Raw genomic sequence first — 268,712 nt, 5'->3', positions numbered from 1 at the left:
CCAGAAATAAACCCATGCACCTATGGGTACCTTATTTTTGACAGAGGAGGCAAGACTATACAATGGGGCAAAGACAGCCTCTTTAATAAGCACTGCTGGGAAAACTAGACAGCTACATGTAAAAGAATGAAATTAGAACACTTCCTAATACCACACACAAAGAAAAACTCAAAATGGATTGAAGACCTAAATGTGAGACCAGAAACTATAAAACTCTTAGAGGAAAACATAGGCAGAACACTTGATGACATAAAGCAAGATCCTCTATGACCCATCTCCTGGAGTAGTGGAAATAAAAACAAAAGTTAACAAGTGGGACCTGATTAAACTTAAAAGCTTTTGCACAGCAAAGAAAACTAAAAGCAAGGTGAAAAGACAACCTTCAGAATGGGAGAAAATAATAGCAAATGAAACAACTGACAAAGGATTAATTTCCAAAATATACAAGCAGCTCATACAACTCAATACCAGAAAAACAAACAACCCAATCAAAAAGTGGGAAAAATACCTAAACAGGCATTTCTCCAAAGAAGACATACAGGTGACTAACATGAAAAGATGGTTAACATTGCTCATTATTAGAGAAATGCAAATCAAAACTACAATGAGATACCACCTCACACTGCTCAGAATGGCCATCATCAAAAAGTCTACAAACAATAAATGCTGGAAAGGGTGTAGAGAAAAGGGAACCATTTTGCACTGTTGGTGGGAATGTAAATTGATGCAGCCACTGTGGACGATGGTATGGAGATTTCTTAAAAAACTAGGAATAAAACTACCATATGACCCAGCAATCCCACTCCTAGGCATATATCCTGAGGAAACCAAAATTGAAAAGACACATGTATCTCATTGTTTATTGCAGCACTATTTACAATAGCTAGAACATGAAAGTAACCTAAATGTCTATTGACAGATGAATGGATAAAGAAATTGTGGTACATATACACAATGAAATATTACTCAGCCATAAAAAGAACATATTTCAGTCAGTTCTAATGAAGTGGATGAACCTAGAACCTATTATACAGAGTGAAGTAAGTCAGAATGAGAAAGATAAATATCACATACTAATGGATATATACAATCTGGAAAGATGGTACCAAATAATTTATTTGCAGGGCAGCAGTGGACAAAAAGACATAGAGAACAGACTTATGGACATGGGGAGAGGGGAGGAGAGGGTGAGATGTATGAAGAGAAACATGGAAACTTACATTACCATATGTAAAATAGATAGGCAACTGGAATTTGCCATATGTCTCAGGAAACTCAAACAGGGGCTCTGTATCAACTTAGAGGGGTGGTATGGGAGGGAAATGGGAAGCAGGTTCAAGGAGGGGGGGATATATATATATATATATATAAAACCTATGGCTGATTCATGTTGAGGTTTGACAGAAAACAAAATTTTGTAAACCAATTATCCTTCAATTTAAAAATTAATTTAAAAAAAGAGATTAGTAGTAGGTGATATGTTTCCCCTTGAGGTAAAATTTAGATATTGTGAAATGCACAGGCCTTAAGTATAAAATTTCATACACTGTAATTTATGAAAGGTAATGCCCATTAAAAATACCTCAATCTAGATATGAAATGCTTCCAGTACTCTGGGAACTTCCCTCATTCCCCTTGCAGTTACTCCCTGCCTTCTCTGTCCAAAGGTCATCACTATTCTGATTCTATCATTGAAATATTTCTTTTTTTCCTTAAAATGTCCAAATTCTCTCACTAGATTGTACATTTTCTTAAAGGAGGATCTGCCTGATTCTTTTTCTCCCTTAGGGTGTGTATGTGTGTGTGTGATAAAATATATACAACGTAAAACTTGCCATTTTAACAGTTTTGAAGTGTGCAATTCAGTGTAATTAGTTATATTCACAGTGTTGTGCAACCATCACAATTTACTTCCAAAAATTTTTTATCACCCCAAACAGAAATTCTGTAACCATTAAGCAATCATATATCCCTTGACCCAGACACTAGTAACCTCTTGTCTACTCCCTATCTTTATGCATTTGCGTATTCTAAGAGGAGAAGGGGATGACAGAGGACGAGATGGCTGGATGGCATCACCAACTCGATGGACATGAGTTTGGATAAACTCCGGGAATTGGTGATGGGCAGGGAAGCCTGGCGTGCTGTGATTCATGGGGTCGCAAAGAGTCGGACACGACTGAGCGACTGAACTGAACTGAACTGATTCTAAGATATTTCATGTAAGTAGAATCATAATATTTGTCTTTTTGTGTTTGGCTAATTTCACTTAGCATCACGTCTTCAAGGTTCATCCATTCATAGCTTGTGTCAGAATTTCTTTCCTTTTTAAGGCTGAATAATATTCCATTGCATAAACACACCACATTTTGTTTATTCATTCATATGTTGATGGACACTTAGTTTTTTTCCACATTTTGGCTGTTATGAACATTTTGGTGTACGAGTGTCTGAGTCCTTGTTTTTAAATCTTTCTATGACTGGGAGAGGAATCAGCTTGGTCATATGGTAATCCTGTTTAACTCTTGGAGAAATTGCCAAACTGTTTCCCACAGCAGCTGCACCATTTTACATTCCCACCAGCAATGCACAAAGGTTCCAACTTCTCCACATTCTTACCAACACTTGTTATTATCTTTTTGATAACAGCCATCCTAGTACATTGGAAGTGGTATTTCACTGTGGCTTTTATTTGCATTTCCCTAGTTTTGGGCTCCAAAATCACTGCGGATGCTGATTGCAGCCATGAAATTAAAAGATGCTTACTCCTTGGAAGGAAAGTTATGACCAACCTAGATAGCATATTAAAAAGCAGAGACATTACTTTGCCAACAAAGGTCCGTCTAGTCAAGGCTATGGTTTTTCCAGTGGTCATGTATGGATGTGAGAGCTGGACTATGAAGAAAGCTGATCGCTGAAGAATTGATGCTTTTGAACTGTGGTGTTGGAGAAGACTCTTGACAGTCCCTTGGACTGCAAGGAGATCCAACCAGTCCATTCTAAAGGAGATCAGTCCTGGGTGTTCATTGGAAGGACTGATGTTGAAGGTGAAACTCCAATACTTCAGCCAATACTTTGATGGGAAGAGCTGACTCATTTGAAAAGACCCTGATGCTGGGAAAGATTGAGGGCAGGAGGAGAAGGGGACGACAAAGGATGAGATGGCTGGATGGCATCACTGATTCAACGGACATGAGTTTGGGTAAACTCCGGGTGTTGGTGATGGACAGGGAGGCCTGGCGTGCTGCAGTTCATGCGGGCACAAAGAGTCGGACATGACTGAGTGACTGAACTGAAACTGAATGACTAATGGTGTTGAACACTTTTCATGTACTTGTTTCTTATTTGGTGAAAAAAAGAGAAAGACAGTAAATTGTCTAGGAGGGGACACAGGGCCAGTATAACTACTTTAGGGAGGTAGGTGGCAATAGTAATTTTGCTTTGTCCTAAAAAAGGGAATTTATTACTAATGTAATTTGAAATTGACTCCTCTTTCATCTGTAGCTTCAGTTATCATCTATAAACTGATGATTCAAACATCCCTACCCCTAAGCCATATGCTGAAGTCAAGTTTAATGTTCCTATTTTCATATTTTTACTATGAAGCTCTATTCATTCAACATACATTTGTTGGGTGCCCACTGTGTGCTATGGACTGTTCTAAGTGCTGGGGATCCAATAGTGACTATACCAAACAGATCTTTAGCTTAAAGAATTTATATACTCGTTTACAATTGGTGTGGTACAGGCACCTAACTTAGTATGTTCAAAAACTGAACTCGTGGAGTGACATCAGTGAAAAAGATGGAGCTAGTACCTCCAGTAGCCTGTACCTCCCCAGAATTACCAAAAAAAAAAACCCAGCAAAAACTGTCAGAATGAACATGACAGAGTTCCGGGAGATATTCTGGACAGGTGTTTCATGTTCAGTGATGCTGAGCAGAACTTCAGTTCCATCTAAATAAATATATGAATTTAAAGTTAGGTTCTCCAGACAGAGGACAAATATTGTGTGATATTGCTTCTATGTGGAATCTAAGAAAATGGTACAAATGAACTTATTTACAAAACAGTAATAGAGTCACAGATGTAGAAAACAAGCCTATGATTACCAGGGGGAATGGGGGAGGGATAAATTGGGAGATTGGGATTGACATATACACATAACTATATAAAAAATAGATAACTAATAAGGACCAGGGAACAATACAGCACAGGGAACAATACTCTGTAATGGCCTATATGGAAAAATAATCTAAAAAAAGTGGATATATATATTTGTATTAGATTCACTTTGCTGTACACCTGAAATGAATGCAACATTATAAATCAACTATACTCCAATATTTTTTTTTAGATTGCACTTACTACCTTTCCTTAATATATACTCCTTTTACTGCATCTTCATCTCAGGTGACAGGATCACCATCCACCCAATCTCCCAAGTAAGAAACCTCTGAGTCAGCCTTGACTCCACCCTCTTCCCTTATCCCACACATTCCATCCATCATCAAAATTATCTCTGGTACTCTTCCCCTCCTCTCCATGCCTACTGCCTTTGATTGTTTCAGATTCTCATTCTCTCTCATCAGGACCAATGCAGCTATCTCCTAACCCTTTTCACTGTCTCCAGTTTCTCCTCCCGTCAATCCATCATGCATGTCACCTACTCAATTAGCTTTCTAAAAGAGCAATCACAAGATTCTGCTGCCCTCCTTAAGACTTCTGCTGGACTTCCCTGGTGGTCTAGTGGTTAGGACTCCACCCTTCCAATGCAGGGGGCATGGGTTTGATCCCTGGTTGGGGAACTAAGATCCTACATGCCTATACGGCTCAGCCAAAAAATAAACAACATTTAAGAAAACTAAATAAAATAAATAAAAATAAAAATGACCTCTATTGGCTCCAGGAGAAAGTTCCAGCTCCTGGGACATCCTTCACAACTTCGTCTCAACCACACAGCATCATCTTTCCATTTTTCACTCCAGCCACATAAATACCTTGCAATTCTAGCTATTCCACACCACCATACTTTTGGCTAGCATTATACTCCTCATGGAACTCACTTACTTCTACCTTATACATACTTTGTCTTCAAGACTAACCTCAAAGGTCACAGCCACTGTGATGTTTTTCCTCCACTCTCATAACTGAGCCTCCACCCACATCATGCTTCTGCAATACTCCTTATATTACAGTACAGAGCACCCTGCATTTTACCTTTTTGTAAAGAAAATCTATCTCCTTTGGAATGTGAATTCCTGAAAAGCAGAGAATGTGTCACACTCTCATCATCTCTATAACCTCAACACTCAGCACAGTACCTGGCACATGGGAGTCTCAAAATGTTGGTGAGTTCCCTCTTCTGTTCCCCTCAGCAACTGTTCTAAATCTCTGCTACTCTCCTCAAATCCTTTTCCCAACTTCTCAGTTCAGTCTATCTGAAATGTCAGCAGATGACCTCACCAGAAAGAGGCCATCACTTTGTTGCTCTTCAGTTGCTAAGTCGTGTCTGACTCTTTGTGACCCCATAGACTGCAGCATGCCATGCTTTCCTGTCTTTCACTATCTCCTGGAGCTTGCTCAAACTCATGTCCATTGAGTCGGTGATGTCATCCAACCATCTCATCCTCTGTCATCCCCTTCTCCTCCTGCCTGCAGTCTTTCCTAGCCTCAGGGTGTTTTCTAATGAGTCAGCTCTTTGCATCACGTGGCCAAAATATCGGAGCTTCAGCTTCAACATCAGTCCTTCCAATGAATATTCAGGACTGATTTCCTTAAGGATTAACTGGTTTGATCTCCTTGCAGTCCAAGGGACTCTCAAGAGTCTTCTCCAACATCACAGTTCAAAGGCATCAATTCTTCAATGGTCCAACTTTATGAACTTCTTTATGGTCCAACTCTCACATCCATACATGACTACTGAAAAAACTATAGCTTTGACTATACGACCTTTGTCGGGAAAGTAATGTCTCTGCTTTTTAATATGCTATCTAGGTTATGATAGGTTTTCTTCCAAGGAACAAGTGTCTTTTAATTTCATGGCTGCACTCACCATCTGCAGTGATTTTGGAGCCCAAGAAAATAAAGGTTGTCACTGCTTCCATTGATTCCCCATGTATTTGCCATGAAGTGATGGGACTGGATGCTTTGATCATTTTTTGAATGTTGAGTTTTAAGTTGGCTTTTTCACTCTCTTCTTTCACTTTCATCAAGAGGCCCTTTAGTTCCTCTTTGTTTTCTGCCATAAGGGTGGTGTCATCTGCATATCCGAGGTTATTGATATTTCTCCCAGCAATTGTGATTCCAACTGTGCTTCATCCAGCTCAGCATTTCACAGGATATACTCTGCATATAAGTTAACTAAGAAAGGTGACAATATACAGCCTTGATGTACTCCTTCCCCAATTTTAAACCAGTTGGCTGTTTCATGTCTGGTTCTAACTGTTGTTTAGAGGCAGGTTTCTCAGGAGGCAGGTAAGGTGGTTGGGTATTCCCATTTCTTTAAGAATTTTCCACAGTTTGGTGTGATCCACAGTCGAAGGCTTTAGCGTAGTCAATGAAGCAGTAGATGTTTTTCTGGAATTCTCTTGCTTTTTCTATGATCCAACTGGTGTTGGGACTTTGATCTCTGGTTCCTCCACCTTTTCTAAATCCAGCTTGAACATCTGGAAGTTCTCGGTTCACATACTGTTGAAGACTAGCTTGGAGAATTTTGAGCATTACTTTGCTAGTATGTGAGATGAGTGCAATTGTGCCATAGTTTGAACATTCTTTGGCATTGTCTTTCTTTCAGATTGGAGTGAAAACTGACCTTTTCTAGTCCTGGGGCCACTGCTGAGTTTTCCAAATTTGCAGGCATATTGAGTGAAGCACTATTACAGCATCATCTTTTAGGATTTGAAATAACTCAACTGGAATTCCATCACCTCCACTAGCTTTGTTCCTATGGCCCATTTAACTTCACACTCCAGGATGTCTGGCTCTAGGTGAGGGATCACACCATCATGGTTATCTGGGTCATTACAATCTTTTTTTGTATAATTCTGTGTATTCGTGCCACCTCTTCTTAATATCTTCTGCTTTTGTTAGGTCCATACTGTTCCTGTCCTTTATTGTGCCCATCTTTGCATGAAATATTCCCTTGGTATTCTTAATTTTCTTGAGGAGATCCATACATGACTACTGGAAAAACTATACCTTTGATTATATAGACCTTTGTTGGCAAAGTGATGTCTCTGTTTTTTAAAATGCTGTCTAGGTTTGTCATAGCTTTTCTTTCAAGGAGCATGTTTTAATTTCATGGCTGCAGTCACCGTCTGCAGTGATTTTGGAGCCCAAGAAAATAAAGTCTGTCACTGTTTCCACTTTTTCCCCTTCTATTTGGCATGAAGTGTTGGGACTGGATGCCATGATCTTAGTTTTTTGAATGTTGAGTTTTAAGCCAGTTTTTTTACTCTCCTCTTTCATCCTCATCAAGAGGCTCTTTAGTTGCTCTTCACTTTATGCCATTAGAGTGGCCATCACTTATGAAATCTTTTATCATCTACCCTTGCCACATACCCTGCATACCAATCTATGCTTTCCTCCTAGCTTCAGCTCACAGAGGAAGATGTGTTCCTTGTCCACCCAAGACCAGTGCCGTCACTGTGCTCCAGATCTCATCTCTTTAGGGCTTCCTCAATCATCCTTCCATCCTTTTCCACCCATATTCATTCAACAAATGTTTATAGAGCAACACTGTATCTGGATGCTGGGATTATAAGGGCAAATGAGTTAGATAATGCTCTAGACCTCATAAAGCTTCCACTGTAGTGAGAAAGATAGACCAAAAAAATTGAAATGGATGTAAAGGAAATGAATAGGAAGATAAGGGAATAAGAGACAGGTCACTTTATTTTTGTTTTGTTTTTTGGTATTTTTCCCAGGAAACATGATTTGTTGTTGTTGTTTAGTTGCTAAGTTGTGTCCATCTCTTTTGCAACCCCATGGACTGTAGCCCACCAAGCTTCTCTGTCTATGGGATTTCCCAGGCAAGAATACTGGAGTGGGTTGCCATTTCCTTCCCCAAGGGATCTTTTCGACCTAGGGATTGAACCCGTGTCTCCTGCATTGACAGCTGGATTCTTTACCACTGAGTCACCAGGTCACTTTAAATAAGGAAGTCAAGGACTTTCCTGGTGGCCCAGTGGCTAGGAGGACAGAGGAAAAAAACCCTTTTTTTGTGGAGGTGACATTTGAGCTGATGCCTTAAGGATGTGGATGTGAATAAATTTTCTATGTGAAGTTCTGGGGGATGAGGAGTCCAGGTAGAAGGAACAGTGGTATGAGGATCCAGAGAGAAAGAGAAAAGCCAAAGTTGTCTCAATGGCCTATAAGGCCCTCCAAGCTCCAGGCCCCCCATTATCTCTCTGACCTCATTTCCTACTGCACTTCCCCTCCCTCAGTCCACCAACCTCCTTGCTACTTTTCAATTATGTCATGTGTATGCTCACCCTAGAGTCTTTGTTCTGGTTGTTCTCACTGCCTGCAAAGTTTTCCTTAGATATCTGCTTGACTAATTTGCTCACTTCCTTCAAGTCTTTGCTCAAAAGTCACCTTTTCTACAAGGCCTACCCAACTACCCTACTTAAAATTAGTATTCACATCCCCTCTGCCACGGACACTCCTGATCCCCTTATCCTACTTTACTTTTTCTTTCTTTTTCTTTTGGCTGCACTAGGTCTTCATCGCAGCACACAGACTCTGTAGTTGTGGCACACAGGCTTAGTTATTTCATGGCATGTGGGCTCTTAGTTCCCCCACCAGGGATCAAACACACATCCCCTGCGTTGGAAGGTAGATTCTTAACCTCTGGACCACCAGGAAAGTTCCACTTTTTATTTTTCTATAGTGCCTATCACCTTGTAACATACTTCATAATTTACTTATTCATTAAGTCTACTGTTTATTGACTACCCCCTCACTAGAACATAAACTTCACGAGGGTAGGAATCTTTTGGTCACTAGTGTATTCTAAGGACTCAGAAGAGTGCCTGGCACAACATGGGTGCTTCACGCAAATTTATTAACTAAATGAATTCTTCAAAACTCATCTCAGATATCAGGTTCTTCACAAAGTATTTCCCAGCCGTGAATAGGAATGCCCCCTTCTTTGGGCTACCTTTGTATCTTGTACCATTGTTGGATTTTCCAGATAATGTTGTCATTTGTCTGTCTAGATTATGAGGGCAAAGTTTGGGACCCATCTGATGTATTTCTACATTCTTGTAGAATTATTATTCTTGCCATCTCAGGGCCTGACAATACTATACATGTGTTATTTTGATAAATTAGTAAAGCCACACCAAGATCAAAAGTCTGGAAATATTCTGTTGGTGACCGTGTGGGAAACAGGCCTGCCCACAGTGTTGATAAGAGTGTAAACTGACTGACTTACGCTCCCTGCAGGACAAAGTGAAAATATCTATCAAGTTAAACATTTACTTTCAGAAATTCTGCTTTTAAGAATGTTTATCTATCAGGGCTTCTCCTCTGGTGGTCTAGTGGTTAAGAATCCACCCGCCAATGCAGGGGAGATGGGTTCGATCCCTGGTCTGGAAAGATCCCACACACCAAAGGGTGACTGAGCCCCTGCACCACAACTACTGAAAACTGCACAGCGAGAAGCCTACACAACACAACGAAGAGCAGCCTCTGCTCGACTGCAGTCAGAGAAAGCTCGTGCACAGCAGCGAAGACCCAGTGCAGCCCTAAATAAATGAAAAATTTAAAAAGAATGCATCTATCATATTTACTCACTCAAGTATTCCAAGATACAGAGATATTCACTGAGACATAGTTTTTGATTATCTATATCTATCTATATATATATAGATAAAACTTAACTGTCCCACCAGTAGGGCCTTATACAAATTATAGCATATCCATAATAGAATACTCTGTGGCTGCTATGTAGGAAGAGACATATATCTATATGTACAAACACAGAACAAGCTCTGAGATGTATCAGATAGAAAGAATATAATGCAGGTAAATACTCCATACATGGAGTATGAAAATATGTGTATTTCACAAAAAGGAAAACACTAGATGCACATGCTTATATGTTCACAGAGTATTTTGGAAAGATAAACAAGAAACTCTGAACAGCGGCTGACTCTAGAGAGGAGGACTGGAGTATCAGAAGTCAAGGTGAGGGGAACACTTATTTTACACTGTATACTCCGTTAGTTTGAATTTTTTATCATGTATATTACATTTCCAAAAATAATTTTAAAAATTTTAATGATAAAGTAAGTCGCGTCGGACACGACTGAGCGACTGAACTGAACTGAAGACTCAAAGTTGCATATTAGGAAAGGATGGAGAAGGATTCGGCCCTCCACTGTGCCTTAGGTGATTGACAGAAAACTGTCACATCTTTTTTAGGAGTTTCTGTTTTCAGTTTCTCTCTCGAATAGAAAGGGAAAAGGAGTGGGACTGGAGACTTGGATTAGGAACTTGATCTTGCCACTGAGCCACTCCTAGAAAAATGGTGGCCATGGCCCACTGGACAGCGTCCAAAGCATCTTGATTAGGGGTTCAGTTCAGTCGCTCAGTCGTGTCTGAACTGAACTGAACCCCTAATCAAGATGCTTTGGGTTAAGATCCATATATTATGTGAGAGGCCGTGAGAGTTTCCCTGGGGAGGCTATATTCAGAATGGGGATACTAAGTAGTCAGTTTCTTCTACACCAAGGCCCAACCTGATATTATGAGCACAGGAAGACTGTCTTGACCTCAAGAATCAGCACCGGCCAGGGAAGACTGGGCTGCCAAGGGGTTGGGGCTGGCTACCTTCCTAGGGGAACTGTCCTGTCATGCAGTGAAACTGAGACAGAAACCTTGGCCCATGAAGCAGAGGAGAAGGAAGAGGCAGGGGTTTGGTGGGCTTAGGGTTCCCCAGAGCTCACCTCAGGCAGTGAAAGGTGGGAAAGGTCCCTGGGCTTTTGGAGAACAGAGTGAATGGCATATGATGTGGGAAATGGCAGACATACAGAAAGGGAAATGAGTTAGCCAGGTAAAAAAAAACATTACTCAGCTGTTCTGTTCCTTTCCATCTTCACAAGCCAAAGCAGATATCATAGAATTGAGTCCCTTGTTCCTATAAGTCCAGGGATGGAAGAGTCCTTAAAGATATTTTAGCCAACGTCCTCAGTGATGCTGGAATCCTTCTATGCTCTAGGCTCCATTCATACACTCACAGAACTAGCAATGCCTCAGACACCACAGGACCTGGTATACAAGGCTCTTCTCCTGCTTTCTCCTCCGGAGAAGCAGACCTAGAAGGATCTTTCCCCACAGCCTTTCTCTGCCTGGCCCAAGTTCCAGCTCCCAGTAAGAAGCCCACACCTGACAGAGCTCCACTTTCTTCCTCTCCAAAGCCAGCTTAAAGTCAGGAGGAGGCACAATGCTGAGAAGCCCAGAAAGTTCCCTAGATTCCTCTGTGATCAGGTCAACTTCATTAAAATGAACTATGTTCCCCGAGGATTTGATCGCAGAGGTGATGTTGATTGCTGTATCACAGTTCCTATGGATACAGGCTCACAGTGAAAAGGGAACAGGTATACATCAGCATCTTCCTGTAAAACTGGGATCTGACCTCCTTTATAGTCAATCATGAAGCAGGCCACCGAGCAAATGGCACAGCATGAACAGAATCAAGAGAGTCCTGAATGACTTCAGTGGAAAAGAACACTAAATGAAATGATGCATGTGAAAGGATGTGTTCTATTCTTGGTTCAGCTTGCATCCTGCATAACTTCACCATTCATCTTTCATACCCAGAAGGGAGATCATCCAACTGAAAGTGTTGCAAACTGGCAGCCCCCAGGCCAAATAAAACCTATAAACCGATCTGGTATGAGTTCAGAATGTTTAAAACATGTTTTGAGTCAACTTTTAAAAAATCCATATCTTTTCAGTGGAAAAAAAATCCAATTTTCAGTGTCAATGCCCTCCTGTCAAAAGGTCTCAAGAACAAACCTATAATTGAACAAAGTTGGGTTTATTGACTCATTGCAGAAGGAGACCACACAATATGTGAAACTGTGAGACATCTCAGTAAGAGATGCTGTAAATGACTTATTGTAGGACTTGAACTTGTGTTAAGTTTCTGGGGAGCATTCAAGGAAATGGGCTGACTCTGATTTAGATGCTATGAAGGAGTGGGGAATAGTTCTACAATTGGTTATCTTAACACTTTTAATCTAAATGATAGGAAGACTAAAGCTATCACTGACAAAGAAGGAAAAGTAATTTATATTAGGCAGGATGTGGGTATTGGGTCATTTCTGTTGTTTGGATAATGTTCTTGCTTTTTGTTCATTTACTATTTATTTGGCTGTGCTGTGTCTTAGTTGCGGATCTTTTAAGTTGCAGCACGTAAACTCTTAGTTGTGGCATGTGGGATCTAGTTCCCTGACCAGGGATTGAACCCAGGCCCCCTGCACTGGAATCTCAGAGTCTTAGTGACTGTACCACCAGTGAAGTCCCTATTCTTATTTTTGACTGTGTTCAGATATAATGACATGGTGGTCTTGTTTTTGTTTTGATCCATCACAGTTGACAGAGTGGCCCTGAATCTACGATACTGGTGTTCTGTAAAATCGTTTACATTTTATCAAGAGAAAACAACATCTAGCTGTGAGTTCATACTGGCTCCTATCAACACCAAGCCTGAGATGATAGTGCCAGCCAGCTCCAGGCTGTCAGAGGATGCTTTCTCTTTCTGTCTCCCTTTTGGCCAAAGGCGGATGGAGTCATGCTTTAGGATGTTAGCTTACCACCCAGCTTTTTACCATTGCAAAGATTTTGTTCATCAGGAGACTGTCCAGAGAAGATCTATAGTTAGACTACGGTTAGTCTTTCCTTCCCCTTTTGTTGCTGAATGAGTTCTCAAAACCTCTGATACAACGATGGTTACACAGCAGCATTTAAAACTAACCAGGACTTCCCATGTGGTACAGTGAATAAGAATTGGCCTGCCAATGCAGGAGACATGGGTTCGATCCCTAGTCCAGGAAGATTCCACATGTTGAGTAACTAAGCCTGTGAACCACAACTACTGAACCCAAGTTCCAGGGCCCATGAGCTGCAAATACTGAGCCAGTGTGTTGCGATAACTCAAGTCCATGTGCCCAGAGCTTGTGCCCCGCAACGAGAGAAGCCACTGCAATGAGAAGCCTGCACACCACAACGAACTGCCCCGCTATTGGCAGTTCCCAAGTGCAGCTTGTCGTTTTTAGCAATTCAAGTTATTTGTTTTTTTAGCATAGTCACAGGCTGCTCAACTTGACCTGTATTTAGACAGGTGCTGCAAGCCATATTTGTCAAAACATGAACTTCCCTTTGGTTAATGAATTTAAATGTAAATTGGTTGTTGGGCTTCTAAGTAGCAGTTGTCATTTTCGATGTCTGCTGAGGTTAGAGACAAGATCTGGATCAACTTTTCCAATAATATTACCCCTCTCTGGCAAGTAAAGCTCATACAGCATGCATGATAATGGAGTAGGTTATCCCTCCTGGGAGTTTTCTTGAATAGCCTATTCTTAAACAGTCTGCCTCATTTTGGAGATTTCTGGAGAAGTGATAGTTTAAATACTTTAAAGGTTCTTAACAATTACCCTGAATACACAGGATAAGTTAGTGTGCAACAGGCAGGTAAAAGCCTGTTGTCTGCATGAGAAGTTAAACCTAGGACTTCCCTGGTGGTCCAGTGGCTAAGACTCCACCCTTCCAATGCAGGGGTCCCAGGTTCAATCCCTGGTCAGGGAACTAGATCCCACATGCTGCAACTAAAAGTTTGCATGCTGCAACTAAGACCTGGCATATCAAAAAAGAAAAAACATTGGACCCTACTGACGCATCGATTATGGTTAGGAGTACCCAATTTGGGGACCCTTGAGGTAGACAGACTCCTTGAGTGGATTACATGGTGCTTTCAAGTTAAGTTGGATTATCTTAGAAGAGAATAGCAAGGATAGCCCCAATCTTAGTTCCTATTCCTGATGACCTAGATTTTATAAGGGAGAATCCCTTGGACAGAGAAGCCTGGTGGGCTACAGTCCATAGCATCAAAAAGAATCAGACACAACTGAAGTGACTGAGCACCAGCATGAGCATAATGACCTTAGCAAAAGCATTTCATTCAAGTCCAAGTTTGTTAAGACCGAACTTTGGAATTAATTATGTGAGAAAAACTTAAGACCAGAAGGGACTTGTTTTGAGTATCTACATTGTGTGTTAGAAGTTATTACATTTTTGGTCAACACAATTAGATGGAGAGGCAACAGTTCCAGGGATGAGGTCAATTCAGAGCCATACTTATGGTCTGAAAAATATGCAGCAGACTATTTTTTTTTCCTTAAGCAACAGAAGGAGACTACAAGAGTCGAAAGTAACAAGATGAAAATAGGGAAGACATATTAAGAAAACTTTTAGGGGACCTCCCGAGTGATCCAGTGGTTAAGAATCTGCCTTGCAAAGCAGGGGACATGGGTTTGATCCCTGCTTGCGGAACTAAGATCCCACATGCCAAGGAACAACTAAGCCTTTGTGCCACAACGAGAGAGTCCACGTGCCAAAATGAAAGATCTTGCATGATGAAACTAAGACCTGATGCAGCAAATAAATTAAAATATTTAAATTAAAAAAGAAATCAGTTAGTCAAAGAGGATGTTAAAGACAATAGGCAAGATTACGAGGAGAACAAAAGGTAAGGGAAACGGTACTGAAGAATCAAAAAATTAGTCTTGTTCTGCAGAATCTGTTCATATGTGCAGTTATCGTCTTGACCTTTCATCTGGGACAGAAGCTGCCAACAGTCCTCTGTAAAAGACTGTAAAAGTAGCTTCTAGAAAATGTCTGAGAATGCTCAGTTTGAGGTATCCCAATGGACTAGAGGCTCAGTACCCTGGAGAAAGCAATGTATGTCATTTTACTTAGGAAATATGAGCCGAAAGATCAACAACATGGAGTTTTACTGTTGTGTCAGTTATCTGTTAAAGGTCCTTTGTGTAGAGATTCAAGGGCAGTTTTTTTCTGATTCTTTTCCAGAAGACTAAATCTCCAGTTTTCAGATCATGCAGAGCTGCTTAGGTGGGTGTTTTGGAAATGCAGTTTATATCTGTTGGTGATAAATCTGGAAGTATTATATGAAACATATAAATTTATAATGGGGTCAGTCGAAGATTGGAAGTGATTCTCAAATGCATGAGGCAGTTAACTCAGAAGGAGATAACCTGTGGGTCCTGAGGAGAGAGAATTGATCTTATTACAGGGCAATGGCAAAATTTTTGGTTTCTGCAAGTTTTTTTAAGACCTATTTTTCACTTATTTTATATCTTTTGGGCTGCACTGGGTCTTCATTGTGGTGTGCGGGCTCTTCGTGGTGGCATATGGGCTTTCTATAGTTGTGGCATGCAGGCTTCTCTTGTTACGGCACACAGGTTTGGTTGCCCCATGGCATGTGGGATCTTAGTTCCCTGATTAGGGATCAGACCACATCCCCTGCACTGGAAGGTGGATTCTTAACCAGTGGACCACCAGGGAAGTCCTTTTCTGCAAGTTTAAAAAATTTTTTATTTGTTTTTGACTGCCCTGGCTCTTCATTGTTGTGTGCCAGCTTTCTCTAGTTGCAGAAAGTAGGGGGTACTGTCTAGTTGCAGTGCACCGGCTTCTCATTGCAGTGGCTTCTCTTGTTGCAGAGCCAGGCTCGAGAGCATGCGGGCTCAGTAGCTGTGGTGCACAGGCTTAGTTGCTCCACAACATGTGGAATCTTCCTGGACCAGGGATCAAACCTGTGTCCCCAGCATTAACAGGTGGATTCTTAACCACTGGACAACCAGGGAAGTCCCTTTCTACGAGTTTCTTTCATTCTTTTAGTTCTATTTTTGCTGAAGATAGTCGATGATATGAACAGTGTGCTTTCCAAGTAAAAGGTAAAGCTATACAGAACTTTTTTAAAATGATGGTATGGAAAAAATAAATTGAAACGTCTTTGTTACTGGAAAGATAAATTGAGACCTCTTTCCTCAATGCTGGGAATTTAAAAATCAAGTGATTTTCCCCCCACCAATATATCCATAACTCTTCAGTAGGAAAAAGTCTTAATCTACCCTAAGAATAAAGAAGAATATCTAAAAATGTACTTATAGTTCATATGGAGGTATTCAAAAGGCCTCAAGGCCTTGGTTCATGTCTATGTTCCACCTTTGTAGACTTGCCAGGAATATGTCACTGGCTGGTAAGATACGCATTGAAAAACCCTCAGCAATATCCTTAAAATTATATCCACCTGTGTGGATCACAATTAACTGTGGGAAATTCTGAAAGAGATGGGAATACCAGACCACCTGACCTGCCTCTTGAGAAACCTGTATGCAGGTCAGGAAGCAACAGTGAGAACTGGACATGGAACAACAGACTGGTTACAAATAGGAAAAGGAGTACGTCAAGGTTGTATATTGTCACCCTGCTTATTTAACTTATATGCAGAGTACATCATGAGGAATGCTGGACTGGAAGAAGCACAAGCTGGAATCAAGATTGCTGAGAGAAATATCAATAACCTCAGATATGCAGATGACACCACCCTTATGGCAGAAAGTGAAGAGGAACTAAAAAGCCTCTTGATGAAAGTGAAAGAGGAGAGTGAAAAGGTTGGCTTGAAGCTCAACATTCAGAAAACAAAGATCATAGCATCTGGTCCCATCACTTCATGGGAAATAGATGGGGGAACAGTGGAAACAGTGTCAGACTTTATTTTTTGGGGCTCCAACATCACTGCGGATGCTGACTGCAGCCATGAAATTAAAAGATGCTTACTCCTTGGAAGGAAAATTATGACCAACCTAGATAGTATATTAAAAAGAAGAGACATTACTTTGCCAACCAAGGTCCGTCTAGTCAAGGCTATGGTTTTTCCAGTGGTCATGTATGGATGTGAGAGTTGGACTCTGAAGAAAGCTGATTGCTGAAGAATTGATGCTTTTGAACTGTGGTGCTGGAGAAGACTCTTCAGAGTCCCTTGGACTGCAGGGAGATCCAACCAGTCCATTCTAAAGGAGATCAGTCCTGGGTGTTCATTGGAAGGACTGATGCTAAAGCTGAAACTCCAATACTTTGGCCACCTCATGCGATGAGTTGACTCACTGGAAAAGACTCTGATGCTGGGAAAGGTTGGGGGCGGGAGGAGAAGGGGACGACGGAGAATGAGATGGCTGGATGGCATCACTGACTCAATGGACATGAGTTTGAGTGAACTCTGGGAGTTGGTGATGGATAGGGAGGCCTGGCGTGCTGTGATTCATGGGGTTGCAAAGAGTCGGACATGACTGAGCAACTGAACTGAACTGATATTGGTTCAATGTTGTCAACTTGTCTCTACTATTTGGGCAATATCAAGATACATTCTTGGGACTTCCCTGATAGTCCAGTGGTTAAGAATCTGCCTTACAAAGCTGGAGATGTAGATTTGATCCCTGGTTGGGAAACTAAGATCCCACATGCCACTGAAAACTACACCTGTGTGCAGCAACTAAAGATCCCACATGCCACAACTAAGACTCAACACAGCCAAATAAATTTCTTAAAAAAAAAGAGAGAGAAAAAAAAGGAGCATTCTTGCTATACTCCATTTTTACTATGTCTTGTTCAGTCGCTAAGTCATATTTGACTCTGAGATCCCACGGACTGCAGCATGCCAGGCTTCCCTGTCCTTCACTGTCTCCCAGAGTTTGGTCAAATTCAAATCCATTGAGTCAGTGACGGCATCCAACCATCTTGCTCCCAGTGCAAATTAAAGTCACAAATAAATGGAAAGATCTAAAATTTGTATGGGGGAATTCTCTGGTGGTCCAGTGATTAGGACACCATGCTTCCAATGCAGGGGACATGGGTTCAATCCCTGGTTGGGAAACTAAGATCACACTTGCCAAGACAGAGCCAAAAATAAATCAATAAATTTTGATGCCACAAAAGATCCCAAATAGCCAAAGCAATCTTGAGAAAGAAGAACAAAGCTTGAGGCATCACACTTCCTGATTCCAAACTACATTGCAAAGCTATAGTAATCAAAACAGTATGGTACTGATGGAAAAAAGAGTGTATATTAAAAAAAAAGAGTGTATCTTAAAAGTCTTATCAAAAAAATGTTTTGTAATTATGTGTGGTGACAGATGTTAACTAGACCGATTATGATGATCATTTCACAATATATACAATATTGAATCACATTTTACAACATAATGAAAGTAATATAATGTTATGTGTCAGTTAAACTTCAATTTAAAAATTAGGGGCAGACTTCTTTAGTGGTACAGCGGATAGGAATCCACCTGCCAATGCAGGGGACATGGGTTCAATCCCTGGTCTGAGAGGATTCCACATGTCACAGAGCAACTAAGTCCTGTGCGCCACAACTACTGAGCCTGCACTCTAGACCCCAAAAGTAGCAACTACTAAGCCCATAGGCCACAGCTGCTGAAGCCTGCACGTCTAGAGCCTGTGCTCCACAATGAGAAGCCACCACAATAAGACCACACAACACAAACAAGAGTAACCCTTATTTGCCACAACTAGAGAAAGCCTGAACACAGCAATGAAGACCCAGTGCAGCCAAAAATAAATTTCTAAATATTAATAAAATAAAAATATAGAGTAAAACTTCCATTTGCTTTAAAAAAAAAATTCAGTTCAGTTCAGTCGCTCAGTCGTGTCTGACTCTTTGTGACCCCATGAATCACAGCACGCCAGGCCTCCCTGTCCATCACCAATTCCCAGAGTTCACTCAAACTCATGTCCATCGAGTCAGTGATGCCATCCAGCCATCTCATTCTCTGTTGTCCCCTTCTCCTCCTGCCCCCAATCCTTCCCAGCATCAGAGTCTTTTCCAGTGAGTCAACTCGTCACATGAGGTGGCCAAAGTATTGGAGTTTCAGCTTTAGCATCAGTCCTTCCAATGAACACCCAGGATTGATCTCCTTTAGAATGGACTGGTTGGATCTCCCTGCAGTCCAAGGGACTCTGAAGAGTCTTCTCCAGCACCACAGTTCAAAAGCATCATTCTTCGGCGTTCGGCTTTCTTCACAGTCCAACTCTCACATCCATACACACACAGATCAATGGAACAAAAAAGAGCTCAGAAATAAACCCATGCATGTATGGTCAATTAATTTACAACAAAGGAGCCAAGAATATACAATGGGAATAGGATAGTCTCTTCAATACATGGTGTTGGAAAAATTAGAGACCCACATGCAAAAGAATGAAACTGAACTGTTGTCTTACACCACAACAAAAATGAATTCAAAATGAATTAAAGTCTTGAATGTAAGCCCTAAAACAATTAAAGTTCCAGAAGAAAACATAGAGGCATGGTAAGTTCTGTGATATTAGTCTTGACAATGATATTTTGGGTTTGATACCAAAAACAAAGGCAACAAAAGCAAAAATAAACAAGTAGAACTACAGCAAAGGAAACCAACAAAATGAAAAGGCAACCTATGAAGTAGAAGAAAATATTTGCCAATCATGTATTTGATAAGGGATTAACATCCAAAATATATAAAGAACTCATACAACTCAACAGCAAAAAAAAAATCCAATTTAAAAATGGACAGAATCTGACTAGATGATTTTCCAGAGAAGACATACAAATGGCCAACAGGTGCATAAAAAGGCATGCAATATCACTAACCATCAGGGAAATACAAATCAAAACCACAGTGAAATATCACCTTACACCTGTTAGAACGGCTGTCATCAAAAAGACAAGAGATAAGTGTTGGAGAGGATGTGGAGAAAAGGGAAGCCTGTGCACTACTGGTGGGAAGTGGTGTAGCCACTTTGGAAAACAGTATGGAGGGTCTTAAAAAAATTAAAAATAGAACTATCCTATGATCCAGTAATTCCACTTCTGGGTACACAGACAAAGGAAACAAAATCACAATGTCTAGAAGAGATTTGCACCCTTATGTTCATTGCAGCATTAGTTAAAATAGTCATGATATGAAAACATCCTAAGTGTCCACTGACAGATGAATGAATAAAGAAAATGTAATATTTATTTATTTATGTATTTGTTTATTTGAGCCATAAAGAAGAAAAAAATCCTGTCATTCGTGACACCTTGAATGGACTTCGAGACTACTATGCTAACAGATGTAGAAGTGAAAGTTGCTCAGTCGTGTCCTGCTCTTGGCGACCTCATGGACTATACAGTTCATGGAATTCTCCAGGCCAGAATATTGGAGTAGATAGCCGTTCCCTTCTCCAGGGGATCTCCCCAATTCAGGGATCAAACACAGGTCTCCCACATTGCAGGCAGTTTCTTTACCAGCTGAGCCACCAGGGTAGACAGAGAAAGACAAATATTGTATCACTTACAGTGGAATCTAAAAAATTCAAACAGAGAACAGATTGATGGCTGCCAGAGGCTGGAGGTAGGAGTTGGGAAAGTGGATGAAGGTGGTCAAAAGGTACAACTTCCAACTATAAGATAAATAAGTTCTGGCGATATAATGGATAGCATGGTGAGTATTTTTCAAAATTTCAAAGGAAATCATATATGAAAACTTAAGATAATTTACTTATAAAATCAATATAAAAAGTAAAAAGATTGAAATCATGAGAAAACTAACCCTTACCTTGTATAAACCAAATATTGTGCTGGCATTATTTTTACATAGCAAATTAAAATGTAAAAACACTGGATCATACTAAAAGCTCCTTTTATCTTGGAATTCAGCCCATTTCTTTTTTTTTTTTTTTTGCGTATACATAAATTTTAATACCTGCTGATGAACAGAAACGAAACAGGACACAGATGTAACACAGTAACACAGGGACGGGGAGAGGAGTGGAGGGAGCAGGACACTGGATATGATCACAGCAACCCAGAGTGATGCCCTTGGTGCTCTGGGGTCACAAGACCCTCGCCTCACGTCACCAAAATCTTCTTGCCAAATAAACCACCAACTATGGGAGACAAGCTGTGGGCGCTGCTGCAGAGCTTAGATGAGACAGGGCCCTCCCTGTCAGTGTCAATACTCAAGGGCGGCAGGATCCAAGAGTGTTCCAGTCAGCACTCTGACGTAGGGAGACCTACTGGAGATGAGCACCGTTCGCCTAACACTGGGTGAAGGAGGTCCCCGCTCGGGTGGCGGGGCCCCAGGACACCTTGGTCTACGGCAGCACTCCACACCACTGCGCCCCGGCCAGCTCCTCTGTCCCCTGAGCACCCTCCCCTCCAGGGACCTAAGTCAGAGGAGATGGGGGGAAACGTGTGGTGGGATGTGAGGGGCGGGAGCCGGCGGAGGAGCAGGCATGTCCCAGGCCAGCCCCTCCTAGGCGTCGTGGAGGTTGCTGTCACTCAGGAGCACCTTCTCCCCAGGTTTGAAGGCTGGCATCCCGAGGTAGGGGCAGCTGGCACAGCGGAAAGCATCGCCCAGGTAGCAATTTCCACAAGCCGACTTGGGCTGGGAGCAAAAATATGGAACGCTTCACGAATTTGCGTGTCATCCTTGCGCAGGGGCCATGCTAATCTTCTCTGTATCGTTCCAATTTTAGTATATGTGCTGCCGAAGCGAGCACAGCCCATTTCTATCTTATCTGTAACTATACAAAACCTATTACATAAGTAATACTTATTAAGTAATAAGTAATTACATAAGTATACTTTTCAGTCCTCACAAAGGAAACATTTAGCAATCCTTTCAGACATTTTTGATTATCGGTTGACCCTTGAACAATGTGGGAGTTAGGGAACCTGAGGAAATAACACTCCTCAAAACCCCACCCTCTAGGGCACAACTGACTCCCTCTTCAAACTTAGCTACTAATAGCCTTACTGATAATATAAACAGTTGATTAAAATACACTTTTTATGTTATATGTATTATATACTTACAATAAAGTAAGCTAAAGAAAACGCTATTAAGAAAGAGAAAATACACTTAAGATACTGATTGTATTTGTCGATACTGATACCATATGTTAACATGATGAATCATCTGTCAGTATCTATGTCAATACTGTCTTATATTACACAAAACATCGTAGTTAGTAAATGTACTACTGTGTGTATTAGTCACTCAGTCGTGTCAGACTCTTTGGAACCCCATAGAGTGTGGCCCACCAGGCTCCTCTGTCCCTGGGATTTTCCACGCAAGAATACTGGAGTAGATAGCCATTTCCTTCTCCAGGGGATCTTCCTGACCCACCCAGGGATCAAAGCTGGGTCTCATACATTGGCAGGCGAGTTCTTTACCACTAGCACCACCTGGGAAGCTGAGTACTACTAACACTGAACATCAAGAAGGAAAAGATAGGGAATTCTCTAGCGGTCTAGAGGTTAGGGCTCTACGCTTCCACCACAGGGGGTACAGGTTCCATCCCTGGTCAGCAGCATGCCATGCTGCGCATGGAAAAAAAAATAGTGTGAAAAAGAAATTCATGTTTATTTACAGATAAAGTGATTCATATATTGATAATGAAGAAGCAGCAATATGATCACCTTCTGGTAACCTTGTGTAATCGATAGTGTCATAAAGAGGCTGTAAATGTTTGTGTATACAAGTTTTGATAAATTTTCACTTTTTATAATAGATCTGTGTATATTTTATGGTTAACAAATGACAAAACACACTAGCATCTATTTATATTTTATGCATTCATAATGTACCTTTTTCTTAATTTTTTGATATTTTCAGGCTACACATTTTTTCAAATTATTACAAATTCCCCCTCCAATTTTTCAAATATATTCGGAGTTCAAATCCATATTGTTTGAAGGCCAACTGTACTTAACTGAATTGTGCACACTCAACAAAACGTTTTTTTGACTAAGCTTTAAACTTTTCCAAGAGAGAAAAATGGACAGGAAAAAATGAGAGAAAACTACTTCAGACAAACATGAAACTATTACTATGGTAATAGTATATGAAACTATTACCAAAAACAAAAACAAAGCTAATCTGTATCCCCTCTGCAGGAAAAGATAAAATAGTTTAAATCCAAAAAAGACTGTTTAAATGCAAATCCCGCCCCCCCCGATTTTGATATATATTAATACATACACACAAAAGGAGTCACGTTTCACCTAATTTTAAAACATATCTTAGGCACTTGACAATAGAGCTATACAATTTAAAAATCAGTATTTACTAATCTCCAAAGTATAGAAATAAAATATCGCCTATGTTAAACAAAACAATCTCTTTTTGACTAACATGACAATCCCCTCATGAGGGTCTCTTCTCTTTGTTCTACCTTTCTTTTTGTACCTTTCAAATAAAGAATCTTCTTGTCCCAAGTTCCCCAAAATGGCCACTGCAATTCTAAATGGTCCCTAACGAAATTATGTCAGAAAGATAAGGATACAAACTAATGTAACTATAAGAAAACATGAAGGAATCAGGAATTTGGCCCAGTTTTAGTTGGGACAAGAGTTCATAAAACAGTGCTGTGCAAACTTGTATCTCCAGAACTTGGCTGAAGACCAATCGTCACTGATCAGAAGCCAGAGCAAATGACCTGATTCTGGGCAGAAGTGAAACAAAGCAGTTCTCACGGACACACACAGAACTGAGGCAGAACTCTGTTTTACAAAGGTTTGGAATGGCGACCTGAGGCAAAGTTTATTCAAAGCACCCTGGTTTGAGGGTCTAAAAGTCACAGTCCCCTGGGCTGGCTGTAGGACCAACTTATTGGGCCTTGGTTGATGAAATGAATTCTCTGGTTAATTTGGATAACAAATGACACTCCAGCATGCTAACTGACCCCCAAGTAGTTGGCATGCCCAACTTCTTAGAGGGACAAATGGTGTTCGGCCACCAGACACTATGCAAGAAAGTCTTTGTAATGTTCTTAGACATCCAGGGCTGCATACCCATCTTGTTCCTATATACTTTTCCTCTGACAGACAAACAATATCCAATGGGAGGACCGTTGAAGCAGACAGATGTAGAAAGTCAGAAAATAAATTCCCCAAGGAAAAGTAAAATCAGACTGGATAACCCAAAAACTGAAAAGGATCTCTTTTTTTGGCTGCACCAGGTCTTAGTTGTGGCATGTGGAATCAGTTCCCTGACCATGGACAGAACCTGTACTGCCTGCATTGGCAGTGCAGAATCCTAACCACCTGGACCACCAGGAAGTCCCTGAAGAGGATCCTATTCCAAGGAAAACAAACAAAATAATTCCCAAACTCAAGGGTCTCAACAAAACATGAGCTCAGTTCAGCAAGAACTTACCTCCCAGCCATGGGCAGGATGACACCTCAAACAGTTAGAGACACAATGGATCTCAGATGTGCCCATTACTAGAGTCAAGGATCCCAGTCCAGGGTACTGAGGGCTTCAGCTGAATCACAATGGAGCCTCCATTTCTGACAATGCTCTCCAGGCAAAGACCACAAGGAACACACCTGTAGTTGAACAGGGGAGCCTTCATATATCATGGGGAACCCATGCTGGGCATCTCAGCAAGTGCATAATAAAAATGGTTTATTACAGGATTGGGCTTCCCTGGTAGCTCAGACCATAAAGAATCTGCCTACAAAGTGGGAGACCTGGGTTCGATTCCTGAGTTGGGAAGATCCCCTGGAGAAGGGAATGGCTACCCACTCCAGTATTTTTGCCTGGAGAATTCCATGGACAGAGGAGCCTGGCAGGTACAGTCTATGGGGTCACAAAGAGTTGGATACAACTGAGCGACTTTCACTCACTTGGTATTTCAGGATTGGAACTTATGTTAGATGATTTTCTTGCAGTGCTTGAGAAAAGGGAAGGTTTACTCAAGATTGGATGGTGTCAGGAAGTGGGGATAGTTTTTTTTTTGGTTGTCTTAAATTGTTTTTTTCATTTTTAAAAATATTTATTTGGACGCACCAGGTCTTAGCTGCAGCATGCAGAATCTTTAGTTGTGGCATACCAAACTCTTAGTTGCAGCATGTGGGATCTAGCTCCCTGACTAGGGATTGCACCCAGGCCTCCTGCATTTGGAGCATGGAGTCTTAGCCACTGGGAAGGCTCATCTTTGTAATTCTTATCTAGAAATTAGGAGAAATGGATCAGGGCTAAAACTGTACTCAATGAAGGAATAACAGTCACTCAAGCTGTGGAGGAGAGTTGTGTTTGGTCATTTTTGTGGTCTGGGCAATGTTTTGGGTTCAGATATAATCATGGAATGGTCTTTCAACTCATAAAAGAATGGCTTTGTCTGATGTTAGGTTCTGTAAAATTGTTTATGCTCAACAGGGTAACACCATAGCCTAGTTAATAGGGCCAGGCCCATTCCTAGCAATACTGAGGTTTCGAAAGGAAGAGTGTAAACGAGCTCCCAGCCACACCTTTTTCTCTTTCATCAGCTACATTTGAAAAATCAGAATTGGCAGTCCTTTCATAAAGCATGGACTTTGCAGGCCACCACCAGCCCCAGGACTCCCTAGTACCTTGTAACTGGTCCACTCCACTACTTTACATTCCTACCTGTTCCCTGACATTTAAATTTGCACCCCTCACTAAGCAGAAAAGGAACCAAATAAGCCCAGAGAAAAGTGACTTGCCTAGGATCACCCAGTGAACTGGTGGCAGGGCGGAAACTATTCAACTTCCTCATTTTCCCTCCAGCGGGCCCCCCGCTAGACATTCAGGTAGACTGCTAAATCTCTGAGGTGTCAGCCATCAACTGAACACAGGTGGGGTTCCATAAAAACACTTCTCACCACGCTTTATCAACATGTTTCCAGCTTACTTTTTCCCTCAGGGGTTGGGAGTCTTATGACATTGGCTGGGATTCTAAGACCTTTGCTCCAGCCACCCCTGACCTTTTCTGCTTCTCAACTGTGTCCAGTGAGTTCACGCCTGAGGGTCTCTGTATTTGCCTGTGGCTCTTTCTGGAACTCTTCCCCCCTCACACCTGCTCGTGGCCGCTTCTTCTGAGCTTCAGCTCAGTATCACCTCCTCAGAGAAGCCCTCCATGACGACTTACCTCCTCACACCCTGCCTGCTCTAGCACTACTGCCACCTCCCCTGTGAGGCCACCCCCTCTATCTCCTTTAAGAGATTCTATGGCGCTTTGCTCGAAGCTCTTCTCGGTCAAATGCGCGGGGCTGGGAGGCGGCGAACTGTTTCCAATCCCCTGCCTCTCTGGGCCAGTGTTCCCTTTATGCCCACGAAGCGCTGTGAGAGCAGAAACACGCGGCAGGGACGACGTTTTCCTCAACAGGCAGGTGGCCAAGAGCCTCCTACTTCGGGACCCCAAAAGTGGCGCGCGGTATCCGGCACAGCCACAGTCTATCTCGCCGACGGCCCAAGACTACTACGCATGCTCCGCACTCCAGGCCTCGCGAAGTCGGGGGCGGGGCCTTGATGCGCCTGCGCAGGTGCCCGGCTTCCGGGAGGTACCGGCGCGATGGGACATAAGGCCAGTGTCGCCGAGTAGCGCCGGGGTAGGGGCGTGCGGGCCAGCGGTTCGGTCCGAGGGCTCAGGTCTCGGAGTCTCTGGAGCGGCCAGGGAGCGCGAAGAGAACCTAGGGTCGCTGCCCGCCGCCACCACCAGGCATGTCCGCCGAGGCCTCGGGCCCGGCGGCGGCCGAGGCGCCGTCCCTGGAGGTCGCTAAGCCCTCGGGTCTCGAGCCTGGCCCCGCCGCCTACGGTCTCAAGCCGCTGACCACGAACAGCAAGTACGTGAAGCTGAACGTGGGCGGTTCGTTGCACTACACCACGCTGCGCACCCTCACCGGACAGGACACCAGGCTCAAGGCCATGTTCAGCGGCCGCGCAGAGGTGCTCACTGACGCCGGAGGTACGCGGGCCGCCCTTGCTTACTCTCCTGCATCCTCCAGATCCCGCCTCCCTTTCCCCTAGTCTGTCGTCTCCCCGTCTCCTCATGCCCCTTCTCTACTACCGTCCAGTCAGCTCGTTCTCACCTCCTCCGGCGCCCACATCCCACCTCATATCCCCTTTCTCATTCATTATCTCCCTCCTCCCCCGGTCTTTACCCCCAGCAGTAGTAACCAACATTCATGGACCTCTCGCCACCCCCCGCCCCTCCAGCTACTCTGCCAAGCGCAGTGGTAAGTGATTAAACATGTCAGCTGAGAATGTTCATTACTGCGTCCCACCGACACTCCCACTCTTCACCCCTCAGCTCAAAAGACTTGGGAACCCGCCATGCTGGCAACAGCATCCTTCCAGGCAACTTTTCATCAGTTTCTTCCACTTGCCGAGTCTTTTGTTCCGCTTTTTTCCTCAGCGCTGCCAACAGCCATCCCGGAGTGTTAGAGGATTTTGCCTGTCTCTGTTCCCCTAACGCAGGTCCCTGTACACTCTAGGAATCTATCTATACAGACTGTAGAAGGAGGGGGCTGCTTTTGCTTTGCCAGGGACGCCAGAATGGAGAGTGGACAGTTCTCCTCACCAGGTGAACCTTACCCTCTGGAAGTGTTGCATTCTGCTCCGTCCCCCATATGCCCAAGTGGAACTTTAAAGTTTGATGGGGGGAGGGGGAGATGATTCAGAAGGGGTTAAGAATTATCAAAGCCGGCAAATAAAAATTGGGGAGGTATCGCTCAGCCTTCATATGCCTGAAGGTGAGTAATTTTTTTATTAAATAAGTATTTGTAAAATGCCAGTTAGTGTGGGGGGGGGCGGGTAGGGGGAGAATAAACAGACATACAAAAACGAGAGCAAAGCATGTGATTTCAGATAGTAATAAGTTCTTTGAAGTTTATGAAGTAGTGAACTGGTGGGTGGGGTAGACATTCTTAATAGGGTGGTCAAAGTTAGCACAAGAGGTTAGGGGTTTATTGATAAGGTTATCTGTAGGTACTTTCTCACGATGAAAAATTTCTCGGTGTAGACCAGACTTGGGAGGGGATTAATTTTCTGTGGCTGGATGTGTTTAAAAAATAAATAAATCAAAGGCCCATCCATGGGAGAAGTCACTGGAGATGTTTTAAATGGATTTTCTTGGATATGGCAGAGGCCTGAGACAGATTGGTATTCAGATTTGTGGCTTTGGAATCCTTTTTTCGTAAATATAGTAGTTCTGTGGCCTTCAACAAAGCCATCCTTTTTCCTGCCTCTCCCCACCCCACCAGGTTGGGTGCTGATTGACCGGAGCGGCCGCCATTTTGGTACAATCCTCAACTACCTGCGGGACGGGTCTGTGCCACTGCCTGAGAGCACCAGAGAACTGGGGGAGCTGTTGGGCGAAGCCCACTACTACCTAGTGCAGGGACTGATTGAGGACTGCCAACTGGCACTGCAGGTGAGCATCCCTTTCCCACCTCCTGAGTCCCACCGTGATGCCTATGTCCCTGGGAGAGCTGCCCAAGCCGTTAGCTATTAAGATATTAAAGAAAAACAAAAGGAAATATGGCCCAGTGACTGGAATGTTGCCTCTGGCCTGACTCTGACTGGCCGTGACCCCAGCGATTTCAGGGGTCCTCTGCATTTCTGCTATCCCACCACCACCTCATGCCAAGACTGCTGCGTTGGTTGAATGACTTCTTTCTCTGCTTCTTGCTGTTTCTACCCAGCCAGTCCAACTGTTACACTGCCACCTGAATAATGATCCTTAAACACAATCCCAATTTATTCTCTCCTTTGCTCAGCAATCCCTAGTAATGCCCTTGTCCTACTAAGTTAAAAAAAAAAAGTCTAAATTTAAATTGTAGTATAATGACCTCCATGATCTGGTCCTAACCTGGGAGGCAGCATTCCATCACTTCCATGGCTTTAAGTAACTTTTTTTTCTAGCAATGAAATACTGTAGAAGTAGCCCCTCCTGATAAAACAGGGTTGGGGGTTCCAGAGCCCCATCTGCTGGGCTTCTCTTCTGCGGATCTCTTAGAATTCTGAGGAAAAAAGGTTGGAAAGGACAGCCAGGAGATATGGGTTAATGTCACCTCCCCCACTGCTGACTGAGTGACCTTGAGTGAGTCAGTTCCTACCTCTGGCATTCTGTTCTCATGTTCCAGAAGATAGGGAAATGAGAAAAATATGTGCGATATAGTGAGTTTCACAGAAAGCCTTTTATTCTGTTCTATTTTTACAATGTTAAAAGTGTCCTTTTTTTATGATATAATATTAATAGCTTATAAGAGTTTCTTTTTTGATGCCCTTTATATATTAAAAAGTGGCAACTGTGAACAATTTTCTGTTGTCTTGGGGAATACTTATAGGTCCTTGAAATCCAAAAATATAAAATTCCTTTGGGCAGTAGCTGTGTTTTTAACTGCATCTCATAGAGAAAAATGCATTTTTTATATTTATCTTTATATAACCAAGGGCTTCCCAGGTGGCTCAGCTGGTAAAGAATCCGCCTGCAATGCAGGAGACCTGGGTTGAATCCCTGGGTTGGGAAGATCCCCTGGAGAAGGGAAAGGCTACCCACTCCAATATTCTGGCCTGGAGAATTCCATGGAGTATATAGTCCATGGGGTCACAAAGAGTCGGACACGACTGAGCGACTTTCACTCACTTAATATAACTGAAGTAAAAGTTCTATAAAATGATACTTTTAGTGAAATACACTCCGATATATTATGTTTTCTTTCTTTCTAATGCTGTTTGGGACCCATTAAATTTACTTCATGGCCCATTATGGGTTACAACTTGCAGTTGAAAAAACATTAAACTAGATGATTTTGGAAGTGCATTCCTGTTTGGTAGCTTTACATGTATCTAATGTTATCTCATATCCACTGTGGTTAGGGTCTGTTACCTCCTTGTTTGACATAAAAAGAAACATGAGGGAAGCTGGGGATACATCCAGGGTCAAAGAACCGTTTAAGCACCAGAGCTCCAAGTCAACCCCAGTTTATCTGACTCCCAAGTACAGTACTTTTTCTTCTGTGCTCCAGCTGCCGTCTTTCAAAGTTTTCTCAAGGCTGTTCCCATCCCCAACCCACTCAGCTAGAATATGTGTTTGTTTGGAGGTTTGGGGCTTTGTTTTTGAGAATTAGGTACAGAGTATTGAGTTCATCATACTTTTCAGTGTGCACTTAAAGATCTTTAGTCTCTGCAGATCTTTTCACTTTTAATTTTTCCTTCATTCCCGATCCCCTGCCCACTTCCCTTGTCCTCATAGATACCCTTCCAGTTCTAATGCTTTAATATGTTTGCTTGGATTATGTTTGTACCCTTGAAAAACTATAAAGTGTTGCTTTGTATACATAAGCATTTTAAATTTCCATAAATGGCTTTGAGCTATGGATTGTGTGTTCTGTTTCTTAATTCAGCACTTTTTCCAAGTTCGTTCATGCCGCTGTATATACATTTGGTTCTTTGCTTCTAACTGCTGCAGAGGAATCTGATGTGCATTCGTAATATTTTGTTTATACATTTCCCTAAGGTTGGAGACCTAGATTGCCTCCTGCTTCCTGCCCCCACAAATGATGCCACAATGAGCATCTTTGTACCTGTGCCCTCGTGGGTCCCAGACCAATGTTTCACATGATTGTAGCTGGGATTGGAATTGCTGGGCCACAGGACACATACAGATGAATTTCAGCAAGTTTCATCTGATTACTCTCCCAAATGGCTGTAGCACTTTATATTGTTGATGAGCAGTGCATAAGGAATCCCATTTCTGCATATGTTCAACAACTCATGGCATTACCCAGCATTCTAATTTTGCTCATCTGATTGGTATAGAGTGATCTAATTTTAATATGCATGCTTCTGATTACTAAGTAGATTAAGCATCTTTTCATATACTCACTAGCATTTTTGGTTTCCTCTTTGGTGAGTTGCCAAGTCATATTCTTTACCAAATTTTCTATTGAATTTCCTTTTTCTTGTTGCTTTGCTTTGCTGAAGATTCTTACATAGTTTAGTTCCTAGAGAGAATTAGGCCCTATTATTCTAGGCCATATATTTTACATAATAAATTAACTTCTCCTGTGCATATAGAATGGTACCATTTATCTGATATTTTCAGAAGAGTTGAGAAAATAGTTACTCAGATTATTTACTGGGTTTTGATATTCAATAAGGAACCCCAGTTAAGAAAGTCTGTTTCAGATAATAATTTCTAGTCAGTTTTAGATGTTGCCAGTCATTTCACTTAGAATGTCATCTATCTGTGACATCTGTTGTCGAACAGAAATTGTTAATTTTTCATAACCATTTATTATTTTTAAACTGTATATAAGTATTGTAGAAATTTAGAAAACACAGATTATCAAAAAAATAAAAGCACCAAATACTCTTCCGGGTCTTTTCCTCTGTGAGTGTGTTTGTCAAAATGTGATTATGGTGTATGTGCTGCTTTGTAATCTGCTTTGTTTGTTTGTTAATAATTGCCATCTTTCCATGTCAGTGAAATTTTATCTAACATCAAGGGCATGTACAAATTTCTCCATTTGTTCCAGGAACGTCTGTCATAGCTGGTTCACATCTAAACCAGTCCAGTCTAGATGCTTGCATTACATCTGGTTATTATGTTATTTTTCCAACCCAAAGCAGTTCTTTTTTTCTCATAATACTGACCACCAGTTGTCCTGCACAATGACCTACTTTCTACATTTGCCTGATTTGGTTTGTTAACCCTGATCCTATCCTGAGTTTGTCTAAACTAGATGGTAGATCCAAAGGCTTGATATGAAAATTTTTGATTAGAAAGCATTTTAAGTAATGTTGCATATTTCATATTGTGTTATATCAAGACCTATAGTATTGTTAGAATGACCCATCATTATTGATGCTCAGAATTGGCCACTTGATTTAGGTAGTAATGGTTTGATCCTTCATTGTAGTTCCATTCCTTTGTTGCCAACTATAAAGTAATTCAGGTACTTTATGAATGGCAGTTGTCTATCAACCACACAATTGTTAATTCTCACCAGAATCAGTAATTTCATTAGTGTTGTAGAATAATTGTTATTCCTTCAACATTACATGGAATTATGTATAAATCATGCTTTTCATTGTCAACTGGAGAGACTTGAATTTAATATATTCAAATTCCTCTTTTCTCCCCCCACAAGATCCTTTCCTTGTTTAAGTTTATTCTGTATTTTTTAGCTTTATAGCTTTATCTTTTGTATATGGAATTCACTGTTGTAATGTGAATTATGAAGGGATTTAACTTTTTTGTCCTCCATGGAGGGGACAGTGCCATCTACTACACAATCTGTGGTAGCCAGTGTCTGAGAGAGCCACCAGCAATTTTTTTTTTGCCGCTTGCTTTTATTCAGGTTCTTGTTCGGTCCCTTCCCTCACTGGATAGGGCTGACCTATGTAACCAGTAGGAGATTGCAGAGGGGATAGTGTGTGACTTCTAAAGCTAGGTCATAAGAGACATAGCAGCTTCTGCCTCTCTCGGATCACTCACTGCGGGGAAGCCAGATGCCTTGTGAGAATACTCAAGCAGCCCTAGGGAGACGTCCACTTGGTGAGGAACTGAAGCCTCCTGCTCATGGCCAGCACAAACTCTCAGCCAAATGGGTGAACTATCCCAGAATTGGATCCTCTAGGTCTATTCAAGTCTTTAGATAACTACAACCCTGGTCAACAATGGACTCAAACTTTACAAGAGACCCTGGGCCAGGACCACCTAACTAAGCCAAGCTCAAGTTCCCGACCCACAGAAACTGTGTGAGATAATAAATGTTTATTGTTTTAAGCTGCTAAGTTTGTACTAATTTGTTACCTAGTAACAGTGAAGAAAGCTGATTGCGGAAGAATTGATGCTTTTGAACTGTGGTGTTGGAGAAGACTCTTGAGAGTCCCTTGTACTGCAAGGAGATCCAACCAGTCCATTCTAAAGGAGATCAATCCTGGGTGTTCATTGGAAGGACTGATGCTAAAGCTGAAACTGCAATACTTTGGCCACCTCATGCGATGAGTTGACTCACTGGAAAAGACTCTGATGCTGGGAAAGGTTGGGGGCGGGAGAAGGGGATGACAGAGAATGAGATGGCTGGATGGCATCACCAACTCTGTGGACATGAGTTTGAGTGAACTCCGGGAGTTGGTGATGGACAGGGAGGCCTGGCGTGCTGTGATTCATGGAGTCGCGGAGAGTCGGACACGACTGAGTGACTGAACTGAACTGAGCTGAACAGAACAGATAACAGATTGTGGTATCTGGAATGCAGTTCTGTCAAAATGTGGGAGTGGCTTTAGAACTGCAGAGTGGGCAGAAGTTGGAAGGACTTTGAGAAGAGTATTAAGAAAAGCCTAAAAATCTTTAGAGTATTCATAGAAGTCTAATGACCTTTGAGGAGGCTGAAGTGTGGAGTATGTTTCCTGGAAAGTGGTGGTAAGGGGATCCTTGTTACCTAGTGGCAGAAGTAGCAACATTGTCTCTGATAGTAATGTATTAATAGAAAGTAGAAAACATACCTATTGAACTGGGTGATCTAGCAAAGAAATTTCCAGACAGAATGTTAGGGGCCACAGGTTTCTTGTTGCTTATACTAAAACAAAAGAAGAGAGGGTAAGCAGAAGGAAGAAGAATTGAACACAAAGGAGCCAGTAATTTGGGGGGTGGGGGGAGGTTGGCACTTGAACATTCCAAGCCTTTCAAATAACAACTGATGTTAAAATTAACAAATGGCTTCCAGGCAAAGAAAAAATACAGGGCATTCTCAGTATGATATGGTCTAAAGATGAAGCTGAGGATGCGATTGTAAAATCCTTTGTTAAGACCTCAGAATATCCAAGAAGATGCCTCAGAATCATTCAGTCAAATGATAGCTCTTCTGAGAAGCTTAAAGCTATCGTCAGGTAGCAGTCTCAGCATAAGCTCAAAGTAGAGAAGAGCTCATCTCACAAAGTTGTGTGGGTGTGTTTTTTGTCTAATGAACTGAACTCCAGACTCACAGTTCAGTTCAATTGCTCAGTCGTGTCCGACTCTTTGTGACCCCATGGACTGCAGCACGCCAGGCTTCCCTGTCCACCAACTGCAGGAGCTTGCTCAAACTCATATCCGTCGAGTTGGTGATCCCATCTGGTCATCTCATCCTCTGTTGTCCCCTTCTTCTCCTGCCTTCAATCTTCCCCAGCATCAGGGTCTTATTCAATGAGTCACAAGACACCCATTATGTTTTTAAGGGAATTATATTGGCAGAAACACTGCCAGCTTAGACTTAAAGGGACAGAGACAATACAAGAGGAAAAGAAACCTTTGGACCTCCAAAAGTTATACAGGCAAAAAGCAGGCTAAAGAAACTATAGAGCTGCACTGAAATGATCATAACATTGTTAATTGCCTATACTCCAATATACAAGAAAAAGTTAAAAAAAAAAAAATTAACAAACTGTGGAGCTGCAAACATGGATTGTCTTTCATGGAAAAGGAAGGGTGACTCAGGTCAGAGCCAAGAGCCATAGAGAAGAATCACCAGCTTCTGTGCATTAGCGCTGTAATGGAATGGGACTTTAGGGGATGCTTTTGAACTGTGGTGTTGGAGAAGACTCTTGAGAGTCCCTTATACTGCAAGGAGATCCAACCAGTCCATTCTAAAGGAGATCAATCCTGGGTGTTCATTGGAGGGACTGATGCTAAAGCTGAAACTGCAATACTTTGGCCACCTCATGCGACGAGTTGATTTACTGGAAAAGACTCTGATGCTGGGAAAGGTTGGGGGCAGGAGGAGAAGGGGATGACAGAGAATGAGATGGCTGGATGGCATCACCAACTCTGTGGACATGAGTTTGAGTGAACGCTGGGAGTTGGTGATGGACAGGGAGGCCTGGCGTGCTGTGATTCATGGGGTCGCGGAGAGTCGGACACGACTGAGCGACTGAACTGAACTGAACTGAGGAAGAGGTTGTGAGTATGTTTTGCATATGGGAGGGATTTGAATCAATGGGGGCCAAAAGATTGATTGTGGAGTCATCCTCCAAGGCAATCCTCAGTGATTCTTATTCCCTAGCATTCATTCCCTTGTGTTGTTCCCTTCCACATTGAATAGGGCTAACAAAACTAGATCATAAAAGACTGTGAGGGGACTTCTCTGGTGGCCCAGTGGTTAAGAATCCCCCTTGGAATGCAGGGAACACAGGTTCAATCCCTGGTTAGGGAACTAAGATCCCCCATGCTGCGGGGCAACTACTGAACCCAAGTGCCACAGCCTCTGAGCCTGTGTGCCAGAATGAAAGATCCCACATGCTGCAACTAAAACCAATGCAGCCAAATAAATAAATATTTTTTTTTTAAAAAGCCCTCTACTTTGCTCTCTCTTGGATTATTTGCTCTGGAGAAGCCAGCAGCCATATTGTGAGGACACTCAAGTAAACCATCACAGAGGTCCAAATAACAGGGATCAAATATTTCCTGCCAATAGGCAGCATGAACTTGCCAGCCATATGAATAAGCTTTTTCAAAAACAAATCCTCCAGACGAAGACAGCCTCAGATTACTGCAACCGCAGCTGACTTGACTGTAACCTCATGAGAGACCCCGTGCCAAAAGCATTCAGCTAAGCCATTCTTGAATTCCTGACCCACAGAAATGGATAAGTATTTGTTGTTGATTTAAGCTGTTTGGTTTTGGAGCAATTTGTTACACAGCAATAACTAATACACACTTGCCCTCACTGATTTGTGAGGTTCTCTCTATAAATATTAGTTGTCATTTTATGTATATATAGACATCTCAGTCTGTTTCCAAGTTCTCTATTGTATTGTATTGTTTTTGTTTGTTTCCACACAAGACCTACACTGTTTTCATTATTGTGGCTTTGTAAGGTATTTTAATATCTGGGAGGGTCAATCTCCTTTCTTGACTCTTCTTAAAAATTGACCTAAGTGATAGTAAAATTGTTCTTCCATGTTAATTTTAGTAAAAGTCTTAGGTGTTTCTAAAAAGAAAAAATTCTGGAATTTGTATTAGAATTGCACATCTAGTTTTTAGATTGGGGGAGGTGAGAGGGGTTTTGGCATGAGGATTCTCAAAGGCAGAGAAGAGGAAGGAAACCTCTGTGTCTGGCTCTAATTCTCCTTCCAACCTCCCATCCAGCCCATTTCATTCATTCACCAGATATTTATTGAGCATCTACTGTGTACTAGGTACTTATTCTCTAGAAAGAGACTATGAGCAAATATACCCAAAAAATGAGAAAATGTGAGGACCTGAGTGCCTTGAAGAAAGTGAATGGAGAGTGTGAAAAGGAAGAAGTAGAGGTGGCTACTTAGCCAGGGAGCCTAGGGAGGAGGATGGGTGCCCTCCTCGGGGCACTAATTGCATTGACATCTGAATGGCATGAAGGGGCCAGCCATGCAGACAACTGAGTGCTGGCCGTTGCTGGCAATGGCAGCAGCAAAGGGCCCAGGGGCACAAGCTGGATGCAGAAAGGAACAGGTAGGGCTCAGCCTGGCAGGCAGGGGAGAGTGGCAGAGCCAAGATCAGAGAGGAGTCTGGATTTTCTTCCCAGAGGCGACAAGCAGTGTTGGAAGGCTCTTAGGCAGGGGAGCGAGTGACCTTTGGTTGTGCGGTTAATCACCTTCCGCTTCTTCTCCAGCAAAAAAGGGAGAACGTGTCCCCGCTGTGCCTCATCCCCACGGTGACATCTCCCCGGGAGGAGCAGCAGCTCCTGGTCAGCACCTCCAAGGTGAGGCCCCGAGCCCTATAGGGTGGAGGCTGGGCGCCTGTCCCGGCAGCCTGACCCCCACCCTTCTCCACCCTCTTTCCCCCAACAGCCCGTGGTGAAGCTCCTGCACAACCGCAGTAACAACAAGTACTCCTACACCAGGTGACCCCCTCGGAGGTGGGGAAGTGCAGTGGGTAGAACCCTGGGCTCCAGCATAACTCATGGGGAGGGTTATGGCCACACAGAGGGTGTGGAAAGAATCCTGCCTGGATGCAGATTCCAGCTTTGCCACTTACCCCCTGGGGACTTTGGAGAGGTCATTTTCACTTGCGAGCTTCAGGGATTTGGGGTATTTTTTTTGAGCTTCAGTTTTATTAGTAAACTGGGGTCCCAATGAGGAGTACTTGCTTTATAAGAGGCATGGCTCTAAGCGCTTTACGTGTATTTACTCACATGAACCTCACAGTCGTTGGAAGTAGTTACTGTTGTGATCTCCATTTTACAGATGAGGCAGTTGAGGCAGCAAGAGGTGAAGTAATTTGCTCAGAGTCAGTTAAAAGCGGGTGGAGCGAGGATGTCTGGTGAGGCCACTTGCCTCTGGAACCTGCACGGGTAGATCCCTCTGCTGTGCTGGAACTTGCTGAACAAATGCTGCTTCCTTTCCAAGGCCTGCTGGGCACCAACCTCCTAGGCAGGACTAGAGTGCTGGGTCTCAGGGCCCCTAAAGCTGGGGTAAGGGAGGTGGGTTGCAGAACAGAGGGAATGAAGCCCGTCATGCTGAGGCCTCCTGGCCCCCATGGTCCTCAGCACTTCAGACGACAACCTACTTAAGAACATCGAGCTGTTTGACAAACTGGCCCTGCGCTTCCACGGGCGGCTGCTTTTCCTCAAGGATGTTCTGGGGGACGAGATCTGCTGCTGGTCTTTCTACGGGCAGGGCCGCAAAATCGCCGAGGTGTGCTGCACCTCCATTGTCTATGCCACGGAGAAGAAGCAGACCAAGGTCAGATGGGGTTCGGGGCCTGGTCAGGGAGGGCTGTGGCGGTGGGCAGGATCAGCACCCTGGACAGAGGCAGCTCATCCAGTCAGGCCTGGGAATTCCATCAGTGGAAGTCAGGAACTGGAGTTTCAAGTTTTGGGGGTCTTAGCTCTGTAACCTTGAGCAAGTCATCTTAACTTTCTGTGGGTCTCTGCTTCTCTACCTGTGAAAGAAGGGTGTTGGATTAGAATGGGATTCTTAATATAGGCCAGTTGAGTTTCAAGACTATAAGAATATGTGGTTTGGGGTTTTGTGTGTGCATTTTTCTGTGTGGAAGGACCGTACCTGTCATTAGACTCTCAGAAGGATCTAGTGACCCAGAGTAGGTTCTTAAAACTTCAAGTGTTTGGAACACACTGAGATCGTAGGCCTTGAGTTATTACCATGGCAACCATCATCAGAGACTTTCTAAGCACTGCAAGAGGCTTGAAACCAAGGTAAATGAGATTCTAAGTCAAGAACAAGCTCTCTGTCATGACATCTGTCCCTGAAGATTTTATCACCCTGGTCCCTCTGACCTTGACAAGAAGGGTGTGCCTCAGATACACAGGAGATCTTGGAAGTCTCTAAGTACCCAGTGCTATTTCGTACCTCGCTGCCTTTGCACACACCATTCCCTCTTAGGATTATATTTCCTCATTCCTGTCTGCTTTTAGTGAACTTGTGCTTAATCTTTAAGACCTAAGCCAAGCACCATTTTCTTTGGGACAACTTAGCTCATGAATTTTCAAGACAACCACCCCAGAAAAGTTGGTCCTACCCCACTCGCAGCTAAACACAGCGTTGATTGTAGTCTGCTGGGGATGGGACTGTGGAGGGTGTTTACTTCAGCAGCAAGGGATTAGCTTCTTGAGAGCAGAGCTGTATCTTTTTCCCCCTATCTCTCTAGCACTAGCCAGGCTTTTATCACACTACACAAGCTAGGAAACATTTGTTGAATGCATGAATGAATGAATAACCCAATTTCCAAGTAGCTTCCTCTGTAGCTGGGAAGAAAGGAAGATAAACCAGTAATGAGAATGCAGCTCATTAAAGTTTTGTTGTTTATATCCCTCCAAGTCACACAAAGGGAACCCTTAACCACCTCTTCATCCGTTTCTGCTCTCCTTCACTCTGCCTCATTGCTTTGGCCTTGCTGCTGATCTAAAGATACACTAAGCACGCTCCTGACCCAAAATTCTTACACTTGCTGTTCTCTTCTCAGACTGATCTTTCTCTAGTTCTCCGTCTGGTCCCTTCCCTCCCTTCCTTTGGCTGTTGGTCAAATGTCACCTCAGTGAGGCCTTCTCTGAGCTCTGTCTTTAAAGTTGTAGCATTCCTTCCCTTTTCCTGCTATAACTTTTCCATAACATTTATCATCATCTGACACTTTATATCTTATTACATGTATGTCTGAGTCCTCATCCTAGAATGTAAACTTCCTGTGGACAGGAAATTTGCCTGTTTTATTCACTGCTATATTCCTCTGTGCCTAGAATAATGCCTGGTACTGTGCAGTCACTCAGTAAATCTTTGTCAAATGGGAAAAAAAACAAGAAACCTAGCAACAAAGAACAAAGCAAATAACTCTGCCTGACTTCAGACCTGGACCTCACAGCATAAACATGACTTTGCTGAGTAAAGACATTGCAAAGAGGACAGTCCAAGCTCAAGGAACCTGTGACTGTGGAGGCTAGGCGACTGCAGAGGCTAGGAGGCCTGCCAATGCAGGAGCAGCCTGGGGGAGGGGATGGCTGTGTAGTCCGGCCAGAAGGAGGGAGCTGGGGGTTGGCTGGCCTTTTGCAGGTGGAATTCCCAGAGGCCCGGATCTTTGAGGAGACCCTGAACATCCTGATCTACGAGACTCCCCGAGGTCCAGACCCAGCCCTCCTGGAGGCCACAGGGGGTGCCGCTGGAGGTGGCGGGGCCAGCCGAGGGGAGGACGAGGAGAACCGAGAGCACCGTGTCCGCAGGATCCACGTCCGGCGCCACATCACCCACGATGAGCGTCCTCATGGCCAACAGATTGTCTTCAAGGACTGAGTTTTGCCCTGAATTTTCCTCTAGCCCCTGGGACCCAAGTCCCTCTCTCTTTTCCTCCTCCCCTTCCCAGATCTTTTCCCCGGCTTTGCTGGCCAAGTCGTGGGTCTCCCTTCCATCCCTTTATCACATGGTACAGTTCACTTTGGCCCTTTTCCATCCATTCCCACCTCATTGCCAACCACACGGTACATTCCAGCCCCTCCCCTCAGAGGCCTTCAGAAGGCCTACGTTCGTTCCTTCATTCCCATCCTTGTCCTGCCCTCTCCCCCAACCAGCTGGTTTAGAAGGATTTAGAATTCCCTTTCTCTTGTTTTAGTACATCACACACGCCAAAGTGTCAAGCCAGCCCATAATAACACCCACCGCGTTCTGAGCCGCCTCCTCACCGTTGTGCAGGGTTGTTTGCTCCCTCCTCCTCCCCGCCACCCTCCCTGCTTCCTTAATACTGGGCTGACCTGGGCCTTCACCAGCTCAGCATCTTCCCAATTTGTTTCATATTATTTATTATTTTAATTTTCTATTAAATTATTGGAATAAAGTCGAGTTGAGAGTCTGGTGCTGGCTCCCAGGGAGATGGCTTGTTTAGGGAGACACTTGGATGGGAGAAGACACAGACCCTTGCCCCCACCCTTTCCCTGGGCTGGCAGCTGGGAAGAAAGTAGTCAGGAGAGGATTTAAAATCTGTATTTCAGTGTTCGCTGGCCAGTTCCCACCCTCAGCTTCACGCCACCCCCTGCAGTGGAGAAGCGGTCCTGGCTACCACTCAAGCCATCCCTGAGCGCAGCCTCTCTCCAGCCCGGATGTCTGAAAGGAGCGTCTTCCTTCAAGGGTCTGGTGCGAAGACAAAGTCGAGGGCCTGGCGTTCAGCCCCAGCCACATTGGGATGCCAGAGGTCCACGATGAAGACCACTCGAGGCCCATCTTCAGGAGAGCCTAGGGCACGTGGGGGTGGAGACAGCAAAGCAGCGGACATTAAGTACTTACAGGCCAGAGCACTTACCAAATACTCAGAAAGGCAGACACTATGCAAGTAAGTGCCAGACACTGTTCTAATCCCTTATGAGTATTAGCTCTTAATCATCAAAACAAACTAGGAGATAGTACCATAAGCATTCCCATTTTATACAAAGTAACTGAGGCACAAAGAGGTTAAGGAACTTGCCTGAGGTCACACTGCTAGTAAGTGCCAGAGGGAGGACAGGAACCCAGGTGGTCAGGTCGAGGGTCTGGTACCACAAACCACTTGGCTGTGCACCTCCATTAGCTTATTTAATCCTTACAGTCACCTGACAAAAAGGGGGTTGCCCTGTTTTCCAGGTGATTGGAGAAATCATGTGACTTGTTCAAGGTCGTGCAACTGGGAAATAGTGGTGTAAGACAGGAAGCCAGCTGGATCCAATTCTTCAGCCTCTATAGTCTAATCTCCTTCACTCTTCAGTCCCTCATCCCTCCTGGCAGAATGGGAGCCCCATTACCATTATGAGCCACTGTGTGTAGGAAGGAGTCATCCACCAGAAGACAGTGTCCCTCAGCCCAGCACTGGGGCTCGCCCCCGACCACCAGCTCACAACCAGGGGGAATCTTCAGGCCTGTAAAAAGAGATGCAGACCTCCAAATTCCTGCCTCTGTTGAAGAGGCCCACCCCCTTGAGTCAAAAAGCAGAATCTGAGAATCTTGCATGCCGGGTTCTATGGTTTTATGACCACCTGATGCAAAGAGCTGACTCACTGGAAAAGACCCTGATGCTGGGAAAGATTAAAGGCAAAAGGAGAAGCGGGTAGTGGAGGACGAGATGGTTAAATAGCATCATTGGCTCAATGGACATGAATTTGAGCAAACTCTGGGAGACAGTGAAAGACAGGGGAGCCTGGCAGGCTGCAGTCCGTGGGGTCGCAAAGAGTCGGACACAACTTAGCGACTGGACAACACAACAACAAATGGTGTTCCCTAGCTCTCTGAAAGGTGACCCGTGTAAAATTACAGTACAGTAGTAGATGAGAGGAAATGCTGGGAGACGGGAAACAGCGCAAAGCACAAATCTGTTTCAGAGAAAAGGGAAGGGTTTCTAAAGGAACCAACCTCCCTTCTTGGTTTTCTGTCAGTTTAACTCAAGGACCCTCTCTGTGTTAGGTCCTCTCTCCCCCAAAAGTATCTAGCAAAGGGCTCCATCCTGCCGAGGACCACACAATGGGGTGCAAAAAACTGAGGCACCAACTCAAATAATGGGGATTAGAAGACATCCCAGAGGAGGTGTGACATTTGAAAGTGTGAATTGTGAAGGCTAATTAGGAGTTTTCCAGGAGGTGATAAAGGGGGAAAGACATCCTAGGTTAAGAGCATGCATGTGGCATCTGCCAGGACCAGCCAGAAGGCTTTCATAATTTAGGGCATGGTGGAAGGGAAGGGAAAGAAGGGAACAGGTGGGAGAAGAGGAGAGAAAAGAGCTGAACTTGATCCAGGCTCTTCAAAGCCAGTGTGCTTTAAAGTATAGAACACATTCAGCTGGTACCACAGGAGATGACTATAGGCAAAACAAGGTTATAAGCATTAAATAACTTATCAATCAGAAAATGAGGGATTGGTTTTTTTCTCCCCATTTTCTTTCAACCTTTAAAACATTAAAAAGAAAATCTCAGTTTGATGCTACCATAACTTTAACACCCCTACTAACATTGCTGCTTTTTATTTTTTTATTTTGGACTGCACTATGTGGCTTGTGGGATCTTAATTCCTTGACCAGAGATCGAACCCAGGCCCTCAGTAGTGAAAACACAAAGTCCCTGGTGGCTCAGTGGTAAAGATTCTGCCTGCCAATGCAGAAGATGCTGGTTCTACCCCTGGGTCAGAAAGATTCCCTGGAGAAGGAAACGGCAACACACTCCAGTATTCTTGCTGGGAAATCCCATTGACAGAAGAGCCTGGCAGGCTGTAGTCCACAAGGTCGCAAAAGAGTCGGACACAATTTAGCAACATTTACAACCACTAGACTGCCGGGGAATTCCCAACATTGCTCCTTTTTAAAGGAGGAGAATGTAGGCTTCAGTCTCAGACTAGAATATTTTGCTAGAAGTTTTCAAGCTTTTTTTTAAGTTTAAACTTGTCTTACAAATAACTTCTATTTAGGGCAAGTAATACTGACCATCATTGTTCTATAAAGATGCCTTCTAATAAGTAAAACAAAACATGAGGGGGAGTCAATATGAAGAAACAGGACAGGTGGTAAATGACTGTGGGAACCTTGTGAAGATGGCTTTCTGATCACTGAAGCTCAGGAAATGCTGCTGTGGGCAATAGGGAGTCATGGAAGATTTCTGAGAAGAAAGGCACGATCAGAATCAGAGTGTAGAAAGTCATGATGGAAGAGGAGAGAGTGGAGGGGAAATCGTGGAGGAAAGGAGGTGGTCTGTAAGCAAAATCCACTTACCCAGATGACATCTGACGCGGGCATTGGTGGGCCCACAGCGGCCCTCGAGCCGGGCGCCGGGCAGGAGGATGGAGAAGCCAGCATTGCCAAAGGTGTTGGCACTCATAAAGCTTCGCAGCCCCCTCAGTGCCCGATAGGCCCCCGGGCACCGGCGACAGTTGCTGGGTTGGCAGCAGCCTGCTTGGTATAGCAGGAACTGGTAGCACCCAGGGGCCAGGGGTGGGGACCAGCCCCGAGGCGGAGGAGTTGTCCCTGAGAAGTCCCAGCTCACAGCCCCAAAGTCCCGCAGGATAGCAGGGAAGCTGCTCTCCAGGAGCTCCACATCATGCCTCTGGGCCTCCCGGGGCACGAAGGGGGCAGAGGGCAGGTCTGGCAGGAAAAGCAGGCCTGGGCGCTGGATGCCCAGGACCCCTGGCCCTCCCCCAGGGCTGGAGCCACCCTGAGCCGCCCGCCTCACCCTACCCATCCCTGCCCAAGAGTAGCGCCTGGCATAGGCCCGAAGGCGACGGCTCATTAGGCCTTCTGTCCTGGGTCCTTCTCCGGACTCTCCAGAGTGGCCTGCACTTGGCCTGCCCACTTCAGTGCATCCTCCAGACCTGCCACCAACAGCCCCAGTCCGACTTCCAGCCCCCAGGGCCTGCATGTCTTGGGAGCCCAGACGGTAGCAATACCAGAGGAAAAGGGAAGTGAGGGCTCCAAGGAGCAGGGTAAGGGCAGAAGAGGCCAGAGGCAATGGCCATGCAGGCATGATGGGCAGGGAGGCCCTGGCCAAGAGGCCTGGGGCATCCTCCAGACCCCAGTTCCCCTGTCCCCCCAGTTCTGCACCAGTTCCCTCCATGGCTGCTCCCTGGTTTCCTCGCCACATTCCTACTCTTGATTCTCTCTCCTTCTGAGGTCCTGTTGCCACCTTGTACCTCCTTTCTCCCTCCCTTCATGTACCTCTAACCCTTCTTTTCTCTCCTTCTACCTCTCTCTTCTCCACTTCTTTCGCCTTCCAACTCTCTCCTCTTTCTATTTTGCCTCTTTCCTCCTCTTCTTTCTCCTTCCGGCAGTCTCCTCTCTCCGGTCAGTCTCTCCTTTCTCCCCTTCTCCTTTCTTCTCTCCTCCTCCACCACCGCCCCCACCCCACCTCTTTTCGCTCTCTCTTTTCCTCCCCCTGCCCGCTTTCCTTCCAGCTTCCCCAGACAGCACTTCCTACCCCACTTGGACCCGCAGCCCCGGGAAGGGAACGCAATCAGCCGTCCTCTGCAGCGACTTCTCTCGCCTTCCTCCCCCTTCTCTCCTGCCTGCCCTCGCTTCTCATTCGACCCGACCCACGGCTTCTCTCTCTCTTCCGCTACCCCCTCCCCACCTCTCTCCTACTCGCTCCTTTCTTGGCTCCCACTCACCCTGACGTCACCCCTCCCCACAGTCCTCTCAGCTTGGCGACCCCCGCCCTCGCCCAGTGGCCACCGCAACTCAGCCGGGTTGGGGTCGGGGGTCTGGGGGGGGTGGTCCGTCTCCGGATTTGCCTCCCCCGGCCCCTACGGGCCGCCACGTGGGCCGCTGGGGGCACAGCGCCAACCTCCAGCGCCCCGCAATGCGAAAAGAAAGGGCGGGGCCTCAGAGGGGTGTGGCAAGCTAAGGGGCGGGGCGAGGGCGAGGACTGATCGACAAGGCCGGAGCTCGCGGACTGCGGACAGGGATGCTGCGGCCTGTCGGTGGGTCAGCCGATCCCCAGACCAGTCGGCCTGTGACTCCACCTCCCACTTCGCCTTCCCGAGAGCCAGCCCCCGGCGGGAGCCAGACTGATACTTAAGGTGGCCGCAGCCAATCGCCCGCCGCGCCGTGGGCCAGGCCAGCTCGGGCGGGGCCGAGAAGAGCTGTCCTTTCTGGTGGTGCTGAAAAGGGCGCTCCAGAGGCCTCGTGTGAGGAGGTCAGGAGAAAAAAAAAAACGAAGTTGAAGCCGCCAGACAGCTGGCTGGGGTCCTGTTGTACGTTAGAAGTGGTGGGGAGTATCTCCCCTCACCAGGCCCCACCCTGTCACCCCTTAGACTTCTCACAAAAATAGGAACCTGTCATTCTTCTGGAGGAAGGGAAAGCCCGTTCCACATGAACTCCTCTGAAAGGGTCTGGAAGTAAGCCGGGGGCATACTGGGAGGCTGAGCAAGCTCGAATCCAGCTTCGCTGCCCCCCTGGTTACCCCAGGAAGAGAAGATTCAGCTTTCAAATGTGCTGGAATGGTTGGGGGAGGGGGTATAATTACTGCTGGGACCAGAGTCTCCTTCGCTTCCCCTAGGGGCCGCGGGAGTGAGGATTACGACCCTGGCTCATGTGGTCCCTCCTTCCTCCATCTGCACTTCCTCCTCCTCCCTCCCCCCACCGCCCCCAAATAAATCCCAGGCCCCTCCCTTCGCCCGTCCCCAGGATCTGACGTGGGCTCGACACCTTTCTCAGCTTCTCCCTCCCGCAGCTCCAGTGCCCGAGCCTCAGCTCTCCAGGTTCTGCAACCCCCTCTCCTCCCCTCCCCACCAAGCCCCACTAGAGCACAGTAGGGACCCTCCTATTTTCGACCCCACCCTAGGTCCCCAGGACCTGTTTTGCCTCGACCCACTCCTCCAGCTTAGAATCCAGCCAACCCGGGGGATCCAGGCGCCTGAGCCAGAGGGTAACCCAGGCGACCCGGCTCCTTCACCCTTCTCGGCCCCACCCCCTGCAGCCGGAGCCGCGCCCCCTCTCCCACACACTCGACAGCAGAGGACAGAAGAGACTGGGCAAAGAGGGGTGGGCTCCAGGCGACCCCCTACCTAGCTCTGCCTCTCCATCCCAAAGGGCAGAAAAATTGTCTCCCTTACTAACTGCTAGTAGGGGGTAAAAATTAACAAGAAAGATAAAAGGAGACAGAGGAAAGGTGGCAGCTAGATTATTTAGGAGAGTCGCAGAGGAGAGAAATTGGTGTGAGTCGCCATGGGGACCCCCAGGGCCCAGCATCCGCCGCCTCCCCAGCTGCTGTTCCTATTTCTGCTGAGCTGTCCCTGGATTCAGGGTAAGGACATGGGTGCGTGGCGGTGGGCCCCCGGGAAGGTCTCCCTGGGGGGGTTCTATACCTTTCTTTCTCAGAACATCCTGCGTCTTCTGAGCTCCCGGGGGAGGGGAGGGGCACAGCTGACGGACGTAGTAGGGGGGTAAGCCAGGGCTTTCTGGCTTGCACCTGGAGCCCCTAACCCCATATATTGAGGAGTTGGGAAACGAATGAGGGGAGCTTTTATCAGCGTCTCAGGGGTTAAATCCAGGAAGAAGGGCTGGGGAAGTTGCGGGTGGGGGGGGGAGAGGCTATCTGCGGAGGCGGCAGAAGCAGGCAGGGTACCTGGGTGGGAGATGGAGGTGATGGGAGAGATGCCAGGCAATGCACACACAAACATTCTTGGACGTATGGACAAAGACAGATGAACAGAGGCAGTGCTCAGAGGCCAGATATTTACTCCCCCACTCTGACCCTCCAGCCAGACTCTAGTGAAGGGGGCAGAGACTGCAGAGAATGAGAGGGAAGGCGGGGGGGTAGCGCGGAGAGAGAGAGAACCACACTGCAGACAGAAACCCAGAGAGAAAGCTAAGCACTGCAGAAGCAAGGGCTGGGAGGTGCTGCCAGACCCTCCGCAGAACCCCGGGGTTGCGGGGAGCACCTCTGAGGGAAAAATGAAGGTAGCAACCGGCCGCTTCTCCGCCCTGCTGGCGCTGTCCAAGGTGCTTACTGAGGGCCCACACGGCCTAGGGAAAAAGGGAGAAAGGGCTAGGGGGTGTGATGGGCAGCGGGGAACCCCTCCTCCAGTCTTGGCTCTCAGCCCGGTCTGGGACCCTCCGAGCTCCTGCTGGCCCAGCTGACTGGGGAGGAAGAGCTCTGGAAAAGATCTTTCTGGAGAAAGAAGGCGTGTGGGGCAGTGGAAGAGCTCAGATGATTTCATCTCCTAGGTCTGCCCCTGAAGGAGGAGGAGGCATTGCCGGAGCCTGAAAGTGAGACCCCCACAGTAGCCTCTGAGGCCTTGGCGGAGCTGCTCCATGGGGCCCTGCTGAGGAAGGGCCCAGAGATGGGCTACCTGCCGGGTGAGGCCCCCAGAGTGGCAGAAGCTGAGAGGCAGAGGGAGGGACATTAACTCAGGGAGATGGGCAACCAGGCCAGTAAAATACACAGAGAGACAGAGAGGTGGTTTGAGAGAATCAAAACTGGACATAGATAGAGCCAGAATGATCAAGAAAGAGAGCCAAACGGAAAAGCAGACAATCAAAGAGAAAGACAGATGGAAACTCGGAGAACCAGAATCAGAGATAGAGTGGAAAAGAACACAGAAAGAGAGAAGAGCAAGATTTAGTAGATTTAGAATCATAAAATCAGAGAGGGGTATGAATATTAAACAGAGATCAAGAGTTCTAGAGAGTGCAAAAGAGAAAGGAAAAAGAAAGGGGTAACCAGGAGAGGGAGCCAGATCTGAATTGAGAGATAGGATGCTCGATGAGACTGTCAGAGTGGAAGGGCCTGGACACAGAGAAGAAGGGTGGAGGGCAGGCTGTGGAAAGCTTGAGAGGCAGTGGGAAGCTGGGGTGGGGAAGGGAGAGGTGGGGGATATGTGCCTTGTGGGGGAAGTCTTTTGGTCTCAGTGGGGAACTCTCAGTTTCCCTGAGCCCTGCTCCCCACCCAAGGCCCACCAATTTGCTCCTCCTGTTCCCTGACTTCCCTTGCCCTGTCCCAGGATCTGATCCAGACCCCACACTAGCAACCCCTCCAGTCGGCCAGACTATTGCAGCACCCTTTCTGCCTCGGGCCACTGAGCCGGGCACAGGGCCTCTGACAACCGCCGTAACCCCTAAAGGGGGTAGGGGGGCAGGCCCCACCGCTCCAGAGCTGCTGACCCCGCCCCCAGGAACCACAGCCCCGCCCCTTTCCGGTCCCGCCTCCCCAGGCCCACCCCTGGGGCCCGAGGGAGGAGAAGAGGAGACCACAACCACCATTATCACCACGACAACTGTCACCACAACAGTGACCAGCCCAGGTGAGACGATTGACGGGGGATGTGGGAGAGGAGCGGGGCGTGGATAGGGGAGAGGCTGCTGCGTACGTGTGGATGAAGGGATCCAGATAGGAGAGGGTCTTCTGCTTAAGAGTAATCATAAAGGCTAGCACTGAGCTATGTTTACTATGTACTAGCACCGTTCCAGGTTTTTATCTATTATGACAGTCGGGGAAGGGAGTTCTGGGCGCCAGTGGGAGAGTAAGCATTGGATTAAGGTATGAAGGGTGTTGGGGAGATGATGGATCGGGACCCCCAGAGTTGCTTGGCTGGGAAGGCACGAATGCAGAGATTCTCTCAGTCCCGGCGCTTCTGTCTCTTTAGTTCTGTGTAATAACAACATCTCCGAAGGCGAAGGACACGTGGAATCCCCAGATTTAGGGAGCGCAGCCAGCCGCACCTTGGGGCTCCTGGACTGCACGTACAGTATCCATGTCTACCCTGGCTATGGCATTGAGATCCAGGTAACTGCATTAAGCATCCTATTGTGAAACCTCCTAACCCTTTCCTCTGGGCCCAAGGGTGTGTGCAGGTTTGGCCTAAGAACCAGAGAACTTGTTTTCTCCAATAAGCCTGGTTTCTGAGGCTCTCGAAAACTCTCCTAGAGTTCTACAACTTGGCCAGTGTCACTGTGATGTTACATACAGGGAAAAGGGTGGGGGGCTTAGGGGGTTGCCACCCTGGCTGACTTGCCCTGGCGGGTCTGGATCTGGCTTCTTTAGGTGCAGATGCTGAACCTGTCTCGGGAGGAGGAACTTCTGGTGCTGGCTGGTGGGGGGTCTCCAGGTCTGGCTCCCCGACTCTTGGCTAACTCCTCCATGCTGGGTGAAGGACAGGTCCTTCGGAGTCCCACCAACCGGCTGCTCCTGCACTTCCAGAGCCCACGGGTCCCCAGGGGTGCTGGCTTCAGGATCCACTATCAGGGTGAGGAGTTCGGGGTCCTGGTGGAAAGGCAGGGGCCACACTGGGCTCAGGGGACATCTCACAGGCCCTCTAAGCTCAGGGTGATGTCAAAGCCTTTTCCTTTTGACTAGGATGGTGAGGGGCAGAATCCTCAGAGGAGACCTTCTTATTGTTTAGTTGCTAAATCGTGTCTGACTCTTTTGTGACTCCATGGACTATAGCCTGCCAGGCTCCTCTGTCCATGGGACTTTCCAGGCAAGAATACTGAAGTGGGTTGCCCTTTCCTCCTCCAGAGGATCTTCCCGATGCTGGGATCAAACCCACATCTACTGCATTGACAGGAGGGTTCTTTACCAGGAGCCACCAGGGAAGCCCCAGAGGAGACCTATACACACTTATCTCACACACAGATCTGTGTCTGGGTGTGCACCCATTCAAGGGACAGTTCATCCATTCCCTCAACAAATCTTTATCCAGGAGCCACTTCATACTGGCCCTGGGTTATCCTTGGGGAGAAGACTAAACAAGCAAAATGTAAAGGAAACTCAGAATCTAGGTAGGGAGATGGGCAAATAATCAAGATGATTATAATCCAGTGAGATAAGGACCCCAATCCCTATGATGGATGGACCATGGGCAAAATGTCAAAGGGACCTAAATTTCTTCTGTAAGGAATATAGGAACACCTCCTTGGAGGCGGTAATGACTACATTGACACCTGAAATGAGTTAACTAGGGAAAGGGTGGGAGGGACAGAAAGAGAAAGGCAGATATCTAGATGGATCAAAAAACATATCCCAAGACCCAGGGAGGAGAAAAAAAAATTGTGACACCCCACCCAGAGGAGTTGAGGTTACTCAGCATGGAATATAGAATTGTCCTGTGTGACCTGAGGTGAGTTACTTAACATTTCTGGACTGCATCATCTTAACTGAAAAATGAGGATGATGATACTTACCTCATCACATTATTAGGACGATCAGATGAATCGGTACAAGTGCTTAAAACTGTGTCTGGTGCCCAGCGAGGGCTCAAAACTGTTGATCATTGTTATTACAGGAAAAGCCCAGAAAGTGGTAGGGAAATAGGTGAATAGACTGGGAGGTAGGTCAGATTTGGATCACAAAGGGCCTTACCAGCTTCAGTGAGGAGTTCTCAGACTACATTATCCTTACAGGGGAGGAGGAGCCACTTGGAAATGTTTTAAGCAAGATAGTGACAGCCTCAGATTTGTGACCTAAAAAGATCCTGCTGACTTCCGGGGGAGGAGGCAGGAAAGAGGGGACGTGTTTGCGCGTGCTCGCATTCTCCAGCACCCGCCCACAGACAGCCTACACACACGTGTTCATCCATATTTGCCTGGGTGTATGGAAACCTTCCCACGATGCAAGTGCATGTTCTAGCATACATGCGTGCATGAGGAAAGGGGCCCAGCCCACGATCCTTTTCTGGACATTGCTGCCATCTCCAAAGTCCCTTCTTTGGCTCAGAAACAGAGAGGGAATTGTGTCCCTTCATGTCATCTCATGGCTTTGCTGCCCCCTTGTGAGCTCTACAGACCCTGGATCCCTTGTGACTTTATCCAGGACACAGGCAACCTGTATCCCTTCCTCACACCCTCTCCTGCGATCTTTCTTCTGGATCTGCCCCACGAGGTCACGTGTGCAAGGTGGAGTCAGCAAACCTACCTGTAGAGAGACCAGTGAGTTGGGGTACATGTAGTTGGTGCTCAGGACCTGGTTGTCGGGGAGCAAGGGCAGGCCTCGAGGGCCCAGTGCTGAGGGCTAGGCCTCAGATATTGCAAAATGGCTCTCCACTGGCTCCTTTAAGCAGCCACATCCCTAGTGCATTGAAAATAGGACTCGTTATGCTAAATGGAACATCTGGGGAAAGAGGGCTACTGTGTAAATGGGCCTTCATGACCTGCCTCAGTCTTTCTTGTTCTGCAGCTTCTCCTGGCCCCTTTGGGACTGAAGCCCTGTTTAAGCCCCTGCCAGTCTCCACTAACTGGGCCTTCTGATCCACAGGGTCCCCATTAGCTTCTCTGGATGGTCAAATGTTCCATCACCGCTCACCACAGGGCCAACGAATGTTCCCATTTACAAAACCCTTTCACCAACGGGCCAACGAACGTTCCCATTTACAAAACCCTTTCACCAACTCTCCTTTTCCTCCCCTCATAGCAGCCCTGGGGGTGGCCACTGTCAACTCTGTCTCTGAGAGGAAGACAAAGCCTCAAAGTTTACAAGGATGATTTGGTCACTAGCAAATGCATTGCAGAGTCAGAAGTCAGATCCCCAAGTCCCTGACCCCGAGTCATTTATTAATTGCGGCTGAGGGGTCAAGTGATTAACATATTCTGAGGACTTTCTGGTTTCAGGTGCTTGGTGTGTTTATTTTCTTTAAGGCCAATCCTCAATGATAGGAATTGTTATTGTCATCTACTGATAAAAGGCCCAAGAGGCAAAGTCACGTGTTCGAGCCCACACAGCAAATAAGTTGTGCAGCTGGAATTGGAGATTAGGTCTGCCCATCTCTAAATTCAGTGCTCTTTGCACTGCTCCACAGTGACTCTTGGTGGCATCAATTGATCACAAGGCTAGGTTTTTAGGAGACAAAATAAAAACGGTTTGGTTCAGTCTCACAGTGGCAATAGGCAGGCATTAATGTGATGATAAAATTATGCATGTGGATTCTGTATAGACCAGAAAAAAACTAACTTTATTGGAAAGGGGAGTGGGGGGTCAGGAAAACTTCCTGGAGGAGGTGGTACTTCAGTTATTCCTTGAAAGATGAGGAAAAGTAAGACGAGAGCCTTGCAGGTAGAGGAAATTATGTGAAAAATGCATGGAATTGGGACCAAAAGGAGTCACAAAACTATATCGTATAGGATATATGGGTTGTGGGTACTGAGAACTGAAGATGGATGGTCCGGGCTAGACCCAGTTGTGGAAGGGGCTTTCAAACCCCTTCAATCTAAAATATTCAGGCTTAAGTCTGTCGGTCATAGGGAGCCATTACAGAAGCTAAAGTTTATTCAAATCACAGTGTTTGGGTTTTTTTTTTGGGGGGGGGGCGGCGTTGTTTTGTTTTGGCCACTGTGTGACTTGCAGGATCCACTACCAAGTATTGAACCCTGGCCCAGCAGTGAAATTGCCAAGCCCTAAGGATGCTGAAAACTCAGCTTCTTTGTACACCAGTCTTGATTCGAATCTCAGAGACAGAGTTTGGGGTGATGTAGAAAAGAAGAGCTTTGTTACTTTGCCAGGCAAAGGGGCCCAGAGCTGGCTAATGACCTCAAAATAATATGTCCCAACTTAGAGAAAATAATGATAAGTTTTATAGTAATTGTTCAAAGGGGGCATGATCAGCTTGTGGATATTCTTCTGATGGGTTGGTGGTGAGGTCAGTAGAAGTCAGCATCAACAATCTTCAGGTCCAACTGGTCTGGGGTCTATAAATTTGTGGACAGCACACCATGGTTAATTTTAGTTAGCTTCTCCCACCTGGCAGGGGTTTCAGTATCTACAGAATAGCTCAAAGATATTGTGTATATCCATTGATGGGGAAATAGGACTGTGTCCCAAGGGTGAGCTATTGTTTCTCTTTTTTAAAAAAATATTTATTTGGCTGCTCTGGGTTTTATTTACAGTTCTAGCCCTGGGGATCTTTGTTGCCACATGTGGGATCTAGTTCCCTGACTAGGAATCCCCTGCATTGGAAGATCAGAGTCGTGGCCACTGGACCACCAGGGAAGTCCCACTATTGTTTCTCTTGACTCTCCCTGGTCTCAGCATCCCCTCCCTTCCCTAATTAATAGCTGCTAGAATCTGCCCATTAGAACTGAGGGAAGGTCACAGAGGCTGAATGAAGGCTGTTTCCTATAACCAAAGAAATGGGGGACACAGAAAGGCTTTGTGCTCAGAAGCCCCACAGGACCCTGCTCAGTGTCACTAACCACTGGACCACCAGGGAGGCCCAAATCCTATGATCTACAAGGTCATATTTGTGTCGATCTTAGTAGACCATGAACTCCTGAAGGCAAGGCTTTAGTCTGTTTCACCTCTGGCCCTCGGACCCAGCCAAGGAAATGCTTGTTGAATTTTGAAACAGGGAGAGACTAGGTCTCTAACAGAATCACTCGGGACTGGAGAGTCAGAAAAAGCAAATGCCTAGACAAGCTGGACTCTGTACTAACCACAGTCTGCCCCTCCTACAAGATCCAGCTTTGAGGTATTTCCTCCAGGAAGCACCCCTGCCAGCTTTTAAAATTACTACACTTTATTTTATTTATTTGGCTGTGTCAGGTGTTAGTTGCTGCAGCACACCTGATTTTCACTGACTCATACAGGATATTTTGTTGCAGTACAACAGGCTCTCTAGTTGCAGTGGCATGTAGGATCTTAGTTCCCTGACCAGGGATGGAACCAGCTTCCCCTGCATTGCAAGATGGATTCTTAACCACTGGACCACCAGGGAAGTCCCCAGGAAGGCCTTCTTGATGAGCTCTGCTTAACCAGACACACAGAGCACTCGCTGTCAGGATCAAGTTTAGAGTCCATCATTGATTACCAATGCACTTTCTATTTATTTGTTTGATCTCATATGATTGCAAGAATTTCAGGAGGCTTTCAAAAAAAGACCACAAGCAATAAAATTAAATAGAATAAGTAAGAAAAAATTGGCACCAGGTAATGCTTATTAAATTTGAAAAAAAAAATGTGGATGGAAATTCCCTGGTGGTCCAGTGGTTAGGACTCTGTGCTGTGTCTGCTGAGGGCCTGGGTTCAATCCCTAGTTGGGGAACTAAGATCCCACAGGCTGAAAAAAAGAATGTGGATGGACAAGCCACTGTTACTGGGAGCAAGTCTCACTCCATCTGGTTCTGAGCTTCCCAGCAGCCAGTGCAAAAAGAGAAATTCCAGAGCTCTCACGACAGGAAAGAAGACAAACCAGTTCCTTAGGGAAAGCAGAGCTTTCCCTAGCACTTTACTTTCTGTGGAGGACTTACTCAGAAGGCACTGAGTATTAGAGTCTTTAATGGCAAAATGCTTTCTAAAGGAGCTTATTGTGACTCCTTTGGATGAGAGCTGAGGATATAATACCACAGTGCACCTCAGTGGAAGGACGTCTGTGGGTGTGGAGGGGAGAAAATGGTATGAGCCAGTTAATAACTCAGAGCCTCAATTTCTACATCTGGAAAGTGGGTCACAGCCTTCCTCCTCAAAAGCGCTGCATGAACTCATTTTGGAAGCTGAGCGGGCTCTGCAAATACAATGTGTTATTATTAGAGCTGGATGGGGTTCAGAGTGGTCAACTGATTTGCCTGAGGTCATACAATGTGTTATTATTAGAGCTGGATGGGGTTCAGAGTGGTCAACTGATTTGCCTGAGGTCACACAGCCAGTGAGTGCTAGCTAGAGTCCAGAACTTCTTTGAGTCTCAGGTTATCATCTCATCTGTAAAATGGGGACCCCAGGGGGTATATTACAAAGATTAGCGGACATCAGGGGTTTGAAAATTACCTCCTCATGAGAAAATGTGTCCACATAAGGACTCCAGTATGGAGCCAGTGTGTGCCCCAGGGGTAGGGGGTGGAAAGAGGGAAGGAAGTGCTGGGGGACCAGTGAGAGAGGGTGGCATGGGAAAGTGAGGTCTTCTCCTTCTCTGCCTGATCCAGCCTACCTCTTGAGCTGCGGCTTCCCTCCCCGGCCAGCCCACGGGGACGTGAGTGTGACAGACCTTCACCCTGGAGGCACTGCCACCTTCCACTGTGATTCGGGCTACCAGCTGCAGGGAGAGGAGACCCTCGTCTGCCTCAATGGCACCCGGCCAGCCTGGAGCAGTGAGCCCCCCAGCTGCGTGGGTGAGTCTCCTGCTCCTTTCTGTCCCAGGAGTCCCACTGGAGGGGCCTGTATTTGGGGATCTCTATCTTTGGGGAGTACTCATCTTGAAGGGAGACCCTATCCTAGGGTCTCCCTCTGAAGCTCTTCACCCTAAGGGTCTCCATCCTTGGTGTCTCCATTCTTGGACGGTCTCCATCTGGAGAAATCCCACCTGGAGGGTTCCCAGATCTTAGTTCCTTGGCTAGGGATTGAACCTATGCCCCTAGCAGTGGAAGCATGGAGTCCTAACCACTGGAATTCCTGGAGGGTCCCCACGTGGGGAGTCACCATTCTGGAGATTCTTATTTTGGATAACCCTCATTCTAGAGGAAATCACTTTTGGGGTCTATATCTGGAGGGTCTCTATACTGGAGAGCCTTCATCCTGGGGGCTTATCCTGAGTATTCGCCATCCGAGAGCTTCAGTTTGGGGGCACATGCATGTGTGTGCGTACTAAGTTGCTTCAGTTGTGTCCAACTCTTTGCTTCCCTATGGACTGTAGCCTGCCTGGCTCCTCTGTCCATGGGATTCTCCAGGCAAGAATACTGGAGTGGGTTGCCGTGCCCCTCCTCCTTGGTGGGGATCGTCCCCACCAAGGGATTGAACCTGCACTTCTTACATCTCCTGCATTGGCAGGCGGGTTTTTTTTTTTTTTTTTTTTTACCACTAGTGTCACCTGGGGGGAATCCCTCATAACTCCCCACCCCAGGGTGTCCACATTTGGGGAGTGTCCATCCTGGGGGTTGGGTGTCCATCCTGGGGTCTTTCTATTCCACAGTTGGTTCCTTACCTGGGTAGTGACACGGAAAAGGTCCTGGGGTGAGCCTGTAGGGCAGAGGTCATCCCAAGGCCAGGGCCCAGGCAGAGGTGTGGGCGCAACAGCTGTGGAGATGGGACAAGGACAAGTCACCTTAACCTGCTGCCCCTCTGCCCACAGCATCCTGCGGGGGCACCATCCACAATGCTACTCTTGGCCGCATCGTGTCCCCTGAGCCCGGGGGAGCTGCAGGGCCCAACCTCACCTGCCGCTGGGTCATTGAAGCAGCCGAGGGACGCCGGCTGCACCTGCACTTCGAACGAGTCTCGCTGGATGAGGACAATGATCGGTGAGGGTCTGAGCCTTGGGTCAGAGGTTCCTGCTTCAAGGAAATAGAAAGGCTCCCGTGGGGAGGCAAGCAAACTGGGGGCATCCCATTTGGGATCTATGTCAAATGGAGGTCAGTCCTTCCCCTTTCTGAGGCGTGTAGCTGCGCAAACTGAGACAATCACTTAACCTCTCTGGACCTCATTTTCATCATCTGTAGAACGGAGATAATAGTAGCTCCCTCTTAAGGTTTCTGTGAGGACAAATGGATTAAAAATATGTAAAATTCTTGGAGTGACCAGCACACTGTGAGCACTCTAAATGTGTTTACCATCATCATCATTATCCTCGCTCTTTATCTAATGAAGTGGTACCCCAGGTCCGTCACTAGCTGCTATGTGAGGCTGTACAGGTTACTTACTCTTTCTGTGCCTCAATTTTCTCATTGATAAAATGAAGGATAATAATAGTATCTGACTTGAGGGTTCTTGTGAGAATTCAATGAGATAAAATGTGTACAGGCTTAGAAGAGTCCGAGGCATATAGTTAATATTTGAAAGTAATAGCTTGAAATTAAGTTAGGAGAGCAGGCAAGAGGTGAAGCAACTTCTGAGAAGAAGCTGAGCTCCTGACCACCTGTGTTCATCCCAGGCTGATGGTACGCTCAGGAGGCAGTCCCCTCTCACCAGTGATCTATGACTCGGACATGGATGATGTCCCAGAGCGGGGTCTCATCAGTGACGCCCAGTCCCTCTATGTGGAGCTGCTGTCAGAGACGCCTGCCAATCCCCTGCTGCTAAGCCTCCGATTTGAAGGTAACAGCCTCCCCCTGGGGCCCCAAATCCCCTACTTCCCCTTCTTCCTGATGCCCGGGTGTGGTCACAGCACATATTCCATCTCTGCTCAGTTCCATGTTTGGATTCTTAAAAACTGACTTGCCTCCCCACCCCCAAGTGACAAAGATTGTTTCTAATTTCCTGAGGTGGCCTTTTTACTTAAGCTTCAGGTATGGCTGGATCCAGGTACAGCTGGTCTCAGGTACACAGCCAAGAGACCAATTGCTTTCATCTCTCCTTTCTTTCCTCTTGGCTGGCTTCATTCTTAGGCAGACTCTCAGTCTGTGTACTTAGCAGTTCCAGATTTATCAGGCTTCTCTGGTGGCTCAGATGGTAAAGCATCTGTATGCAATGCTGGAGACCCGGGTTCGATCCCTGGGTCAGGAAGATCCCCTGGAGAAGGAAATGGCAGCCCACTCCAGTACTCTTGCCTGGAAAATCCCACAGACAGAGGAGCCTGGTTACAGTCCATGGGGTCGCAAAGAGTCAGACACGACTGAGCGACTTCACTTTCCATTTCCTAAGCTTTAGTAACTCCATCAAATAGAGAGAAAGCATGCCACTTTTCTAAGAGCTTCAGCAAAGATGCCAGGAAAGACTTTCATTGTCCTGGCTTAGGTCAGATGTCTATTCTTGAGCCAGTCACTGTCAGGTGGTATAATGATTGGCACATCCATGTCACACATCCATTCCTAGTTGGCCCCCGCTGAACCTCATGGACTGGAAGTGGGGAGGGCATGAGACCCAAAATGAAAATAGGAGTGCTCTTAACAGAGGAAGGAAGACTGGATGCCAAACAGGTAGAAGCGAGGAAGTTAGTGATCATAGGAGGAGTCATTTGAACTAGGACTTACAGGGTAGAGAGAACTTTAAAAGACAAAGACTGGAAATGAGCATCTCAGATAAAAGAGCAGTGTGAGCCACAGTAGAAAAAGTGAAAGTGAAGTCGCTCAGTCGTGTCTGACTCTTTGTGACCCTGTGGGCTGTAGCCTACTAGGCTTCTCCGTCCATGGGATTCTCCAGGCAAGAATATTGGAGTGGGTTACCATTTCCTTCTCCAGGGGATCTTTCCAACCCAGGGATCGAACCCGGGTCTACCACATTGGAGGCAGATGCTTTAACCTCTGAGCTACCAGGGAAGCCCGAGAGCCACAGTAGAGAAGTAGAGAAAAGCCTGATATGTCTGGGATACAGAGAGTTTTACTGTATCCTCAAGTGGAGGATTGATGCAAACAGTAGCAGGAAAGAGACAAAGAAAGTGAAATGTACAGAGATGAAAGGGGCTGGTTTCTAATATGAATCAAGGGAGAAAGGGAATTGGCACTGTGCCCTGATGGGTGCATAGGATTTGGACATCCCACCTTACCAGGTTAAGTAACAGTGAAATAGAACAGTGGATCTGATCAATAAATTGCCTATTAGATTCTGAGACTGCAAAGAGAATTTCTAGGTCTGAGGCCTGTGGGTCACTATTGCTCCATGGGCTTCAGACTCTTTCTGCAGCATAGGCACCTTAATCTTACCTGAGTCTTTGCAGCTAAGATATGATCAGATGGGTAAAAACTAAAATGCTCTACAGATGTTCATTTTCACTGCCTTAGCCCAAAGTGAAATAAGTAGCTTTTTTGTGTTTGCCTCACTTTTGGATTCCAGCCACAGTATGGATTATCAGGGATGATCAGAAATCAACTGTTATTTTTGAGGAGTGAGCACACCTACATGAGCCAAGTCTCCAAAGGCACCCTTTCCCCCTCAGGCCATTGCAACTTCCAGAGCCAAGCGTCTCTGTCTGGGAATCAAGGAATTTGGGCTTAAGAAGGTCTGGTTCTGCCACTGCCCCACCCTGTGACATGGGGCAAATGGCTTTTTGTCTGTGGACTTGGTGTCCTCATCTGTAGAATAGTGGCTGGGACTTGACTGGTCTCAGCCTCTGTCTAGAGGCCAAGGAGCTAACATGAATGTGCCAATGAGGAGTGTTAAGGTTTGAGGGAAACTGGAGAGTGAAAGCTAAACCCAAGGGCATTCGATTTTAAATAACTCACTGGGGGGCCAAACCACACTGGAATTCAGCCCAGTTCCCCAGTCTGAGATCCCTAGAAGCCTGTCCTATTATGTGTGTGTGTGTGTGTGTGTTTATTTTTTAAAAGTATTTATTTATTGGCTACATGGCATGTGGGATCTTAGTGCCCTAACCAGGGATTGAACTTCTGCCCCTTGCATTGGAAGCACAGAGTTTTAACCACCAGACTGCCAGGGGAGTCCCTGTCCTAATGTTTACTTCCTGTGACTGACTCCTCTCTAGCCTTTGAGGAAGATCGCTGCTTCGCCCCCTTCCTGGCACATGGCAATGTCACCACCACGGACCCTGAGTACCGCCCAGGGGCACTGGTCACCTTCTCCTGCCTCCCAGGATATGCCCTGGAGCCCCCTGGCCCCCCTAATGTGATCGAATGTGTGGATCCTACAGAACCCCACTGGAATGACACGGAGCCAGCCTGCAAGGGTGAGCCCTCCACCGCCCTAGACTTCCTTCAGTCCACAGGCTACCTCCTGGGCCGGGGAACCTAGTAAAGCCATCAGAAAGGAGAACCTAGTAAACTCAGGCCTTGGATCAATCCCTGTCCTTTTCAGAGGCTCAGCTCAGTTTTCTTAGCTAAGTAGTTGGTGAGCTTGTTACAGAATTCAGGGATCATAACACAAATATCTTCAAGAGCTAGGGCTGGATTTGGGCTTAGTCAGAGATTGGGTGGTGATGCATCGGCTGGTGAGTGGGCGGGATGAGTTAAGAGTGGGGCTGGGGATTGGACACAACAGGACTAAGCATGGCAAGAATCAGGTGGGTAATAGATAATAGAAGTCTGGGAAGAGGTATGGTATGCAGAGCTGGGAGTGGTGAGAATGGTGGTGAAATGGAGACTGCTTGCCCACCTGGATCCCGAATCTGACACTGTTTCTCCCCTAGCCATGTGTGGAGGGGAGCTGTCAGAACCAGCTGGTGTGGTCCTCTCTCCGGATTGGCCCCAGAGCTATAGCCCTGGCCAAGACTGTGTGTGGGGTCTGCATGTCCAGGAAGAAAAACGCATCTTGCTCCAAGTTGAGATGTACGTTTGGGTACCACAGACGGTGCGATGGGTGTGGGCTCAGCCAAGTGTGGTATGACAATGAACTGCCCTGCTTTCTCAGCCCAGCTGTCTTGAGCTTTTTCACATGATTTGGTGGATGTATGTTCAGATGAAAAAGGTATATAAGGATTCAGGATGGGGGTGTGGGACATCAAGTAGACCTAGGGACAAATCATGTATTGGTTGGAAAACCTTGGAGAAGCAAACGGGGTAATGCAGCCTTCCTCAGGGGCTATGGCCTGGAGTCTCACTGTTTGACTGTTTCCAAGGCCACCTGTGGAGTGATTTCCGGGGCCCCAGGCCCAACTGTTGCATCAGCAGCAGCACACAAGATGAATATAGGTGTGGGGAAAATCCAGTGAGCTTCTTTGATGTGAGGTGGTCACGTGCCTGGACAAAACTAGAGTGGGCATAGCTCTAAAAGCAGGTACTCAGGCGGGGCCTAGAATTGGGCGGGGTGGTAATGAGCATGGCCTGTGGTTGGTCAGAGCTGGAGTTGAGCCTGACCAATCACAGGCTTTTGGAGTTGAGCGTCACCTGGTGATAGCGAAGGGACTGGGGAGCAGAAGGCGTTAGCAGTGAGCAGGATTGGGTACTAGGAAGCAGAAATCGGGAGAAACCAATGGAACCTGGAGAGGCTAGCATGGAGAAGCCGATAATTGATCCAAACCTGAGCCATGGAATAGGCAACTGGAGAGTAGGTAAGGTTAGTAATGAACCGAGTTAGGACTGGGCAGAACTGGACGGGAGGGGCTGATCATAACCCATTCCCCACTCTGCAGCTTGAATGTGCGCGAAGGGGATATGCTGACGCTGTTCGATGGGGACGGTCCAAGTGCACGAGTCCTGGCCCAGCTGCGAGGGCCTCAACCGCGCCGCCGCCTCCTTTCCTCTGGGTCCGACCTCACGCTGCAGTTCCAGGCACCGCCCGGACCCCCCAACCCCGGCCTGGGCCAGGGTTTCGTGTTGCACTTCAAAGGTACGCAGGCCTAGGGTCCCGAGATGGGCAGAGGTCCCCGAAGCTGGAAGGGCGCCCTGAGTCTCAGGACAGCCTCCAAACTCGCTATCTGTCCCCTGCAGAAGTCCCGAGGAACGACACGTGCCCCGAGCTGCCGCCTCCGGAGTGGGGCTGGAGGACGGCCTCCCACGGGGACCTGATCCGGGGCACGGTGCTTACTTATCAGTGCGAGCCTGGTTATGAGCTGCTCGGCTCCGACATTCTCACCTGCCAATGGGACCTGTCCTGGAGCGCAGCGCCGCCCGCCTGCCAAAAGAGTGAGCCCGGGCCCCGCCCCTGCCACTCATGGCCCCGCCCCTGCCGACCTGTATTTCACTGCTCTGCTTGGGCCCCGTCCATCCCCTCTGCGCCCCGCTTCGTCCCACCTTGTCCCGCCCCTGTTTTGTCTGGGTGCCACCCCTTCGCTCTAGGTCTTGCCCGGATCTTCTTCAGGCCCTGACCATATGTCCCCTGGGTATACCACTCCTCTGCTCCTCGGTGTCCCGAAACTGTCCTCTCTGGTCCCCAGCCTCAACTTCCCACGGCTACATCCCTCCGTCTTGCGCAGTCCTGGGTCACGACCCTGGTCCTCTGGGACCCGCCTCATCTTTTTGCGGCCGCGCCCCCCACAGTCTCTTGACCCCGCCTCTGCCCCGTCTGAATTCCACCCCTTACCTGGCCGGCCCGATCATCTCTTTCTTGTTCTAGGCCGTTCTCCAGTCTCTCAGTCCCCAACCCTTGACATTACGCGGAGCCACTTTGCTGTGGCCTTAGCTCGTCAGAGAACTTGGTTAATTTTAATACAGTCAATAAAGTGCCATACTGGGTTGGGGCTGGGGTTGTACGGAGAGGTTGGGAACCCTACCTATGGAGACAAAGCTCACAGCTCAGTCTGGGAGAGGGACAGATACTTAACTCAAGATATTACAGTCCTCAGTGCTGGGTGACTTCAGGCAAGGTACTTAACATCTCTGAGTTTTTTCATCTGTGAAGTAGGAATAGGGTGTTGTGAAAAGCAAATGAAAACTTTTTCACATTAGTATCTGGTGATAGTAAACAGTAAGTCCTAGCTGCTATAAGTACAAAGAAGGGCTGTGGGAAAAGGGGGGTTCATTACCCCCACAGATAGGGCTGGAGATTTCACAGAGGAGGCGACATTTAAAAGAGCTGGGAGTGTTTATCTTTTAGAATTGAAAAGAGGGGTGGCATCTTGTCACTTTCACCAAATTTTGGGAAGCCTGACACCAGGATATGGGGCTATAGGTCTTTCATCTGGAACCTAGGAGGAATGGTGGGACCAATGAGGATAAGTTTCAGGAAGCCAGATTTCGACTGGACACCGGGAAAACTTTCCAGTTGACACAGGTCCCCTTTCCTCGAAGGATTCACAGGATGTCTAACCCGGAAACCAGATAGGATAGGGGCAGGGACAGGAAGAGGTGAGAGCAGGGCCCAGAGGGGATAGGGCCTGGCCCCACTGCCCAAGTCTAAGGAGGGCACCCGCCCAGGCCTCACACTGACCCTTCAGCTGAGCTGAGACCCAGGTCTCTGAAACTCAGAGAGGTGCTTCATGGCTGTGACCCTGAATAGTTCCAGCTCTGCCACTTCCTGATTGAGTGGGACCATAGGCCAGTCTTTTGACTGCCTTGAACTCTGAGCCCCAAGGGAGATGACAGGGACCTTGACCCCTCATCAGGGTGTATGATATTGTGCTTGTAAAACATTTAGCAGGGTGTCTTGCACAGGTCTGTATATAAGAAATGGCTTTGCCTGGGACTGTTTCATAGCATGTCTGTGAACAGATGAACAGGGGCCGGGCAGGCAATATAAGTGAGCAGACTGGGCTGAGAGCGAGGGAAGCAGGAGGGCTGGGCTCCTCCTCTGCTGATGATTTGCCAGGCAGGGCTGACACAGTGGGCATTTAGCTGGTTTGCTCTGGCTGAGTGGTTCACTATTTCAAATTTCTTCCTGGGATGGGGGCCCAGGTTGCCCCACACACTCGGTCTTCTGGAAGAAAAGTGTCAGCTCTGCTCAGTCATGTCTGACTCTTTGCGATCCCATGGACAGTAACCCACCAGGCTCCTCTGTCCTTGGAATTCTCCAGGCAACAATACTGGGAAACCTGATATGTAAAATGCATTGAATTTTTAACGTTTTCCCAATTCCTGCTCTCTTCATTCTGAGGAAGGAGTGGAAGGTGTGGGGGGGTGGGGGTCTGCCCCAAGGAGATGGCCCACGGGCTCAGGGCTTCCCCAGCTCTCAGCTTTTAGATCTTTTAAGGCCCTGGCTCCCCCTGACTTTGCCCTCTTGTCAACAGTCATGACTTGTGCTGACCCGGGTGAGATCACCAATGGGCACCGCACCACCTCGGATGCCGGCTTCCCGGTTGGCTCCCATGTCCAGTACCGCTGTCTGCCTGGGTACAGCCTGGAGGGGGCGGCCGTGCTCACCTGCTACAGCCGGGACACGGGCACGCCCAAGTGGAGCGACCGGGTCCCCAAGTGCGCCTGTGAGTCTGAGGACACCCTGGGACAGGTGGCTGGGTGGCCTGCTCACAGCGCAGCTGGCCCATGGCTGACCTCTTCCCCACAGTGAAGTACGAGCCATGCCTGAACCCTGGGGTGCCAGAAAATGGCTACCAGACACTCTACAAGCATCACTACCAGGCCGGCGAGTCTCTGCGCTTCTTCTGCTATGAGGGCTTTGAACTCATCGGCGAGGTCACCATCACCTGTGTGCCCGGCCACCCCTCCCAGTGGACCAGCCAGCCTCCACTCTGCAAAGGTGCCTGGGCAGGCAGGGCAGGAAGGGGCATAGCAGTGTCTGGGATATGACAGGACGGGGAAAGTCAGGTAGCACATTGGAGACCCTGCTGAGTTTTCCCATTCACCTCCTGTGGGCTCCCATCCTCAGAGGTAGATCCGCAAGCCCTGGGGAAGTTCAAGGTCATGGACTTATCCTAAGGGAAGTAGGATAGGGGGCTTTGGTTTGGCAGTCCCTTGCCCTCTGAACTGGTCTCAGTTTCTCTATTTTTGACAAATTCTACAGACCTGGTGGGTTTAGACTCCCCAGGGGTCTGGAGAAGGAGGACCAAGGCCCTGCCCCCACTGAGGGAAGGATCAAGCTTAGGTTGAGCAGAGGGCAGAGAAACCAGGCTGTCCAACCCAGCCCCACCAGGCTCCCGGCCCTCTCTGTAGCCTCCTTCCCTCCCTGGCTCAGACCCCGTCCCCTCCCCCTCCTCTCCCTGCAGTGGCCTTTGAGGAGCTCCTGGACAACCGAAAACTGGAAGGTCAGTGAGGGCACAGTGGAGACCCAGGCCTGGCTGAGCTGGGAGGGCAAGGCAGAGGCCGGGGGCAGGAGGCCAGGTCCCCGGCGGGGTGAGGGCCCAGGGGTTCAGGGCCCAGGGCAGGAGGCTGGGAAAGCCCAGGGTGGGCCCAGTGCCAGCTCACTGGCCTCTCCTCCTCTCTCCAGTGACCCAGACCACCGACCCGTCACGGCAGCTGGAGGGTGGGAACCTCGCCTTGGCCATTCTGCTGCCCCTGGGCTTGGTCATCATTCTCGGGAGTGGTGTTTACATATACTACACCAAGTAAGTACCCGACTCGGGGAGCTGCTGGCCAGGGCAGACATCCTGCCTGCCTGGCACAAAAGCCCGGGTGAGGGGGGGTTGGGGGCTCACTTCTCGATAAGCCCCTCTATCTCCTTCCTTTCCCAGGCTACAGGGAAAATCCCTCTTCGGCTTCTCCGGCTCCCATTCCTACAGCCCCATCACGGTGGAGTCAGACTTCAGCAATCCACTGTATGAAGCTGGGGTGAGCCTTTCCCCTACCCTGGAGTGCCCCGTCCCTCTGCTCCCCTGGGACCCTATAAGCTTCTCTCAAGGTCTCTGTAATATCAGCCTTGGGAACTGCAAACTCAGCTGCCTACAAAGGCCACCTCAGTGAACAAAGCAAGTCAGTGCGCCAGTAGGGAGTGGTGAGGATGGTGGCTAATTTGAAAACTTGTACTTCATCCAGTTTGCCAAGTTGTGTCTGACTCTGTGACCCAAGAGACTGCAGCATACCAGGCTTCCCTGTCCTTCACCGTCTCCTGGAGTTTGCCCAAGTTCATGTCCATTGAATCAGTGATGCCACCCAGCCATCTCATCCTCTGGTGGAAACCTAGGCTCAATTGCCAGATCTTCCAATTGTCCAAGAAGATCCATAAATTTCAATTTTTATGTGATTTTAAGATACTGTTCAGTTCAGTTCAGTCGCTCAGTCGTGTCCGACTCTTTGCAACCCCATGAATCACAGCACACCAGGCCTCTCTGTCCACCACCAACTCCCGGAGTTCACTCAAACTCATGTCCATCGAGTCGGTAGAGTGAACTAAACATATCCATTGGCCAGATTCGACCCCATTCACATCCCATGGCTGCCAAACTCCCAGTGATCAATGTTATTTTAAAAACACAGTCTTGGATGTCCCTGGCAGTCCAGTAGTAAAGACTCTATCATTTGATAGACAATGTCTTTTGCTATTTAAAGGCAAATTTTTCTTATACAAGGGGTATTTAAATCAGTTAATTTATTTGGTATTCGACCAAAGAAAAGCCATTTGTTCCTGTGCTGGAAGACAACAGGCTGTGTTGATCTACATCTGAGACCACACCATTCTATATTTAACGGGTAATTTAAGGGAACTTCAAGGGTAAATCTAGTACCAAGTGACTGAGAATTTGGCTCCAGCGTGAACTGGAACGCCACACTTCTAATGCAGGGGCCATGGGTTCAATCCCTGGTTGGGGAACTAAGATCCTGCACTCTGTGGCCAAAAATCAACAAACAAACAAACACGCAGAGAGTCTTTCCCCTTCCTTGTGGATACCTCCTCCCATTTTGCTGTCTCGTCCACCTCCATCCCACTCCAGCAGCTGATACATCTCTCTGTTTCCAGGATACACGCGAGTATGAAGTATCCATCTGAACACCAAGACAAAGGCTGCAGGATCCAGGACGCCCTTCCTCTCCTCATTCTGGGCAGGAAGGAGCACAGGACCTGGTCTCTAGCTTCCTTCCTCCCTGCTGTGTAAATAGTCTCCTGGTCCCACAAGGGGGCTTTGATGGCCCTGGGGACCCTACAGTAAATAAACCAGCATCCTGTGCCCAAAGCCTCCTCTTCTCAGTTGCCAAACGAGGGGCCTGCCCCACCGACTCTACCTGCTTTTGGACCCTGGGAGGGGAACTCCGTCCCGGCTGCAACTCCTGGGGCGCCTCCAGCCCAGGGCACCCCACAGGGACTATACCCAAGAGCTCTGCTCTTCCCTTGGCCAGGAAGGCTCTGTCCTTCCCAGTTGCTCTGGCCTTGGCCTAACCTCTAACCCTTTGAGGGTCAGAAGAGGGATGAAGCGGAGAGCTGGGAGAAGACCCCTACCCCTTTCCTGCCATGCCCCCTCCCCATAGTTTCCCCACCGTTGCTTCTGGATTTTTGTTTTTGAGCAATAAACAGAAAATCACCATTTGTAACTGGGCTGGTGGGGTGTGGGAAGGTGGGTCGTAGAGCACTGGAGATGGTGATAGTGGTCTCTCCGGAGAGAGGAACAATTTGGGGAAAAGATGGAAGTTTAAGTTTGCAAACAGGGCAGCGTTGAAGAGAATGGCCTGGAGTCAAAAAGCCTGGCTTTAGGCTCGGCCTCTGGAGGACCAGCTGGGTCCCCTCCTGGCCTCAGCTATCTCTCTACTGGGCTTGGCATTTCCAGGCTCTTCAGGCTGGGCCATAGCAAGCAGTAGGTGCCTCTCATCTCTCACTGTTTGCATGCATGCATGCTTGCTAAGTTGTTTCAGTCGTGTCCGATTCTTTGCAACCCTATGGACGGTAGTCCACCAGGCTCCTCTGTCATTGGGATTCTCCAGGTAAGAATACTGGAGTGGGTTGCCATGCCCTCCTCCAGAGTATCTTCCTCACCCAGGGATTGAACCTGTGTCCCTTACATCTCCTGCATTGGCAGGCAGGTTCTTTACCCCTAGCAGCACCTGGGAAACCCATCTCTTACTGTCTGACAGGTGAACAACAGTGCTCAATCTGTTTCACGGCCAGTTGCCCTCAAAGTCATCCCCTTCTTGAGAATTCTTGTAATAAACCCGTGTACCATTCTTTTTTCCCCCAAATGCTTCTTGGCATTTTAAGCATATCTGCTGTTACATGTATGCCAAGTATTAGATTTGCAGCTTTTCCTAAACAATGAGCTTGTTTTGTATCCTATGGGTGTCCTTTTCTTTACTCTTGGGCATTATAGGGAATTTATAACCAGTTTGTCTTAAAGTCTTTCTCCAAATCAACTGAATTTTCCTTAATTAAAATTTTATAACTAAATATAATGAAACATTTTTAGAACACTCAAAAGAGGACTGAATTTTAGGAGAACACGAAGCAAACTGACCTTGATAAACACTTGAGTTTGGGGCATTTATTCTGGGCCAAGCATTGTGATGAGCACTAAGCATACAACTATGTTTTTAACTCTCACAAAGTCCTTGTGAGGCAGGGACAATTATTTCCATTTTTCAGATAAGGAAACAGGGGCTTGGTGATGTGAACTGACAGGAAATTCCTCTGCTGCTGCTGCTAAGTCACTTCAGTCGTGTCCGACTCTGTGTGACCCCATAGATGGCAGCCCACCAGGCTCCGCCATCCCTGGGATTCTCCAGGCAAGAACACTGGAGTGGGTTGCCATTTCCTTCTCCAATGCATGAAAGTGAAAAGTGAAAGTGAAGTTGCTCAGTCGTGTCTGACTCTTCACAACCCCGTGGACTGCAGGCGGGTCCCAAAAGTGGCCAGACTGAAATTTAAATGCAAATTTCACAAAGCCTCCAGCACTGCCTTCCACCTTGATGTGTTCCGAAGCCAGGAGGCTCCAAAGCGCAGAGGAGAGACCTCAACACTGACACAGGTGGCAGGGGTGGAGTCTCTCAGATGTCACAGGCCTAGACCTTAAGATGCTGGAGTCTGGCTGGGAGGATGGATCTGAACCTTTGAACCCATCTCTGTCAACAGGTTGATGGATAATAGGTTGGAATACGCCATTCCAATAATATGCCCACACATCTGGCAAAAGGGGGCAGGGGTTCTCCTTTCACATCACCCCAGAGAAGTCAGACAAGAGCACTGCCCAGGTTGAGAGGAAGGAAGGAGCTCTGTCTCTTTATTAAAGCTTTTCACTGCTGCTGGTGTCCTTGCCAGTTGAGGGTGGCAAGGTGTGTGATGGTTCCGGAACCCTTTGGAGGCTTCAGGGGTGACGTTGTTCACAACCAGGAACGCCCCCAGAACCGAACTGTTGAATGAGCAGTGAAAGAGGAGCTTTGACATGATGCAGAAAGACAGAGCAGGGGGAGGGAAAGAGAGGCCCAGAGCAGCACCAAAGTTCGGATCATCCTCCAGACGTCAAGTTGCTAGGCAGAGCTCCCTAGAAAAGAGTACAAGTCTTGATTTTAGATCCAAGGCTCATGTCTTTTTGTTCTTCCATCCTTCACCTATCCATCCAATCCCTACCCTCAATCATTTATCCACCCACCATTCCCCAGCTACCCATTTACCATCCATCCACCATTCTCTTTCCATCCATCCATTGATCCATCCATTCCATCCATCTATCCACCCACAAATGTATCCATCATTCCCCATTCATAACAGACACTCAATAAACATTTGCTCTTAGATCCTTGTCTGCCTTCTTCATTAACCCCTCTCTTCTCTTCCAACCTCTTGGAGAGATTCTCCAGGGCTCCATCCTCAGTGCCCTTGTCTTTCCCACTCTGCACAAACCCTTCCACCCCCACTGCCAGGGTAACTGCACACTCTTTAACTGCCAACCCTCTCCTACATCAGATCTCTAGCACCAGCCGAGACCTCACCAGTGACCTTTGAAGCTCCATTTCCAACTGTCTACAGGGTATTTCCACCTGGCGTTCCCAGGGGCCCCTCAAACACAATCTGTCCAAAGGTGGCATCATGCCTGCCGTGCCCCAGGAAGAATGAGAAGGCTGGCGAGACTGGGAAAAGGGGAGCAGTCATGGGCAATGAGGTCAGACAGACAATAGGGCTGGGGAGGAGAGAGATCATGTACGACTTTGTAAGCCATTGAAGGACTTTGGCTTTGACTCTGAAATGGAGACCTGCTGTAGAGTTCTGGGCAGAAGCATGGCATCGTCAGACAGGTTTCCCAAGTCAGAAAACTAGGAGCCCTCTGATTCCTTCTTTTTTTCCCCTACCATTTCTAATCAATTACCAAACTCATTCTTCCTGGTCTTTATTACTCATATCTACCCTCTCATCTCTATTACTACTGTGAAAATTCAGGACCTATTCATCTCTAGTTTGGTCTCCAATTCCTAATTGGCCTTCCAGCATCTCATCTTTCCCTTTCCAGTTCACTCTCTCCATTGACCACCAGTGTGATGGATCTAAAATTCAAACTTCCCCTGCTCAAAACTCTTCAATGACTCCTCACCTGTAGGAAAACGTCTCTGGATCTTAATAAAACACACATAAAATCCCTTGATTAGTCCCTGGGTACCATGCCTGCACAGTCCAGCGGGTACCATGCCTGCACAGTCCAGCAGTAAAACTGCTTCTGGTCCTACTGCCTCCCCTACCCTAAAGGACCCACACAGAGGGACTTCCCTGGTGGTCCAGTGGCCAAGACTCTGTGCTCCCAATTCAGGGGGCCCTGACCAGGTTCAATACCTGGTCAGCAAACTAGATCTCACATGCCGCAACTGAGACCTGGTGCAGCCAAAAAATAAATTAATTTCAACAAAATAGAATACACACTTATACCCATGGTCATCCTCCTGAGACTCACCTCTGTGCCTTTGTTCATATAAGTCCTACCAGTTGGAATACCCCGACCACCTCATTTTTCCCTAGAAATCTCTTTCTTTCAGTGTCACCTCCTCCAGGAAGCTCCATGATTTCTTTCCTTCCTGTCCCAACTGAGGCTACGAGTACGTGCTCTTCTCGCTGTTTCCATTTCTATCATGGGCACTTAACCATATTTGTTGTAACTGGCCCCACACTAAACTGTGAACTTTTCAAGGGCAGAGACTGTGTCATTCATTTGTGTCCCAAGTTCCTAAAACAGGGACTTGTATATCATGTGAACTCTAACCATACAGTTATTCTGAATGGCCTTGTCATCCTGGGACCCAGCGAATACCTTTTCACGAGGGGATGGCAGGAGATGTGCCTTCGTGCGGGTACAGTTTCTGTCGGAGCTAGAGATGGCAGAAGGGAAAGGAGAGAGGTGAGAACTCAAGTCAAAGATTGGAGCAGAACAGAACAGGACTATGTGGTGTAAAAATCCCCCTACCCTGCTGAGATGTTGTCAAACCCTGGCTCTCTCCCCTACAGGCTCCTCATCTTTCTCCCAGAACAAAGGTCATCTCCTGTGAAGCCTCACTCACCGGGTATCAGTGCCTCGGGTCTTGGTGAAGAACACTGGAAATAGAGGCCCCAGTCAGAGACAGTACTATCCCCATAGCCAGAAAGAGATGTGGCTAGTGAGGAAGGAGCTAAGGAGATTCCTGGTCAGGAGTGGGGGATGGGGACTGGGTTACAGGTGGGGAGGCTCTGTGTGGTCCCACGGCTGCTGTGAGATGGGGAGCTGGGGACAGACTCCTGGAGAGGTCAGCAGCAGGAGGGTTGGGGGGCTCAGGGACTGGAACTGGGGGTATGAGTGGATCTCTGGACACAGGGGTCATCAGGTGGGGAGTCACCGTGTTTGGATATCTGAGTCCCTCGGTCTTGTGTCTGTTTTTCCTCGATGGGCACAAGATTCATATGGTAGGCAGCAAAAAACAAGGCCTCATCAGTGAGTTCTGTGCTGATCCGTGTCAGGAATTCCTCAGAGCGAGAAACCTTCTGGAAAAGGGAAAGTTGGGGGGTTCAGCCTCAGAGTTCCCACATGGAAGTGCAGGGTCTGGAGGTTTCCAGGCTGGGGGCTCTGGGCTCAGGGTTGAGGTCAGAGTCTGAAGGCTGGCAGTCTCAGTGTCCTCAGCCTAAGCATGCTCCACCTCACTTCACCCCCACCCCAAGAACCCCTCTCCAGTGCTCACCAGATCGCAGCCCAGTGAAGTTGCAGGGGTTGTGGGTTGGGATGGCCGGCTGCCCTTTTCCTCCTCATTCCTGGCAAGAGTGGATGACATTCCCCTGGGGACAGTGGGAGCCCGAGTTAGGCTGCAAAACCAGCTCACTTCTCCCAACCCCAACCCACCACCATTCCCCGGGGCCTTGGAGAACTGTGTCAGTTCTCTCTCTGAAAAAAAAAGAAAAAAAAGGCGAAGCGCGGGGGGGGGTGGCGAAATAGTGGCTTTAAATATTCATAGGGGAGGGAGGAGGTGGGACGCCCACAACACCCACCTCCCCTACCCCTTGCCCAGCAAGGTCCCTCTCTTTCCTTCTTCCCACCCAAGGCCCTTACCAAGACAAGGCAGCCCACTTGCCGCCCGCAACCTGACAGATGTGTCGAAATCTTGGGCTACTCGGCAGGAGACGGAGAGGTCTAACGAGCCCTTTTACGGGCCGTGGAGACGGGGGATTTGGAAGTTGGGGAGGAAGGCTGGAAAGAGGGGAACCCGGGGAGGCGCCGTTGCTATAAAAACCTTGGCGTCTGAGGACGTTCCGCAGCCCCGTTGCCAGGAAATTAAGGCTTCTAGAACCAAATGGGGGAGGGCATTTTCCCAGCTGGTCGCATTCGCTTCCCCGGCTTCTCCACCGGTTCTGGGTCCCTACTTGCGGGCACTGACTCCAGCGCCAGTGGCTTGAGAAACGGGAAGATCACGGACGGCGGACCTTGGCACCTAATCCTCCTACCACTAGGGGCAGGCGAGAAACAACCCCTCCCCAGCCCGCCTTCCAGCCTCTCTGGCCGTCATCTCTTTGCCTGGAGCCTGCGACAGCAAATGAGGGCCGAGAGAGGGGGCGGGGAAGGGAGAATATGGGCTGTACCAAATAACTTTGCCTCTTGGGGGTGCAAAGACTCTGGATGGCGGGATCTTTTTGCCATTATGTCCAGGAGTAATATCCTCCGCAGAAAATAAAGTAGAGACATTTACCTAGACCTCGTTCTCTTTTGATCTCTCCTTTTAAGTTCCTTCCTTTGCTCAGCGTCGATGATTCCTTGCCCCCTCTCCTCCCTCTGTACTTTGGTACGAAACGATGGAAAGGGGCGGAGGGAAGAAAAGGAAAAGGAAGCGGGCAGATCTTAAAGGGGACGCAGCCATTTCTTAAGTCGTTCCTTTCTCTAATTTTGCAAGGACAAACGCAGAAAAGTAGGTTCCGGAAGCCGAGCGCAGCTGGAGCCGCAGGGGCCGCAGCTGTAGGCGGGAGCTCCCGCGAGGCAGACGGAGGCCTGCGTCTGCCCATAGGAAGGGCGGGGTGTGCGCGCCCCCGGCGCCCGGCGCCCAGCTGGGTCGGCCGATGCTCCGGCCGGCAGCGAGCTTGAACGTCTGGGACCCGGCAGGGACCTGCGCGCAGTGGGGGCGTGGCTGATGCGCCGGGCTGGAGAGTGAATCTGCACCGGGGCTGGGACAGAGTTGGCATCTCCAGTTAAGGCCCAGAGTGGCCAGGCGACCTCCGCGATGGCAAGCGAAAATATCTTCCTGTTTGTGCCTAACCTCATCGGTGAGTGCTATCCGCGGCTCCGGGCGGAACGGGAGGGCCAGGGGCCCTGGGCAGGCTCCCAGATCTGCCCTGTCTCACCCTGTCTTAATTCCAAGGTTATGCTCGGATTGTCTTCGCCATCATTTCTTTCTACTTCATGCCCTGCTGCCCCCTCACGGCCTCCTCCTTTTACCTGCTCAGCGGACTTCTGGACGCTTTCGATGGACACGCTGCTCGAGTCCTTAATCAAGGTGACAGACATCTCTTCCAGCCAGCCCCACAACCCTCTGCCCCCTTTTTCGTGCTTCCTCAGTACCTCGGGGTGGGCGGGTACTCGGGAATCCGAGGGCTCTGTTATTCCCATCTCTGTAGAAGACAGTCTAGAATGACCTGGTTTTGGAGCAGAAGGGATTGAAGCTCCCTGTTGAGAACGAGCGCAACTGGGCATGGCAGTGGCAGTGCTAGAGGCTTTTCTGAATAAAAAGCCGTTCAACAGGTTATTAGGCATCTGCTGTGTACCAGACACAAACAATCAGCATTCCAGAAGGCATGTTTAGAGGGAGGATGGAGAAGGAAGGGAGATAGTTTCTGGAGGGTTGACCTGATTTTTTATAATCTGTTCTTCAGACCCACCTCTAAGACTTCCCTAAGACTTCAAATCTTCTTGTCTTGAGACCTGGACCCTTGGTTATGAATTGATGAGTTGTAGAGCTAGCTAACTTTCTCACGCCCTTCTACAATGTTGTCTCCATGCTACCGGGTTTCCCCCTTTTATGGTATGGTGACCTTTGACCTTTGCCCTTTACACTCCAGCCCGAGCAGTCTGCTTTCCTCTCCCCCCAGTGGATGGTGGGCATTTTCACCCTTAGACTCTGCATCAGAGTGATACACCAAATATGGCCCCTGTCACAGCTCCACTGTCCCCTGACAGCCCCTTTCCACCATTTTTCTCAGGGACCCGGTTTGGGGCCATGCTGGACATGCTGACAGACCGGTGCTCCACGATGTGTCTGCTGGTCAACCTGGCCCTGCTGTACCCTCGTGCCACCCTTCTCTTCCAGCTCAGCATGAGCTTGGACGTGGCCAGCCACTGGCTGCACCTCCACAGGTCTGCAATTCTGGGGATATGGACCGGTGGAAGAAGACGCTACATGGGGAGGAATAAGATCTTCTCAGGGGGTATCAGGCTTCTGGGGAGGTCTCATTTTTAGCTGTGCTTTGTTAAGGGAGTCTGGCAAATCTGCTCTGACTCAGCATCCTATTTTACTTGCTGCTGCTGCTGCTGCTGCTAAGTCACTTCAGTCGTGTCCGACTCTGTGTGACCCCATAGACGGAAGCCCACCAGGCTCCCCCTTCCCTGGGATTCTCCAGGCAAGAACACTGGAGTGGGTTGCCATTTCCTTCTCCAATGTGTGAAAATGAAAAGTGAAAGTAAAGTCGCTCAGTCGTGTCTGACCCTTAGCAACCCCACGGACTACAGCCTACCAGGCTCCTCCATCCATGGGATTTTCTAGGCAAGAGTACTAGAGTGGCTTGCCATTGCCTTCTCCGCCTATTTTACTTAGTAATCTTTAAAACTCTTTTGAGGATTCCAAAGAGATAACATCCCTTCGGAAGGGGAATGGGGCTTTTGAATCCTGATTTTGCTTCCTCCAACTACCCAGCTAGACTGTGACTTCTGGCCCAATGGTCCTCAGCTGTGCTCCAGTCCCCACTCTGTTCAGCAGAGGCAATCCCAGTACTTATGTAATGGGGGTTGCATTGAGAATTCGGTGGGCATTACTGGTGATACATGCTCATGGATTCCCCCTCTACTTTCTCCCTAAGTTCTGTGGTCCGAGGCAGTGAAAGTCACAAGACGATCGACCTGTCTGGAAACCCCGTGCTTCGCATCTACTACACCTCCAGAGTGAGCCTTTGCCGCCCCTCCCTATTTGCTTAGGGCAAGTTCTGGCCCCAACCCTGGGTCCAGGGCAGGATTGGTGGGAAGGGTGTGTGTGCATTGTTCAGGCAGCAGGTATACACAGGAGGGAGGAATTGAGTGGCTTGAGGGGTGAGGGGAGGAGGAAGAAGCCAGAGAGGTCTGCAGAACCAGCTCTCTAAAGGCCTTAGGCCATAATAAGGAGTGTAGTCTTCCTCCTGGGTGGGCTGGACAGTGTTAGTACTTCCAGGTAGAACAAGGAGGGTGAGAATTACAGCATCTTCCTGTTTGTGCATATCCTTATGGTGAGTGCTGCCCATGGCTCCAGGCTGGAGGGGAGGGTGAGGCGCCTTGGGCAGACTGATCTGCCCTGTTCCCCACACCTCCACACCACCCTGCACCCCTCTTTCCCAGTTCCTGGTCCCCTGGCCCTTAGTTGGAGGATGGGAGCCACTGCCCTGCCCTTCCCTCTTGCTCAAGCAGCCTTTTTGCCATTTGTTCAGCCTGCTCTGTTCACCCTGTGTGCTGGAAACGAGCTCTTCTACTGCCTCCTCTACCTGTTTAATTTCTCCGAGGGACCTTTAGGTAGGAGATGAGGGACTGGGCAGGAGGATGGGAGGGGGTCTGGCCTGCCCGGGAGACAAGACCCCTGCCTCACCTGCGTCCTGTTTTCTCTGGATCACCCTTGATCCCTTCCCACAGTTGGCTCGGTGGGTCTTTTCCGAATGGGCCTCTGGATCACCGCCCCTATCGCCCTGCTCAAGTCTCTCATCAGCGTCATCCACCTGATCACAGCTGCTCGCAACATGGCTGCCCTGGACGCGGCAGATCGGGCCAAGAGGAAGTGACCCTGGAACCTCCGGGCCCTGGCTGCCCACCTGCCCTGGGAGTCTCACTGTGCCACGCGGCTCCCTAGTCTCTTCCTAGGAGGAGGGCCTAGGCTCACATCTTTCCAATTTTGTCGTCCAAACTGCTGGGAAGGGGGGTGGGCATCCTCTTTGGTGATATGACGTTCTCCGTAATCCTGGGGACCAGTCCTCCCACCACCACAATCGCCAAGGACCTGGACTTCAAATCAAGAAGGATGCTCAGGAGGCCCCACCCACATGGGCAGTGCTTCGGGGGCCACAAGACAGCTGGTTGAGGACTGGGCATTGTCACGTCTGCTGGCTCAGCCCTGGGATCTGGCTTGGCCTGAGATCTTAGGGATTTGAGTAAGGGAGATGGGATAGGGGCCAGGGTTCCCAAGAGGCAGGGATTCAGACCTCTGCCCCTGGCTGGAGGAAGCCTGTGGGTCCCGAGGCTGGGAGAGAAGGGGCCATCAAGATCCCCATTGCAATCTCCTCTCTCCTGGCTCTGAAGGCCTTGATAATAAAGGAGGGGATGTCACTGTTCTGGAGTTGGTTTCCTTGGAGATACTCTTGGAGCAGGGCCGAGGTTGGGGGGAAAATGATGATCCATCTGGATACTAGTTTACTGGCTGGCTCCTTCCTGTCACTCCTCAGTGACCTCAGAACCCCTCCCTGCCACCCAAGCTCATTCCATGTCCCCTGCCTACTTGCTTTATTTTCTTTACAACACCTGTCACTGGCTGTCTGCAGTTACTTGTGTACCTCATATTTTCTACACTCACTAAAAAGTAAAATCGGCAAAGGCACAGACTTTTCTTATTCTTTCTCTGTCCCTACAAAGAAGATTCATCTTGACCTGGCATATCATAACCCCTTAGTAAAGACTCATAAATAGATGGGTTGGTTTCTAAGAATGTGGTTCTTTGACCACTTGGGTATTTCTGGAAAATTCAGCTTCTTGGACCCTGCTCCAGACCTCCAGAGTTGGGAATTAAGGGATAGGCCCAGAAATCTGGGATTGTAATAAACCTCAGCTGATTCATTCTTTTTCCCAATTACATTGAGAATCACTGACCCTTCTTAAACGTTTTGTACCTGCCAATAGGAGATACTGTTCTGGGCATCTGTCCTTAACAGCTTACCCCTGTCATCTGAACAAAGCTGCCTGGCATCAGCTTTGAAAAGAAAGACTATATTGAGCCAGATACCATATGCCAGATCCTTACTGGGGATTCTTTGCAGATGTAACTTATTTTACCCTTACAGGAGCTTAACCAAGAGGGGCTCATGTCTATTAGTGTTGCTCAGTCATGTCTGACTCTGTGACCCCATGGACTGCAGCACACCAGGCTTCCCTGTCCATTAGCAACTCTCGGAGATTGCTCAAACTCATGTTCATTGAGTTGCTAATGCCATCCAACCAGTGTCATCCTTTGTTGCCCCCTTCTCCTGCCTTCAATCTTTCCTAGCATCAGGGTCTTTTCCAATGAATCGGCTCTTCACATCAGGTGGCCAAAGGATTGGAGCTTCAGCATCCATCCTTCCAGTGAATATACAGGGTTGGTTTCCTTTAGGATTGACTGGTTGGATCTCCTTACTCTTCAAGGGATTCTCAAAAGTCTTCTCCAGCACCACAGTTCGAAAGCATCAATTCTCTGGCACTCAGCCTTCTTTGTGATCCAACACTCATATCCATATGTGACTACTGGAAAAACAATACCTTTGACTATATGGACCTTTGACAGCAAAGAGGCCCTCATGTCTGAGGGCTGACGTCAGATGTGTATTGAGCCTCAACTCCTGCTCTAGGCCCAGGGGATTCAGTGAGAAGGAGGCCGCTGGCTAGTCAGGGAAGAGATGATGCCATTAGGAGGGTGCTTATTGAAGGGCAGGAGTAAAATGTGCTGTAGCGCTTTGGGTATCTTAAGAAGAAAGCTGGTAATAGTAATTGGGGAGGGAAGGGTTAATGCAGAGATGGATTGATTCTCAACTGACTTGAGTGGGGAGGCGGCCTGAGAGCACCGTGGGCAGTTGCCAAAGGGAAATGGAAGCAGGTCGATGTGGCTGGAACACTGAACGCTGGGGGTTGGGGGCTGGAGAGCTAATAAAAGGTAGGGCAGAAGCCAGCAGCAGCCTGATGAACCCAAGAGAGCTTTTGGACTTCACCCTGAGGGCCACGTGGAGGTGCTGTCGGAATCTTTCAAAATAATAGGTACGTTATTCATAGGCAAAAATAGTAAGTTGCACACATTACCAAAGGATGACGAAGTCTTCCTTCCACTTGAAGTTCCCAGTTCTCCCCAGAGGCAACCACTGGTATTCATTGCTTATGTATCTAAATGAATTCTTCACATGTACCCGTATTCTGTATTTTAAAATTCATTTTGTATATTTGCTGGTCTGCTAATGAAACCCAGCGGGACCTTGTGGGGCTTCTGGGTAAAAATCCTCTCTGTGTGCCCCATTTCTTGATTGTAGGAAATAGGCTTCCTTCAGCCTCCTTGACCTTCCCTGAATTCCAAAGGGCAGGTTCAAACAGTTGCTAATCAGAGAAAAGGAGGGGTTGCAGAAATAAGGGAGGAGCAGTTAAACAGGACAGCCTCTATACACTCAGTAAAACAAGACCTGGAGCTAGCTGACTGTGACTCAGATCGTGAGCTCCTTACTGCAAAATTCAGGCTTAAATTGAAGAAGGTACGGAAAACCACTATGCCATTCGGGTATGACCTAAATCAAATCTCTTCTGATTGTACAGTGGGGGTGACAAATAGATTCAAGGGATTAGATCTGGTAGACAAGAGTACCTGAAGAACTATGGGCGGGGGTTCATGACACTGTACAGGAAGTGGTGGCCAAAACCATCCCCGAGAAAAAGAAATGTAAGAGGGCAAAATAGTTGTCTGAGGAGGCCTTACACATAGCTGAGAAAAGAAGGGAAGCTAAAGGCAAAGGAGAAAGGGAAAGATATACCTAACTGAATGCAGAGTTCCAGAGAATAGCAAGGAGAAATGAGAAAGCCTTCTTAAGTGAACAATGCAAAGAAACAGGAAAACAATAGAATGGGAAAGACTAGAGATCTCTTCAAGAAAATTAGAAAAAAAAATTAGAGATACCAAGGGAAGGCTCAGAGGTTAAAGCGTCTGCCTTCAATGCGGGAGACCCGGGTTCGATCCCTGGGTCGGGAAGATCCCCTGGAGAAGGAAATGGTAACCCACTCCAGTATTCTTGCCTGGAGAATCCCATGGACGGAGAAGCCTGGTAGGCTACAGTCCACGGGGTCGCAAAGAGTCGGACACGACTGAGCGACTGAACAGAACAGAACAGAAGGGAACATTTCATGCAAAGATGGGCCCAATAAAGGACAGAAAAGGCAAGGACCTAACAGAAGCAGAAGAGATTAAGAAGAGGTGGCAAGAATACACAAAAGAACTATGCAAGAAAGATCTTAATGACCCGGATAATCACAATGGTGTGATCACTCATCCAGAGCCAGACATTCTGGAGTGCGAAGTCAAGTGAGACTTAGGAAGCATTACTACGAACAAAGCTAGTGGAGGTGATGAAATTCCAGCCTAGCTATTTCAAATCTTAAAAGATGATTCTGTTAAAGTGCTGCACTCAATATGCCAGCAAATTTGGAAAACTCAGCAGTGGCTACTGTACTGGAAAATTTCAGTTTTCATATCAATCCCAAAGAAGGGTAATGCCAAAAAATGTTCAAACGATGGCACAATTGCGCTCATCTCACACTCTAGCAAAGTAATGCTCAAAATTCTCCAAGCTAGACTTCAACAGTACATGAATTGAGAACTTCCAGATGTACAAGCTAGATTTAGAAAAGGCAGAAGAACCAGAGATCAAATTACCAGCATCCATTGGATCATAGAAAAAGCAAGGGAATTCCAGAAAAACATCTGCTTCATTGACTAGGCTAAAGTCTTTGACTGTGTGGATCACAACAAACTGTGGAAAATTCTTAAAGAGATGGGAATACCAGACCACCTGACCTGCCTCCTGAGACACCTGTATGCTGGAGAAGAAGCAACAGTTAGAACCAGACATGGAACAATGGACTGGTTCTAAATTGAGAAAGGATTACGTCAATGCTGTATACTGTCACCCTGCTTATTTAATTTATATGCAGAGTACATCATGTGAAATGGCAGGCTGGATGAATCAAGAGGGAATCACGATTGCCGGGAGAAATATCAGCAACCTCAGACATGCATATGATACCACTCTAATGGCAGAAAGCAAAGAGTACCTAAAGAGCCTTTTGAGGGTGAAAGAAGAGAGTAAAAGAGCTGGCTTAAAACTCAGCATTCAAAAAATTAAGATCATGGCATACAGTTCTATCATGGCAAATAGATTGGGAAAAAGTGGAAATAGTGACAGATTTCATTTTCTTGGGCTCCAAAATCACTGCAGATGGTGACTGCAGCCACAAAATTAAAAGATGCTTGCTCCTTGGAAGAAAAGCTATGACAAACCCAGACAGAGTATTAAAAAGCAGAGACATCACTTTGCCGACAAAGGTTCATATAGTCAAAGCTATGGTTTTTCCAGTAGTCATGTACAGATGTTAGAGTTGGACCGTAAAGAAGGCTGAGCACCAAAGAATTGATACTTTCGAAATTTGGTGCTGGAGAAGACTTCAGAGTCCCTTGGACAGCAAGGAGATCCAACCAGTCAATCCTAAAGGGAATCAACCCTGAATATTCACTGGAAGGATTGATCCTGAAGCTGAAGCTCCAGTACTTTGGCCACCTGATGTGAAGAGCTGATTTATTGGAAAAGATCCTGAAGCTGGGAAAGATTGAGAGCAGGAGGAAAAGGGAGCGACAGAGGATGAGATGGTTGGATGGCATCACTGACTCAATGGACATGCGTTTGAGCAAACTCCAGGAGATAGTGAAGGACAGGGAAGCCTGTCCTAGTTGGCTTGGCTCCAAAGCTGGCGCCGTTAACCTTCACCACACTGCAGTCCACGTCAGCAGTCTTCTTTTTTTTTTTTTTAGCGGTCTTCTCAACGGTGGCATGGAATTCCATGGTTTCTTTGTTTAAGTAGGTCCTGCACCTCAAACAGTGTTTGACTCACCTGAGCCCTCTAATTGGGGTCACTTGTAGGATGAACGTTGAAGGGCTTTAAGCAGGGTGATGGCAGGGACCGATTTGTACTTGAGGAAGAGAGTGGTTCACCAGCTGAGCAGCCCCTTCAACTGCAGGTGTTTCCCCTGTCAGCCTGCTCCCAGGCAGGTGGAAGGCTGAGCAGCGGTCCTTCATCCTTCATCCTTCATGAGTCAGCTTGATGCCAAAAGCTCAGCTTCTCTGTACACCAGTCTGGAATAGAATCTCAGAGATAGAGTTTGGGGTGAAGTAGGAGAGCAGTATTGCTTTGCTAGGCAAAGGGGGCCAGAGCAGGCTGATGCCCTCAAAACCGTGTGTCTCCCCTTGGGGAAGAATTGTTATAGTAATGGTTCAAAGGGGGCGTGATCAGCTCGTGGACATTCTTGGGATGGGTTGGTGGTGAGGTTAGTAGGAGTCAGCATCATCACCCTTCAGGTCCAACTGGTCTGGGGTCTACATACTTGTGGGCCGCATACCATTGTTTTTTTTTTTTTTTAATGAACAGAGGAAAATTTATGCGTCGAAACTGGACTGGTCACTTATGATAATATACATGCTACAATTCCATTCTCCCCAATCATTCCACCTTCACCCTCTCCCACAGAGTCCCAAAGACTGTTCTAAATGCCTATGTCTCTTTTGCAGTCTCTTATACAGGGTTCAGGTTACCATTTTTCTAAATTCCATATATATGCGTTAATATACGGTATTGATGTTCTTCTTTCTGGCTTACTTCACTCTGTATAATTGGCTCCAATTTCATCCACCTCATTAAAACTGATTCAAATGCATTCTTTTTGATGGCTGAGAAATACTCCATTGTGTATATGTACCAAAGCTTTCTTATCCATTCATCTGCAGATGGACATCTAGGTTGCTTCCATGTCCTGGCTATTATAAACAGTGCTGCAATGAACATTGGAGTACATGTGTCTCTTTCAATTCTGGTTTCCTCGGTGTGTATGCCCAGGAGTGCGATCGCTGGATCATATGGCAGTTCTATTTCCAGTTTTCTGAGGAATCTCCACACTGTTCTCCATAGTGGCTGTACTAGTTTGCATTCCCACCAACAGTGTAAGAGGGTTCCCTTCTCTCCACACCCTCTCCAGCACTTATTGCGTGTAGACTTTTGGATAGCAGCCATTCTGACTGGTGTGAAATGGTATCTCATTGTGGTTTTGATTTGCATTTCTCTGATGATGAGGGATGTTGAGCATTTTTTCATGTGTTTATTAGCCATCTTTATGTCTTCTTTGGAGAAATGTCTGTTTAGTTCTTTGGCCCATTTTTTAATTGGGTCACTTAGTTTTCTGGAATTAAGCTGCAGGAGCTGCTTGTATAATTTGGAGATTAATCCTTTATCAGTTTCTTCATTTGCTATTATTTTCTCCCATTCTGAAGGCTGTCTTCTCACCTTGCTTAGAGTTTCCTTTGCTGTGCAGAAGCTTTTGATTTTAATTAGGTCCCATTTGTTTATTTTTGCTTTTATTTACACCAAAATAAACTCAAAATGGATTAAAGATCTAAATGTAAGACCAGAAACTATAAAACTCCTAGAGGAGAACGTAGGCAAAACACTCTCCGACATAAATCACAGCAGGATCCTCCAAGACCCACCTCCCAGAATATTGGAAATAAACGCATACCATTGTTAATTGTTGTTTACTTCTCCCTCCTGGAGGGGGTTTCAGTATCTGCAAAATAGCTTAAAGATATTGTTGTGTATATCTGTCGATGGGGAAACAGGAGCCTACCCCAAGGCTGCTCTCTCTTTTTTTTTTTGCAATTTATCTATTTTTGGCTGTGCTGGGTCTTTGTTGCTGCACAGGCATTTCTCAAGTTGCAGCGAGCAGGGGCTACTCTCTAGCCACGTGCATGGGCTTCTCATTGCACTGGCTCCTCCTGTGGGCCATGGGCTCTAGAGCACAGGCTCAGTAGTTGTGGCACACGGGATTAGTTGCTCCAAGGCATGTGGGATCCTCCCGGATCAGGGCTCAAACTTGTATCTCCTGCATTGGCAGGCAGATTCTTTACCACTGAGCCACCAGGGAAGTCCCCCAAGTCTGCTCTTGACTCTTTCTTTCTGGTCTCACATCCTCTCTTGAACCTGCCCTCAGGGAAGGTTATGGAGGCTGCTTCCTATAGTCAAAGAAATGGGGGATATGAAAAGGCTTTGTGTCCAGGAGCCCCACAGAGCCCTGCATGGTATTACGATCTCCCTTCCGACCAGATGAGTCTTCCAAGCACTCACTCCAGCCCCACAGCTCTGACTGGTTCCTTGGCTCTTTGGCCCTAACCATTTATACAGACATCAGACATCTCTGTTCGTGTAAACTAAGCAAGTGTACTACAGTTTAAGTTGCTCAGTCACGTCTGACTCTTTGCCACCCCATGACTGTAGTCCACCAGGCTCCTCTGTCCATGGAATTCTCCAGGCAAGAATACTGAAGTGGGTTGCCATTTCTTCCTCCAGGGGATCTTCCCAATCTGAGGATCAAACCCAGGTGTCTTGCATTGCAGGCAGCTTCTTTTCCATCTGAGCCACCAGGAAATTCAGCAAAGTGAGATCTAAAAAGGAAAGGTGGGCAGGAGAGTGTGAGTATCTTTCTCTCAAGTAGAATGTGTCCATGAGGATCCAGCACAGAAGATTTTGAACCTCTTCCCTTGTTGGGGCTGGGAGCAGGTTGGGAGGGGGGTATCCTGCCGCCTTTGGTCCCATATCCAGTGACTGAACAAGGCCCAGGAGGAACCTTCAGGATGGTTCTGTGTCCTGGAGGATGAGGGTAGGGAACGTCAAGGCTGAATTTGACCAGTGGAGTCACATCATATGTTGTTATGGTCAATGTCTGTGTGTCTGAAGAACTTATATATTGAGACCTAATGACTGATGTGATGGCGTTTGAAGGTGGGGCCTTCAGGAAGAGATAAGGTTATGAGCCCTCACATGCTGGCTCTGAATCAAGAAGAGGTGTTTCATTTTTTTTATAACCAGATCAGTGCTGGTGCCTTGATCTTGAACTTCCAACCTCTGGAACTCTGAGAAAGAAATTTCTATTGTTTTTAAGCCACGAAGTCTGTGATATTTTGTTACAGCAGTATGAATGGGCTAAGAAGTATGTGTAGTAGTAACTTTCCAGAATTCAACTCTGTGTTCTCAGGTTAAATAAATATGTCACCATGTAGGACATGCCATGTGTTCTGAAGAGATAAGCACAATAAATACAATTCCCTCAGGTGGTCCTGAGTCTTCTCTCACCCCTAATATGGTGATTAAAGGTAACCCTAACTGCTGTGAAAAACCTCAAGATGTACAGTGGCTCAAACAAGACAGGTTATTTTTGTTGTTGTCATTGTTTAGTTGCTAAGTTGTGTCCGACTCTGCGACCCCATGGACGATAGCCCACAAGTCTCCTCTGTCCATGGGATTTTCCAGGCAAGAATATTGGATTGGGTAGCCATTCCCTTCTCCAGGGGATCTTCCCAACCCAGGGATCGAACCCGTGTCTCCTGCCCTGGCAGGTGAATTCTTTAACACTGAACTACCAGGTTAAATCCTAATTCCGGAGATTAGGGACTCAGGTGCCTACTGATTTTCAACGCAGATCTTCCAAGTGCACCTTGCTTGCTTGCATCTCACGTAGGCAGAGGTGCAGTAGGAGGATTGCTTGAGGCTGGTTTATTGAATGGCAGGGAACTGGCACCAGCTACACCCACTCCCATCGATTGGCTGCCAGTCGGTCATGTGGCCACTTCTACATGCAGAGGAGGTTGGGAAAGAGATTAGTTGTGGACCTAGGAGGAAGATAAAATAGATTTTGTAGACAAAGTCTTTTGCTGTTTAAAGACCATTTTTTCTTCTACGTGGGATACATCAGTCAATTTATTTGGTATTAACCAAAGAAAAGCTATTTGCCCCAGAGCTAGAGGAAAACAGACTGTGTTGATCTACATCTGAGATCACACCATTCAGTATTTAACGGGCAATTTAAGGGAACTTCAAGGGTAAATTTAGTACCAAGGGACTGAGAATTTGGCTCCAGCGTGAACTGGAACTCCACTATATTTCCAGCAAGGCCTGTTTTCCTATCATAGAGATACATCTTGTCTTCCCACTATATAATCAGTGCTGGGGAGACAGTGAAAACCCATCTTCACGTTACAGTTTAAAGAGCAACTTCTATTACCTTACTGGATTTCACAACCTGATGAAGTATATGTAGTCAGGACAGGCTAGATTATGCTGTGGTGAAAAGCTCCCCCACAAACCACAGTGAGTGCACAGAGGAAATGTTTCTCACTTCTGTTGCATGTCTACATGGGTTGGGTGTGGCTCTGCTTCACACCATTTTTCTCTGGGACCCAGGTCAATTTTTGAATATTGCTGGTTAACACAGAAAAGGAAAAAGCGTGGTGATGTCGTTCCCTCTTGCATTTCATTGGCCAGAAAAAGTCATAGGCCGAGCCCAGTGGCCATTTGAGATCTATGTGGAGGCATCAAGTCATCAGCTGGAAATGAGCTTAGAGCTCAGGGGTGAGGTCAGCGGTGGAGAAATGGATGTTTGACTCTAAAGCCAGGAGACCAGCCAAGAGTGTAGCCTTGTAAAGGAACAAGGTTCTGGGAAATCCCTGGTAGCCTGGGGGTTAGGACTCCAAGCTGCAGAGGGCGCTGGCCAGGGATCTAAGTAAGATCCAGTAAACCACACTGAGTGGCCAAAAAAAGACAGAAAAAGAGAACAAGCCTCAGGATGACTCACGACTTAGCAGCTGCGCAGAGAAAGTGGGGTTGGCCAAGGAAACTGAGGCACAGCCAGGGAGGTGGAAGGAAAAGCAGAGCAGGCTAGGCGATGGGGGCCTGCGGTAGGAGGCGGGCAGCCACGGTGCTGCGTGATGGGAGGGGCTGAAGGAGAGGACCTAACTTCTGGGTTTAGCAACGTGATTCCGAGTAGAGCTGTTTCCATTAAGCAAGGGGTGGAGACAGAAGTTAATTGGTGCTGTTTGAGGAGATAATGAGAGATAAGGAATGGAAACTGAGAACTTTGGCTAGGAAGGAGGAGATAGGGCAGCTGGAGGGAACGTAGGGGGAGTTGGTTCGCCATGGGAAGGAGCAAAGCACATTTCTAAGAAACAGATGGTGCAGGAGATAAAGGCGGTGGGATGGGCGAGTGGACTCCCAGGAGGACTTGGGGGGAAGGGGGCGAGCTGGGCTCAGTGGGACGAGGAGGAAGGACAGAGTCCAGATGGGGTCGTTTGTTAGATTTGATGCTGGAAAGGGCCTTCCTGCGCAGTGAGTTTCTATTTTCGCAAAGAGGTGAGGGAAAGTGGGCCGGGGTGTGGGAGGTGGAGAGGAGAGCGGGTGTGAAGAGCTGCTCTGATGGGGCCCTCTCGCAAGCGAGAGGAGCAGAGTCAGAGGCCGGGAGGTCTCTCGAGATTCGTTGCTGTGAGTTTCAAATGAGATCAGTCCGTAGGTGGGGTGTTCCTCCTCCGGGAACAAGCAGCTGGTCAGGGCGGGTGGAGGGGGCGGTAACTGGTTTAAGTCAGGATGGCGCTTTTTCCACTGAGTATCAGAGAGGCGAGGCGGGAGGGTTTTTTTTTCATTAAAGTATAGCTGATTTACAATGTTGTGTTAGTTTCTGCTGTACAGCAAAGTGATTCAGTTATACATTTGTATACATTCTTTTTAAAAAGTGTTTTCCATTATGATTTATCATAGGATATTGAAATAGTTCCCTGCGCTATACAGTGGGACCTTGTTGCTTTTCCATCTTATATTTAATAGCTTACATCTGCTAACCTCAACCTCCCATACCGTCCCTCCCCCAAACCCCTCCCCCTTGGTAACTACAAGACCATTCTGTGTTCATGAGTCTCTTTCTGGTTCATAGGTTCATTTGTGTTATATTTTAGATTGCACACATGCGATATTGTGTGGTATTTTGTCTTTCTCTGACTTCATTTAGTATGATAATCTCCAGTTCCATCCATGTTGCAAATGGCATTATTTCATTCTTTTTTTATGACTGAGTAGTATTCCACTGTATAGTATATACCACATCTTCTTTACCCATTCATCTGTCAATGGACATTTAGGTTGCTTCCAGGTCTTGGAAATTATGAATAATGCTGCTATAGACACAAGGGTGTGTATGTCTTTTCGAATTAAGAGTTTTGTCAAGATGTGTGCCCAGGAATGGGATTCTTGGACCATATGTTAATTCTGTTTTTTAGTTTCCTGAGGAACTTTCACACTGTTTTCCATACTGTCTGCACCAACTTATATTCCCACCAGCAGTGTAGGAGGGTTCCCTTTTCTGAAGGAATTTTGAGTGAGAATGAGTGAATTACAGAATAGACAACAAAATCTAGGCTGGGCAAGTTTGAAATGAAAAGGGTGTGGGGTTCACCATTGAGAAAGTGGTTGAGATTAAGGTCACTGAACCCTGGAGTAGAGGAATGGTTGGCGGAAGGTGAGAAGGAGTTGATTTCAGAGATGGTGTGGTTATTAGTAATGACAATGTCAAGGGGTGGCCATGGGAGCCATGGCCAAGACAGGAAGGACCTTACCCTCCTTGGGTAACCTTATCTGCTGTTGCTTCTCCCCAGAGGTCCTTGGCTATAAACAGTGCTAACACAACACGTACCAGGTACTGGATGAGGAGCCTTGAGTTAGTTGCCTCTCCTCAGGGAAGATGCGGACAAGGCAATGGCAACCCACTCCAGCACTCTTGCCTGGAAAATCCCATGGACAGAAGAGCCTGATAGGCTGCAGTCCATGGAGTCGAGAAGAGTCGGACACGACTGAACGACTTCACTTTCACTTTTCACTTTCATGCATTGGAGAAGGAAATGGCAACCCACCCCAGTGTTCTTGCCTGGAGAATCCCAGGGATGGGGGAGCCTGGTGGGCTACCGTCTACGGGGTCGCACAGAGTCGGACATGACTGAAGCGACTTAGCAGCAACGGTCGTTAGGGAGGGTGAGAAGGGGGTACCCCTTCCTTGATGCTCCGAAGAACCCGAATCAGAAGCCCAGGGAGGTGGCTCCAGTTCCTAAGGCCCCACTGCACCATCTTCCTCTCAGATCTGACACCCCCATCTGAGAAGGGATGGGTGCACAGCGCCATGCACAGGTGCATAGTTTGACCAGCAGGTGGCGCCAGATAAAGCCTCCCAAGTGCAGGAGGTGGGGAACCTGGGATGGATACACCCACAGACAGAGGGTTAAGACTCCAGAAGGCCCTGGCCAAACTGGGCTCCTGGAGGAAATGGTAGTGAGAAGAGATGGCACAGAAGCCACCCCCAAGAGGTACAGGCTTCATTTTCTCACCTGCGGCATCATCTCCCCCCACGGGCATCTAGGTGAGCTGACTGCCAAAAGGATAGTCTGGCTACTGAGAGGGACTCTAGGCCCACCTTCCCATCAGCCTGACTTTGGGTTAGTCTTCTCCCTGTCTTAAATTTCCTCTCCATTTCCAGATGAGGGTGGCCTGTAGTAACCATCAAGATTTCAGAGGTATCTCTTTCCCACTACCATTAAGCTCCCTTGTGATAACAGATTGAAGGTAACAGAAGAGGGTTTTAAATGCCCAGAAGTGTCAGTTTTATTTGTCAGTGCAGTACAGAGCTAAGGCACAACCCGGCTGTTTCCAAGAGTTAGGGGGGCAGCAGTGGAGATGGGAAGCGAGCCCTCTTGGACGCTGGGCCCCGTGGTGGGCTTCTTGGCTGGGAGCTGGGCCTCAGCCCCAAGCCCCAGCAAACCCAAGGCTGTGTTGAAGAGGTTGATAGGCGTGGAACCATCGGTGATGAGGGTTGATTTTAGGCCCAGGCTCTGCAGCAGTTTTACCTGGAAGGAGCAAGAGGCGGGTGAAAATGCAGTCAGACCCTAGTCCCTTCTCTCATCCACTCGGCCGCCTCTCTGGGAGGGGGGCCACCCTGTTTTCAGCTCTCACATTGCAGCTGCTGCCCAAGCCATCCTTGTAGGTAGGACTATTCAGTGACAAGTGAGGACCATTAAGGGAGCCTGAAGGTTTCATCCTCTCCCAGGCCTCAAGAACCTTGAAGCTCTGGCCGCTCCCTCCGGGAGCTCAGCACTCCCCGCCCTTCACCTGCCAAGTGGCAGGCATCCAGACCTCTCTGTTCCTTAAATGCACCTTGGAGCCTCTGCTGGGAAGCCCTCATCGACTGTGCAGAACTTGAGTATCCCCACTTCAGAGGGGCGCCCCCTTACCCAGCTAGCCTGCAGCCTCTCCTCCCCCTTCTCTGTATTGCCCTGTTTGACTTCTTCTGAAGCAAGTTGTCATGGATTGACATCCCATCAGTTTACCGCCCTCCCAGGAGCTCACTGAATCCAGTACAGTGCCTGATATGACCCCATGCTCGAATGACATGGATCAGAACATGGGATACATAGAAAGTCCAAGCCACCACCTCCTCTTGTCTCTCTGTCCCCAACGTCTCTCTAGAAGTATTTGCCTCCCTGGCTCCAAACATGGTCCCAAGACACACATCCACACACACAGACATCCACACACGCCCACACCTGTACCCTCTCCCCAACTCTCACCTGCATCTCCGGCCCTGCCACAGCCATGTCCCTGATGGTGCTGGGCCCCAGGGCCTCTGTCATCTGCTTGAACTTCTTCACCTCCACCTCAGCCAGCTGCTGGGCCTTGCTCACTTCCAGCTCCAGCTGGGCCCGGGCGTAGAGCAGCTCCAGCTCTCGTACTTTCTTTACTCGCTGGAGTTCAGCTTCCTGGAAAGGGAAAACCCAGCCTTCTTTTGATCAGGTGACCCCTGGACGTATCTAGCGGGTCACCTAGCCAGACAGCCTGAGGGACCTCAGATGGGAAGGATGGAATAGGAAACTTATCAGTTAGGGGTGAACCCTGGCTATGCCACGTTTTGACTGGTGACCCCTGTGTGTGTATGTTCAGTCGCTAAGTGGTGTCTGACTCTTTGTGATGCCATGGACTGCAGCATGCCAGGCTTCCCTGTCCTTCACTATCTCCCGGAGCTTGCTCAAGTTCATGGCCACTCAGCCTCTGCTGCCCTCTTTGCTTGACCCCTGGGAACTCCCAATCCAAGACTCAGTTCCCTCTGTAAAATGGAGAGAATTCCTACCCATAATGGAATTTCAAGATCTTGCCTGTAAAACACAACATACCTAGCACAAAGTTGGCCAGTATGGGAACGCGTATCTGTAAGATGGGTAATTATTTTCCTTACCTTCAAAGCGGGTATTAGGTGACTGGAACCAGGGCAGAGGACTTCACAAACCACAACACACTTGAATGGGGCTTTCGGTTAGGGTACTTGGTGTCCCACATGGCTTCAGAGACTGGGCCTCTTCCAGACCCCAAGGCCGCAGCCTTTCACAGGCATCTCCCCACTCACCGTCTCAATGGCCAAGGCCTCTGCCTTGAGCTTGGCCTGGAGCACAGCACCTTCTCCCTCGATGCGCGCTGCCTCGGCTCGGGACTCGGCCTCTGCCTTGGCTGTCCCGGTGCTCTCCACCGCGGTGCTGAGGGCGGTGCAGAGAAGTCAAGGAGGCCCAGGAGGAAGCCCAGCCCCGCCCTCCTACCCTTGACTCGTGCTATTGCAGCATGAGTGAACACACACACTCCCCCATCAGCTGCTCTTCCAAGACCCTCTGCCATATTTTTTTCCCAGTTCTCCACCCCACCTCAGAGCCTCCAGCTCCAAGAGTTCTCTGCGAGCTTTCTCAGCTTCCGATTGGTCTAAGATCTTCTGCCTCTCAAGCCGGCCGCGGGCTTCCTGTTCTAGTCTCTGAGCCTCGTGCCTGGGTGGGAGAGGGGACAGGTAAGACTCTGGGGGTGGGGCCAGAACAGGAACTCCAAGGGCCGGGAGCACTGGCCTAGGAGAGGCCCTCTACATGCAAATGAAAAGGCAGCATGGATATCACGTGAACCAGGTGCGGTTCCAGGTGCAGGGCCACATGGCCATGACCCTGCTTTCACATGACTTACCTTCCAGTGGGGGGAAAAAAACAACTGAACCAAGATGATTTCAGACAGTGACAAGCTCTTTGAAAAGTGGTTGCTATAATAACATGACTGGGCAAAGAGGGTGCTGCTTCAGCTGGGGTGGAAAGAAAAGGTCTCTCCAAAGAGGTGAATTCTGGAAGCCAGGAGGAGGAACCTGCCCTCAAGTGTAGAAGAACAGCTCTGGGCAGAGGGAGCAGCCAGGGCAGAAGGCCTTAAATGCACAGCCGAGTTCCCACCTTGAGGAGCAGAAAAGAGCTATGGGCCTGGAGCACAGAAGCCCCAGGAGAAGGCAGGAAGGCGAGGTGTGGGAAGCAGGGCTGGGCCCCAGAGTGCCTGGAAGGTAGCGGAAACGAATCTGGGTTCCAGCACCAGCAAGGGGAGAAGCCACAGAAGCAGAGGGAGCACCTATTCCACTTTCAGTGGCCCAGGCTATCTGCTGGTAAGGGGAACAGCAGGCTGACCACCAAGGGCGCCGTGTCACTGGGGTCCTGGCAGTGGGCAAGAGGTGGGGACCTGTGAGAGGCAGGACCCACAGTGGGCATCATGGTCAGCCAGGGCCCTAGGCCTCACTCACTTGGCAGCTGCCTCCTGGGAGTTGGTGGTGATCTCGATGGCCAGCTGGACACTGCGCTGCAGGGCGTCCCGGGTCCTCTGGTCCACGGGCTCCACCGACTGCACATCCACACTGCTGACCACCAGCCCGTTCTGGGGAAAGATGGCCCGGTCCCGGGGCTGGGGCAGGGCCATGTTGTCAGGCCCCTTGGTTTCCTGGGTCTCAAAGCCAAAGACAGCAGTGCGAATGATGCGGGCCGAGTTCTTATGAAAGTCATCAAAGGTGACGGAGGCCACGGCCCCCCGCACCCGAGATGCGATGGCCTTGCAGGCGTCACCCACGAAGTCGGGCACTGAGAAAAGCTTGGCTGTCTCTTGGGGGTCCTTCCGGTCACTCAGCTCGAAGTGCCTGTGAGCAAAGACAACTCTCTCGTCTTCAAAAAAGGACATTGACACCCACCTTCTGTGGTTTAGGCAGGGTCTCACAACAGAGAATGCTAATTAGCATCTGCTACGTATCAGGTAAAGTCCTAAGAAACTTACACGTTCCCATTTCATTCACTCAACCACCCTATTTGGTGGGAATTTTTATTTAGACAAGGACATTGAGGTCCAGAGAGGTTAAGTGACAGACTCTAAGTCATACAGCAGGTCCTCCCAAGCCAGAAAGTTGAACCCAGGTGGTATGGTTCCTGGGACCAGGTGCCATCACTTTGTCATGTTGCCCCCAAAGATGCCAGTGTCCAGCTAGCTGCCCTTGTCATGTCCCAGTCACTCAGCCAAGAGGTGAGAAAGGTGTGCTTGGGAGTTGTCAAGCACTGCTTCTGGGTCTGACATTTCTCTCCCCTAACTCTCATCACTGCCATTGGAACTTTAACTACAGATGGGTCACTGTTCTAGTTCTCATAGCATCCTGTCCACAGCCCCATGAGACTGATGGTTACGCTGTTCTTTTACAGACTGGGAACCTGTCTGTAAAACCTGTCTGGGAAAGCACCCAGTGCTTGCCCAGCCTGTGGTTAGCAAGTGGTATGTATGCCTGTTGGCTTCAGAGCACTTGCTCTTGACCACCTGATTATCCCAGCACACAGAGACATACACAGTCGTTTTAAAACCTTGTTTGGCTGAATTCCCACTGGGAGTTTAGCTGGTGAGTGTCTTCCACCCACATCCCTCCAAATCCTGCTCCAGGTGAGCCCACATCTTCCCTGTCATTCCCCTCTAGCATCAGACTGCATTTGCATGAACCCCTGGGTTTGTCCCTTGACCACAGCATGGAGCCGGGCACTCCACCCTGATTGTGGGCTCAGCACTTGAAGAGGCATCTCTCCTCCTCAGGGTGCCCCCTGGGGCCCATCTCCCCAGGGCCCCTTACCAGTTGTAGGCAAGCTGCAGCTGGAGCCTGGCGTGGTCCGCTGTCTCGATGGTGATGACGTCGGTGAAGAAGTCGGGCCCCAGCAGCAGGCAGAGTGTGCGGCGGGCGTGGGGACGCTTGGGCCGCCCGGCCGAGAGAGACAACACTGTAAACTGCTCTTCGGGACCCAGCAACACCAGCTCTGGCCCAAAGACCACGCTGCAGAGACAGCCGGGGTCAGAGGCCTGGAGACGCCCTCCCGCCACAGCCCCCCGATGGCACAGCCCCCCAGGCCGCTGCTCACCGGGCTTTCTTCTCCCTGTAGTCATACACCTGCACCGCGGCGTTGTGTGGCACGCGGTAGCTGACCACACGGGTCTTATTCCGCGGGGCGGCGAGCTTAGGGGTCTTGGATGTCTCCTTCTCACCCCTGTCGGCCAGAGGGTCCTGTCCCTTGTTCAGCAGCTCCTCCACCCCTGGAGGCAGCTCCTTCTCCCACAGGACTTCGTCCTGGGTCAGCATGTAGGTGCTCCCAATCACAGCTCGTACCTGGAAGATGAGGAGGGATGTCGCCAGCGAAGGGAAGACAGAGAGAGACCCACCCGGCAGCCCTAAAGAGGAAGTGATCCAGGAGGCAGGGCTGCATCCTGATTAAACATTGCCTCTGAAAGGAGGCTGCGTTCAAGTTTGCGCTCTGTGAGCTTGGTCATCTTGGGCAGCTATCTGCCCCCACTCCCCCCCACCCCTGTGTCTCTTAGCTCCTTATCTGCAAAATGGAGGGTAGGGTTGAGGAATGAATGATATCTTGCAGGTCTAGTGCCAAGAATTTGGCATATGGTTAAGTTCCGATATTGTTCTTGAATTTTCCTTCATAGGGCAGCTTGGAGGGCACCTCAGGGACAGATGCAACCCTAGGAAATAGTTCTCACACACTGACATTTCCTGGGATTCTGAACTCTACTTGTAGGTTGGAGTCCTAAAAGAGGCTGGAGATGTGGTCCTTGGTCAAACCAAGATCAAGGTTTAGGTGACAGGCAAAGAGGAGGGATTCCACCAGGAAAAGGGTATGTGAGGCAGGTGGGGTCTCACTGCTCCTATGCCACATCCCAGTCAGACGTTTATGCTGGAGGCCAGATCTAGATGCCTTGGGGGTTGAGTCCCCATCCTCAAAGCTGGTTCATCTTCTTGCTCAGGAACACTAACATTTAAAATTAACTAAGACAAGGGTTTCCCTGGCGACTCGGTGGTAACGAATCCACCTGCCATGCAGGAGGATGAGGGTTTGATCCCTGGGTTGGGAAGATCCCCTGCTCCAGTATTCTTGCCTGGGAAATCCCATGGCCAGAGGAGCCATGGTGGGAGTCGCAAGAGTAGGACATGACTGAACGACTCAACCACCATTTAAAGCAAAGGGAAGGCAAGAACTCCAGAAAACGCCCTGGTATTTTGCAGCCAGCTGGCTCAGATGCTGCCAGCAATGCTGTGGAGCCCCTTCTGTCCCCTCCACTGCACACCTCCCCATCCGCGTCATCCACTCGCCCAGACCAAGCTGCCACTACGCCCACCTGGCAGTGACAGTGCCCACCCCTCCACAGTTACCCTTCCGGTCTTGACATCCTGCACGTAGATGCCCTCGTTCTCATCCAGGGGGATGGCCTGACGCTCTTCCACCACCTCCACCTTGGTGGGCGGCACATACTCCAGGGGTCCACGGATGAGCCAGCGGTCCCCAGCCTGGTGGGAGACCTTCTCCTTGCCTTCCCCCTCCTCCAGGGGCTGCAGGGCCCTCAGCAGCAACCCCTGCTGCTCCGACAGCACATATACATTCTGGATGCCTCGTTCCAGCTTCTCCCCGGGCTGGAGGAAGAAAGACTGCTCTCCCTGGTAGGGAGAAGTGGGGTCAGGAGCTGTCACCTCCCAGGACTGTGGAGCCCTCTGATGGTACCACCCTCAGCCCTGAGTGATCGTGGGCTTCTGTTGAGGACAGAAGCCCCTGCACTCCCCCGTCAAAGTCCCTCCCCCGCCCATCAAACAGCAAATCATTTATTTAGACTGAGACGCTTCACAAATGCCTGTAGATGTGGTCAAACCTGCCCTGGAAAGATTGTGCGAAGTGTCAAGGTCTGGGTTCTCACAAGCTCAATAGTTAAGAATTAACCTATTACTGCTTTATTTCTCCCACGCTTTGTTCCCTTGGGGTGGTGTAGTACAGAGTTTCCCATCTCTGATCTTTGGACCAAATCTGGCCTGCTGACTATTTTTTAATATAACATAGTACAATGTAAATATATATTTGAGATAAACCCCACATATTATAAAACCGGTGCCCATGAGCTAAGTCTCTTCAGTCATGGCTGACTCTGCAACTGTATGGACTGTAGCCTGTCAGGCTCCTCTGTCCATGGAATTCTCTAGGCAAGAATATTGGAGTGGGTTGCCATGCCCTTCTCCATGGGATCTTCCCGGCTCAGGGACTGAACCCATTTCTCCTACATCTCCTGCACTAGCAGGTGGATTCTTTACCACTAGCTCCACCTGGAAAGCCCATATTATAAAATACACCCATTTAAAGTATACAATTCAGTTGCTTTGGTATATCCAGAGTTGCCCAACAACACTACTCCCTAATCCCGGAACATCATCATCCTGAAAAGAAACCCTGTATCCAGTAGCAGTTACTGCCCATCCCCACCCCTATATGTGGATTTGCCTACTCTGGACATTTCATATAAATGGAATCATACAACAAGTGGTCTTTTTATCCCTGGCCTCTATTGCCTAGCATAATGCTTTCAAGTTTATCCATGTTGTAGGACATATTAGAACCTTGTTTTTGATTACCTTTTTGAATTATCTCAAGAACATGAGTGTCCTCCACCCCAGAAAGATTATCTTATCCTTTTGATTGACATGGCACTGAATGGATATACCATATTTTTCAGTTATTCATCAACTGATGGACAGTTGAGTTGTTTCTATTCTTTCTGACTCCTGTTTTTGCAAATAAAATGTTACAGGAACACAGCAGCACTGGTTCACTTACAAGATGTCTACGCACACAATATTGTAAAACAATTATCCTCTGATTTAAAAAAAAAAGGACAATCTACGCTGCTTTCCTGGCACAACAGAGACCATACACCTCACAAAGCCCCAGATATCTATGACTGTCATAGGAGAGGCCTGCCCAGCTCTGGTAGTTCCACATATAGTTAGAGAAGGGATGAGGTAGAGGACGGGGAGAAGCGTAAACCAAGAGATTTGTCTGATGCAGAATGACAAAGCTTCCAGAAGACAGAGACATGAAATATGAGAGTTTCTGGGTCTGCATTCACGGTGGTCAGGGAGGTGCTCCCAGGAGAGACTGTGGGTGACCTGAGGTCAGGGATTGCCAGAAAGATCAGTGACACTGTATTCTCAAGAGGGAGAGACAAGTGTGCACAGAGGGAGCCGAAACAAGCTTGAACGTGTATCTGGGGTGGGGGGAGGGAAGGGTCCAGGGCCTCAGGCCATTCCCCTCTGGGTTGGGGGAGGCACTTACCTTGAACACAAGCTTTTGCCCCAGCTGGTTCTTGCCATCTGGTCCGACCGGGTCGAGAATCACACAGTAGTTGTGGGGGCCCAAGGTGGTGACGGACACAACCCCCATCACCTCCTCATGGACATCTGGCACGTGGGCCTCTGTGTCCTGCACGGTCACCAGCCACTCCTCCCCAGTGCGGCGGGTCACCCCTCTCACGTCTCGGAAGTTCTGCCGAGCTCGAAGGTGCAGGGCTGTCTGGAGAGCAAGATGTCAAGGGGTAGGTGAGTTTCAGTAAACCCAACTCCAACTAACTTCCTCAGGGGATCTGGGAACCTCACTGGTCACTAAATGCTCCAGGTCTGAGTCACAGTGTCTACCAACCCAGGAGGATTTCTTAAACCCTTTCCGGTGACCCAGGACACTCCTCAGGTGATCTTATTTTCTGCCACCATTCTCTGCCCCTCCGAGAATCTCCCACCCAGGGTCCCCCAGAGCACAGACCTTTTCCGTAAGGATCACAGCATCCACTACATCCAGAACCTCCTCAAACACTGCTGGGAGATATGCACCCACGGAGCGGACCAGCCATTCTTCTCCTGGGCCGGGAGAAGAGGCAAAGGTCAAAAGTCACCCAGCCTGCTCCCCAGCTGCCCCTTCCCGCAGCCTAGATAAAGGGCACCTGCAGGGGTTCACACTCCACTTTGAGACCATTGCCCCCAGGCTTAAGGACCTGAGAGAAGTCCTTCTTTTCCTTTTTTGAGGCCAGAGGAAAAGCAATCCCTATCTCAGAGAGATTAAAAAAAAAAACAAAAAAGGGATTCCAATCATCCAGGTTGTTGCTATGCCAGTACCCTGTAGGCCTTCTCTAAGCTCCAGAGACCAGCTTTTTTTTTTTCTTCCCCTAAAATGGGCAGAAGGGCTTCCCTGGTGGCTCAGAGTAAAGAATCCACCTGCAGTGCAGGAGACCCAGGTTCCATCCCTGGGTCAGGAAGGTCCCCTGGAGAAGGGAATGGCTACCCACTCCAGTGTTCTTGCCTGGAGAATTCCACAGACAGAGGAGCCTAGTGGGCTATAGTCCAAGGGGTCACAAAGAGTCGGACACAACTGGGCGACTAACACAAAATGGGCAGAACTGCTGTATGACAACTATAGAGGTCATTCAGCCTATTGGAGAAGCAAGAGTGTTGGGCACAAGTTCCAGTCTGGCTCTTTCTGGCCGTAAACCCAAGCCTCAGTTTTGTCATCTGGAAAATGGGAGCTGTGGTGCCTCAGGGTTGCAGGAAGACCTAAGGGAATTGCGGTCTGTAAAACACTTGAACCACACCTGGCTCAGTAAGCAGAGCCTTTGTTAAGACCTCGTTTTGTTTAATACAACAGGTCTGTCAAACAATTGCTAGTTGCATATAAACACGGGAAGTCCCAATGGCTCAAGAGGTAAAGAATCTGTCTGCGGTGCAGGAGACCTGGGTTCAATCCCTGGGTCGGAAAGATCCTCTGGAGGAGGAAATGGCAACCCACTCCAGTATTCTTGCCTAGAAAAATCCCATGGACTGAGGTTCCTGTCAGGCTACAGTCCCTGGGGTCGCAAAGAGTGAGAAAGGATTGAGCACGCACAGGCACAGCAACAATATAAACACCTGCTTTGTGGGTCTAGAGACAGACCAGCTCACGACAGTCGGAGGACGGGAAAGCCATGTCAACAGTACCAAGTCAGGTTAGTGGGGGAAGCAGCATGAGGCAACCCCCAACAGCTTACAAAAGATACCAGGGAAGCACTTCCTCCAGGCTACAGGTGGCTAGCCCCCAACCTCCCCCACTTATCCCACAGTCAAGGCTCAGCCCGCCCTACCCCCGTGAACAACATGAACAATGCTTCAAGACTCTACCTGTCACCCGCTCCTTGCCATCCCTGTCTAAGCATTCCTTGCGAGCCCTCAGCCTCAGGGCCTGGTTCTGCTTGATGACCGTGGCCTGAATGATCTCGATGACCTCCACCTCCTTCTGGGGGATATATGTGCCTGAGAAGGGAAGATGGGGGAGGTGGGTTTGAAGGTCAAAAGATATCAAGGCCCTAATGAGAAGGCAGGAAGTCTCTGACCCCAAACCCGGCTGGATAGGAAAACACTTACCAGGTCCTTCAAATAGCCACTCGTCTCCTGCTACTACCTTCTGTCCGTTTTTATCCTCAAAATCCAGTAGCGCCTTAAGGTGGAGGGCAGTGTTGGGTAGAACCACCTGCAGCGGGGTGATGTCCTAACAGGGGAAGAAGTGGGGAGTCATGGGGTACACAGAGCTGTGACCCCTGGAGGCCAACTGAGACCCTCAAGGTCAGAGTCCACAGCATCCATCTCTCCACGACTCCAAGTGGAATGTACAAGATAGGGGTGGTCCCAGAGCCATTTGGCCTGAAGAGCTGAGACGGGATTGACAGAGCCAAGAGTTAAGATGGAGTTGATGCCACGGCTGAGGGCCAAGGACGTGCTTTCCTCTGCAGAAGTGCTCAGATCTTGTTTAGAACTAGAAATCTAGGTGGGAGATTGGGTAGAGGGCTTGCTGGGCATTGTGGGAGAAACACCAGGGAAGCTGAGTAGGTGAATATCTCATGGCCCAGTATCCACTGGGGCACTTGGGAAACAGAAGGTGGGAAGGTATACACTGCTCTGACGGGCATATCTGAAGCAAGAGGCTTTGTTTTCAAGGTTGCCTCATGGTCACCAGACCCAGTGCAGAAGAGAAGCAGCAGCACTGTTTAGTAGAGGGGACTCCTGAGGGAAGTGAAGGTCAAGAAATGCCGCAGAAATGAAGGTGGGGTGTCCTCACTCTCAGACCCAGGGCCAGAGGGCAACACGGACGAGGGCCCAGCTGGCACTTCAGGCCTGAGATGCCTTCCCGTGGAGCGACCACAGGCACCTGGGCCTCACCTGGTCCACCACTGCTGTCCCGGCCCCCTGGGGCCTGAGACTGTCTGAGGGAATGAAATGCTTACTCTCGGCACAAGTCATTGAGTGCCAGGCTGGCCAGGAACTTCGGGCAGGCTCTGGAGCCTGGAAGATTAGGTGGCGAGATAGGCCGACAGCTCTCAAAGGTCTGACATGGGCGTGTGAAGAGGAAGAGGGTATTTGGGGAAGGTGAGGGAGGGGGCATCCAGTCAATTCTGTCCCAGTAAGAACCAGCAAATGTCCCCTACCATCCCCACTCCCTCCTACGGCCCCAATTTGTTTTCTCTCCGTACTGAGCCCCAGGTCAAGGTGCCGGACACAGAGAGCGGGTACGGGGAAGGTGAGCCAGGTACCTTCTCCAGCACCTCCCCTGGGAACAGGGGGAAGGGATCCTGGGCCAGCCGGATCTCTAGGTCTGCGTGGCGGAGCCGCACTTGTCCTGTGACATCAAACAGCACAGTGCCCTGGGCATCCCGGGCCACCGGGTTGGCCACCATGCAGTAGTGCCGTGGGGGGATCGTCACCATGCGCACGGGAGTGAACAGGATCCTATTGGAGGGTGAGAAGCAGTGTGAGGACTCAGACCCCTGTCCCTAGTCCTGAAGGAGGCAGTGAAAGGGAGGGACAGCCTCCGGTGACCTGAGCCGAGGCCATCTTGCTCGGGAACGGGAAGGAGCAGATGGATCATCATGCCAGCCAGACTCCCAGGCCGTCCTTGGCCCCAGGTGTCTCCACGGCCCAGTGCTGGCTACCCACCTCTCATTGTCCTGCCGGATGTAAGTCTTTGGCCCGACCTCCACACGGGACACATTGCTGTTCTGGTCTAGCACGTGGATGTAGTGGTATGGCGGGATGCGGATGATGGACTCTTCCATCGCCATGGTGACTCCTGAGCCCAGGGCAGCAGAGTGACACAGAAGTGGGCAGAAGACAAAAGGTGAGTCCGGGGCAGGGGGTGGGGTGGGGGGTAGGTGATTGGGGGATGGGCCCTTCTTCCTTCAACTCAGGTTATTCCATCCTTTACCAACCCCCACCCACTTCTTCCTTTCTTCCCACCCAGGGCAGCCCATCCAGACCTCATCTCTGTTGAGAGATGCTTGATGTAGTTAACCACAGAAGCCCACAGTTTTCTGCCAACTCCTTTCCCTCATTCCCATCTACTTTACCTCCCTCAAGCTTCCTACGCAGCACAGCTTGTGGGATCTTAATTCCCCCACCAGAGATAGAATCCGGGCTCATGACAGTGAAAGCACCAACTCCTAACCACTGGACCACCAGGGAACTCCCCTGGAGGCAGCTTCAGATCAAAACTTTCCCCATGTACAACCCCCAATGTGGAGGAGGCAGAAGTGCACCAAGTTGGGAAAGGTGGTCAGCCTCTGGCAGAGCTGTGGGGGTTTTCTCCTCCCAGTGCGGGGCTGGGGAGCAGAGGCTCTGAGGAGCTCCCTGGATCCTCCAGGGGGCAGACTCCTTTATTTCGGGGGATCCTGAGGACCCAGCTGTATGCAAACATTAGCCCACATCCTGAGAATATTTGCATGGTAGGCAATCCTGATGAACTGTTCAGATATGAGCCACCTCTCAAGGAAGGAACCCCTGGTGGAACTGATGCTGGATTAGCAACACCAAAGTATTCTAGTCCTTTCCTCCCCACTTCTCTCTGGTCTGCTGCCATCCGGGACTCCCTGCCATCACAGGTAGGGGTGGGTGGGAAGGAGAAAGGGAGTAAATGAATACTTCGTCCATTCCCACCCCACCTGCTTCTGAATCCTGGATGGTTACATCCAGTGCTCGGCTTGTTCAGGAGTGTCACACTGCCTAACTAAACACCAGTCCTGCCTCCAGCATGCCTTGAACTTTGGACATGTCCCCTGGAATCACACAAAAGGAAGCAAATTTACTAGGGGATTCAAAGCCTTGCCCTCTGAGACTTTGGTCCAACTTAAAAAAAAACTTTGGCTACACTGTGCAGCATGCAAGATCTTAGTTCCCCGACCAAGGATCAAACTTGGGCCCCTTGCATTGGAAGTGAGGAGTCTTCCCCACCAGGGAAGTCCCAGTCCAACATTTTTGAAGCCACCACCAAAAAGAAGTGGTACCCATCTACTCCACCGTTCATCTAGCTTTCAACCTGGGTGAGAAAGAAATGGGAAGTGAGAAGGAGGAAGGGAGAGTGGCTTGACACAGGAAACAGAGGCAGGAGTCACAAAATTATAGAACGAAGGTGAGGCCCAAGACTTTTTACTTGATCCACAGAATCTGCAAAATTTCTTCTGTTTAGAAATTGTAAGTTTTTTTAAATTCCCGATTCTTGCTTCTCTTGACGAATGAGGAGCCAGGCCCTACGTTCCCACATGACAAACCAGTGAGCACCAAGTAGCTGCTGAGCTCTTTAGATGGGTCACAAGCTTTCCTGCTTAACCACAATTCCCACCACTCCCTGTTGTCTTACACCTGTGCCCATGCACTCACATCACCTGTGTGGCTCCTGTTTAAAACCTTCCAGGACTTGCCTGGTGGTCCAGTGGTAAAGAATTTTCCTGCCAATTCGGGGCACATGGATTCAATCCCTGGTCAGGGAAGATCCCACATGCTGTGGAGCAACTGAGCCACAGCTACTTATCTGGTGCACAGCAGCTACTGAAGCCTGTGTGCCTAGAGCCTCTGCTCCACAACAATGAGTAGCCCCCACTCACCACAACTAGAGGAAGCCCAGGTGCAGCAGTGAAGACTCAGCGCAGCCAAAAAAAAAAAAATTCCAACTCAGTATCATCTGATAGAACTTTCTACAATGATGGAAATAATCAGTGCAGTCTTTGGACTGACTGCTTGTGGCTACTAAACTCTTGAAATGTGGCAGTGTGACTGAGAAACTCATTTTTAAGAAGTGGATTTATTTAGAGAGAAACACACTCCACAGACAGAATATGGGTCATCTCAGAAGGTAAAAGTGTCCTCAAATTTTAATTAATCATATGTGGCTAGTTGATCCCCATATTAGACAGACAGTGTAGTTCTAAGTAACTGAGTCCTAGGTAGGGAGGATGAGTCGTTCAAGGCCACACAAGTCATTGACACCATTAGATTCTCATCCTGATGGAATACCTGGTCCTGTGTCTCTCCAGTGGCATGCAGTGCAGTGCCAGGGCCACAGATTCAGCCAGACTGCCAGGGGTTACTTACAATTCTGATTTGCCACTTTCTTGCCTGGTGAAGTGAAAGTGAAAGTCGCTCAGTCTTGTCCTGCTTTTTGCAACCCCATAGTCCATGGAATTCTCCAGGCCAGAATATTGGAGTGGGGTGTCATTCCCTTCTCCAGCGTTATCTTCCCAACCCAGGGATCAAACCCAGGTCTCCTGCATTGCAGGCGGATTCTTTACCAGCTGAGCCACCAGGGAAGCCCAGTGTTCTAATGTCATAGCTCATTTTCAAAGGTTACAGTTTTCATCTGTTTTCTTGGTACACTTTCTATATCCAGAGGACTATGATTCTCTGCTCCTCATTCTTTTTCTTGCAACTTTGTATGGGATTTGATCTTGATACTTTTCTGTTGCCTGTTTGTCAAGTTGATTACCCTTAACTTTTCTAACATCAGAGCTCCCTCTTATGTTGATTTCAGGTAGCGTGTGAAAAACCCAGTGTGGGCTTTCTGCTCTCCCCACTTACCTGGGCCTTTGCTTTCCTTCTTCTCTACTGCCCATCCTGCTCGGCTGCGCTTCCATTCCCTGGGACAGGGCCCCACAAGAGCATCCTCCCTCCCCTGGCTAGGACTGCCTGGATCTTGGTTCTAAGCCTTACTATGGATGGGAGATCTTATACAAGTCCCTTGCCTTCCCTAGTCCCGTGTCCTGGACTATGAACTCGGGATGGATAGGGCATCAGCCCAAGTCTATGAGAATGGAGTTTATTATAAAGCACTTGGAATAGAGCCTGACTCTGAGAAGCACTGTGTGTGGCTTGTAGCTGAGGCCCAGCCTCCCTATCCAGTTGGAGGATGTGACCTAGCACCATAGGCCCCTTATCCCACCCAGCATCTCTGCTTTAAACTTGTTCACTGAGCAGGAATGTGACAGGTTTTTGTGTCACCCCAGCTGTGGGCCTAGAATAGCCAAGGGGCATCTGACAGCCTAGTGAAGCCTCTTCCTGGTTCTCTGCACAGTGGAAGCCTGGCCAGAAAGCCAAATGGGGGAGAGGGAGGGCTAGGGCTGCAAGCAGAGGGGAGCGCAGGGCTCTGGGGGGCCCCACAAGACTTGAATTCTAGAAGGCCACACAAGGCTGGGAAGCAGGCTATAGGAACAGCCTCCAAAGGCTCCTTTGGATGATCCCTCACCCCCTACAGCTGAGGCCTCTCCACCATCTGTCACCCCAGTTGGGCCCAGTTAGGGGGGCCGAGAGCCTCGCCCAGCTCAGTGACTCAGCTGAGAATCATCCGTGAAGCTAATCAGGCTGGGTTCCTGTCTTGTTTCAAGGCCAAGCCCTTGTCAACTACTCGTTTCAGTACCGGGACTCTGTCTCACCTCCCTGGTCAACCACCTCCTCAGCTCCAAAGCTGTGCCTTCCACCTAGGATCAACTGCTAAGTTCACCCAAGAACAGGCTTTGAGGACTTCCCTGGCAGTCCAGTGGTTAAGCCTCCGTGCTCCCAGTGCAGGGGGCACGGGTGGATCCCTGTTTGGGGAACTAAGATCCTGCATGCTGCACAGGGACACCAATGCACAAACAAAAAACTCCACCCCCTACAAAACAGTCTCTGCCTTTTCAATCTTGCCATCCCCGGAAGTAGAAGTGAGCCTCAGAGGGTCTCTCAGGGATCCAGGGAAACCACCAGACTAAGGCAGCATGTTTGTGTCAAATACAGGCTTTTGTGGTTTGCCAGATGACGTGTACAGTTTAGAGCATTTTACTTTCAATATACCAGGGTCCTCAGAAGACAATTTTATGTTGAACTTTAGAAAGTCCTGCCCAGCCCCAAGTTTGGTCCCAATTCCCTAAATTCACTGAGACTTCCTTTCAGTATCTGCTTCCGAAATCTGTGCCCTAGGCTGCTTTCTGGGTATGTGTCCAGACTGGCCTGATCACACTGACCCTCATGTCTCTTGAGGCTCCTGCCAGAACCAGTCACTTTCACCCAAAGTCTCAGAGACCAGTCTCCCCCAGCTGCATCCCATAGACAAAGGAGGGAGGGGTAAGTGTTGCACTAGCAGAACCCAAAACAGCCTGTGAGAAGAAGCTGGCCTTATCCTCCCATTAAGAGGTAACTTCTTGACCCCTTTTGGCTCAAGAGTAAACATGTTATAGCAAAATTTAATAAATGAGTCATTCAGTTCAGTTCAGTCACTCAGCCGTGTCCGACTCTTGGCGACTCCATGAATCACAGCATGCCAGGCCTCCCTGTCCATCACCAGGTCCGATTTTCAGGGTCAATTGTGTATGGCTGAGAATCTTAAATAGCAGATACCTGGTCGACCAGCCACATGAGGTATGGGGCTGCAGCGAACAGGAGCAACAGCATCACCTCGAAGCTTGTTAATAATGCGGCATCTTGGGTTCTCCTGACCTGTGAGTTGCTGAATCAGTCAGCTCTTTAACTAGATCCCCAATGATTTGGGCATAAAGTACGAGCAGCTCTGCTCTGTAACAGCCTCTCAACCCTGCCTGACTGTACATTAGAATCACCTGGATATTTCTTAAAACCACCCATCTCTGGAGATCAATTTAACTGATCAGGGGTGGGGGTCCAAGCGTTGCTATATATAAAAGCTCTTCCATTGACTCTAATATACAGAAAGGACTGAGGTCTGTCTCTGTCAATAGGATCTTAGGCCATTTGCTAGCCGTTGAGCCTTACTCTCCTAGACTGGAGTGGGAATAAAAGCGACTGCTTCATGGGGTTAAAGGGGTTAGAGACTGGATTATGTCTAATACACAGCAGGAGCTCGACGAAGGGTGGCTAGGAGGAGGAAGGTGAATCCAGATGGCAAACTGTTCCTCAAATACAGAAAGTTTCATGTATTTTCACAGCCCCTCACCCCCAGGTCCAAGTAGCCCCCCAGCCAACGCTCAAGTCCCCTGGTCCCAAGCCATGAGCAGGCCTGAGTTTGGAGGAGACGGTGGAGACAGCCCTGGTACCCACCCCCCCCCACCTCTATCAAGTTTTGTTTGCAGTGGATTTGTTGTTTAGTTGCTATGTCGTGTCCAACTCTTTTTGCGACCTCATGGACTGTAGCCTGCCAGACTCCTCTGTCCATGAGATTTTCCTGGCAAGAATATGGAGCAGGTAGCCATTTCCTTCTCCAAGGGATCTTCCCGACCCAAGTATCAAACCTGCGTCTCCTGCTTTGCAGGTAGATTCTTTACCACTAAGCCAACAGGGAAGCCCTCTATCAAGCTTGCTAAGTCACTTCAGTCGTGTCCGACTCTGTGTGACCCCATAGACGGAAGCCCACCAGGCTCCCCAGTCCCTGGATTCTCCAGGCAAGAACACTGGAGTGGGTTGCCATTTCCTTCTCCAATGTGTGAAAGTGAAAAGCGAAAGTGAAGTCGCTCAGTCGTGTCCGACCCTTAGCGACCCCACGGACTGCAGCATACCAGGATCCTCCATCCATGGGATTTTCTAGGCAAGAGTACTGGAGTGGCTTGCCATTGCCTTCTCCGCTTAGGTTTAGGAAAAAACACAGAAAACTCAAGCACAAACAGAACTCATCTTTGCAGCTTCCCTTCACTGATTTTAAACATTCTAGTCCTTACTCAGGGACTGCAGAGAGGCTGTTTTTACCAAACAGCTTCCCTATTTAGGGAGATTATTTCCTGTTTTAGGGGACTAGCGTGGAAATTCTTGAGAATTTGTATCACATAAGCCACATCTTTAGTAGCAGCAAAGTTTTTAGGAAATTTTTCTTCCGAGGAAAGTCTTCTCTGAGTTCCAGCCCCGCTGGGCCACTTTTGGGGAGCAGCAGCTTGTTCCGGGGACAGAACAGCTCTGCCAGCTCAGGCTGATGCTGATCCTGTTTCTATCCTGCCTCCCAGATGCGGGCTTCCCTGGTGGCTCATGGGTAAGGAATCCGCCTGCAATGCTGGAGACCTGGGTTCCATCCCTGGGTTGGGATGATCCCCGAGAGAAGGAAATGGCAACCCACTCCAGTATTCCTGCCTGGGAAATCCTGTGGATGGAGGAGCCTCGTGGGCTAGTGTCCATTGGATTGCAGAGTCAGATATGACTCAGTGACTAAAAGAACAGCTCCCAGACGTCACCAATTAATGCCAGTCATTGACAGCAAAGATCAGCTAGGTTGGAAGTGACCCAGGAACCAGGCTTCAGAACCCCTGATCCAGATCAACGTTTTCTAAAATCGCTCAATCATAGGACTCAGCTGGTCGTCTTGATTACCAGGCCTCACTCCATACCCACGAACTAAGGTCTCCAGGAAATCCCACGGACAGAGAAGCCTGGCTACAGTCCAAGGGGGTCACAAAGAGTCCGACACGACTGAGTGACCAACACTTTCACGAGGTTTCCAGGAGCGAGGTTCTGGAATTTCTATCTGTGGGAAGTGCCTCTCCCTTCCCCCTATAACAGCTCCTACTCATTAATAACTTAATTTGGGCCTGTTATTGTGCTAAATGCTTTTAATTAACTCATTTCATCCTCCTAAGAACCTAGAAGTTAAAAAATTTGCTCAGAATCACGCAGTGATCAAGAGATGGTGGCTCAGGCAGTAAAGCATCTGTCTGCATGCAGGAGACCTGGGTTCGATCCCTGGGTCAGGAAAATTCCAGTGGAGAAGAAAATGGCAACCCACTCCAACACTCTTGCCTGGAAAATTCCATGGACAGAGGAGCCTGGTAGGCTACAGTCCACAGGATCACAAAGAGTCGGACATGGCTGAGCAATTTCACACACACACACAAAAAGAAACTAGAAGTTAAAAGAATTTGCTCAGAATCGAACAGTGATCAAGGGATGGAGCCAGAATCCCACCCCAGGTACCGTGTCTGCAGAGCCCCCAAACCAGGAAGTAGTATGGCTTCTTACGCAGAAATGTCAGTAAGACTCAAAACCAGAGTTAGGACTTCAGGACCTGGGTGGGGCTGGGTACTCTTCAGGAGATGGTGCCAGTGCAGTTCAAAGGTATTCTCTGCAACCTAGAAAGGCAGCACCCAACAAGGAGGCCCGAGTAGCCATTCAAGGTGGCTGCCCAACATGCTCACGGCTTTACAGAGCTGCCCTGCCTAGAAAGTCTCACCCCCAGGGCAGGTCGGGTGTCCTGTGTGCCAAGGGTGGCGACAGGCAGAAGTTTCTGGGAGTCAGTTGGCACCTTAGTGACTGCCAGCCCTTCTCCCCATAAAACCTAGGGGCCCACCTGGATATGGAGCAGAGAAAAGAGGGCACAACCTGCTTCTACTATTCCCCCCTACCTCTGCGAACCCTCTTGTGCTTCTAAGATCCCCAGAATTACAGGCCAGTGGGTCCAAAATAGAGCTTCCTCTTTTCACTTTGGCCTGTCCCCCGCCCGGTCAAAAACAAAAACCAAACAGAGCCTTGCTCAGCAAACTCCATGTCTTCTGGAAATCAAGCCTTCCTTAAGATTACTCTGCTAATGATTTCTCAAATGATCTGCAAGGCCCACAGCTGGCACAGCCCTGAACAGGGTAGAGGGGAAAACCTTGATGTTTGCAGAGTCCAGGAATCTCAACGGAAGAAAAAAAAAAAAAAATCACATTCTAAGAGCTCCAGGGGACAGGCAAGATAAATCTAGCAGGGACCAATCTCACTCGAGGAGGGAGTCTAAATGGATCCCTTAGATTTCCTCTGCCCCTACTGCCAATGGGGGAGCTGGAGATCAGAAAGGCCTGAGATTTCGGGTCTGGGGGTGTTGGCAAGGTGACAAGTTGATCTACCTTTACTTCAGAAGTTAGAAAAAAAAAAACAACAAGGAAAGCAAACCCTTCCAAGGTTAAGCCGCCATCCATCTTCTAGTTCTGGTTCAGGGACCAGTTGCCCTAGCTGAAGCCCCAAGAAGGCACGACAGAGCTGGAGAGGGACTTGAGGGCCACAAGGTCCCACTCACTGGTTTGGGGATTTGGGGCCTTTATGAAGTACTTACATCCAGAAGTGTGGCTTGGCTGCAACAGACTCCTCAGTTCAGGGAAACTCCAGCACCCAGCCCTAAGGATCACTTCCCGACAGGGGCAGGCTCAGGGGTGGGGCTTGGGATTTAAAGGGCCCTCGCAGCTGGTTCTCATTTCTTTTTTTTCTCCACCTCTAGGCGGCTTCTGACTTCCCAGGTGATTCAGTGGTAAAGAAACTGTCTACCAAGTCAGGCGATGTGGGTTTGATCCCCGGGTCAGGAAGATCCCCTGGAGAAGGAAATGGCACCCACTCCAGTATTCTTGTCTGGGAAATCTCATGGACAGAGGAGCCTGTCCATGCAGCTACAGTCCATGGGGTCGCAAGAGTCAAACACGACTGAACAACTAATGAACAACAAGGTGACTTCTACTACAGCTGAAGGCACTGAGCTCATTCAGTGGCGGGGAATTCCACAGCCAGCTGGCAGCGCTGGACTGACCCTGGGAAGGGGCCACGGCCCGAGGCGGGGGGGGGGGGCGGGGGGCAGGCGCTGACTGAGTTCACTTCTACCCCATCTGCCTTTAATCGCCCAATCGGGGTGAGTACAGTCCTGCTTCTCACAAGGATTTTGGCTTCAGCTGCAGCCTCTCCTCTAAAAGAAGGTAATTTGCTTTTTAATTTTTTTTTTATTTTAGATTCAGAAAATTCGGCTCAGGTCTCCCAACAGATGTTCAAGAGAAAATATAAACACACACACACACACACATCAGTCCTCCTTCTGGCAAGGTGTTGTGGTGGGAGTCTGGGAGCATCTCTCCTCTTGCCCAAGGCCCTGGGTGAGGGAAGGTGGGGCAAGGCTCCAGCAGGCAGACTCGGCACCCTCAGTATTTCCGCTGCCGGGGAAAGAGACTACTCCCTGAGGAGCGGAGTGGGGGGCTGGCGGGACTGGCGTCCTCTGAGTCCAGGCTGAAGAGGTCCCTGCCGGTACGAAGGATCTGCTCCTCTAGTTTCTTGTGTCGCTTCATGTCTGAAAGGACCTTGTCCAGGCGGGCCTCCCGTTTCTGGCTCCGGGCTGAGGTTCCTGAAGGGGAAGGTGAGAAATGTGGAAGGGAGTGAGGCAGTATGTGCCAAACCTGCCTGGGTCTTATTAATGACTTGGGGAGCTTATTAAACAGAGAGATTTCCAGGCCTGTTGTGAAGGCACTTTTTTTTTTATATTGTCACATTTTAATTTTTTGGTTTCATTTTGGCACATTCAACTCACACTCAAAGTTTTAGAACTAGAAGCACATTATCTTTCTACATGCAGGGTAGAAGACTACTTGTAAACCATGTAAATTTTTCAATTCATTCAGACACAACTGCCATAGATGTCATGGAGGTTCTGAAGTTTAGGGTTGGGGTCTCAGATGGGGTAGGAAGTGAAGGTTTGAATTATAAGAGGCCAGAAATGTGAAGATCAGGGAGGAGTATCCCAGGCAGGGGACAGGCAGGTGCAAAAGCCTCAGGGAAGGAACACGGAGGTCTGTTTAATGAGAAATGTAGAGCTAGCAGAGACAGGAAAGAGAAGGCCAAAGAAATGACTTACAGGCCATGACAAGGGGTTTGGATCTCTTAGTGTACATGGAAGCCTGGGGTGGGGGGAGGGGGGCTTGGATTCTCAATTGACATGCTCTTCCAACCCCCCCGGCCCCCGTAATAGATTCATTTGGAGGACTGAAAACAAGAGTAGTGACACAGCTTATATTTTGAAACATAAACTGTCTCTAGTGCTGAGACTGGTGGCGGGAAGACCAGTTAAGAGATACCACAACTCTCCAGGTGACAGAGATGGTGGTGGCTTGAATGAGGATATCGTGTTAAAGGTGGAGAGCTGCACATGGAAATGTGGAAGCAGAGCTAACAAGACTTGCTGCTGGCTTGAATGTTGAAGTGAAAGAAACAGAAATCAGGAATGGCTCCAGGACCTCGCTGATGGTCCAAGGGTTGTGAGTCTGCATGATAATGCAAGGGACATGAGGTCGGTCCCTGATCCAGGAGGATCCCACATGGCCTGGAGCAGCTAAGCCCGTGTGCCACAACTACGGAGCCCTTGCTCTACAGTCCAGGAGCTGCAACTACTGAAGCCCGTGTGCCCTAGAGCCCATGCTCTGCAACAAGAGAAACCTCTGCAATGAGACACCCACGTATCAAAGAGCGGTACCTGCTCGCTGCAACTAGAGAAAGCCTGTGCGCAGGAACAAAGACCACCAGAGCCAAAAATTTTTTTAAAAAATGGCTCCAAGGGGACTTTCTTGGTGGCTCAGATGGTAAAGAATCTGTCTGCAATGTGGGAGACCTGGGTTCGATCCCTGGGTTGAGAAGATCCCCTGGAGGAGAGCATGGCAACCCGCTCCAGTATTCTTGCCTAGAGAATCCCCATGGACAGAGGTGCCTGGCAGGTTGCAGTCCATGGGATTGCAAAGAGTCTGAGCGACTAAGCACAGCACAACAGCAAGGGGACTTCCCTGGTGGTCCAGTAGTTAAGACTGTGCTTCCACTGCAAGGGCACAGGTTCAATCTCTGGTCAGGGAACTAGGATCCCACATGCCGAGCAGCATGGCCCAAAACAAGAATGGCTCTGAGGGTAAACTCTAGGAAGGGACATGGGATGGGAAACTGGGTAATATTAGGACATGTACACAGCAGCGTAGACATGTGGATCTACGTAATAATAATAATGACTTGGACTTCTAGGATGACTGAGATCAAAGTATTGAGAAGCATGATGAAATTATCTGTGATAATCTTTTAAGGGAAGATAGGGGACCACCTAAGCTGGAAGGATGGCACAACTGAAATCCTCACTGTGCATGCTCTCTCCTGAAGCTACAAGTTGTGTAGCTACCAAGGCACCAAGTCAAGGCCTCTTTTAGGGAGTCACTTTCTGAGTAAGTGGGAGCAGAGGCTTTCACCCCCGCCCCCCAGCCCCCCTACCCCCGCTGCCCAGGATTCCCCTCCTGTCTGTACCTGGGGTGCGCCTCCGGTCAATCAGGGAGTCCTTTGGTGTCATTGGCTCATCATCAAAGTCAAATTCTGTAGGCATGTGTGGTCTGGGGCAGGGGGACAGACAGTGAAGGGTGAGGGTGGTTTCCCCCCCACCCCCAAATAACCACACATGTCCCCAACCTCCTGGCTCTTCCTCTCCCCTTCTCTTCCCTCCCTTCACTTCCCATGATCCTGGGTCCCACCTCCCCTCCCTATTTCCTCCTGGCATCAGGGGAGAAGCCCCAAGGACAAGGTGTCAGGGTGTGCCCTCACTTTTCCTCTTCCTCCTCTTTGGCCTCTGGCTCCTCATCGGATCTCTCCTCTTCACTCTGGGCCTCAGGCGTGGGTGGCCGGCGGGGCAGGATCTCAGCCTGAAGCTCCAGGGTACCGTGCGAAGCCAGCAGTTCATAGAGTCGTTGGATCTCAGAGGGGGGTGGCATCCAGGACTGCCCATCTGTGGGCAGCTCTACCTCTTCATCGCTGCAGGGCACGCACCAGTCCTCGGATTCTCCCTTGGCACGCTCCTCCCCCTCAGGGCTGGGGGCTTCTCCCTGCACCTCCTCGGCCCCGGACCCCTCATGCTCAGCCTCCTCCCGGCCTCCTTCTCCCTCTTCCTCGGTTTGATCGGCCGAAGCAGAGGGGCCTCCGGTATCCTCCACAGCCAGAGCCTGGAGACCGGAGGTCACTTCCCCTTCTTCAGACATAGGCGCCGCCGTGGTGGCTGCAATGTCTCCATGGCCCCGCACAAGGGACATATGCCACTAGGGAAGGGGCCCTGCGATGACAGGAGATGGCAGGAGTACTAAGCCAGGGATCCCCCACCCCCGCCTCCGCGAGTAGGGCTTCCCGGGCCTTCAGGGAACGTCTGTCTAACGAATTAGGCTCCAACAGCAGTCCCTGCGACCAGTACCGCCGGTTCCCAGAAGGGGGCGCTCACGTTCCCTCCAAGGACCCCGCCCCCACGGATAGAGATCCGGTATTCCGAAGTTCCCAGGGACCCACAGAAACTACTTTCCAGGCCGGAAAGGGGCGGACCCGCTCTTCTCGCCTTCACGCCGCCCCTCTCTACACCTGGATCAGGCACCCTCTCCCCACACCTCGAAGTTTCGCCACCTCAGCTGCCGTACGCACCTGGAGCTAAGACCCGCCTCCCGCGCTGCGCAGGGTCACAGTACGCAGGCGCACCGAGATGGCGCGGGAGGCTCCGCTTTAGTCTAAGCTACTTGGAAGAGGAAAGCGAGGGAAGGCTTGCACATGCGCAGGTAGGCGCTCCGGAATGATAGGCTTCGGCCCACAGTAAAGATGGCCACCGGGGCAGCGCATGCGCAAACCACAAAGTAGGTTCTGCGGGAAAGGAGGCAGTACCTCCGGCCCCCGCGGCGCACGCAAGGAAGGACTAACTGAGGCTAGAGACGAGTCTCATGCAGTCTCCGTTTATTGGTGTCTCAGACCCATGCAGCATCGGCATACAAAAAAGGGAGAATCAGTTTGATGTATCCTTTTTTTTTTGTTTTTAGACTTTTAGGTTTTTTTCCCTACACTTTTTTTTAGGGAAAAAAAAAAAAAACCGCCAACTCCGAACCGCGTTGTGGCTCGGTCCCCGCCTCCCCAGTGGACTGTCGCGTGCAACAAACCTCTCTCGTCCTCTTAGAAAATAATAATACACCTCTCCGCCCTTCCCTTGCTCCTTGCAGCTGGGAGCTTTGGTCCTATTTTAGGGGTTCTTTTTCTTACAAAGTACGTGAATGACCCCAGCTCCAACGAGTTCGCTGACTAGGTTAAAAAGCCCAGATGGGACAGGTCAACTCAGGCTGACCAGGGAGGGTCAACTGCCGTGCCCCTCCGTTCTCCCAGGTGCGTGTTCGGAACACGCCACCCCTGCTTGTCTCCAAACGAGGCCTGGCTTGCCAGCTCTGAGACCCCGAGGCACCCTGGGGGTCGTCCGGACCTGGGTGGTCCCAACAGAGAACAGTCGGAGCCCGGGAGAGAGAGCCCTCTCCTGACACCGCTCCCCTCCCCCAGCCTGATCTAAGCGCTGGAGTTTTTGTAGAATAAACGGTGGTGGAGGGTGGAGGAGAGGATGCTGGAGGGAGATGAGGAGGCAGGAAGAGGAAGGGGGCGGAGGGTGTGGGGAGGGAAGTGGCGATGAATAAGGTGGGAAGGAAGAAAGGAATGGGGGCAGGAAGCTGAGACAATGAAAGTTGGGAAAGGGAGACCAGGGTCGAGGTGCAGGAAATTCGGGGAGGTTGTAGTGCAGGAAGGTGGGGAGAGATGCAGGGAGGCTGAAAGCCCAGAGAGATGTGGAGATGTTCAGGGAGGATTCCAACAGTGCGGGGAGGTTTCCAGAAGTGCAAGGATAGGGCAGCCCAGAGGCTGGAGGGGGTGCAGGCAGAAGTGCAGGGAGGTTGGAAACAGTGCAGGGAGAAGGGAGGCCTACGGTTGGCAGAGGAGCCTGGCAGGATGCAGGAGCAGGAAAGAAGCTGTAAACAAGGCCGCTCAGGCTCCCTTGGTCCCTATGGGTGCGGGCCTGGGCCATGGATTGGGCTCCCCCCAGGGGAGGATGGGCCCAAGGCAGCTCCCAACAGGAAAAAAAGTCTTGGAATGCAGGGCAGAGCCCCTCACTTATACACTGTGGGAGAGGAGAGGGAGGGACAGACAGAGACGGTGGGGCAGGGGGGTGGGGGGAGACAAGGAGAGACAAAGAAATAGGGAGGACAGACAGGAGAGAGCAGGGGCAGGGGTTAGTAAAGCCGCCCTTGCCAGCCCTTCCATTCCTCCCGGCCTGTCCCAGACCCCCACTCACCGCCTAAGTTGATGACGCAGGAGGCGATAATGATGAGGATCCCCCCTACCAGTGCCACGATGCTTAAGAGCTTGGCCACACGACCCAGACGCTGGGCCCCATCCACGTCCCCCTGTTGCAAGCTGTTTCGGGACTGGGGTTAGAGTGAGGGGTGGGGGCACCAGCCCAGGTCAGGAAATGCCAGCCAGGCAGAGAGTCATCCAGAGGAGACAGGCCAGCCGGTGGATAGTGGTTAAGGGAGGAAGGGGATTGAGAGGCAGCAGGAGAAGGGCACAGGTCAGTAAGACTGTGTGAATGTCTCAACTTCCCTCCCACCAGATGGGGTAGAGCTCAGAAAGTGAAGTCCCAGGGAGAGGCGAGCAAAGGCCCTGTAATTGGGAAGTGAGATCCATGCAGAGAGGGGAGGGGAGGCGGGGTTACTCCTGGGGCTGTGTCCCAGCACAGGGCAGGAAACTGGGAACCACTGCAGACCTGGGCCAGGCAGGGTCCCCTGGGGCTCACCATGACGGCATAAGCGAAGGCCACGATGTTGACCGGCCACATGGGGCAGAAGCAGGACAGGATGGCGAGGATGATGTAGTCCCGAGGTTTCTGGGTGCCTTCACCCCCCTCTACCCCAGACCCTGCGAGCTGGGAGCTAGGGTGGCGGCTCAGGCTTCCTCGGGGAGATCCTGAATGCCCACTGTGAGCCCTTCCTAGACGATCCTCCTCCACCAGCTGCTGCAGCACACGGGGTGGGGCCCCATTGGCCGGGGGGGTCTTTGTGGAGGGTGGTGAGTGAGGCTGGGGGGCTGGACCCTCTTCCCCATCACCATCACCAGCCTGCAGGGGAACCACTGCCCCATTCTCCTGTTTTTCGTCCATGCTCTCGCTCAGGATCTCAGAGGTGGGCTCTTCCCGGGTAGGGGGCTCTGGCTGAAGGGCTGGTGTGGAGGTGGACTGGGAAGCTGGTTGGGGGTCTGATTGGGGTTCTGGCCGGGGGGCAGGCTCTGAGGCTGGTTCAAGCGGGGCTGCGGATTCCAGGTTGGATTCCGGGTCTGCAGTGGCCTCTTTGCTCACTTCGGGTTTGGATGCTAGCTCTTGGCATGTTTCCTCAGTGCTGGAGTTGGCCTTTGCCTCCCCTCCTGGGCTTGAGCTGAGGTCTCTGGCCTGAGCTGCTTCAGGGGCTCTGGTTGGGGTCTCTGTGGTTTCTGGAGCCAGCCCAACTTTGGGCTCTGAGTCCACAGGGGCCCCCATGACGTCTGGGCCTGGCTGCAGGGTCTCTGGCTCATCTGAGACCCCAGCTGGGACCTGGGGAGAGCCAGTTCGGCCTTCAGAATGGCCAGGCCCTTCTCCCTGGGTCTGGGGACCCTCCTCTACCCCTTTAATCTCAGAGACCTCAGAGCAGCTAGCTGCCATCTTGAGACAGGAGAGGGGAGAGGGCCTCTGAGGGAAGGGTGAAGCGGCGGCGAAGACAGCAGCAAATCCTGCAAGAGGAGGAGACAGGCTTGGTGTGAGGAGGGAAGAGGTAGCTTTCAGTGCTGCAGCCCAGGAGAGCGATGCTCCCGTCTCAGGGCCAGCCTTGGGCTGCCTCCGGGGAAAAGGAAGAAAAGTTGGGGTTTCCTTTGCTTTGGGGTGGGACATCTCTAGGGAGGAGTGTTCTGCTCAGGCTTCTGGTTGGAGAACCCTGGGAAGATGAACCCTTTTGTAAACAGGGTTCCCCACGGTCTCTTCCTGGGTCCACCCAACAAGATCCAGACTCATCCTAGCAGATACCACAGCACCCCAAAATCAACAAGCTGTCCAGACTCAGACGTTCCGATAGGCAGACTGGGCAGAGGACCCCGAAACTCACATTCCACTCTCTCTGCATCCTCCCTCCCTGCCTGGGCGCCCAGCCGGTGCGGTTTTCGTGCTGCGCTTTAGGGGCGTAGACGCCCGCGCCCCTCCCTCGGGGACCTGGGCATCTCCGCTGAGCCCCTTCCCAGCCCCTCTACCAGGGATTCCCTCGCCCCCGGGGGACCGGCGCCGTCTCCTCCCATTGGCGTGGCGCGCCCAGCACCACCCGTCAGTCCATCAGGCTCCCGCATTCCGGTACAGCCTTCCCGGCGTCCGCGGTCTGTCCGTCCACTCCTACCCGCAGCTTCAGTCAGTCCATTCCCGTCTCACCTCGACGCCGGCCTCCAGACTGCTCCGGCTGCTGCCGCCGCCGCCGCCGCCACCGCCGTGCTTGCAGCCGCAGCAGCCCGGGAGGGAGCAAGTCAGCGAGAGAGGGAGGGAGGCGGCGGGTCTCCCCTCCCCTCGGCTCGTCCCCTCCTCTCCGGTCCCCTCCCCTACGCTTCGCTGCCGCGCACCGCCCCCGCCCCTTGCACGGCTCCCGCCCCTCCCGGCCAGCCGGAGGGAGCCACGCGTGCCAGGCCCCGCGTTACCTGGGCAACCGGCCGGGGGACCACTCGCGCGGCTCCCTAGCCCTTCCCCCGCGCGCCTCCTGGGGGGTGCCCCCTTCCCAGGCCCCGGGCCCCTCCCGCCAACGGTCATCGGGGGTCCTGGCAGAGGCAGGGGGTCAGGGGAAGCGGAGAGGGGTCTCCGAGGAGGCTGAACCAGTGAGACAGGCAGGACCAGGTGGAGGCACCCCTGCCAGCAGGAAGGGAAGGGAGATGAGGCCAAACTTGAGAGAGGCTGCAGAGGATGATCAGGGTGGAGTTTCCAGAAGGGAGCCTGCAGAACGCAAATCTCTCTACCGCCAAGGAAGCAGCAGCAGCAGAAATGGGTAATGGAAGGCTCAAGAAAAGGGTCCCTGGAAGGGTCAGAGCAGTGACTGGAAAGGGAACTCCAAGGGGCAGGATGGAGGCTGCAAGAGCAGTCTGGAACAGGAGGGGGCTGGGTGAGAGCAGGGTGGACCACACCAAGAATGAAGAGGACGAGTGGGGAGAAGTGCAGTTTTTATTCTCAACGTCTTTGTTCCCAGTCCTAGGGCTGAGTTGCCCAGTCTTTCTAGAGCTACATCATCCATCACCTCTCAGGGCCTTAAGAGTGTGCAGGTATTGGGCTGGGGTGTGAGCAGCAGGCAATGGGTCTGGACGGGGGGAAGCGGAAAAGCAGCATTTAGGTCCAGCAACTGTTTGGGTTTCTGACCCAGGCCTCTTCAAATCTCCAGGGGCTATTCTGGGCCTGGGTGGATTGAGTATTCCCCAGAGACTCTGGAGTCCTAGAACTTGCTCCCCACAGCCTAGGAGCCTCGGCCCCACCCCTGAATCTGGACTGCCTCGGCTGGTGCTGCCTCTGGAGGAGGAGCCGGAGCCTCAGAGCTGCACAGGGCACAGCAAGGCTTTGACTAACCGACCAACTGCAGGCCTAAGAATTCCCTTGGGGGGTGGAACAGGGGGCTTGGTGAGAGCAATTCATTCATTGAGTCTGAGACAGGTTTTTATTTAAAATTTATTGTAATAGGGTCCGCGCAAAAGGAGGGGGTGAAGGGTGGGGAACATGCAGGGGACACCGGAACACGATGACATGGCCAGGGCCACAGCTTCTGTCGTGGGGGAGAGGGATGAAAAGAAAAGGCCAGGGCTGGAGCTGGGGTGGAAGAGGGAAGGGGGAGACACTGTGGCTGCATTCCCCCCACCCCCAGGAAGCACCTCTAGTCCCTGGATACCTCCATTTACCCTGGCCCCTAGGATTCCATCTCTTGTCCTGCCTCTGGCCCTAGTGGCTCCTTCTTTTGCTCCCCTTGACTTGTTTTCCCCTGACAGATTCTTAAGCAGGATGATGTTCAGGGCCTGACCCCAAACAACCCCACCTGATGAAGGTACAACCTTTGCCTTCTGCCCCTTCTCAAATCTCACCTTTCCCCATCTCTGGGACAGAATCTTTGATTTCCCTCCTTCCTCTCCTCCCTCCCCCTGGAAAAAAAAAAAAAGCACCAACTCCCCAGGGAGGGGCAGCAGACAGTAAGGGGGGGGGGCACTGGAAGGAGGAGAGCAAGAAGGACCATCAAGGGAGAAGGCTCACAAATCCCTGGAAGGGCAGGGCAGGGGGTCACAGAGAGGAGAGGGGGTGAGGGCAGTGGCCACTCCTGTCCTCTGCTCCCCCCTGCCCACTGTCCAGGGGACTTCAACACAACCAAGGGGACAAGTGTGTATGGGGTCAGGTTTCAGGGAGAGAGGAGCAGGAGAAACAAATCGTTAAAACCTAGCGAATTCCCCTAAGAAAACATTTCTTCCTCCTTTCCTTCTGGAGGCTCCTTGGTTGGTGGGGGAAGTAGTGAGGAGTTGGTGGGAAAAGAGAGGGGAAGAGGAGATGGTACCGAGGGACTTTCCTCCATTCTCCCCTCTCCCCCCCACCAACTTGGAGCTCACCAGGGCTGGGAGGGAAGTGGCTGAGAGCTCACAGGCACCCCCTCGGCCCCCGAGAGGGAGCCCACGGCTGTGGGTGGGGCTGCAACTGCTGCTGCCGCTGCTGCTGCTGCCGCCGCTGCCGCCATTGGACAGACCTCACCTGCCATTGGACAGACCTCACCTGTACCTGCAGGGTGAAAAACACCAGGAGATCACAGCGCAACCTGAATGGCAAGAGCCTTGCCCCGTGCCCCAGACACCCTCCCCTGGGACACAGCCGTTGCTCACTCCCTGTTTAGTTGAGATTTCGGCCTGCATCCTTACCTCATTCTCCTGAAAGGCCCTCCCTGGTCCCAGAAGTCTCCCTAACTTGGGGATAGCTGGGCATCCCTGGCCTTCCTAAGATCCCCTATTGGGTCCTGTGAGCCCCCTCGTCCCACGAACCCCATCCCACCCCCCCCAGCCATGCCCCACGCCTTGCCTGGTGGGTGCGGGGGTCCCCCTCAGCAGGTGGGCTGTGGCTGGGGGGCATCTCCCGGGACAGGGGGGGCGGCCCCCCCCAGATGGGTCTGCATGTGGCCGGCCAGCTGGGCAGGGGTCTTGCAGTGCACGCTGCACAGCTTGCACAGGATGCGGTCAGCCCGCGGGGCCTGGAGCCCATGGTCCTTCACCGCGTGGATGCGCAGGTATGCTGCCGTGGTGAAGCCTATTAGGGGGGTGGATGGGGATGGGGGGGTGGGGGTCAGCCAGGTGGAGACCCCAGAGACGGGGTTGTTCTCCTAGGCTGGGGACGCCCTCCTCAGATGGCCCTGTCCTCCTCCCACCACATCCTTGGTAGCCTGGGGCCAACTACTCTGCTGGGGCTGTGCGGGGGGAACAGCCCCCCGAGCGTGGGAACTGGTTGAATGGTGATGGCTTCTGGGCCTTGGTGTCCCCAGAGTCCATTCTCTGTGGCTGGGGGATCTCTCCCGGGGTGACAGGACACTGATTCCTAGCCACTTGAAGAGTTAACCCTCAGCAGAGACGGCTGTGTCCCCTCCCTCCAGTGCCCCATACAGTCTCAGCCCAGTTACTCAGTGGAGTGAATTTGTTTAAAAGCAGCTCCCTCTGCTACTGAGACAGGGCGAGTACTTTGTAAATCTCTGCCAACGTACTCCACTTGCCCCAGGAGCTGAAGACAAGAACTTGTGGCTGCACAGCTGAAACCTTGCCTGCCAACCGGTGGGAACTGGCCCTCTTGACCACTCCTTCCCCAAAGCAGCCGTGCCCCCTCCCATCTCCCCACACACACTCCCAGAAGTTGACTCCTTCTGGTAGATCATCTCCTCCAGCCATGACATCTTAGAACTTAGTGATATTCAGTTGTCCCAAGTTCCTTCGTGTGCTTTCTAAAGGGCTCTAGATGCCACGAGCTCTTGGCTACAGCACCTTTAACCCACATCTGTGGAAGGGCCTCTGGTTTTGTCCCCACCCTCTGTCCCTGGCCCTCCCGGCATCTCTCAGCATGTACCTTTGTTGCAGAGCTCACAGACATGGTGAGGGCCCTGGCTGTGCACCTTCATGTGGTCCGAAATATAAGCCGAGCTCAACATCTTGCCACAAACATGACATGGCACCTTCTCCTCGTGTCGTACTGTGTGGGCCCGCAGACGATCCTTCGTAGCAAAAGCTGCCTCACATTTCTGGGGAGGGGGGAGGGGCGTGGGGGGTGTCAGGAGAGTTAAAGCTTCGGGGAGTGGGGCGAGGGGGGCAAGAGGTTAAAGGAATCAGAGCCTTGGGGGTCTTTGATCTGTAGGAAATGGGAGTGAGATGATGAGGCCTTGAAGAAGGGATGAGAAAATGGAGTGAAAAAGCAAAAAGAAGAGAGAGAAAAAGGGGCTCTGAGAGGCTGAACTCAGACAACTACAATGAGGATCAAAATCATGAAAATCAGGACAGGAGGAGGCGGGCTTCCTACCTCACATTTGAAGGGCCGTTCTGTTGAGTGCACTTGTCTGACGTGACTGTTGAGGTGATCCGGCCTGGGGACACGTTGGGGTTGGGGTTAGGGCCCTGGGGTGTGGATGGGTCCCCGAGTCTGCCTAACTCGGTCCATCAAGCATCTGCAAGGGTCCCTGCGTTTTCTCCCAAGCCCAGGAATTCAGAGCCCCGGTTAGGCAGGAAATCCCTCCTCTCGCTCTAGGAGGCCTCGGCCTCCTCCCACTCGAAGCACTCCTACAACCTAAGGACCCACCTACTTTTGCTAAGGACCACCCCCTGCTCCCTGGTAACCGGGAGAGGCTTTCCTCCCTCCTCCCTGGGAGTGGCTCCCAGTCCCCATCCTCAGAGAGCTCCCTCCCTCCCCACCAGCCAAGGCCAGGCCACCTCCATCGCCGACCTTCCCTCCCTCCCCACCCGCCCAGGGGGCGGCCGAGGCCCCGTGCACACCGGGAGAAGCTCTTGCCACAGTGGGAGCAGTTGTAGGGCTTGTGCACAGCGCCGTCATGTGAGCGCACGTGGTAGCTCATGCGGTCCTTGCGCTTGAAGCGCTGCTGGCACACCGGGCACTGGTAGGGCTTCTCGTCCGAGTGCGACAGCTTGTGTCGGTTCAGGTGGTAGACGTCGCGGAAGGCCTTGCCGCACATCTCGCAGGCGTGGTTCTTTCGGATGCGCTTTCCCGAGGCGGTCGTGGTCACCACGCCACCGGCGGCCACTGCGGCCGCTCCGCCGCCGGCACCCGCCTCTCCCCCTCCCCCGCCGGCTCCGCTCAGTTGGGGCACGCTCAAGAGGCTCAGGGGCACCATGGTGGGCATCTTCATAGCACCCGAGGGGACCCGGCCGGCTTTGGCTCCGGTGTGGATGGCCTCGTGCCTTCGGAGGTTGTAGCCGTTCTTGAACTCCTTGGCGCACAGGGCGCAGATGTAGGGCCCCTTGCTCTTTGTCTTCTTCTCCAAGGCAGATGCGACCGGGGCCACGGCGACCGTCGAGGTTGGGGCAACGACGGCGGTGGCCGCGGCTGCGGCGATGGTGGCGGCAGAGACAGGGGGCGCGGCCTCGGCGGCGGGCGCCGACACCGGCGGGGGCGGCGGAGGGGGCGCCGGGGGCTGCTTCAGAGCCGCTGTGTCCACAGTGGAGGCGGCGGCCGGGGCCGGAGGAGCAGCAGCAACGGCGGCGGCGGCGGCGGCAGCAGCGGCGGCAGCCGCGGCCGCGGCGGACTCCTGGGCGGCGGCGAGGACCGGGAGCAAGTCCACCTGGAGGGGCTCGGCCGCCGGGGCCTGGGGCGTGGGTGGGGGCGCCGGCGCGGCCTGCGAAGACAAGGCGCCGTGTGGGCCGCGGCCGCGGGTCGGCGCCCTCCCGGCCCGGCCCGCCACGGCCGGCCCCTACTCACCTGGAATGGACTCTGGGCGCAGCCCTGGGAGGCAAAGAAGCGGGACTGGAGCTCAGCCCCGACCTGCAGGGGGTTCTGGGCGTGACCCTGAGGTGGCGGGAAGGAGTTCATGAGGCCGCCCACCCCCCGGGAGTCCAGGCCCAGCACGGGGAAGGGGGGGGCCAGCAGCGTGCAAGGGAACACGGGGAACATGGCCTCGGCCACGGCGGGGCCCCCGGGGCTCAGCGGGGGCCGGGGGCGCGGGCCGCGCGGGGCCCGGGCTCGGGGCGCCGCCCCCGGCCGGCCGGGCTGGGCCGCGCCGAACGCATGGCCCGCGGGCCGCCCCGCCGCCCGCGCACCCCGGCCGGCGGGAGGGAGGGAAGGAGGGCGCCTGGCGGGCCGCGGAGCGCGGCGGCGACGGCGGCGGCGACGCCCCCTGGGTGGGGGCGGGAGGCCCCGCGGGGCCGGGGGCCGGGGGCGGGGGCCCGGGCGGCGGCGGCGGCGGCGGCGGTTGGAGCCTGGCGGGGCGGGGTGGGGGGAGCGAGGGAGCAGCCTCGGCCCCCGCCGCGCGCGCGCCCAGCCGGCGCCTCGGGGAGGGCGGGGGAGGGCGCGAGGGAGGGAGGGGGACAGCTGCGCGCGCACCGGGCGCGCGGAGGGGGGGTGGGACGGGAGGGCGGGCGGGAGGGGGTGTGGGAAGGGGGGGTGGGGCGGGGGAGGGGGTTGTTACCTGGAAGATGAAGCTGCTCCAGTTGCCGGGATCCATGGCGGAGGGAGGGAGGGAGGTGGCTCGCGCTCACCCTGGGGCGGGAGGAGGAGGAGGCGGCCGTGGGGGAGGGGGGAACCCGGGGAGGTGGCGCGCGGGGCGGGCGGGAGGGGGGAAGGAGGAGGAGGGTGGGGGGAGCGGAGCACAACGCGCGCGGGGAGGGAGGGCGGGCGGGGGGCGCGAGGACACACAAGAGGCTGGAGCGGGCGCGAGCGCGAGCGCGCGCGAGGCCCGCGGGAGGGGGGAGGTACGAGAGGGACTCTGGCGGGAGGAGGGACAGGGGAGCCACCCAGCAGCCGGAGTCGCCCCAAGCGCGAGACCCCTGAGACGGCCGCTGATTGGCTGACGATGGCGCAGGTGGTGGGCGCGCGGGAGACGGGGCGGCTTCTCTCTTCCCCCCCCCAAAGATTCCACCCCCCGCTTCCCTCCGCCAGCGGCCGTTATTCCGCGCGCACGCGCACAAGCTCGCTGTCGTTGTCGAGCGGGAGAGTAGGGGAGCGCGCGCCGGGGCTACGGATGGGGCGGGGCTAAGCTCTAAGCGCGCGCCCGCCTAACGGTCGTCGTCCTAGGGCTTTCGCAGGAGCTTTTTGCTTCCTCTCGGCCACCGTCCCGTCCCCCTCCTACTCCAGCGGTTTATTTACAATCCTGCGCTGTTTCGTGTTTTCCCAAAGATGGCGCCCAAAGAAGTTTGCCGGCTGAGCTTGTGGCCCATCCCAAGGGCAATTATACCCCGGCCCCGGCCCCGCCCCCGTAGTCCCAAGAATCAGGCTGAAGCAACGGAGTGAAAACTGTATTTACAAGACAAGCAGTTACACAAGGACTTAAAAAAAAAAAACGGGGGGTGGACAGGAGGGGAGCCGGCAGTCAGGAGGGGCCACAGCCCTGGCCCGCGGCAAGACCCAGGATGTTTGCCTGCAACACAGGAGGGGAGAGCAGGTTTAGAGCCGGGCGGGGCACAAGCCAGGGGAACAAGGGGGCCCGAGCCGCGGGCTCACCTTCAGGAACGACTCCATCTGTTTCCCTGATATGCCCTCCACGCGTTCCAGGTCCTCAACCTGGCAGGACAACAGTGATGGGGAAGGGTCTAGGTTCCCCCCACCCAACTCCATTCCAAGGCTGTCCTCCCTGGGCCATTACCTGGCTGAAGGGGCCGTGGAGCTCCCTCCAGCCCACGATGAGCTGAGCCTTCTTTTGGCCAATGCGCTGCAGGCTGCGCAGGTCACGGGCTGAGCCTTCGTTCAGCAGATCTAATATTTTTTGGCGACCATGGGCCAGTAGCTCTGGGCTGATCTGCAGCTCCCAGCCGTCCTCAGCCTTGTCCTCTGGCTGTGAGGCATCCAGGGACTCCAGCTATGAGCAGGAGGTGAGTGACAGAAACAGCAGAGTTTGCTCTTCGGCCCGCGGCAGTGAACCGCTCTGGACTCCTCTGCCAAGGATAGGAGTCTTAACAGCAGCTACCTGCCCGCCCTCCCCAGCCTCTATTTCCCTCCTGTCCAGTGTCTGTCCCGACACCCTTCCTTCTGGTCACTCTGGCGTGATTCCCAATTTATCTGATCTGTGAAAGAGTAAAATAGAGTTGTTGTGATTGTCAAATGAGTTAATGAATGTAAAATACACAGTAAGCTCTTAAATCTGGTCCCTCATTTCTGAAAAGGAAAGAATAAGTTCTTTCATCTCCAGGAAGGCACATAAGACAAAGTACTCAACAAATGACTCAACTGATGTCATCTCAGTTTAAAAACTGAGGTGGGTCTTTCAGTGCTATTTCTGGACTGTGTAGTTGTCTGCCTAAGTGGGCTCTGTAGACCCAGGCTACACACTGTGCCTAGTAAGTAGCTACTGACAGAGTCAGAGCCATCGGGAAGAAAGAAAAATAACAGGTGATGGACACCCATCCTGTTAACAGGTACATTTGTATTACCGCATTTCATCCTAAATGCCCTGTAAGGCATTCTGAGGGTAAGCAACATGGAAGGGTTGTAAATAGCTGATAAGTGTTTGGACAGGCCACGTAACTGTGGCCAAACCTCTTCCCTCTAAAGGTCTCTGCCTCTTCTCCTGGGCTCTAGGTGTAGCCTAAGCCTGCAGCTACTCTCACCTTTCTCTTCCGGCCTTTCTTCTTCAAGATATGGATCTCCGCATTTGGGGATGCTGCCTGCTCCTGAACTGAAAGTAAGAATTATGAGCTGGAGTCAGAGCAGAGGCCACTTTTCAGCCCCCCGGTAGCCTTTTGGTCTTCTGTTACTGATTCCTCAGTTCCCCTCCACCCCAAGTTAACCTCTTTTGTTTCCACAGGACCTTTCTCATACTTGTATATGAAAGTAATCTCAGTTGGTCTTTCATGATAATCAGTCATGCACTGGTCAGTCTACCCCACTGTAGTAAATGACAGCAGTACACCCAGCTCTTACTTCATATCCACTTTCCCCCTTTCCATCATGGTGGGAGGACATGAGTGACATAAGGACAGCTGCTCCAAATACTACCTTCCTTCCAAGATCTGTTATCTGGGCGCTTCTGGCTCCTACAGCCAAACTTACTCAGTTGTAGAGGCATCACCACTGCCTTTTTGAGGGGCTTAGCCACTGTGACTGTACGGCGAGCAAGGGGTCGGAGCATTGTGGGAGAGTAGTTCTCTTTCTCCTTGGGGTCAGCAGCCTCCTGGGCCAGCACTTTGGCTTCCAGTTCTTTTTGTTTCATCTTAAGCCTCTGTTAGAAAGGATCAGGGAAAGAGATGACCCAGAACCAACTTTAAGGCAGTGGATTAGGAAAGTGAGTGTGCAGGGCTCTGAGGCCTTAGAAGAGCAAAGTGAGCACCAATAAGAGAAACTACCAGGAGACAACTGGAGCCCAGGGTAATTAAGGGCTTTCTAAAGACCAGGGCTGCCCAGAGGTGGAAGGAGCTTCTTTGTGAAATACTGAAGGGAAAGGCTGTTCAAGCAGAGAGTCCTAACAATTTGATCTGGGTTTTAGCAAATGGCAATGTCTTACACTTGTACCTGGAATTTTTTTCTCTTGTCCCCTCACATAGGATCTGTTATTTTTCAAAGTTAAGCCATGTTAAGAACATTCAAGCAGAAGCTAGAGAACTGAGGGATTCTAGTATTGGGTGAAAACTGGATGCTGGTTCAGCCTTTCCAGTCCTTCCCTATCTGAAGATCCTCTGACTGCTTCTCAAGGTCAGCAGGAATCTCAGCCCCAACCTCCCAACACTTACCTCAATTTCCAAATCCTTCTCTTCCACCGTCTTCATGAGCACCATCCGCTCTCGCTTTGGGGTGTTCAGCAGAGGGGTCCCCTGGCTCCCCTGGGAGCCCAGAAGACGGTCCAAGCTTAGAAGGCGCTCCAGCACTGCCGGATCCATGCTGCTTAGCTTCTGTAGAGGGCTGAGCACACAAAGAGGTTACTTCCCACTTACCTCTTCTCTCATCATCCTCTCCAACAGCAGGATTCCCCTCATCCTGCCTTAACTTGGTATTTCTGTGGTTCCAGAACCCTACTGTTAACTTGCTGGCAACCCTGTACAAGTTATCCAGACACCCTGGATGCAGTGTCTTCTTCAGGTGAATGGGGATCAATCACTACTTGCCCAGGTAAACCTCTCAAGGAGGCCAGGAGATCAAAGAGAAGAATATTTCATGACCACTGAATGGCAGGTATTCATGGGATCAAAGACATCCACCTGCCCTGAGGCACTCACTGTCGAACAGTAAGAGATCATAAGGTGACAGCAAGGGCCATCCGTGTGCCTGTTCATTTGGAGGAGCAATTGGTGCAAGTTTCACAGAGGTCATCTTCAGCAGGGCTCTGAAAAGCACTGAAGACCTCAAATGCCAAGCCTTTCTCCTGTGGGCAGTAGGAAAAGCCTATTCAAATGGAGACCTGACTTAATCTGAACATGGTAACATCTGGTCCTTCTGTCTGGAATTTTCCCCTCACATCTGATCTCAATTATCATTCAAAGTCAGTTTGATGCTACCTTTCTGGTGACGCCAGCTTGGCTGTGTATCTTCTTTCCTAAATTATGAACTAGCTTTTGGAGGATAGAAGCTGCCCTGTTCTTTATGTACAAGGGCCTCCGAGAGCAAGATCAGAAAGTACAGATGAATATAGAAGTCATTTCGTCTTTCCTGGCTGTCACAGAACAAAAGGATCCTCCTTCCCTATTGTGCTCTGTACTGTCGACCTTGCATCATATACGATGTTCCCATCTTGTTTCCTCTACTGAAATGTGAGCCCACGGAGGTCGGGGTCTGTTTAGGTCTGATGTGCCCCACATCTGAGGTTACCCAAGGTGCCTATCTGGCAGAGACCTTGCCTGTTCACATGTTTTACAGATGTGCATGTGTATACGTTTCTCTTGAGTCTGTACACATAGGAGAGGGGACTGCTAACAAATAGTTTAAGGACAAGATCGAGAGATGGGATTCCGAATGAACACAAGTACCCAAGCGCTTTTTGCCATCCTTTCTAAAATAGTGAGTTGGTCAAAAAGTTCAGGTTTTTCTGTAAGATGCTATGAAAAAACCTGAATGAATCTTCTGGCCAACCTGATACAACTGTCCCCTGGGGCAGAATATGCACTAATCCTTGGCCTCCTCGGGTCACCTCTGTTCATTTGTCTTAGGACTTAAGAGAGTTGAAAAGCTTTAATGGAGCTAGGGGTAGAAAAAGGACAAAGATCAAGATGCAAGTGGTCCCTTGGAGGGCTAGGTGGCCAGACACAGAAAACAAGACCACTGAACAGGGGTGACTTGAACATGAGTGCATACTGGGCCATGAGTTGGGGTTATCAGAACAGGAAGGGAAGTCACACACCTCCTTGGTTTAGAGAGGCCCTGTTTGGATTGAGGGTAGAAGCAGGGCAAAGTTAGGACAGCAGCTGACCCCATGGAAAGTCACAGAAAGGCTGGACTCTTGACACACAGACTGAGTCTCAATGAGACAGCTTTCTTTTTATCTCCGCTGCTGTGCTTTATCCTTGGGATCTGAAAGACCTGATCCTCATTACTCTTGAATCAGAAGCAAAAGTGCTCATCCTTGAAACATTGGTGCCAAAATGTGAGATTTTGCTGACTGCCTAAAGGAGTTGGAAAATAGAAAAGGGGGCTGGGGTGGCGGCTAGGAGTTCAAGGAGGAGCCTTTTTATGACCCCTGATAGCAGCATCAAGGCTGGAGGTTGCAATGATTTCAGTAGAGTAGGATTTTGGCTAAATCCAGTGGAAGAACAAGTTCACAACTCAAGGATCCAACAGACTAAACCCACAGCCACTCTGCATCCAACCTGGACACAACAGGAAAGGGAATATGCCCAGGACCCCTCCCTCTCTGCTCACCTGAGTTTCTGGGAGGCAGAGGCTGGAGCTATTGGGAGTTTGGGACTCCCAGTTTCCTCTTCCTCAGGGCCTCGGGCTCTCTTCGCCTCTGATGGGCCTAGCAGTTCTTTCTGAGACAGTTTAACAGGTGCCAAGACTAGAGGAAGGTGGCAGGGTGGGGAAAGAGGGGGTGTAAATTTCTGTGCTGATCCTTGGTGGATTCAGCAAACTCCCCAGGTGTCCAGCCTTGGCCTGTCCACTCCAGCCCACCCCAGTCCTCACCAGGAAGCTGCAGGCTCTCATTGGTAAAAGGCCGGTTGATCACCTCCTTGGACCTGGCTGCAAAGTTGAGTGCAGAGACTGTGTCCAGGTAGAAGCGTCTCTCAGGGGCAATGTTGGCAATGAGGATGCTGTGAGCTGAGCCACCCAGAGAGTCCTGAGAGACGGGGACAGGGCAGGGTGGGTAGGTCAGTAGCCTTACCTTCCCCCTCCCTGACCGCTGTTCCCCGATACCCCGGCAGGCCTGAGAACCCCCTTCTCCAGCCCCTTTTACCCGAGATGGGAGGCCTGACCTGCAACAGGCGAGTGAGCTTGCTGTCCCGGTAGGGCACCCGGGGGAGGCCCTGGTTCAAGGCATCCACCACCTTGCCCAACACAAACAGGGAGGTGTTGATGGCTCCACTCTCCTTCAGCCTCAGGCCCTTGTTGCCTGTGCGCCGGTTGTCCTCTGAGCCAGCCAAGTCAATCAGGTAGAGTTTCCCCTCCCGCTGGCGAAACGGGGCCAAGCGTTCTCGCTGATCCACCTGGAGGCAAGAGCAAGGGCCCCCATCTAGTTCAAATTCTGGGGGCTCCACAGGTCCTCACCCCTGTTGGGCAGGGGGCTTACCTTAACCAGGAGCACAGCATGACTGCGGGAGGAGCGCTGGTTAAGCCGAGTGGCTCCCACCGTCCGATTTCGGCTAGCTGGCAGGAAGTGCCGCTCAAAATCAGCAAAGCTAGTGATGGGCTTCTGCGTGAGGCCCGGAATCAGGATGTTTCCTCGGCTGTCTTCCCGGATCACCAGGTCTCCCGATGAAGGTTCCAAGAGGTCTAATACCTATGTGAGCAGTGAGGGGTAGGGCCAATTCTCCACTTACAGGCTGCCTACTTCCTGACTATGGGTCTCATTTTCTTTGCTGGATTCTCAGAGTTGTGCCATCTGCTACCCCAACCTCAGTCTTTCCAGGTCTCCTTGCTAGATCAAAACTTCATGTTCCAGAACCAGGTCTGATTTTCACCCTTTGTTTCTTCCCTCCCCAATCAGAAAGGGGCCTTGAGGACTTCCTGGTGATCCAGTGGCTAGACTCCACATTCCCAGTGCAGGGAGCCTGGGTTCGATCCCTGATCAGGGAACTAGATCCCACATGGCTCAACTAAAGATCCCACATGTGCCGCAACTAAGACCCTGAGCAGCCAAATAAATATTAAAAAATGGGGCTGGGGGGCTCACCTTTTCCTGGTAGATCTCTAAGTAGGACATAGTGACAGAGAGGGCCCACGGCCGGCCCTCAGCACCCTCCTCCCTCGTGAGCTGTAGGAGGTCCATGAGAGCCCGAGGAATCACCCCAGGCTGCTCTGGGCTGCCCAGCATCGTGTGTGTTTTCCCTGGGGAAAGAGTGGAGAGAGCTATGAGATTTTCTTCCCCGTTCCCGAGTCCCTTCTGGCCCAGGACTGCTCTGTATCTGACATCCTCACCTGCCCCTGTGGGCCCATAGGCGAGCACACTGGCATTCTGCCCTTCCAGCAAGTGCCTCAGGATGGGCTGCACCGATCCGGCATAGATGTCCTGCTGGGAGCTCCTCTCCCCATAGAAAGCATCAAACCTGCAGGCAGGAAGAAAGGCGGGACTCAGTGGCGGGTTCCATTCTCACCCAGGTCTAGAGGATAAAACTGCTCTCACATTTAAGGGTCGCTATTCTTCTCCTTGCACAAAGATCTAAGAGAGTGCCCACTGAACACCGGTTCTATCCCAGTCTCTGTATTGGTGTAGAAACAGAGATGAATCTGGTATCCCTGCTCTTAGGAGTTCTGCAGTCTGGTGGTATAGACAGATACCCACACTTTGCTGTGACTCAGAAAACAAAGATGAGAATGCACTAGAAGGAGTAACATTCTGCCTGGGGAAGGAGGATTTTTGCCAGAGAGAGAAGAGAAAGACACTCTAAGTGTCAAAAATAGCACACAAGACATGGTATAAAAGGGCCAGGCTTCCCAATCCTTTTTCACATCGCAGAATTTATAGAAAGCGGCATCTGTACACCACAATGGAGTAAAGACTAGCTGAGACTTGACATGCCTGAAGCTTATTCACTGTACTCTGACGGAGAAGCTTTGGTTGAGGCCGGGGTCAGCACTGATACAAGTGGAGTGTAGCATGTGCTGGAGGAAATGAGGCTGGAAAGAAACTGAAGCCAAGTTGTCAAGGGCCTAGAACAAGGTTGGCAAACTTTTTCCAAGAGAAGCCAGATAGTAAATATTTTGGGCTCTGTGGACTACATGGTTCCTTTCACAACTGCTCACCCGTCACTGTAGTCAGGCAGAAAGCAGCCGCAGATAACATGTAAATAAATGAGCATGACTGTATTCTAATAAAGCCTTATTTACACAAAGCCTGCTGACAGGTTTCACCTGCGGATCTTAGTTTGCCACCCTCTGGCCTAGAATGATAGGCCGAGGAGCCTGAACTTTAAATCTCCCAAGGAGTTTTAAAAGAGCTGTCAGTTCTATCCCGCAAATGTGGGCAGTCTTCCCTGACACCACCCGGCCGCAGCCTGGGTTGGCTAGCTGGTCTGTTTCCCCAGTCCTGCCCACCCCTCCCCAAAGGTCCGAGCTGGGCTCCCCAGCTCACCTTCGCTGCTCCTTCCCCACTTTGCGCCTGCTTCTGCTCTACGACTGTGAACAGCAACGTGTGTCTGATTCAGCCCCCAGCCTTCCCCACACTGTCCTAGAGAGGCCTTATCACAGTGGGCACCCATGAACATTACCTGAAACGAAGGTGTGGCAAACAAAGCTGCACTAAGAAGGAAGAAGGATCCTCAGGAGCAGGTCTGAGAAATCACTTCTGGGCAAGTGATAGTGTGAGCAGGCCTAGGAGAGAGAGAACAGGAGGGAGTGTGGCCTGAACCTTACTGGTATTTGAGAGTCTCCTGGTGGTTCCTCCAGTTGGCAATCTCCAGAGAACAGCTGTCCAGGCCCCGCACACAGGGGGTGTCGTTTTCTCCAGCTGTCCCATCCACAAATGGCCGAAGTCTCACAGCCACCCTCACTCGAGCTGGAGGTGGGCGCCGGCCAGCTCCCACCTTACTTAGCCGACAGCGACCGGCTCCTGGAAGAAGATCATTTTTAGGCGTGAAGTATGGTGGCAGCTTTGCTGAGAGGTAAGGGTAGGAATGGGCTTCCCAGGGAGCGCTAATAGTAAAGAACCAACCTGCCAATGTGGGAGACAGACACAGCTTCGCACCCTAGGTTGGGAAGATCCCCTGGAGAAGGGCATGGCAACCCACTCCAGTATCCTTGCCTGGGAAATCACATGGACAGAGGAGCCTGGTGGGCTACAGTCCATAAGGTTGCAAAGAGTGGGATACGAGTGACACAACTGAGCACCCACAAATACACAAGGGTAGGAGTCTTGGAGGTGGAGGTAGTTAATTGAGCTGACCCCTGAAGAATGAGTAGGGTCACTGCCAAGCATTTCAGGGAGAAGGAAAGGCATGTGCAAAAAGTATACATGGTCTCAGGCAGGGTGCAGTGGGGGGCTGAAGGAGAGAGATTATCTATAGCTGGAACCATAAACCTGATTGTGTACTTAGCAAACATTCACAGTTATGAAGCACTGGCTACGTGCTAGGCACTTTAACTTCCATGGTGTTCCTGAAAGGTAGCTTCTGTCAGTTCCATCTACCTGTGAAGACGCTCACAGAGGTGCAGCCACTCTCCAAGCACCTCGGCATTTTAGGCCTGGAGCCCTGTGGCTATTACTGTATCTTGAACCATAACCTACATTGTGTCTTTTTTGCTATTCAGAGGAATAAACAGGGCCTAAAAGCTGAGCAAAACCCCAGCATCTTAGTAGACTAAGAGACTCCGTCCGTCTGCCCATAACCTTGACAACAGAGGCAGGGAAGGAAGCCTGAAGACTGCATCCCAGAGATACCCCTAGGAGGGTCAGGGGACCACAGCTCATTTCAGGGGAAGCTCTTTCCACCCTGGCTGTGCTGGGTGTGTCCGCAAGTTTGGCCTCAGTTCCCATCCTGCTCAGTAAGTAGGTATAAGAGGGTATAAATTGTAATGTGTATACAAATAACCTAGAGGATCTAAAGATTCTGTATTTCTAGCAATTCTAGGTAATGCTTATGCTGCGGTGGTACACTGAATTGTCAAGGTGTGGCAGGCCAGGACTTCACGGGATTCTTCTAGGATTAAGGAAGGGGACATTTGCCCCCATCTAAAAACCAGTCACTGAACTCCCTGACCTTTCTGTGCCTCTATTCTTACCTGGAGTTTCTTATATATATAAATTTGTACATACACACATATGCCCCCCTGCACAAACAGTTAAGTGATGGTTTTCTCTCCGTGGAGGGTCATATGGGTTTATTTTCTATGTTACCCAGTTCTGTAATGCTATAACGTTTGCATTAAAAAATAACAGGACTTCCCTGGTGGTCCAGTGGTTAAGTTTTTCCATTATAGAAGGTGTGAGTTCAATCCCTGGTCAGGGAACTAAAATCCTGCATGCCAAGCAGTGTGGTCAAAAAATTAAAAAAAAAAAACAAAAACACGACACTGTGGACAACTTTGGAAAGGATAAAGTTAAGAGGCAGCCTCCAGTCCCTCAGCTTGCAAAGGCACTAACATGCAGTGCTTCTCTGGTAAGTTTTCTGTTTAGTTTGCTTCTCATAATTAAATCTAAAGTCATTTGGCAGTGGGGGGGTAGTTATTTTTATCATCAAAAAACACAATTAAGATAAAACTGGAAAAAAAAAAAAGTCTTTCTGTGAGCTGAAAAAAAATCTATGAGGGAGGTATTTCTGTATTTTAGATACCATACTATAACTCATAGCTAACAACAGAATTCAAACCTAGATTTCACCTCCAAAAATCTGCTTTTAATGGGGATGTCATATTGCCTCCCTGTCACATACCAATTGGGAACGTTCTTGGTAGTTCTGACTCTCCATCTTTGCTGGTGGTGGCAGCTGGGTGCTGGGAACCACAGACCTCAGCAGGCTGGTATCTGTGGCCAACAGAGAAGCCCCAGAACAAAAAGGTGGACAGGCTACCCCAGGAAGAGTCTTTTCTGTAAATAAGGTACACCCACAAGCAGACGGCCTGTTCCAAAAACTGGGCCTCCGTTCCTTCATCTGACAAATGAAGCTAGCAACCCCATTTCTCACTTTAAAGTTTACGAAGCACTTGGGCATCTAGTTTTCATTTGACCCTCATGGCAGTCCTGAAAGTCAGAAGTAGAAACCTGCAGATGCAGATGAGAAAACAGACCGCAAGGAGGTCAATGACTTCTCAAAAATGTGGGCAGGAACCTCCCCTTACCTGTCTTTCCCAGGTTTTTTTCAGGAGAACAGAGACGGTAGATACAGAAGCACTTAATGAAGCTCAGTGAGCAGTACAAGGAGAAGGGGAAGTCTGTGGTGATGTAGAAAGAGTATAGACTCTGGCTAGACAGAGCTGGATTTTAATTCCAGCTCTAACACTTATCAGCTTGTGACCTTGAGCAAGTGACTTAACATCCATGAGCCCCAGTTTTCTTGTCTATAAAATAGGGTGAGGAGGGCCTTGGAAGATCTTAATGAGGATGAAAAGAAGTAACATGTAAAATGTCAACAGAGTAACTAGTACATAGTAAGCAGGTTGGTAACAATTGTAGTTAAGATGGCCTAGGTTCAAATACTAGCTCTGCCACTTACAAGTAACTAAATAACCTGGGGAAATGATTTTCCACTCCTATGCCTCAATTTCCACAACCTGTCAAAATGGAGATAAATAAAAATACTCGTTGGGTTCTTACGGCAGTAAATAAGGTCATTCACATAAAAGTGCTTAGAACAGCAACAGCATTGGTATGTGTATACGCTCAGTTACGTTGGATTCTTTATGACCCCATGGACTCTATGTAGCCTGCTAGGCTCTTCTGTCCATGGAATTTTCCAGGGTTGCCATTTCCTAGTCCAGGGGATATTCCCGACCCAGGGATCAAACCTGTGTCTTTTGTGTCTCCTGAATTGGCAGGCGGATTCTTTACCACCGTGCCACCTGGGAAGCACAACAGCACTGGTACTTGATAAAAACCCAGTAAGCATCTTGTTATATATTCATCCATTTTCCAGATGAGGAAATGGCAGTATAGAGAGGTTAGCTAGCTTGCCCATAGAAAATAGCTAGCTAATGACACAGCTTCAGATGAAGCTCTAACTCTAAAGTGCATTATGTGATTCCCGGGCTTTCTTAGCCCCTACATCCCCATGGGTCTCAGAGCCGGAGACAAGTTCCTCTACTAGCTGTGTGACCTTGGGAAGGCTTCTTTTTTAACCTCTTCAAACCTCAGTTTCTTTTTATAAAAATAACAGTATCTACCTGATAAGATTGTGAGGAGCCAGAGAAATAATGTACATACAGTGTTTTAACACAGTGCCAGCCAGCATAAGTACTCAGCAGATGTCAGCTATTGTTGTAATTACACATTTCTCTTGCTACTCCCCTCAAGGCAACAACTCACTCCTGCCCTCATCATTCAGCAGGGTCACCAGTGATCTTTTTACTGCTAGAGCCCACAGCCTGGTTCAGTCCTCATCCTGTTTGACTTCCCTGCAGTATTCAACACCCCGTATCCGCTTTCCTTTGGAAAATACACTTTTCCCTTAGTTTCCCTGCCACCCACCAGTTGTCTAGTCACTCCTCAGTTTCTTCCAGTCTTAGACGTTTTTCCTAAGCTCATTCTATCCTCTTTCTAGATCAGGGTTGCTCAATTCCTGCACTATTGATACTGTGGGCTGGATAATCCTTTGGGGGTGGGGCTCCCCTGGGCATTGTAGGAGGTTTAGCACACACCCCACCACCATCACCACTGCAACAACCAAAAATGTCTCCAGATACCACAAGTGTCCCCATGGCGAACACAACTGCCCCCAGTTGAGAACACCATTACCGACTAACTTCACAGGCATGGTCACCTGTGCTCCTGACTTCAAATACCACCTCAAGGCGGATGACTCCTAATTGACACCTCCACACCAGAGTGCTCTCTGCTGCCCTGACACCTCCTCTTAGATGGTATTTCAAACTCCACTTGTCTTGAAATGAATCCTTCTCCATCCCTCTGCAACCCCATCTTCTTTCTACGCTCTCTAACGTAAATAAATGGAACCAACCCCAAAGATCAGAGAGGCTTTCTTAACTCCATCTTAGGTCTCATTTCTCACACCCGTTCTTTATTAACATATGCTAATTCTGCTGCTGCTGCTAAGTCACTTCAGTCGTGTCCGACTCTGTGCGACCCCATAGATGGCAGCCCACCAGGCTTCCCTATCCCTATTCTACCTTTTTAAAATAAGTCCATGTCTCTCCTTTCCTACTGGGCAGTCTTTGCAAAGGTTGTCTTCATTTCAACAGCCTCCCAACTGGTCTCCTTGCCTCCAGTCTCATTCCCTTCCAATCATTCTCCCTCTACTTCCTCCCTAGTTTCTCCATCACACTCTACTGTAGCTGTACATTTGTCTGTCTTTTTCATCTAACTGTGAATTCAGTGAAAACAAGTCTTACTTGGCTTGCCTTTATATTCCCAACATCCAGCACAGAGTAGGCTCTCGGTGGGTATTTGCTGAACTAATTAAGATCTGTCAAATTAATAACATAAATTGTGGCCACTGCCATTCTTCCTCCAAAGCTCAGAGTACAGGGGAAGATGGAAGGAGAGGCACACTCACACAATTGCCAATGGTAGAAGATTCTACCATTTCACCATAAAAGCCACTTTGAAAAAAATAATAATTTTTTTAAAAAGTCACTTTGAGGTTGGGAGAAGTTAGCACTTCTAATTAATTTTCCCCTCTCCCACAATTCCCAAGCTTCATTCAACTTAAGTCATCTTTTATTGATGAGGAAATTGAGCCAAAGAAAGCATCTTTGGCCTCTCTTTACAACATAAATAAGAAATAGGTAAATTAGTGGTCTTTTCGTTCCAACAAAGCCTGGCAAACTTCTATCCAACCTTTGAAACCCACCTCAAATATCACTCCCTTAATGAAGTCTTCCTAGAATGCCCAAGAGTTTACTTCAGATTCTGTGTTTCCTATAGCAGTTCATACATACCTCTCAAAGCTTTTCACGATGTTATAGATTTTTATGACTATCTACTGAAACAGACTAAAGCTCCTCTAAAGGAAGGGAAAATATTCATTCAAGCATTTTTATGATATCTACAATTTACCAGACACAGTGGGCCTTGGAAGGCTGAGGGTAGGTTGTGCTCAGAGGGCAGGAAGATCATGTGCTTGGGCAAAATGGTTAAGAGCAGAGACTCTAGAATCAGATTTGCTGAGCACGAATTCAGGCTCCACTATTTACTGGTTAACTTCGAGCAAGTTTTTTAACCTATCAATGGTTCTTTGGTTTCTTCATCTGTAAAACAGGAACAATAATAAACTACCTCATAGCAGCATGTAGAGATTAAATGATTCATCACCATAAAGTACTTACAACTGTGCCTCATCCCTAGCAAGGGCTCAACATGTGCTTGACATCCTATTAAATAGGTTTGTTTCCAAACAGGGCCCGACAAACAGTAAGGTCTCAGATAAATTCTATGGTGCCCATTATAATCACTGACCAGAATTCAGTGTACAGGAAGACAGCAGAGCAAGATTCTCAATGCCCTAGTAACCTTTCCAAACTTAAAACAGTTCTGACTTGAAGGGCTATAAGAAAAGAAAACAGTCCCTATTTCCCTTTTCTGTGATAACAGCATATTTTATGCTGTCAGCTCACACCCTGCTGCAGCCCGTCTGAACCTCTTACCTCTCTCAGGGATCTCCCTGCACCCAAACACGTCATACAGGAACTCTTCCCCCAAACGTGTATCTAGATCCCTTTTGTCCCTATGGCTAGAGTATAAAGTTAGCTACTTTTCGCTCGCTTACTCCTGTAATCTTCCGAGATGGGTCACTGTCCCCATTTTATTAACAAAGAAAACTGAAGTTCACAAGGGAAAAGTGAGCTGGGTTCAAAAATGCGCCGGAACTAGGTCTCAACCCGGGTCTACAGACCGACACCGAGGGCAGGAAGCAGACCTGCGACTCCCACCCATACTCCCAGCTTTCTCCTCCCCGCTCCCGCGCCATACCGCGGTCTCCGGAACAACTCACGGAGCCCAGACTGGACTCCGACCCATCGCCCCGCAACACTCCAGGCTACAGCAGCCGCCCTGCCCGAGTCGGGCTAGCTTACCCGAAATCGCCGTCGCCATCTCGCGTCGCCTCCGCGCCGGAACCCCCGCGTCCATCCCACTCCCTCCCTGGGCCCGCCTCTCTATTCGAATTTCCCGCTGCCCCGCCCTCTCCACTGGGTTCCACCAATCACGGCTACTCGTCGGCGGAAACTCCTGCATGTGCCTGCCACTCTCCCGCTCTCTAGGGCTCGCCTCCAGGTCCTGCAAGAAAAAGAGTCCCCTGGCAGAGAACGCATGCGCGCACGTCGGCTACTTAGCGGTTGACGTCGGGCCGGCGCTCCCGCGCAAACTCCGCCGCTCTAGGCTCTCGCGACAGTGGCCGTCTGGGCCACTAGTGAGCGCTGCGGCGGACTGGGGACCCGATACCTTCTGGGTCTCGAGGGGTAGGTTTCGCTTCGTTCAGTTCAGTTCAGTTCAGTCGCTCAGTCGTGTCCGACTCTTTGCGACCCCATGAATCACAGCACGCCAGGCCTCCCTGTCCATCACCAACTGCCGGAGTTCACTCAAACTCATGTCCATCGCTTCATTACCTCCCCCTCAAATAGCTACGAATCGTGGTATGAATGAGCAAAGGGTGATCGAAGGCAATTTGATTTATCGAAAAATTTCTCTGAACTGAATACAACTTTCGCTATTTTGGTGGCAGAATAAAAGCACGTTACAGGAATAAACGTGTTGCACGGAAAAGGGATTATTCTAAACGACTGGCAGTGATCTCCAGCTTTACAGGTTCTTGCCTCAGAAGTTGTTTCTCGTCTTTGTGGGGCGGGAATCGTTTTGTGGATTTGGGCACTTTGCCGTCAAGGCGAGTCAGCGGTCTAGTCACTGATTTAGGTCAGGACCACGCTGGCTAGATTGTGGATAATCACATTGCACTCACTTCTTGCCGACCCCAAAGCCACTCCAAGATGTAGAGGCCAGATTGTAAGGTCGAAAGGGCCCAATGATGTTAAACAAAGAACCCAAACGCCAAATAGATAATGTAACAGGCTTTAATGGCTGCACACCCCCGGGTGGAACCCCAAGACCTAACAGAGCGAGGTCAGGAAGTCCCCAAGGAACAAAGGCAAGAGGCAACTTATATAACTTTAGCAAGATTTGAAGTGGTGGTCTCTCATAGGTCAGATAGCCAGGGGGCAAGACTGGTTTGGTTGCCCAATCTGCTCAAGGTTGTGCTGACACAGCGGAATAGTTCTTGCTGTTTCTGGGCAGAATGCTGTTTCTGGACAGGAGGTTAGGAGGGGGAGATTAGGAGAGGGTTGATCTTTACCAGGAACTGATACCTCAAGGACACTCTAGCAATGGGGGAGGGAATGAGGGAACAGAGCACAATAGTCAGCCTTTTTCTGCCAGTGGGAAGAAGAGAAGAGGGGAAGGGAAGAGGCCAAAATGGCCACTGAGGTCCGACCTTACACAGGTGACCTGTGTCCTCTTATGTCTGAGCCAAGGAGACCAACTCGGATATTCTTTACTTTGTAACTCAGCACTCAGCATGTCCCTGGTCCGTCTCAGGCATGGTCCGTCTCTTATTTAGTAACTTAAATCTTGGTCAACTTCACCCTTGCTCCCATGTCCTGTGGATCTAGTCTGTTAAATAGTTCCCTAACCCTTGTGGAAGCTTAACCATCTGAGCTCCTGGTAGGGCCGTGGTTTAGACATTATGTCCAACATATCAGAAAACAAATACAACACCAGTGATTCTCAAATTTTTGGGCCTTGGAATGCCTTTGAATTCTTAAAAATTAAGGCTCCAAAGATCTGTTTATATGGGGTTTATCTATCCATATTTACTGGGTTAGAAATGAATACAAATTTGAAACATGTATTAATACACTTTAAAAAATTACAGAAGTAAATCCATAGAGACAAAGTTGATTAGTGGTTGGCAGGGGATGGTAAGGAATTGATGAACTGGGACTGTTGCTAATAGATTGAAATTTCTTTCAGGGGTGATGGAAATGTTCTGGAATTAGACAGTCGTTATAGTTGCACACTCCAGTGTTCTTGCCTGGAGAATCCCAGGGACGGGGAAGCCTGATGGGCTGCCGTCTATGGGGTCACGCAGAGTCGGACACGACTGAAGTGACTTAGCAGCAGCAGCATAGTTGCACAACACAGTGAATGTACTAAAAACCACCAAAATGTACACTTAGAAATGATAAATTTTATGTTATATGGATTATGTCTCCATTTAAAAATTGCCCAAAATGGCAATAATAAACTGTTTACATATAACATAGATAATATTTTAATTTTTAAAATGACTATTTTCCAAAGCAAAAAAGCAGAGTGACATTGTTTTACCTTTTTACAAACCTGATGTCTGGTTTGAACTTCCCAGGTGATGCAGTGATAAAGAATCCACCTGCCAATGCAGAAGACTCAGGAGCCTCCAGTTCTATGTCTGGGTGGGAAAGATCCCCTGGAGTAGGAAATGGCAACCTTCTCCAGTATTCTTACCTAGAAAATCCCATGGACAGAGGATTCTGGTCAGCTGCAGTCCATGGGGTTGCAAACAGTTGGACACAACTGAGCTTGCAGGCACAATGTCTGATTTAAGATGAAATAGCAGGATTCTTATATATTCTTCTGTAGTCAGTCTGTTGTAATATCACACATCATATAACCTCTTGAAAACTCGGCAATATACTCAAGAAAGAATTTACATAAAAAGTCAAATGGTATCTCAGTATTTTTATGAAAATAGTTTTGACCTTACAGACCCCTAACAGTGTCTCAGGGATCTCAAGAACCATTAGATGATTGGCATGTTGGTCTTCCCTGCACTTTACAGAGGACTATTTGGGCTTCCTTAGTGGTGCAGACCCCACTCCAGTACTCTTGCCTGGAAAATCCCATGGGCGGAGGAGCCTGGTAGGCTGCAGTCCATGGGGTCTCGAAGAGTCGGACACGACTGAGCGACTTCACTTTCACTTTTTCACTTTCATGCATTGGAAAAGGAAATGGCAACCAACTCCAGTGTTCTTGCCTGGAGAATCCCAGAGACACAGGAGCCTGGTGGCTGCCGTCTATGGGGTTGCGCAGAGTCAGACACGACTGAAGCGACTTAGCAGCAGCAGCAGCAGTGGTGCAGACAGTAAAGAATCTGCCTGCAATGCAAGAGACTTGGGTTGATCCCTGGGTTGGGAAGATCCCAAAGATCCCCTGGAGAAGGGAATGACTACCCACTCCAGTATTCTTGCTTGGAGAATTTCATGGACAGAACCTGAAGGGCTACAGTCCATGGGGGTCACAAAGAGTCAGACATAACTGAACAACTAACACTTTCATTCAGGTTTTCATATCTATTGTCAGTCCCCAGATATATGGTAAGATACCTGCTGGAAATAGTGAAAAGAGCATAGCTCTGGGAGTCAGGACTTCTAAGATTTAAAAAATAGCTTAGTTACAGGGCTTTGTTGCCGGGCGCATGGGGTCAAGATACTTAACCTCTCTGTGCCTTAATTTCCTTAGCTCTTGAAAGGGAATGACGGTTGGATCTACTTCCTAGGCATCTGCATCTGCCTGGTGGCAATTCCAATTGTTAAACACCTGATATTCCAAGAGAAACAATAACTTAAAAAGAAAAAAAACAACAACCTTCCAAAGTAGATCCTTAAGTAGCAAAGGAGAGCAAAGTTGGATATAAGAGCTGACACCAGGGACTTCCCTGGTGGTTCAGTGGCTAAGGCTCTGTGCTCCCACTGCAGGGAGCCCAGGTTCAATCCCTGGTCAGGGAACTAGATCCAACATGCCACAGCTAAGAGTTCGAATGCTGCAAATAAAGATCCTGCATGCCTTAACAAAGATCGAAGATCTTGCGTACTACAACTAAGAGCTGACATGGCCAAATAAATAAACATTAAAAAAAACTCAATGAGTCCTAAAGCTATTTAGTTTTTCTTTTGTATTCCCCATCTCAGAGAATATCCTTCTTCCCAGTTGCCCAAGCTACTGATGTGGTAGTTCTCCTAAATTCTCTTTCACTCACCTTCTTGCATTTACTTATCAATTCTTCCAAGCCTATCTTCCCCCTCAAATCTCTCAAATTCTTCCCTTTTCTCTCTTTCTCATGTTGTTGCCTTTGTACAGACATTATCATTTCTGATCTAGAACTAGTCTCTTAACTATTTTATCTCATCCTGTTTTATATTTAGTCTATTTCCCCAACTTACACCAGAAAAATGTTGTACAGCTTATCAATCCGATGGGCATAATTTGATTCGGTGCCATCCCATAACCCATAAAGTTTAAATAGATCAATATTATGTTCATGGTTCCTGCCTTCCTGTGAGGCTTCATCTTTTGCCCAATTGTGCTTTGCATTTTGCCTGTACTGAACCACTTGAACCATTTTGCCTGAACTGAACCATGCCAATCATCCCACATGACACGGGGGTGCGTCAAAAAGTGGGGTGAATTCTATGTGATTTATATATCAATAAAGATATAGTTGTATAATATTCCATTCCATGGACTTGAGAGAAATATCTTCATATTTCTACATAAGCTAGACTTAGTACTGTTCCTCCACAGACACACACACACAGACTTCCCTGACTTCCCAGAGAAAGTTAACCCTCCTCTTGGCACTCTTAGCATATTATGAAAAACACCTTTGTTATCCCACCAAACCAACAATTTAACTAGAGGAAAAGAACCAGATCTCAGTACTCTTTGTATTCCTACCCTTTAGCAGGGACTACTTGGTAAATGTGTGCTTAGCTTAATTCAGCAATCTTAAAACAAGTTTTTAAGTAAGGGGACATTTTCCTTAATCATAATCTCCTGCCACAACCTAATAAGGACTAGATAAAAGCCAGGAATCCCTCCCCTTAATTCCCTTCTGCCATGGCTGCCCCTTTGGTACCAGGCCCCTGCTGCTGCTGCTGCTAAGTCACTTCAGTCGTGTCCGACTCTGTGTGACCCCGTAGACGGAAGCCCACCAAGCTCCCCCTTCCCTGAGATTCTCCAGGCAAGAACACTGGAGTGGGTTGCCATTTCCTTCTCCAATGTGTGAAAGTGAAAAGTGAAAGTACTGGGTTAAAAAACAGAGGCTTTCCTAAAGTTGACCAAATATCTGATCTGTCAAAAGGCTGTCAGGTTCAGCCATAAGAAGGACTAAAGTACTGATATATGTTCCAACATGGGTGAAACTTGAAACAACTATGTTAAATGGCAGAAGCTAGACATAAAAGGCCACATTGTTGTATAATCTGATCTGTGTGAAATGTCTGGAATAAGCAAACCCATAGAGACAGAAAAGAGATGAGGGTTACTAGGGGCTGGGGGAGAGGAGAATGGAGAGTGACTGCTTCATGGGGACGGGGTTTCTTTTTGAGGTGGTGAAAGTATTCTGGGATTAGAGTGATGATGGTTCCACAACCTGTGAATACACTAAATACCTCTGAATGGCATACTTTGAAAGGGGGGATTTTGGACTTCCCTGGTGGTCCCCTGGCTAAGAATCCACCTGCCAATGCAGGGGACATGGTTCTATCCCTGCTCGAGGACTATTTCACATGCTACAGGGCAACTAAGCCCATGCACCACAACTACTGAAGTCCTTGCGCTCTAGAGCCAGGGCTCTGTAACAAGAAAAGCAACCACAATGAGAAGTCCATGAAGAACAAGGAAGACCCAGCCAAAAAATAAATAAAATTTTTTTTAAAAAGGTGAATTTTATGGGTCTTCCCTGGCCAGTCAGTGATTAAAACTTGGTGCTTCCAATGCATGGGGTGTGGGTTCCATCCCAAGTTGGGGAACCATGCCAATCGTCCCACGTGACACAGGGCACAGTCAAAAAGTGGGGTGAATTTTATATTATGTGATTTATATATCAATAAAAATACAGTTGCATAATATTCCATTCCATGGACTTGAGAGAAATAAAGGCATTTTTATAAAAAACAGACTAGTCATGAGCTTGTATCATGCTAATATTTCTTTATAAAATTACATATATATGACTTTTATTTTTGTTTAATAGGGAAAAAATGTGACTGAAATTCCCTGGGATGTGAGTAAACCTATTGGGAGCAATGAGTACTCACCACCACAAGCACAAATAAACAAACAAAAAACTGTCAAAAATTTGGGACTGAGAACTAGAATTTCCAAGGCAACTATATACCCTTAAATCCTTGCTGAATCTATCCAGTCCCCCTAATGCTTCCCCTGAACTCTAAACAGCCCCTTCAGTTCATGGAAACATGATGGAAAATCTCCTCCCCAACCCTACCTCCTGGAATGCCCTTTTGTCTTGAGGGTAAAATTGGCAGAGTGGGCTTCCCTGGTGGCTCAGTGGTGAAGAATCCGCCTGCCAGTGCAGGAGATGCAGGTTCAATCCCTGAGTTGGGAAGATCCTCTGGAGAAGGAAATGGTGATCCACTCTAGTATTCTTGTCTGGGAAATCCCACGAACAGAGGAGCCTGGCGAGCTACAGTCCATGGGGTCATAAAGAGTCAGATACAACTGAGTGACTAGACAGCAACAGCAGTTGGCAGAGTAGAAGCTGCTGAGGAGGTGGTGGCTTCTGCAGGAAAGAACTGAGGTCTGAGAGAGCTGAGCATGGACCCCAGGACTTACGTGTAAAGGCGGGAACTAGGATGGGGTAAAGAGCCAGAGTCCTTGGCAGGCACTCAGGCTAAACTTTGGGAATCGGGTGGGTTCTGGGAAAGAACGAAGGATGATGAACCAGGCACCAACAAATGGTGACTGGGTTGAGGTCAGGAGAGTGAGGTGACAGCCTGTTGGTGGAGAGGCACTGCCTCAAGAAGACATAGGAGGAAAGGGCTGGAGAGTGAAACATCTGGAGTTTTGGCGATAAGCCACGACTTGGCCTTACCTTCAGCCTCCAGTTTGGGTAAACATTTGAAAAAAGAATTGGTTCAGGCCAGAATCTTATCTCCTCTGTATTTCTAAAAGTTATCTCAACTGAAAATACTTTTGTAAAGTTTACTTAGTTATTTTGGGCCGTGTTGGGTCTTTGTTTCTGCACTCTGACTTTCTCTAGTTTTGGCGAGCCCTGCCTACTCTCCTGTTGCGGTGCATGGGCTTGTGGGATTCAGTGGTTGTGGCGAATGGGTTTAATTGTTCCTTGACATGTGGGCTCTTCCCAGACCAGGCATCGAACCAGTGTCTCTTGCATTGGCAGGCAGACTCTCAACCACTGGACCACTAGGGAAGACCTTATCTCCTCTTGATAAATTATGAAGAAAAGCTCAGGAGTCTTTCACCTCTCTCCCTCATCCTCCCACTCTTCCCCAGACTAACACACAACAAGTAGCCAGAAATGAGATTCGCACATTCCTACCCAGAGTCAAGAGGTGCATCCCTCTAGCTGTAGTCATGCCCTTTTATTGTTTGCTGGTTTTTTCTTTTTTTAATTGAGACATGTGGATGGTGGTTAGTGGTTCGTGGGTTCCCAGGTCCCCATTGCAGGGTTGCAGTACAACTCAGCAGCTCTCGTAATCAGAGGGGTAGAAGTCCCAGTGGAAGCCGATGGCATCAATAAGGGAGCCAGACCGGCCACTGATGAATCGTAGAACAGTGTTGGGGTACAGGGGGGCAGCGTTGAAACTCGTGCCTTTGTCTTTCCCGAAAGACAGGAAGCGGAACTTGTCCGTCACAAAGACCAGCTTTCTCAGGTAGGTCTTGTACTTTCCCGACACCTGGACGATGGATTCCCCAGGGTAGAGAAAGATCTCGTCCAGGTCTCCTGAGGTGCCACCCACATAGTCGCTCCACACCGTGCCGTAGCGCACCTGGAGACTAGGGGCAGAGTGAGAAGGGAAGGAAGGGAGTCACTGAGGAAGGCGATCAGAGTTCAGGAGCTGTTGGCCTACAGGCTGAGACCTCCAGACTAGTGACGGAGACGACAGCCCCAAAGGGTGTGAGGGTTGGATGAGCCCTGGAAGGTCGTACACAGAACTTCAGCTCCTCATCTTGCTGATGAACAGGCTCACAGAGGGAAAACAGCTTGTGCAGAATCACCCAGACAGTAAAAATCAGAGCTTGCCTTTGGAGTCCACGTTCCCATTGGGCCCCCACCCCCTACTTGAAAGAGGAAAAGGGATTTTTTTTTTTTCAAACATCTGAAAGGCGCCCATGAGGGGAGAGACTTGTTTGTGCTGTGCCAGGCTCCAGTGTCAGAAGGACACACGTTTGGGGAGAGGCATCAAGCTAGAGACGGAGGATGTCAGGCAGGATTTAAACCTTGGGTGGGGGTAAACTAGAAAACACCCAGGTCCCTCAGAGCTTAGGGTATATGATTTACTCAAGATCACACATGTGGGAGCCTTAGGGGTTTCGGCAGCACAGGTCTCAAATCCAAGTCATCTAATAACTTTTCTGTATCATGTTATCCCTGTGACTTGCTGATGTGACCCAAAGTGACTGAGACCTTCCTAAGTTAGTAAGATCCTAGAAGGTTGCCAAAGCACAGAATCTCGAGGATGCTTACCCTACGATGTAGTAACTGCTGACTCGGATGCGAATGGCGGTGATGGGGCCATCCAACTGGTTTCCAGACTGGGAGAATCGTTCTCCTCCCCCGCCTCCGTATTCTCCACTGTAGGAGGAGGCCCTGGGCTGAACTGGAGCAAAAGGAGGAGTTGGGGGGAGAAGTCCCCTGAGAGCTCAGTTTCTCCCAATCACCCCTCTTCCTCCCGTAACTCGGTTCCCACCACCCCAAGTCAGCCTCTGAAAGCCTTGGCTGCCAGCAGTGCAGGCGGCTGTCTTCTCCTGATCTAGTCCTGGGCTTCGGGCTTCTCACTTACTCTCTGTGGCAGAGGCCGAGGCACAAAGTAGGGCGAGAAAAGCAACGGTCAACATCCTGGGGCTGGAGTGAGAAGAAAGGAGGAAGTGAATGGTTGCCCTTCTCCCCTCGGAGGTCATTTACCCAGGCGCCCCTGACCTCCAGCTGAGTCTTAGGGTTCTTGGTCCTTCAATGCAGACCTTATCCACTCAGTCTTGGGCTTTGAAAGAACTGCCCGCAGTTTCTAGTCCTGTTGATCACAGATACTATCTTATGTGCCGTTAATCCCTCTCCCTCTCCCCTGTCTGGCTACAACCAACCCTCCTCTTCCCTCCCAAGCCAGATCAACCCTGACCTTCTATCTGGATTAAGCTGTGTCGACCCCTGTTCCCTCCTAGCACAAAGCAGGAAAGGAATTTTCTAAAGAAGTGAGGGACTTCCCTGGTGGTCCAGTGGTTAGGACTCCACACTTCCACTGCAGGGAGAACAGGTTCCATCCCTGGTTGGGGAACTAAGACCTACAAGCCACATGGTAAAGCCAAGAAAAAAAGTGGAGGACATCTCCAAATCATAGAGATAGTTGAGTTCATCAAACCAGGAGTCTGAGAAAAGCCTAATGCAAGTCAGGCTGGGGCAGGTTGGCCCAGCTTGTGGGGCATCTGGGGCATAGTTTAAATTCCTAGGTTGGTCCTTTTCTCAAATTGGAAAGAAAGGAGCATTTTAGAGCATTGATCTGTCACTTGGAGAGTGAACACGGTAATAAAAGAGACACCCAGCATCACCATCCAAGCAGTTCTGGTGGAGATGGGATAGCCCAAGAAGTTTGAGAAGGAGCTGGAATCAGCTCAGGATATTAGATCTCAGGTGCCTGGTCTATTTGTCATACCTCTTTCTCCACTAATACAAATCTGGCCATGGGTGTATCCCAGGTGTCTCCAGCCCTACAGTTGAGATCCAGACACCTTTACACCTAGCTAGCTCCGATTCAGATGCCCCGGTTCGTTGACACCCAGGTCTCTCCTGCTGCTCAGTCTAGGAAGTCTCTTCTTCAGGTCAGCTTGAATTTCCCCCTAACTCAGATCCAGGAATCCCTGTCACCCCCTTAGCCCACACCTCTGTCGCCCCTCACCTGGCAGTTTCAAGTGCAAAATAGCCCCTCTAGAAACTTCCAGATCTTTTATACCAAGTCCAAGCCCTCCCCCTGTTGTTTATCGTGTGAACCTCACCTCCTGAGCAAACACGACCAGACTCCTTGGATCAGTTGTCAGGCAGGGTCTGGAACTTATCCTACCCTAAGGGTTACAGGTGGTAGGGTGGGGTCAACTCTGGGCCAAGGCCTAGATCTCAGGAGAAGCAGAATAAACTTGGGAAAAGATCACCAACCGAAAGGCCAGCAGCTGTGGGTGGGCAGCACTACTAATCACCTGGTGCTATCCAGGGTTCTCCCTCCCCTATTTGGTTTCTGCTGGTGCCCCTACCTGCAATCTGCCATCTCTCAGGATAAACATTGCCCTCTCCAGGCATTTGGAATATAGATTCTCTTGGAAAGGGATCACACTCCCAACACCTTATACTATTTGCTGGGCAATTTTTTTCTCTCCTCTCATATTTTATATGAAAAAATTCAAAGAATAGAAAAGTTGAAAGAATATACAGTGAACATCAGTATGCTCACCATGTAGATTCTGTTGTGGTTAATTTTTTTTTATTAATTGAGTCAGAAGAAACAAAGCTCTACTTCGTTAAAAAATAATTTTGTTTATTTATGTTTGGCTGTGCTGGGTCTTCATTGCTGCACCAGCTTTTCTCTAGTTGTGAGGAGCAGGGGCTATTTTTCATTGCAGTGTGCAGGCTTCTCACTGCAGTGGCTTCTCTTGTTGCAGAGCACAGGCTCTAGGGTGCGAGAGCTTCAGTAGTTGCTGCAGGAGGGCTCAGCAGTTGTGGCTCCTAGGCTCTAGAACACAGATTCAGTAGTGGTGACAACGCACGGGCTTACCTGCTCTGCGACATGCAGGATCTTCCCGGATCAGGGATCGAACCCATGTCTTCTGCACTATAAAGTGGATTCTTTACCACTAAGCCACCAGGGAAATCCTACCATGGTTAATATTTTGTTGTACTTTCTATTTCTTCCAACCATCCATGCTCAATCTGGCAGCCTCTTCATAAACTTTTTCTCTCTGAGAAGAGTGACTCGAGGCAACACCTCTCCCCGGAACAGACAGTCAGTGTAGTGGGCAAATGGGAAGCTGAGAAAGTAAAAGCAGACAGGACCTCCCCCGGGGGCTGTGCTGGGCCCTCAGGACTTCTGGCACCATAGCTGGATCTGCCCCTGGGGACTGTGCTGGGCCTTCAGGACTTCTGGCACCGTAGCTGAATCTGCCTGGCGCTGTCGCCCGCACAGGGCAATGACTCCCTCCTGTGGGTCTGAAACTTCCCAGGATCAGTGCCATCGATTTCTTCTCTTTGCTAGCCTTGCTCTTCTGGGACCCCTCCAGGACTGGCCCTCTCACCCACTGAGGCAACAGGTCAGAAGGACAGAGGCCAGGAGGGACTGGGACCATTGGCCTCGGCTATTAATAACCAGGAGCCCAGCATCGAGAGGATAGGCTCACGTTCTGGTGCTGAGGACTCATCCCAGTAAACAAAGGAGCCCCGCCCTGGGGAGCCGGAAGTAGGGCGAGGCTCCTGGCGGGGAGATTCCGAGATCTAGGAGGGCAGTCAAGGGTGAGCTGTGTGATCTCCCTCCTCCAACCTTCTGGGTGTCCAAAACAAGCACATCCCGGTGACCACTTTTATCTCATTCCGGCCATTTTGTCCTCTTACGGCTTTTTTCTTTCTTTCAATATTTATTATTTATTTGGTTGTGCTAGGTCTTAGCTGTGGCATGTGGGATCTAGTTCCCTGACCAGGGATTGAACCCAGGTCCCCTGCATTGGCAGCGCCAGAGGCTTAGCCACTGGACTACCAGGGAAGTCCCAGCTTCTGTCCCAGCAAGTGCAGCTTCCTTGCACTTGCCTTTCTTTCCCAGTTCTCTCTCCTTCCTTTAATGTCTTGATCTTCCCCTAACGTCTCCTATCCCAAGGTTTTCTCTTTATGTTCCCTCTCTGTGCCTTTTTCCTTCTGTTCTTCTCTTCCTTCCTTGTCTCTTTGTCTCTCCCCAACTCTCTCTCTAACTCTGCCCTCACCCCTCACTGTCACCCATCTCTCTCTTCTTTAATAGGGGCACATCACACAGTCTGTGAAAAAAATACTGGAAATCAAAGATGGCAGCTCAGAGATCTGAGGGAACACCTTGGGAAAACGCCCTCACATTTCCATGCACGACTCCTCTGGGACCCTCAGAATAGTCTCTTACACTGGTCATAGGTTCATTTTCATGCACCCACCCCAACAATGCTGTGATCCAGGATGTCCTCACTGCCTGCAGACTGGTCCCTGGGTTCTGGGCAACAGTTCCTCAGTGCCCTCTCCAGTGTGATGGAGTTGCCCTTCCTCCAGTGGGAGGGGTCTCAGGGTTCATCCTCTGTCCTCCTGGAAACAAGGAAGGCCACTGTGTAGCTGGTGCAGGTACCTCTAGAGTTTGCTCTGATGCTGCGCCTCAGGAGCCAGAAGGAAGAGGCGGAGGCCCTGGGACACCAGGCCCCCCTCTGCTTCTACCTCATTAGCTCCCCTTTGAACTCTTTCACATTTAACCCATGTGCCAGCTGGGGGCCTACCTGTCCGGGTCTATGAGCAGTGAAAGGCACACCTGCCCTGGTTCTATAGACCAGGAAAGTCCAAAGCCTTCCCAAGCTTTCTGCTCTCACAAGCAACTCTCTCACCGTATCCTCCGCCCCCTTAGCAAAGCAACTCACTCAACACATGTTTATGAGAGCATCTCTAGGTTGGAGGCACCACCCCAGATGTTGAAGAGATAGCAAGGAGGAAGAGATTCAAATCCCACCCCCCCCAAGAGCTCCCATCCCACTCCAGCGGGCGCATGCATGCGTGCTAAGTCAATTCAGTCATGTCTGACTCTTTGGGACCCTACGGACCACCAGGCTCCTCTGTCTGTGGGATTCTCCAAGCAAGAATACTGCAGTGGGTTGTCATGCCCTCCTCCAGGGGATCTTCCCAACCCAGGGATCGTTCCAGTGAAGGTGCATGGGTGTCGTCAAATGAACAACTACATCACTGTAGGATGTGTTTTATGAAGAAACTGTCAAATCAGAGTGAGAATTTGAAGAGGGATAGGGAGGCTGCTTCTCTAGCTTGGAGGGTCCTCTGGTCCATAACATCTGCGAATAGACCTGATTGAAGTCATGAAGAGAAATACAGCTATTTGTGTGACGAGTGGGCCAGGCAGAGGGAACAATGAATACCAGAGCCCTGAGCAGGAAGCACTTGGGATGAATTTAGAAACAGTAGGGAGGGCGGGGTGGCTGGTGGTAAGTGAGGGAAGCAGGTGGGAGGCGAGGTCAGGGTGCAGGGCGAGGGAGATGTGGTCAGGGGTTTGGATTCCTTCCGAGAGTGAGGGGAGCCACTGAAGGGTTTTGCCTTTCAAAAGCATTCCTTGCAGGACTTCCCTGGTGTTCCAGTGGCTAAGACTCTGAACTTCCAATGCAGGGAGCCCAGGTTTGAACCCTGATCAGGGAAGTAGTTCCTACAGGCTGCAACTGAGAGTTTGCACGTTGCAACTAAAGATCTCTCATGCCTCATTGAAGACTGACAGTCTTACACGCTGCAACTAAATAAACTAAATAAATAAACTTTTTTAAATATAAAAATATGTCTGGTGGACAAAGGTGACTTTGCTAAGTTGCAAAAGGGGCTTCTACCCCCTACCCAACTGTTCTTCATGCCCCACATGTTGCTCCTTAGTGCCCTACAGTTGACCCATGTTGCTCCAGCTACTTAAATGCTCTCCTCTTTCTGCCCACCCAGTACCTTCTACCCTTAAGACAGTCTGCCGTATCACCACCACCACTACCACAGCCACTCCGTGCGCCCTCCACCACAGCTTCTCTCCTCAGCTCCCTTCTCACAGGCTATGAACTGATATCAAGCTCCTTTCTCTGGCCTCCAGCTGTGCTTCCTCCATCACTTGTTTTTCAGTTGCTCAGTCATGTCTGACTCTGCAACCCCATGGACTGCAGCATGCCAGGCTTCTCTGTCCTTCACCATCTCCCTGAGTTTCCTTAAACTCACGTCCACTGAGTCAGTGATGCCATCGAAACAGCTTATCTTCTGTCATCCCCTTCTCCTCCTGCCTTCAATCTTTCCCAGCATCAGGGTCTTTTCCCATGAGTTGGCTCTTCACATCAGGTGGTCAAAGTATTGGAGCTTCAGCTTCAGCATCAGACCTTCCAATGAATATTCAGGACTGATTTCCTTTAGGACGGACTGGTTGGATCTCCTTGCTGTCCAAGGGACTCTCAAGAGCCTTCTCCAGCACCACAGTTCGAAAGCATCAATTCTTTGGCTCTCAGCCTTCTTTATGGCTGTTGGACCATATGTACATGGAAGAACCATAACTTTGACTATACAGACTTTTATCAACAAAGGACGTCTCTACTTTTTAATACACTAAGTTTGTCATAGTTTTTCTTCCAAGGCGCAATCGTCTTTTAATTTCCTTCATCACTAATATGGTTCTAATTCACCTGCACTGTAATTTATCTGTGTACATGGACTCCTCTACTGAAATGGGAGCCCCTCCCACAGCAGGGACCGTGAATCCACCTCTGAATCCCAGCTCCTGCATCTTACCTTGTCCAGAGCAGGTGTCCTCCAGAAAGAACTGTCACATGCCTCGGCTGCAGCAAGACTCCTGGGAAGTGTTCCCCCTCTGTTTCTTCACGTAGCTAAGCCTCTCTTCTTGCAGGGAGGGCATGTGGGTGTTCTTTAGTTTCTCATTTACAATTCCTCTGGAGAAATTCTGTATTCAGAAGAATACTGGGTGTAAAGGCAGAATTCTGTGTCGAGGTCCTCCATTCAATACTTCTTAGTTGTATACATTTAAAGAACTCACTTCATTCTGGAGAGCCTATATTTCTGCATTTATCAAATGAGAAAAAATCTCCAGAGCAACCCAAATCCTAAAGTACAGTGTTTCTCAAACTGTAGATCTTAAGATACTGGTGGGCCATGAAATCAGTTTAACAGCTCAGGAGCAGCATATTTTTAAAATGGAATAGAAAAGAAGAGAGCAGAGCATGTAACAAAGTTAAATACTGTGGGCTTTGGGGGGCTTTTTTGGCCACTCGGCTTGTGGAATCTTAGTTCCCCAACCAGGGATCACACCTGCGCCCCCTGCAGTAAAAGTATGGAATCTTAACCACTGAACCACCAGGGAAGTCCTTATATTGTTTTTTGAAATAGTGCAGTTAAACACTGCATATGTAGTGGGTCATGATATAAAACGTTGCTTCCTGTTATGAAATGTAGTTTAAAAAACTTGAAAAAAAATGATATCTACCTCTGTCAAAGGGTAAGGTTCCTATAGAGTTTCTTGATATAACAATGCTGTTTGTTGAAAATTATCAGGCTAGAAGTCTATAATTGGGACCCTCTAGAAGACTCTTGGGAGAAGGAAATGGCAACCCACTCCAGTGTTCTTGCCTAGAGAATCTCAGGGACGGTGGAGCCTGGTGGGCTGCTGTCTATGGGTTCGCACAGAGTCAGACACGACTGAAGCGATTTAGCAGCAGCAGCAGCAGAAGAAGACTCTTGAGAGTCCCTTGGACTGCAAGGAGATCCAACCAGTCCATTCTAAAGGAGATCAGTCCTGGGTGTTCATTGGAAGGACTGATGCTAAAGCTGAAACTCCAATACTTTGGCCACCTCATGCGAGTTGACTCACTGGAAAAGACTCTGATGCTGGGAGGGATTGGGGTTGGGAGGAGAAGGGGACGACAGAGAATGAGATGGCTGGATGGCATCACCGACTCAATGGACATGAGTATGAGTGAACTCCGGGAGTTGGTGATGGACAGGGAGGCCTGGCATGCTGTGATTCATGGATTCGCAAAGAGTTGGTCACGACTGAGCGACTGAACTGAACTGAGGGCAGTAACTAGAGTGGCTCTAGAGACCCAGATTCAGGTAGGTAAGTGTACAATGTTAATAACTTTTTAAATTGAGATATAATTGACATATAGCATTTTATTAGTTTCAGATATACAACATCATGATTCAATATGTGTATATATTACAAAATGAGTTAAACACTTTCGAAATCAGAAACCTATAGCAATGTACCAAGAATTTGTGGACAGACTGCTGTATTATGAAGAGACATGGGTTTAAAGCCTGACTCCAGTTTTCACTCTTTTCATTACCTACTGAGCCTTGGTTTCTTCCTCTGTAAATTGGAGATAATGAGATCAACTTTTGGCAATAGACCTGGCACATGATATGTACTGAGTAAATGTGTATTCTCTCCCTTGAGAATTTCACAAAACATGGCCTTCCTTTTTGATCTCTTCAAGATAAAGATGGTTTAGGAGGCCATATCTTTTTCATCAGCAGTTAGCTTTATCTTAAAGTTTGGCTTAACTTGAGTTTAGATCCTGGAGATCTTGTCAAATGCATCATAAGACTGCAAAATAATTTTGTGTAAGTTGGCTTGAACAACTCAGATTAAAGTCACCTGGGAACCTGGTTTTAATTTCCTTTTATTGAGATATAATTACACAGTAACTTTCTTAAACCTCTGTTTTTGCTTTCTCTTACTGAATTGCTTTATCCACTGCAACTTTTTATTTTTCCCTTTGTTTAGTTTTTTGTTTCCTTTCATCTGTTTTGCTCCTCTTCACAAAAATAATCACTTTCCAGAATGTATGACAATATAGTATTCAAAGGGATGAAATCCCTGTTCATCTGAGTTGTAAATCAGCCAGTGCTCACATATGCTAGATAAGTTGCTACCTATGTGGGAGTCATTCCACCACAATGCCCTCCTTCCTGCTTTGTGTCAGAAAGAATTCATCTAAAAATAGGAGCATATTTGGTTTCCTTGACACATCACATGAGGTTCAAAGAGTCATCTGCTCTCATGCGTGATGTGTTCTGCAAATGCATTAAGACAGAGATACTGTAAGGTGCTGGTGAAGAGCACAATGTTGGCATTCAGCCACCATTGCTCAGATGGTGTGTGCCTGGGGCAAGTTACTCATTTATTTATTTTTAAACAGGAGAAAATCAAAGTTTAATAACATGTATATATGGGAGAGAGTCAGAAAAAAACCAAGTAACTCACCAAAGTGGCTGCAGCCTCATCTAAAGACAGCCTCATCTAAAGACAAAAGATGTTAAGGGTGGGGAGAGTCAGCTCTGGGAGGTGACCAGAAAAAAACACACAATAAACAAGGAGACTAAGCCAGTCAATCTTAAAGGAAGTTCAGTTCAGTTCAGTCGCTCAGTCGTATCAGACTCTTTGCGACCCCATGAATCACAGCACGCAAGGCCTTCCTGTCCATCACCAACTCCCGGGGTTCACTCAAACTCATGTCCATAGAGTCGGTGATGCCATCCAGCCATTTCATTCTCTGTTGTCTCCGTCTCCTCCTGCCCCCAATCACTCCCAGCATCAGAGTCTTTTCCAGTGAGTCAACTCGTAGCATGAGGTGGCCAAAGTATTGGAGTTTCAGCTTTAGCATCAGTCCTTCCAATGAACACCCAGAACTGATCTCCTTTAGTATGGACTGGTTGGATCTCCTTGCAGTCCAAGGGACTCTCAAGCGTCTTCTCCAACACCACAGTTCAAAAGCATCAATTCTTTGGCGATCAGCCTTCTTCACAGTCCAATTCTCACATCCATACATGACCACTGAAAAAACCATAGCCTTGACTAGATGGACTTTGGTTGGCAAAGTAATGTCTCTGCTTTTTAATATGCTATCTAGGTTGGTCATAACTTTCCTTCCAAGGAGTAAGCGTCTTTTAATTTCATGGCTGCAATCAGCATCTGCAGTGATTTTGGAGCCCAAAAAAATAAAGTCTGACACTGTTTCCCCATCTATTTCCCATGAAGTGATGGGACCAGATGCCATGATCTTTGTTTTCTGAATGTTGAGCTTCAAGCCAACCTTTTCACTCTCCTCTTTCTAATCACCCCTGAATATTCATTGGAAGGACTAATGCTGAAGCTCCAAGTAAACAAGGGTGATTGTGATGCAGATTTAAACATTATCTTCTCCGAAGATAAGAATTTGTAGAGAGGTGATAATAAAATTATGGAATGCTTCACAGATTTGCTTAGCATCCTTGCACAGGGGCCTTGCTAATCTTCTCTTTTTTCCTACAATTTTAGTACATGTGCTGCTGAAGTGAGCACCTGGGGCAAGTTATTTTACTTCTCTGTGTCTGTTTCCTCACCCAAAAAAAGGGTGATAACCATACTCACCTCTTAGGGTTCACTCCAGAACATGGCCTGGTGCATGGTGAGTGCCAAGGAAATGTTTCCATATGAATCAAGTATGCACTAGTAAAACAAGTGTCTCATGTTCTAAGGAGTGGCTCCATCCAGTGGAAATGAGAAAATACTGAGATTCCTAATTATCTCTCACGTTTTAGTTATACACCTAAATCATACATTTCCAGCATTCTGTACATACACCTTGATTTTGTTCTTTTCCTTCCCAGTTGAACACAGTGTAAACCAACTGCTCACCTCACATCCAGCTGAGAGTCATTGATTTTAGCATCCATGTGCTCGCGTGCTCAGTTGCTTCAGTCATGTCTGACTCTGCAACCCTATGGACTGTAGCCCGCCAGGCTCCTTTGTCCGTGAGATTTCCTAGACAAGAATACTGGAGTGGGTTACCATGCCCTCCCCCAGGGGATCTTCCCAACCCAGGGATAGAACCTTAGTCTCCTGCATCTCCTGCGTTGCAGGGTGATTCTTTACCGCTGAGCCACTGGGGAAGCCCCATTATTAGCATCCACAGTACTTAGTATGTCTCAGCTTTGTCCCTATTGTACCAAGGTCATGAGATCTTGCACGTTTTCTCTAGTATCATCACTTTTTCACGTCCACTCGTTTTATGTAAGTGAAAGCAAAATGGTCAACTAGCCCCAACTAACCAGACACACAGGCTAAAGTAGCTTGAACTTCATGTGATCAAAAACATTTACAGATATAGAAAGCAAACTTAGGGTTGCCAAAGGGGAAAGGGTTATGAGAGATAGCTTAGGAATTTGAGATTAACAGATATACCCTATTATTATAAAATAGATCAACAACAAGGCTCTGCTTCAATAACCTATAGGAGAAAAGAATCACTTTGTCATACATCTGAAACAAATCAACTGTACTTCAATATAAATAAATAAATTTTTAAAGAAAAAGACCCACTTCAAAGGGTTATTATTATTATTTTGGCTGCACCAGGTCTTAGCTGCAGCACTCGGGATCTAGTGCCCTGACCAGGGATGGAACCCACACCCCCTGCATTGGGAATGCAGAGTCTTAGCCACTGGACCACCAGGGAAGTCTCAAAGTGTTATTTTAGAGGATTAAATTAGATAGAAAAATGTGCTTAGTAAACTGTGAGGCACATAGAAGATAGAATCAGTTATGGCCAGGAGCAGTATCATAGGAGGAACAGATATTTGAACAGGGTAGGATGGTCAGTAGAGAGGAAACTGATCATCAAACAAAGTGAGAACCTTCATTACAAGAGGACAGTATCAGGGCAGATCAGGTGACAGCTGATGATCATCCCCCCCAGGCAAGCTGTGAATGGAGCCAAGAGCAGACCAAGATATTTATGATGACTAGTCTATCCTTGCTGGGGTGGGGATAAGGGGCAAAGGGGGCCAACTCCACTCTGGGAAGCTGAGAATCAACAACGAAGAGAGCTGGGGCTCCTGCCAAAATCCTCAGCTTTCTTCATAGGAGAGAGGAAGAGATTATTGGCTGATGGATGGTTGGCGGCATTGGGCAGGACTCTAGGGAAGCAGTGAAAGGTTTGGAAGAGCCACTGTCCAGAGCGGAAAGAGGGTTGCCCAGATCTGTGTTAAAAGGTGACTAGACACACTGACTAGTGATGGGTTGTGTGATTTTCTCCAATAGGACAAAGGACAGGTGGTTGTATTAGTTCAAGGGGAAAGGCTGGCAAGGGCTGGAAGGAGAGGGGTTGAAGCAATTCACAATGATGTCAAGTTTATAGAGGAAGCAGTGTGAGGTCAGGGAGGGCGGGTAGTCAGTGATGGATTTCTAGATGTGGGCACCAGGAAATAGAAATGTCAATAAGGTGGACCAGTGGGTGGAGGGAGAGAAAGGGGAGGCTCAGAGCTTGGGGAACCTGATGGTCAATGTAGAGCAATCCTTAATGGTAACAAGATTTAAGGTGGTCCCTAATGTGGAGAGGCAGATTCTTCATGGTCTTGCAAGATAAGATGAGAAGTAGATAGCATATTAAAAAGCAGAGACAGTACTTTGCCAACCAAGGTCCATCTAGTCAAGGCTATGGTTTTTCCAGTGGTCATGTGTGGATGTGAGAGTTGGACTGTGAATAAGGCTGATCACCGAAGAATTGATGCTTTTGAACTGTGGTGCTGGAGAAGACACTTGAGAGTCCCTTGGACTGCAAGGAGATCCAACCAGTCCATTCTAAAGGAGATCAGTCCTGGGTGTTCACTGGAAGGACTGATGCTAAAGCTGAAACTCCAATACTTTGGCCACCTCATGCTACGAGTTGACTCACTGGAAAAGACTCTGATGCTGGGAGGGATTGGGGGTGGGAGGAGAAGGGGACGACAGAGAATGAGATGGATGGATGGCATCACCAACTCAATGGACATGAGTTTGAGTGAACTCCGGGAGTTGGTGATGGACAGGGAGGCCTGGTGTGCTGTGATTCATGGGGTTGCAGAGAGTCGGACACGACTGAGCGACTGAACTGAACTGAACTGAATGCTACGTCAAGGTGGAAGAGGACGAAAGTGCTGAATGCGACTCTTTATGTAAAGTATCCAGTATTATCACCGCAACAGCCCTTCAAGTTGAGGATTGTGAAAAATTCAGACACAAATGAAGAAGACTGCCAAGTCCCTCAGAATTATTAAGATGGCTGGTGGTGGTTTAGTCTCTAAGTCGTGTCTGACTCTTGTGATCCCATGGACTATCCTCTGTCCATGGGATTTTCAGGGCAAGAATACTGGAGTGGTTTGCCATTTCCTTCTCCAGTTAAGATGGGAAGCTTGGGTAATTCCCTGGTGGTTTAGTGGTAAAGAACCCGTTTGCCAATGAAGGCCACTTGAAGCTGAAAGCCAGAACTCTGGCTGCAGTAACATTATTTAAGAAGGAGTCTTTGGGTTTCAGCCAGGATGGGTGGCATAAGCATGGCAGGACGAGAGCGCAGTTGTCTCCCCCAATGCCTGCTGATGATGCTCGTCTAGCCTGAGGTTGGTGGCCTCCACATATCGCCCAGGAGCCAGGTTCACTGAGGTCCTCTGCAATGTGGACGGGGAAGGTGTGGAGTAGTCATTGCCAGAGGAACATGAGTTATGAAGAGGAGAAGTGGATGAACTCAGCAGTTATAAATTTGGCCACCCGCAGTTCCTCAAAAAGTTACACAAAGAATTACCATATGACTGAGAAATTCTACTCCAAGGTATATACAGAAGAGAAACTGAAAACATATGTCCACACAAAAACCTGGACCTGAGTGTTTCTAGCAGCTCTACTTGTAATAGCCACAGTGGAAACACCCCGCCGAGGAAAGGGTGAACAAAAAGTGGTACACGTTTCTTGAAGGTTCGCTTTACGCCACTTCGCTTTTATGAAAGACCTACGTTAGTACCTGTTTCCACTAGCCTGAAGAAATCTGAAGAGGATTTTCGCTTTTACAGCAAGAGGCAAAAGGCGAGAGTAATACTGTGTCTCTTCTGTAGCAAGTGGTTATGGAGGCAGCGCTTACCCCTCGCCTGGGAGTGGAACAGTCAAGCTCCTTCCTGGAAACGACACGCAGCCTCTCAGCGTGCAGTCACCATGGTCTTTAGATGTGTCTGTGAGCATCTGTGCTTTCTCTCTGTTTATTTTGTGCATCCATTAGCAAGATACATCCTAAGATAATGACTTCCTTATTTGATGCCATTTCCGTTTACGAAATGCTTCATAGGAATGCCCTACTTTCAGATAGAGGAAAAAAAACTAAATATTCTATGCTGGAGTATTATTTATTCAGCTATAAAAAAGGAAGGAAGCATTGATTCATGCAATAGTATGGACAAACCTTGAAAACAGTATGTGATATGAAAGAGGCAAGACACAAAAGGCCACAAACTGTATGACTGCATTTATATGAAATGTTCACAACAGACAAATTCATACAGAGAGAAAGCAGATAGTGATTGGCAGAGACTGGGGGAGGAGGGAATGGGGAGTGGGTAGAGGGTTTCCTCCTGGGGTGATGAAATGTTCTGAAATTAGATGGCGATGATTGCACAATTTTGTGAATACCCTAAACACCATTGAATTGTATGCTTGAAAAGGGTGAAGTTTACCGTATGTGAATTGTATAGCTCAATAGAAACAATGATAAATAAATAAGCTTTGACCACCCAGTGCTGCTCTATGGAGACAGTGCAGCAGCGAGCAGTGAAGTGATGTATCTGAGATCCATGTGATACCCTTGGCATCATGATGGGAGAGCTGGAGGATGGACGAACTTGGATGGAGGAGTTTTCTAGAACCAGGATACACGTGAGTCCTCCAGTTGGATCTCAGGTGACTAATGACCCATAGAGTTAGTATTCCTTTCTGATGAATGAGGCAGTGATGGCCAGATATTCTGTAAAGGACATGAAGGTTGATGTTTTCTTAAGAGAGTCCATCTCCACCAGAATAAGGCTAAGTGTGGTCAGGCTCAGTACACACAGGAGTTGAGGAAAGTTGTGGGAGCCTCTGCAGCCCTCCTTTCTCCTAGAAACATCTGGGGGGCTGCAATGCATCAGAAGATGTAGGTTCAGGTATTGGCCACTGAAAGCCACAGACTGGATTATACCTCATTGACTTTCTTAGGGGCACCATGGCAGGAAAACAGGACCCACAAAAGCCACTGCATGGGCAGGAGCCCCACACATACTCAGCTCAACTGATTGCTCCTTCAAGATGCATCAGGTCCACTTACCTCCAGGTGGGGCTTCTGGTTAGGTCTGCAGAGAACTGTATTTGTTTTTTGTTAAATATTTATTTAACAGGTCATAGCATGCAGAATCTTCTATCTTCATTGCAGCATGCAGGATCTAGTTCCCCGACCAGGGATTGAGTTGGGGCCTCCTGCATTGGGAGCACAGATTCTGAGCTACTGGACCACTAGGGAAGTCCCTTTTTTGTTGTTGTTGTTTTAATATCAATGGCTGGAAACTTTATGTATTTATTTGCCAAATTGCACAGTTTACGAGGGATCTTAGTTCCCTAGCCAGGGATCAAACCTGTGCCACTTGCAGTGGAAGCACCAACTCAACCACTGGACTGCCAGGGGAGTCCCCATTTTAACAGTTTTTAAGTGTACAGTGCAGTAGCATTAAGGATAACCGTATTGCTGTGCAAACATCACCATCTTCAACCTGCAAAACTTTTTCATCTCCTCAAACTGAAATTCTAGATCCATTAAAGACAAACTCTTCATTTCCCCTTCTCTCAGCCCCTGGCAATCACCAGGGCTCTTTCTATCAAAGTTTGACTACCCTAAGAGCCTCACCTGAGTGGAATCATATAGTGTTTGTCCTTTTGTGTCTGGCTTATTTCACTTGGCATAATGTTTTCCAGGTTCATCCATGTTGTAGTATGTTTCAAAAGATCCTGCCTTTTTAGGCCTAAATAATATGTTACATAATTATAAACAACATTTTTAATATAAACATTTTGTTTACCCATTCATCCATCAATAGACATGTGAATTCATTTGAGTTCTTTCTTTTAGCTACTGTGAATAATGCTGCTATAAGCATTAGTGTGAAAATGTGTTGGAGTTTCTGCTTTTAATTCTTTTTTTAAATTTACTATTATTTTTTAAAATATTTATTTATTTGGCTGTCCCAGGTCTTAGTTGTGGCATGGGAGATCTAGCTCCCTGACCAGGGATTGAACCTGGGCCCCCTGCATTGGGAACAAAGAATCTTGGCCACCAGACCACCAGAAAAGCCCCTGCTTTCAATTCTTGTGCACATATGGAGACATAAAATTGCTAGACATATGGTAATTCTATATTTAATTTCTTGAGGAACCAGTTAAAAAAAGTTAAGCCTTTCTGCAAGTGATGAAAAACAGTTAAGAATCAAAACAGCCAGTTTGATACCCTGAGAACAAACAAACAGAAACATACCTGGTCTTTCTGGTTTTTAAAAATGTTTACTCTTCTAGTGGGCTTCCCGGGTGGCTCAGTGGTAAACAATCCGCCTGCCAATGCAGGAGATGCAGGTTCCATCCCTGGGTCTGGGAAGATCCCCTGGAGGAGGAAATGGCAACTCACTCTAGTATTCTTGCCTGGAGAATTCCATGGACAGAGGAGCCTGTCCATGAACTCACAAAAGAGTCGAACACAACTTAATGACTAAACAACAACAACTCCTAGTGCTTTAATTTTTTAAAGACAGATTATTTATAAGAAAACAGAAAAAACAATTTTCAGCTTTTATTTACTTGGAATTTATTTTAAAAAGAAAGCCTTTTGAATGCCATGAATACATGTGACATAAAATTTACCATCTTAATCATTTGCACATATCCAATTCAGTGGCATTAAGTTCAGGTTTTATTTTAAGGTTTATAATCTCATCCAATTCTAATCTCATTGGGTTTCTCATAGGTCATAAGGCACAGAGCCTTGGGACTCTCTTTCCTCCTACTCTTATCCCTGCTACATTCTGTACTCCTTCTGGCCCTTTCCTCAAAACCACAAGGACATAGCAGTCTGAGTCAGGCTGCCTTTGTGACCATCTTTTGTAATACACTAACATTTCAACATATTTTTGCTAACCCTTCACGTTAAATGGCTATCATTTTGCAAAATGAAATATGTATTCCTAGGAAGTGCTGTGCTGCATACAGGTTTTTTCCCCGAGAAGGGATTTATATCTGTAACCCCCGTCCTCTGATGGACATGAGGTCTAAGACTTAGGTCTCAACACATAACTTGTTTAGGGCTTATCTGTCCTCTATCAGTGAGGGAGTAGAACTAGACAATCTGTGAAAGGCTCAAAGTCCAGGAACTGATGATCTCTCCTTGACCCTCAGTGCGAAGAGGAAGGAGCGGAGATGGCAAATGTTCACAGTCTTGGTGGCTGTTGCTCAGTTGCTCAGTCGTGTTCGACTCTTTGTGACCCTGTAGACTGCAGCTCGCCAGGCTTCCTTGTCCTTCACAGTCTCCTGGAATTTGCTCAAACTCATGTCCATTAAATTGGAGATGCCACCCTACCATCTCAACCTCTGTCGCCCCCTTCTCCTCCTGCCCTCAATCTTTCCCAGCATCAGGGTCTTTCCAATGAGTCAGCTCTTCCCATCAGTTGGCCAAAGTACTGGAGCTTCAGCATCAGTCCTTCAATGAATATTCAGGGCTGATTTCCTTTAGGATTTGACTGGTTTGATCTCCAGGCTGTCCAAGGGACTCTCAAGAGTCTTCTCCAGCACCACAGTTGGAAAGCATCAATTCTTTGGCACTCAGCCTTCTTTGTGGTATATGATCTCACATCCCTACCTGACTACTGGAAAAACCGTAGCTTTGAGTATATGGACATTTGTCAGCAAAATGACGTCTCTGCTTTTTAATACGCTATCTAGGTTTGTCATAGGACCAAGCATCTTTTAATGTAATGGCTGCAGTCACCATCCACAGTGATCTTGGAGACAGGCCTAAGCACATTTTTTAACCTGGATCCTTCCCAGAAGCCTGCCGTTTTGGCTACCTGAGTCTCATCTCATAGCTATTTTCCAACTGAAATTGGGGCTACATGGTCTGAAGGTAAGGAGATATGTGTCCATGAAAAACACGGAGAAGATGGGGAAGCAGGAGGGGGTGGGGGCAGATAGCAACCGCGGGATTGGGGGAGGGCGCAGTGGGCAGGGCAAGGCCAGAGCAGCCACCTGGGAGCAAGTAGAAGGGGCCACCTTGGTGGTCGGGATGGGCTCTGGCTCTCTTTCTTGGCTTCCACGTATGTGTTCTGAGGTCTGGGGGCTGGCTATGGGGTGACACCGAGTTCGCAGAGCTACTGCCCATTCCGGCCCCACCCCTTGCCAGGAAACGCCTCCCCGCCCGCAGTGACCACATCCCCCCGCAGGTTGCCTGGGAAACGCTCTGCAGGGGCTGGGGGATCCAGGGCACAGTTGCCCAGCAACAGGTGGTGCCCTCCCTTCCGCCCTCATGTGAGGCAACTGTCCGGCACCCTCTGCTCACACAGGGAAGAGCGGCTCCGACGGAGAGCCAGGAGCCCGGGACCCACCGCCTGAGGTGAGGAGCACAGGAGGCCCCTGAAGATGGGGGACCAGGGGGACCGCCAGGAGGTGAGCAGAGACAAACAAGGCAGCGGGGTCGGGCAAGACTGGGCAAAGCTGGAGCGGCGGGGACGGGGGTAGAGGTGGCACCTGAGACCTGGCACAACGGCAAACCCAGGGGAGCCTGCAAAGGCCTAGACCAGCTCCAAGGAGAGTTGTGAAGGCCAAGGAGCAGCCCGGGTGCCAGCCGGGCCCACACACAGGGGCAGGGCTGGGATAGATCTCACTTCCTCACCCAGAACTTCCTCTTCCAGGCAAGACCTGAGGGGAGCTGAGAAGGAGGAGAGGAGCCCTCAGGGCCCTCTGAGTTTGAGCTGAGGCTCCCTGGAGTCTGGGAGGGAAATACAGCTTCCAGGAAGGGCCTGGGGATTCTGTCTCTCTGGCCATCTGGCTCCTTCCCGCCCGTTCTGGTTCTCCAGGCTCCTCTGTCTGCGTCGGTCTGTTTCTCGCCCAGATGTCTGGGAGCCCGGCACCCCTCTGTCTCTCTCCGCCCTGTGTTCACACACCTGTGGCCCCCCTCTGTCTCTCCTGGTGGTGTCAACCTTGTCTCAGGCACTTCCTCTCCTGACCGCTGTTTCCTCAGATGCCTCTGACCCCAGAGCCGCCCACAGGACAGACGGAGACCTTGTGGGCCCCGCTGCCCTGCGGACCCTGCATCCCCATCATGGTGGCCCTGGCTGCTCTGGCTGCCGTCTTCCTCCTGGCCACAGCCGTGTTGGCCGAACGCCTGTTTCGCCGCTCCCTCCGGCCGGACCCCAGCATCCGCGCACCTACCCTCGTGTGGCGCCCTGGAGGAGAGCTGTGGATCGAGCCCACAGGCACGCCCCGAGAGCGCTCCGAGGACTGGTATGGCTCGGAGGTCCCCCTGCTGACAGACCGGGCCCCAGACCCACCCGCCCAAGGGGGCACCTTGGAGGCACGAGCAACAGCCCCACCCGCCCTCTCAGACCCACACTCCCCTCCCAGCAGCCTGGTCCCCCAGATCCCACCCAATGCCCCAACCCAGAGCACCTTCTGGGGGCCCCAGACCTGGGAGGAGAGGCCCCAGGTCTGGGAGGAGAGGCCCCAGGCCCCAGGCCTGGTGAGTTGGGCTGAGCCTGAACAGAGGCCAGAGGCCTGTGGGTATCCTGGGAGCCCCCAGGCCCGGAGGGTGCGACCAGGAAGCCCCGATCTTGAATGGGGCCTGCAGCCTCGGGTCACCCTGGAGCAGATCTCAGCATTCTGGAGGCGTGAAGGCCGAAGCAGTGCGGGTTTCTGAATCCCCAGGGCCTTCCAGAGACCCTAGGGGGAGGCCCACCCTCAGAGGGACTTAAGATCCTGAGGCTCCCAAGAACTTGAGCTGACACCTGAGGTCCCCTTGGAGGAATGCCTGTCCCAAGCCTTTTACTTGTGGATTTCGGTTCCCCTGGATCTGGGCCTGGGAGGCCTGGATGTGGACAGAGCCTGTGCTTTGGCAGGAACTCAGTGGTGTCTTTGCTTAGCTGCCAGGGGCTGTGGCACAGAGAACTGGATTTGGGGCTGTCTCACTCCAGAACTCTTGCCTAGAAAATCCCATGGATGGAGGAGCCTGATAGGCTGCAGTCCATGGGGTTGCTAAGAGTCCGACACGACTGAGCGACTTCACTTTCACTTTTCACTTTCATACCTTGGAGAAGGGAATGGCAACCCATGCCAGTGTTCTTGCCTGGAGAATCCCAGGGATGGGGCAGCCTGGTGGGCTGCTGTTTGTGGGGTCACACAGAGTCAGATACGACTGAAGTGACGCAGCAGCAGCAGCTGGTGACTCAGGCAGTAAAGAATCTGCCTGTGATGTGGGAGACCCAGGTTCGATCCCTGGGTCGGGAAGAACCCCTGCAGAAGGAAATGACAACCCACTCCAGCATTCTTGCCTGGGAAATGCCATGGACAGAGGAGCCTGGCAGGCTACAGTCCATGTGGTTGCCAAGGGTCTGACACAACTGAGTGGCTAACACTGCATCAGAAGCTGCCAAGATCACACTTCAGATTAAGAACTCAAGGTACCAGACAGGAAGGAAATAGAATCAACACAGCGGCTTCCACCCTTCTTCTGCATGTACCTGAGAGCTGACACTGGAGTGAAGGGTCCCATAGATGCTGAAGAACAGACTGTGGTGATGATGAGTGTCAGCCACTAGCAGGAGAGACAGAAATTCAGCTTCCCAGGCCCCCATCATCCCACCAGAAAAACACAGAGAGGTCAACATCCAACAGAGCATCTTATTAGATACAAACTGTGGCTTTGGCCCCCAACTGGTGACAGGAGGCCTTGTCTTGCCTGCAGTGGGATCTACAGTCTGAAAAAGGCCAGCGGGCAGCAAGTCCTCTTGAGGCATCTCAGCCCTCTGGATCTTACCCCTCCACAAGGGCGGAGGCCCAATCCAAGGAGATCTGAGTTTGATCCAATGAGGAAGGAACACTCTCCTGGAACAAGGCAGCTCCCAAAACAGCGTCCCTGGCCATCTTCCCTCCCAGCTCACTAGCCAGAGCTGCCCCAAGACAGGCTTACTTATAATGCTCCACCCCACAAAAATAGAGCCCCCATATCTGTATCAGCTGACCTCCCCTTTGGGCAGGGAGCCAGGAGTTGGGGGTGGGGTGGGGGCAGGCCAAGGAATTTCCATTCTCTGGGATCTGACTTCTCAAACCTCAGTCCTGAATGTTAGGATTTCTGCCATATCAGTTGACCACCTGTATTTTATATTTTTCTTTACACACGGTTTACTGTTTGCTTAATCAATTTATTTTACAAGGAATCTGTTGTGTATCATTTCTGTAAATGGAAAACCAAGTACCCCTGGGCAGAAATAGAAGGTTAAACACGGAAATAAATACAATGTAAACAAAGATATCAAGTTCTAAGTAGACTTGATTTCCTGCTGGAGGCATTGACCTAGAGATTTGCCCTTTCTTTGTTAAAAGGATCAACAGTGTTGTTGAGTTGATAAATCCTGTCGACTCTTTGCGACCCCATGGACTGTAGCCCTCCAGGCTCCTCTGCCCATGGGATTTCCCAGTTAAGAGTACTGGAAAACTCTTGCCGTTTCCTTCTCCAGGGGTATCTTCCCAACCCACGGATCGACCCAGGGATCAATCCTGCATTGGCAGGTGGGTCCTTTACTGCTGAGGCACCAGGGAAGCCCTGTCAGCAGTGTTAGAAAAGTGGCAGACACTCTAGCGCCATCCTGAAACCTGCCCCCAGATGACAGCCCTGCCCCGGGAGCAGCCATCCTGTGCGACTTAATGCTGGCCAGGAGTCCCGCCCCCAAGTTCATCCACACCCAGGAAATGCTGGGGGGTAGAGGCCAACACTCTGCTCTTCATGCCAGGAGGGACGGGAGCCTCCCTTCTCACTGCTTGGATGTCAGAAGTTGGAGGAGCAGTCAGGGAATCAACACCCCCACCTCCTGTCCCACCAGTGGCTGAGGACCCTCCGCTCCTCCCACCTCACACTCATCCCGTCTGTGTTCCTCCCAGCCTGGCCCGGGGAGTGGAGGAATCAGACCTGACCCCGCCTTCAGGGAGCTCTCAGTCTCTCTTTGAGTGGCAGGCGTGGCGGTGGAGGGAGGTGAGATAAGACCGGAAGACACTAGTGATACAAGATCAGTCCCATCTCTGTCACTCACAATTGGCTAACAGTGTCACTTCTCCTTGTCACCATCAGCTAACCAGACTGTTGTAGGGACTCCACCCACGAGGTGTGAACGGTCCCCCAGGGAACTGAAAGCTCAGAGCTTAGATGCCTGTGCACCAAGGGCTCAGCAGAGGGACAAGGCCCCAGTGCTCTGATCTGGCTCTATCACCCACTCACTTGGAGAAAAGTAATTTTTGTATTACTGGGCCTCACATTCTTTCTCGTGACACAGAGAGTTGAAAGTTAAACCAATGCTCTATTGGAGCTTTCCTAGCTGTGACGTCTAAGGATACAATGAAATGAAAGATGGACTCATACACTCACGTGTGGATGAATGTCATCTTCCTGAGGCAGAGTCCAACTTGCTGTTCCCAAAATCTCCTTTATGTCCCCAGACCCAGAACAGGATCTAAAATATAGCAGAAGCCCAAAGAAAGGGGAAGGGGAATGACTGTATAAACAGATGCATTCATTTTACTCTCTTTTTCCTTTTTTTTTGGCTGCGCTCCGTGGCACATGGGATCCTTGTTCCCCGACCAGGGATAAAACTCATGTCCCCTGCATTGGAAACTTGAAGTCTTAACCACTGGACCACCAGGGAAGTCCTCCTTTCTCCTCTTTATTTTGAACCTCTCTTCATTTTTAACACTGTCTTGTTACTTTCTTATGTTGAGTCCTTCCTCTACGCCTTTCAGCATTTAAAATGTACTTCTTCAGGACTTCCCTGGTGATCCAGTGGTTAAGACTCTGCGTTTCCAGTGCAAGGGATGCGGGTTCGATTCCTAGTCAGGGAACTAAGATCCCACATGCTACATGGCCAAGAATTAGAAACAAATGAACAAAACCATAAAAATAAAGCGTCCTTCCTGAATGGTCCTTTACCTAATAACTCTGTAGTCTTGAGTCAAGTTCTAGAGTGTCTGCTCACTCTCATTCGTGGCTTCCTCTTATGTTTTCTAAGTTGGGGCTATGAACTCAGCTTCAGCAGGGCCTTATCTGTGGAAATCCATGTGACCAGCTCCAGGGTGTCTCTTTAGAGAGCTTCTATGTTTGCTCCAGTCAAGGATGCTTCAGGGGAACCACCAAGCCTGGACCACATTATTTGTTCATTTTTATTTGGGCTTCCAAGACTATACAAATCGTATAAATTTGAACCCCAGATTTCAATGAAGGCACATCTTTGCTTATGAACTCTCAGGGGAGCCTTTCCATTGCCACCAGTTCTCAGGGTGTGACCCACCAGGTTCTTTTGTGCTCCATGGGCTGACGGAAAGGTTTTTGCTTTTTTTTTTTTTTTCTAGTCTGCATTTTCATTGAGAGTGTCACCCTTTAGGGGACTGAGCTGAATATTAGGGTCTCAGTTTTCAGTGCCTGAGGTAAATCTTCTTCTCCAAAATATAGGTGGAGGTAAACCCCAAACTCCTTCTTTTTGCCAATATCTGCAACTGGCCATGAGCTCCCCCAGCTCTGGTTTTTGATTTCCTCTTTGTGTGTGGCTCCGGGGGTTCCCCTTAGTTTCTTGAAACTCAGCTGTGTTTTGTAAAGGATGTTTGCTTGATTTTATGCAGCATTTCTAGATGTTTCACAGCAGGCATGTGCTTGTCAGATTAATACCATTCACAAAATCACCAAAAACAAACAGACGATTTCCTCTATAACCAAGGTCAAATCTTCACAGCTAGACTTCTGGAAGCCGTCTGTCCTAGCAGGCTACATTTGCTCCTCCCCCCATCACTCTGTAACCTGCTGCAGGCTTCTATACACTTCCAGCATTCTCCAGAAACTGCTTTTCCCAAAACCATGACATGCATATGTTAATCAAAGGACACTACTCAGTCTCCTGTGAGCATCTTAGATATTTTGATTCCCTATCTTTCTTTTGGCCACACCACATATCATGGGGGATCTAGTTGCCTGACCAGGGATCGAAGGTGAGTCCACTGCATTGGGAGCGAGGAGTCTTAGCCATTGGACCACCAGGGAAGTCCCTGGATCAGATAACGTTTCATGTCCCTGTACACTGTAGAATATTTTGCAGCATCTCTAGTTGTGAGGAGATGTCTGTGGGCATTGCCATATGTCACCTGGGGTGGGGTGGGGAGGGGAACCAACCTCTCAGATCTAAGTGACGCATTTTAATCAATTAACGCACCTGCACACAGAGTTTGTAAACTGTCCAGGGAAAGGTCCATTGGGTAACTAGACCCACTCAGCTGCCAGGTAGAACCATGTGTGCCTCCTCTTACTGATTTTCAGGGGCACCAAAAAAGGATTAAGATGAAGAGATAAAACAACCAACCCTGGAGGAAATGATAGGGATAGAATTGGATAGTTAAACAAGTAGTTGGAGAAGTCCCAATAGGGGACTATAGACAGAGAAGGAAACCTAGGCAACTTTGGGAGGGCCTTGGAAAAGAGTCTGATGCTAGGAGGGATTGGGAGTGGGAGGAGATGGGGACGACAGAGAATGAGATGGCTGGATGGCATCACCGACTCGATGAACATGAGTTTGAGTGAACTCCGGGAGTTGGTGATGGACAGGGAGGCCTGGCGTGCTCTGATTCATGGGGTCGCAAAGAGTTGGACATGACTGAGCGACTGAACTGAACTGTAAGTTAATGATAGCTCAAGAAAGCTACTGGGGGAAGGAAATGGCAACCCACTCCAGTGTTCTTGTCTGGAGAATCCCAGGGACAGAGGAGCCTGGTGGGCTGCCATCTATGGGGTCACACAGGGTCGGACACAACTGAAGCGACTTAGCAGCAGCAGCAGCAAGAAAGCTATTGGACCATTATTCAATGAAGCAAGCTTGCTTAATTATAAAACCATAACACACTAAACAAACCCGCAAGATATGCCCCAGGCCACTAGATGGAAGAAATGTCACCATTCTTCTACGAACAGATAATCCTCGTTTGACCTCATAGGTCAGACACTTTCCTGCCATGAGGACCTAATGTGCCTTACATCCGCATCTCCATCTACCTGAAGAAGGCAGTCTTCTCCCCTCCCCTTTTTTCATTATAAATGGTCTCCCACTCAATCCTCAGGGCAGAGCTCCCTCACCTGCCCACTTGCATCTCTTAAAACCAGTCTATATTAGTAAATCTACTTCTTGCTATCACTTTGCCTCTTGCTGAATTCCTTCTGCACTGAGACACAAAGAACCTGACCCTCAGTAAGTCCAGACATCGGGTGAGTGATTCTAATTAAAAAATTGTGGATTCAAGTCCCAAACTGGGTTTTGGCTGGGTACAAGTCCCAATCTGATGTAAATGTTTTCAGAAACAAATAAGATAATACACCATGAAACCAGCAGAGGCTTCTAAGGAGACAGTGCGTCACAATGTCTTTTGTAATTGAAAATTATAAATTATAATATAAATTGGAAATTGCAAATTTGATTGCCCAAATGAAAAAATTAATCAAAAGAATGTATGGGCGGAAAAGGCTTTTAAACATCTCTCAGGATGTAGAGGAAAATAAATGGAAAACATGTAAGAAAAGTTAAGAGATGAAGGAACAGTTCATTTAATATTTACCTAGGGGCTTCCCTGGTGGTCCAGTGGCTAAGACTCTGTGCTCCCAATCCAGAGGGGCCTGGTTGGGGAGCTAGATCCCACACGGTACAACAAAGATGGGAGATTCTGTGTGCCACAACTAAAACCTGGCTGGATCTTAGAAAAAGCAAAGGAATTCCAAAAATAATCTATTTTTGCTTCATTGACTATGTTAAACCTTTGACAGTGTCACAACAAACTGTGGAAAATTCTTAAAGAGATGGGAATACCAGACCACCTTACTTGCCTCCTGAGAAACCTGTATGCAGGACAAGAAGAAATAAAGCCAGACATGGAACAATAGACTGGTTCAAAATTGGAAAAGGAATATGTCAAGCCTGTACGTTGTCACCCTGTACATTTAACTTATATGCAAAGTACATCATGCGAAATGCCAGGCGGGATGATTCACAAACTGGAATCAAGATTGCCTGGTGAAATATCAATGACCTCAGATATGCAGATGACACCACTTTAATGGCAGAAAGCAAAGAGGAACTAAAGAGCCTCTTGATGAAGGTGAAAGAGGAGAGTGAAAGTGCTGGCTTAAAACTCAACATTCGAAAAATGAAGATCATGGCATCTGGTCCCATCACTTCATGGCAAATAGATGGGGAAACAAGGGAAACAATGACAAACTTTATTTTCTTAGGCTCCAAAATCACTATGGACAGTGACTGCAGCCACGAAATTAAAAGACGATTTCTCCCTGGAAGAAAAGCTGTGACAAACCTAGACAGCGTTTTACAAACAGAGACATCACTGATCTGACAAAGGTCTGTATAGTTCAAAGCTATGGTTTTTCCAGTAGTCATGTAAGGATGAGAGACCACAGACCATAAAGAAGGCTGAGTGCCAAAGAATTGATGCTTTTGAACTGTGGTGCTGGAGAAGACTCTTGAGAGTCCTGTGGACTGCAAGGAGATCAAACCAGTCAAGTCATAAAGGAAATCAACCCTAAATACTCATTGATAAGACTGATGCTGAGGCTGAAGCTCCAATACTTTGGCCACCTGATGTGAAGAGCCGACTCATTAGAAAAGATCCTTATGCTGGGAAAGACTGAGGGCAAGAGAAGGGGGTGACAGAGGATGAAATGGTTAGATGGCATCACTCAATGGACATGAATTTGAGCAAATTCAAGGAGGTAGTAAAGGACAGGGAAGCCTGGTTTATTGCAGTTCATGGAATCGCAAAGAGTCGGACATGACTTAGTGACTGAACAAAGAACAGAAGAATTATACAGATTCATCTGTATAATTACAGATTACAAAACTATCTGGCGCTCAGCAAGGTAAAATTCACCACATCTCGAAAGCAGTAATAAGTGAAAAAGACAGGAGGATAAATGAACTGTCAGAAAAGATTATGTGTTTTTTTGGTTCTATTTTAATTATTGTATCCAGAGCATCACAGAACTGTTGCCTCAGATAGTTCGCAAAAACAGTTCTTTTGCATTTTCTACCTTTCCCCCAATGGGCTTGTCATCCTTTGAAATTAGATTGGAATTTAAAAATGCAAGACTTGGTCTCACCCTTGAAATCTTCCATCCATTTGGATAATTACTATACCAATAATACAAAAATAACTTTAGTGCAATCCTTTACCTAAAAAAGCTGCCAAAGCTCAATGAATTCTCCTTCTGGCTTCTAATATTCCGAGAAAACAAAGCAAATCATGCAAAAAATAAAATAGATATTTCTGGTTATTGGTGAGATTACAGTTAAGGGGCTTTAAAATTGTTTTTTGTTTTGATGTGGGAAGCATGATTTTTATCCAGCCTTTAAGAAATCAACATTATTCTTTCCTTACTTATTTTTGGCTACGATGGGTCTTCGTTACTGCAAGGGCTTTCTCTAATCTCCCTGTGCAGGTTTCTCATCCCAGTGGTTTCTCTCACAGGCTCAGTAGTTGTGGAGAACGGGCTTAGTTGCCCCACAGCATGTGGAATCTTCCCGGACAAGGGATCGAACCCATGTCCCCTGCATTGGCAGGCGGATTCTTAACCACTGGACCGCCAGGGAAGTTTCAGCATTGTTCTTTATATACTGATGTAGTATTCCCAAAGAATCTTTTCTTTGGTTAATAAGCAGTCAAATATTAAGAAGCAAGTGACTTACGAGAGAGATCTTTGTTGGTGCTAAGTCTTTTGAAAATTTTAGTTCAAGAGCTGGAAGAAGAAATAGGTTACCCAGTGACCCACCAAACGAGAGGTACATAAGAGGATCTCTGCCTCTGATCACTCCCTGAGTGTGCTATACTAGATCCAGGGATCCAAAGAGCACTACCCACCTGAGATAAAGCCCACGCTACCTGGAGTAAATCTACTGTGCACAGAGATCAGAGGAGATGTTATTCAGAGCCTCACGGTCAGATCCTCTTCAGATCTTTGAAGTTTGGTTTTACAAGCTGAGTGAGTTACTTAAGGCCTCAGAAAGCAGCTTTTAAAAGCAGTTACTGAGTAACTGCCAAAATGTTTATTCCTAAAATGTTTATTCCTCAGGAAGTGATTGGAACAATATACGGAGACATTGAAACATTTATGGAATTTTACCTACTGTATTGTCTTGAAAGGCTAGCAATACATTAATACACATGTCCACACCATATAATAACACAGTGGGATTTTTTTAAAGATCCAAAGTTGAATTGTTTTCAGATACAGTTTGGTTTGCTAATAATGTCTTGCTGTTTTTAAATGCTTTCAGCTTTCTCTGGCCTGGACTCACTAAAGCTCATGCCCATTGAGTTCACTGGCTCTGCCAACCTAGTTTGATCTCTTGTCTTCCCTGACCCTGTACACTTAGTGTTCCAGTTGCTGGGTTGGGTGGAGGGGGGGGAAGGGAAATGGATGCATGGAAGGGGGGTGGGTGGATGGAAGCGGCCTGGGCAGGTGAGTAAATGTTAGCAGAATGGGGTGGGGGAGGTGTAGAGCATGGAAAGTTTGGTGAGTTGAATGAGTCTTGGTCTCTGGAGTACACAGGGTCTTGAAGTCACTGAGATACCTTAAGCAGTTGGAGGGGGATCTGATGAGGGGATTAAGCTGGAAAAGTGGGTGGAAGACACGCCTGGTGCACATCCCTCCTCAGCTTTCCTTCTTGGGCAGATGCTGAGCATTATTCATAAAGGAAGATGCAATCAGAGCAGAATGGACGGTGCTGTGACTGCAGTGCCCTCTGGTGGCCATGAGGGTTCTTAGGCATTTTTTTCATTGTCTAAAAGACCCTGATGCTGGGAGGGATTGGGGGCAGGAGGAGAAGGGGACAACAGAGGATGAGATGGCTGGATGGCATCACCGACTCGATGGACATGAGTTTGAGTGAACTCCAGGAGTTGGTGATGGACAGCGAAGCCTGGCGTGTTGCAATCGCAAAGAGTCGGACACGACTGAGGGACTGAATTGAACTGAACTGAACTGATTCTCCCCTCACCACTCCATTAGCTGTTCTCTTCCCCTACCCCGCCCCGCCCACACACAGAGCCCCCCACTAGAATATAAACTCCATGAGACCAGGGCTTTTTCACCGTTTGCTCATTGTTGTATATCCAGCGTTTAGGATAGTGCCTGGCACATAGTAGGCTTTCAACAAATACTTATTTTTGAATCTGCTCCTCCACTTTATTGACCCTGAGCAGCATTCTTAACTTCATAAAGCCTCAGTTTCCTGAGCAAATTGGAGATATTAACATCCCCACTCCCATAAGCATGAACTGAGAACTAGACCTACCCATGCTGAGCAAGGGCCCCCAGTTAAATAAATGTGTGTTCCCTTCCCCCCCAGCAGCCAGCAGTGATTAATGCCTTGATATGCACCTGATTTGATGGGCATGTTTGCTTTAATGGGCATGCTGGATAGGGGGCAGCCTGTGGAAGTCATCTGAGCCTAGTCTCAGGCTGAGGGAAGAAGGAAGATACCAGATAGATAGAGACTTCGGCCATTCACCCCTGTCTCCTCCCCCTCATGGCCACACCCAGTTCTTCCTCTGGCCCTGAACCCATCAGGCTCCATCTGCCCTCTGAGCCTTTGCAGATGCTGTTTCTCCTACCTGCCCTCCCTTCTTGCTAACCACCTGCCATGACCCACATTCAAGCCCTCTGAGTAGCGGTATCAGCCTTCCCTTGGCCTGCCTACAGCCACTCTGGCCCCCTCAAATAGATCTTCCTGCAAATATGCTTATCTCATTTTCCAGCTTCAATCTGATTGTTCTCGGGACAGAGTCCAAGTCCTCTGACCTACCATTTTGTGGTCTGGATGCTGCCCAGCTCCTAGTCATCTCGCCTCTCCTGATCTCAGCTTCAAATCTTAACCAAACAATCCAAGCCATTTCCCACTTCTGACCCTTTGCCCACACAGTCTCCTCTGCCTGGAAATCCACCCTTGCAAGGAGAGAATGAATTACTTTTGCCTTCCCAAGCTCCCTTTTCTGCTAGGGAGGTGGAGGAATCCCCTCCTAGTGCTTGCATTTAGGATCAGGGTGGGAGGACTGGTCCATTTGTCTGTTCAAGGGTGAGCTTGAGATTCAGCCTGGCAGCTTGCTTTTTTCTATTTTAATTGGGATGCTGTGGGTGCCGCCCACATTCTCCAGTTGGCCACAGTTTGCTCCCCTGCATCTTCTTCCAGCCTCCCCCATTTGTCTCATGTGCTTGGATCCTAGAGGCATTTTAGTTTGAGACTCCTAGTACATGTCTCCCTTCTGCCTCTGCTAGACTCTGACTCCCTCTTGAGCCCAAGGGTTTTGCCTTTCAGTTCCCTGCTCATCTTGGGTCCCCATTTCTGTCCTGACACCCAGTTCCATGAGGTTTCAGTTATCCCCCTGCATGTCGGAGGAGTCAGTCCTCGAAGATCTAAGATCCCTGGAGCAGGAAAGGCTACCTAGCGGAGAGTGTCCTTGTTTCCCTGGAGGCAGGACAGGAGGGCCCTGGGGTGGAAGTTTATATCGCAGCATAGGTGTAGCCCAGGTGGCATCTCTGGTCCATGTCCTGTGAGAATAGCCCCTTTAGTTGAGGACATCAGCCAAGGTAGCGGCCACTTCTGCCCGGCATCCTTGCTAGATGAATCTCCACTGTGTGCTCAGAGTCTGGCCATGGCAGGCGCTCAGCACACATCTGATGCTTGAAAGATGAAGGTATTGGCCTGTCTGGAGCTTTCCCATCTGGGGTGAGCTTGATGTTTTCTTGATCTGTTCCTTTCCCATCGCTGGTCCCCAGGGTTGAAAAGGGGGCAGAGGGGTAGAATAGATCCCTTAAGACAGACTGGGATGCCCAGTCTCCCCCTGAAGAAGGAGTCTCTGTGGGTAAGACCTGTTTTTCTCTCCTCCTGGCAAAGGGTGGAGAAGAGAGTAGATTCTGGGAGGGGAGAGGCGACTCTAGACTGAAGCCCTTCCAGAAGGAAGCACCCTGGGGACCATCTAAACCCTTGGGGCCCCTCATGCTCTCGTTCCTCCCAGAGCCACCCAGATGGGTCAGAGAGAGGTTCGAGGTGAGGGTAGGAGTGGCCACACAAATGGGCAAGACCTCAGGGGTGCGTGTGCGAATGTGTGTTTGGGGGGCTGGATTTAGACCCTCTGCTTAGACCTCTGAGTCCTGACCTGGCACGGAATAAAGTTTGATGTCTGAACACGGACCCCCACCCATCCCTTCCTTACTCCCTAACTGACCCTGGCTCTGGTCCTCTCAGAGGCTCAGCAGCTGTGTACCTCTCCCAACTAATGATATCCTAAAAGGGCTTCAGCACCCAATGGGGGTTTCATCTGGAGAAGGATGGGTGGTAGAGTCTGTTGGGGACCCCAAAAGTGAGGAATGAACAGGTTCTCACCTCCAACCAAAGAGATGGTAATAGTAGCCAGAGGCGAAACGTGAAATACTTAGTCATCAGTACAACATGGGCATCAAGCAAGTGTAATATTCCAGCTGGATATCAGACTGGTCCCATATATCCTCAAATATGACACCACTGATCGTAAAACACACATCACGTTGCGTTGCATGCTCTGTCATGTCCGACTCTGCAACCCCATGGACTGTAGCCCACCAAGCTCCTCTGTCCATGAGATTTTCCAGGTAAGAATACTGGAGTGGGTTGCCATTTCCTCCTCCAGGGGATCTTCCCAACCCAGCAATCAAACCCACGTCTCTTGCATATCCTGCATCAGCAGGCAGATTCTTTTACGACTGCACCACCTGAGAAACCCAAAAACACACACACTTACTCAAAAAGGAAACTGTCAAACCAGTCCTTTCTTATTACTTACAATTTCTATTTTATACTTGTTGAAAGAGTTCTTTTGGACTAATTTCCACATAGATCGTTCTCATGTTGTAACTACAAGCCACATGCACAGACCACAAGGGCTACGTGACAACCCATGTCTGTCTGACAGGGACCATTAGACGCTGTTAGTTAAAGGCGACTTCAGTGTGTTGAGGAAAAAAAAAAGTGCATCTTAGAACAGATGAATGATGGCAATTTCTAACATTTACTGAGCATTTACCCTGTGCTAATTATCACCCCAAGAAGTCCGTAAGGTTGATCAGACCCATTTTACAGATTAGGAAACGGAAGTGAGCAGAGGTAAAGTCAGTCCTTCACGGTCCCCCAGGCAGTGCGTGGCAGAGCGGGCCTCAGCACAGTCTAACGCCAGTGTCTTGTTGGCCACTGGACTTAAAGAAACCTCGAGGATCCCATGCAACCACCTTATCCCATTGCCTGGGTATCCTCCTCGGCTTTAGGACCGGTGGGCGTGGGGCACAGGAGTGGCCCCTTCAGCAAACAGCTTGAGGGAGAAATCCAGGGCTGGGGCCGCCTGCGTCAGCATCCCCAAAGAGATGACATCGACGTGGGGCCCACAGAACTGCGGGAGGTTGTCCAGCGTGACGCCCCCGCTGGCCTCCACACTCACACCGGGGAACTGGGCCTTCAGCGTGGCGGCCGTGGGGTGCAGCTCCTGCGGGACACGAACCGGGGAGAGGTGAGAGCCCCCGCCCCGGCCCCTCCCCAGAAAGCCACCCCGGCCTCACCTCAGGCCTGAAGTTGTCCAGCAAGACAAGGTCCGCTCCTGCCTCGGCCGCCTCCACAGCCTCCTGCAGGCTGCTGCACTCCACCTCCACCTTCAGGGCGAAGTCGGCCGCCTGCCGCGCCGCCCGCACCGCCTGCAGGCCCCAGGGGTGACGGTGAGAGCAGGTGGCACCTGGCCCCCCCAGGGCAAGCAAGCTGGGACTGGCACGCGAAAGGCTCCAGACAGATAATGAGCTTGGGGTTCATGGCAACCCACTCCCATATTCTTGCCTCGAGAATCCCGTGGACAGAGGAGCCTGGCGGGCCACAGTCCATGGGGTGGCAAAGAGTCAGACACAACTGAGCGACTAACACTTGGGGTTCAAGAGGAAACCAGGCATGGAAATGGCGTCTTGTACATTGCAACACACACATTAGGTGAAACCACATGAAATTACCATTTTTGTGAGGCTAAAAAAGGCCAGATTCAGCACACTTTGGCATTTGGACCTGAGTTCAATCGACTCAGAATATTAAGACTCGAAGAGGTCTTCAAGCAGTTTCACATAAAGGAAACAGGTCCAGGGAGTTCGAGTGACCTGCCCAAGGTCACAGAGTCATCAGCACTGGGTTCCCAATAGTTCGTCCTTTGCCCTTGAGCATCATACCAACCAGCTGAAGAAGGCTGGAGAAGAAGAAAGTCCAAGCCCTCACTTCACAGATGGAACCTCTGAGGGGTCAAGGAGTCTCACATTCCCCCCCACCCCAGGCCATCACTGTTTCACCAAGGAGTGGCTAGGGGTCCCTGGTAGCAGGGAAGGACTGTGATGGGGGCTGGGGATGGAGCACGGCCAGGGTAGGGGCTCAGCTGGACAGATAGACACCTTTTTCACACCACCGGCTGCCATGACGTGGTTGTCCTTCACCATCACCAGCCCGCCAAGGTCGTAGCGGTGGGCGGCAGCCCCGCCCACCAGGAGCCCGTATTTCTCCACCAGCCGGAAGCCTGGTGTGGTCTTCCTCGTGCCTGCCACATGCCCGGCCCAGCCGGTCCCCCTGGCAGTCTCTACCGCAGCCGCAGCCATGCTGGCAACTCCACTACAGCGGGCCAGCGTGTTCAGGGCCACCCGCTCCCCCAGCAGCAGGCAGTGGGCAGGGCCCCGGACCTCGGCCACCTTGGCCACAGGCACCAGCTTTGATCCCTCAGGGAGGAACCAGGAGACCTGGCAGTTGACTTGGGCAAAGATGGCATCAAAGAAGGGCCTCCCTGCCAGCACCCCCGGGGACTTGGCCCACAGCACCGCCTGCGAGGGGGCTGTCCCCGAGACCAAGGCCACGTAGTTGAGGCCTGGGCAGTCCTCTCGGAGCCAGCTGTCTGCCAGGGCGGCCAGAGTGGCAGGAGGCAGCAGATGCGCCAGGCCTGGGAGGGAAAGAGAGAGAACGGTGTTACATGTTGGCTGCCTTTCTGACAGTCATGTGATGGTCAAAATATTTAACAGCTGACTGAATTGGGCACTAGCCGATCAGGGTGAAGATCTGGGAGTCCTAGGAGAGGGGCTAAGGCATCGGGTAGGACTTGTAAGCTGAACAAGTTTGCCAGATTGACCGAATAAAAATATAGGACACCTAGTTAAATTTATGTATTTATTTATTTTTGGCTGCACAGGGTCTTCATTGCCGTGTGCAATCTTTCTTTATGCAACACGGGGCTACTCTCGAGTTACAGTGTGCGGGCACCACTATGGTGGTTTCTCTTGTTGCAGATCATGGACTCCAGGGTGCTAGGGCTCATGTGAGATCTTCCGGGACCAGGGATTGAACCTGTGTCCCCTGCATTGGCAGGCAGATTCTTAACCACTGAACCACCAGGAAGTCCCCTAGTTAAATTTAAATTTTTGACAAACATCAAAGTTTTCTTTTAGTATAAATATATTCTAGGCAATATTTAGAACATGCTTACTCTTAAAAATTATCTGTCAGTTATCTGAGATTCAAGTTTAACTGAGTGCCCTGTATTGTATCTGGTAAGCCTAGTGCTGGATCAACAGCTATTTGTCAACTATAAGAGACATGCAGCCACCTAAAATGTCATTCTGTGGCTTTTCCATCTGCCTCACGTAGAAGGACGGGTTATTTACTAGCTGAAGCTCCCAGGAGAACGTGAGCTATATGTCTTTCCGATTCCTGTCTTCTCTATAGGACCAAGAATGTTAAAGCTGGAAGTTCAGCTTTTTATAGACGTGGAGACTGATGACCAGAAAGGAAAGGCAAGTCAACCGAGGTCACACAGCAAACTGACAGCAGAGTGAGACTGGCCGGGCCTCAGGGTCACGGGCATCTGTCCTTCACCTTTGCCCTCCAAAACGTGCCTTCTTTCTAGAGATGGAGCTGTATAAGGAGGAAAGAACATGGGGAGATTGTGTTGGAGCCTTTGCTTTTAGAGACAGAGCTTCAGGAGTGTGAACCCTTGAAGTGTTAAGGACAAAGTGATCTCTGAGGTCCTTACTGCTGGTTGGCCGGGGCCCTGTGTCTGTTGAAATGAGTGGGGTGACCACAGAATAGTGCAACATTGCCATCTGTCAGTCAAGAGAAGAACTACAGCCTCGTGGAGGGCACTGTAGATGGACTTAGCTTCAGGTTGGGGGGGGTGACAATTTGATAGCCTGTAAAGGGGGTTGTTTAATTTTGTTTCCCCTACTTTCACTCCAAGTTGAAGATTTTGTGTTTTGGCCACGCCACATGTGGGGATCTTAGTCCCCCCGTCCCCGACCCCAGGAATTTAACCCATACCCCCTGCATTGGGAGCATGGAATTTTAACCACTGGACCACCAGGAAGTCCTGCTCCAAGCTGAAGTTAAGGCCAGATGGTCTGGCTTGCTCTACTCTCAGAAGGTGCATGCCTGCTCAGTCGCTCAGTTGTGTCTGACTCTTTGTGACCCCAAGGACTGTAGCCTGCCAGATTCCTCTGTCCATGGAATTTTCCAGGCAAGAATACTGGAGTGGGTTGCCATCTCCTGCATTGGCAGGTGGATTCTTTACCACTCAGCCATCTGGGAAGCCCAAGGCCCTTCTTTTTCAGCCTTGCTTTCCACAAGCCAAGCACCTGCCCCTCCCCACCCCAGCCACAGATCTCCGTGCTTGCACCCGACCCTCCTTCCCCACATTCTTCCCCACAACTACCCAAGCGGCTTCCCATTGCCTCCTCAGAACCAGCTGTGCCCTGGCCAGGTGCTGGGAACAAAGTCAATGAAAAAGACATAGTGCTGCCTCCACCATTCACGATCCAGCCAGGCAAAAGGCCAGTGAACAAAGAGCAGAGGTGGATGCAAAGGCCCACACTCCAGTCAGACCCAGGTGCCGCGATGTTTACTTTTTAAAGTGAGTTTGAATTTTTGGACTGGTGAGTATCAGATAAACAAACTGTGATGCATGTATACAATGGAATTCGACTTTGCAATGAAAAAAGAGATGAACTACTGATACACCCAACAGGCACACATCTCAAATGTATTATTCTAAGTAAAGAAGCCAAATTCAAAGAACCACATTCTGGGACTTCCCTGGTGGCCCAGTGGTTAAGAATTTGCCTTCCAACGCAGGGGACCCCGAATGCTGCAAGGAATACCCAGCGCAGCGCCTCCCCCCCAAAAGGCGACATGTTATTTGAGTCTATCTATGTAACTATGTTCTGGAAAAAGCAAAATGATGCAACAGAGAACCGGAGAAGGCAATGGCAAGCCACTCCAGTGTTCTTGCCTGGAGAATCCCAGGGACGGGGAAGCCTGGTGGGCTTCCGTCTATGGGGTCACACAGAGTCGGACACGACTGAAGCGACTTAGCAGCAGCAGCAACAGAGAACAGACCAGGGGTTGCCTGAGGGTTGGGGAGGGGCTGGCCACAAAGGGAGCAGCACCCAGTTTGGGGATGTGATTGAACTAGCCTAGATTTTGTCTGTGATGGTGGCTACAATACTGATGCATTTGTCATGACTCATAGAAGTTGACACAGGAAAGGGTGAATTTTACTGTCTGTGGTTATACCTCATTAAACCCGACTTTAAAAATCAAACCGTAAAAACGGAAATTTAAGTGGATCGCTCCCCTGCTTAAAGCCTCACTTTCATTGTATCAGTGCCAGCTCTCTTGACTTCTTTCCGTTTTTCAGTTATTCTTTGGACAAATCCTTGCTGAGCACTTGCTCTGTGCCAGGTACTAACTGCTGGGTAGCAGAATGGGCAGCTGTTTCTCTTAGCTTTCTGGCCTTCGCCTGTGCCAGTCTAAGGTTGTTCCTGCACCCTGAAGTCCCTTTCCTCACACCTCTCAGTCCTCTTCAGATCGTCCCTTAGACATCACTTCCTTGGCCGGGGGCTCTCAACGACCCCCTAAACCAGGTCACGTGCTCACCCAGCTCCTTGTTCATCCATCAGTGTCAACTTCTGCTGGTGTTTTCTCTCTGGGGCCAAGAGGTCCACTGAGTTTTCTGCTAGAGCCCAAGTGCCTGGCATGCTGACTCAAACACGTGTGTGGCTTGTATATTGACAATTTCATATTATTTTTAAAAATTATTTATTTATTTTTGGCTGCACTGGCTTTTAGTTGCTGCAAAGGCTTTTCTCTGCTGCAAAGGCTTTTCTCTAGCTGTGCCTCAGAGGCTTCTCATTGCAGTGGCCTCTCTTGGTGCGGAGTATGAGCTTCAGGGCGGTGGGCTTCAATAGTTGTGGCCTGAGGACTTAATTGCCCCCAAGGAATGTGGAATCTTCCCAGATGAGAGATCAAACTCGTCGTGTCTCCTGCATTGGCAGGCAGATTCTTAACCACTGGACCACCAAGGAAGTCCAATTTCACATTATTTTTATCTTTTGGTCATGCGAAAGGCATGTGGGATCTTAATTCCCCCACCGGGGATCAAAATTGCACCCCATTGGCAGTGCCTAGTCTTAACCACTGGACCACCAGGGAAGTCCCCTTATATTGTTTAGTTTAAAACTAAGTGTTTGATGATACTTATCTGAGCAGAGAGGTGGCACAGTGGAAGGAATCAGAGCCCAGACTCCAGGACCACTCAGTATGGGTTCCAATACTGTTTCTATTACATTTAGCTAAGTGATCCTGGGCAGGTGGCTCTACCTTTCAGGGGACCTTCTGTGTCCCAACTGTAATGGGAATAACACTGATAACCCCATAGACTTGTTATGAAAATTCAGGGAGTTTATATTTCTAACACCCTCAAGAACACAAAGGAAATTCAACTCTGAATATTCACTGGAAGCACTGATGTTAAAGCTCCAATACTTTGGCCACAGGATGTGAAGAGCTGACTCACTGGAAAAGACCCTGATGCTGGGAAAGATTGAAGGCGGGAGGAGAAGGGGGCGACAGAGGATGAGATGGTTGGACGACATCACTGATTCAATGGACATGAGTTTGTGCAAGCTCTGGGAGATGCTGAAGGATGGGGAAGCCTGGCGTGCTGCAGTCCATGGGGTTGCAGAGTCAGACACGACTGAGTGACTGAACAACAGCAGGAACACTGGCACACAGTAGGTGTGTTTGCTGATGGGGTGAATGAAGCATTTACCAAGAACGAAGAGGAAGAAATGACTAAACGTCCCTGAGGAAGCGGGGAGTTTTAGTGGTCTTAAAGGATGAGTCATGTTTGCCAGGCAGGGGTGAGGGGGTGGGAGGGAGGAAGGGCAAGACACTTCGCACTAAAAGAGCAAGTGTTCAACGTTCAGAAGCAAGAAGATAAAGGAGGTGAGGGAGGGCTGTGGCAGATTCATGGGAGGAATGTCTCGAGGTTGAGGCCAGAGTGGAAAAGGGGCTAAACCAATTAGCTGAGAACTTTGGACAAATCCTGGGCGCCATCATAGAATTTTAAAGGAAGGAATGGTATGATTATGACTTAGTTCTAAAAAGGTCACTTCAGCCATCAACTGGAGATGGGTTGGGAGGCAAAAGGAGGCTGGGGCAACTGGGCAGACAGAAAGTGAGGAAGCCCTGAACTGGGCAGAAACCAATGGAAGAGCCGGGTGGTGTGGGGCAAATGGAAGATTGTTTCTGAGACAGAAGCCACATGGTCACGGGAAGTGAGGGATGGGGGAGGGAAGTTGAGAAAGGAGGGCCCTCCCCCTGGGTTGCACATCGGAATCCCCTGGGAGCTTTCCAGACTCTGCTGCTCAGGTCCATCCCAGATCAATCGAATCAAAATCTTTCCAGGGTGGTTCCCATGCACCCAAGTTTTGGAAATGCTCCCCGTGGGATTCAGATGCACAGAAAGGTTAAGAACCAGTGCTCACACAAGACCACCTGTTGTATACCTTGGTTTATATGAAACATCCAGAAAAGGCGAATGGAGAGAGACAAGACATCAGATGAGTGATTGGGGCCAAAAATTAAACAACATGGGATCTTACTGGGGTGGTGGAAATGGTCTGGTGATGGTGGCATAACTTGGTAAATTTACCAAGAAGCTTTTAATTGTTGTTTACTTAAATAAAAACAAGAACCAACACTCTGCCAAAAGGCAGGAATCATTTTGCAACCCTAGTACCCCAGTGGATCCAGGGATTGGATCAAAAGCCAACATCAAGAGGAAAGTCAACAAGATACTGGGCACTCCGGACAGAACACCCCACAACCTGTGGAATACTCTTGCCAAAACAGCTGAACCAGAGTCAGATCACACTTCTAATGCAACCACCAATTCACAAGAACACCAGAAGACAGAAGAACGCGTTAAACCATACCACTGGGATACAGCCAGCCAAATTCAGACCACAGGAAACTCTCCAGAAGATAGCCCAATTTCTTCTACGTGCATGCGTGCTAAGTCATTTCAGTTGTGTCTGTCTCTTTGGAGCCCTGTGGACTATAGCGCACCAGGCTCCTGTGTCCATGGGATTCTCCAGGCAAGAATACTGGAGTGGGTTACCATACCCTCCCCCAGAGGATTTTCCCAACCCCAGGATCCAACCTGAGTCTCTTACCATCTCCTGCAATGGCCAGAGTGTTCTTTACCACTAGCGCCGCCCATACATTGCAAGGAAAACCAAAGATTAAAAGAATCTAAACCACATACTAACCAGTCACAGTGGATCTTATTTGGATCCTACTTCAAACAAATTGAAATCAAATTAGAACATTTACGAAACAGTTGAAAATCTGAACACTGACTGGGTATTTGGTAACATTAAGGAAATATTTTTTTGAAGCTGGTTATGGTTGTGATACAAAAAAAAAATTATATTTTAAAAACAATTTAAAAATAACAAAATACTGAGATATTTATGTACGGAAATATTTGAGAGCTGGGTTTCCTTTAAGATAGTCTTGGAAGTTAGAAATTAGAGGGTATGAAATTAAAGGGTAAAAAATAAATAAATAAAAAAGAAACTAAAGGGTATGGGCACTTCCCTGGAAGTCCAGTGGTTAAGATGCCATCCTTTCACCGCAAGGGGAACAGGTTCAATCCCTGATCAAGGAACTAAGAGCCTACATGTGGAGTGGCACCGCCAAAAAAAAAGTGTGGTGGGACTGGATTGGCCAAAAGTTGGTGGTTGTTGAAGCTGGATGATGGGTATGTGAGAATTCATTATACTTTTCTGTCTACCTTGTGTACATTTGAAATTTCTCTATAATGAAAAATAAAACAAATAGATAAAAAGGGAAAGGAGAGAAAGGACCTTTGCTTAGGATAAGGTCAAGGAAAGTTTTTGGGAGGATGAATAGAGCAGTGATTCTCAACCTTGGCTACACAATGGAATTATCCAGAGAGCTGTGCCAAATGTATATAATGTTTGGACCCCACCCCCAGAGAGTCTAATGTAACTGGTCTGGAATGTGGTAACTTAATTCTAACTCATAACAGAATTGAGAGCTTCTGAATAATAGGACGAGAAACTGTGTGACTACTATACCTTGGTGAGTACCAGATGCCTGGCACTTGCTGTATATATGTGTAGTGTGCTGTGCTTCGTCGCTGTCTTTGCGACCCCATGGACTGTAGCCCGCCAGGTTCCTCTGTCCATGGGGATTCTCCAGGCAAGAATACTGGAGTGGGTTGCTATGCCCTTCTCCAGGGGATCTTCCCAACCCAGGGATCGAACCCAGGTCTCCCGCATTGCAGGTGGATTCTTTATCGACTGAGCCACCAGGGAAGCCCAAGAATACTGGAGTGGGTAGCCTATCCTTTCTCCAGGGGAACTTCCTGACCCAGGAATCAAACCGAGGTCTCCTGCATTGCAGGCAGATTCTTTAACCAGCTGAGCTACCTGGGAAGCCTATATATGTATATATACACAAAGTCACAAATCCTACCTACTGCCCTTCTTCATGGTAGAGGTCACTAAGACAGAGAACCTAGGTTCAGAAATGCAAAGGGAAATTACCTAAAGAACAGAGCTAGAAAATGGGACTTCCCTGGTGGTCCACTGGTTAGTACTCTGTGCTTTCACTGCACAGGGCTTGGTTTCAATCCCTGGTTGGGGAACTAAGATCCCGTAGGCCATGCATTCCAGCAAAAAAAAAAAAAAATTAGAAGAAAAGAAAATTACCAACATGGACCCTGGTCTTCCCTGTCCAAAGAAGGTAGTTTTAGTTTTAGAACCACACTGCCTCCTCCAGCAGGGGTTACTGTCTGGATGTCTTAGGCAAGATCAGCTATTGTAAATGCAGAATGTTCCTGAAAAACAAATACATACATCTGGATTTCTTTAAGCCCCAACTCTCTTGTGCATTTCGAACAACAGAAATTCCTGTGGGGAGCTTTGAAAATAAGGCTTTCCTAATTAGCTGCTGAAGCTGAAAGGAACTGCACAAGAGAAGCAGGCTGTTTTTGCAGCTGCCTGAGCAGAAGTTGCAGGACTGAGGAAACAGCTGTAAGCCCTGTCTGTCCCCTTTTTATCCTCGCTGTTGTTCTATGTAAATAGTCTCTCAAGACACCTGGACTTCAAAGATTATAGTGTGACCCTGTGAGGTATCACCTTGATCTCTCAAGGAAATACTTTCTTCATTGGTTATCCCAGAATTTTTGTTAATATTGGCATCTCTAGGACTCCCCTGATAGTACAGTGTTAAGACTCTGTGCTTCCACTGCAGGGGGAAAGGATTCGAAAAACTGGTGTCTCTATTTTTGAGGGAATCTGAAGCATCTGGGTCGGGGGTGGAGGTTGGGGCTTCCTAGGTGGCGCTAGATGTAAAGAATCCCCCTGCCTCTTGATGGACGCAAGAGATGAGGGTTCGATCCCTAAGTCAGGAAGATCTCCTGGTGGAGGAAATGGCAACCCACTTGAGTATTCTTGTCTGGGAAATCCCATGGAAAGAGAAGCCCGGGCAGGCTCCAATCCATGGGGTCACAAAGAGTCAGACACGACTGAACTGACAGCATGCACACACACAAAGCATCTGGGGAAATTTCCTGCATTTCTCTCTTTACAAATCATGTAAAAACATGCAGATAAACTGAAGACTCTGGCAGATTATTTGAAGATTCCTCCTCCCTGCCCCCCACCACTGGCACTTTTGTGATTCTGGATTCTGGATTGTTGACTGATTTTTTAAAAAACTTTCCTCATTCTTTCCTTTGGCTGCATCAGGCCTAATCGCGCTGGGTCTTAATTACGGCAGCGCTTGCTGTCTTCTGCTGTAGCACACAAACCTCTCTGTTGGTGTATAGGCTCTGGAAAGCTTGGCTCTGTAGTTGTGGCAAACGGGCTCAGTTGCTCCAACGGATGTGGGATTTTAGTTTCCCGACCAGGGATCAAACCAGCGTCCCAGGCATTCCAAGGTGGATTCTTAACCACTGGACCACCAGGGAATCCCTGTTAACCGATTTTTCTATGTTGCCCTAACTGACCAGTGGCTTGGTACCAAGAGGGAATGGGCTAGAATCAGAGCTCCCATCCCTGCATCTTTCCTTCAACCATGTAATAAGCACTTGATCATGCTTTTGATGAACCGGCACAAAGGCAGGTTCTGCAAATACAAGTAAGACAAATGCCACAAGTTTTTGTTCTTAATTTGATGTGTGACCGGGTGTAACCATGTGTAACCCTGTGGCCTGTGCTTGGAACAACAGTGACTTCTATGAGGCTGACAAAACGTTCCAGCTAAAAGCAACTGATGATGGTTTTCCCCAACTGACTGGAAAAAAAATTTAAATAGATGTCAGTTTTAAAGGTTTTGCATTTATCGGTTTTTCTTAAAACTCTGGTCCCTGCTACCACTTGTCTATAATAGAATCTGAAGTGACATCGTGTATAACAGCTAACACTATGATCCTTCCCAAGCCCTGTCCCAAGCATTTTCTACATATTAATACATTTAATCCTCCCAACAACACTCATAAGGTAGGTACTATTATTATCCCCCTTTTACAGATAAGGAAACTGAGGCACTGAATAAGAAAGTAATTTGCCCAAAGTTCACACAGCTCCAAAGTGTGTGAAGGCAGGATAAGTCTAGGCAGGCTGACCCCAGAGTCCCCTCACTTATCCCACCTTATCACATAATTCACTAAATTATTTTTTAATTATTATATATTTATTATATCACTATTCACAGAATTCTACAAGCCAACCCAGGGATCCAGCATTCTGTCCCTGGTGCAGTAAGAATAGCCTGGATAGGGGGCAGGGGCGGAGTTGGTTGGAAATGCCTGATTTGAATCCCAGTTCCATCACCTACATGCTGGGTGACCTTAGGCAATTTCCTAAGCTCTCTGAGAGTCAGTTGCATGAAAAAAGCACAGGGTTTACAACGGAGAGGAAATGGGTGGTTCACGTTAAGGCCCTGAGCCTACGCCCACCCAGCTGGTGTCTTTGAACCCAGGTGTCTGACTCTGGCAGCTTTGTTCTCCCATCTATTTATTTGTTGATCCATTTGGCAAACACCAGATGGAGACAGAGGCTGGTTAGCACCCCGGCTTCCAGATAAAAGTTTTCTTTTCCCCTTCTCTCCCGAGAGAGGCGAAATGACCTCCAAAGAGAGCCAAAGGGGATTGCCCGTCACACAAGTGGTAAAGCAATCTGCAGGGCTTCAGACAAAGAGAGAAGACCTGTTGTCAAGGAGAGAGCAGTAAGAGGAGGCTGGCTCTGAGAATAGGCCGGGGCTGGATGGGCAGAGGAAGGCCTGAGGCTTATGGAGCTGAAGGTGCGCATGGTGAGAGAGAGGGCTGAGTGGGAGGAAGGGGCCAGACTGAGCAGGCCCTGAATAACAGGAAACAGGGTCTCACTTAACAGGCAATGGCAAATCCATCAAACTTCTGATCTGAAGTCACATGATGAAAAATGCACTTTTAAGTTTCCATGTGCAAGTTGTACTTAGGATTCTTTTTTTTTTTTTTAAGATTTTTAAAAATATTTATTTAAATAAATGCTGTGCCAGGTCTTAGTTGCAGCCGCCACCCCCACCCCCCTCCCCCAGGATCTTTGATCTTCACTGTGACAAGCGAGATCTTTTTAGTTTTGGCATGTGGGATATTTAGCCGTGGTGTGTGGGATCTAGTTCCCTGACCAGGGATCATACCTAGGCTCCCTACATTGGGAGCCTAGAGTCTTAGCCATTGGACCACCTGGGAAGTCTCACGCCTAGGGTTCTTGAAAGATGTAATGTGCTTAGTCTCTCAGATGTGTCCGACTCTGCAACTGCATGGACTGTAGCCCGCCAGATTCCTCTGTCCATGGAATTCTCCAGGCAAGAACACTGGAGTGGGTTGTCACGCCCTCCTCCAGGAGATCCTCCCAACCGAGGGATCGAACCCAGGTCTCCCACACTGCAGGCAGATTCTTTACTGTCTGAGCCACCAGGGAAGCCCTGAAAGATATAAGTTGGAAGGCTATTGCAACAGCCTAGGCAAGGAAGCAGCGAACCAAGATAAAGGGTAAAGGGAGAGCATCTGTTTACAGGGACTGCCTCCTGCACTCCACACCCCAGACCTGGGATTCCCCCCTGCTCACACCTTGGCCACCAGCCTGCCATCTGCTGCTTCTTCTTCTTTTAAAATGTGGCTGTGCCAGGTGTTGGTCATTGCAGTGTGCAGGATCTTTAGTTGCAGTATGCAGGATCTTGTTCCCTGACCAGGGACCGAACCAAGGTCCCCTGCATTGGGAGCACAGAGTCTTGGCCACTGGACCACCAGGGAAGTCCCAGCCTGCCATCTGCTTTTGGCCCAACTCTGTCCTTGCCCCTCCTCTCCTCCACGTCCCCAGCCTTTGCCTCACCCCACTGATCTGACTACTCCCTCCTACCTTAACTCCCGGTCAGTGATCTCAGCACCAACCCTTCTGGCTTGGCCCGGAGTTAAACACGAGTGTCATCACATGCATGAAGGCCACCACTCAGAGGAAGGCTCCCCCAGAGGGAGGCGGGACCAGAAAGATGTGGAGGTAAATCCATAGGACACAGCAACTGTCTGGATATTGGGGTTCAAGGGATAGAGAGCTGTCAAAGGTGACCCTGATGTTTCCGGTCTGAGTGGGAAGCTGACGAGACATGAACGGAAATGGAGCTGGTGGCACCAGAGGAGTTTGAGTTGACACACCAAGCACATATCCCCAAAATGCAACTGGAAGCTGGGGTGGTCTCGGAGCTGGAGAGATGATTGTGAGGACCCAACACCGTCACCAGTGTAACTGCACTGAGTGATTTCTGTACCAGGCGCCTGACGTGTATTATCTCATTTAATCCTCACCACAACCCGAGGGTAGGCACTGTTTTCACTTGACCCAATGAGGAAACCAAGGCACAGCAAGGCTAAGCATCTTGTTCAAGGTCACAAAACCATCTGGTGGCAGGAATGGGACCTGAACCCAAGCTCTAACTCTGAGATCACTTCTTTAATAATAAAAATAATAATTTGTTTATTTATTTACTTAATTTTGGTTGTGTGGGTCTTTGCTGCTGCACACCAGCTTTCTATAGTTGCAGTGAGCGGGGGGCTACTCTTGCTTGCAGTGCAGTGGCTTCTCTTGTCGGGAGCACAGCTTCTAGGCCCACGGACTTCAGTAGCTGCAGAACAAAGGCTCAGTAGCTACGGGCACACAGAGTTTAGGAGCTCGCAGCATGTGGGATCTTCCCGGACCAGGGATCAAACCCGTGTCTGCCTGCATTGGCAAGCGGATTTCTATCCACTATACCATCAGGGAAGTCCTCTGAGATAATTTCTAAACTAAGAACTGATCTTGACCCCCCAAGAGCTGGTTCCACGGCCAAGCCAGAGGGGCCCGGTGTGGGCCCTGAAGAAGCATCGGACCAGGAGAGGGAGGCCAGAGCTGGGGAAGGAGAAGCCTGGGGAGGGGACTGTGAAGCTGCAGGGAGCCCTCCATGTTCCTGTCACTCCCTGCCCCCATCCCCAACCTGGGATCAGGAAACTATTAATAGTGTTATCATTTTGCAGATACAAGGAAATGGGGCCCTGAGACCTCAAGTGACTGGCTCAAGGTCACACAGCCTATTCCTGGTGGAGCTTGGATTCGAACAGGAGGCTGTTTGACTCCAAAGCCTGGCCTGTACCATCCTGCATCCAGCCTCCTCTGGGTATCACTCCTCACATGCCTACAAATCCCAGGACTCACAGGACTCAGGCCCCCTCCCCCGCCCTCGTGGTTCATGGGACAGGACTTTGCCTCACTCTCCAGAGTTGTTAGCAAGGGGCAAAGTCCAGAGCTGCTCCAGCCTCCCACTACCCTGCACCTTCAGCACCCCCAAAGATGTGGCCACTTCCAGGCCATCCCTGAATTTCCCAGAGCTCAAGCCCCTTTCTTCCCCAGAGCTCAACTGGGGACCCGTGGTGGAGAGAGAAACAAGAGTGAGAACAGGCCTTTGAAGGACAGAAAGGAGAGCTTGGGTTCAGAGAGGCTGGAGGAAGATGGGTAGGTAAGAGAGTAGCTGGGGACCAGCGGAGACTCGATCTTGGAGGAGGGAGGCTGGGGACAGAGGCGAGATGGAATGCGGGGATGGGCAGCAGAGGGGCAGAGGGTGGTGCAGGGACACGGGGAGAGAGGTCTGGGAGGCTTCTTTACCTTCAGGGTCCATGAGAGCTTGGAGCTGGCCGACTGGTGTGTCCACTACTGGATCCAATGTTTGGAGAGGCCAGAGGCTGGGGGTGGGGCTGCCGGAGGGAGGTGGGTGGGGCGGTCTGGCCAGCCCCCTCACCCCACCAGAGCCCTGCCCCTGTCTGGGGCTCCCTCCTGCCTCCAGGACACTCAGCTGCAATAGCTCAGAAATCTTCTCCTCTTTGAACGGAGGGTTCCTATTCTTGCCAGTCACCAGTCTCCCAGGCTCTGCCCCAGGCTGTGCTCTCTCCGAGGGCTGGAGAGCCTTTTTATAAAAAAAATAATAATAATTTTATTTATTTATTTTTGGCCGTGCTGGGTCTTCGTTGCTGCACTGGCTTTTCTCGAGTTGCAGTGAGCGGGGTCTAGTCTCTAGTTTCACCGCATGGGCTTCTCGTTGCGGTGGCTTCTCTTGTTGCGGAGCTCAGGCTCTAGGGCATGTGGGCTCAATTGTTGTGGTACATGGGCTTAGTTGCTCCTCCCCGTGTGGGATCTTCCCAGATCTGGGATCAAACCCGTGTCTCCTGCATTGGCAGGTGGGTTCTTTATTAATACCCTTGAGCCACCAGGGAAGCCCCTGGAGAGCCTTTCTGATGGTGCACTGGGGAGATCCTACGTCCACACTTTTTGATCTCAGATATCTCTTTACCTTTTTCTGTTCCTCCATTTCCTTAGCTGTAAAATGGGTAATACCATCCTCATGGTTTCAGCTGAGACTCAAGTGAAAAACGTCACGGGTGACACTTACAGCCACTTCCTTTCCCTTCCTTCTTTCCAAAGTACTTTCAGGTCCCCAGGCAGATTAGAGCCAGGCTTCTGAACAAGAAAACCAGGAAACTGCCAGTTATGGTACTGGGACTTCAGGCAAGTTCCTGTTCCAGAAGTGCTGGAGATTCCATTTCTTCATCGGAACTGCCTGCTAAAGTTGCTGGGACCACTGATTGCTGGACCCTGGCCTCTTCCGAGACTTCTCTGATTCCTGCCTCTGCAGCACTAGACCCCAGCAGGGTCTGGACTCACGTGAAGCCAGCAAGGGTTCTGGGGCACAAAACTGAAAGAGCTTAAGCTCGAGCTCCATTCTTGCACCTCAGTCCTTGCTTGCCTCTCTCTAGTCCAGGCTAGCTCCTGACAGCCCTTCTCTGAACCGTTTCTCCCTTTTATCCCCCTGGACATCATTTTCTCTTGGTTTCTCTCAAGGCTCTCTTCTGTCTCCTGCAGATCTTCTTCCTCAAATTGTGGTGTCCCCTCAGTGTGGCGAGGACTGTTCCTCTTTCCCTCCTGGCGAGCATGCATGCTAAGTCGCTTCAGTTGTGTCCAACTTTGCAACCCTATGGACTGTAGCCTGCCAGGCTCCTCTGTCCATGGGATTCTCCAGGCAAGAATACTGGAGTGGGTTGCCGTGCCCTCTTCTAGGGGAATCTTCCAGACCCAGGGATTGAACCCATGTCTCTTCCTGCATTGGCAGGCAGATTCTTTACCACTCCCGCCACCTGGGAAGCCCCTTCCCTCCTGAGTACACAGCTAAACTACATTTCCCAGCCTCCCGGGAAAAGAGACCACCATGTGATTGAATTCTGTCCGGTGGAATGTGAGCAAAAGTGATACAAGGCCACTTCCAGTCTTCCCATGATGCTCCCTAGGAATGGCAGAGCCATAAGATAGAAGGAGCCTGGGTCCCTGAGTGACCTCGTGGAAGGTTGCCTCCAAATACCAACACTAAATTGTTGCATACGCAAGAAAAAGCTTCTTTTGAGTTCTACCCCTGAGATTTGGCAGTTGCTTATTAATAGCACTTAGCTTGCCCTGACACAAGAAGATTCTCTCCACAGATCTCTCCTTTTCTCACTCTACACAACGAATGACACAGTTTATGCATTTATCCATCAGTGTCATGATTTAAATTGCTATGCAAACTCAGATGACTCCTTATTTCTCCAGCTCTGATTCCTCCGAAGTTTCAGGTCTCTACTTCTAACATCCCTCCTGACAGTTCTAAAAACAAACTCATGGAGAGTTCCCTGGTCACTAGTGGTTAGGATTCAGCATTTTCACTGCTGTGACCTGGGGTTCAACCCCTGGCTGGGGAATTGATGTCCTGCAAACTGTGCAGAGCAGGCAAAATATAAATAAATACATAAGTACATAAATACTCATGTTTTCTCCCCAAACTGCTCATCTCTCTGCATTTTCACATAATTATGTCAGCATCTTCGTCTCCCGAGACAGAAACCTTGGAGTCTAACCTCATTCTTCCTCCCGTCATCTCAATAGTCAATTAGTTCTACAAATCTTATCCTCTGGATAAATATATTTCAAGCCTGACCTCTTCTTTTGCCTTAGACCAGACTTCCACCCTATCTCACTTGAACTTGGCTGATGCTCCCATCTCCGGGCGCACTGCCTTCAGGCCACGCTCCTGGATGCCAGTTTCACTCAAAAAACCGATCCAGCTCCTCCTCACAGGGGGGACGCCCTCACCCTTTCTCTCTGGGGGTGCGTCTCTGCCTTGCTTCTGTGTTCACTAAACAAACTGTTTCTCTACGTGCTCTCTCCCTTGTTGTGCTATGTCTCTGATAATTAACTTTGTACCTGCAAAAACCAAAGTCAAAAGACATCTGATCTTGCCATGGCTTACGTGGAAAACATTGCTTGCTCATTCTTTCATTCATGAACTCCTCCATTCAGTAAACACAGATGAGGTAAGCATGCCAGGCTCCGGAATCTGGAGTCATAAAGACGGCAGGAACAGGGGACACCTTCACATGATGACAGCCCAGTTGTTCTTACTGTCACATGAGGGACTGTAGGAGGGGAGGAGAAACCCTCTGCTGGGCATGGAGGCAGCTAGGGCGGCTTCACAAAGACAGTGACATTTGAGCAACATCTTGATGGTTAACAGGAGGTTGGAGGGAAGTCAAGATGTGTGTGGGGTGGGCAAGATGGGGAGTGGGCAGGCTTCAGGCAGAGCATGCGCAAATGCAGGAGTGAGTATGTGGCCCTCTCCATAGCTGGCAGCACTGGGGATCTGGGCCGTGGTCTGGCGGGCTGTCCTGAAGACACCCACTGGCAGCTCGTTCCTGGGGATACAGAAACCATCTCCAGAATAGCCTGAGTTTTCTGATGGCTAATGGCTGGACCCCAAACCTTCCCAGAACAGGAGCAGACTTATGGATGCAGAGGAAAATGAGGTGTAAATATCCACTTTTAGAAATGAGAGATCCTTCGAACCATGCTTTGAGACCCTTTTCCTGTCTGGAGAAGTGAATTACATGAGTAGATTTTTCAAGACCAAACTCCTCTTCCACCTGGAATTTGCATTGGATGACAAAGCTGTATTTGTAACTGATTATAATGTGTGGTTTTGAAAATAAAACAGGAACATGAGTTTTAAAATATAGGATGAAGAATAAGATACCGTATATGGTTGGGTGTGTGAGAGCATTCTGCTATTTAAGATACTAGAAAGTGCTGGCAATTTTGCAAAAGAGGAAAAATGTTATTTTACCATCAGGACAAAATTAGTATTTTAAATATTTTATTTATTTTTTTAATTTTTACAAATGGTGCAGGTTCCATACCTGGTTGGGGAACTAAGATCCCTCCTGCTTGCATGGCTTGGCCAAAAATAAAAAAAGGCACCCAGACATGTGTGGGGAAGACTAGATTTCCACCCCCGCTTACCCAGGCGTGGGTGGCACAGTTCTGGGTGGGTCCCTGGCCACTTTCTGCCACTTCTCTCCCCATCTCTTCCCCCACCCTCCCACGACTGACTGACCCAGCCCTTTCCCTGCCTCCCACATCCCCTCAGATCCAAACCACCTGGCAGTCACACCACCATGGTGTCCCTTGGCCTCTCCGTTTGTAGGTCAGTACGTCAGATCCTTGGTCACTGCTCCTCTTAACTCAACAACTTCCTCTTTGCAAATTTCCTCTTTGCCCTGGGGAAATACCAACGGTCTCCGGGTCCACGTGGTGCCCAGGGCACTGGCCCGGGCTGGTCTCAGAGACAGTGCCGCTGGGTCTTGTCCCCTTTTCTCCATCCCAGAGCCACAGGGATGTTCCTGGTTCTGGGACCTGTCACAGCTTCCTCTCTCACCGACCCCCCTTTGAGGACTGGAAGAGACAGACACAGTAAACGGGGAAGAGCCTCAGCGAGTCCTGGGACTCAGTGTGCCCGCTGGAGGGGTGGGGGAGGGGAAGAGGGGCTCGGGGAGGGGCCATGGGCTACTCTGAGGCTGAGTTGAAGAACGACGCTCAGTCACACACGCAGTCTCTCTCTCAATCCAGGCCACAGACAGAATTAAATCTTCCACCTCCACCCCATCTGAGCAAAGCCAAGGGCGCCTGTGTTCTCAGCACCTCCTCAGGGTGGCATCTCCCCTGCCTCTGCGGCCCTTCCTGCCCCTCCCTCACAGTCTGTACCACTCCCCACCATCCCTCACAAACCTCACCAAGCCCTCGCCTCCTGCACAAGAACTGCACGCATGAATGGACCCATGCAGACGCCAAGACTTCTAAGAACCACACCTGCCCAGAAACTTCTCACCTCTGCTCTTGGGAGGAGAAACAACCAAAGCCTCTGGCCGCCTCCGTCCGGAGGTGGGGGGAGTGTGGCAGCTGGGACCAGGGGCCAGTCTAGGGGCCCAGGGCCGTCACAGACACACTGAAAGCACCCCGAGGTGACACCACCGAGCCCGTGCTCTGGGCTGCCCTGGCACAGACCATGGCCACCCAGAGTTACAGGCAGTTCATGGGCTAATCCGGTACAAACGTCCTAATCCATGGGGCCAAATGTACTTTCCAGAGTAATCCTGAAGTGGGAGCTTGCTGGGTTGCCAACTCCTTCCCAGACGTTGGTATCTGTGGGGAATCTGCTGAGAAATCATCAGTCCAGAAGTTTGGCATTTCCGGAGACTCGGTGGCTGGTTTCAAGAACCAAAATGTGGAGGAAACGTGATGGGAAGAAGTAGGGGTTGATGAGAAAGTTTCATTCGTTCCATCTGCAAGTGTTCAGTGGGTGCAGGCCCTGGTCTAGGTGCTGGGGGTGGATGCTGGGTGTGGATGCTGGCTAGAAGAGCCAGGGTTAAGAAGCTGAATGAAGACTGAGGGTGGAGATGAGGCGTTAAAATCCAAAGGGTGCTGGGTGAAAATGCTGGGTGACGGACGAAGAGGCTGGATATCAGCCTCTTGGTGATGATGGGAGGGAAGGTGCTGAAAGCGAGAATGGTTCTGAACTCCAGGCTTGAGATTCTCGAGCACTAAGGGGTCTTCGCCTCTCTCGCTTCTGGCCCGTTAGAGGTTGGGGCCTCCGCACCCTCATCCTCGTTACCCACCAGTGGCTCCTCTTCCCCCTTTAAGCTGGAGGCTGGCCCGGCCTTTAGCTCCTCCAGCGCCACGGAGCCCTGGTGAGACTTCCGTCTACCAAAGAAAGTGGTGAGTGTGGGTCGCTGGCCAGACCCCTCCCTAAGGGGGCCATCACAGTCATTGTTACCCCCAGACGCTTCCTCTGTTGCTCTCATGGCCTCCTCATCAGACACCCGGGGGACCCCAGCCCAGGCATCTGCCACCCCGTTGCGTTTTCCACTCCTGCTTAGTGTCAAGACTCCTGTCTTCCGCTTCTGCCGCCGGAGCCACAGCAGGATTAATGCCACGAGGACGATGACCACCAGCAGGGCCACAACCACAGCCACCAGCAGGGTGCCTTTTGTCCCCTGAGCTGGAATTAGATTGTCCCTGCTGCTTATGTTTGTGGAGGTATTTGGGCTGGATGTTGTTACTCCATGGCCAGTGGAGCCACTGGTCCCCATGGGAGTCTTGAGAGAGGTAGCTGGCATGGTGACCAGGAGTCCACTGGTCCCCTTGGAGGTCTTAGGAGAGCTAGTTTTCATGATGACAGGGGATCCACTGGTCATACTGATGGTCTTCAGAGAACTAGTTGCCGTGGTGACAAGGGGTTCCCTGGTCCCACTGGAGGTCTCCAGAGAGCTTGTTGCCATGGTGACAGGAGGTCTACTGGTCTCACCAAAGGTCTCCAGAGATCTAGTTGCCATAGTTAATAGGAGTTTGCTGCTCCCACTGGAGGTCTCCAGAGGGCTAGTTGCCGTGCTTTCACCAGTTACAGTGGGGAATTCTGTAGATTTCATTACTGAGACACCAGGTATGCTGGGGGCATCAGGGATTTTCATGGGCATTGTTGAGTTCTTGGTTGAATCTTCCTGGGAGATTGTTAACTCAGATACAGGACTGCCCCTGCTGGCAGCAGAAGTTTCAGGAGAGGACACCACACTGGCTATATAGGAAGTCAAGGAAGGCGGGAAGGTCTGGTGCCCAGGGTTATCACTCATCTTAGGGAACTTGTTTGTTGAGTTGAATGTTAGGGTCCCAGAGACCGAAGAAAGAGAGTTTGTTGTGTTTCCAGTGTGCAAAGGAGGGCTGATTGGAGACACTTCAGTCAGATTGTTTGCCCCCACACTCCCGAGGAGGAGGAGAAGCAGGATCATTTCCAAAGCAACAGGCATGAGCAGGAGTTGGGACCTGAGGGTGGGGAAGTTGGAGAAGTAGAACACATAAGGATCTGGGGGCAGGGGGAGGACTGAGCCAGGCCCTCCCCTCCTGCCCACTTCCCTGCCAACTGCCGGGCCAAACTCTGCGGTTCAACGGCTTTTTCCACCCTTGCTTTCACTAGTGTCAGAAATAACAAGATGCTGGCAGCACCCCCATCAACTCTATCCCACAGGACCCCTCACAGTGCGCTCTAGCCATTGCCAACCCATCCTTCCCTGATCCCATGCAGCTCCGATGGCTCCTCGCCCTTTTTTCCCATTATCTGGCAAGGTCTTTTCAAGCCAGAGGCACATTCCCAGGTTCACTGAGGCCCATGCCCCACCATGTCCCACCGCTTACCAGCTCACTTGAAAAGGGCACAGGGCTGCGACCAGGCTGCTCCAACTCCTCCTGAAGCTGGGGCAAGACTGGCGGTCAGGGGCCCCAAGGGGAAAGGAAGTGGCCCTAGCTCCACCCACCCCAGCATCCTGCCCCACCCGCCCTGCTCCTACATTACAGTGTGATGAGAGGCATCACTCACTTTTTCACATCACCTGTCCCAGGTGATGACAGGGGGTCTCAGCTGCAGCAGGTGGGGATGGTTGGCGGGTTCTGGAATGGGGATTCCTAGATCTTCACTGGAAAATGGGATGGCAAGCTGGTGACTCTGGAACAGGTATAGGGGTCAGAGCAGGGCTGGTGGAGATGGGTGCTTGAAAACCAAGGGGTGTGGAGGAGATGGGAGGGGAAGGTGGTTTCCTTTGCCTTTGTGGTCCCCAAGCTGTTAGGTGCGCCCCCAAGGCTAGCACTTCTTCTGCCCCAGGAGGAAGTCCTGAATCTGGCTGGGGGCAGTGAGAGCCTTTGCAGGTTGCCTGAAATTCCTGGTGGGCTCTGGACTTCTCAAGAAGCTGGGGGTGGTCACCGCAACGGCCCCAGGCATGGACTGCCTGACTAAATCAAAGTGACTACGCTATGATCTTATTTTTTTAATTTTTAAAAATTTGTATTTATTTAATCACTTTTGGCTGTGATGGGTCTTCGTTGCTGCACAGGCTTTTCTCTCGTTGCAGAGAGTGGGGGCTACTCTCCAGGGGGTGGTGCTTGAGCTTCTCACTAAGGTGGCTTCTCCTGTTGCGGAGCATGGGCTCTAGGGCACATGGGCTCAGCAGCTACACCTCCAGGGCTCTAGAGCACAGGCTCAATAGCTGTGGTGTATGGACTTTAGCTGTTCCACAGCATGTGGAATCTTCCCAGATCAGGGATCGAACTTGTGCCTCCTGCATTGGCAGGGGGATTCTTTACCACTGAGCCACCAGGGAAGCCCTCCTCCTTTTTTCATTTTAATTGGAGGATAATTGCTTTACAATGTCACGTTGGATTCTGCTGTACAACATGAATCAGCTATAAGTATACATATATCCCCTCACTCTTGAGTCCCCTCCCATTATGCTATGATCTTATTTTTGCAGAAGACAAATAAAAATGTGGGAATCTACGTGGAAGACACTGAAAAGATATCTACAGAAGGATGAACAAATTTTGTTGGGTAGGAATGAGCAGAGTTCTCTATTTTCTTCTTTGGGTGGTTGCTGCTTTCTCACTTTCTTTTAATTTGGAAGCTTTGACTTTGGCATATATATGTTTTTTTTTTCTATTTTAAAAAATCAAAACTGATATTTATGTTGTGCTCAGTCACTCAGTTCAGTTCAGTCGCTCAGTCGTGTCCGACTCTTTGCGACCTCATGAATAACAGCACGCCAGGCCTCCCTGTCCATCACCAACTCCCGGAGTTCACTCAAACTCATGTCCATCCAGTCGGTGATGTCATCCAGCCATCTCATTCTCGGTTGTCCCCTTCTCCTCCCAAGCCCAACCTTTCCCAGCACCAGAGTCTTTTCCAGTGAGTCAACTCGTCACGTGAGGTGGCCAAAGTATTGGAGTTTCAGCTTTAGCATCAGTCCTTCCAATGAACACCCAGGACTGATCTCCTTTAGAATGGACTGGTTGGATCTCCTTGCAGTCCAAGGGACTCTCAAGAGTCTTCTCCAGCACCACAGTTCAAAAGCATCAGTCGTGTCCAACTCTTTATGACCACATGGTCTGTAGCCCGAAAGGCTCCTCCATCCATGGGATTTCCCAGGCAAGAACACTGGAGTGGACTGCCATTTCATCCTCCAGGGATTTTTATGTTACACAAGTAATAATACATGTACATGACATGTGACTGAAACAGGCCAATAACAGAGCCTGGGATTGTACCTAACTCACAAGCTAATGAGTTAGTCTGATGAAGACATGAGACTCCTGAGTCACAGACACAGAAACCCACCACTGGTCACTCAGCAAACAGGTGCGCTGCATCTGCTTCTGTTCCCTTACCGCCCCCCCCCCCCCACCGATTCGCACAGCGGGGAACACGGAGAGGCGTGCCCCACAGCTGAGGAACTCTGAGCTTGGAGAATTTCCTTTTTTTTGAGTAGGTGGTAAGCAAACTTGCCCTTTGTCCTGAAGGGAGACATTACTTCATCCCTCAGCATTACTCACTGTCAACACAATCTTGAGAAACTGCCTGGATGTAGAACGGCCAGGACCACGTATTGTTGGCATATCAGCAAGAGTGTGGGCTTAACAGGTGGCTCAATGATAAACGAATGTACCTGCCAATACAGGAGATGAGGGTTCGATCCCGGGGTCAGGAAGATCCCCTGGAGAAGGAAATGGCAACCCCCTCCAGTGTTCTTGCCTGGAGAATTCCATGGACAGAAGAGCCTGGTGGGCTACAGGTCATAGGGTCACAAAGAGGTGGACACAACTTAGAGACTGAGCATGCATGGACGTATGCACACAGAGCAAGAGTGTGCAAGTATGCTCTGGGCTGCAGTGGAGTGCCTCTTCCACCAGGCTCCTTGGAAAATGCTGATCCCAGGGCTGGAGCCTGGAAAGTACAAGATGAACCCAAAGAACTATCTTGTTCCCTGATTTCAAGCTATATCTCATGCTACAGTAATCAAAACAGTATGGCACTGGCATAAAAACAGACACACAGATCAATGAAACAGAATAGAGAGCCCAGAAACAAACTCACACTTAATTGAGTAATTAATCTATCAATTAATTAATCTGTCAATTAACCTATGACAAATGAGTCAAGAATATGCTATAGGGAAAAGACAGCCTCCTCATTAAACGGTGTTGAGAAAACTATACCACTTACAAAAGAAACACTGGACTACTTTCTCACACCATATGCAAAAATAAACTCAAAATAATTTGAAGACTTGAATGTAAGACTTGAAACCATAAAACTCCTAGAAGAAAATATAGATTATAATCTCCTTGACATTTGTGTTGACAATGACTTTTTAGATTTGACATTAAAAGCAAAAATAAATGGGACTACATCAAAATAGAAAGCTTCTCCACAAAGGAAACCATCAACAAAATGAAAAGACAACCTACAGAATAGGAGAAAATATTTGCAAATCATGTATCATAAGGAGTTAATATCCAAAATACATAAGGAATTCATGCAACTCAATAACAACAACAACAAAAATCTGATTTAAAAATGGGCAGAGGAAAAAGAAAAATCAAAAAGAATAGAAATGGGCAGAGGACTCAAATAGACATTTTTTCAAAGAAGACATACAGATGGCCAACAGACACTTGAAAAGATGTTCAACATCACTAATCATCAAGGAAATGCAAATCAAAACCGCAATGAGATTATCACCTCGCACCTGCCAGAATGACTACTATCAAAAAGACAAGAGGGACTTGGTGGTCCAGTGGTTAAGATTCCCAGCTCCCACTGCAGGAGGTGCAGGTTCAACCCCTGGTGAGGGAACTAAGATACCACACAGCACAACTAAGAATTTGCACATTGTAACTAAAAAAAAATTCCACTTGCCACCACTAAGACCTGTGGCCAAATAAATAGATATTAGAAATAATGATAATAAAGATAAAAAAGACCAATTTACAACCAACATAATAATTATGGATTCAGATAAGAATGAACGTTTAAAACCATTGGGTGAAATTGGAGAAGGGAGGTGTGGCATGCATATTGGATATTTTTATGGTGTTAAAGCTATATATTTGTAGTCCACAAGCTATGTATTCATTAAGGAAAAGTAGCAACTTTACAGTGGAGAAAACTAACAGACACTATCTTACCAGAGCGATCAAAGTTCACATCACCAGTGATGGGCCAAACCCAACAAGAGGCTCCAGATATGATGCACTGAGAAGGGTCACTTCTGTCCTAGTGAACAGATGTAAAACCTGAATCTAATCATTGAGAAATATCAGGCAGATCCAAGCTGAAGGGCACTTTACAAAAGCAACTGGCCCTTACTCTTCAAAAATGTCAGTGGCAGGAAGAACAAAGAAAGCCTGAGACACTCTTTCAGAACTTAAAAGAGTAAAGAGGCTTGAGGACTAAATGCAATATGGGATCGTCAACTGGAAAAAAAAGATGCTGTAAAGGACACCAAGGGATAACCGGCAGAATTTGATTAGACTGTAGAATAGATAATAATGTTGAGTTAACATTAATTTCCTTGAATTTGATAAGCATATTATGGCTATATTCCTAGTTTGAAGGAAATAACATGTTTAAAGAATGCAGGAGTCATGGTACATGATCCAGAGTTCCTCTTCAATAGTTTCACACACACAGTAATAACAATAGAAAAATTTAAAATTTGGAAGATAAAAATAAAGCACATATGGAAAAATAATATGAAGTGAGGGGGCTTCCAGGTTGATGAACACACAGAGATGGGGCGAGATGAGGGCGGGGCTTGGAAGCTCCGCCCCCTTTCCCCCAGACCTTGCCCTTTTCCTCTCTTCTATCTTGCTGTTCCTGCGTTATAAACTTTTACAACAAACCGGTTATCGAATATATCTTAACATTTTCCTGAGCCACCATTTCCCTCTATATATTTAGCACCTGGCCTGATATTTGAGAAGAACTCGACTTCAAAATGAGAAAGCAGAAAGCATATTTTGCAAATCTCTTCACAGGTGCCCATAAAAGAGAAAAAAAAAAAAGGTTTCTAGTTAGCGGTCATTAACAAAAAAGGTGAATGGCGTCATTATGTTTCCCCTAAGTCAGGAACAAAGAAGACTCAGAGCTTCTGAGTTTTTAAGATGTACCCAGATACCATACTGAAAATGTAATTCCATCATTCTTCTATTCTTTGTCGTTTAGTCACAGAGTTGTGTCTGACTCTTTGTCACCCCATGGATTGTAGCCCACCAGGTTCCTCTGTCCATGGGATTTCGCAGGTAAGAATACTGGAGTGGGTTGTCATTTTCTTCTCCAGGATATCTTCCCGAAACAGGGATTGAACCTATGTCTCCTGAATTGCAGGCAAATTCTTTACTTCTGAGCCACCAGGGAAGCCCATCAGGCATCTAATACAGGGACATTTTTTTTTTTTAAGTGGTGAAGACATGTGAAAGATCTGAGGGTGTTCACTATATTATTCTTGGGATTTTTCTTACTTGAAAAATTTCGAAATAAAAGAGCATACTGGAAATTCCTTGGTGGTCCAGTGGTTAAGACTCTAGGCTTTCACTGCCAAGGACAAGGGTTTGATCCCTGGTCAGGGAACTAAGATCCTGCAAGCCCTGTGGCATGCGCCCCCTGACACACACACACAAAAAGATAAAATAGAAAGACCTAGAATCTGATTACTCTTCCCCCACCTTCACTGTTGTCTCCCTGCTCTCAGCCTTGTCTCTCATCACCTCCTTTGGGCTCTTAGCCAAGGAGCAGCCAGAGGGACCCGGGTCAAACATCTGATCTCACCCATCCCCTGCTCTAAATTCTGAGATAGCCACCCACAGCAAAAGCCCAAGCCCTCAAAGTGGACAAGGCCACAATCTGACGCTCCCTCCCTTCCTGCCCTCATCGCCTCTGTTCCTGCCACCCAGGCCTCCAAACTGTCCCTGGAGACTCTGAGCCTGGAGGCCTCTGCGTCATTTGTGAACCTGCCTAGAAGGCTCTTTCCCGTTATCTAAATGGGTCCAGTGTCACCTTCTCAGGATGTCTTTGCCTGGCTACTGCACTGTATTGTGCAGGGGAAGGGGGCTAAAACTGTTCTCCCCTCACCCCAGCCTGCATGTCCCAGCCCCTACCCCTGCTTTCTATGGCACTTTTTATTTACTTAGTTTTTTAAAATATCTTATTTATTTATTTTTGGTTTCGCTGGGTTTTTGTTGATGCACATGGACTTTCTCTAGTTTTGACGAACAGGGGCTACTCTCCAGTTGTGGTGTGCAAGCTTCTCATCGAGGTGGCTTCTCTTGTTTCAAAGCCCAGGCTCTAGGGCACGCTGGCTTTACTAACTGTGGCTTGTGGGCTCGGTACTTGCAGCTCATGGGCTCCAGAGTGCTGGCTCATGAGTTGTGGTGCATGGGCTCAGTTGCCCACGGCCTGTGGGATCTTCCTGAACCAGGGATCAAACTGGTGTTCCTTGCATTGCAAGGCAGATTCTTAACCACTGGATCACCAGGGAAGCCCTCATTGACTTGTTTGGTAAACAGTAGATGCTCAGTGATGTTTACTGGCTGACAAGGAGTTCTCTGGCTGAGAGAAGGAAGAATGCATAGGGGGAAGAATTGTGCCATTGAAGCAAGGACGCCTGAAAGGGACCAGGCGAGGGTGGAGCTGCAAGCACTGGGTGTGCCTGTAACTGTGAAGGCTGCACCCAGCCCACAGACCTCCAGGAAGTCCCGTGAGGTCATCGGAGGTCTGCAGGTGCTAGAGTGGGGCAAGCGACTCGTGTTCTATGAAGATAATATTTCTGCCCTCCCCAGGGTTTGGGCTTTCAGCTCTGATCTCCTGCAGGTCTCTGAGGGGCTGTTTCCAGGCAGACATCCAAGCAGACGGGAGCCTGCTCCTCCCTGCCCCTAAGCCTGAGGCCAAGGAAGCCTCAGATGAGGGATCACAGGCACTTGAACTGCGACACTTACTGTCTGCACGGCCTGGGGTCAGTTGCGTCATCTCTCTGTCTCAGTTTCTTCATTATCGGGGTCCAGCCCCGATATGACCCAGGGTATCCTCGGGATGAACGGCGTCGGCGTCAGAGAGAGAGAGAGAAAGAGAAAGAGAGAGAGAGACAGGGGCTGATGATTCCTTGGTTTACGCTGGAAACCAATAAAACCCCAGCACGGGGCTTGCTCTGTTTACGTAGGCCGCAGGCGCCCTCTCAAATCACTTGAGGCACCCCACCAGGGCACCCCCTCGAGTGGGTCTTAGAAGCCCAGGCAGATAAGTAAACTCAGAGGGCCCAGCGCTCCAAGGATCTCAACCAGAAAAAGAAGAATAGAGAAAAGGATGGAAAGAGAGAAAGAACGACACGGGGAGACCAAGCTTCAGTGAGCAAGGCCCAAAATTTTATTTTCCAGTGCTGCTTTTATACCCTAAGTTATGCGCATAAGAAACAGAGAAAGGGAGGTATAGATTCACACCAAAATCACGTGGGGTCAGCAGTCTTGACCCTTATCAGGATCAGGGCTTATTTTTGTGTGATAAAAGTTTTAGGTGATTTACATCATCTTCTGGCCAGGGGGCCTGCTAACAGTTTTATGGCCCTCTCTCCTGACAATAGGTTAGTTAGCAAGTAAAAGACTTTTCTTTTAAGGTGACTTTCCTAAAGTTAGGTGGTAGACACATAACAAAGTTACATTCCTATAAGGCACCGGTGTAGTGAGCTGCAAGAAAGGAACTTATTAACTTAAGATCTGATGTGGTTAAGTCAAAGGATTAATATATTTCCAAGGATACAATAGATAGAGGAAACTGCAGCAAGCATTGATTCAACAATGAAATCTTTTCTAGTACTATTCTAGTGATTTTAACTTCTTCAACAGATTCCTGCATGTTAGGAGCCCGGACAAACTTGTCATGCAAGTTAGAAAGCTATCAGAGGGGCTTGGATTGGAACACTCCTATTAAGCCGAGGAGAACTTTTAAACTACAGCTCTGAATTAATGTTTTCAGAGAAAGGTGGTTGGGGGAAGCCCCTGTAAGTATTAGAGGACTTGGTAAGAGGCGTAAGATAGTAAAGCAGTCAGATTCCAGTTTTCTTTGGGGTAGATGCTCAGGTAAGTCCAGGGGGCTCCTCGAGTCCTGATTAGCCTTTGCCCGTCAGGCCTCTTCCCCAGTTGACCTTTGCCACGGGTAGGATTTCCCTTGCTGGCTCCCGGCACTTCATCTATAAATAGGGACAAAAATACTATTCTGGGGGACTTCCCTGGCAGTCCAGTGGTTAAGACTCCATGCTTCAGGGACTTCCCTGGTGGTCCAGTGGTTAAGAACCTGCCTTGCAATGCAAGGGACATGAGTTTGATCCCTGGTCAGGGAGCTAAGATTCCCTCATGCTGTGTGGCACAGCCAATATATACATATACATATACTGTTTTTCAAAGTTCATAGGAGGATTAAATTAGATAGTGTAGAGGGGCAGGGCAGTCCCTTAGTAAGAGCCTAGTAAACAATAACTGATGTGTACAAGCTGTGTTGTGATGTCCCATCTAATCCTCCAAAGCCTGGGCCCTTTCCTCCCATCCACAGCCCTCTCCAGGAACAGGGCTGACAAGTCAGGCAGCCCTTCGCTCCCTGCCACCTGCCCCCTCCCAGGGACTTTCTATCTGGTCAGAGGGGTGCTTATGTACTACTAATTTATTATTGAACGTAATGATTTCTCAATTTTTATCAAAGTAAACGCATATTATAAGCACCGAGTGTTTATCATGGAGGGTAATACTCCTCCCCTTTCCCTCCCAAGTCCTAGTCCTGGAAAGGAACCGTTCTTTAATCTCTTTAATTTATTCTAGTCTCAATTCTTCTGGTGGCTCCATATTCCTCAACAACATGTTAATTCTGCTGTTTCTAGAAGTATCCTTCCTGCCTGCCATTAATCCACTGGCTTCCAGCTCCAGTAGAAAAGTATTTGACCCATTGGCCCTGTCCCGCTTCCCAGGTCAATGCCATCCCTCTTTTTTAAGCCCTCTGTCACTGTAACTGCAGTTGCTTTTGTTGCTGTAAATTTAGTAGCTCACGGTAATTTTTGGTGTCAGCTGTCATGTGTGGCGAGATGACGGTTGGAGAGGACTCTTAGGCCAGACTTCCTAGGGCCAGACCCCCAGACTCAGCCGCTGACAGAGTGTGTGACCCTGGCCAACAAATGTCACCTTCCTGTGCCTCAGGCTACTGAGCTGTGAGCAGGAGTTAGCCTTGTCCTAAGGATTCGGTGAGCTAAGCCAGGGCTAACTTTGCCATCAATCTTTTAAAGAGTACAGGTCAACTGAGGACCTAATTGGTTTTATACTAAACAGCCCATGAATTCAGCAGCATCTCACCTAGCCAGGAGAAAGGTGCTCTGAGGGGCTGTACAAATAGAAGGCTTTTGTAGGCCTAAGTTGGGCAGGATGAGGAGGCGATTAGCCAAAGAAAACAAAGGATTATATTAGTCAATTGTTTCCTTACAGGCAGGGGTCAGGAAAGATAGAAGTCTTATCAAGGAAATTACCTCACTAGTATTGATCACGGAGAAGGCAATGGCAGCCCACTCCAGTACTCCTGCCTGGAAAATCCCATGGACGGAGGAGCCTGGTGGGTTGCAGTCCATGGGGTCGCAAAGAGTTGGACACGACTGAAGCGACTTCACTTTCACTTTTCACTTTCATGCATTGGAGAAGGAAATGGCAACCCACTCCAGTGTTCTTGCCTGGAGAATCCCAGGGATGGGGGAGCCTGGTGGGCTGCCGTCTATGGGGTTGCACAGAGTCAGACACGACTGAAGTGACTTAGCAGCAGCAGCAGTAGCAGTGTTGATCAAGAAGTTCCAGACTGGTTAATTTAAACTTTCATGCCTGGGAACAGCTGACATTGTAATCAGGTTAGATATTAAGTTTTGGTTTGAGTGGCTTGGCTTAACACAAGTGGACTCCATTTGAGGCCTGTTATGCTAAAGCTGAAACTCCAATACTTTGGCCACCTCATGCAACGAGTTGACTCACTGGAAAAGTCTCTGATGCTGGGAGGGATTGGGGGCAGGAGGAGAAGGGGATGACAGAAAATGAGATGGCTGGATGGCATCACTGACTCGATGGACATGAGTTTGAGTGAACCCGGGAGTTGGTGATGGACAGGGAGGCCTGGCGTGCTGTGATTCATGGGGTTGCAAAGAGTTGGACACGACTGAGCGACTGAACTGAACTGAACTGAACCTCATTTTTAATAGATCATAAATTCCATGTAAATGTTGGCAATTATAAATCCTTTCTTAGAAAAATATTTATTTACTTATGTATTTATTTGGTCATGCCAGGACTTACTGCAGCATGTGGGATCTAATTCCCTGACCAGGGATCGAATCTGGGGCCCCTGCATTGGGGGCATGGAGTATTAGCCACTGGACCACCAGGGAAGTCGTTTTTTAATTTTTTTTTCTTTTTTATAATGTCAGTGGCTGGAAACTTTATTTATTTATTTTTGGCTGCACCATGCAGCATGAGGGAGTCTTAGTTCCCCAACTAGGAATTGAACCCCATGCAGTAGAAGTGCGGTATCCTAACCACGGTACCACCAGGGAGTTCCCTCTTATATAACAAATTCTTGACTGTCACTTTGTGGTTTCCCTTTCCTGATCTCTCTTCTGCCTAGTTTCTTATATGTGTACATTTAGTTTTATAATGCTTAAAGTAGCTAATACTTGCATTCTCTTCTTTGCATTGTCTAGAGCTGTACCGTCCAATACAACACCATGGCCAAGTGGGACTATTTTAATTTAAATTCATTAAAATTCATTACAACTTAAAATTCAATGGAAAGAAAGATGTGGCTTTTATACACACACACACACACACACATACACACAATGGAATACTACTCAGTCATAGAAAGAATGAAATAATGCATTTGCAGTAACATGGATGGACCCCTAGGGATTATCACACTAAGTGAAATAAGTCAGAAAAAGACAAAATATCATATGTTATCACTTATATGTGGAATCTAAAAAAAAATGATACAAATGAACTTATTTATAAAACTCACAGTCTTAGAAAACAAACTTATGGTTATCAAAGGTGAAAGGGATGGGGAGGGATAAATTAGGAATTTGGGATTAACAGGTACACATCATTATATATACAATAGATAAATAACAAAGACCTGTTTATAGCACAGGGAAACTATATTCAATATCTTATAATAACCTATACTGGAAAAGAATCTGAAAAAGTATATATTATATAATATATATATATTTTTTACTCTATATATTCTATAATATACATGTAGGATAAAATAATATATATATATAGCTTTCCAGGTGGCACTAGTGGCAAAGAACCCATCTTCCAATGCAGAAGACAGAAGAGATGTGGGTTCAATCCCCGGGTAGGGAAGATCCCCTGGAGGAGGGCATGGCAACCCACTCAAGTATTCTTGCCTGGAGAACCCCATGGACAGAGGAGCCTGGTGGGCTACAATCCACAGGGTTGCAAAGAATCAGACATGACTGAAGCAACCTAGCACGCATGAGTTGTTGTATGGCAGAAACCAACACAACATTGTAAATCAACTATACTTCAATTAAAAAAGATTTTAGCTAATTAATTTATTTCGGCCACACTGGGTCTTTGTTGCTGAGAATGGGCTTTCTCTAGTTGCGGTGAACAGGGGCTACTTTCTAGCTGTGGTGTGTGGCCCTCTCATTGTGGTGGCTTCTCTCGTTGCAGAGCACAGGCTCTAGGGAGCTCAGGCTTCAGCAGTTGTGGTGCACAGGCTTAGCTGCCCTGCAGCATGTGGGATCCTCCCAGACCAGGGATCGAACATGTGTCTCCTGCATCAGAAGGCAGATTCTGAACCACTGGACCACTGGGAAAAAACCAATGTAAAAAAAAAATTGTTTTAAAGATTTAAAATTATCTCCTTGGTTGCAACTAGCCAGCCACATTCCAAGTTCTCAGAAATGACACGTGGCCAATGGCTTCACTGTATTCGTTAGCACAGTGAATATTTCAATTATCTCAGAAATTCAAGATCAGCACTGTCTGATCTAGAGTCTGGATCAGCAATGTCTGATACAGGGTTTGAGTCTAAAAATGGAACATTATTCATTTTCTTTCCTTTAAATATTATACCAATATTATTCAGTGCGCAGTCTAATAATTTACTAAGGTTGCTGCTGCTGCTGCTGCTAAGTCGCTTCAATCGTGTCCGACTCTGTGCGACCCCATAGATGGCAGCCCACCGGGCTACACCCTCTCTGGGATTCTCCAGGCAAGAACACTGGAGTGGGTTGCCATTACTCACTCTTAATTATGCTTCTTTATTTTTTCCTAGAATTTTGAATTGCTTTTCCTAGTTGCTTGCTCTGAGTGGCCTACCTGTCCCCCTGCCTCTCCTCATGGCTACACAGCTTCATCCTGGGACTGGTGGTTATTTCTCTTGAAAGTGGAATCCCCTGTTACCTGAACCCTACATCCTTCTCTCATGATTTATCCCTCATTTTTGTTGGAACACATCCTCAAGTCACTTCCTAAGAAAGTGACCTTCCTAAGAAGAAGTTAAACTTTCAAATAATCTTACACCCTAATATGTCTTTATTTTATTCTTATACTTGCTTGATACAGAATTCTTGGCTAAAAATAATTTTAGAATCTAGAGGGTGTTGTCTGATCTTCTTCTGTCTGAATACTTGATTTTGCTGATGAAAAGTCTGATGCTAATCCAGGAGTTTTTTCTCAAAAAAAAAAAGGAAAAATTGAATGCTTTCAAGTTGGGAAGCCCTACTCCAGTACCTAAATCCCCAATTAGCTTTATTAGTTCACTCTAAAGTATGAATATACGTAAAATTAATACCAGACAGTCAAAAAAAGCCCTTGAAATGTGAAAAGAAAGTGCCCAGATTAAGTAACCCCATCATCCATCCTGTCTTCCTCTTTCCTAAGAGAACCCCAGTTCATTCAGATGGCCACCTTTCTGCATATCAGGGACACTGACACACCCTTTCAGCTCCAGGAGAAAGTCTGATGATCTACAGTAACCACCACCACTTCTACCCACAATTGGATCAGAAAAGAGAATGTGACCTCATTCTAGCCACTGAGTTGCAAACTTATAAGCTTTGAAAGTTCTTCTTTGCCTAAAACAAAAACAAACAAACAAACAGGAGAAATGACTTTTCTTTCCTACCATGTGATTAAAACACATCCTACAACTCTAGGAAGAACCAGCCCTAGGATGCTGACAACGTTATGGGTGCAGAGAATGGAGACAAACAGCATGGAATCCTGGAGGCATTATAAAAACCCAATCAATGAGTCCTGAGTCCCCTTCGGTCCCCTTCTATGGGCTTCCTATTAGTTGGTAAAATTGCAGAATACAAAATCAGTACATAAAAATCAACTGTGTTTACATACACTAATAACAGACAATCAGAAACAGGAATTAAGATAACAATCCCATTTATAATTGCATCAAAAAGAATGAAATACCTAGGAATAGATTTAACCAAGGAGGCAAAAGATCTGTACACCAAAAACGATAAGGAATTCATGAAAGAAACTGAAAAAGACAGAAAAATGACAATATATTTCATGTTCACAGATTAGAAGAATTAATATTGTTAAAATGTCCATACCACAAAAAATAATCTAGATTAAATGCATATCAAAATTTTAGTAGCATTTTTTTGCAAAAATAAACAATTCTAAAATTTGCAAGGGATCACAAAAGACACCAAGAGCCAATGCAGTCTTGAGAAAGAACAAAGCTGGAGGCATTACACCTCCTGACTTCAGCCTATATTACAAAGCTACAATAATCAAAGCAGTATGGCACTGGCATAAAAACCGACATAGAAATCAATGAAACAGAATAGAGAGTACAGAAATAAATCCACAAAATATGGTCAATTAATTTACAACAACAAACCTAAGAATATACAATGAGGAAAGGAAAGTTCTTCAATTAATGGTGTTGGGAAAACTGGACAATCACATGTAAAAAAACTAGTCTTTGTTGTTTAATGACTAAGTCATATCTGACTCTTTTATGACCCCATGGACTATAGCTCACCAGACTGTTCTTTCCATGGGATTTTTCAGGCAAGAATACTGGAGTGGGTTGCCATTTCCTTCTGCAGAGGATCTTCCCAACCCAGGGATTGAACCTGCATCTCCTGAATTGGCAGGTGGATTCTTTACCACTGAGCCACCAAGGAAGCCTTAACCTGTACCCTTATCTTACATCATACACAAAAAATATCTCAGAATCGATTGAGGTTTGAACTTAAGACTTGAAACCATAAAACTCCTGTAAGATAACATAGGCAATAAGCTCCTTGACATTGGTCTTGACAATGACTTTTTGAACTTAATACCAAAAACAAAAGTAAACAAGTGGGACTTCATCAAACTAGAAAGTTTCTGCACAGCAAAGAAAACTACCAATAAAATGAAAAAGCAGGGACTTTCCTGGTGGTCCAGTGATTAAGAATCCACCTTCTAATGCAGAGGACTTGGGTCTGATCCTTGTTCAGGGAACTAAGATCACACAGGCCGAGGAGCAACTGAGCCCACACACCCCAATTAAGACCCAATGCAGCCAAACAAACAAAATCCAAGGCTAAGAAAGAGCAAATAAAGTGACGAACTCCACATTTGACTATGAACTTCCTGGGGCCGACCCCCAAAGGGACAATTTTTATGATGAGTTCTCTTATTCAAGGAGGAAGAAATACAATACTTCCTCAGAAGAGTCTGGTGTTTTCCTGGCACTCACTTATAAAATTACTTTTCACACGAGAATATCCTTCATTGCTGGTTATTGTCAGGGATGACATCAACCAACAACATGTCAGTCATGAGAAAGGGTCTAGGCCTTGAAGGCAAACATTCTAGCCTGACTCCCTGACATTAACTCTGTGAAGTTGGGCACATTTCTTTTCTTTTTTCTTTTTATGACTGTGACATGAGGCTTGTAGGATTAGTTCCCCAACCAAAGATGGAACCCTGGCCCCCCACAGTTACAACACTGAGTCCTAACCACTGGGCCACCAGGGAATTCCCTTGGGTACATTTCTGAGTCTCAGTTTTCTAGACCTTTGAAATGAGAATAAAGAATCTACCTCACAATGTTATTTAATTTGTTCATTTATTTCATAAATATTTGTTGAATACTACAGTAAATTCCCCGGTGACTCAGCGGCAAAGAATCCGCCTACAATGCAGATGATGTAGGAGATGTGGGTTTGTTCCCTGGGGGGGGAAGATCCCCTGGAGGAGGCCATGGCAACCCACTCCAGTATTCTGGCCTGGAGAATCCCATGGATAGAGAAGTCTGGTGGGCTACAGTCCATGGGGTTGCAAAGAGTTGGACACGACTGAAGCCACTGAGCGTGAAAGCAGCCATGAGTTAGGCATAGTTTATAATCATGAACCAAAGAAAGTGCCAGTCACCTGTCCTCCTGGAGGTGACTGTCTCCCAAGGGGAGACAGAGTCTAGACACATCTACAGTGTTTGTTATTATGGAGAACAAAGTCAAATCAAAGACCCTATCAGCGGATCATGCTTGGCGTGTTCTGGGAACCTCAAGGAAGCCAGTGTGTCTGAAGCAGAGCACATGCCAGGGAGAGGGTGGGCGGGGAGGTTGGAGAGAAAACAGGGCCAGATCCTGGGGGCAGGAGTTCCTGCACTGGGTCAGGTGAAAGATGAGGGCATCTGAACCAGGACGATGGGCAATGTGGAGGGCACTTATCACCTGCTGCCTATCTTCTGAGGTAGAACCAATGGAATTTCTTAGCCTATTAGATTTGGTGGGGGTGGGGGGGTGTTGTGAGAGAGGGGATCTGACAACACCAAGATTTCTGTTGCAACTAACTGTAAGAACCAAATTGTGGTTTTCTGATACGGGAAGGCTGGCTGGCGATGTAGCAGGTTTGGGGGAGAAGATAAAGAATTCATCTGGGAACATGCTAAATTCGATATGCCTCTTAGACACTCAAGTGGAGGTTCCAAGTAAGGAATTCTCTAAGAGCTCCTACCAGCAAGTGAGGAGCTCCCAGAAGACACCCACACTGAAGGTTGTGAATTTGGGGGTCATCAGAATATGGTTGGTATTTAAAGCCATCTGTCTGGATGAGCTCAGCTCAAGAGTGAGTGTTGATGAAGAGATGAGGACATGTGAGATGGGTGTTACTCCAGTGAAGAATGGGCCACAGTGGCTCAGAGAGGTTAAGTGACTTACCTAAGACCACACAGCTCGTATGGGGTAGAATCTGCATTCACAACTAGGTCCTAGTACTGCATTCAAAATGGTCTTAGATCTTTAGTACTGCTTTACAGTTGACATTGTAGGCTTCTCTTTATCCAATTTGACCTGGGGCTATCACTAAGAGTGTTTAAAGGGTTTGTGTGCATGCGTGCTAAGTTGTTTTAGTTGTGTCTGACTCCGTGCAACCCTATGGATTGTATGTATATTTCATTTACAATGTTATGTTAGTTTCAGGTATACAGCAAAGTGATTCAGGTGTGTATATATATTTGGGCAAGCTAAGTCACTTCAGTTGTGTCCAACTCTTTGCGACCCCATGGACTGTAGCCCACCAGGCTCCTCTATCCACGGGGATTCTCCAGGCAAGAATACTGGAGTGGGTTTCCATGCCCTCCTCCTAGGGATCTTCCCAACACAGGGATCAAACCTGTGTATCTTACATCCACCTGCATTGGCAGGCAGGTTCTTTACCATGAGCACCACCTGGGAAACCCTTCAAGGATTTAACTGGTATTTAACTGGTGGGCTCTAAGTCCTTGATGTTTCCAGCTGAGCTTTGAGAAAAGCCAGAGAATCAGGAGTCCAAGTTCAGGCTTGGAGGTCTGATGGGATTCCCACACACCGAGACAGTGGGATCTGTGTGCTTTGCAAACCAGAGGTGGTAGGAATTTAAATATTAGATTTTGGAAGTTAGAGGACCTGGCTGACCAGGTATTGGCCATTAAGGCATGTTTTGGGATCCATTCCAGCCCCAGAAAAATTAATGAAGTACTCAGTACACCCGTGCAGCTTTCCTCCAGTCTGGAAAATGTCACCAACAGGTGTCACCAACTGCTTGCCCTCATCCCAGCTCTAAATTGAAGGGAATGGTAAAATGATAAATGACAAATGGTAAGATGGTAAATGATAAAGATAATGCTTGTCTCTCCAGGAATGCTATAAGATTAAACAAGAAAATGTCAATGAAATCACCCAGCTTGTCAAGCCCTAGCACAGAGTTGAATTTCTTCTCCTGCCTCGGCCATTAAGAATCTCAGCAGAGATTCCTCAGAAGCCATAAGACTTCCAAGGGTCCCCTCTCGCCTCTGCCCCAGGCACTTGTTCAGTTTGACACATCCCACCTAGGAAGTGGTTTTCAGAGTTCCATAGACCCTGGGGTTCAGAAGTGATGCTTTGGGGCTTGTCACCCTAGCCTAATTTGTCAACTGCCTTCCACCCCCCAGATCCCTTCTCTGCCCTGCTCTCTACCCTGGAGGCTCCTTTGCTCTCTGGCTCCCACTTGGGTTCAGCTAAAGGTAGGACAGGCTGGAGATCAGAGGGAAAGAGAAGAGAGGACATTTCTGCCCAGCTCTGGTCACACCTCTGACTTTATCTCCCTGATCATGTCAATAGCATCTGTGAGGTGACCTCCTGTGATATTGTGATTCAAAATAAGAAATACAGATTTGACCTTTGTCTCATTTCTGGCACAGAACTCCCCCAAACCACACACACACTGGAATTGATAATCAGAATTTTACCCCCTCTAGGTGTCTCCAGCTTTCACTGGGGTTCAGCGACACTATTTCTTCCCTTAAATCCTGGAATTATTAACATTTTCCCTTTATTGTTAGCCTCTGGGGGCTTCAACATTCTTTGTAGGTTCCTTTCATCATACCTATAACTCTACCAGGAAACCCTATATTAAAGCCTCTGGAATTGTGCTGTCCCATACAATAATCACTGCAATTTAAATTCAATTTAACTTGCAATAATTAAAATTAAATACAATTTGGGACTTCCCTGGTGGCCCAGTGGTTAAGAATCTGCCTTGCAAGGAAGGGACACTGGTTCGATCCCTAGTGGGGGAACTAAAATCCCACATGCCTTGGATCAAATAAGCCTGAGAGCCACAACTAGAGAGTCCTCACTACACAACAAAAGATCCCTCACGAAGCAAGGAAGATCCTGTGTGGCATAACTAAGACCTGATGCAGCCAAATAAAATAAATTAATTAATTGAAAAAAAAAAAGAGCCACTGGCCCAAGCAATCCCTCCATTACCCTCCATGGAGTCATTCTGGCTACTCCTTCAGGAAACTCCACATTCAGAAGGCCCCACATTCCTGCTACTGATGGGTTTACACCCAGATAGCACCTGGAGAATGGACTGGAAACCCACTCCAGTATTCTTGCCTGGAAAATTCCATGGACAGAGGAGCCTGGTGGGCTACAGTCCACAGAGTTGCAGAGTCAGACATGACTGAGCACACATGAGTTTGCGAGAGCAATTGTACACCCTGCCCTTGTGTTATCGTGAGGACTAATTTATATGAAATTTAGTCTAGTGCCTAAGTGCACAGTATTAGTACTTAATAAATGTTGGCTATTATTATGTCCACCCAGGTGGCGATAGTGGTAAAGGACCCAACTGCCAATGCAGGAGATATAAGAGACACAGTTTCGATCCCTGGGTCAGGAAGATCCCCTGGAGGAGGGCTGGCAACCTACTCCAGCATTCTTGTCTGGAGGATCCCATGAACAGAGGAGTCTGGCAGGCAGTCCATAGGGTCACAAAGAGTCAGACACGACTGCAGCGATTTATCAGCAGAAGCATTATTATCACCACCAAGGCAATTTCAAGAACAATCAGAAGACAAACCTCCAGTAGGCTTCAGGTAGGTGTTACATGTCCTGCTTCCTTGTAAATCCCAGAATAGCTGGTGGCTGTAGGGCCACAGGTAACCTGCTGTAACCAAGCAGGACCCTATGGGGCCTTCCTAGGATTGCTCCCTGCCTCCTGCCTCTTTACTGTAGAAAAATGTCAGCCTCCGAGGTCTTCCCGGAGTTCCGAAGAATAAATTTAATCAGAGAAATGAGAAAATGCAGAAGTGAAAGAAAATAGTCAAACAAGACAAAATAATAGTAGTTTAGGCATTAAACAAAGTCAAGGACCTTTAGTTCCCTCTCTTATCAAGGGCTACAGATAATACTTGGATCTATTTTGCAGATATTTTCTATTTGCAGAAATCCCCTCCAGATGGAAGAAGTTCGCTGTATATTGCCCACAAGCACGTAGACCCCAGACAGGTTGGAACCAGAAGGTTGATGATGCTGACTTTGGTTACCTCACTACAAACCAATCAGAAGAATGACCACATGCTGATCATGGGCCCTGCAACCCTCTCCTCAACATGTAGCCGCTTCCTCTTTCCCCTATACAATCTCAAAGCAAAAACTTGGGGAGTGGGGAATTGGTTCTTTGGGATGTGAGTCCACCTTCTCCCTAGGATTGCTGGCTTCCTTAATAAAGGTGTCTTTCCTTATGTAGCACTTGTTTCGTATTGGACTCTTGAGCAACGAGCAGCCAAAACTGAGTTCAGTAACAAGCCCATGGCCATGACACTCAAGGACTGGCTCCTTCTACCACCCTGTTTCCCCATGCCTGCCTCTAGCCCACATGGCATGGGTGCTCATGAACACAGAGAATGAGAGCTTTCTGCTGACCTCTGTGGAGAACTCTGGGGACATTTGTAGAAAGCCAAAAGCTGCCCTCTATTGTCTCAACTGCCACTGATCTGGGGGCACAAGGTGGGGCTGGGCTGGGGTACAACATAGTGTAACCAGAGAGCCTGCCTGGAGCTCTGACCAGAATGGAGTAGCAGGGGCTGGATATACCTACTTCTTAAGTTTTTAAAAATTTTTATTTTTTACAATATTTATTTATTTGGCTGCATCGAGTCAAAGTGGACAAGTATGGGATCTTTCGTTGCAGCATCCAGGCTTCTCAAGTTGAGGCACTTGAGCTCTAGCGTGTTCAGGTTCAGTATTTGTAATACGTGGACTTGGTTGTCTCTCGGCATGTGGGATGTTAGTTCCCCAACCAGGGATTGAACCTCCTACGTCTCCTGCATTGCAGGTGGATTCTTTATCCACTGCACCATCTGGGAAGCCCTCCAGTCCTGTCTAAGGAATTGTAAAAACAAGCCTTGAAAGCATCACACTGTTTCCAAGGCACTATGACCCTCTCACTCCCAAACTTCTTGGCCAAGTAATAAAACTGGGTTTTAATTAATTAATTAATTATTTTTGGTTGCACTTGGTGTTCGTTGCTGCGTGTGGGCTTTCTCAAGCTGTGGTGCGTGGGCTTAGCTGTCCCCCAGGCCTGTGGAATCTTCTCTGACCAGGAATCAAACCTGTGTCCTCTACATTGACAGGTGGATTCCCTGGACCACCAGGGAAGTCCCAGCATAACTGTTTTTGAGAACAAAGTTCAAAATAATTAAAGGAGGAGATTGCCACCTATGTCTGAGTGAGGAGGTCAGCAAATCCTCTCCCCAAAAGTAACTATAAATCTGGGCAAAACAGACAAAATAGTCACTTCGGAGTTCTGAAACTAACCAAACACATGCCCCAATCTAAGAAGGAATTGACTTGAAAACTGCTCAACCTTCAGTTAGAACTGGGGGAGGCTGTTCTTGTGTTCTTGCTTGAGGCTGCTTCATCTCACCTCATCCCAGCTGCCAAGGTGGGACAGTCTTGTGGGCTAGCAGATTCACCGATGAAGGGGGCTCATTGGATTTAGAGATGCAGACAGTGCCCACACCAAGCAATGCTGCTGGGAGAAGTAGCCAAATTGGGTGTGTGCAAGTGAGAAGAGCCGATGCTTTTACTAGCCTGATGCTGTGGTTGAGGTTGAGGCACGCATACTCCTGGTTGAGGCTGTGTGCATTTGCAGTGGAGGGCATCCTTCCACGCTTGGCTAACCCTGGGGCCACATGCACAGAGAAGCTTCAAAAGGGCTCAGTGGAAAATAAAGCTGAGGCCAACTTGAAAACAGCTTGAACTTTATACTCTCCTACCCACACACAGATCTGTTGGCAGAGGATAGAATTCTCACTGATGCGAGGTAACGCAGTACAGCCTCCATTCAATAAGTGGCTGACCATTAAGTGACACTGACACAGAGGTCTTCCTAGGAACCCAAGCTTAAAAATAAAAACATCAATTGGTTAAAAGACAAAACACGAAAAAACAGGGTAGAGGCCATGGCCACACAGCATGAAGGAGGCAGATTTCACAGATACTGCCTACCAGGCTAATTATTAAACAAACAAACAAACAAACCATGACAACAACAACCTTTAGGGGGCATCAGTCCAAACTCAGTGGGAAAAAAAATGTAATAGACCAAGACTTTGAAGTACCTATTATAAATACGTTCAAAGAAAAGCGTGACAATAAATCAAAGACTCAAAGCATGACAACAATGAATCAAAAATAGATCATCTTGAGAAGGGGGAGAAAGCATGGATTTTTTTCAAAGGAAAGAAGTTCTGATACCTGCTACAACATGGACAAACCTTCAAAACAGTATGCTAAGTGGAATAAGTTGGACACAAAAGGGCAAATTCAGAGAAATAGAAAAAATGGAGATTACCCGGGATTGGAGGGAGAGAGGAATGGGGAGTTTTTTGTTTAGTTAGGGTATAGAGTGTCTGTTAGGATGATGAAAAATTTCTGAAGGACTTCCCCGGCAATCCCGTGGTTAGGAATCCACCTGCCAACATGGGAGACAAAGGTTTGATCCCTGGTCTGGGAAGATTCCACTTGTCGTGGAGCAATGAAGCCCAGAAGCCACAACTACCAAAGCTTGAGCGCCCTAGAGTTCATGCTCTGAAACAAGAGAACCACTGCAATGAGAAGCTCGAGCACCGTAACTAGAAAGCCCCCCCACACAACAACGAAGACTCAGCACAGCCAAAAATAAATACATACATAATTTCTAAAACTTAAAAAAAAATAGGCCATAAATTGGGTCAGATCTCTCACCAAAAATCCTGGCTAGACTTCAGGATCACACAGGCCTGGGTTCTAATCTTCACTCTATCATTTTCAGATTCTTCAATATGGGGCAGGTCAGTTTTCCTCACCTCTCTTATCAGCAAGATGGGGAAAATATGTAGCTAATTAGTAGGCTGTTGGGAAGATGAAACATAATACTCCTAACTTATTTAGATACTTAAGAGATGTCAGAAATTCCCTGGCGGTCCAGTGGTTGGGACCCTGTGCTAGCACTGCTGAGGGCCTGGGTTCAATCCCTGATCTGGGAACTAAGATCCAACAGGCTGCATGGCATGACCAAAAAAGAAAAGGAAAAAGTAAAACAGAGATATCAAATGACTTCCTCTTCTCTTATCAAATAGAGATGGGTTTAGAGTAGGAAGTGAGTCAGATAAGAGGCCTTTAGGTCAGAGGGCACAAGCCCACATCGTGTCCAAGTGACCATGGAGAGCTTGAAATAGAGAAATGTGTCCAAAACAGGGAGCCACAGGGCCGGATGCCACAGAGAGTTGAGTGGGACAGAGACATGTAGGGTAGTGGGTGGAGAATAGGAAAGTGAGAACAAGCACGATAGCATCAGAACAGGAAGACCAGATGCTGCCCAAGAAAATCTCAGATAGCATCTGCAGCTAGATTTTACACACCTGTCACATGCAGGGTTTACACAGGGAAAGTGTTAGTTGCTCAGTCGTGTCCAATCCTTTGCAACTCCATGGACTGCAACCCACCAGGCTCCTCTGCGCCTGGGATTAACCTGGTAAGGATACTGGAGTGGGTTGCCATTTCCTCCTCCAGTGGATCTTCCCAACCCAGGGATGGAACCTGGTTCTCCTACACAGCAGGCACTACACCATCTGAGCCCCCAGGGCAGCTGTGGCTTACAAAGGAGGTGGGGCCTTACCTACAGGCCAGGCTGGGCCAGACAAGCCTCCTGGAGAACAGGATAGTGTCAGCCCCCAGCCAGCCAACTGGAGATGTCAGCTAGGATGTTCCCCTGAAGGAGGTTGGTGGTGGTCTGGGAAGTGGTGAACCTACCACAATGAAAGTGTATCACTGAACTTGGGCAATAGTCAAAAAGGACCAGGAGCAGCGCAGCCTCTGTGGGGAGTTCAGAAATGGTATTGACTTTGTCCATTACCCACCCTGGGATCATGCATAAATCGTACATGTTCCGACTCCATGAACTGCAGCCCACCAGGCCCCTCTGTCGATGGGATTTTCTGGGCAAGAATACTGGAGTGGGTTGCCATTTCCTCCCCCAGGGATCTTCCCAAAACAAGGATCAAATCTGTGTCTCTGTGTCTCCTGCATTGACAGGCAAATTCTTTACCACTGAGCCACCTGGGAAACCCTCCATGTGTAAAACATCTGCTACTAAATCCACTCTTGAGGGAATTCCCTGGCAGTTCAGGGGTTAGGACTCTGCACTTTCACTGCTGAGGACACAAGTTCAATCCTGGTCAGGGAACTAAGATCTCGAAAGCTTCTGGATATGGCCAAAAACAAGCCAACCCACCCTTGAGAGGAATTCCTCTTGGGTCTCAGCATCAGGAAGAGATGGGCATCTCCAGGGCTCCAGGTTGGTTCTGGCTGGGAGCAGAGTGGAAGGCAGGCTGCCAGGTTCAGGCCTCCCCATTGCCTAGGAGCCTGGGGTTCAGTGACTGTGCAATGAGGCGACAAGTCAGCCAGGAGGGTCTAGAATGGAGGGCACATGTGTCAAAGGTATGAATATACCAAACCTCCTCAGGCTTTGTGGATTCTGACTCTTCATTAATCTTAACCCCTTTTGGGACTCCTTCCCAGACCTCATCTCCCTCGGGACCCCACCAGAGGCCCAGGGTAAAGTGTGATACCCTGGAGTATCCAGACTCACCTCCCTGAATCCTGCTGCTCTTCCAGAAAACAGCCTGCCAAAGGCAAGAGGCTGCATTTCAGAGGGGCAAGTGTCTGATGCAGTAATGACACCTACAACTTTGACTTTGAACTCTTCTGTAAATCTGTCCCTGGCTCAATGAAACCCTCAGGAGTTAGAATGAAACTAACTCCTTGGAAGATGCTTGGTCTTTCCAGGTGGCCCAGTGGTAAAGAACCGGGCAAGCTGTAGTCCATGGGGTCGCTAAGAGCCAGACAGGACTGAGCAACTGAACACCAAAGCCCTGCTCGTAACTCTAATCTTGTCAGAGACCTCACCTGTGAACCATATGTTATAAATCCCATCATTAAATTCTCCCAGGTTGGGGCACATAGTTTTTACAGGCAGAATCCCAGTGTGTCCCCCTTCGTCTGGCAAAGTAATAAAGCTGTCCTTTTCTATTTCATCCAAAACTCTGTCTCCAAGATTTGATTTAGCACCGGTGTAGCGAGACTGAACTTTTGGTCATGGAGCCTGGAGCTGAGGGAGGCAGCAGGGAAGGGAGACATAGAGCTGGAAGGGCCGATTCAGGCCAGGCCATAGGAAATCCATCAGCTTCAAGTTTTTGAACTTAATCTTGAGGGCAATGGGGAGCCTTGAAAAATTTCAGTGAGGGGCTTCCCTGGTGGCTCAGCGGTAAAGAATTCACCTGCCAACGCTGGAGATGCACGTTCAATCCTTGGGCCGGGAAGATCCTTCACGCTGCAGAGCAACTAAGCCCGTGCGCCACAACCACTGAACCTGGGCTCTCAAGCCCATGCACCTCAACTACTGAAGCCTGACTGTCCTAGAGCCTGCGCTCCACACCAAGAGAAACCACAGCAATGAGAAGCCTTCGCACCTCAACTGGAGAGTAGCCCCTTGCTCACCACAACTAGAGAAAAGCCTGCACAGCAATGAAGACCCAGAACAGCCATAAATAGATTAAACTAATTCCATTTATGTAACATAAAAAAGATGTAAATCCTTTAAAAAAAAAGTTTCAGTGAAAGGCAAGGTTCTTCACTTCTGTCTTCTTCTTCCAAACCCATAAGCCAAATCGAATCATAGGGGAAATTTTAGGAATTTGACCAAAAACCACCCCAGCACTCCTCAAACTGGTCAAGGTCAGTGAAAACAAGTCGGAGCAGCAGTCAGAACAGAGAAAGCTGAGACATGACAGCTAAATGTACTGCGGTGTTCCAGACAGGATTCTGAAACAGAAGAGGGATGTTATGGAAAGTTAGTAAAACATAAATAAAAGTTTAATCCATCCAAACAATGTAGTAATATAGTAATCCATCCACACAATGGAATGTTACCCAACAACAAAGGAGAATAAAGTACTGTTACATGTTACATGGATGAATCTTAAAAACATGCCAAGAAGCACACACAGAAAACACATTAGACCACATCTGGGATGATTCCATTTGTGTGAAATGCCCAGAACAGGCAAGTCTCCAGAGATAGGAAGTAGGTTAGAGGCTGGCAGGGGCTGGAGGGTGAGTGGGGATGGGGAGAAATGGGGGAGGAACTGCTGCTGGGTGGGGTTTCTTTTAGACAAAATTCTAAAATGAGGTTGTAACAATGCTTTTGCAACCCTGTGAATGTACTCAACACAATGGTCCTTTAAGTGGGTGGATTCTATCGCAATAAAGCTATTTAAAAACAGTAATGTCAAAAACAGAAAAAAAAAAAAAAAACAGTAAAAAAATAAAAATAGTAACAGCATTAGTTCATGAGTTGTTAACAAATGCCCCACTGAAAGATGTTAACAATAGGGGAAACTGGGTGAGTGCTCTGTACTATTCTTGTAAATCTACAAAACAATTTTAAGATACAAAAAGCTTATGTGAAAATTATACAGTGATTTCCCTGACCCTTCAGTGGTTAAGAATCTGTCTGCTAATGCAGGGGACAATGCAGGTTTGATTCCTAGTTTGGGAAGATTCCACATGCTTCAGGGCAACGGAGACCCCTGCGTCACAACTTTTGAGCCTGTGCTCTGGAGCCCGGTGCTCTGCAACAAGAGAAGCCTGTGCACCATAATGAAGAGTAGCCCCCACCCACTGAAACCAGAGAAAGCCCGTACACAACAAAGAGCCAGTGCAGCCAAAAATAAATAAAAACAGGAAAAAGGTCCTGCATGCTGTGCAGGGTGTGGCAAAAAAATATTATATACTCACGTATAGAAATTATATATATACACACACATATATATATATACACAGTTTGTTTGGTTTAAGGCAAGGGAGTTAAGTGTTGATAGGGGCTTGAAACAGGGACGTGGCCAATGAAGAACGGAGTGAGGTTTAAGGTGGGAGAGGCATTCAGCTGGATGGAGTGCTAGTTTTCTATTGAGGCTGTTAACACATGATCTCAAACTTAACACAGCAGCAGCAGCAGTGGTCAAAAGTCCCAAATGGCTTCACTGGGCCAAAATCCACAGTGGAGCTGTTTCTTTGTTCCAGCATCTACAGATACCTGCGTTCCTTGGTATCTGGCCCCATCTTCCAACTGCAAAGCCAGCAGCAGGTGTAGTATCTTCACCTCCCGCTCACTTTGACCCTCCTCAGTTCCATTCACTTAATAGGACCCATGTGAACACACTGGGCCTGCCTCACTAATCCAGGACACATCTATCATTAACGTGATCGTGTCTGCAAGCTCTCTTGCCAGACAGCCATACGTTTACAACTTCTGAGGCTTAGGATGTGGCCATTTTGGGGGGCCATTAATCTGCCCACACCTGTTGTCCTCGGGGATGTAAACACAGAAGGGACGTGTCCTCAGCTTTGGATGAAGCCTGGGACTTCTGCAGGATATCTGGGGGAACTTCCCCTTGGCTTCCATCTATTCACCAAACACTACACACCTCCCATGAGTTAGTCACCGGGGATATAAACGTGAATACTGTATTTCATTGATTCTAAAACATCTGTTTTTTCACTTTGGAACGTATCTGAAATCAGGATGCAGCTTTGAATCAATGACATCTTACAACCACAACAGGCAGGGTTTTCTAACACATGAAGACATCTTACAACTGAAGGTATCTTGAAGTCAGTGAAACCCACGTCTGGACGGAGCACTAGAGTGGGCCCCACTGTTATAGATATTATTATAGAAGGTAGCTGCCTCACTAGAGAATCAAGTATCCCCACCCAGCCCCTCCACCCTTTCCTGTTCTGGGCCTGCCTCCTCCCGCCCCAGGATGCCCATTGCCCCATGGCTCTGCTGCCTGACTCTTGGTAACTGACTCCACCAGAACCACAGCCACACCCGTGTTCAGCTCTAACACATGAACTGGTCCACGAACCGGCCCCTCTCCCCTGGTGTAACCTTGAGCTGGGCCCTTTGGTTTTCCACCTGGATGCACATGGGAAACACCTGGAAAACACCTGGGAGTTTTTAAAAGACCCAGGCCATCCCTAGACCAAATCATTCATAATGTCTGAGGAGTGACATTACAGTTCCCCATAGATTCCAACAGAGAGCCAGGTGAAGAACTAACCGGTGTGAGTGAGGAGAGGCACAAGGCAGCACCAGCGGGATGGAAGGTGTTAGGTCCGGACTACACAATGACACCTATCAGTCTTCCTCCCAATCCTCCCCGGACCCACTCTGAATGGAGAGGACCAGCCCAGTTCTCGCAGTTTCCTAAAAGAACTAAACTGAGTCAGACGTATTGTAGGAGCCCAGGAAATGTAAGCTGCAGACTCCAAGGCCAGTCAGAAAAGGCCTGATGCCAAGAAAGGCCTTCGAAGGGAGGCCACTGTGTCAGGGACAGTCCTGTGATTCACTGTGTAACCTCCAGTGAGACACTGCCCAGTCTCTGGGCCTGTGCAAACTGGCCCAGGTGGCCTTGAAAGTCCTTTAGGTGCCAACACTGAGTCCAGACTCTACCTCAGAGGCCATTTCTATCTGCTTCTAAGAAGCCTGAGACAGTGGGGAGCAAGCCAGTAAGCATCAGCCTTCCTGCTCACTCCCAACAGATGTCCCAGCCCATCCAAGCCTCAAGATTCCACTTCTGGGGCTCTATCCTATATTGGTTACAAGGCAGAACATCTTAGGTCCTAGAAGCCAAAGACCTAAGAACAGCAAAACAGGAACCCCCAGGGGATTCTGGAGAACGGCATGTGAGTGGAGAGATTTTTCAGTTGAGAACAAAGTCTGGAGTGGGAGGCCACAGGACACCTGACAGGCCCGGCTCTGCCCCAAGGAACGGGAAACAAAGGTGAGGTGGTTCGAGGGACCAGCAAGAAACCAAGGAGGATATTCATGAGAGGAAACACCAAGGGCAAAAACAAATCCAAAGGGACCTGGAAGAGGTTCCCGGCTCCAGCTTCTGGCCATCAGCACAGCCAAGGCCCCTAATACACAACTAAAGGCTTTTATTGGGAAAAGGAAGTTGATTGAAAAGTGGCCCTCAACATCTTCACTACCTGAGGCAGCCAGAGCCGCCTCCACAGAGTCCAGGAAAACAGGGACCACCAAACTGGGCCCTCAGGAGGCTCAGGTGTAGAGGTCAAAGTCAATCCGTTTGGAGTTGTAGAACTGGCCACCCGGGGGGTCCAGCTTCCGGCAATAAACGCCATCTGGGAAGTAGCCTTCGTTCACCCAGGTCTGCAGGAAGAGAGGGCAGAGTTGGGAGAGGACCGATGGGGTCGGGGAGGGAGAGCAGAGGCACAGCAGAGTAGAGAGGAGCTCACCTGCATCTGGGTGCTTGTGAAGGGCCCGTACAGCTCTGCGTCCCCTGTGTTCTCCCACTTATATTCCCACATCACGTCTGCCAGACCATCTCCGGGTGACGCTGCTTCTAAAACAACCGGCTAAGTCACTCGGGCCTTCAGTGGCCTGCCCCCTGCCCACCACCCCCCTCCCCTGCTCTTCAATCTTACCTTCCCTCTGGGCAGGGGTTGGGGTCTCCAGCTCCCCTTCCGCCACTTCCTCAGCAAACATGTCCAGCGAAGGGGGCGGTGTGGGGTCACGGGGTCCCTGGGTCTGGCACCCCAACCCCTTCAGTCGCATGGCCAAGCGTTCCCTTGTCTCCTGATACACTCCCAGGTTGCCCTGGGCCACCATCTGGTCAGCCAACCCGGAGAGCCGGTCGAGGCGCTGAGGGGAACTGGGCCGCCCGGGCCCCTTGCTGCCTTCTTTGCCTCCCCCTCGGGCTCCCAGACGCCTCAGTGCCCCAGCCACTGTCTCTCTTGGCAACATCAGTTCCAGAAGGCCCTCCAGGAGGGCTTGGGTGCTCATTGGCGTCTGGCCCAGGCTGTCCTCCTCCTCTGAGTCTGACGGCGGCCGCTGATCAGGTGGCCGCTCCCTGATCTTTACCTGCAATGGGAAAACAGGAAGGTTTTATTTCTGACAAACTGCCAGCAAGGCCCAGGCTCAGCCATGCTAGTCTCCAGACCTCACCCAGTCAATGTTATCCAGCCAGCTGTCTCGGATTTGAGCATCCCGGTTCAGGAAATAGTTGCCGTCGGCATCAAAGTGGCCTTCCTCCATCTCTTCCTGCAAGTTGAAAGGTGTGATCCGCACACCTCCCTCACTGGGGAGCGTGGCTGCTTCCTGACCTGCACCCAGACAGACACAAGAATCCCATGCTAGGCGTGAAAGAGACAGGAGCCTCCCGTCCTCCACGACCCCAGAGGTCCCTATTTGTTCCCCCAGCAAAAAGTCAATTCTTGGTACAGCTCACCTTCCACATCCTCTGAGGCCAAGATGTCATATTTGCTGGACCCTTCATCCTCCTCCTCCTCCTCATCGCTGTCCAAAGAGTGTTTGCCTTTGAAGCGGCTCCCGGGACCCCCTACCCCAGCTACAGGGTCCACCAACTGTGGGCAGGAGACAGAAGTTAAGAAAGAAGCAAGTTACTGGCTATGACCCCAAATACTCTAGAATCTACACTCAAACTGAAAATCCTGCAAAGCCATATCTCAGAAATACGCGGAAAAGCTGGCTTTTTCTATCCTTTCTTTGTCCCTTCAGATCTCTCTTCTGGCTTCTAATTTATTTTTTTTCTCCCCTCACTCCGCCACAGAACAGGAGTCTGGCCCCCTCACCTTTTTCTTGGGGACACTGATTTCATCCTCGTCATCATCTCCCACGCCTTGGAAGGTCACTTTCCTCTTTGGCATGACTGGACAGAAGGGCTTTTCCCAAACTGAGCAGAGGGAAAGGGTGCAGATTAAGGGAACTGGGTGAGGCGGCAACTCCCCGCGAGGGGGCCCCCTGCACAACAGATCTTTCACTTGGCAAGTACTAGATCCACTTTGGGAAGGGAGGGAGTACAGAATCAGGAGCCGAAATGGGAGCTGGCAGTCCAGAAACCCCCTGGGACTTGGTTTAGCCTCTAAAAGAGCCGCTGGAGCGGAGACGCAAGAGCGTCTACGGGCACCCCCACCCTTGACGAGAGGAGACGGGCTCCCCCACGTGACGCAGTGCTGGGCGCGATGTGCTTCGCGGGCAAACACCCGCTCCACCACCCCCAGCTTCCTCGGAGCCCAAGGGGCCCCGGTGGACCCAGGACCTAGCGCCCTGGCAAGCCCCGCTCCTCCCTGCGCCTAACTCCCAACTCCGCGGGTTGACTCCCAACTGTCTTGGGCTGTGTACAAATTAGAAAGGCGGCAGGGCCACGGGGACACCAGCAGTCCGGCCGGCTCGCGCTCACCTAAGGATCCAGGAAAAGTGGGGGAAGAAAGGGAGAGAGGTTTTCACCAGGGCTACATCCGGGCCACCCGCCCACCACCACCCGGAAGAGAACTGCGGAAGGCGCCGGGGAAGGCCGGAAGTGACTTCACTCGGGTCAGAGCCACAACTGAAGGAGCGGGCGGAAGTACGCGCCGCGCGGGGAGAAACACCCCCTCCCAGAAGTGACGCGAGCCGTGTGGGGCGACTATGGTGAGAAGAGGGGACGTTTGAACGCCTAGACCCTGATCGGACGAGGATGGCCGGAAGTGGTCTCGGTTTCCTCCTACAACAGTAGAGGCTCTGAGGAGAAAGTGGAGCCCGCTTTACTGAAAGGGGCGCCCAGGTTCACGATGGAGGAGCAAAGTCCCAGCAGGGCCGGTGGGTTCCTGCCCTAGTTTTCTCTTTCCCGGGATGAGTCTCCTTTTCCCCACGGCTGGCTCTGCGCCCCTCATCATCTCATTAGAAATCCTGCCTTCCTACTCTTGGCGTCCAGTTGTCCGCCCTTTGCTAGTCCGAGGTGTAGCCTCGCTCTTGTCCCAGAGGTTCTTCTGGAGCTCGGTTCTCCTGGAGGCTCCTGGGACACTTTCCGAACCCAGCTCCTTTTAGGACCCAGGGGAAGTCTAAAATCAGCCCCCTCCTATCCCCTGGGCAAGTTCCTGGTTTCTGAGGTGGGAAGAGTCAAAAATAGGAGAGGTGGCAGTGGCACCTGTTCCCATTACCGAGGCCTGAAGTCCCTTGTGCCCTCATCTCAGGTAGGCCTGGAAAAGGGCCGTAGTGGGTATCCGCCCCCCCAACCCCAAACAGGACCCCAGCCCTACAGTCCTGCCCAGGTTTTGTAATTTGGCCCAAGGGGCAGAGCTCAGTTTGGGAGGTGGGTGGGAGGTCCCTCTTGAGAACTCAAGAATTTGAATCCCTCTAGACCACGACCAAGACTGTGCCCAGAAAGAGCCTACTGGAGCCAGAGGAGGGCAGTGCGGGGGTACCCCGGATAACCAAATGCACCACTCCTCCTTTCTCTGCTCCTAGGGTTTCTTCCCACAGTGGGCTATCATGAAACTGCACCAAAAGTCCGTGCTTCGTTTCTTCCGTGGGTACAGAACACAGGCTCCAGACCGGGAGGGCATCCTGCTAAAGAAGGGGGCCCGAAATACCAGCTATCAGCGCCGCTGGTTCATCCTGCGGGGAAATCTCCTCTTCTACCTGGAACACCAAGCTGACCACACACCCCTGGGCCTCATCCTATTAGAGAACTGCCAGGTGGAGCCACGCCTTGGAGCCACAGAACCCTATGCCTTTACCATTCGGACCCCAGGGGGAGAAGGTGGGCGGGCCTACAAGCTGGCAGCAGAAAACAGGGAGGAGCTGAGAGCCTGGCTGTGGGCGTTGGCCGGGGCTACCTGGACGCGGCTGGCTGTGCTGCTACGCCCCCTGGAGGCCCAGTACCGGGAGCTGTGCCAGGCAACTGGCCAAGAGCCTGGCTCACCCCCAGAAGACTGTGGCTCCCCAACCACCCAGAGGACCCTCTTCAGCTTTCAGGAGTTGCATGAGCACTTTGGAAAGGAGATCCGGATGCTGCAGTCTGTCCATAGACAGTTCCAGGAGGCCAGTGACAACGGAGGCAGCAGATCCCCAGCAGGTGGAGGTGAAGCAGGAACTCAACTGTGTTGATGAGCGACTGATAGACTAAAGGCCCAAACATACCTGCCAAGACCAGTCAACACCTTCCAGAGACACCCAGATCCTTGCTAACTCGTCACTCCTTCCCTCCTTGTCCTTATTTTAACCCCAGTCATCAAATAACAAGGCAGAAGACAGGCCCAGGTACAACAGCAGGTTCTTTTCCGGTTCCTCAAAGCGCCGCACAGGGTGGGGGCAGAGACAGAAGAACATGTAAACATTGGGTTCCACCCCCTGGAGCTCAGGGGAAGACCCCTTACCCAGGAAGGGGCTGGAGGATTGGAAGGGACAAAATGAAAGGTGGGGGCCCTGGTCAGACAAAGCAGGGGAGGCCTGAGAATACAGAGAAAGGTGGGTGAAGAGGAAGGAGAGCAAGGAGGGTGGTGGTGGGAGGTGGGCGACACTTCCTGTTCCAGTGCGTGTCCCCTTAAATAGAGTGCAAGAACACCAGGGAGGGAGAACCAGAGAACAGAAGATGGAGTGAACACCCCCACCCTGGGCCAACCAGGTCCTCTGTACATAATTACAACACAGGAGATGTCCAGGAGAGCAAGAAGAGCCTGGGCCCCCAACCAGGAACTGGGGGAGGCAGGCAGGACTGAAGGGGGTAAAGGAACCCAGCTTCACTTCACGGGTAAGGGGAGTGACTGGAGTGTAAGAATCTGAAAACTGTTGACTCCCACTGCCACAAGTCACCCCTGTGGTGACCAAAGGCCAATCAGGAGGATGGCACCTGGGGAGGGACCCCAGTTGGGCCGAGCTGGCGGTGAGGTGTCCACTGCTTCCCCAGGGAAATGCAGCTGTCCCCCATTCTCTGACTGTCCTGGCCACGTGGGGATCAGCGGCTGGCATGGAGATGGGGAATTAAGCCACTTTCCTCAAAGAGGGACAACCTGCCAAGGGCGGGCTGGGAGCAACACCCCAGGCTAGGTCTGCTCTTGGCTGAGGGAAAAGAGGGGGCCATGCAGTCCAGCCCCAGGGCAGAGGTCAGAAGTACGCATCCTGCCGGGCCTCTGATGCAGAGGACCTGTCCCCACCGTCCTGGGGGGTGGGCGGTCCATCTGCCTTTCGACGCAGCGAGAGCTTCCTGCCCTGGGCCTTCTTCTCCTGCTTCTGCCGCTCCTTCTCCTGTTTCTGCTGCTCCTTCTCCTGCTTCTGCCGCTCCTTCTCCTGCTTCTCCCGTTCTTTTTCCTGTTTCTGCCGCTCCTTCTCACGTTCCTTTTCCTGTTTTTGCCGCTCCTTCTCCTGCCTCCGGGCCTCCTTGCCACTGGGGGCCAGAGGGGCGCTGTTGCCAGTAGGCGAAGGAAGGGATGGACGCAGTCCCTCAGCGGTGACCACTGGCCCTGGGGCAGGCCCCGCGCTGGCCCTGCGGACGGGAGGGGGTGGGGAGGGGACCCCTCCACCTGCCCGGGAGCCCCGGCTCTTGAGGCCAGGGAGGCTGAGGAGGCTGGAGGAGGGGCCCAGGGGGGGCAGCTGCCGCCGGCGCTCCTCATGGATGGCCCGGGAACCGTGTAGTCTCCGTGAGGGCCGATACTGCAGCTCACCCCGGGTTTCCAGCCACTTCTTGAGCTGGGCTGCGTTCTCTCGCTCAATCAGTGCTTCTGTCACTTGGAGGTTGGTCACCTAGATGGAGAAGACATGGGTACCAGGGTGCAGTGGGGGGCGGGGATCTCCTGAAGAGGGAGTGAGGTACGCTAAGGCCAGGCCCTACCTCGTGCACCAGGAAGTCCTCCTGCATGCACTGCTGGGGCAAGTTCCGCAGCTGCTCCATGGTCTCGTACATGCCTTGGCAGGAGCGCAGCTTCTCCACCGTGCCCAGCGTGTGCCGCAGCAGCACCAGGGCCACTCGGAAGATGATCTTGACGCCTGCAGGCCCAGAGAGAAGAGGCCACGGGTGATGGGGGTCTCAGCCTGGCCCATGCAGGGGGTACTCACAGCCCCCATCCCTATGTACTGCTGAGGAAATAGAGGCCTCAAGGAGAAAATGAGCCGCCACGGGTTTTAGGTTCCTGGGAGGTAAAGCAAGCTGTGGCTGGTGCCAGAGCCAGTAAGATCAAGCCTCAGTTTCTCCAGCCCCGAGATGGATCTCAGTGAAGCAGCCTTCTGTCAGCAGGCCCCAGTCTGGAAGCCACCACGGAAACCCCAGGCCCCATCCTGGCCTGCATGGCTACAGAAGTACCTTCACAGAAGAACATATCCCAGACCCGGAGCACTGAAGCCCAGGGCAGGGTGCGGGCGAAGATGCACATGAACCACTCTGTCATGTAGAGCACGGGATCAATGCGCTGCCGTCGCAGGTGCCGATGCGCCAGTGGGGAGGCCCGGCGCAACAGGGCAAAGAAGATCTCTCCGTCCAGCTGAATGGCCTCCTGGAGATGGGATGAACCATGAGAAGAGGCCCCCTGGCTGTGGGCCCACTAGGGTAGGACTGGCGCTGGTAGTCGGATCCCATCCATGAGGTGGGATCCTCACCTCAGTGGGAGGGGCCCAGAACAGCCAGCCAGAAGGGTGCAGGGTGAGGCAGGACCTGGCCCGCCCTGCAGTCTTAGGGACAAGTTGTAGCCCCAGGTGCACCAGCCTCCAGACACTCACCAGCCCTGCACTGTAGTAACCGGGGAGGTACTTGTCGCAGATCTGCACCAGGCACCAGAAGGCTTGCTGAGAAGGACAAGAACAAGGAGGGAGGGATGGGGCCAGAGGAACAGAGGGCAGGGAGCTCCCCTATCACCCCTGCAGGCCCAGCCCCTCCCCAACCAGGTCCGGCATCTGCTGACCTCAGCAGGCATGTGCATGAGCAGCACTGCGGCCACGGGGGCCTGGGCCTGGCAGTAGCCCTCGTCGGGCCGGTAGATTGTGTAGGCCTTCAGGATTCGATACAGGTCCTGCTGCCTGTGGGTATGCGGAAAGACCATGAGGGTAATCACAGGAGTTGAGAGCTCCCCGCCCCCAAACAAACCCCCCCCCCAACCCCACCCCAGACTCCCCCAGAGCTTATGCAGGATCAACCCCAGAGCTTTACCACCACACACCTGATCTAGCTACCTTCCCGATCCCGCCTCCTGAGCTTAAGTCAGTCTCGGAGATCATCACGGAGGCTTCCTCCCAGGCTCCAGCCTTCCACCCTTGCCGCACACCCACGTGCTCCCTACTCATTCCTCACACAGGCTCTGCTCTCTCTCCATCTGCCACCATCCCTAAACCCTCAAGGTCACCTTCTCCAGGAAGCTCTCGACAACTGCAGCATCGGCCCTCCTCTGGCACTGTCTGCCTGCTTTTACCTCCAGCAGGCGCTCTCCCAGGGCAGGGCCCGCCTTATCTGTCTGATGGGATTTCATCAGTTTCCCCCCAGGCCAGGGCCTTGGTTCTAGTGGAGGCCTGTAAAGCCAGCTGGGCCTCAGATTTTCCTCTTAGCTCTGCATCCAGAAGAATACACTCTCTGCCCCAGATCTGTCTCTTTTGCCTGAGGGTGCTCCATGGCTGTATGAGGGAACTCCAACCCCCATTAGAAGGCAGAGGGCCTGCCACCCCTCCCCACGGCTGGTCGTCACATCGTATCAACACTACATTCTGGATTTCACTCGTGTCTAGGCCTTCTCTCCACATCCACAGTTACTGAACAGCTCAGCCAGGGAAACGTTCAGAACCTCCCAGATCCTCTCCCTGCCTCCAGTCACACACTCCTGACCACAGCTTACAACAGTGTTTCTCAAAATTCAGACACTGAAGTGTGACCGTCATTTATGCTTTATCTGTACACCGCCCCACTTATTTTTTTCTCTACTTTGTACTAACATCCATGAAATGACAGGTTTGATTCACCAGTTATTTCACCTAATATGGATTAAATATGTAACTTCCACAAACTCTCACGCTGCTTTCACCCACCTGCCTGCTTCTGTGCCTCTGCCTCCTCCTGCTGCTATGAGTGAACTATTCGTGAATCTGACCAACCACAGCCTTTCTACTGGGTCCCATCCCCTCTTGCCTACACAGGCCATCCTTCCAGTAACCTTCCCATCACTTGGGTATGATCCATTTTTCTCTAACTACAGATGCTGGCAGCATACCAACATGTCATTTCCTCTAGCTTATAAAAAATAAAAAACGTCTCTCTACCCAATTTTTCCCTCTGAATATCACACCATTTCTTTCCTGCCTGTTCAGGCAAACCCACCTAGAATACAGACTTGCTAGAATTCTAGCCCACCTAGAATACGGGCTTTAGTCCTTGCTCCACACAAAACCGCTTTTATCGAGGTCACCAATGACCTCCACATTGCTAAATCCAGAGGTCAGTTTACAGATTTGACTTGACTCGATCCATCAGCAGCACTTCAAAGAGCTGATCCTGAAACTTCTCTTCACTTTCCTTCCAGGAAACACTCTCCTGGTTTTCCTTCTAGCTTTTTCCAGTCTCCTTTACAGGTCCTTTCCCATCTTCCTATTCTTCAAATGTTAGCGCTGTAGGCTCAGTCGCTGAACACCTTCCTTTCATATCTACACTTCCTGCTTTGATGACCTCATCTAGTCCCACGGGTGAGATCTGGTCCCATCTAGAGGCTGACATCTCTCAACTTCCAATTTATCTCCAGTTTAAATCTCTCCCAGACTTCTCTGGTGGTCCAGTGGTTAGGACTTCACACTCCTCTGCAACAAAAGAATCCTCCACAATGACAAGCTCCTGCGCTGCAATTAGAGAGTAGCCCCCGCTCACTGCAGCCAGCGAAAAGCCCATGAACAGCAATGAAGACCCAGTGCAAACAAAAATAATAAAAAGAAATAAATTGCTAAAAAAAAAAAAAGACTTCACACTCCTAGTGCAGGGGGCAGAGCTTTGATCCCTGGTTGGGGAACTAAGATTCTACATGCTGAATAGCATGACCAAAAAAAAACACCTCTCCCTGGATGTTGTGTATATTGTATATCCAGCTTACCTGGCATCTCACCTGGATGTCCAGTGAGTATTTCAAACTTCACATTCACAAAATGAGTTCCTGATATACCCCTCACTTTTCCCCATCCACCCGCATCAGTATACTGTAACTCCATTCATTCTGGTTTCTAAGACCGAGAGCCATAAGAGTCTTCCTTATCCACTCTCACGCACACACCACTCCGCATCTAATCCACTGGCAAATCCTTTTGGCTCTACCTTGAAAATATATTCAGAGTTCAACGCCTCCTCCCCACAGTTCCACTGCTACCACCCTGGTCTATCTACCATTGTCTCTGTCTGGGATTATGGAAACAGTCAACCTGGTCTCTGATTCTGCCCTTGTCTCCAATCGTCTATTCTCACCACAGCAGCCAGAACAATCCTGGGGTTTTTGTTTTTTGATTTTTTTGGCAGAGTTGCACAGTATGCGGGATCTTAGTTCCCAACCAGGAATCCCAGGGATCAAACCCATGCCCCTGAGAGTGGAAGCACAAAGTCTTAGCCACTGGACCACCTGGGAAGTCCCAGAATGATCCTTTTAAAACACAAGTCAGATCAGGTTACGTTAACCCCATCTCCACTCACATTCTCTATTGGCCTTTCCTGCTTTAAACTCTTCTATTTATCACCATTGTACTTACAACGTATTTTCATTCTTTGTTGTCTATCCCTACTAAAATATAATAAGCCTGGAAAGGGCAGGAGTTTTTATCTTTCATTCACTGCTATCATCTGTAACTAAAACAATACCTGGAGGATAGCAGGTGCTTGGTAAGTACTTGCTGAGAGGATGAACTTACTGTTAAAAGTTTATCCACGTGCTCCCACAAGGAGCTGAGAACCATCTAAAAACATCTGGCACACTACTAGGGAGCGATATATAGACTTCTTGAGGAAGTCTGGCAAACAGAACAAAAATCAAAGGGCCCTGGCACAGCATTCAAGTGCCCTTAACTGCTTTGCCAGCTTCAGCAGCTCTATCCAACGCCACTGCCCAGACAGAGCTTACATAACCCCCCAGCCAAGAAAAACCCTGCCCCTTGCTCTGCTTCCATCTATCCTTCAAAACCTCACTCACATGCAACCTCCCCAATGAGGCTCTGATGTGTCCCACCTCCCCCTCACCAATACCCCCACACCACACCCCCATCACCCTAAGTCACTGTCTCCCTCCCTGGACCCATCCTTCAGTATATCTTGACACTCAATTCATGAAAGACCACTCCTGCAGAATTCCTGGAAGGCAAGAACTGCTTTCAGCCCAGCCCTGCATCCACCCACAACGGACTCACACAGTCAGGTTGCCTTACCCGTGCCCGCCTCGAGCAGCAAACATCTCATGGAAAGGGAACTGGCGGTGCAGGTCCTTCTCGATCACATCCAGCCACTTAGGGTCCCCAGGAGCCCGTTCCAGCTCCTGCAGTGGGACAGCTGAGATTACCTCAGACTCTGGGGGGACGGATGACGGTCCTCACACAGACTGTGTCACATGGCCCCACACCCTGGAGCTGTGCGCACCTCAAACTTGCCCGGGTTCTGCTCCAGGAGTTCCTTGCTATTGGACAGGTACTGCCAGGCCTTGGCTCTGAGGGAGGAGGGGATCCCCTTCCGGCAGCGCAACTTCACCTAAGGCAGGGTGGCCAGCAGGGGAAGAGCTTCAGTGACTGCCACAGCCTCCAAGCCTTCCCCTGAAGCCCTCAGGCTCCCTGGGACACCCGACCTGGCCTTCTATCTTTTAAAGTTATTCCTCCCCCAGGCCCAAGAACCACCTACCCCCTACTTGGTCCAGAGAGCAGGTAAGATCAGGTTCCTGGGCTTCCCCAGAGCTTGTGGGCCCACCCTGTCCTCCCCACCCCCACCACATCCACGGCCCTGACCACCACAGCCTTCTCAAACCTTCTGGAAACGCCGTGACAGCCACTTATCCCAGTGACTGAACATCTCCAGCCATTTGAGCTCCCGCTGCCGAGCCACATCCACAGGAATGGAGCTCTCTCTGAGGATATGGGGAGTAGGAAAGAAGTCAGTAGCAGCAGTATAAATCCTGATTGCTGGAGGAACTGAGGCAAGCCACCTTCCAATCTCCAATGAGAACCCAGACCACAAACGCATTCTGTGAGCTATCAACACATCAGGATGTCTGGTGACTCGGCCCTCCAAGGCCCTAATTCACCACGCTGAAAGGAATTCCCTTTGGACGGAATCTCCGAACAGAGATCACATTCTCATGTTGGACCTCTGTACAGAGGCTGTCTTCAAATCCCACTTTTGACACATAAAAGTTGGGGAGAGAGTACAGGATACGTATAAAGTATACTTTGTACTGGGGCTTCCCTGGTGGCTTAAATGGTAAAGAACCTGCCTGCAACACAGGAGACACAGGTTCGATCCCTGGGTTGGGAAGATCCCCTGGAGAGGGGAATGGCTACCCACTCCAGTATTCTTGTCTGGAGAATTCCATGGACAAAGGAGCCTGGTGGGCTACAGTCCATGGGGTCGCAGAGTCAGACACAACTTAGCAGCTAACACTTTCACTTTACATATTTTACATTAGACCTCACCACTTACTGTGCGGCCTTGGGCAAGTCACTCTCTAAGCCCCAATTTCCTCATTTGTAAGATGGAGAAAAAACAGTATCACCTAGCACAGCCTCAGTGAGCAAACAGCAATTATTATCCACAAAATTAAATACAGAACAAGTATCTGTCTCCTCAGAAGCAACTGAGTTTCCTTCTACCAGACTCTTGAGATCCCTTGAACCATCTGCAATTTCCTCTACCTTCTCCTCCTTGGAATCACCCCAGATTACCAAGCAAATGAAGCTCTCCTTGCACTGCCTGCTCACTGTTCTAGCAAAGCTTCACATTCAAGATACCGCATCAGTCTTAAAACAGTTACTTGGAGGAGCCAGCGCTAGGTGAGTGGAATGAAAGAAAACGCATGTTCCCAGATAGACCTGAGCTCAAATCCCACTTGTCCCTTAGAAACTGGGGAGTCTTAGCAAGTTGAGAATCAAGTCTCTTCCTCATCTGTTAAAAGGGATGCCACCGCCTACATCACCAAGTTACGAGAGGACTACTGAGAAACTGTATATAAAGGACTGTTAAATGGAAGGTTTAATGTTAGTTTCTTTTGTCCCAGAGGCTCCTCTCATTAATCTCTATCTTAAAAGTCAATTCCAAACTCTACTAAAGGCCAGGAGGAGTAAGATCCCTTTCCGGCCCTCGAAATGTCACAAGCTAGCAGAGGGATGACGGCAATGTGACGAGGGAAACGCAATGACAAAGATCCACAGAAGAGGCAGCTAGCTGAAGTAGGGGCAATAGATATCAGGGAAGGTTTCCTGGAGGAAAGGACATCTAAGGGAAGCCATGAAGGACTGAGTAAAAGATGGCAGGAAAAGACCAGGAGAAGGGCACTCCTGGCTGATGATATCGCCTGAGGATGAAGGCAGAAAGACTACAATCACTTCAACAGGACACAGCACACAGCATATGGTGAAAAGTGGTGGGAAAGAAGACCAGAGAGGCTGTCAGGACTGATAATAAGGAACCTGTGTCCAGGCTAAAGCTTAAACTTTATCCTGTGGACAGTGGGGAGCCACTAAAAGCTTGTAAGATAACATACCCCACGGTCAGCCTGACCTCAGAAGTAGATTCTGCCAGCGTGAAGATGGATTTTAGAGGGACAAAATCACAAAGCAGAGAATTAGCACCCAGCACGGTGCCTGGTACACAAGAGGGGTTCACTAAAATCTAATTCAATCCAAGTTCCTTAGAGCAGGATAGTGCTGAGGAGAGCACCATAGGTCACACGGATCCAAATTATTTGAATGGGGCAATCCACTCGATTGCTCTAATCCTGTTTCTTCATCTGTGAATTAGGTACAACAATGCCTCCGTCATGCATGGGAAAGCACCAGCCTTCCCCACATAGGACCGTGAATGTTGATCCTCGAAAATTTTCTGAAATTTTGTTGTTGTTGTTGGATTATACACCCTGAATTCTTTAGAATACCCTCCTACAGGGCTTTCCCCAACACCAGGCAGGTCCCCCTGACCTCAACACACACAGTCATGACTAAATCCTCCTCATTCTCCACAATTCAGATCAGTCTGGCTGAACTCCCAGACTGGGCAAAAGATCCCTTCCCTAGGTGTTCACAAAACCCTGTGATGATCTCCAGGCTAAACCTAACACATGATGTCGAAACCAACAGTTTAAGTATTTGTCTCTCCCTCTAGATGATGAGCACCTTGGAATACCTATTTGATCCTTAGTACCCAGCATTGGGCCTGGCACTGGGGTCCTCTGGTGATGCTGTACGTTGAACTGACCAGGTTAAAGGGGTACAGGGCCAATGGGCAGTATCCAACGAGAGGAAAGGAAGAAGTCAGAAGTAATTACACCCCCACCTTAGGAGTGACTCAGGCCCCTGGAGGGAACTAGGAAAGAGTAAACCCGGCTGGGGAGATGAGGAAATGGGGAAGAGGCCTCCCCCAACCCTTTCCTTCAGTGAAAACACAAGCCTGCTCTTCTGTTTCACAGAGATGCCCTGCCTTCAGGTCTCTCTTCCATCAGACTTCCCCAGCTCATCACCCCATCAGACCTAGGGCTACGGGGGAGAGGTGCTTGCATCCCTCCAGACTTTCCCCCTAAGGGACCAATGATCTCTATCAGAACCCCTGTCTGGTCAAACCTCTAGACCATCCGGCCTGTAGCTGGAGATTCCCATCAAGGAGCTGGGACAACCGGAGGTATCATCTCATTCTACCTTTCACTTCACAGAGGAGGAAAGTGAGGCCCTAACTCCAATGGGGAAGGCACTCATTGAAGGGCACCCAACACACCACCAAAGGCAAGGTTTAGACTCAAACCCAGAACTCCTGACACCTGGTCTGAAACCTTAACAGGCTGGTGCCACAGAAAACCTCAGGATGCTCTAGGCAGGATAGGATCCTTAAGCATCCCACTCCCACTGGTCACTCCCTGGATCCTCAGAGGAGGATGCACTGAGAGAGTGTCCGTCCGTCCGTCCGTTCAGTCGCTCAGTCGTGTCCGACTCTTTGCGACCCCGTGGACTGTAGCCTACCAGGCTTCTCCGTCCATGGGATTCTCCAGGCAAGAATACTGGAGTGGGTTACCGTTTCCTTCTCCAGGGGATCTTCCCGACCCAGGGATCGAACCCAGGTCTCCCGCATTGGAGGCAGACGCTTTAACCTCTGAGCCACCAGGGAAAGTGTAGGCAAGGTGTATCCCTTCCTCCCCATCCCGCCCCACCTCTGCTTCCTTGAAACAGGCCCACTGGGTACTCACAGGCTGCCTGAATACTGGCTGCCCCCAAGGAAGCCGTATTTGTCCGTCTTGCGCAGGGCCAGCCCGTTTATCTCAGAGTCTGAGCCCATGGAGCTCACATCATCTGCCAAGGACTCCAGGGTCCCAGACATGAGGCTCACGGAGTCCAAGTAGCTCAGGGTGTCTGGGGCCTGCCCTCGAGGCCCAGAGATGCCAGGTCCCAGGCTGGACATGGAGCCTAGGTCCTGAGAGTTTTCAGCGGGCTCCGGAGCTGGGGTCACCGTCACGACAGCTACCTGGGCCTCACATGTCCCTGGAGGGCCTGTGCCAGGCCGTGAAGGGTCCTCGGGAGCCTGTCCGGTTGATGCTGCTGCTGCTGCCGCAGCTCCATGTCCACTTGTCACCTGTCCTGCTGTCACAGTTGCAATCCGTGCAGTCACACCTGAGGCCACTGTGGTTCCCGGCTTGGGGGCGAGAGGGGGTTTGGCTGTCAGGGCCCCAGGAGCCGTTCTTGAAGGGGTCCTGGTGAGGGTCCCGGGTCCAGGATCGGGTGAGGTTATAGCCTCCTCCGTCTTCGGAGGGTCTGCCCCTGGGGCCTGAGCCACGGACATCTCAGCTCCAGCCACAGCCTCGGGCACCAAGGGCTCCGGGCCGGAGACCTGAGCCCTGGGGGCATCGGGTGAAGCCTCCAGAGTCAGTCCCACCTCCGTGCTGCCTCTGACCGTCGGGCCGGGGGCCGAGTCTGAGGTCTGGGTCGGACCCGGTACCCATGCGGGCCGCGCCTCCCCGGGGGCCACCAGGGTGACCGGGGCCGAAGTGGCCGTGGTCACTGGCGGCCCCGGAGCCACCACCAGGACGGGCCCGGCCCTAGAGCCGCGGGGCGGCGGCGAAGGGGCCGCGGGGGCGCCATGACGGCGCGGCGGGGCCACCAAGGGCGCCGGGCCCGTCTCCATGTCCGCGGGCCGCCCCTCACATCCCCCCGCAGCAGCGGCTGCAAAAGGCGCCGCCCCTCAGGCCGCTCCGCGCCGCCAGTCGAGGAAGGGGAGAAGGCGAAGGGCGCGGCCCAGCGCGCGCCGGGGTGGAGGGCGGCGCGCGGGCGGCTGCCCAGCGCGCGGAGCCGGGGAAAGGGTCCCGGGGCGCCAGGCGCCGGGGTCTCGCTCGCGCCCTCTACCTCCCTCTCGCTCTCTCGCCGCCGCCCCCTCCCTCCCGCTTCTGGCGAGCGGCCGACCTCGCGCCTGCGCACACGCCCCGGTGCCGGCCAAGCGGCCTGCGTCTCGGCGCTTTACGCCTGCGCGCGGGCAGTCCCATCGCGCTCCTTTTTTCTCCCGCCTCGTCAGAGGTCTTGGACGAATAATAGGAGAGAGGGAACTGGGTTTCTGCCAATCGTTGGGAGGGTGGGTGGGGCTGGAGGTGGGAAGGGGGTGGGTAATTTGGGAAGAGGAAACAGACAAGGCGGAGGGTTATAAAACCAATGAGAGGGCGAGTGAAACCTAGCGGAGGCGGGACGAAGGGATTAACTAATAAAAAAGCGGGAAGCCGAACCTCCTGGCCAATAAAGATGACTGAAGAGTGACAGACTGTGGAAGGAGGCGGGTGCTGTGCGAGAAGAGGCGGGCCTAGCTAAAAAAGAATGGTTAAAAGGGAGCCAATGAAAAGGGAAGTGGGAGGAGGTCAGGTTGACAGACAGTGATAGCTATTTGGGCGGTGACAGACAGCATCCGCAGTCAATAGCAGCTGAGGGATTCTTTGGGTCTCCCAAGAAGGTCCGGAAGGAATGACAGCTGCGAGGGGCGGGCCAAATTTGAGATTCATTTGCCTCGTCAGCCAGTGAATGCATCCTCTCACTTTAGCGAGAAGGGAGGAAGAGAGACAGCTGTCTCAGCCAATGGCAGCATCCAAAGGAAAGGGGTGCTACCAGCAGGCGGTGCCAAGCCAGGGATGTCGGTGACAACCGGAGACAAGCGCGGGAGGGGGTGACAGTTGGGGACAGCGCGAAGAGGGGCGGGGTTCGGGGGCATTGGTGAAACCCTTAGCCAATAAGCGCCACGCTGCCCTGCCTGAGTCCTCTCTTGGGCCAGTTCTCCATTCAGCTCCCAAACCCACCGCGGGACACTTGATTAGGTGCTCTCTGATCAAGTACTCTTGCCCTTCACTCTGTCTCTAATTCTTATCCCAGTCCGTTACAAACCCCAGGTGACTATAACAAGAGCCCCCAAATCCTGTAAGTGACTCATCCTTCCGGATCCACCATTTCCTGCGGGTATCCCAACCCTTAGGTCCCTGTCCTCAGATCCATCTGAGCTCCTCCCAGAATCCAGGCTCCAGTTCCTCAGAACTCATCCTCCGAGTGCCCCCTCCATTCTAGTGGGGATCCCAGACCCCAAATCATGGATTCCCACTACCACGAACTCCCATATCTCTGCTCTTATTCTTCGGAGGATGCAGAACAAACCCTCTGGACTCCTCTCTCCTCATCGACACACCGTTCTGTGCTCCTTCTCTGCTAGGAAACCAGACCCCAATCTCATAATCCCCCTACTCCCCCCGCACCCCACCCCAGGCTACCCTAGACCACAAACACAAAGCCCAGACTTTACCAGTCCCTCTTCTCTCTGGGCTCCATCTCCCTGAAGCCCAGTATTCAGGATTCAGCCCCAGAAGGGCTCCAATTTCTGTGCAAAATCCACCATCCTGAAATTTCAGTCAGGCCTAGCTAGCTCCCAGTTTCCCAGTTCCTTGGTCTCTGAGTTCTCTGAGGCTCCTTTTCCCAGCTCAGACTCAGATCCTGTGAACTCCAGTATCTGAGATCCGCTGCTCTTGATCTCCTTCTCTTCAAACTCCCTACTTTCCATTAGACCCAAGCTTCCTAAGCACTTCCTCCATTCCCCTCTATTGAGTTCTCCTCCCCTCCCACAACCCAGTAAGAAGTGGGCTCTTCCTGCGCCTGGACCCCCATGGTAACCTTATAAGGTGAGGCAGCTGTCGACTGAGGCAGGGAGGGGCCAGTGCAGGAGGTCAAGGGCAGCTGCTAAGTTTAGGGTGGCTCCTTCTCCCTTCTTAGAGACAACAGGTGGCTCGACCTCAGTGCCCAGAAAAGAAACTGTCTTAGAGGCATTGGCATGAGTCTGGAGGAGGGAGCGGGGAGGAGGCAACTTCTTCAGGACATCAGGTCCTAAACGGAGCAGGAGGAGGAGGAGACACGGGTGTCCTTGCCAACCCTGAACCTCCTGGGGCTTCCTCAGCCACTATTTCCCCAGACCTCCACTGTATGGAATGGACTGAGGCACTGTGGCCCAGAGGGTTGGGAGAGGGGACCTCAGAACCTCACAGTCAAGCTGGTTCTTGCCCAGATTGAAGAGAGAAGCTATTGGCCATCCAGCCACCAAGGTGGACGTGATTAATTAGCTTCTTTCTTGGTGTCTTTGACTCCTCTCCTCTTGAGTTCCAACTTTTGCATCCATATCCAAAAAAGTGATTACAGACTCACACTAGACCATGTCCTTCTCCTGTTTCAAAACTTTTCAAGGCTCCCAAGGTCTCAGCCCTCAGTCTGGCATGGAAGACCCTCCAATCTCTGGTGTCCATGCCCTTGTATCCTCTGCTCAAGCCCCATCCCAATTCTGGAGAGCTGAACACTTCTGATCTTTGATTTTTCCAGGCCTTTGCCCATCCTTGCCCTCCACTTAGCATGCTTGTTCCTCCACTTCTACCTGACACTTCTAGTGGCCTTCACAAGGTCATTTCAGTACTCCTACACAGGCCTGCTATGCTCTCTACTTCTGTATTCCAACTGGTGTGTCATTTTCTGCATTTACCCTCTCTCCACAGCTAGACTGAAAGTTCTACCAAGGCAGGGCCTGAATATGAATTGTAATGATTGTAAGAATTCCCTGGATGTCCAGTGGTTAGGACTCCAGGCTTTCACTGCCAAGGGCCCAAGTTCAATCCCTAGTCAGGGAACTAAGATCCCACAAGTTGTGCAGTGCTGCCAAAAAAAAAAAAGAAATTATAATGATCACACATCACTAATTGTTTCCCAGTATGTTCACATCCACAAGTTCTTTGGCCTGGGAATTACCTTCCAATTTTACAAAGGGGGAAACCAGGGCCCAGAGAGTTGGAACACAAAACCCAGTGCCACAGAGCAGGCTCTCTGCTCCAGGCTGTCTGGTCTCTTCATACTTAGTGATTCCACGCCCCACATCTTCCCTCACAGACTCCCCCCTCTCCTTGAAGGTGATGTAGAAGACTGCCTGATCCTTCAGCTTCCCCAGATAGCTCTCTCCCACTTTTAACCTCTGTCGCTACCCAGACACACACATACTCTTGACTGTGAACTCCACAATGGAGGAGGACTGTGTTTGTCCAAGTGCACCATGAGGGACAGCAAGGGGTGTCTTTGGTCAGCCTTCAACCTCCCTTCTCCAACACCTCCATGTTTGAACAGACCCAGATCCAGGAGTTCAAAGAGGTGAATATGGGGAGAAGGGAGACTGAAGTATGGTCCAGTGCCTGGTACACTATTGATGCTTAATAAATTTACTGGGTTTAAACCTTGCAGGGATACAGGAGCCTGGTTCCTCTCTCTCCTAGTCCTGTGTCTCAGCCTGGGCCCTCTCTGAACTCTGGCAAATTCCAGCCTCCTTTGGGGAGAAAGAACATCCCTTCCTGCCCACGTCCTAGCAAAATATGCAGCCCAAGACACCTCTCTCCCTCCCTAGGCTCCAGCTGCTGCTGGCCCTCCAAGAAAGGAGAGGCCCTGAGCTGGGTTATTTTGGTATCTGGGGTGGGCACCCACAGGGCTAAGGTTACAGTGGTATGTTAAGGGCTCCCTGGGGCAGGACTATATAACTCCAGAGGGAGCGCTCCAGACAGACTCTCTGCTCCTTTCCAGCCAGAGCCACTGCCTTGCCCCCAGGAGACCTAAGACATGGTGAGTGAGAATCCCCCAGCCCAAGCTCAGATCTCTCAGACCTCAGGGCAGCCTCACCCCTTGAAAGAAAGGAGCTGGTTCCAAGTCTGGCAAGAGGAAAAAAGATGACTCTTCCCTTTCTTGGTATCTTTAATGGGGAATATATAGAATGATGCCCTAAAGGACCCAACCAAGGATAATCTGCCCAGACACTCCACTCGCAGGAGCCCAAGTCCCTCTGAAAGCACGCTCCTTCACCTTCCTAAATCCCCTGGAACCAACCAGGCCAGATTCCCACTCCCATTTTATAAATGAGAAAGTAGAGGTTCAGACAAGGTGAATGAGTGGATCAGGGACACATAGCAAGTCTAGGACTCATAGGAGCCAGGCTCAGGGCACTCAGAAGGCAAGAAACATTTCACTTGTTGGGTAGGGTGGAAGGATGGGCACTTGAGGGCTTCAGATAGAAATCTGACAATCCAACTGAAACAAGTCCCCTCAGCAAAGAGTCATAAGGAAGGGGAAGCCTAGAGCCAGTAGAGTTGCTTTAGAAGAATGAACTCAAAGAATCCATTGCCTCCAGAGGAGTAAAGATGGGTCCACAAACCTCTCTGCCCAACCCTCACCCTTCAGGCACCCAAGAAGGCCAAGAGAAGGGCAGTGGCAGAGGGCGGAAGCTCCAATGTCTTCTCCATGTTTGATCAGACCCAAATCCAGGAGTTCAAGGAGGTAAGTGTGGGGAGAAAGGAGACTGAAGGCTGACCAAAGGCACCCCTTGCTGCCCCTCCCCCCACCCCTCCCTGGAATGCGCACCTGTTTGGGGGAAGGAGAAGGGCTTAGATTCCTGACTCCCCTCCCTGCTTGGAGTGTAAGAGGACCTCTGGCCAGCAACCAGAATCTCAGAATCTGATCTGCCTGGAGTAAGGATGCTGAAACTCGGCCACAGGAGATCTAATATCTCCTTGCCTCTGCCCTCCACAGGCCTTCACAGTAATTGACCAGAACCGGGATGGCATTATTGACAAGGAAGACCTGCGGGACACTTTTGCAGCCATGGGTGAGCTGCCTCCTCTACCTGTAAAGATTCAAGGCTGCAGACTCCTGGGAGTTCAGAAGCTGTGGGTCCCAATCCTGCCAGGTCACCTTGGGACTCAGTCTATCCAGGATAAAATTGGATGGGATTAAAAAAAAAAATGGATGGGATGATCTGAATTTATAGGAAGCATTCTCTGGCCGCAAGACCCCACTCCAGCCCCTGCTTTCCCAACCCTGTTCCAGGGCGTCTCAATGTGAAGAATGAGGAGCTAGATGCCATGATGAAGGAAGCCAGTGGGCCCATCAACTTCACTGTCTTCCTGACCATGTTTGGGGAGAAGCTCAAAGGTGAATGAAGTATACGTGTCCTTGGTCCAACCCCTCAGCTGCCTCTCCTCAGAACTTTCAGGGACTGACCCTTTAGCAACCTTTCAGCTACATGTGCCCTCTGACCCCCTAGGTGCCGACCCTGAGGATGTGATCACTGGCGCCTTCAAGGTCTTAGACCCTGAGGGGAAAGGCACCATCAAGAAGCAATTGTAAGTGACACACTCCAGCTGCTCCCACACAGAAAGCCTCTTTCAATTCCCACCAAGAATAGGCACTGCCAGGGATAAGGGTGGCTCAGACAGTAAAGAATCTGCCTGCAACGCGGGAGACTTGGGTTTGATCCCTGGGTTGGCAAGAACCCTGGAGGAGGGCATAGTAACCCATTCCAGTATTCTTGCCTGGAGAATCCCTTGAGAAGCTCTTCAGAGGAACCTGGCAAGCTACAGTCCATGGGGTCTTAAAGAGTCGGACATGACTGATCAACTAAGCAACGCACAGCCCAGGGATAAGGGAAAAATCAGGACTGTGGAAATGGGCGATGGGACACAGGAAAAAGGGCAAAAGGGGAGGCCAGAGTGTTTGGGAGACCAATGAGGAATCCAGGGTGACCCTGCTTTTCAAGACGAGACTGGGAATGGCAAGGGGGATGAGGTGGGAGGGCGTGGAAAGGAATCACGAAGTCCAATCTCAAACCTCCCGTTTATCACCTCCCTCCAGCCTGGAGGAGCTGCTGACCACGCAGTGTGACCGCTTCAGCCAGGAAGAGGTGAGCGGAGGAGGAGGGGTCTGGGAGAAGTGGAAGGATGGGGGAAGGGGAACGTAAGGAACCAGTTGGTGATACTCTGCCTGATTTTCGCAGATCAGGAACATGTGGGCTGCCTTCCCCCCCGACGTGGGCGGCAACGTAGACTACAAGAACATCTGCTACGTCATCACGCATGGCGACGCCAAGGACCAGGAGTAGAGCGGACCCTTTTCGGCCTCTGCTAGTCAAAGTCTTCCTGCCAGTCCGACCTCCCCACCCAGACTCCTAATAAATTGAAAGGGTCTCGTTTCTTATCCGCGGCGCCTTCAGTGCGTTTGTGCGAGTGGGACTCAGGTGGGAGGCTGGGCAGACACACCGGCTGGCACGAAACGAATAAATAGTGGCCCGGAGGCCTGGGTGGAGCGGTTCCATCCGCTAAGCCCGCCACTTATTCCCGCTGGGAAAGAGAAGACTTGCGTGGCCTCAGAAAAACTCAGTTTTTATTGAAGTCACGGATAGGGAGAAGTGGGGAGGGGATGGGGGTGTTCAGGGTTGGAAGAGCAGGTCGCGCTGCAGAAGTGAGCTGGGGCGGAACCAAAGGCGGGGCTCCAGATTCCAGGATTGGGAGAACCTGAGAACCCGTCCCGTAGAAGGGCGGGCCTTACAGGCTGGGGCTCCGGGATTAGGCGCCTGGCAGCCTGGGGCTCAGGGATTGGACAGGAGACGAACCGAAGGCGGAGGCGAGGTAAAGAAAGCCCCGATGGGGGCCTCAGAGAGCGTCCGACTGCTCGCCTTGAGCCTGGCTAAGCTGCATCTGGGCCTGCATCTTCTCCAACATCTCCTGCATGCGGCGCAGCTGTGCGGGGCAAGATTGCAGGCATTGGACCCGGGCGAGGCCAGAGAGGGACTCCGAAGAGGACCTGGGGGTCTTGGTCTGGGGGCCAGCTCACCTCTTCGTCTTTCTCGCGAATCAACTTCTCCGTGTCTGCCAGAGGCAGCATGGGCAGCGGGATCTCTGTGGCGCTTTGGCGGGAAAGCTTACTAGGGGATAGGAGAGAAGGAAAGGAATCAAAGGCGAGGGCCTTGGTTGAGTCACGGCTGCGAGACAGGATCTGGAGTTTGTTTGGAGTCTAGGAGGCGGAGCCATATCCTTAGGTTCCGTTCCGTTCCGTCGCTCAGTCGTGTCCGACTCTCTGCGACCCCGTGGACTGTAGCCTACCAGGCTTCTCCGTCCATGGGATTCTCCAGGCAAGAATACTGGAGTGGGTTACCATTTCCTTCTCCAGGGGATCTTCCCAACCCAGGGATCGAACCCGGGTCTCCCGCATTGGAGGCAGACGCTTTAACCTCTGAGCCACCAGGGAAGCCCTTAGGTTAGGGAGTTAAGCAAAGGAGATGGGGAAAGAAAGGCTCTGGGAGAGAGGTCTAGAAGGTGAAGGTCGAGGTCATGGAGAATGAGGGCGGGGCCTTGGAAGCACCTAACTGTCCGCGCTGGCTCTCACCTACGGCTGGCTCGATCCCGCGCCCCAGGCCGGGCCAGGCTCTGTAGGCAGCGGGCCCGGTAGCCCTCGTAGAGCAGGTCGTGTGTCACCTCCTTCAGGTCCTGCAGGTGTGTCTGCACGAGCATCCGTCGCAAGTTCAGGAAATCGCAGTGATGTGGGTTCTCCACTGGGGGGCGGACCCGCGAGCGTCAGGGAACTTAGGTCGGGTCGGCTGCCCAAGGACCCCTCTTTGGGCTCCTAGAACCCCTGGGACCAGAACTTTCCCCAACTTCACATGTTGGGTACGGTTGGCTGGGAAGCGGCCTGGGCTCCCTGCTGGCCTCAGAACGCGTTCCCGGCCTTACTCACCCTCTACAGTGCCCCAGGAGTAGTGGCGTCCCCTCACCGGTCGGGGCCCGCCGTCCCGCACTACTTCGCAGGAACCGACGACGGCAAAAGGGATGCTTTCCTAGAGGGGAGGAGTCAGCGATCTCCGTCCTCTCCCCGCCGGGCGGACAGAAACCTTTCTCACCTTCCACCTCCACATCCGCCTCCCCTGGCTTCTCAGCCCCGTTCTGCTTTGCCTCTGTACCTTCATCTCTGCATCCTGCCTCTTGAAGTCTTCATCCTCATCAGAGTCACATTCGGGGAACTGGTAGATATTGATCTCTTCCTCCTTCAACTGTTCCCGGATCTTGGAGGAGACAGATGCAGACAAACACACAGAGGCTGTGAGCCACAAAGACATTGCCTGATAAGAGACAGTGAGATCTAGATACAGACACGGGATGAAAGAGAGAGGAAGGCGTGAAAACCAAAGATGGTGGGAGATGGGCATCCAGGAAGACTGAAAACAAAATCTCAGACGATGAGAGAAAGAGACATAGGTGATGAAAAACTCAGACCTTACCCTAGGAGGAAAGACTGATGTTTGGGAAGTTTTGAAGATGAGCAGACACCAAAAGACCAGGAGAGAGAGACAAAAGTGGGAACACTGGGAGATGGCGCTGAAGTAGTGGGGAAATGGGGGAATGGTCGGCATCCTGGGGCCAGACGGATAACATGGGTCGTTATGTCCACACTCCTGCCCTCAGACAGATCTTAGCTAAGCATCCAACCCAGGGATTCTATTCTGAGCCTCCAGAGATGTGGCTTCCTGAGGCAGCTTATGACCCACCTTTCTCAAAATCTTTCTTCCAGTCTAGCCTGATATGTCACGCTCTGAAAAGGCTACTCCAAGATCAAAGAAGTCAAAGCTGAGTTCAGCTTTTGTCATGACTTTCGGCTTCATGTGCAGACCAAAGGTCAGAGGCCACCACACATACCTTCTGTTTGAGGGCCTGTGTTTCCTTCGGCATCAGGGCATCTGCTTTGCCAATGACTGGGATGATGTTGACCTTCTCGTGCACTGCCCGGAGGAAGGCCACATCTAGGGGCCGGAGCCTGCACCCAGAAATTGGTCAGGGCTCAGTTTCAGGGCACAGAGACCCACCCCCCGCCCTCTCCAAATGTCCCAACCCCCTAGGGTATCCCACAGACCCCCGGCCAAAAGGTGAGATGAAGTAGAGGCAGCAGTGGACACGGGAATCCTGGATGTTCTTCCGGTTCAGGCCACTCTCATCCCGAAGATACTGCTCAAACTGCTCCTCGATGAAGCGCACCACAGGCAGCCAGCTGGGGGTGTGGGGAGAGCGCCGGCAGTCAGAGATCCGGACCGCAGTGGAGGGAAGGAGGCAAGGCTAGCCAGGACTGTGGGGGTGAGAAGCAGGGTCTTTGGCTCCAACCAAAGGTGTCAGAGGAAACTGGCAGGTGAGATGTTGGGAAGCACAAGGTGTTTTGGGCCCCAAGACCACCAGAAACAGCTCCTGCTGTTGTAGGGGCATGGGCAGGGCAGAGCAGACCAGCCCTGAATCCAACCCCTCGGTCTCCACAGAGTAGCCACATTGGGAAGCTGAGCTCTGGGCTCTCCCCATTCCTCACCAGTCTGAACAGTCCACTGAGTCCCCAAAGCCAGGTGTATCCACCACAGTCAGCTTCACCTTAATACCCCCCTCCTCGATCTCCACGCCCCGGCGCTCGATGGTCAGCGTTTGCGTCAAGCGAGCTATGAGGATGGGGAGAGGTCAGGGAGCTGGCGAGGGGTCTGAAGCAGGACTAATTTGCTTTCTCAGACTCACAGTTCCCCCCACCCATTTTTCAGGGGATGAGACTGACTGTCAGAGAAAAGCAGCATGCTGCCTGAGTTCCCCAGAATGTCATGGGAGACCCAGAAGGAAAGGAAGAGTGTGCAGTCTGGAGACATGGGAGAATAGGGCTCAGGTGGCCTGGGCAGCGTGGTGGGGAGAGGGGCACCTTACCGCTGGCTTCTGGTATTTGCCGATTCTCGTAGAGGTTGGTGAGAAATAGGCTGTTGATGAGGGTAGATTTTCCCAGGCCTGACTCTCCTGTGGACAGGTCAAGCCCAGCTGGTCAGGTGAGGGGACAACCAAGATCTCCTGAGGACCCCCTACCAGGCCCCTCTTCAAAACCCTCAGACCTGCCACCATGAGTGTGAAGTCAAACCCCTTCTTGACAGACTTGCGATGCAGCTGGTTGGGGAGGGCGGCAAACCCCACATACTCCTTGTCCTGTTGGTGAGGGTGGACGATATGAGGCTGCTGGGGGTGGCAGGCCGGGTCCCCCAGTATGATCTGATCTCAGAGGCTAGGAGAAGTCAGCCTACTGTGGGTTGACCTGGACCTGGCTACCCTGGGGGCTGGGGACGGAGAGATGCCTGGATTCCTGGGCGTAAGGACTCACCATGGCCCCGATAGCTGTTGCTGCACCTGATGGCTCTCCCCACTTCCTCTGGTGGGGCAGGAAGTTGAGGGCGGCAAGCAAGGGGGTGGGCATTATAGGAGCTGAGATGCTCCAACTGGCCCAGAGAGGCGGGGAAAACCAAGATCGAGAACAGCTGGTTCTCGATTCCTGGGCCCCTTTGCCCATCACCCTGATTGGAAGCCTCAATCCCTCTGTTCTCTGTACACGTTTATTCCAAGCCCCACTGTGGCCCCATCACCCTGATGGAAGGTAGGGTTTAAGCAGAGAGGAAGGAAGTGGGTTGGTCTCTCTAGCAAGTGAGGTGAAGGCTTGGATAAAGATAGTTTTAAAAAGTTTCAGCCTGGTGCTCTGTGATGACCTCAAGGGGTGGGATGAGGGTGGGGTAGGGAGAAGGCTGAAAAGAGAGGGGATATATACATACTTATGACTGATTCATGCTGTGGTATGGCAGAAATCAACACACCATTGTAAAACAATTATCTTCCAATTAAAAAATAATAAAATTTTAAACAACCTCCAAGGGTCTGAGTGGACCAAAAGCAATAACAAGATTGGGGGTGGGAGGGACCACCAATTTTCCTCCCCAGCTCATGCACTGGATTCTTAAAATAGGACTTCAGGTCTTTGGACACTACAGCCAGAGAGCCTGCCTTCAGAATCCTAGCCAAGGCACTCCTCTGCTCAAGACCCTTCATGGACTTCCCAGTGATCTTAGAATCAAGTCTGAGAGTCCTGGCCAAAGCCTCCTGCATCTGACCTCATCACCTCCTCTTTGATTCGCCTTTGGCAAGTGCTCACATCCTTGGCTTTGTCTACAATTTTGTTTATTTTTGCCTGTGCTGGGTCTTCATTGCTGCAAGGGCTTTTCTCTAGTTTCAGTGAGCAAGGACTTCTCTCTAGTTGGGATGTACAGGCTTCTCATTGAGATGGCTCCTCTTGTTGCAAAGCACAGGCTCTAGGCACAAGGGCTTCAGTCGTTGCAGCTCCTGGGCTCTAGAGCAATCTCAGTAGTGGTGCACAGGCTTCGTTACTCCTTTTCAGGTGGGATCTTCCCAGATCAGGGATGGAACCCAGGTCTCCTGCATTGACAGGTAGATTCTTTACCACTGAGTCACCAGAGTAGCACCCTTGACTCTGTCTATATGACTTTTCCTTCTTCTGTACTAGGTGAACTCTATCTTTCAAGAGTTTGATTCAAACGGTTCTTCTTCCTCCTTTATGAAATCTTCCCCACCCACAAAAGGTAAAGTCATTTTCCATCCTCTGGACTCCCCAGCACCTTTCATAGCCCCTCCAATGCCCACCTTTGTTTACTTGGCTGTCTCTTCTGCTCCTGGCTGAGCTTTCTGAGGGCAGGAACTATATCTTCCTAATGTTTACATCCCTGGTGTCTTGCACAGGGCCTGGCACCAAGAAGGTGCCAAAAAATAATATACCAGATGAATGAATGCGTGAAAGAGTGAGTGATTGAAGTTAGTTAGGGAAAAGGCAGGGAGGCTGCAGAATGTGTAAAAGGAGCTTGTCTTTGGAGTCAGAAAGAACTTCCCAGACCTCAGTTCTACCACTTCCTGTGTGATCTTGGGCAAGTCATTTGCCCTCTCTGAACTCCATTTTTTTCATAGTAAGATGAAATGCACCCACTTAGACTTTTTATCAGGAATGAGTGGTTTTGGATGACACAGGCTTTGGAGCTAATCATTTATGTATACAACATACCACATATACATATATATATTAATATATATGTACACATGTTGTTGTTTTTTAGTCACTAAGTTGTGCCTGACTTGTTTACAACTCCATGGACTGTAGCCCACCAGGCTCCTCTGTGCATGAAATTTGCCAGGTAAGAATACTGGAGTGGGTTGCCATTTCCTTCTCCAGGGGATCTTCCCAACCCAGGAATCGAACCCAGGTCTCCCACATTGCAGACTGATACTTTACCCGTTGAGCCACAAATAGTTATATGTGTTAATATATGTTTCTACTTATTAATTTATTCAATTAGCATTAACTTTTAAGATCCATCCATGCTGACATCCTATCCTTGTTTCAACCTCATTTTTACTATATATATATATATATATTTCAAATTATTAATTTTTGGCTGTGCTGGGTCTTAGTTGCTGCACACAGGCTTTCTCTAGTTGCAGCGAGTGGGGGCCACTCTCTAGTTGTTGAGCACAGGCTCTAGAGCGTGGGCTTCAGCAGTTGTGGTGCATGAGCTCTGTAGCTGTGGTACATGGGCTTAGTTGCCCCATAGCATGTGGGATCTTCCCAGACCAGGCATCAAACACATGTCTTTGGCAGGCAGATTCAAAACCACTGGACCACCAGAGAAGTCCTTCAACCTCATTTTTAGTACTCCCTTTCTGTAACCCTGGAAAAACCACCCCTCTGGGCTTACTTTCCTCGTCTATCATATGGGATTGCATGCTCCTACTATACTGAATCCACAGAAGTTGTTCCAATTTCCTATGCTTATAAAGATATATAGGGATTAAGAGCTGTGTGACCTTGGGCATCTTGCTTTAACCTTCCTGTGACTTTGTTTCTGTATCTGTTAAATGATTCATTAATAATTTTACCTCACAGGGCCATGATGAGGATTATATATCTGATACACATAAAACTGAGCAGTGCCTGTCATAAAAAATGAGCTTAAATGCTAGCTCTTGCTGTGACATGAGCTGAGAGGTGTGACAGTGCCAAGAGCTCCAACCTAGTGACTGCTCTTCTGGATCAGTTGCTGAGAATCCAGACGGAGTGAATCAGTCAGGGTTGCCGCCCTCTGGGGAGATGGAGACGGCCACAAGTAAGTGTGGCACACAGCACTGGTGCTAAAAATGTAGTGTAATAAGGAGATAAACAGAGTACTTTGAGAAGCCGAGGGACGGGATAATTACACCCTTTCCGTCCACCACAACCCTTCCTTCTGCACTTCTCATCAGGCTAAGCAGCCCTACCATTTTAGTTAAAACTGAACGCCTCCCTCCCTTGCCCTCTGCAAAGATAGTCAGTTGATTTTCAAGTCCTTTCTACTGATGAGAAAAAGCAGCCCTTCCTACCTACATCCCTCACCATTTTGCCCCTGCCCTGGTTTCAGACTCAAATCAGGCTCTTCCCCGAATTACCTTTAAGAAAATAACATGGACACACCTATCAGAATGGTTATCATCAAAAAGGCCACAAATAACAAATGTTGGCAAGGATGTAGAGAAAAGAGAACCCTCATACACTGTCGGTGGGAATGGAAATTGGTGCAGCCAAGGTGGAAAACAGTACGGAGGTTCTGTAAACAACTAAAAATAGAACCACCGTGTGATCCAACAATCCCACTCATGGGTACGGATCTGAAGAAAATAAAAGTACTAATTCAAAAAGATACATGCACCCCAATATCCAAAATATGGAAGCAATAACAGCCAAATTGTGGGAGCAACTGGTGCCCATCAAAAGATGAATGGATAAATAAGATGTGGTGTTACACACACAGAGTGGAATACTACCTACTCAGTCATAAAAAAGAATACAATTTTGCCATTTGCAACAACATGGATGGACTTGGAGAGTATTATGCTTAGTGAAATAAGGCAGACAAAAACAAATACTATATATTATCATTTTCATATGGAATCTAAAAAATAAAGCAAGCTAATGAATATAACAAAACGGAAAGAGACTCACGGATCTAGATAGTAAACTGGTGGTTACCAGTAGGGAGCTGGAGGGGAGAAGGGTAAGATAGGGCTGAGAGATTAAGAGATACAAGCTCCTACATGTAAAATAAATAAGCTACAAGGATATATTGCACAGCACAAGAAATAGGGCCAATATTTTATAACAACTATAAATGCAGCATAATCTTTAAAAATTGTGAATCACTATGTCATACACCTGAAGCTTATATAATATTGTAAATCAATTATACCTCAACAAAAAAACAAGAGAAAAGTAACTTGTATATTCATTTATTTATTGTATAACCAATACATATTCTCATGTAGAAATGAACAACTGCAAATGGTTAGAAAAACATACGTCTCATATCATTAACTGATATAACCTCATTTTGATTTTCATCCTTCTGGATTTTCTCATATGCCTATGCATATGAATAAATATATATTCACAAAAGTAAGATCATCCTATAATTTTAGAAACCTGTTTTTGTCATTTAATGTCCTGTAAGTCTATGATCATAAACACACATCTACATTATCATTTTTTAATAATTTTATTTCATTATCATTTATATACACTTTTGAACTGTGGTGTTGGAGAAGACTCTTGAGAGTCCCTTGGACTGCAAAGAGATCCAACCAGTCCATTCTAAAGGAGATCAGTCCTGGGTCTGACTGGAAGGACTGATGCTAAAGCTGAAACTCCAATACTTTGGCCACCTCATGCGAAGAGTTGACTCACTGGAAAAGACTCTGATGCTGGGAAAGATTGGGGGCAAGAGGAGAAGGGGAAGACAGAGAATGAGATGGCTGGATGGCACCACCGACTCGATGGAGTTTGCGTGAACTTCGGGAGTTGGTGATGGACAGGGAGGCCTGGTGTGCTGTGATTCATGGGGTCGCAAAGAGTCGGACATGACTGAGTGACTGAACTGAACTGATATGTCATTTGTATTTATTTATTTATTTGGTTGTGCTTGGTCTTAACTGCGGCATGGGAGATAGAAGCTGGGCCCTGTGCATTGGGAGTGTGGCGTTTTAGCCTACATTATTGTTTTCATAGCTGCTTAGTATTTAGATGGCACTAAAAAGAACCTGCCTGCCAATGCAGAAGACGTAAGACATGCAGATTTGATCCCTGGGTCGGGAAGATACCCTGGAGCAGGAAATGGAGTGAAAGTGTTTGGGCTGTATTCTTGCCAGGAGAATCCCACTCCAGTATTCTTGCCGGGAGAATCTCACGGACAGAGAAGCCTAGCAGGCTACAGTCCATAGGGTTGCAAAGAGTAGGATGTGACTGAAGTGACTTAGCACGCACACACACACATTCAGGTTGATTCCCATTCTTCCCCGTGATAAACAATGCTGAGCTGGGATGACTATGTGGTGCTATCATTGTGCACTTGTCCAAACCATTTCCTTGGGCCTCATTTCTATAACGGGAATTATTGAGTCAAAGGAAGTCACATATTTAAGGCATTTGTGCATATTAACAAATGCCCTCAAAAAAGTTTCATGACTTGGTTAAGTTCAGAAATGACATGAATTAGTAGTGACACAATATTCCATTTACATGCTTATTAATTCCAACAAATTATGCTTAGTCATTCCTGGGATAAAGACTTTATAACGATAAAATTTGGGGCCTGTTTGGAGAAAGGAAGATCCCCTCTTGAGGTTTCTATGGGGCAGTGAATGGTAGTTTTTCCAAAAAGCAGTCTTTCCATTTCATAATCACCTGGATTACTTCTTTTTCATCTCACCATCGTATCTTCATAACCACCTATGTCCCTACCAGACATCCCTGGAAGGGCTTCTGTATCTTTAGACCTGAGTTCAGATTCAGACCCAATAACTCCTGGTTTCATCTTCTCAAAGTTAGACTTTGTTCTACAAGTGACTATGGCATGAGGGCTGACCAGCCTTTGGGGGTTCCCTCCAAGAGGGGCTGGCTCTTTGCCATTTTGGAACCCTTTTACCTCAGTTTCCCAGCAACATGCCTGGTAGATGTTGGACCCCCAGGAAATGTTTGTGGAACTAATCATTAACTTACCATCTTATCTGCAGCTTTCTCTACTTTCCTATTATGTAACCTTATGACACATTAATCAGAGCTATTATTTATTTTCCTCTTTTGAGGACTGATCATAATCATGGAGGATATATATATATATATATATAAAGATAATTACAGTCTATATAGGGCTTCCCTGGTGGCTCAGATGGTAAAGTATCTGCAGAATTTGCCTGCAATGGAAGAGGCCCAGGTTTGATCCCTGGTTTGGGACGATCCCCTGGAGAAGGGAATGACTTCCCACTCCACTATTCTTACCTGGAGAATTCCTTGGACAGAGGAACCCGGCAGGATACAGTCCATGGGATTGCAGAGTTGGACACAACTGACTGACTAACACTTCCATTTTTTCATATATATATATGTATGTATTTGCCTGCTCCAAGTCTTAGCTGCAGCATATGCAGGATCTTCAATCTTCATTGCACATCAGGGATCTTTCAGTTACAGCATGTGGGATCTAACTTCCCAACCAGGAGTTGAATCCGTGTCCCCTGCATTGGGAGCTCGGAGTCTTAGCCACCAGATGACCAGGAAAGTCCCCTTAATCATCTTTGGATCCCCAAGCTCCTAGCGCATAGTAGGTTTTCCATTAGTGTGTGAGCGACTGTGCCTGGAGTTCTTCATTCAGGGTCCCCTTCAGCCAGGCTCTGGACTTCACTGAAATCTTAGCTGATTGAAAGGATCAGCTTGAAAACACCACCTTTTTCCTTGGTTACTTCAGCCCAAAGAGTCACAACTGATATTTTTTACTGAGTTGCTGCTAAGTCACTTCAGTCGTGTCCGACTCTGTGTGACCCCACAGACAGAGGCCCACCAGGCTCCCCCGTCCCTGGGATTCTCCAGGCAAGAACACTGGAGTGGGTTGCCATTTCCTTCTCCAATGTGTGAGAGTGAAAAGTGAAGTCGCTTAGTCGTGTCCGACCCTTAGCGACCCCACGGACTGCAGCCTACCGGGCTCCTCCATCCATGGGATTTTCCAGGCAAGAGTACTGGAGTGGCTTGCCATTGCCTTCTCCGTTTTACTGAGTACTTTACACATATTATTCTCAACCATTCAAATTAGGTAGTATCTCCATTTTACAGTTCAGGAAACAGAAATAACTTCCCCACCCAAAGTTAAAGGGAGTAAATGACAAGATCAGGAATAAAACTGCATGAATGACCTTAAAGACAAAGTCCAGTCCGCAGCCACTAAACTCTACAGGTTTCTCTCTGTACTACATTCCTATCATATCTTTGTTCATTAGGTCAGTGTAGACTCTGTCCACAACATCTGTATGTCTCTATGTTCTAGATGTGAGAAATTGGGCCATAAAGAAGGCTGAGCACCAAAGAAGTAATGCTTTCAAACTGCAGTACTGGATAAGACTTTTGAGAGTCTCTTGGACAGCAAGGAGACCAAACCAGTCAATCCTAAAGGAAATCAACTCTGAATATTAATTGGAAGGATTGATGCTGAAGTTTAAGCTCCAATACTTTGGCTCCTGATGCAAAGAGCTGACTCATGGGAAAAGACCCTGATGCTGGAAAAGATTGAGGGCAGGAGGAGAAGCAGGCAACAGAGCATGAGACGGTTAGATAGTATCATCAACTCAATGAACATGAATTTGAGCAAAGTCCAGGAGACAGTGAAGGACAGAGAAGCTTGTCATGGGGTCACAGAGTCGGACATAGCAACTAAACAACAACAAACATTTGTGCATGCTCATTCCCACAAATAAGACCTCTTCCTGGTCTCCCATACTATAATCTTGAATTAGTGCACATAACTCTCACGCCTTACAGTTATTTATCATGAATTGTGTGCTTGCCCCTTTAAAATGGTAGCACCCCAAAGACAACTCTTACATGTTTTTTTTTAACCAAACTGTTGGCATAGTACTGAGGCACTAATAAGTGTTGATTAATATCCAAATTTTAATTAACCCTCTCCATCATTAGATGAGCTGCAAACAGAGGCACCCCACCTGCTCCCCAAAGGCAAACATGCCCAGAGGAGATATTGGGGATCACACCCCTGGGACCACTGAGACAGCCCCAACCAGGGTCGCACCAAGCTGGGAAACAAGGTTTAACGTTTTAGCTTCTCCCTGGGCTCCTTTTGCAGCGCCTTAGACCTGTCCCCTCAGAGAAGGCAATGGCAAGCCACTCCAGTACTCTTGCCTAGAAAATCGCATGGACAGAGGAGCCTGGTGGGCTGCAGTCCATGGGGTCGCTACTAGTTGGACACGACTGAGCCACTTCACTTTCACACATTGGAGAAGGAAATGGCAACCCACTCCAGTGTTCTTGCCTGGAGAATCCCAGGGACGGCGGAGCCGGGGTCGCACAGAGTCGGACATGACTGAAGCGACTTAGCAGCAGCAGCAGCAGCAGCCCTGTCTCTAGTCTTCCCGTGGCCTCTTTTCTATGCGTCTGTCTCTCTTTGTCTCTGCCAGCTTCACTCTTTGTTCCTCTGCCTCTGGGCTTGTTTCTCGCCAGGTGCCCTGCCCAGTTCCTCAGACTCTGCTTCACCGACTTTATATCTCTCTTATCTGTTTCTACATGTCTTTGTTTCAGGAGGCCAATCTTTTGCTCCTGTGTGTTTGGTCCGCTGCAGTCTCTCGGTCTCTCTGCCTTTGCATCCTGACTGGGGGCTCTTCGGGTTACGACTCTGTGAGTCTCCGGATCCAAGTCTAAGTCCATCGGCCTGCCTCTCCCCAGCATTTATCTGGCGTCTGCCACTAGCTCCCGATCCTGCCTCGGTCTCCCCTAGCCCAGCCCAGCCCCCACCCCCGGCCCTCGGCCTCGCCGACCAGCCCGGCTTTGTTTCCTGCGTCTCGGCGCCCCGCCCCCGCCCCGTCTGGGGTCTCCGCCGCCCTCTGCCGCCCTTTGTCTGCCTTGGTCTTCCCCCCACCCCTTTCCCTGGGTCTGTCTTTGGCTGTCTCTTTGTTTCTCCAGGCTGGGGTGGCTGGAGCTGTCTGCCACCTCCGGAGGTCGGCGCGGGTGGCCGGACACAGCGACAATTAGGAAGAGTCTTCGGCCCTCCGCATCCAGCTCCAGCCCAGGAAACACACGGTTAATACCACCGAGTTCGGCCAATTGGACTTGGCTCAGAGTAGCCCTCCCCGCGGCACGCGGCTGCCCGCCGGCCACCGAGCTCCAGAGGACGCGGGCGGCCCCCACAGGCGTGCAGCTCCTCCAGGGTCCTAGAGCGGCCCGGTGCCGCCCGGCGCTTCCGCTTCCCGTCCCCGCCCCCGGCGGCCGCCCCCTGGACGCCCGGGTCCGAGCCCCCTCCCCGTCTGGCGCCGAGCCCGATCCCCGAGCCACTGGTGGCACGGGCACCGGAGCCCCGCGGAGGAGCTCCGGAGGGCCCCGGGCTGGCGGAAGCGGCGGCGGCAGCGGCGGGAGGGGAAGGCGGCGGCTGCGTGCCGGAAGGAGCAGCAGGTGCAGGGGCGGCCGGCGGCGCGGGCGGGGGTCACCGGAGCCGCGCCCCGTACCTCGGACACCCGAATGCTGTCCGGTGCCCGTGCCGGCCGGCAGAGGGCAGCGGCAGGGCGCCGCCGTCCGCACATGGCTGTGTGACCGTGAAATTGTGTCTGTCTCCTTGCTCAGGGCGGCGTGCCGGCGATGGAGCGCGCGGTGGGGCCCTGGGGTCCGGATCTCCGTGGCTCAGAGGAGAGAGAGCAGCTGAGAGGCGCCCGCACAGGTGAGGGCCGAAGCGGTGCACCTCCATGGGCAGGTAGTGGCCGGGTGGGGTCCCCGGTTCTGGGCTTTGATTAGCCCAGACCCAGGAAAATAGGACGTGAGCTGTGCTTCCAGGGAGGGGGAGGGAACCAGTGTTTCTGAGCACCTACTAAGCGACACGCCTTGAGGGGCATCATTTCAAGGACTCTCTCCCCTTCCCCTGCAGTCATCATCATCCTCGCTGCTTCACTCCTACTTCAGGCCTCCTTCTGTCTCATCCTGGCAAATGCAGCGGCCTCCCCTCAGCCCTTTTTTCTGCAATGTTGCACTCACTGTGCAGCCACATTGATCTGAGTCCTGGTCTAATCCTGTTTCCCTCCACAAAAATCTTCCCTAGCTCCTTTCTGCTACTAATTAAAAGCGTTAGTCTAGCGTTCAATTCAGATCTTCCATGCTTCATGTAGTCCCAACATCCCTTTCCAGCTTTATCACACATTCCTTTCCATGGTTTACTTTCTTTCTCCACTGTGAAAGCCTAGCCCTCTCTCTCTAATGTCCTCTCTCTCGTGACAACACAGTTCATTCTGAGCATGCAATTACAATTATTTTTGTTTTATCTTATCTCTCCTACCAACGCGAAGTATTCTGAGGGACAGCTATGTGTCTGGCTGCTTTCAGGTACATACAAGATGATTGAAGAAATAAACTACAGATTGGGCTAATAAAAGATAAAATCTAATTAGTAAATACCAGGCTTTCCAAATAGAATATAAGGTAGGGCTTTACAGCAGGCTTGGGAATCAGACCGGAGTTAGAAACGTGGCTTTAATACTTTATAACCTTGAGCGAGTGACTTAAAATTCTCAGAGACTCCATGTCTGTACAATGGGAAGAGTTAATAGTATTACCTCATAGGATTGTTTGCAAGGATTCAGTAATACTTACTTAAGTGATTGGCACGTATGAAAGGCATGGTAAAAGGAGGTTACTGCTACTGAGAGACACAGACAATATAAGGGCTTCGGAAATGCAGAGGAGAGAGATCTTTGCGACCACAGATGGTCAAGGATGCCTTTCTGCGGAGACTGCTATTGAAGACAGTGTGTTAATCGCTCAGTCATGTCTGACTCTGTGATCCCATGGACCCCCCAGGCTCCTCTGTCTGTGGAATTCTCCAGGCCAGAATACTGGAGTGGGTGGCCATTCCTTTTTCCAGGGGATCTTCCTAACCCAGGGATCGAACCTGTTCCTCCCACCTCCCTGGCTGATTATTTACCATCTGAGCCTCAGAGGGAAGGCCGAGCCAAAAGGCAGGACCTACTGCTCCTGTTTCTTTCCCCAGGGAGTGAGCATGCGGAGATTTCTCAGCCAGATGAGTTTGAACATGCCCCACAGGAGGATGACTTGGAGTTCAAGGAAGAGGAAGATTTGGCCCCAGGTCATGAAGTAGGAAATGCCTCTCTCAAACCTGAAGGCATTCAGACCTGGGATGACCTGTGGGTCCAGAGGGAGGGGCCTGGAAAACCTCAGGCTCGGGACAGAGGCCCTCGGCTTCTAGGAGAACCACGCTGGGGCCAGGCTAGTGATCGGACTGCTGTATGTGGTGAGTGTGGCAAGAGCTTTCGGCAGATGTCAGATCTGGTGAAACACCAGCGAACCCACACTGGGGAGAAGCCCTACAAGTGCGGGGTCTGTGGCAAGGGCTTTGGGGACAGCTCTGCCCGGATCAAACACCAGCGAACTCATAGTGGCGAAAAGCCCTACAGAGCCCGGGCGCCAGCCCAGGGGCCCCCAAAGATTCCTCGGTCCAGGATCCCGGCTGGCGAGCGCCCCACTATCTGCGGTGAATGTGGCAAGAGCTTCCGGCAGAGTTCAGACCTGGTGAAACACCAGCGGACACACACGGGCGAGAAGCCGTACAAGTGTGGCATCTGTGGCAAGGGCTTTGGCGACAGTTCTGCCCGCATAAAGCACCAGCGGACACACCGAGGGGAGCAGCCCCCCCGGCCCGTGGTGCCCCGGCGGCAGCCATCTCGAGCCGCCACTGCAGCCACACAGGGACCTAAGGCCCAGGACAAGCCGTACATCTGCACTGATTGTGGCAAAAGATTTGTGCTCAGCTGCAGCCTCCTGAGCCACCAGCGCAGTCACCTGGGGCCCAAGCCCTTTGGCTGTGATGTGTGTGGAAAGGAGTTTGCCCGGGGCTCAGATCTGGTGAAGCACCTGCGAGTGCACACGGGAGAGAAGCCCTACCTCTGCCCTGAGTGTGGCAAGGGCTTCGCTGACAGCTCTGCGCGGGTCAAGCACCTCCGCACCCATAGTGGCGAGAGGCCGCACGCCTGTCCCGAGTGTGACCGTACCTTCAGCCTCAGCTCTACCCTCCTCCGCCACCGCCTCACTCACATGGAGCCTCAGGACTTCAGCTTCCCAGGCTACCCTCTGGCCCCCCTGATCCCCAGCCCACCCCCAAGCTCCAGCCCACCCCCACCGCCTCTAGGCACCAGCCCCCCGCTGACACCTCGAAGCCCTTCACACTCAGGGGATGGCCCTTTTGGCCTGCCTGGCTTGGAGCCGGAGCCCGGGGGCCCACAGGCTGGAGAGCCGCCACCACCACTGGCAGGTGACAAGCCCCACAAGTGCCCTGAGTGTGGCAAGGGCTTCCGCAGGAGCTCGGACCTGGTGAAACACCATCGTGTACACACGGGGGAAAAACCCTACCTCTGCCCAGAATGCGGCAAAGGTTTTGCCGACAGCTCAGCCCGAGTCAAGCACCTCCGCACCCATCGTGGGGAACGGGCTAGGCCACCACCACCATCCACTCTCCTGAGGCCACATAACCCCCCTGGTCCAGCACCCACTGCCCCTCGATCACGAGTCCGGGCTCAGCCGTCTGGACCCAGTCAGCCCCATGTGTGTGGCTTCTGCGGGAAGGAGTTTCCTCGGAGCTCAGACCTGGTCAAACACAGGCGCACACACACTGGGGAGAAGCCATACAAGTGTGCAGAGTGTGGCAAGGGCTTTGGTGACAGTTCTGCCCGTATTAAGCACCAGCGTGGGCACCTGATCCTGAGGCCCTTTGGGACAGGAGATGGTCGGGCAAGGCCCCTCAAAGAGGAGCCATCAACGGGACTGGAATGATGGGGTCCAGGGAGGGTGGTGGCCCAAGAGACCAAAGGGAGGGTATCTGCTGCTTAAGCAGAGAAGCAAAGGCCTGGGAGGTGGTGGGAGGGAGAAGGAAGGGAAAAAACAAAGGGGAGAAAGGAGTGAATAAGAGATTTGGAGACAAATGATCTTGAAGCTCAGGAAACTGTCCTGGCTGGGCTGGGTCAGGACCTTGCCAGTGTGGTTTAGAACCCCAGCTTCTAGAACACTGCCTAGAATACAATAGGCAATAAATACTTGTTGATAAACTAGCATTAGTCTGAGGGCCCTTAATTCTAAATTCCTACTGCCTCTTAACCTGTAAATTGACCCCTCCCAACCTTGCCTTCCCCCGACTCCCACCCAGACCAGCATCCTGAAGCGGGTTTGTTAGACCTAGGAGCAGTGAGATTTCTGAGGTTAAGGGTAAGAGTGTGAGCCAGGGCCATCTTGACCATCCTGCTGATGGGGAGAGCACTGTTGGTAGGCAGACAGTACCCAGCCTCGGGCCACTGGACATGGCCGGAGCCAGGAAGAGGACACTTGGAGTGAGTCCAGACCCAACTGCCCTGACGGCCTGGACACGACAGAATAGGTAAGACAGCAGAATGAGCACTCATTTGCTCTGGACGCCAAGCCCAGGCCTGGTGGACGGCAGCAGATACACATTGGCTGGGAGAAGGGCAGTATAGGAGTGAGGAAAGGCCAGGGAAGTACCAAGGCCTGACAGCCACATCTCCATATGTCTTCTCCAATAAACTGCTTCTTATCTGAGGCTTGGACTGGTGTGTGCGTGTGCGTGCATCGTGAGGGGTGAAAAAGGTGCTGAAGGGTCACCACAGGCAAAACCCACAAGCCATGTGTAAACTTGCCCTCTTTGAGCCCGTCAAAGAAATTGGGTCGTCCGGGCTGCTTTTTATCTCTGGCAACGGGTTAAAAAACGGCCACCAGGCCAGTGGCTGCCCTAGACCTGAGTGCTGGCTGCCCACGGGCGCCACCTACGCCACAGGATCTAGCGCGACCCTTAAAAGGAAAAACGCGACGCCACGGGTGGGAGCGTGAGGGGTAGGCGTTAGGCACGCGCTGTTGCTATGGCGACGAGTACCCGGAGAAAAGTGGCCAGCCGGTCTGGTAGGGGCGCAGAAGACCCAGACGCTGATGCTCTGCCTTGAGGGAAACCCCGCCTCCCTACGACCCCTTTTTATTTGTCGAGAAACGGGTCGTTAGGCTGCATAGCCCAAAGGCGATGTCTCTATCCCCTGGAAAAGGCAACCATATTTCCCAGCCATTCGTGCGTCGTTAGATGCTGGACTCTAATTCCCAGCTTTTTCCGCGGAGGGCGCCAGTAGGGAGGAAGGGGGAAAAAGGAACTGACCTGATTGGCCAGGGACCAAAAAGACTAGGGCGGTTCGCCCATCTAAGAAACGAAGTACAAGCCAGCTCTGCAACTTCGCTGGCTTGGCATTTCAGCTAATCTGCGTTCGGTAACGGTCCCGGGTAGAAGCTCTCGCGACATCTTAACCATTGGCCGGGCTTCACTCGAAACCAATGAAAGCTTGCTGCAGCGCGGTTCCTCCCAGCCTTCCCACCCCTACCAAGTTGTTACACAGACTCGAAATCCCAGTGTTTTGACTTCAGCCCCGGGGTTCTTTGCGGCTTCTATCCTTAGATGCACACACCCCTCAAAGACTTTAATGGAGGCCTTTGGGCCTTTGGGAAGATCGTTTCTGCTGGTTTCCGTGTTTCCCCACCCTACCAGGTCGGCTTCCAAGCTAATCTGCAGTGAACTTTATAAAAATCTGATCACATCACTCCCCTATTAAAAACCCTGCCGTATAGCAGCATGTCCTGTCTGTAAAACTTAATTCCTTAGTTGGCATTCAAGACCTTCCACTTGTGTGGTTTCAACTCTGTGCCTCTTAAATGTTTTGTTTTCGTAACTTGGAATGCTCCCCGCCCCCAATCCAAATACCTTAAGCGTTACTTCCTCCCAGAAGCCTTCCCTAAACTTCCAACCTGGATTAGAACCCCCTTCCTCTGAGCCCTTAACACATCAAGAGCTCTTTTAGGATAAAGAGACAACAGCATTACCTACTGCGTGCTGGGTAATGGGCATAGAAAGATGAATAAGACAAAATTTCTGCCCTCAGTTTCTATGCAGAAGATAAACATTGAACAAATATTTTCAAGTGCAGTAAAGACTATGCAGAAAGCTTGCAGGTAGGGGAGAATCCTACATGATCCAATGCCTTTTCTAAGAAGTGGCAATTATGTTAAGATGTAAAGAATGATGGATGGCGGATGGTGTGTTCTCTGTACCAAGTCCTTAGGGATTCAGGAGCTCAAGTAAACTACTGAGGCTGAAGGTAAATAGTGAAATGCAGAATAGTGAAAAGTAAAAGACGTTTCCTAATTCAACTTTCTACTGCCTAGTCCTAAACGGGGCCTGGCACACAACAGCCCTACCTCAATACTTTGGTGAATGATGTCCTTGGACATGATCTGCTTGTCACAAGAGTTCACAATCTGCTCTTCACAATCTCACAAACTGCTACCTGTTTGTCCATCTGGCAAACTCCCACTCATCTTTGAAGTTTCTTTATCTCTTCAGTGAGGCCTGCACCCAATATCCACTCCCTTCCAGGGAGTTATTCACTCACCCCACTATTCTCCTACCAGAACACCTATTATTTCTTTTTCATATGTATATTATATATAAAATATTATCTAGGCTTCCCTGGTGGCTCAAACAGTAAAGAATCTGCCCACAATGCAGGAGACCCGGATTCGATCCCTGGGTTGGGAAGATACCCTGGAGAATATATTATTGGGTTTTAAAACTTTGTATTTATTTTTGGCTGTGCTGGGTCTTTGTTGCTGCGTGGGCCACTCTCTAGTTGAGGTGCGCAGGTTTTTCATTTCAGTGGCTTCTCGTTGTGGAGCACAGGCTGTAGTCACACAGGCTCCAGTAGTTGCAGCTCCCAGGCTCTAGAGCACAGGCTTAATATTTGTGGCACACAGGCTTAGTTGCTCAGTGGCATGTGGAATCTTCAACGATTAGGGATCGAACCTGTGTCTCCTGCATTGGCAGGGGGATTCTTTACCACTTAGCCCCTAGGGAAGCCCTACATGTGTGTTTTAAAATCATGATCTTCTTTACTAGACTAAGAGATTCTCAGGAACAAGCTCGGATTCCAGATAGGTACTTGTTCATGATCTTCCTTCTGCAAGTGTCTGTTCCCAAATCCTCCCACAGTAGGAGGAACTTCCAGTGGGGACTTTCACTGCTCCCGGCTGAGTCTCCTCACTGATTCTCGGAATCAGGGGGAAGCACATCTGGCCTTTTGCTAGATTTCCAGCCATAATCTGGCCCCTGCCTGCCTCTTTTCCAACTCCCACATGACATTTCTCCTCACTTGGCTCCAGTCACACAAGTCTTCTCTCTTTCCCTCAGACATGCCAACTTTAATCTCACCGTAAAGTTTCTGTAGTTCTGTCTAGAACATTCTTCGTCTAGATTGTCAAATGATTAACCCTTTCTCATTATTCAAGTTTCATTTCATGTATTATTTCCTAAGAGATGCTTTCCCTGCTCACATTAAAGAAGCCCCCAACCATAGCCACCCCCTGTTGCACCATCTGGTCCTATTTCCTTCTGACACTTATCCTTAGCTGAAATTACCTTATTTACTTGTTGACATTTTGTACACCCTGAGAAGTGCCATAGTAGTCAAGGTTTTTGTCTCTTTGTTCATGACTGCATCTCCAATATCTAAAATGGTGTCAGGCACACAGTAGGGCTCAATAAATATTTGATGAGAGAATTAACACAAAGTGATTAAGGGATCATGATTGTATCATACTCATTTACCCTCTTTTCACAGCTCTGAGGAAGAGCAAAACTTTGACCAGATGTAATCCCAACATCCAAATTATGCTCTGGGTTCTGCAGACTGAGGATCAGGCTTCACTCCTGGCTCTGCTACCAATTTCCTCATGTAACCTCAGTTCTGAGAGATAATTTGGTGCAACAGAAACAATATGAGCTTTGGATTTGTTACTTACCAGCTATGTGACTTAAGCAAATTACTTAAGCTTTCTAAGCTTTTAGTTCCCTCATTTGTCAAAGGAAGATATTATTGATCCCCACAGGGTTGTTGTAAG

The 268,712-nt window shown here is 49.3% G+C and overlaps 20 protein-coding genes, 2 long non-coding RNA genes and 2 other non-coding genes across 57 annotated transcripts; 8 read left to right on the top strand and 16 right to left on the bottom strand.

Annotated features, from left to right (window-relative positions):
• Positions 1-21,529: 21,529 nt before the first annotated feature.
• LOC129545842 (U6 spliceosomal RNA) lies at positions 21,530-21,636 on the bottom strand. Its single transcript, XR_008683770.2, has one exon. It is a non-coding gene; the product is annotated as a U6 spliceosomal RNA (small nuclear RNA).
• Positions 21,637-26,421: 4,785 nt separating this feature from the next.
• Positions 26,422-40,196, top strand: KCTD13 (potassium channel tetramerization domain containing 13). Its single transcript, XM_055409823.2, has 6 exons — positions 26,422-26,850; positions 28,148-28,317; positions 36,524-36,613; positions 36,702-36,754; positions 37,400-37,595; positions 39,417-40,196. Exons 1-6 carry the CDS (start codon positions 26,607-26,609, stop codon positions 39,651-39,653), a joined length of 990 nt encoding a protein of 329 aa, XP_055265798.1. The 5' UTR covers positions 26,422-26,606; the 3' UTR covers positions 39,654-40,196.
• A 280-nt stretch (positions 40,197-40,476) lies between these two features.
• On the bottom strand, positions 40,477-43,942 carry ASPHD1 (aspartate beta-hydroxylase domain containing 1). The gene is made up of 3 exons (XM_055408819.2): positions 43,078-43,942; positions 41,129-41,242; positions 40,477-40,586 (listed from the first exon to the last, which is right to left on the bottom strand). Exons 1-3 carry the CDS (start codon positions 43,940-43,942, stop codon positions 40,477-40,479), a joined length of 1,089 nt encoding a protein of 362 aa, XP_055264794.2.
• A 2,081-nt stretch (positions 43,943-46,023) lies between these two features.
• Positions 46,024-66,448, top strand: SEZ6L2 (seizure related 6 homolog like 2). 10 transcript variants are annotated; one of them, XM_088832852.1, is made up of 18 exons: positions 46,024-46,102; positions 47,026-47,157; positions 48,012-48,101; positions 48,444-48,583; positions 48,842-49,043; positions 54,703-54,888; positions 55,845-56,013; positions 56,643-56,806; positions 59,130-59,330; positions 59,790-59,928; positions 60,732-60,928; positions 61,030-61,224; positions 63,264-63,455; positions 63,539-63,730; positions 64,197-64,235; positions 64,418-64,535; positions 64,662-64,758; positions 65,885-66,448. In XM_088832852.1, the coding sequence occupies exons 1-18, from the start codon at positions 46,024-46,026 to the stop codon at positions 65,912-65,914; spliced, it is 2,562 nt and encodes an 853-aa protein (XP_088688978.1). In that variant the 3' UTR covers positions 65,915-66,448. The 10 variants fall into 10 exon arrangements, with proteins under 10 accessions (XP_088688978.1, XP_055264892.1, XP_088688974.1 ...); XM_055408917.2 differs by having other exon boundaries at positions 47,802-48,101; XM_088832848.1 differs by having other exon boundaries at positions 47,026-47,179; positions 47,800-48,101.
• A 926-nt stretch (positions 66,449-67,374) lies between these two features.
• LOC129545515 (putative protein T-ENOL) lies at positions 67,375-73,021 on the bottom strand. Of its 3 annotated transcripts, none has more exons than XM_055409827.2 (6): positions 72,903-73,021; positions 71,041-71,134; positions 70,702-70,846; positions 70,390-70,423; positions 70,143-70,200; positions 67,375-68,390 (listed from the first exon to the last, which is right to left on the bottom strand). In XM_055409827.2, the coding sequence occupies exons 2-6, from the start codon at positions 71,128-71,130 to the stop codon at positions 68,355-68,357; spliced, it is 363 nt and encodes a 120-aa protein (XP_055265802.2). In that variant the 5' UTR covers positions 71,131-71,134; positions 72,903-73,021; the 3' UTR covers positions 67,375-68,354. The 3 variants fall into 3 exon arrangements, with proteins under 3 accessions (XP_055265802.2, XP_055265803.2, XP_055265801.2); XM_055409828.2 differs by lacking the exon at positions 72,903-73,021 and adding an exon at positions 72,040-72,191; XM_055409826.2 differs by lacking the exon at positions 72,903-73,021 and adding an exon at positions 71,587-72,009.
• On the top strand, positions 72,220-75,901 carry CDIPT (CDP-diacylglycerol--inositol 3-phosphatidyltransferase). Its single transcript, XM_055409830.2, has 6 exons — positions 72,220-72,607; positions 72,703-72,837; positions 73,541-73,694; positions 74,414-74,495; positions 75,011-75,092; positions 75,210-75,901. The coding sequence occupies exons 1-6, from the start codon at positions 72,565-72,567 to the stop codon at positions 75,353-75,355; spliced, it is 642 nt and encodes a 213-aa protein (XP_055265805.1). The 5' UTR covers positions 72,220-72,564; the 3' UTR covers positions 75,356-75,901.
• Positions 75,902-88,057: 12,156 nt separating this feature from the next.
• On the bottom strand, positions 88,058-108,102 carry MVP (major vault protein). Its single transcript, XM_055409831.2, has 15 exons — positions 107,957-108,102; positions 99,610-99,742; positions 99,207-99,402; positions 98,044-98,167; positions 97,801-97,932; positions 96,416-96,510; positions 95,933-96,169; positions 93,991-94,272; positions 92,696-92,940; positions 92,413-92,610; positions 91,060-91,446; positions 90,164-90,280; positions 89,875-90,001; positions 89,045-89,233; positions 88,058-88,324 (listed from the first exon to the last, which is right to left on the bottom strand). The coding sequence occupies exons 2-15, from the start codon at positions 99,732-99,734 to the stop codon at positions 88,106-88,108; spliced, it is 2,673 nt and encodes an 890-aa protein (XP_055265806.2). The 5' UTR covers positions 99,735-99,742; positions 107,957-108,102; the 3' UTR covers positions 88,058-88,105.
• Positions 108,103-108,594: 492 nt separating this feature from the next.
• On the bottom strand, positions 108,595-111,704 carry PAGR1 (PAXIP1 associated glutamate rich protein 1). The gene is made up of 3 exons (XM_055409834.2): positions 111,223-111,704; positions 110,932-111,014; positions 108,595-109,003 (listed from the first exon to the last, which is right to left on the bottom strand). The coding sequence occupies exons 1-3, from the start codon at positions 111,702-111,704 to the stop codon at positions 108,804-108,806; spliced, it is 765 nt and encodes a 254-aa protein (XP_055265809.1). The 3' UTR covers positions 108,595-108,803.
• Positions 111,639-115,720, bottom strand: PRRT2 (proline rich transmembrane protein 2). 4 transcript variants are annotated; one of them, XM_088833343.1, is made up of 3 exons: positions 114,254-115,717; positions 113,753-113,885; positions 111,639-111,724 (listed from the first exon to the last, which is right to left on the bottom strand). In XM_088833343.1, the coding sequence occupies exons 1-3, from the start codon at positions 115,373-115,375 to the stop codon at positions 111,711-111,713; spliced, it is 1,269 nt and encodes a 422-aa protein (XP_088689469.1). In that variant the 5' UTR covers positions 115,376-115,717; the 3' UTR covers positions 111,639-111,710. The 4 variants fall into 4 exon arrangements, 3 of the variants coding, with proteins under 3 accessions (XP_088689469.1, XP_088689471.1, XP_088689470.1); XM_088833345.1 differs by lacking the exon at positions 111,639-111,724 and adding an exon at positions 112,389-112,897 and having other exon boundaries at positions 114,254-115,716; XM_088833344.1 differs by lacking the exon at positions 111,639-111,724 and adding an exon at positions 113,311-113,578 and having other exon boundaries at positions 114,254-115,720.
• A 1,431-nt stretch (positions 115,721-117,151) lies between these two features.
• MAZ (MYC associated zinc finger protein) lies at positions 117,152-122,600 on the bottom strand. Of its 6 annotated transcripts, XM_055409836.2 has the most exons (7): positions 122,142-122,600; positions 121,436-121,522; positions 120,496-121,352; positions 120,026-120,089; positions 119,579-119,750; positions 118,090-118,255; positions 117,152-117,307 (listed from the first exon to the last, which is right to left on the bottom strand). In XM_055409836.2, exons 1-7 carry the CDS (start codon positions 122,175-122,177, stop codon positions 117,163-117,165), a joined length of 1,527 nt encoding a protein of 508 aa, XP_055265811.1. In that variant the 5' UTR covers positions 122,178-122,600; the 3' UTR covers positions 117,152-117,162. The 6 variants fall into 6 exon arrangements, with proteins under 6 accessions (XP_055265811.1, XP_055265814.1, XP_055265810.1 ...); XM_055409839.2 differs by having other exon boundaries at positions 117,152-118,255; positions 122,142-122,596; XM_055409835.2 differs by lacking the exon at positions 122,142-122,600 and having other exon boundaries at positions 121,436-121,936.
• Positions 122,601-122,935: 335 nt separating this feature from the next.
• On the bottom strand, positions 122,936-137,143 carry KIF22 (kinesin family member 22). 2 transcript variants are annotated; one of them, XM_055408919.2, is made up of 14 exons: positions 136,991-137,143; positions 130,661-130,856; positions 129,227-129,354; positions 128,982-129,136; positions 128,379-128,588; positions 128,065-128,295; positions 127,775-127,928; positions 127,514-127,649; positions 125,395-125,563; positions 124,718-124,886; positions 124,276-124,343; positions 123,315-123,527; positions 123,173-123,232; positions 122,936-123,089 (listed from the first exon to the last, which is right to left on the bottom strand). In XM_055408919.2, exons 1-14 carry the CDS (start codon positions 137,043-137,045, stop codon positions 123,042-123,044), a joined length of 1,992 nt encoding a protein of 663 aa, XP_055264894.2. In that variant the 5' UTR covers positions 137,046-137,143; the 3' UTR covers positions 122,936-123,041. The 2 variants fall into 2 exon arrangements, with proteins under 2 accessions (XP_055264894.2, XP_088689468.1); XM_088833342.1 differs by lacking the exon at positions 130,661-130,856 and adding an exon at positions 130,516-130,618 and having other exon boundaries at positions 136,991-137,037.
• A 7,226-nt stretch (positions 137,144-144,369) lies between these two features.
• On the bottom strand, positions 144,370-145,826 carry ZG16 (zymogen granule protein 16). The gene is made up of 3 exons (XM_055408920.2): positions 145,772-145,826; positions 145,456-145,588; positions 144,370-144,764 (listed from the first exon to the last, which is right to left on the bottom strand). The coding sequence occupies exons 1-3, from the start codon at positions 145,824-145,826 to the stop codon at positions 144,449-144,451; spliced, it is 504 nt and encodes a 167-aa protein (XP_055264895.1). The 3' UTR covers positions 144,370-144,448.
• Positions 145,827-147,496: 1,670 nt separating this feature from the next.
• Positions 147,497-158,790, bottom strand: LOC148773650 (uncharacterized). Of its 2 annotated transcripts, XR_016036586.1 has the most exons (5): positions 158,658-158,790; positions 155,405-155,530; positions 153,992-154,027; positions 151,501-151,669; positions 147,497-147,703 (listed from the first exon to the last, which is right to left on the bottom strand). It is a non-coding gene; the product is annotated as an uncharacterized LOC148773650 (long non-coding RNA). The 2 variants fall into 2 exon arrangements; XR_016036585.1 differs by lacking the exon at positions 153,992-154,027.
• On the bottom strand, positions 154,962-155,068 carry LOC129545846 (U6 spliceosomal RNA). The gene has a single exon (XR_008683775.1). It is a non-coding gene; the product is annotated as a U6 spliceosomal RNA (small nuclear RNA).
• A 462-nt stretch (positions 158,791-159,252) lies between the features above and the next one.
• C27H16orf54 (chromosome 27 C16orf54 homolog) lies at positions 159,253-166,100 on the top strand. 2 transcript variants are annotated; one of them, XM_055409845.2, is made up of 4 exons: positions 159,253-159,466; positions 162,521-162,701; positions 163,138-163,240; positions 163,815-166,100. In XM_055409845.2, exons 3-4 carry the CDS (start codon positions 163,214-163,216, stop codon positions 164,487-164,489), a joined length of 702 nt encoding a protein of 233 aa, XP_055265820.1. In that variant the 5' UTR covers positions 159,253-159,466; positions 162,521-162,701; positions 163,138-163,213; the 3' UTR covers positions 164,490-166,100. The 2 variants fall into 2 exon arrangements, with proteins under 2 accessions (XP_055265820.1, XP_055265821.1); XM_055409846.2 differs by lacking the exon at positions 159,253-159,466 and having other exon boundaries at positions 162,683-162,701; positions 163,138-163,187.
• Positions 166,101-176,354: 10,254 nt separating this feature from the next.
• On the bottom strand, positions 176,355-191,704 carry QPRT (quinolinate phosphoribosyltransferase). Of its 3 annotated transcripts, XM_055409844.2 has the most exons (5): positions 191,457-191,703; positions 178,323-178,858; positions 177,462-177,593; positions 177,138-177,388; positions 176,355-176,624 (listed from the first exon to the last, which is right to left on the bottom strand). In XM_055409844.2, exons 1-4 carry the CDS (start codon positions 191,467-191,469, stop codon positions 177,170-177,172), a joined length of 900 nt encoding a protein of 299 aa, XP_055265819.1. In that variant the 5' UTR covers positions 191,470-191,703; the 3' UTR covers positions 176,355-176,624; positions 177,138-177,169. The 3 variants fall into 3 exon arrangements, with proteins under 3 accessions (XP_055265819.1, XP_055265818.1, XP_055265816.1); XM_055409843.2 differs by lacking the exon at positions 176,355-176,624 and having other exon boundaries at positions 176,700-177,388; positions 191,457-191,702; XM_055409841.2 differs by lacking the exon at positions 176,355-176,624 and having other exon boundaries at positions 176,700-177,593; positions 191,457-191,704.
• A 3,303-nt stretch (positions 191,705-195,007) lies between these two features.
• Positions 195,008-198,465, bottom strand: SPN (sialophorin). The gene is made up of 2 exons (XM_055409847.2): positions 198,393-198,465; positions 195,008-198,023 (listed from the first exon to the last, which is right to left on the bottom strand). The coding sequence occupies exon 2, from the start codon at positions 198,005-198,007 to the stop codon at positions 196,748-196,750; it is 1,260 nt and encodes a 419-aa protein (XP_055265822.2). The 5' UTR covers positions 198,008-198,023; positions 198,393-198,465; the 3' UTR covers positions 195,008-196,747.
• A 97-nt stretch (positions 198,466-198,562) lies between these two features.
• Positions 198,563-217,628, top strand: LOC148773649 (uncharacterized). 3 transcript variants are annotated; one of them, XR_016036596.1, is made up of 6 exons: positions 198,563-198,708; positions 199,502-199,578; positions 203,251-203,327; positions 206,945-207,031; positions 216,722-216,993; positions 217,343-217,628. It is a non-coding gene; the product is annotated as an uncharacterized LOC148773649 (long non-coding RNA). The 3 variants fall into 3 exon arrangements; XR_016036597.1 differs by having other exon boundaries at positions 217,326-217,628; XR_016036598.1 differs by having other exon boundaries at positions 206,886-207,031.
• A 5,432-nt stretch (positions 217,629-223,060) lies between these two features.
• CD2BP2 (CD2 cytoplasmic tail binding protein 2) lies at positions 223,061-228,860 on the bottom strand. Of its 3 annotated transcripts, XR_008683722.2 has the most exons (8): positions 228,730-228,859; positions 228,122-228,222; positions 227,758-227,893; positions 227,475-227,632; positions 226,955-227,390; positions 226,766-226,872; positions 226,499-226,679; positions 223,061-223,264 (listed from the first exon to the last, which is right to left on the bottom strand). XR_008683722.2 is itself a non-coding variant. In XM_055409850.2 (7 exons), the coding sequence occupies exons 2-7, from the start codon at positions 228,194-228,196 to the stop codon at positions 226,569-226,571; spliced, it is 1,020 nt and encodes a 339-aa protein (XP_055265825.2). In that variant the 5' UTR covers positions 228,197-228,222; positions 228,730-228,860; the 3' UTR covers positions 226,431-226,568. The 3 variants fall into 3 exon arrangements, 2 of the variants coding, with proteins under 2 accessions (XP_055265825.2, XP_055265824.2); XM_055409850.2 differs by lacking the exon at positions 223,061-223,264 and having other exon boundaries at positions 226,431-226,679; positions 226,766-226,869; positions 228,730-228,860; XM_055409849.2 differs by lacking the exon at positions 223,061-223,264 and having other exon boundaries at positions 226,431-226,679; positions 228,730-228,858.
• LOC129545527 (sesquipedalian-1-like) lies at positions 228,856-230,578 on the top strand. Of its 3 annotated transcripts, none has more exons than XM_055409851.2 (2): positions 228,856-228,959; positions 229,776-230,578. In XM_055409851.2, the coding sequence occupies exons 1-2, from the start codon at positions 228,957-228,959 to the stop codon at positions 230,415-230,417; spliced, it is 645 nt and encodes a 214-aa protein (XP_055265826.1). In that variant the 5' UTR covers positions 228,856-228,956; the 3' UTR covers positions 230,418-230,578. The 3 variants fall into 3 exon arrangements, with proteins under 3 accessions (XP_055265826.1, XP_055265827.1, XP_055265828.1); XM_055409852.2 differs by lacking the exon at positions 228,856-228,959 and adding an exon at positions 228,971-229,127; XM_055409853.2 differs by lacking the exon at positions 228,856-228,959 and adding an exon at positions 229,205-229,501.
• TBC1D10B (TBC1 domain family member 10B) lies at positions 230,567-241,830 on the bottom strand. The gene is made up of 9 exons (XM_055409848.2): positions 240,680-241,830; positions 237,259-237,358; positions 236,881-236,988; positions 236,673-236,779; positions 233,201-233,315; positions 233,019-233,084; positions 232,606-232,795; positions 232,138-232,292; positions 230,567-232,049 (listed from the first exon to the last, which is right to left on the bottom strand). The coding sequence occupies exons 1-9, from the start codon at positions 241,609-241,611 to the stop codon at positions 231,414-231,416; spliced, it is 2,409 nt and encodes an 802-aa protein (XP_055265823.1). The 5' UTR covers positions 241,612-241,830; the 3' UTR covers positions 230,567-231,413.
• A 3,613-nt stretch (positions 241,831-245,443) lies between these two features.
• On the top strand, positions 245,444-247,994 carry MYL11 (myosin light chain 11). The gene is made up of 7 exons (XM_055409856.2): positions 245,444-245,591; positions 246,204-246,299; positions 246,552-246,627; positions 246,849-246,953; positions 247,066-247,144; positions 247,653-247,701; positions 247,795-247,994. Exons 1-7 carry the CDS (start codon positions 245,589-245,591, stop codon positions 247,897-247,899), a joined length of 513 nt encoding a protein of 170 aa, XP_055265831.1. The 5' UTR covers positions 245,444-245,588; the 3' UTR covers positions 247,900-247,994.
• A 169-nt stretch (positions 247,995-248,163) lies between these two features.
• SEPTIN1 (septin 1) lies at positions 248,164-258,471 on the bottom strand. 2 transcript variants are annotated; one of them, XM_088833341.1, is made up of 11 exons: positions 257,997-258,471; positions 251,698-251,788; positions 251,519-251,605; positions 251,142-251,265; positions 250,701-250,835; positions 250,487-250,604; positions 249,754-249,855; positions 249,531-249,630; positions 249,183-249,348; positions 248,631-248,721; positions 248,164-248,536 (listed from the first exon to the last, which is right to left on the bottom strand). In XM_088833341.1, the coding sequence occupies exons 1-11, from the start codon at positions 258,039-258,041 to the stop codon at positions 248,450-248,452; spliced, it is 1,146 nt and encodes a 381-aa protein (XP_088689467.1). In that variant the 5' UTR covers positions 258,042-258,471; the 3' UTR covers positions 248,164-248,449. The 2 variants fall into 2 exon arrangements, with proteins under 2 accessions (XP_088689467.1, XP_055265829.2); XM_055409854.2 differs by lacking the exon at positions 257,997-258,471 and adding an exon at positions 251,961-252,200.
• Positions 258,472-259,911: 1,440 nt separating this feature from the next.
• ZNF48 (zinc finger protein 48) lies at positions 259,912-265,317 on the top strand. Of its 3 annotated transcripts, none has more exons than XM_088833340.1 (3): positions 259,912-260,798; positions 261,336-261,429; positions 262,750-265,317. In XM_088833340.1, exons 2-3 carry the CDS (start codon positions 261,351-261,353, stop codon positions 264,543-264,545), a joined length of 1,875 nt encoding a protein of 624 aa, XP_088689466.1. In that variant the 5' UTR covers positions 259,912-260,798; positions 261,336-261,350; the 3' UTR covers positions 264,546-265,317. The 3 variants fall into 3 exon arrangements, with proteins under 3 accessions (XP_088689466.1, XP_088689464.1, XP_088689465.1); XM_088833338.1 differs by lacking the exon at positions 259,912-260,798 and adding an exon at positions 260,815-261,167; XM_088833339.1 differs by lacking the exon at positions 259,912-260,798 and having other exon boundaries at positions 260,815-261,429.
• Positions 265,318-268,712: the final 3,395 nt, after the last annotated feature.

Source organism: Moschus berezovskii, chromosome 27 (assembly GCF_049115385.1).
Source record: "Moschus berezovskii isolate FMDL1 chromosome 27, NW_MosBer_1.0, whole genome shotgun sequence".
In the NCBI taxonomy this organism is placed as follows: Eukaryota; Metazoa; Chordata; class Mammalia; order Artiodactyla; family Moschidae; genus Moschus; species Moschus berezovskii.
Note: the sequence above shows the minus strand (reverse complement) of the source record. Positions and strands in the feature narration are given on the sequence as shown.

Coding starts and splice junctions, on each gene's coding strand:
- KCTD13 (XM_055409823.2), top strand. CDS start 26,607: ATGTCCGCCGAGGCCTCGGGCCCGGCGGCGGCCGAGGCGCCGTCCCTG. Junction 26,851..28,147: donor GGTGCTCACTGACGCCGGAG/GTACGCGGGCCG, acceptor CCACCCCACCAG/GTTGGGTGCTGATTGACCGG. Junction 37,596..39,416: donor CGGAGAAGAAGCAGACCAAG/GTCAGATGGGGT, acceptor GGCCTTTTGCAG/GTGGAATTCCCAGAGGCCCG.
- ASPHD1 (XM_055408819.2), bottom strand. CDS start 43,942: ATGTGGCGAGGAAACCAGGGAGCAGCCATGGAGGGAACTGGTGCAGAA. Junction 41,243..43,077: donor CCGCGTCAGATGTCATCTGG/GTAAGTGGATTT, acceptor CTCTTTTTACAG/GCCTGAAGATTCCCCCTGGT. Junction 40,587..41,128: donor ACACACAGTGGCTCATAATG/GTAATGGGGCTC, acceptor CACGTGCCCTAG/GCTCTCCTGAAGATGGGCCT.
- SEZ6L2 (XM_088832848.1), top strand. CDS start 46,024: ATGGGGACCCCCAGGGCCCAGCATCCGCCGCCTCCCCAGCTGCTGTTC. Junction 49,044..54,702: donor CTTCAGGATCCACTATCAGG/GTGAGGAGTTCG, acceptor TGCCTGATCCAG/CCTACCTCTTGAGCTGCGGC. Junction 61,225..63,263: donor GCCGCCCGCCTGCCAAAAGA/GTGAGCCCGGGC, acceptor TCTTGTCAACAG/TCATGACTTGTGCTGACCCG.
- LOC129545515 (XM_055409827.2), bottom strand. CDS start 71,130: ATGTCATCCACTCTTGCCAGGAATGAGGAGGAAAAGGGCAGCCGGCCA. Junction 70,424..70,701: donor GACTCAGATATCCAAACACG/GTGACTCCCCAC, acceptor CTCTATTTCCAG/TGTTCTTCACCAAGACCCGA. Junction 70,201..70,389: donor ACCCGAGGCACTGATACCCG/GTGAGTGAGGCT, acceptor TGCCATCTCTAG/CTCCGACAGAAACTGTACCC.
- CDIPT (XM_055409830.2), top strand. CDS start 72,565: ATGGCAAGCGAAAATATCTTCCTGTTTGTGCCTAACCTCATCG. Junction 72,838..73,540: donor TGCTCGAGTCCTTAATCAAG/GTGACAGACATC, acceptor CATTTTTCTCAG/GGACCCGGTTTGGGGCCATG. Junction 73,695..74,413: donor CACTGGCTGCACCTCCACAG/GTCTGCAATTCT, acceptor TTTCTCCCTAAG/TTCTGTGGTCCGAGGCAGTG.
- MVP (XM_055409831.2), bottom strand. CDS start 99,734: ATGGCGATGGAAGAGTCCATCATCCGCATCCCGCCATACCACTACATC. Junction 94,273..95,932: donor GGCAAAAGCTTGTGTTCAAG/GTAAGTGCCTCC, acceptor TCTCCCTACCAG/GGAGAGCAGTCTTTCTTCCT. Junction 88,325..89,044: donor TGGCAGGGCCGGAGATGCAG/GTGAGAGTTGGG, acceptor TGCTCCTTCCAG/GTAAAACTGCTGCAGAGCCT.
- PAGR1 (XM_055409834.2), bottom strand. CDS start 111,704: ATGTCCCTTGTGCGGGGCCATGGAGACATTGCAGCCACCACGGCGGCG. Junction 111,015..111,222: donor AAAGAGGAGGAAGAGGAAAA/GTGAGGGCACAC, acceptor CCCCTGCCCCAG/ACCACACATGCCTACAGAAT. Junction 109,004..110,931: donor TGACCGGAGGCGCACCCCAG/GTACAGACAGGA, acceptor CTTCCCCTTCAG/GAACCTCAGCCCGGAGCCAG.
- PRRT2 (XM_088833345.1), bottom strand. CDS start 115,375: ATGTCCCACCCCAAAGCAAAGGAAACCCCAACTTTTCTTCCTTTTCCC. Junction 113,886..114,253: donor CCTTCGCTTATGCCGTCATG/GTGAGCCCCAGG, acceptor CTCTAACCCCAG/TCCCGAAACAGCTTGCAACA. Junction 112,898..113,752: donor CTGCGTCATCAACTTAGGCG/GTGAGTGGGGGT, acceptor GGGACCACCCAG/GTCCGGACGACCCCCAGGGT.
- MAZ (XM_055409835.2), bottom strand. CDS start 121,627: ATGTTCCCCGTGTTCCCTTGCACGCTGCTGGCCCCCCCCTTCCCCGTG. Junction 121,353..121,435: donor GCGCCCAGAGTCCATTCCAG/GTGAGTAGGGGC, acceptor TTGTCTTCGCAG/GCCGCGCCGGCGCCCCCACC. Junction 117,308..118,089: donor CCACTTCCCTCCCAGCCCTG/GTGAGCTCCAAG, acceptor CTTCCACCCCAG/CTCCAGCCCTGGCCTTTTCT.
- KIF22 (XM_055408919.2), bottom strand. CDS start 137,045: ATGGACGCGGGGGTTCCGGCGCGGAGGCGACGCGAGATGGCGACGGCG. Junction 124,344..124,717: donor GGTGATGCCTCTACAACTGA/GTAAGTTTGGCT, acceptor TCTTACTTTCAG/TTCAGGAGCAGGCAGCATCC. Junction 123,528..124,275: donor AGAAAGGCCGGAAGAGAAAG/GTGAGAGTAGCT, acceptor TCCTGCTCATAG/CTGGAGTCCCTGGATGCCTC.
- ZG16 (XM_055408920.2), bottom strand. CDS start 145,826: ATGTTGACCGTTGCTTTTCTCGCCCTACTTTGTGCCTCGGCCTCTGCC. Junction 145,589..145,771: donor CTCGGCCTCTGCCACAGAGA/GTAAGTGAGAAG, acceptor CTTTTGCTCCAG/TTCAGCCCAGGGCCTCCTCC. Junction 144,765..145,455: donor AGCAGTTACTACATCGTAGG/GTAAGCATCCTC, acceptor CTCTGCCCCTAG/TCTCCAGGTGCGCTACGGCA.
- C27H16orf54 (XM_055409845.2), top strand. CDS start 163,214: ATGGGGGACCAGGGGGACCGCCAGGAG. Junction 163,241..163,814: donor ACCAGGGGGACCGCCAGGAG/GTGAGCAGAGAC, acceptor CTGTTTCCTCAG/ATGCCTCTGACCCCAGAGCC.
- QPRT (XM_055409841.2), bottom strand. Junction 177,594..178,322: donor CAGCCGGTGGTGTGAAAAAG/GTGTCTATCTGT, acceptor TGGGGCCTGCAG/GCGGTGCGGGCGGCGCGGCA.
- SPN (XM_055409847.2), bottom strand. CDS start 198,007: ATGCCTGTTGCTTTGGAAATGATCCTGCTTCTCCTCCTCCTCGGGAGT.
- CD2BP2 (XM_055409849.2), bottom strand. CDS start 228,196: ATGCCAAAGAGGAAAGTGACCTTCCAAGGCGTGGGAGATGATGACGAG. Junction 227,894..228,121: donor TCAGTGTCCCCAAGAAAAAG/GTGAGGGGGCCA, acceptor TCCTGCCCACAG/TTGGTGGACCCTGTAGCTGG. Junction 227,633..227,757: donor GGCCTCAGAGGATGTGGAAG/GTGAGCTGTACC, acceptor GTCTGGGTGCAG/GTCAGGAAGCAGCCACGCTC.
- TBC1D10B (XM_055409848.2), bottom strand. CDS start 241,611: ATGGAGACGGGCCCGGCGCCCTTGGTGGCCCCGCCGCGCCGTCATGGC. Junction 233,085..233,200: donor TCATGCACATGCCTGCTGAG/GTCAGCAGATGC, acceptor TGTCCTTCTCAG/CAAGCCTTCTGGTGCCTGGT. Junction 232,796..233,018: donor GTTACTACAGTGCAGGGCTG/GTGAGTGTCTGG, acceptor TCCCATCTCCAG/GAGGCCATTCAGCTGGACGG.
- MYL11 (XM_055409856.2), top strand. Junction 247,145..247,652: donor GGCACCATCAAGAAGCAATT/GTAAGTGACACA, acceptor ACCTCCCTCCAG/CCTGGAGGAGCTGCTGACCA. Junction 247,702..247,794: donor ACCGCTTCAGCCAGGAAGAG/GTGAGCGGAGGA, acceptor TGATTTTCGCAG/ATCAGGAACATGTGGGCTGC.
- SEPTIN1 (XM_055409854.2), bottom strand. CDS start 252,146: ATGGGCAAAGGGGCCCAGGAATCGAGAACCAGCTGTTCTCGATCTTGG. Junction 251,606..251,697: donor CTTCACACTCATGGTGGCAG/GTCTGAGGGTTT, acceptor ACCTGTCCACAG/GAGAGTCAGGCCTGGGAAAA. Junction 249,349..249,530: donor CTCCTGGGGCACTGTAGAGG/GTGAGTAAGGCC, acceptor TCCGCCCCCCAG/TGGAGAACCCACATCACTGC.
- ZNF48 (XM_088833340.1), top strand. CDS start 261,351: ATGGAGCGCGCGGTGGGGCCCTGGGGTCCGGATCTCCGTGGCTCAGAG. Junction 261,430..262,749: donor GCTGAGAGGCGCCCGCACAG/GTGAGGGCCGAA, acceptor TTCTTTCCCCAG/GGAGTGAGCATGCGGAGATT.